The sequence below is a fragment of the Apiospora marii genome (assembly GCF_038362585.1).
Source record: "Apiospora marii strain CBS 49790 chromosome Unknown utg000004l_segment0_segment1, whole genome shotgun sequence".
NCBI classification, from domain to species: domain Eukaryota; kingdom Fungi; phylum Ascomycota; class Sordariomycetes; order Amphisphaeriales; family Apiosporaceae; genus Apiospora; species Apiospora marii.
The window spans coordinates 863,937-1,135,862 of record NW_027117376.1 but is presented as its reverse complement, the minus strand read 5'-3'; the positions used below and the strand labels follow the sequence as shown (position 1 = coordinate 1,135,862).

The following is a 271,926-nucleotide window of genomic DNA, read 5'->3' as shown; positions in this document are numbered from 1 at the left end:
AAACCTTTTTAATTCCGCCTATAAAAAAACCGCCTTTTTATTAATATTTTTAACCCCCCTCTTTTAAATAAAATTATAAAAGCTATAAATAATATACATTAGCTAGATTTATATATAAAAGTTATATTCTAATATAAAATATTTAATTATTTTTTATTTACATTTAAATATATTAAATATTTATTTAACGATAACTTTTAAACGGAAATACCGAAAATTATATAACTTTATCGCGTTTTACAGTCGGCGCTCTTTAATATACTATTCCTATAAATAATAACGTATATTATAATATAATATAATAATACCCTTTTATTTATTAAACTTTATATTTATTAAATAAAATTAGCTAACTAATATAAAAAAACTTTAATTTAAAGTATAATTTAATAATAAAAAATTATATATATTACTTTTAATTCTAATTAATATATAACTAAACGTTTTCTTTATTTATATTATAATAAATATATTTTATAATATTTAACCTTTCCTATTATATTAACGTTTCTACCTTTTTTTTAATATATAAATATATAAATATATTCTATTAATAACCTTAATATAGCCGTAGAAAAGCTATATTTTAAAGTTTAATACTACTTTTAAAGCTATATACTAATTATTTAATTATTTAATATATACTTTATATAATTATATTATTATCGGTAATATTACTTAAAAAGCTTTAAAAATAGTATTTTAAACGTAATAAAATATTATAATAATAATTTATTACAATTAATTATAAGCTAATATATATAAGAATATTATTAACTTTTAATCGATAAATTAATATTAGATATTCTTTAAACCGGCTCTCTTTAATCAATTTAATAATAATTTAAATATAAATTTATTTATACGAAATGATTTATAAAAACGCCGGTTAAAACCATTTAATATTTTATTAATAACTTAATAAGTTATTATAAGGCTTCTTAGATTAATAATATTACGCTATTTAATAAGTAAAAATTAATAATCTAATTTAATTAAACGTAATAATTAAAAAACGCCGATAATAGTATTAACGAAGGCGGTTCTCTTAATTTTTTTATTAATTATTATTAATATTATTATAACTTACCGATTTATATAATAATATTACTTAAAATATAAAAGATAGTAATAAATTTAATAATAGTAATTTACTTTAAAAAATAATTTATTAGCATTGAATTTACTATTAACTTAATAAACTTAATTAAATAAAGTACTAAGCGCTTTTCCTTTTTTAAAAATCTTATTAATACAGTATATTAATTTAAATATATAACTTTTATTAAATCTATTTAACCGGTTTTTAGTATTAAATAAAGTCTAGTTTCTTTAATTCAACGAAAACGCCTAAGGGATGTGCCGAGCCGTATATGGCAGTAAAATCGGTTAGTTTTACTGCTATGGTAGTAAATGCGAGCCGATCACACCCTAATTCAGTGAACGTACAGAGTGCATTAGGATTGATGCATGTACCGACCGTCCAGAGTCCAGACAGACAGATAGAAGCCCACCTTTACTTGTAAGTAGGCAGAGGCTGGGGTCTTTATTATTGCAGGCGTGCAGTTGCCGTAATCTTCCCTTGCGAGACAAGCCGATGGATGGATCAGTCAAATCAAATCTTGGATGGGTGTTGTTTAGTGGGACAGCAAACACATGAGAAGGTCAGTCAGAGCTCTCGGCTTGGTTGATGTAGATTCAAGTGGCACCCAGCAGTCGTGTCCAAGAGGGGGTGGTGGGAAGCAAAAAATATCAGGGGACCAAGGGGACCAACTTGGGATGAGAGGATGACGACAATTCCCAGTCTCAAGACACAAGATTTTGCATAGTCCTGCAAGATGTTGGCTCAGCCTCGCTAGATTGACTTCTTTCCCGCCCACTCGGATCGGGAAACTGCTGTTTGAGTTGGTCCTGTACTGTAGTACTGTAGCTTCCAGCCAAAGTACATACACGACCTATCTATCTACAGCATCTATCGTGTCTGGTGCACGCACGTACGTAGCTTCGAATCGCAGCGCATAACGAACGATAACCGTAGTATCCGTATACCTACCTATTCTGCAATGTGTCGGTGAAGAGACCCAGCAACGCCTCGTATCTGGCTCCCGCTTGACGCCAAAGTCAGCCTATCCACTGTGACCTCGGCTTTATGTGCAAATGTGTATTTATATATCCTGCGTTGTGCTGCGTCGTATATAGGTATCCCGTGTACAAATAGGGTCCCGATCCGGGTGGTGGTTCCAAGATCGCGTTACCGGCACATGCCGCCCGAGAAAACGCGTCAAACCACTTACACACAATTACCCTACAGCACATTCCAAGTATTGTTATCACTGCAGCCTTTTCTTCATCTTCAATCATCAGAGAACATGCATGTAAGCTCGGGATATATTGTTGACCTGTAAGAATAGCAGCAGCCATCATCAGATCATACTCGTCTCTGCCTGCATGCATGACATATGCTCTTCATTACGCGCCTATCCTATGCCATGGCAGGCGGGGGAGGGTACTTGGTGAGGGTGGTTTGCAGCCACCTTGATAAAATCTGCTACCAGTGGCCTACTCTGTACCCCTGTGGCAGCAGCTTGGGTTGTGTCAATCTGATATGAGCAGGACAACCACATGCCCCAATGTTGGAAAAGGAAATTTCGGGATGGTTGGAGGCGTTCCCAACCTGCTCGAAAGGGCCAAGGTCTGGAAAGGAGTCGAGGCCGAGACGAGGGGAGGGAAAAAAAAAAAAAAATATAAAATAACGAGGGGAAAGAACGAAGCCCGGACGTCTCTGAAGTGCATGTGGCCCCGGAATCTGACCTTGCTTGTTCAGAACATGCTGCCACCTGCCAATTTTCTCGCTCGAACTTCTTTCTCAATCCCTCTCAAGCCCGACAAGGTATCTCCCTCACCACTGCCTGCCTGCCTGCTGCTGCTGCCACCACTGCACGCCTAGGCCTATGTAGGCAGATAGAGGGCCATCGCAGGGTTCTTTCTCCCGCGGATGATAGCCGTTCACCTAACCAACATGGTCGCTAACAATTCCCCTAACCTCTTCCTGATCTCCATTCGGAAATATACCATCGATAGAAAGATACTAGCGGCAGGGACTCGAAATGAAACGCAAAGACTACATTGTCGGGGAGCGCAGGCCTTCTGGCGAGCCCTGCTCGGCCTCAATCCTTCCTTTATTTCAAAGACACATGGGCATTGACATGGGTCATGGATGCACATCCTGGAGGTTTCTCCGTCTCTGAGTCTCGCCGTTCCCTCGTTAGTACTGTACGGGGCCGAGTCAAGCGATTGGTTGGCGGGTGATCAGCACGTCGCTTTTTTTTTATTTAGCCTTTGCCCAAGCTCAAGAAAACAATAGCAGCTGGCCAACAACACAACCCCCAGAAAGGCTGGCCAGCCAAACACCAGCGCCGTAAATTGTTCATATCTTTAGAATTTGTCGGGGGGCATAGCCTCGTCACATATCCGGACGTATTGATTGCGTCGTGGGATTGGATGAGCCGCTCTGGTCTTCTGCTGCAATCCGTCCCCCAACCCCGGCCCCGTTACTGTTGGTGTTAGGTTGGCAAGCAAAAAGTTGGCTTACGCATGTTCGGAGCTCAGTCCTTGCAGGTCGTGTTGCAATAATCAGACGACGGATGTCGTTACCGACAAGAAGGGACCCTTTCATCACCACTGCACTGCACTGCAGGAGCTGACTACATGTTTGCAGCGCAGCCATTTGGCGTCAACATCAGACGGCTTAGTGACTACAGGCGTTTCTCCATCCCATGTTGGACTTTTAGGACAATGCCCGGGGCCGCCACTGGCAGCACTACCGTACATGATTCATGGCCTCCCTCTTGCATCATCGCTATTGCTCATACTTAGCTGGAGATCAACCCAAAGGTTTGGTGAGTTGAGTAGCACTAGACGTTGGCCTAGGGGTCCTCTGCCAGGGGTATCCTCCAGCACACGGTTGAGGTTTGCCGGTGTGGAAGGTGGTGCAAGTTCCCGCTAGACGACTAGAAGAAGCCTTCGAATATTGCCTGACACATGCCGGACAACTCAGACTATCTGCAAGGCAACCTCAAGGCGTTGGTCCAACTGGGTGAGGGGGAAGATGGCGATGTCATTTGTGCTACGACAGCAGCATTCCGTTGCACTCTCTTGAACGAATTACGTAGCACGCAAGGCCCTGCCCTGCTGCAGCTCTCAGGAGTCAAGTCAAGCCCGGGCACAAGAGACTCATTCGGTAGAGCCCAACCAGCCAGCCGACTAGGTAGTTTGTAGTTGTGTTGCAACTCTGCGTGATCGGGAATGTAAGGGAACGCTGAAGAAAAACGGACGAGAGTGACGTTGACAACCCTCGCGATCCCTGCCTCCCACGCCCTGAAAGATGATCTTCGGGATCTCGTCACTCAATCCAGCGTGGTTTTTCTACAGGCTCCTGAAACGAAGAACCCCCTCCCCATCCCCAAAAACAAGCAAGGCCCAATCAAGGTACCTGCGTATCTCGGCTCGGTGGCTGATCTGTGTTCCCTATCAATTCGTGACCCTGACTTCGTTCCTGAATGGCGTCAAATGAGATTTGTCACACGCAAATGTTTGCGCGCGCCGGGCATGATTGGATTCGTCTGATTAAAATAGAAGCGAGACTAATGTACTCACCACCCAACTTCTTTTTCAACGATTGATTGATTGGAAGGTGACTGCGCGGGAGGAATGACAGGATGTTGTGGCTGTGGATCTTGCCGATTTACACGAGCCACACATGTCTTGTGGCTGCAAGGTGGGGTGGACTTCAAGTCCAACGTGCTTCATGGGGGTAGCCAGTCATCACATCACCGTTGCAAACACTCACGTGACAACTTGCGTATCAGCCAACTACTTCCGGGCGATTCTGTTGTTAGGAGGACTCGTGTAACCCAAATCTGCACCCAACATCATGGAAGAGAGGACCATAGACCACCTCCTGGAGCAGTACCTCCACCTGCTCCATGAGTACACCAGCCTGCGCGCCGAGCTGAACAAGCTGCAGGCGGGCCTCTACCAGAACCTCGCCCGGGCAAACTTCGCGGCCGAGCGAGGGATGCGCTACGGCCAGGATCAGTACGATGACCGCATGCAAGCGTCTCGAAGGGTCGTCGTGCTCCCCTCCTCCGTCTGCCCCACCTTCGAGGTGGTCAAAGTCGACGACGACGACGACGGCGCAGCAGTTACCACCACGGAGAAGACAGCGCAGGCGTCCGTTTCGAAGAGCGAGGCCGTCGCCAGTGAGGAGGGGAAGGTGGCGCAGGGTGGCCCCAACAGCAGGGAAGGGGAGGCGGCGGAAGGGCCGGAAGGAGGAGAAGGAATGAAGGAGGAGGAAGCAGCAGCCGAACCAATCGCTTCCTCGGTAAAGGGAACGGAACCGAAGACGTCGGAACCGAAGGCGAAGAAGAATAGCAACGACCCCTTGCGTTGGTTCGGCCTTATCACGCCGATGCCGCTGCGACAAGCGCAAGCCCAGAGCGTCCAGGCCGTCGGGGACATCGTCCCCAGACTGGTCAGCATCAACGCCGAGATGGCCCAGGTGGAAATTGAGGTCCGGAGGGCACGCAAGAAGCGAGCCAAGGCCGAGGCCGCGGCCAGGAAATCGGAGGATGTGGCAAGCAAGGAGGACGTTGCGGTTTGACATGAGACAAACAGTTGAATTTCCATGCAGAGATGCTGATTTTCTCGATTAATTATCAACAATACCCAATAACACCAAACACCGTTACCTCAAAACCACATCACCGCATAGACCTATCTTCACCTCCCCCATAAAAGCGATAAAAGCCAAGATAGTGAGGGCTTCCATGTAAGTAGTATAGCTGCGAGGACCTGGTGCAGAGTGAGAAAATTCGTATTTCTGATTACCTATACGTTTTGCGAACCTGTGTCCTGTGCCATCCCTATATAGCACGATTCCGGGGTAGAAGCCAGTGGTGGTTGACATAAATTAAGTACGGGAGATGCACATCATAATCCTCCAACAATTGAAACCCTTCTATCAACATATAAACACCATTTACAAGTACAGGGGGTATCGAGCTATAAAGATGTTAAGTTTTACGCATATGCAGCCCAGCCTATGTCAAAGGTTAGCACGTACGCCTAGGTAAAGAGGTGCCCTCGAGTCAAGGGGGGAAGGAAGGGAACTTACCAGAATACAGGACTGCCAGGTTCCTTTCATCAGTTGCCTGGTTAATCAGGTCGTTGACGGTAGCCGTGACACTCAAGGTCTTGCTCAGCTTCTTTCTGACCACCTCGAGGGCACGGTCTGCTTCGCTGGGCTCGTTCACGACGCCCCTCTTCTTTCGAGAGTCGATCTCGGCATCGGTCGGCCTTTCCTCTCCCTCGTCGGTCCGAGGCGTTTGGAGTTTGGCCATCCGGACCGGGCTGATCGACCACGAGTACAACGGATCATAACGCAACACATCCAGGATGGTCATGATTGTGTACGTTTCTTCCCGCAGGGCGTCCAAAGTGAACTCACAGCAGCGACGGAAAGCACCTTCGGTCTTGGTTATGCCCATGCCATCGACGATGTCACGTGTCAGTCGGAAGGGAACAAGTTCTGGGACCGGGAGGATCCGACCCATCTCAAAGGCGACACCAAGATCGATATGGACGACCTCGCCAGACACCGAGTCTAGCAGGATATTGTGCCCGTGACGATCGCCTAGACCCAGTACATGCCCGAGAATCGATATAGCTGCTGTGGTACGCGTGTATGCCGTACGTTTGGCGTACCATTCGTCTGGGTCAGAGAAGTTCTCCATAAAGAAGTATCGCATGACAGGCTGGAAGCGATCAGTGACCTTCTTGTAGGTAGCCACTCTCGTCTCAACCGATTTGTTTTGAACCTGCGAGATCTCCTTCCGGCACTGTGAGCCTTTGTAGTCCTTCGGATGATAACGCTCGTGCGCTGGCATCAGGTATTCATGGAACGGAATGGTGTTCGGGACGAATTCGATCAGACCAGATGATGCTGTTAGCGGCAGCACCTTGTAGGTCCTGATGCCCAGGTTCCGTTGCTGTGTGGACCTATGCAGCTTGAGGACCGAGGAAGCAGCCGCAAACACCTGCTCCATGATGGCGTCTTGACGAAGATCATCCGAACCACCCTTCACCAACTGCTTGAACCGTTCCCCATTACTGCCAACGAGGGTAATGATCTTCGGGGCGCTTACGCCCGAGGCAATGCTCATAGAATCCTCCAATTTGATAACATAGGGGACTCGCGAATAGTCTTTGTTGGCAGAAAGTTCTATCTGCATCGTGGGCGGTGGAATCTGGTACTTGGTAAGATCCTGGAGAAGCCGCAACCCTGCGCTGGAGTCTTTGATCGCGATTTTCTGCCCTGCTTTATAGCGCGAAGAATCACGTTCGGTAGCCAGCATATGGTACGACTTGCTCGTCTTGTCGATCGAGGTCCAGATAGTCGCCACATTCTGTGTTTGACCGAGCTTCTTTCCTACTTTCTCGGTGGCTCTTTGGCGCAGGACGGCCACGTCATCCTTGTTGTTGGTACGAGATCTCATACCAGACCAAATCTGATACATCCCATGGTATGGGTGGTCAACGCAGATGCGATATACAAGCTCAATCAGTAACCTCTGGAACTGGTGGCTCTGGTCAACCAGCCGGGAACTGAGCTGGTTCATGAGAGCGGCAAACTTGCGCGTCGGTACCTTGTCGATATAGCGTCTGACGGCTTCGTTCGTCATATCCTCGCCGGAACGCTCAAGCCACAAGGCAGTAAATCGTAGAGCATCGTTGTTGTGCTCATCCGAGGCAGCCAATGAAAGAAGGTAGTTTTCCAAACTTAAGCGGACGAACTCACTTCTGCTCTGCTCAACGCGACGAAGCTCTTGATCATCAAGGTCAAACCATTGCTTCGCCTTTGCCAAGTGGACCTGATAGCGGCCTTTCACCTGTGAGTCCTTTGCACTGGCGACAAGACCTTTCAGTTGCACCACCTCGTCGTTTTTGCCCTTTCGAAGATGTTGCAAGCGAGCAAGGTCCTCGAGACTGTCCGGGTTCTGGAGCTGCTCGTCACAGAACATGGCAAACTGGTGATAGACTTTGCCAGCCTCTTGCCCATCGATGCGACCTCGAAGTTCCTTCAGAGCAGGTTGGAGATAGTTTCTCTGGATATTGTCCGGCTTCTCTAGTTTGGCGACCGATACTTGATGGCCGATCTTTGCAAGAAGGTCGCTCCTCTGCACAAAGACGGTCTGCTTTTTCAGATCCGAGGTTGCCTCGATGCTCTGAAGCATACGAATCGAGGACACCATTTCTTGATGGTCCCACAACGCATTTGCGGCTTCTAATTTTGCAGCCGCATCAATGACAAGGCCAAGTTCTGAACTCGGCGATATAAGACCGTTGAGCATGGTCGCAATCTTGAGCGACTCCTGGGTTGCTTGATGGAAACGATAGATATTTGATGATAGCAGCATGGACTTAACCTCTGCCAACCTCGTCTCAGGTTTGCTAAATGTACCCGCAGACCGGATTGGCAGAGTATGGCCCAGCATGCTCAATGTAGTCTCTCTGCAGGATAATATCTGCATAATATCCGCGTATCTATCAAAATTAGCACAGCAATTCGTATCGGTTATGGTGGTGAACCAACCTTCCACTTTTCATCCAGCGTGATCGAGCCTCGAACGAAGACAGAATGTCATCAAGTTCTGCTACATCAGCCACGTGGAGTATATCATCCATCTCAGTCAAAGCAGCCAGTACAGCTACATTGTGACGAACGTTGGCTTTGCTGATATCACGACTGACAACATTACGCATGATCGATTTAAGTCCGCTGTAAATGGATTGTCGGGCAATACTCATATCGACAGCCTGATAACAGCCTTGGTATGCTTTGTATAATATGGCCGCTGGGTTGTTTGTGATGGGTGGTGCCGGGAGATTCCATATTTCAAGTCTTCTCGCATTGTTGAACGTGTTATCAACGGACGCGGAATCTGGATGCAGACTCTGTTGGCTCTGTAGAAGGGAGTGGGACAGTCCCGCGAGGCCGAGATTGCTTAGAGTGCTAACGAGGTACCTTCCATCTGAGCTAGCCTGAGGGTCCTTTTCACGAATACGACTGTCAAGCTGTGCTCCACGGAAAGCAAGACTCTTGCTGCCGTTATTTTCGTAATCTAGCCGAGCTAACACGTTGTCCAGGCTTGCGCTGGTAGGCAGTCCATAGTATGCGTCGGGGTCGTCTATGTTCTCGAATATGTCCAAAAGTACGTCCGTAGACTCCTGGGCCCGGACGGAAGAAGAGCGTCGAGACTGTCGAGACCCCTCGGTCGCAGATGACTCGACGAAAAGAAGAGCTGTCTTGTGCATACCACAACGTGCGGCAGCCGAAGCCACATCCGAGAGATCAATATCTAACCACTGCGAGCGGTCGGCTATCGAGCTTTCGCCAGGATACTTCTGGGTTCTTAGGAAGAGGAGCATGTTGATGATGAGACTCAGATTGTCCTTGACTTTGGACGAGGTCAGCTTAAGCCATTCCCTCAAGGCTGCAGAGAAGGACTTCTTTGCAGATTGTCGCTGGCCGTGCTCTGCAAGGAGTACCAAATGAATGATAAAGGGGAATGCTGCTTCCGCAAAGTTTTGAACATGCTCTAGAACCTGGGGCATGGCATCCAAGATGATGCTGCCAGGAACTGCCTGGATAAGATGGATTGTCACATGCTGTGCCCACGCAGTGTCTTCCAGCGCATCTGGAGAAAACACAACACTGTCTGGGCGAGCTTCTGCGGGACTATTGTCCGAAGGGGGCGTTCGGTAGGGCAGCCAATCTGAAGCTGACAGAAGTTCCTGTGATAGCACTCTCCCACACGCCTCCAGCAACTCATTGTCTTCCTGTGCCGCAGCCTCTGACACGATAGTCCGCAGAGAAGACTCTACAATGCCAGCAGTGAAGCAGTGAATATCCCCAGTAAGAGACTGCATCAAATTCAACAGACCTTGTTCGGAACTATCCCCATTAGATGACCTCTGAAGGTAATCTGTCAAATGCGACTCTCGTAGGAGGGTCAAATCGATATTCCCTGAAGCAGAGAAGCTTCTGCCAACAACGCGCGCGGCCCATGACAGATAGTCATCGCCTATCGATTGTGCCTTGGAAGAGCTCCTCCAGACGGCAGTCGAGATGGCAATTGCGTCGTCATCTGAATTCACGGCATCACTCCTAAATGAGTCGGGGATACGGAAGTCCTTGCACAATATGTCCAGAGCAATCTTTCGAGACGTTTCGCTAAGCAGTTGGGCTTTGTTTCCCTCGTCGCGCAAGATCTCGAGCAGCAGATTGCTCTCATGAGTTCCCCGTTCGGCGTTACCCGACGATCTGACATGAGAGGCTGCATACGTTATGGCCTTGAAAGCCTCGGTTTGTTGCCCATGTTCAAGCAGCGGCGATTGGTATTGCTCCAGGTACTTTGTGAACCATGAGTGAAACTTCTGGGCCTTGTTCATTGTCGCTTTGAATTGACTTTCCTGGGTGGTACTCGCTTGACTGGACTCCAGGAAGACCCGGAGAGAAGCCAAGGTTGACAGAGCGTAGCCAGCAAGAAATGACGGTGACTCAGTCAGTGCCTGTAGTCCATGTACGAGTAGATATTGTGTCATCCCAAGGGAATCATCAGCACACTCTGGATCAACTAGGAATGGCCGTAGCGTCTGTAGTAGCATCTGTAAAGGATATGGATCCCATGCATGCGAACCAGCAAGGCAGACCAGCACGCGTACTCTCCTGATTACGGAACAGGTATGTAAGGGACCAAGTGCTGAGTGTACCAAGTTGAACAGAGTTCTTGCGACAGAAACAACAAGCGCAGGTGTCCACAGCGATTGCAACTCGTACTCGGTTCGGCTGCAAAGAAGTGCCAGCTCTCTGCTCAAGTGCTTGGCTTTGAATGTGGGCTGCTGGTTGGGAGCGAGTTCAACCTCTGAATGACCGAACCCTTTGATCGCAGCCATTGCTTCAGCGGCATAGACAAGACTTTCATCTTTGGACCAGGAGACTTCCACTGGGCCTTCCTGATCGATGAGAAGGAAGAACTGGGCGATGATTTCGGCAAAGTTGATGTAGACATTTTCAAGATACGACTCTCTTCCCATGAGTTTGCGAATCCGGCTTTCTGCCTTCTGCACACCTTCGGGTTGGCGCGTGCTTAGATCGTTGGAGATGCCGCATGCCAAAACTTTGGAAAATGACCTCTGCACCAACTGCACAGGGTCTACGCCAAGATGCCTGGCGAGAGCCGCCAACTCTTGGTCATGGCCGCGCATCATCATTATGGCCGCTGCTTCCGACTGTGAATGCTTGAGAAGTTCCTCGAGGCTCATATAACCAAATATCTCAAAGGGAATGTTCTCAATCGAATCTTCGCTGAGCCAGGTATAGAGCAGCTGTGGCGCAAACAACTTGAAAAGGTTTCGAGAACTCTCAAGCTGAAGTGAGGTGGCAATCTTCCTCAGACAGTAGCTGGCATGTTTTGCGGATTCGTGAATTTGACCGGCGGTTTCGAAAATGTGATAGACACAACGACGCAGTAGAGTAGGCCAGTTTTGAGCCAGCTCTGCCAACAAAAAAAGTCGGAAAGAAATACCTTCTGGAAACTCGGGCTCCGTGGGTAGATTATGCAGTATAGACTCAGCGAAAACATCGTCGTGTGCTTTGAGTACGAAGCGGCCGAATATCACTGGGAGCCTTTTGGCGATGTAAAATTTGACAGGTACTGAGCCCTGCTCCAGTATACCCAGCACGGATTGGATCGTATTGGGACTCCCTAGCGCCTCCGGATACTTCTCGTCGACCATAGTCAAGCTTAACAGAAGACGTGCAAGAATTGTTTGAATCCTGTCCGACAAGAGGTTGTTGGGTAGAGCGCTCTTGACAAAGAACTGATAGAAGTCGCCGACCTCCTCGCAAATACCACTTCGTTTGTCAGTCCAGCTCGGCATGAGTCCTTCAATGACATCCAGTACCAGCGCAAGTGCTGTCTCACAGCTGGAGTACGTGCTGCTTGCCAAGATAGTCCCAAATCGCTCGATAATCAGTTTTTGGTCATCCGGACTGATTACAGCATCCCCTGTCAGTAACTCGCGGCCAAGTTGCTTACTCAATAGGAGTTCTTCGTCCGACAACGCGAGAAAACTATCGAGGAATAATTGAGGAACGAGCCCGGCCTGACCAGGATCATCTCGAATGATTTTCAGGAGGTGTAGCCTTTGTCTCGTGTCCGTATGAAATGAGTTCGCATCGAGCATAACGGTCTCCCGTCGCGATATTTCATGTCCCTTGGACATGGTTGTTGAACGGCTTTCTTGGGAACCAAACTCATCATCCAAGTCCATCCCATCCTCGTCATGCCCGTTCATCAGCTTCTCCAATCGCCGATATTCGTCTGAGAGCTTGGAAAAGAAGTTAAGGGCTTGAGGTGATTCTTTCGCAAAACTGCTAATGTCGCCCTCTCGACAACTGGGAATATAAGGCCGTACGATCCGCAATACCCTTTCGTATAAGAACCGACTATCGGCAGATAGGGAAGCTGCAATCAAGGTATTCTTTAACAATTCGAATAGTGATGCCTCCAGATTTTGTGTTTGTTGGGCGTGGGATTCTGTCAGGAGCGGAAGACAGAAAAAGCTGGCAGTCACGAAACCTAGCACGCTCTCCAACTTTTCCGGGGAAATGTGAGATGAGCCATCACCACGCGTATTCCAGGTAGCACATAATGATACTAGCTCCTGGAATCTAGGGTAGAGCAGTTCCGCAATAAGCTTCCTGACAGCATATGTGTCGGACGTCTCGACGGCTCGGGAAGTCGGGGCTGCTTCGAAATACTGCAGCTTCTGCGCCTCAAAGGTAGCTTTGTTATCATCTGAAAACAGGAGGAGGTACCGAATCATGTCTCTTCGCTCTTGTAAAAGGCCCCAAGCCTCGCCAAGCGGTCCAACTATAGCTTGAGGCAAGCAAGTAAGAACCATAGGAGGAACCCCGCAAGTGGCTCGGAGTAGATTGATGATGTCGATTGGCTCCACGAGGGTAGAATAGAACGATGTGAAGATCGGATCGGCTGCGAAGGTTAGCACTTTTGTTTCCGCAATATCATCTCGCAGAAAACCTCACCTGGATCCCATCTGAAGAAAAGCCAACGCACTACATGGCTGCATGTTGCGAAGCTGGCACTTGGCAAATGGTGGTTTCTAAGTTGAAGAAGCTTAGTCATCAGTACAATGGAGGAGTCTACCAAGATAGCAGGACCGCTGACGTCCGCTGCTGTCACAATATTGTGAACATCATCCGAGATGTCGTGGAACTGTACCAGGTCCCGAGACAGTGTCATGTTGAGTAGAAGGCAAGCAGCACGGCACGTCCCTTGGATACTTAAGTTGCGAGACGCGATGAACCACAATTGCTTCCATGATGCGGCCAAGGACTCCCATTGGGCGTGTTCAGTTCGAGCAAGACTATTCCACGTTAGATGGTTCGTCCATACTTATGCAAGTATATGCGAACTTACCTCGCAGTAGCAATCATGGCCCACGCCGAAACGTTTGCGTTTTTATGAGCTGTCAGATTAGTTAAGGATGACAGGGACTCTACCATGAAAGCCTCAGTGACCCGAACGTTTGCAACAAAAAAGGGAATGACCTGCAAAGCAGCGAGCTGCACGTTGGCATCAGGAGAAAGTAGTCTCTGCCTAAGTCGACTATAACCTGATGCCATACGGCGCTTTTTTCGTGGCTGCTCTTGTTCATCCTCATCTCCTCGGGAGTGCGTCAAAGACGAAGCCCTCCACAGTGTGGCTTCCATGAGTGATAGGGTATGTACGACAGCCCATCTTCTTTCCGCCTCGACATTATGGAGACGAAGACCGAACACATGAGTGGCCAAAGAATGTTGATGCCGGGCAACCGCTGAATAGGACAAATCGTCCTGCTGCAGCTGACTGCGACTATCTCTGCGGGTGTATGCCGACCAAAGCAAGTCACACAACTCTTCGACCTTGGCAACAATCCCCGGAGTGTTTTTCTGCACCAAACTCTCCAGCTGCATATGCATGCTATATAGCGCCTTGAGCATCTCGACTTGCAGATTATTGAGCAGAGCATCATCTTTAGAAGCAATTTTAGCTTGCCACCAGTGGCCGATAAGGGGGACCAACTCAATTGTCATCAGGCCTGCGTATTCAATGTCATCCGTTTGAGCATAACTCAGAGCTACATTGATAACGGAGAAGGCAACCTGAAGGCTCGCAGCCACGCCAGACGAGGGCAGCTTGAGTACTTGGATACCGATGGACGATATGTCTTTTACCCGCTTTTGCAGCGGTGCATTGGCTGCTGATATCAACGACAACAGGCAGTTTAAAAGGTCATGGAGTCGACTCTTTTCCAAGTGGTTACTGCCGCGTTGCTGTGACGATATCGCACTGGACCGCGGAGTCGAGAAAGTCATGGAGAAGGTCTGCCCGGTGGGGGCTGGTGATGACCGGAATGTGTCGGAATCGGTGTCCCCAACGTCTATATAGCGTGTGATGGTCTGCAAGCTGAAGTCGACGCAGTCATACCAGCCTTCGGCGTCGTATGTCGCCAGAAGTTCCACGTTGGTCGGATGGCTTAGCAGAGCCATTAGGGCCTTGATGTACCCATGTAGGAGAGGCTCTACCAGGCCTTCATCGGGGCCAGGGAGTGTCTGAGTAATGTGGTCGATGATTGCTACTAGGGTCTTCCTCTTAAGTCTGGAAGCCCCAGACTCGATGACGACTCGTAGGGCTTCTGCACATTTCGCCAGCTTTGCCGGAGCATTCCCTCGAGCGGACTTTTTAGCCCCTAGAAAAGACTGCTTCTCAGAGAGGGAACATCGAAAAAGGGTGTCCAGGATCTGGTGATAGTGCTTGTCGTTGAGAGCAGATCTACTTTGGTCAGTGGTCGAATGTCTTGTGGGCTCATGGGACCTACAAGTCTGCTGCCTTGGTCTTCTTACTGAAGAAGAAGATGAGATCTACATGTTCGTTAATGAGTGCGTCCCCTTTAGACAGTTTCCACCTTTCAGAACCAACTCACCATCTAGAGCTGCTTGGCGATCTTTGAGGTTTCCATTGTCAATGGTTTCTAGTTCGCATGGTGTTAGCATATATGCAGCCAATCTCACAATAAAAAAAAAGCGGATGTGTAACTCACGCCTCACGTCTTCTATGCTTTCTCCCCTGACCCTAGTGGACGGGGCCATAATGACCTGCTTCAGAACAATTGGAAAAGAACGAGACCAATTGTTTCGGGATGCTGCATTGCATCATTGGCAATCAATACTTAAAGCCTCCTTCCGGCGCAGATAAGAGGAGTAGTGCAGATGTAGGTATCAAAGAAGGCTGTGCACATTTTCTTCACTTGGGCCTCCAGTAAGTAAGTTGATGTTTGTTGGTTGGCAGCAGCCACTGACCGAAGACGTAAGTGAGAAGATCCTATACTTGGCAAAAGAGACTCGTCAGGTTGTCAATAAGGCTCCAGCTGGTGTTTGACAAGTAAGCTTTCTAGGCTTTGGGCTGCCCTTGCTGATACATGGACCTGGTATATATTGGATTGGAAAACGAATGGTATAAGCTGAAGCATCAATTACCGCGTCCTGTAACATTTAACTGCCAGGCGAACCTTCTATCTGCTGATTACTTTATTAAGCCCAAGTACCGACTTAAGTAACCTCAAGGCCCAGTTTCAGCCCTCTAGGACTGCAATTGCCCGTTACAATGCTGGGCAGTCGCGGCAGAACCCTCACCACCTTCCCAATGAAGTAGCGGCTTTGTTGACTTTCGGGCGGAAAGAGCTGCGCTAGACAGCTTGACCCCTGCCAAAAATTTATTGAGCCAATCATCACCTGGCGCAACGAAGAACTGACCATAGCTTCAACACGTCTATTTCCTTCCCTTGTGAAACCTGCGTCACTGCTCGGCCTACTACGCAACCAACGAAAAACAAAACGGCAAACACATCATCAGCACCCTTCTGCACGATCATCCGACCGCTGCTCGAGACCCGACCCTGCGGACTCCGAACTTGTCCACGGTTCGCTGCGAGATCGCGACGAACACCCGGCGCCACTGACTCCAGAGGGGCAGCTCTCTTCCGACCTGGGCGACTGCGCCATGTTACAATAAGAAGCCGCACCCGACAATGGCTGATACCGGCCGCGGGCTGTTGGAAGCCCTAGATGCTTTCCAGAGAAATTTGTTGTCCTTGCAAGGACGTCCGAAGGAGGAGCGGCTCGACCTGCCACAGTTAATTGGTCCGTCGCTTGAAGAGTTGGGGGGCATATTCAAAGGGCTGTTGGACAAGCCAGGCAGAAGCAAAGCCAGCCGCGATGGAATTCTATCAGGTAGGTTGTTTAATTCTTCAAAGGAGCATATTGAAGCTTTGGCTGATGCATGGTGAAATCTAGGCCAGGTCGAGATCCACGGGACGGAGTACGCCTTCAACCAACTTTTCCAGGAGATGGTACTTCAGGTTGCCGACGAGCTCGACCTAGACGAATTGGAGGCCGCCCAACTTCTATTGGATTCGGAGAAGGACGAAGCGACAAACGGACGATCCCGACGATTATGCGCCATCATCCGATTTCACCGCCAACGAATGTTTGTCCTTAATATTATCCGACTTCTACTAGATCTGTCTAGGCTCGGAGAGGTTCCCGAGGAAATCGAGGACTGGTTAGGCTCTAATGTTGACGACCTGATTGTCGGGGTTGGGCCCTCGACGAAGACACAGAAACTCCTACCGCGTTGTATGGCGGCAATGCGCGACATCCGAGCCTGGCTTCAAAAGATATATGATACGGTTGTTGGAGCTCAGGTTCTCGGAAGCGCTGGCCAGGATGAATTCCGTGAGATGATTGAATACTCACGATACAGCCTTGTCCAGCAGCACGAGCTACTGGCGGTGATCGCCTGCCACTGCATTGATCGACGAGTGGGCACTACACAAGATTTTACCGAATTCATAGGGGCCTTGAGAAAGATCGATCGGTACGACTATTCAACAGGTACGCCCCCTAAGACTCTTACTCCAAGCTGCAGAGAACACCCCTGACACGTAATAACAGTTCACCTTTTCCCCGTTCTGGGCGCATACATTAGCGTTTTTGGTTCTACAGAAGGCAATGGCGACTTGACTACTGCTAGACAGCTTAATGACATTGTGTGTCAAACGTCAGAAGATGATTCCCGATCATTCGTGTGTCTCCAAGCTGCTGTCAAGGCCTGGTGGCTCGCTGAGTACAGTGGGTGGTATGTTGATGCCACCCACAGCGCCGGCTTACCAGTTGATGTTATCGACAGAGAAGAAACGCAAAGATCAAAGCTTTTCATGGAGTCCCTGAAAGACGGGGCCCTTGACATGATCCTTGCAGTGACGGCTGACGTGAAGTCTTCCGACTGGCAAGATCCTGCTCGGGTCGGCATCCGACAGTGGCTGCAGAGGAAATCACCTTCCCTTCCAGCTGACACAGTTCCTTTCTCTGAGGTATTCCAAACGTGCCTCGCGACGCAGATTGAGGTATTCGTGGATGCTTCGATATCGAACCTGCCCGACATTCTCCGGAAGCTTCGCACGGAAGAGGACGAGCAGCGTCAAATGAAGCTTGGGCAAGAACAGGACTTGGATTTGGAAAGGTTCCTTCTGATCATTGCCTACGCTTACGAAGGTCGCCCCGATGCAGCAGGCGAATTCTGGGCGGATCCTGATAGTAACCTCGCAGGATTCTTGCAATGGGCTTCTCGAAGAGCATCTACCCCGTTAGTAAGCGCCTTCTGCGAGATGCTTTTATCTTTGTCCGAAGATGCCGAATGTGCAACATCAGCTCATGAATTCCTCCTGGATGACGCGCATCATGCTACTGGCAAGATGAGGAAAAGTTCTTCGCTCAGCTGGTCTCAGATTCTCAAGGAGCTGGAATTTTACACGCACAAGATCCGTGAGAAGCCGACGACTACGACGCAAAACCAGGCGTTCAAGGCCGGGAAATATCATGATGAGCAGGCGGAGACAGAGCCTGAATTCTACATGATGCTCGAATGCTACTTGCGACTGATGACGACACTTGCTCGCCAGAGTGAACCAGCGCGGATGTTTCTGCTGGAGTCAGAGAAGCCCAAGCTACTGGAGTTACTGTTCCAACTTATCAGCAGCCCCGTTTCGTTCCGACTCAGGGCCTGCGCCTTCCAGGTCGTGAATGCCCTCATGAGCCGGAAAACGCTGTTAGAAAGCAGGCAGATGTGGGAGTATCTCGATTCGTGTTTGAGCGGATATTTCATGTCGCCCTCGATGCTCAAGGCACAATCTCCGTCATCAAATGCTTCGGTACCATCGTATTTCATGGAAGCCATGTTTGAAGATATGAGCCCTCGCTTTGAGGAGGTTCTGTCGTTCATGCAGCTTCTTGGTGGTCTACTGCGTCTACCAGATGGTTACGAGTACCTAAATGACACCTTGCCATTCCCGGAAGACCTTGGTGCAACATTCCGGACGCGTGCCGGGGTCGAGCCATACATCGATTACTCTCTCGGTCATGTGTTTGGTGTCAAGTCGCAAGAAAATTCGGATGTGATTCAACAGAGGATATTGCGATATGAATGCCTCGAACTCGCACTGACGTGTCTCTCGACTTTCAATGAAGATCTAATCGTGTTTGGCAACGAGACCAATATTCCGGTTGATACCGCTATATCGACTTCAGATCTTCGAACGTATGTCACATTGCACCCGTTTGCGCGGGTCATGGAATGGATGTATGACAGTCACTTCATCAAGGCTCTGATGAGTACCATTCACCAGGACTCTGATGACATTGGCAAGGCTGCGCCTGACTCTCCTCTTATGTTGAGCATCTTACGTGGCATAGAAGTTATCCTCAAGGTCCTGGACCTCCAAGCGACTTATCTTGACGTAGTCCGGTCTGTCGTCAAGCCACAGGATAAGCATTCGAGCCGATCATTGGCGATCCCATCGTCCAACGCAGCCTTCGCTACCATTGAGGATGGTATCATGACGAATCTAAACATCGTCTCTGATCTCGGACATTATTGTGGTCTTGGCAATTCTGATCTTACCAATGCAAGCTTGAAGTTGCTAGAGAAGATTTCGACTTCGCAAAGAATCATTTCAGCGTGGCAAATGGGCCCCGGTCGCCAGATCCGCCGCAACATAGCCATTGTAGCCCTGGAAGAGAATGGCGACGCCGATACCATCGCAGGTTCATTCATGGCAGAGTTGGATGTACCGTTCGACCATTTCCAGAAAAGCGAGGCGTCAAACTACCAAAGCAAGATGTTCATACTCGATTTCCTCTCCTCAACTATACGCGCCAATCCAGGCCGACCAACCGTGGCTCATCTTCTTCTTGGGTTTAGTTGTGGGGTTGAATCGTTAAGTATCAGGCCTGACAGCGCATTCGACCAGGGGGCCTCTTTGTTCCATCATTTGGTGGGCATTGTTACCGAAGTGCCTATTAATGATGAGGATGGTATGCAAGGCTGGCTTATCAGCTTGAAACACAAAGCTTTGAAGGTTCTCCAGGCTCTCTGGAGCTCCCGCTTGTCCGCCAGTTTTGCTCTTGAGCAGCTTAGAGCCAACGAGCTTCTTTTCCATCTGCTAATAGCAGGGTTCGTGGTCCAACCAGACGCTATCTGGGATGGCACAGAAATATCCCTTGGTGCAGATTTTCTAGTGCTGCCAGGAGCACCGGGCTATGTGGACTATCTCTCAATGCGAGCAATGGCTTTGGAGTACATCGCGTACGAGCTTTGCAGCGTGGCCCAAAGCCATCTCCCTGCTTTGAAACGTCGAATTTTCGACGCTTTGGGCGGGCAAATCCCGATGGATAATGGCGAGACCTTCCAAGTTCCTTCAGTTTTCGACTTCAATGACGTTCTTTCGAAAGAAGACGACTTTTATGCCCCCGCCCCGGTGCTATCAGCTTATGCGGACCTTGACTTGCGTCCTTGCATCGAAGATGACGAAGATGGAAACCAGTCATACAGCCTCGGCAAGGTAAAAGAGATCTTACTTTTGAAGCGAAACCAGACGCGTCTTTCGGGCCAGGTGGTACCTCAGCAAGAACTCGCCCCGATCGAAGCAGAAGAAGCCGTGGTGCAAACATATGTAGCCTGGCTCAACCGCTTCAAGCAGGTCAAGTTGTATAATCACAAAGTCCTCCAAGCTTGGACCAAACTGCTAATGGTCATGGCGGAATCGAATGACCTGAAGGGCACGAATCGAGTGTCATTTATCCTGCAGACTCTGCAAGCCATTCTACCCAGTCTCGAGCTCTACGGTTCTGAACTCCCGGAAGCTGCTTACGAGTTGGCAAGCCTGGCAAAGGTTTTGCTCTTCACGTTAGATTTCATATCGATTGCACACAACGACAAGCAAAGTCGGGCCATTGGAAGCCTGGTCAGCGACAAACTGTTCCAGCTTCTACAGATATGCCTCGATGCCATAGCAAAATGGACAGGGACTCCAGAGCTACGGACAGTCTACTACAGCATATGTTTCCGATATATCACGACACTTGTGGACCACGGAAAGGATATACTTTCCGGCAATCAGGATGCAGCAAAATCCATACAGGCCTACGGTGAGAGACTCATCAATGTGATCTGCGATGATGCCTATAGCGGCAACTCGGGCTGCCAAACAGCGGCATTAGTGTTGCTAGGCGCCCTGGTCAACCTTGGCAAGCACGAATGCGACAACTACATTGTGGAGATGTTGAACCGTCTCAACTTCATTGGTGTCCTCGTCGACTCGTTACGCAATGTCATGGACGATTGGGTAGAAATCCATCGTTCCGGTACGCAATCTTTTAAGCCACCTATAGTCCGGAACCGCGAGCTAACACGTAATATAGGAAACCAAGAGCTGAAAATGTACGAGAACGCGAAGTTGGCGCTCTTACTCCAACTTTGCCAGACACGTGACGGCGCCAAGCATGTCCTGCACAGCAACCTGTTCCGGGCTATTGATCAGTCGGGGCTGTTTTCTGCAGACCCTGAACTGCAAGTCAACTCGTCGGATGCACGGGTGCTGGAGAACCACTATACCCTCCTGGTCCAGGTCATGCGCATTATTGGGGCTGTCATTGTCAGCCGGGGTTCCCACAATGTGCTGCAGGGCAGACGCTTCCTGACCGAGCATAGAATGCTTGTAACTCACGTACTGAAGAGGTCTCAGGGCATTGGCGCTAGCGGCAGTAAGACTGACGCCCAATTGGAGGAGAAGATTGAGGAACTGGCCGAAGCATTCATGGTCTTGATGTTAAGGACAGGGTTTATTGATGTAAGTTGCGCCCGCATTCCCCCGGAGAGCCGCATTCGCGTGGCGCCCGTCTGGCACGCGACCTTACCTATTGGCAAAGAAGCTAACACAATCCTACCATTATAGTACGAAGAGGGTGCAACTCAGACACAGCAGAAGCCTAGTACGATTATTTTCCACTAGCTTGCCTTGATGAGAAGTTGCCAAAGCACTTAGACACCAGCGTGCATAGAAGAAGAAGGATCATTTGAGGCTTGTACACGCATAGTCAAGCGAGGAAAATGGGTGAACATGGTTTTGTTACTTAATGATGCGCATTGGCGTTGCTTCTTCGGGCTTCTCCGGACAAATAATGATGTTGACGGGGATTTACTTGAGTGCAAAGCAAGATTTCGTTGTCGAAGAGACCAAAAACCAAAATAAGCTTACATGGGACTACTACCATTCCATTGTGAAATGTGCGGAAGAAAATCAGCCAGCCTGAAAGCCCATTAGGCCTAACGAGGAATGTAGAGCAGAGAGTCAAGCGATTACAACATGGTGACAAGCTGGGGTTTGGTAATGGGAGGGTAATTGTCGTACGGAGTACTGACTGTACTACTTACTATCTCTACTGCGATATCCGCGCCGACGGCGATTGGCCAGCGGCATGCACTGCGGAGCTGTAGCTGGCTTGGCAGGCCTTGGCGGACCTTGGCATACTTCATGCTCGACGATAGGGTCACGCAAGGGAAGAAAACGCCTTGCTCGATGTAGAAGCTCACGCCGGGTGGAATCTGGGCATTGACAGGCGTCCTTGTCAACCTATCCTGGAAGGGGCATGGTCCGCCCGACAAAGGTCTGGGGCAATCTGTTGTTAGGCGGAGTCGAGAGACATGCTGCAAGTACGGGTGCCCGTTTACCTGCACCTACCTTGCAATACCATGCCACTGGGTAGATTTCGCACCCGCGGCAACTTCCTCGGTGACTGATAACGGGTGGGCTAGGCACTGGCTAGGCACTCCAGTCTCCAGCTGAGCCCAGTACGACTATCAGCCGAGACTTGGCGCCGTGTCTGGACAGAAGATTATTGATTATGCCGAGCTGATTTGAGGTAGCTAGCCGGCCGTGTGTGCGCGCGCTCGGCGTGCGTGTGCCGTGTCTTATATTGTACCTTCTCTCAGCCTCCTTCCTGCTGTCTTTCCCGCTTCTCTCCCCCTCCTATTCACTTCCTCTGCCGCCGCTTCCGTCCTTTTTGCTTGCAGAGGACTGGTTAGCCAAGTGAACGACAAGAGATAAGAAGCAGACCAAGCCGCTGCTAAGCACGATTTGGCAAAGGCTTGACTTTGGGAGAGGGACAGAAACCAAACAAACTCAAGTCGAGCGAAACAAGCAAGCCGGCAGGCCACAGAAGGCATGGCTGTCATCCACCGTTCCTCGTCCTCTAACGACGACAAGTCGGCCTCCCACAACAACGCCGCCTATGATACGGAAAAGAGCGGCGCACCCTACGGCGTCGACAACCACCATGACCATGGCTACGGCGAAGAGCAACCCGCTGGCCACATCCGCGGCATCGAGACGTCAGCCGAGACGTCGCTGCACCGAGGGCTCAAGGCCCGTCACATCACCATGATCGCCATCGGCGGCGCTATCGGCACAGGACTCATCATCGGCACGGGCAAGGCTCTCGCGCAGGCCGGCCCCGGCTCCGTCTTCATCTCGTACACCATCGTGGGCTTCATCGTCTTCCTGGTCATGGCCGCGTTGGGCGAGATGGCGGCGTGGCTGCCCATGTCGGCCGGTTTCACCGGCTATGCTTCCCGATTCTGCGACCCTTCGCTTGGCTTCGCTCTTGGCTGGAGGTACGTTTTGTTGGGTGGCGCAGACCCCCAGAACCCCAGACTCCAGACCTCCTTCCCTGAAAAGTTTTCCCACTTCCCCGCGATTACGTTTCTCTCGTTTTCTCCCCTTCTCCTCCTTCCCCAGCTGGGAATTTCCCCGGGTTTTCCTCGTGGTGCGCGCATGGAAACCGATGGTGTGCGTGCAAGTGCCAGTCCCAGCGCCTTGGCCCTTGCCTATGCGCTACCCCAGACTGTCATCTTACCCCACCGTGGGGAAACACTATGGGCGTTAGGCCCCCAAAACGCCCCCAAAATGGCCTGCTATTTGCACACAGTTATGTAACGGATTCAATCTCCAAGCAAAACCAAGCCTTTGCTTGTAATGAGCTCCGCAACTTTGCGAAAAGGGGAGAGCCGGAGAACGAAGAGAGGAAGGGGGAGAGAGAGAGAGAACACGAGAGACACACCGAGAAAGAAAGGCGGGTTAAACAGAAAGACCCTTTGGCTAATTGAACTCCTTCCAACAGTTATTGGTTCAAGTACATTATTGTTACGCCCAACCAGCTTACCGCCGCCGCTTTGGTCATTCAGTACTGGCTCCCTCGCGACAAGGTCAATCCAGGAGTATGGATCGCCATATTCCTCGTCATCATTGTCTCCATCAACTACTTTGGCATCCGTTTCTTCGGCGAATTTGAATTCTGGCTGTCCAGTTTCAAGGTCATTGTCGTTATTGGTGTTATGATCCTGACGCTGGTCATTGCTCTTGGCGGTGCTCCTGATCATGACCGAAGAGGCTTCCGATACTGGCAAGACCCTGGGTGAGTACCACAGAACAGATTCTTCCTTGTTATACTGCAATATCAACTAACCTATGAATCGAATAGTGCTTTCAAGCCTTATATCAAGGATGGCTCTGCTGGCCGCTTCCTCGGTTTCTGGAGCACCATGGTCACGGCCACGTTTGCCTACCTCGGTACGGAATTGGTTGGTGTGACGGTTGGAGAGGCCCAGAACCCTCGCAAGACGGTGCCCCGTGCCATCAAGTTGACCTTCTACCGAATCCTCTTTTTCTACGTCATCTCCGTCGTCCTGATTGGCATGTGTGTCCCCTACAACTCCGAGGACCTCGTCTTCGCCAACTCCCAAGCCAACAGCGCTGCTGCCTCGCCTTTTGTCGTGGCCATCCAGAATGCCAAGATCAATGCCCTGGACCACATTCTGAATGCGTGCATTCTCGTCTTCGTCTTTTCCGCCGCCAATTCGGATCTGTACATTGCCAGCCGAACGCTGTACGGCCTGGCCTCGGACGGTTCAGCCCCGGCCATCTTCCGCAAGACCAACAAGAACGGTGTGCCCGTTCCCGCTCTGGCTCTGTCGGCCTGCTTCGGCTGCCTGGGCTTCATGAACGTGTCCAGCAACTCGGCCACAGTGTTTGGCTACTTCGTCAACCTGACCACCATTTTCGGCCTGATGACCTGGATCTCCATCCTCGTTACCCACATCTGGTGGTGCCGCGCGCGCCAGGCCCAGGGCCTGACCAACGCGCAGCTGCCCTACGTGGCGCCCCTGGGCATCTACGGCTCGTACGGCGCGCTCTTCATGTGCATCCTGATCGCCCTGACCAAGAACTACGACGTGTTCGTGGGCGACTTCAAGACCAAGTACGCCACCTTCATCACGGGCTACCTGGGCATCCCTGTCTACCTGATTGCCATCTTCGGCCACAAGACGTACCTCTACCTCAAGAACGGCAAGGTCTGGCCCAAGGGCGTCTCCCCCCACGCGGCCGACTTCTACACGGGCAAGGATGTTATTGATCGCGAGGAGGAGGCCTTCCTGGCCGACAAGGCGGCTCGCGAGGCGGCGCGGGGCCCGGATGCTGGGAGCCAGTTCTACAGGAGATTCGTGTCTTGGCTCTTCTAGAGCTATCGGTGTGCATATCGACGGAGCGCTGTCTCTATATCATTTACCGCGCTAGGGTACGATGACCTTGGTTGTTTCTATTTGTATAGCGAACCAGCTTGGCATATTCATCCCTACCAAGATAGATAGATGACTTGACAATGAAAGAAGAGAATTTGAATATTTTTGTACTTTACTGCGTTTGCAGTTGCCCAAATTCGCCTATCCCAGCTGTGTCTTGGTACGATAGATGTTGTGCTGTAGGCAGTTCCTATCAAACGACGGAAGTGCTTTCGCCAGGTTGATGGGGTAATGCTGGACTTAGGGAGCACGCTACGTGTGATACAGGAGACGCCGTCCCAGTAAAAGGGGCGGGCCGTTGTCTTTGACTTCGCGTCAAACGAACGCCGCTCGCTTCAATCAACTTCCAAGAAGGAAATGATGCATGATAAATGGAGATGGATTCAATTCCTATCAGCTCTAGTGGTTTGAAATCTTGAGTCTCTTCTCCAAGTCTTGATAGCTTCGCTTGTGGCTCGACTAGTACACTGGAAGGCTCATAGACGCAGTGTGTTATGTGTAACTACAGCATGACACGTTTTTGGGACTTGTGGCGATGAATTTAATGTTCTTAAGGAATGAAATGCACATTCCTCATAGGGAGACTGGAAAGGCATTCCGTCCCTTTCCCTTCTGTTGTATTTCATGTAAGAATTGAGCATCAAAGCCCCCGGGATCGGTTTATATGCATGGGAGTAGGGGGTAGAAAGGAAAAGAAAGGGGGTAGTGACGTTTCAACCAGAATTGGGGCTCACAATCGAAAGGCGAATTAGGCCATTTAACTTGGCATTCTACTATGACGAGCTACAATACCATAAATCCCCAACTACATAGCCAAAATCGCAATCGCCTCTTCCAATTGCTTCTGGGCCTCCGTAGATGAAATTTTCCCCTTCACCGTCGCGGCTATACCGCGAACCGACCCGGCAGTGTGCTCGTATCTCCGCCTCACCCCCAGCGTCGTGTTGGCCAAGAGATCGGCCGCGAGCTGCAGCACGTCGGCCCAGAAGCGCTGCAGGGGCTCGGGGGCGTCCGCGATATTCGGTACATCGTAAGCGGCGATGCCCGTGACCAGGTCCAGCCACTCCTCCGAGGTGGCGCTCTGGTTCTCCGTCAGGGTCATCAGCAACAAGGCGACCTGCGACCCGAGCTCGCACTCGTGGAGATCGACTGCCGCCGAGGTGCGGTTCAGGGCCGCCAGCATGTCCTTGCTGAGAGTCGACCAGCCGTTGTGTTCCAGTAAGACGCGGATACCATCGTCCGTCTGCGTCGCGCCTTGAAGCACGCCGAGGACGAGGGCGCGGTACCCGATGCTACCGCTCGGGCCTGAGCTCGATTGGTAGAGCTCTACGAGCAGGTCCATAAGGGTGATGGCTTCGTTGCGCAGGACCTCCCCGTCATCCTCTCGGATCCACTCCCCGAGCACGCGGAGCGCGGCGAGGAGAAGGGGGTCCTCGGCCGGAGACACATCTTGCTGATCCCAAGCAAGGGTAAGGTGAGACCCGGCAGCGGTGTGGGACTCTCCATACCGGGTATCCGGGTGGAGACCATATGCTCCAGCAACCGCGGCGTCCCATCGATCCCTCAGGTACTCCATGATGATCGAAAGAGTTTCGGAGATCGCTTTGTTGAGCTTCAGTAAGAGGTCTGGCGGCATCTGGAACGCATCTGCAAAACTGGAGGCGTCGCTGCCAGCATTGATCTGCGCGTCCATTTGCTGTAGCAGGAAGCTGATGAAGTACGACAGGACCAGAAGCCCGGATGTCAGCCTGGTCGATATCGACGGGTATTCAGGAGTATTTAGTTTGGACAGCAGAGAAGGGAGGGTTGCCTTGAGGTCTACGATAATAAGGCTGATGAAAAGATACGAAAAGGGGTTGGAGGCATCAGACGACGCATTTCTGAACAAAAGTTTCGGGACGGAGTCTGAGTAGGTAATCAGGAGGCGTGCGGTGCAGTTGGTGTAAGCCTCGCGACTGGCGGCCGTAGGCCTGGCAGTTGCGAGGTTCCTTATGAGTTCGATCAGCGGCCCGAGCCATTGCGGGTTCACGGGGATCAACTAATAAGAGATGGTTTAGCTGTGAGGATAAGCCCGAGAAGCATAAAAGACAACTACTTACGTCATCATCCAATCGGCCGAGGGCTTTATCGATGAAGTCGAGAAGGGTAACTGCATCTGTTCCCTTGTATGATGCGATGAGAGCGGATATCGTTTTATCGATCCGGTCTCTGAGACTGGCGCGGTCTTTCGTGGCCGAGGCTGCATGAAGCCACGACCAGGACAGGATAGCCAATGCATGTGGTTGCTTGGGTGTAATCTCAATCAGGGGCGTCCAGTCCTCCACTTCTAAGAATGCCCTGCCGCCTTCAGGGTTACTCACGAGCGTGAGTAGTGTCCTGAGTATATTATCCGTAGTCTCCCCGGAGCTATAAAATGTCAGCTGTTAATATCACCTTTTTCCACGGACATGGAACTGCGACGAACCTGCTCAGTACAGCCTCGATCAGCCTGGGTATCCGCCCGACCAGTTTGGTATCTGTGTGCGCCTCCGCAGGAAGCAACACTGTGAATGTGTAAATGACATTAGTGGCGAGATCCAGCATTTCCCGCGCATCAGCTTGCTTGGACCCCGGCTTCGCGCCGGTTTTCAGCAGACGGTCGAGGAACTTGGCGGATATAGAACTCCATAGCGCCACGATAACCTCTTTGTCCTCTCGAATCTCCTCCGAGTTGTCCAATGTCGACTTCAGCAATGCCAAACCCACGAATCTGGAAGTGTCGTCCTTTGTGCTCAGGAGCTGCTGGATCTTCATGACCTGCTCAGACTGAGGAGGAGGATTTGGTGTGGAGCCGTCCTCCTGGCTCCCCGAAGGTTTCTGAGCTGAATCCATGGCTTAGACTTTCGGCAACGTGCATGTGGCAGATTGGTTGCCGAAATTCAAAGGTGAACTTATTAAAGGAAAGAAAGGCTAACAAACATGATGGCGATATGCCCTTTCGAGGTTGTCGTCGCTCTTGTGGAGCAGCTATCTATCATCAATTCTAGAAGTTTTAGGTACTGGATGCTCGCTGTGACGGTCACACGCTAGCCAGGCCGCAGGGATGGGGGTAACAATCCTTACCCCAGTCCCAATGTAACTGTCTGTGTGGGCCCTGTCTATCACCACCCGACATGAGAGCGAGACCCTTGTAATTGTTCCATAGCCTTGTCGCAACCTGGAGCTTTCAGCTTGCCCGCCCACGGAGCTGAGTCCATCCCAGAAACAAACACAAATTCCCCCTTTCAATCGCGACATGGCCGGATACTCTGCCAGCTTGCGACCATGGCTAGCAGGAACCTCATAAGCGGAGACGCAGCGGCCCCGTCCACCTCCACCTCCACCTCCTTCAACAACCTCCCCCGGTCGCCCCTGCACCAGCAGCACAACTTCGACGACACCGACGACGAGAACGACGACATCGACTTCCTCGACGCCGACGAGGACACGGGCGTCTTCGAGAACGACCCGCTCGACGGGGACCCGCCCCTCAGCTTCAAGCGGAAGCAGAAGCAGAGCATACTGGCCAGGCCCGCGCGCCTGCTATCGGCGATAACAGGCAACTCCCCGGCTCGATCGCCGGCGCGGTCGCCGCCGACGCGCCTGCAGGGGCTCGACGCCGCAAGGAGCGAAAATGGCCACGGCAATACCCCGAAAGACGGGATACCGGTCGATTGGTACGTCGAGGGGCCCGGGCGGCGCGTCGGCTACGAGGACATGACGGCCATCGACTGGATCTTCGAGTACACCAAGGAGCGACAACGGCTACGGGTCCTATACTCGAGCGCATCGGGCGTCGTCGGATACGTACAGCAGCTGCTCGACGCGAGCCAGGTCTGGGTCGTGCTGGTCTTGACTGGGCTTGCGGTCGGGGCTCTTGCGGCAGGCATAGGCGTCACCACCGACTGGCTAGGGGATCTGAAGGTCGGATATTGCTCTTCTGGAAAGGATGGCGGCGCCTTCTATCTCAACAAAGACTTCTGCTGCTTGGGATACGACCAGGGCGAAAAGTGTCTCGGATGGAAGCCATGGGCTACTGCCCTCGGTGTTGGCAATGCTGGCGGCAGGTGGTTTATTGGCTATTTCTTCTACCTGCTATATGCGGTGACTTTTGCTCTCTTCTCCAGTATCCTCGTTCAGGAGTATGGTATCTACGCGAAACATAGTGGTATACCGGAAATCAAGACGGTTTTGGGCGGATTCATCATCAAACGATTTCTAGGGGTTTGGACATTGGTCACCAAGTCCCTGGGCCTTGTAAGTCTGAGAAGTTCGTATCATATACCCTGGTCATGGTTCGCTAACGGTCAAGTAGATCCTCGCAGTCGGATCTGGCATGTGGCTAGGAAAGGAGGGTCCTCTTGTCCACGTCGCTTGTTGCTGCGCGAACCTCTTCATCAAGCTGTTTCCTAGTATCAACAATAACGAAGCTCGTAAGCGCGAGGTGCTCTCGGCGGCGGCGGCATCAGGCATTTCCGTGGCCTTTGGATCGCCCATTGGCGGTGTGCTCTTCTCTCTCGAACAATTATCATACTACTTCCCCGACAAAACCATGTGGCAATCTTTCGTCTGCGCCATGACTGCCGCCGTCATGGTGCAGGCCATTGACCCCTTTCGATCAGGAAAGCTGGTTCTGTACCAGGTCAAATACACGTCGCATTGGCACGGCTTTGAGATTCTCCCCTTTGCCATGCTCGGAGTCACTGGAGGCATCTACGGAGGCCTGTTCATCAAGGCCAACATGCGCGTACAGCAGTGGAAGAAGTCTACAAATCTGCCTTTGCCTGGTCCTCTCGTCCAGGTTGGCATTGTGGCGCTCCTCACGGCCCTGATCAACTATCCCAACCTGTACATGCGGGCCCAGAACTCGGACCTGGTGTCTCAACTCTTCTCTCAATGTTCGCAAATGCTCGATGACCAGTTTGGGCTTTGCAAGACGGGTGCTGCAACCGCTGGCACCATCATCCTTCTCCTTTTCGCCGCTGTTCTGGGCTTCTTCTTGGCCGCAATCACTTTCGGCCTACAGATCCCTGCTGGTATTATTCTACCCTCTATGGCCATTGGTGCTCTCACAGGACGCGCTGTTGGTATCATTATGGAGATCTGGCAGCACAACCACCCGGGCTTCATCGCCTTCGCCTCCTGCGAGCCCGACATCCCCTGTATTACACCCGGGACGTACGCCATTATCGGTGCTGCTGCGACGCTCGCGGGTGTCACCCGACTTACCGTCTCGATCGTCGTCATCACCTTCGAGCTCACGGGCGCCCTGACCTACGTGCTCCCCATCATGGTGGCCGTGATGCTGGCCAAGTGGGTCGGCGACGCCTTCTCGCGCCGCGGCATCTACGAGTCCTGGATCCACTTCAACGGGTACCCCTTCCTCGACAACGGCGACGACGGCGCCGGCCGCCTGCACGTCCCCGACATCCCCGCGGGCCAGATCATGACGCGCATCGAGGACCTGGTGGTGCTGACGGCCACGGGCCACACGGTCAGCTCGCTGCGCCGCATCCTCGACTCGTGCGACTACCGCGGCTTCCCCGTCGTCCGCGACCCCCGCGACGCCCTGCTTCTGGGCTACATCTCGCGCGCCGAGCTGGCCTACAACCTCGCCAGCGCCGTGCAGCCGCCCCGCTCCCTCCCGCCCGAGGCCGAGGCCTTCTTCAGCCACCAGCCCCTCGCCGACCCCGTCGCCACCCTCGACCTCCGCCCCTGGATGGACCAGACCCCGCTCACCCTCCCCGCCCGCTCCTCCCTCCACCTCGCCGTCAGCTACTTCCAGAAGCTCGGCGTCCGCTACGTCCTCTTCGTCGAGCGCGGCTCCCTCGTCGGCCTGCTCACCAAGAAGGACTGCTGGTACGTCCTCAACGGCGCCGACGAGACGCGTCGCACGGCCGGCGGCGATGGCACCGTCGGTGGCCGCGACGGCGACGGCTTGGCGCCCGGAGACCGTACGCGCGAGATGGGCGATGGGGTCGAGGAGCGCGGGTTGTTGGGCCGGGATAGCGCGGATGATGATGAGCTTGAGGGGGATGAGGATGACGATGGGAATAGGTCACCTCGGGACCTTGGACCGGGTCCGAGGGTGGTGGTACTATAGACAGACAGTAGCGTATTGATTTATGTAGAATGTGATCATTATTCTCGGCCTTTTCCTTTCGATTTGGCTGTGCCTGTTCTTGTATATGGTCATGAAGCCTTGTCATCCTGCAATCAGGATGGTAATGGGATAGTCGAGTCCTCTGCCTTCAAGTACTTACTTCCCTAGAGCATTCTTGAAATGGAGGGGATAACGTGCGGCGCCGGATACCAAAGACCAAAGAAAACGCTCACATCCTGGTGTTTAGGGGTTCACGAGGGGCTATACCATGTCAGAGAAACCTAGCTAGCCCCTTAACCTACCCCTACTGTCAGTCCCAACACTAATACCCAAGATGAGCGTGACATGCACATATCAAGCAATGAACGAGAGGTGTTCTCATCAAAGATAGCGGGCAAATACAGACAAAAAGCACAGAGTCGGACCGTCGTCAATATATCATAAAGCGCTCCAAAATTGTTCAATCGAATTTTTCATTACATTACTCTTTGGTCAAAACCAAAGGCTCGAGCAATGGCAGAGCTGTCGTCGTTGTTTCCCTCGTCAAGGGCATCGTCATCTCAAGAGCCACAAGCTAATGCTTGCACCATCAAGTCCTTGACCAACTCGTCGACTTCATGCATCCTATAAACGGTGCCTATCCGAGCTAAAAACCACGGCGTGAACGTAATGCAACGACCCGCCCGTCGAAATGCTTTAATATCGGGGTATCATGTTGTCTTCTCTTCCTTCTGTGCAAACCAAAAACTCCCCATGCGATGCAATGAGATCCCTTTCCTTTCCATAAAATCATGTCTTTCGTGTGACCAGCATTTGCAGACTCTTGCTGATGAGGCGGTAGATGATCTGGTGCTGGCAGTGCTGGTTTGTCTGCCCGAGTAGCTGCAATCCATAGTCCACGTCTCCTAGTATACAATCACCATCACTCCCCCACGATGTCCTCACCACATTCGTGTTGGGAGATGGTGATATATGGATATGCCTTGTTGTGGGGTCGAAAATGTACCCTATCGTCCAATGGGCTGTTTCCCCTTCCGCGTCGCCGTCATCACCTTCAGCTCAAGGTGGTAGTACGATTTGAGGTTCTTGCCGGTAGACCTGATGTCAACCTTGGAGCGGCACACGGGGCAGCACTTCTTACTGCTGTCGATGTGCAGAGCCGAGTGCAGACATTCAGAGCAGAAGAGATGACCTAGAAATAGCATGTTAGCACTTTGGAACAATAATGCGCGAGGTGGAAGGAGCTCTTTATCCAAAGAGCAGAGAAGGAAGCTGCACTTACCACAATGCGTGACGGTCAAATTCGACACGTCGTCCATGCAGATGACGCACTGGAACTTGGACAGTTTGACCCTGCTGTCTATCACGGGCTTCTGCAGCTCCTTGGGTACCTCGTCCGCCTTCGATAAATCCAGCACCTCGAGGTCTTCTTCCTTGGCGTGCGGAGCGGGTGAGGACTCCCCGAATACGGACTCGTCGGGTGATGCATGTCGTGCGGATCCGCGGGAGCGTCGTACAGGCCGTTGTGAATTGGACGCCGAGGTCCGGCGGTTACTGGCGGACGCATTGGCAGCAGACGATCGACGGCGTTTTCTCGTGGCGGTGGGCGCGGGGGGCCCCATGGGAACGGGCGAGGATGACAGTGCGATATCGCGATTTTCTTCCTTGGTCAAGTCCACCACATGACTTAACCGGCGAGACCGCCTAGGCCCGAGCCCGGTCGACGAGGCCGAAGCGCCAGGCATTTCGCTTCCAAAGTCGGGTTGTGGAAATGAAGAGGGATCTGTGAGTTGGGTTTGCGTGCGGGCGGCAGTAAACGGACTGCTGTTCAGTGGCGGGAGCGATGGTGACGAGAAGTTGGCCGATACGAGAGCGGAGACGTAATAATCGTCGCTCCCTGGCTCCTGGCCAGATGCGGTATTGACGGCAGAAGGAATGTTGGCGGGAGAAATTGAATCGAAGTTGGTGTTTTGGGTAATGAGCGAAAGTCGTGGTGGTGGATGTGGCGGTTGTTGTTGGGTTGGAGGTAGGAAGGTTCCGGAGATAGTGGGGGGTTGCTGGTTGTGACTGCGTTGGTGGTGGAGATGATAGATGTCGTTACTGCTGCTGCCAATGTCGATGCTGGTGTCGAACGAGCGTGAGGGCGAGTTGGAGGGCGGATCAACTGAGTCCTGAGGCCGATGTGGGGCGCCTGCACATTGCTGGACTACTGGACTTTGGTCTTGGACTGGACCTGTGCCTGTGCTTGGGTTTTCGAATTCCTGGGCGGCAAAAAAGGCTGATGAGGAAGAAAGAGGATGAGAATGATGGTAGCCTTGGTTGGGAACCGGGTGCGGCGGCGCAATTTGGTTTTGATTTGAGCTGATTAACCCCGAATGCGACTCAGACTGATCAAAGCCGCCACCACAGAATGGATGGGTGTTGCCGCCGCCGAAATTGGGACTGGGCAGAGGCAGGTGAGGCAGAGCAGGCAATGACGGCTGCTGAAATTGCGCAGGATGGCCGAGCGTCTGTGTTTCCGCGTACTCACGGTATTGGTATTGCGGATCAAAGCCCGGGCAATATCCGGCGTAGGGGATTTGCAGTGGGAAATCCGGGTGGCTAATATTGGAGGTGGTAGCAGTAGTGGTGGTAGTTGGGCCAAATGTGTCGGGGAATGATGGTAGATTATCGCTGTTGTTGTTGCTGTTGTGTCTGCTGGAGTAGTAAAAGTTGTTGTGGTTGTGATTGTTATCCGTGTCTGTCGTCGCAGGGAAGGTGAAGTCCACTGTCGTGTTCGGGAAAGGGATCGAGGCAGAGTGGAAATAGCCGTCAGGCCCCAGGTAGCTTCCCATTGCTGAAGTAAAGAGGCCCGCGTCGTCGTCGCCGCCGGGGCTGATGATGTCTCCGCCTGCTAGGAAGCTGTCTATAGCAATAGCACACAAAAGAATTGTTAGGCTCTCAGGGAGTTCCTTGCATAGTAATCAATGGAATCGGTAAAGGGCTAGGATAGGCAAGTATGTGGTTCTCTTTATTTTATAAGTGACGAAGAAGAAGATTGAATAACGCTCGGCTCATGAGGGAGAAGATAATGCCATGGCGCCATTGAATGCGTCGGCTAGGTAATAATAGTAACACTTTCTGGACTGGACTTACTCGGGGTTGGAAAGCCATTCACAAGATTGAGAAAGTTCGCCATTGATCGTAACTGCCTTTCTTCGCTCATCGCTCATTGAGCTGGTTCCCTGAGGACCGGCCTACCTACCTACTTAAACCTAGGCTACTTGCCTCCTTGCGCGGTGGGTGTGGATGATCAATGGATAGGTAATGGGTGGACTGTAGGCTGGCTGTTGGGCCGCTGTCCGGTCCCTTTCTCCCGCAAGGTTCCAAAGGTTCCGATCCTCCCAAGTTCTTTGAGATATCGTTTGCTCGCAATCAACAAAGTCAGTGTATGTATATTGCTCCTGGATGGCTCGATTTCCGGAAGAGCGGCGACAATGGCAATGGTGTATCCGATAATACTATCAACAACTGCCGGCCTGGGAGCGCTGTCGATTGATGAAGGCTCGAATTCCTCGATCATGGCGGGGAAAGAAAAGGCCCTGGCTTTTGAAGGCTGGCTGAGCTCGGCTGGGATTGGAGCCTTTGGGGAAGTGAATAGCGAGAGGGAGGCGGATGTATTATTATTATTATTGCTTTATCCCAAGGAGCTTCCCGACGAGTGAGTGGAAAACTCGGCTGGGCGAACCGCTAAAAGATGAACGAAGTACAAAACCGCAGATGCGCACACACTCACAGATGCACAGGATACACTAGGTAAGGCAAAGAAGTACGGGAATGCAGGTAAGGAGCTATTGGCCTCAACGATGATGGCCTCTGCGTATGCGTGACGGTGGTATCACCTGTGGGCATATATTGGATGTGGGTGGTGTGCATGCGTACCGTCAAGCAAAGCAAGTAATGAATGAGCGAGCTTCTTCTGATACTGAGGGGGTTTGTACGTGTATTTGAATCGGGCATTTATTACCGTATATACCCTCGCCGCTATTGTTCTCTAACGACGGAGTCAACCGCGGGGGGACCAGTCATGGATGGATGGCGTCTGGGATAAAATCAGGCTCGCAAGCTATGTACGCCTTTTTCCAAGATGTAAGCCGATCAAGTTGAGTGCCAGTGCCATGTAAATGCAACGGACAGCAGCCGGGTAGGTACTTTTGCGACTCCCTTCCATCAATCGTCCACGTCGAAAAGTTAGGTAGGCAGTAGGTACCCTTGTGACGGCCCACCGCGCTTGCCGGCCTGTCTCTCAGTCAGCAGCAACGCCGGACGGCTGGCCTAGTAGGACGACTGAGGCCCAAAAGGAAAGAACGGGAAAGAAAGAGGCAGTGGCAGAGGCGAGGAAAGGTACATTTTTTTGGTTGCCGAATACGGTGCTAACGTTTGTACTACACCAAGGGGGGGCGGCTTCTGTGTCGTCTGTCGCATCATGATGCTGGAGTTTTCTCTCACTTATGTGCCTCCCGTGCAAGGTTGGGTGACCGGTTGGATGAGTGCCGCATTTGGGGCTTTCTACTAATTGCCTGATGCGGACAGAGTTGCTGCATGGAGCAGTGGATGGGCCAATCAGCGGCCTAGCTTCTGCGATATTTAAGGGCCAATGCATCTTCGGCTCAGCAGGCGATCACGGCTTTGCCAGAAACCAATATCCTGTCCCGGAAGAACGCCACGAAACTGAATCCTCCCACTTCCCGGCTGCACGGTGATCAGACAAACAAAGAACGCTTTGGGGGGCGCTGGACACTTCCCTGTGAGTGGCCTTCGTATACGACGGAACCGGCTGAGTAGGTATACAATATAGCCTCCTGTCTTATTGCATTCTGTTGTCAGCCGGCCACATGATAGGTGGGACCCATCCCGAGCCAAAAAGGGCGGCCGGTCTGGTCGCGATACGTCGTATATCGTAAATCGCAAGGCGGGCTGGCTGGCTACATGCTCAAGGCTAACACCGGCCCTAGCAATTTTCACTTGCCATGAAACTCGGAAGTCATCTCGCAGTTTGAGCCTCGCAATCTTGCTCTCTCTTATATCGGAGCTATATCTGAGCTGTATGGCCAGCCTAGCCAGCCAAATGCTTGCTGACTGACGGTGGACCCATCGCATCAATCATCCAACCGGTTTTTTCAAAATACCATGCATTACCAGCATGTACCTCTCTCTCTCTCTCTCTCTCTGGATGCCGCTTGAATCGTGGCCGTTCCGCTAGCGAGTGCCATGATTTATTAGGAGAGCATCGCTTGCGTTTGCACCGAAACATTCCAATTCTCGAAACTGCATCGTGCATGTACGGTACAGGTGTGGTATCACGGTTCCTCTGCAACCACCCTCGTCCATCGGAGATGATCACTCCCCCCAAATTCTTACCAGTCACACAATCATTGATCCACCAGCATCCCTGATTGTCTACATGCACCTTTTTGCAGTAGTGCAATTCAGAATCTCGTGGGCATGGGCGGGGACGCTGCCCGCATCGGTCGCCGGATTGGCTCCGGCATGTTGGAGGTATCGCCGTACCCTTTCTATTGCCCGAACAGTGAAATCGCCGGCTTTTACATTGTCCTCATACATATGTATGAATGCAGCCCAACAGGAGAAAGGGGAGTTCGTAGTATCGAATTTGGCCTGAATTACTGTTGGTTACGGAAGTTCCTCCGGCTTGCCATTGTCTGGGCGTATAAAATGTGTGAGTATTGGCACCGCTGCTAGGCAGCTCTCACAGTTCGGGAGAACTCCGACTCTCATAGTCTCCCCCTACCACCGTCTGATCCCCAAGCACCGCCATGAACAAAGCCAATCTGAATAGGAGAAGAAAATTGGTCCGCGATTGGATTCATTCAACAACAAAGGTAACGCGCAAGGAAACCTCTCTCGTTATTCGCAACATTACAAGGGCTTGGCATCATCGGAGTTCTAACTCCGCCAAATAACGGCAGAGCTTCAGTCAGGGCCAGCACCCTGTTGGCGAATAATGCTCAATCATGCCACATACCTCGTTGCCTACTCATATCTTTGCCCGGCGCTTCCTCCGCCTCGTACTCCGCTCCTCATGATGAAATGCCCACTACCTACCTCCGTCAGCCACAAATCACGAGTAAATAGACACCGCAAGTCTTCGGTATCAGTAACAGTCCGGCTGCTTTAGAAATGGATGTATTCTATCACTATGTATTCTTATGCAACTGAAATGTGTCCATTACGGACTAAGGACGTATAGCAAATGCAATAATAAATCACTTTAGGGATACTGTTCTCGGACTGGTTCTCCACATGACCGCCGTGCTATGCGGCACACATCCACCTTGTCAGCGGCTCTAGCCGGTTCTTGCCTGACTGAATCCTATTCCTGGCTTAGTGGCGGCAGACCGGAGTATGAATATAAGAAGCGAAGAATAAGCCCATCATGGTTCTCGGGGCCTGATCCGTTCATGATGGGTAGCAATAAGTAATGACCGTCGATGGTGGCTTACACATTTTCGCGCGGACGGTCCCAGCCACAGCAGCATTCCCCAATGTGCGATAAGGGCAGCAATCTAAGTGGTGGCTGCGTCACCTGGCTCGCGGCTTGGTTCCTCCTTGGACGCGACCTAAGGCTACATGACGTGTCTCGAGGGATGCCACTGGTCTTAGAGGCCTAATACCCGCCCACCCGCTTGCTGCTATCGGCATGATGGCAGGCACAGTTTAACACGACTGAAACATGCGAAGTGGTGGTTCAACTGCGGAACTAAGCGAAATGGCATTTCAAACCCACCTCAAGCCTTGCGGTGATTACGTGATGGCCTGGAGTATGCTTTTAGTGTGGTCACGAAAGGGGGTGCACGTGACCTGAGCAGTATTCGTAGTGTTCAATTCACGACCAACTGAAGGATGGCTGACGGCCTATACGCACAGAAACCTGGCTCGTTGGGGTCAAGCTGGACTTCCGCTACGTGTATACAATATGTATGAATGCCCTCTTACAAGGACACCTCTCGCATCCAACACGGGAGACCAGGAGCGGGAAGTCCGCATGCTTTGGCCGCCTGCTCGGCAGTGGCACTCGCTGCCTATATCCAAGAACACCACCCGGTAGGCTAGGGTGCGTTACCTATGTGTATCAATGGACTTCACAGCCCTGTCTGTATGGGCTACATCTCGAAAGAAACCCCCCGAGAATCAAGACTTTCGGAAGACTCATTGTTATATACGCTCTCTTTATATAAAAGATGCCTCAATGAATGTCTGAACGCTTAGCGCCCGTTTAGTTGGTACTTTTTGTTCATCAACATGTATTTACGGGGCAGTTGTTCACTGCTTGGGGCATCGTGCCGGTAGGTAGGCGGCCTAAGCTTCAGCAGGAAGCCGGGGGGTTGAGCAGTAACAGAGCACCGCTGCCTAAGCAATCCCACGATGTGTTATGTGTGTACACCTAGTGATTCTCGTGTGTAGCATGTATGTGAGTGATCAGTGCCCCACCGAACTCAATTGTTGTTGTCGTTGGTTCCTCCCAGTCAAAAGCACTGCTGCGGACTCACGATCACTTCAAAGTGTGAACTGTACGACAGCACACACACAACACCTGTCTCGAGCATTGCATCAAGGTAAGCAACTTCCGGTACTGTTCCTTCCTGTTCCCACGTTTATTCCCCGTTACTCATTGCCCCATAAACGGAGAAGTCACCGTTTATTCGAGGGAACTTCACTGTTCACTGTTGAGACACCCCGTTTATTCCCCGTTGCCTGTATTTCTTCGGCGTTCTTTGAAGAAACAGGCTGTTTTGCCATGAAAACTAGTTGTTTTTTTCGGCGATCTTTGTATAAACAGGCTTTCTTACTATACGAGGCCGCTCTAGTAGGACAATATCAACTTACCAAGTCATCGTTTATTTAAGGAATTATTGTTTATTCGAGGAAGTCACCGTTTATTCGAGAAAGTTTCACTATTCACTGTTAAGCCATCCCGTTTATCCCCCAAGAAGCAAACGCTATCGCCGGAAAGCAAACGCTAACGCCGGAAGTATAGGTGAAGACCATGTCTACAACCATGGACTCCCACGGTACTGTACACCCGCAGGGAGCGGAGGGCCAGTCGCTCTTCATGAAGATGCCGAACGAGATGCTGCTCCGGTGCGTGGAGCTGGTCTCGGAGGACGAGGAGGCAAGCAGCCGTAAAGCTCTGCTGGCTCTCTCTCGCACGAACAAGAGACTCAGTGTCATGGCCCAGGAATATCTCTATAAGCACATGACGGTCAACGTCCTCGATGAGACCTCTACAAGCCGAATCATGCCCCGGGGTGCCCGGCTGAAGGCGGACCTTGAACGTCTACAAACGAAACCGTCCTCCCACGAGCGCCGTGCCATGCGGCTTTGGTGGACCTTCTACTGGAACCCGGCCCTCACCGGGCTCGTCAGGGAGCTCGCCATCGAGTTCAAGACTGGTCCGCACCGCCCCCCTTTCACCAACGCTGTTTCTCTAGTCAAGCAATTCCCCAAGATCAGGCGCCTGGAGTTTCGGGACGTGTATAGTGTGGGCTCATGGAGAATGAATCACGGCATCCAGTACATCGCTCCTCTTTTGAACTGGGAGATTCGCCAAGAAGGTACTCTCCTAACAACGGTAAGAATCTCACTTGGTCCTTTTGTTCTTTGGTCACCCGTTTTGTTTTTCCCGGACTCGCGACCCTCTACACTTAGCCTGTCCCTGGCAACTCATCCTGCCGCAGTCCATACTGACACAGCGAGACTCACAGGAGGAACAAGGAACCGCGTCATTCACGGAGCTACACATCCGAAACTTCAAACACGGAAGCCCGGATGCCTTGCGGAACTTCCTCGCCTGGCCCGCTCGCTTGGTCAAGTTCAGCATCGACAAGTTTGACCCGGTACTCTGGGTATGGGACCCGACGACCGGCCGGCCCACGAAACTAGGCATCCGTGACCACCTATCGCTGTCCGACGTTCTCCGGCACAACAAGAACACGCTGAGGCACTTGGAGGTCGGCCTGGTGGGACGCCAGGAGTCGATCAACAGATTCGACATCCACGACTTCCTGAAGTTGGAGACGCTGACCATTGTCTTCCCCGCCATTCCTGAGCCGGCCGACACATGCCGGCTCTGGCTGACGCCGACCCTGGAAGTTCTGACCATCAAGCTGTACAAAGAGGACCATGATCTTGGCTGGAAGTTGGAGCGCACCGAAGATGTCAAAGACTGGATCATCGAGTTCGCCGCCTTGGCCGCCGCTTACAAGAATGGAGATAATCTGGAGGCATGGGAATATCCTCATCGGGTGGCCCTGCGCAAAGTCGATCTTGTCTTGCCTGATGGAGAGTTGGATTCGCAGCCTATTGAAGGCCAACGGCTGTTGCAATTCGAGGCCCTGAAAGCGGCTAATCAAGCCCTGCTGGATGCCGGGTTCGAGATCAGAGAGCCAGAGTGTCTCATTGTAGCTGATCCTAGTCTGGAGCAGCAGGACCCAGAGCAGCAGAACACAGAGCAGCAGGAGCTGTAGATACACATGCCTCAATTAGGAACCTGCGATGAACGATCGATGGCATAAACAATCGATGGAATAAAGGATACTATGCCCACTAACAGCACATATGCCTTTGTGATCATTCCAGCTACTCCCGGTTACGCTAGGGAAGTGATGCGTGATAATTCGATATACTTTTGCTGTAGTACTCGTTCAGATGGAACAGTGACTTAAGATGCCAGGCATGTTGGTCGGTCTAATACTACATGGGCTTGATATGCATATGCGGAAATGTTGCATGGGATAGTATGGACCTGGACGTTCCCGCTGATCCGGGGATTGCGAATATAACTCATACAATGTCACCATCAAGCCCTTGCGAACGAACCGGTCGAGCCTTCAGCTTATATGCATGCGTATAATTCTCTTCCCTGTCGTCATTTGGAGTAAAGTGGAATAAATCATCAAGCTATATAGATATTGTCAGTGGGCAAAGTACAGTCAACGGTCGTCTGCCAGCCGGCTACTATCCCCCATCATGCAGCTGCCGGCCGATATGCCCCAATACGGTCCCCGGCTCCGAAAATGGAACCTGGTCAGTCTACCCCTCGGGGACTGGGGCAAATTGCATTTCTTGGCATACTGCCGAGTATGGAGAAAGTCGGACTGGCAGTGGAGACCATGTCGCTGCGATGCCGCTCAGCTAGTGACGAGCAAGGTACAAGCATTGCAGAAAGCACGCTGCAGGCACATGTAGGCCAAGGAAATCGGCCGCTATACTAGAAAACATCCTCCACTATCATTGTTGCACATTAATCGAATGCCGACCAGTGCCGCCAATCACCCGCTTTGTCCCCTGAACTGGCCGGACTTATGGCCGAATCCCGATGGCATACCGCGAGATCTCCAATGTTTGGCTTGACGTGAAGTATCCATATCATGGGTCGCGCAGCTACATTGGAGGTCCAAAGCGGGATGGCAGTCCGTCATGGGAACTCCTATAAGAGCTGGACACCATGCTCGGCCAAAAATTCCCTGCGCTTTTTCTTCACTACCAGCTATTTGCCGCGCCTCCTTGTAGTGTGACTAGTCCCCGATCATCTTCATCGCCAACCCACCCAAGATGCGTTCCTTCGCTTTCGCCTGCTCCATGGCTGCCGTGGCCTTCGCGGCCGAGCCTTGGATCAACGAGGTGGACACGGGCCTGACTGACTACCTCTTCAGCACCAACTACACCGAGGGAAGCCTGCCGCTGCTCAAGGACATGCGTGCCGTGGTGGACTTCGACTATGCGGCCCATCAGTTCCTGGACAACCAGAAGTACTCCTTCTACCGCACGGCGGCCGGCGGCGAGTGGAGTGAGTTGGGACCAAGGGTGCTTTGCCGGATGCGTGATGCTAACATGTTTATTGCAGGCTACCGGAACAACCTGGACGTGTGGAAGAAGGTCATGCTTCGTCCCCGTCACTTGCATGATGTCTCCAAACTGAACGAGACCCTGCCGTAAGTATCCGCTCCTTCAGGGAGGCTGCTTCTAGGCCGTGAGCCAGTCTGACCATCAGCAGGGTTACGTTTCTGGGCTACAACTTCAGCGCTCCGATCTTCATTGCTCCGGCTGCCCGCGGTGGCTACGCCAACCCCGAGAGAGCCGAGTTGAACTTTGTCGATGCTGCCGCCAAGGAGAACATCCTGTACACAGTCCGTGATCCCCGCTTTCTCACTTTACCATACCACCGAGGACGCTAGATTTGACTGACATATTCTGTATCGATAGGCTGCCTTGTATGCCAGCAAGACCATCGAGGAGCTGGCAGCCCAGAAACACGATGACACCATGAACGGGCCACAAGTAATGTTCCAACAGGTCTGCCTTGTCCTTGAATCTCTACGCGAAGTTCCACACCGACTGACAACTACCTAGATCTACACCAACGCCAATTTCTCCGTGACGTGGGATGCCATGGAGCGCGCCGAGAAAGCCGGTGCCAAGGCCTTTGTCTGGACCATCGACGCACCCGGTGACTCGACGCGGCACCGTGCTGCCCGCTACGACACCACAAATGCGTAAGCTTTCGCTCTGTTGGAGAAAATGACGGGTTGACTGACTCCATGCACAGTAACGGCGCCACCTCGGCCCTGACTGTAAGACACCCTAACCCTCCGAGCCCCTGGCACTCCTTTTGTGATACCAACAGATCGACTAACACCCACCACAGTGGGATCTTTACGACGAGATCAAGTCCCGAACCTCGCTGCCTGTGATCCCCAAGGGCATCGCGACGGTCGAGGACGCCCTGACGGCCATCGAGAAGGGTGCGCCCGCCATCTACCTGTCCAACCACGGCGGCCGCCAGCTCGAGTACTCGCCCTCGCCGCTCGAGATCGCCTACGAGATCCACCGCAACGCGCCGCAGGTGTTCCAGCAGGTCGAGGTCATGGCCGACAGCGGCGTGCGGTACGGGACCGACGTGCTCAAGTTGTTGGCGCTGGGTGTGAAGATGGTGGGCTTGGGAAGACCGTAAGTGAACTGACACGAACTGACACTTCTTGATGGAGGATGGACAGGGAAGCTGACTGGCTGAGTTGGATAAACAGGTTCATGTACGCCAACTGCTACGGTACCGAGGGGGTGGAGAAGCTCATCCAGATCCTCAAGACGGAGATTGTGCACGACGGGGCCCAGGCTGGTGTTACGGACCTGAAGAAGGTCCCTCGAAGCTTGGTAAGTTCTACCGAGACCATGAGGTGGTTATGATTGGAGGGATATGGCTGACCATCCTACAGATCAATGCTCGCCCGCTGGAAGCGAATGTATTCCTCATGGAAGGGGACAACAATCAGCAATAGTGCATAGATCGGGGGGAAGGGGTAAGAGGGGTAGGGTAATAAATCCCAATAGCTGCCTGTTTCTTCCAACGGTGGTCGAGTGGTAGTGATTACGCTGGACTGTGCTGGTGGTAAGCCTCCTCCGACCACCTCGTACTCGGGGACACCCTGCCATAGCATCCTCGTTCGATCCTGCCACCCAGCAGATGTTTGTCGCAATCACCTCGAGCCACTTCGGGACGGATGCAACAACATACTGGGAGCTCGACCACCCATATCTCTTTTTCGTCTTTTTTTTATTCAGGCCGTTTTTGGCATTTAATTCAACTTACGGATCACTCTGCCCTGTCAAGTCTCATGATGATGATTTGATCGTGTTTAGTCAGTACTGCCGGAAAATTTCAAGACACTTGGTCTCATTTTGCGCTCGATACATCCCAGTCGGGTTTCGCTTTTACCAAGCACCTGCACGATGCCAACTTGGTGGCTTACAATTGCTTGAATCCTAAATCCAGCGAGTACGTTGCTTGTCCGGGAACCTGGAAAGCCGAGCGAGTGCAGAAAATACGTGATCTCATGACGTGGGGGGAAACTCATTGCCATGACCAGTATCATGGGACAGTAGCTGGTAGCAGTCCTGATGGATGGTCTTCATCTACATATAAATGGCCAAGTCTTGGCACTTGAAATACCTTTATTCTTCAACCCTGTTTGAATTGCCTATGTGTAATTGTGCGAGCTGTCATACTCCCTCTTGTTTCTATGGTTGCCTTACGGCCCTTCATTACAACCTCTCATTACTATCCAGTTAACAACACTATCTCCAAAGCGCCTGGACTCGGATATCACTATCGCCATTGACAATGACCTGAAAGGTACTGCTGGAGGAGCGCCCTTGTCACTTGTCAGATACCCATCCAATAACCTGTATGAATAAAGAAGCTGGCAGTAGATTGGCAGACTCCGGTGTGTTGTACTAGAAGTCCAACCTTTGAAAGACGCCAAATGTGCTTGCAAAGCCCTGGGAGAGGAGCTTGAGACGGCAAGCAAACAGCCCAACCTTAACTACAAGAAGTTCATCAACGCAACCGAACGGGTGTCCAAGCACTGGATTACTTCGAAGGGCCTGTAGCCCACGCTATCAGTGCAGTCTGTACTGGACTCATTCGCCTCGTTTGGGCGGACCTAGGACCCTAATTCGAGGTTGGCCTTCCTCCACACGTGCGATTATGATAACTGGATTAGGCACACCGAGATGGCGGGACTGTGGGTGCCGGCCAAGACAGACATAATGAAAATGAGGACACTGCAGTCGTACGGCTTCCAGGGTTCGCTAGTCGAGGCTTCGCAGTGTGAGGATTTGGGTCTAGGATTGGACTACTGCACGCAGTGAGGACAAGAGCGACGACGACATGTATCATCACCTTACGTAGCTACCTATGTTCGATTCTACTCACTCTACGCGCAGATTTCAAAAATCAACTGTAAGGAAGCTGTTACAATTTATTTTTCTTCTCGTTTGTTTTTGCGTGGGGTTTGGGTGCTGCGAAAGAGCTGTAGGCTGGGTAACGAGCTTGTGGTCCCCCTCCCCCCTATTCCACCTGAAGCTCCAATTCTGGCCAACTCTAGGGACTTCAACAACTGCAGCACGCTGCCGCTGGTACCAATTCCTTCTGATTCATTTTTTGATGCCAGAGCTAATCCCTAATCAAGAGAGTCTGGGTTTTCTTCGCGGAGTCATTTTGTTTACTTTTGCGCGCCCTTCATTTTCCTGGCATCCGTCCTTCCTCCTCTTCGCCCACATTCTTTTGCAATCACTCGCTTGATCTTTTGTTTCGATCACTGCCTTGAGAGGTTGGAATTCCTTCCATTCATTTTTGCAGAAAGCATATTTCGCGATCGCGTCTTTTTGAGGCGTTGGTATTTTGACTGGTACGTTTGTTTACATCATTCGAGGATATTTACAACCACCCCGTGGTCCACCCCTCCTCCTCTGCGATGATTTCTCACCTCATACTATGGAGACGTGAGTGACTAATAACGGCAAAGGATCAGAAAACAACAACCTGTGAATACTTGACAGACTATTGCTTGTCGTTACTTGAGGCTTGCTGGCACTCACTGTAAGTAAACGCTCACCCATTTCTTTAAATATTCAAGTCCCGGTACATACACGCTTCTACCGCCATGTTTTCCGCCTGGACATCGATCGCGAGGAAGAAGAAGCCAAGAAAACTGCACGATGCCTTTCAATGCATATGTATATCCTCAGGCCCGGGTGGCGCGTGGAGGCCGCGCTGACATGAGTACTCAAAGGACCTTCGCGTCTTCACCTACAGATTCCCTTGTAGCATCTCCTACAGTCTCTCCCGCCACTCCTCTCTCACGCTTAGTTGTAAAGGTTCCTCAAGGAACCAGCTTTTGGAAGCCTTCTCGACCGCCGCCAACCTCTCTCACAGTATCCTACACCACTGAACCTCTGTCATCCTCACCTACAATGTCCGACGACAGTGCGGCGGCGGGTCCCGCCCCCAACACCGATGGCATCGAAACTTGGAAGCTGGTTCTTGCCGTGCTGCTACCTCTGCTCTGTATTGCTATAGGTGCATGCATCTTCCTCTATTGCCGGCAACGCAAGCAGCGCGCCCAGAAGAACGACGTGGAGCAGGTGGGAACCATGCTCCAGGACTTGAGGACCAGTAGAGCTCAGGTGGATGCAATGAAGGACGACCTTCAGGATGGACTGGAGCGTGTGAAGGCTCTGGAGACGGGAGCAAACAAGAGGGAGCCAGTGTGGGGTAAGTCAAAGGCCCCTTCAAAACAGTACCATCAACTTAGTATATGAGGTCTCCAAATCGATGGCGATCACATGTTGAATACAATGAATTGTGATATTCACTGCAAGGCCTTGATGACTCCTTGTCTTCTACACCCCCACTCTTTCAACTACATGACTTTACTGACGCGCAATACAGCAAGAGACGACCACAATGCAGTGCCCAACCCATCCCAGGCAAACCTGCACTATCCTCCCGCCCTGAGTATGTTGAGAAGCGGCAGCCCTCACGACCCCACGACGCCCACTCCCGTTGGTTTCCGCAGTTTTTCTCCCGTTGAACCACGGCCTCTCTCGGGTACTACCTTGCATGGCACGCTGCCTCGTGCTGCCCTTGGATTGCAACATACGCAATACCACCCACGCGTGCAATCGGCATCTCACCAGTCTGCCGAGTCGGGCGAAACCGTGGTATCTTACAAGCCGCCCAGTACGATCCCCGAGGAGTCGACGGGCAATGCCTCCTCTCCTTTCGACACGCCGGGCAAGAAATCCACGGACCGGATCGCACACGCGGATCAAGACGAGACCCCGATCCAGCGAGGCGAGAGAAGCTTGACGAAGCGGGTCTCGATGACGGCTCAGTCCCTCAGGCGTCACGCCTCGATGTTGTCTGCTCGCACCGGCCTTTCGCCTATGCGCCCAAACCCCTCCCACCCTGACTTGGTTCCCCAGCCACTGGCTGTCAGCAAGCACAATTCGGTCCGCGAATCGTACGTTGATGCCGATAGCTTAAGTTTTCGCTACGGTATTGACAAGACGAGATTGCGCCGTTCGGTCAGCAGCCCGCCCGCAAACCGCAGCTTTGTTGACGAAAGCGATATGGCCACCCCCATTATCCTGGTAGACACAACAAATGCCACCACCCTTATGGAGGAGAGTACAGGTAAGCCATCAGATGATGATTCCATTCTATCACACCTTGAGCTGTAGAAGTATACCAACACGTCTACCCACGCAGTCCAGCCATTACTCGGTACCACCGCCGATCCCTGCCCCATCCCTAGCCCCAGTGTCCTAGTCTTGCCGCCTCCTGTCATCTTGATCCCTCCTGCCACACAGTCGGAGAATGGTACAGCGGCGACGGACAGTCCGTCACGCAGGGGTTCCCCATCCCGGTGCTCCCATTCACGCTCCCCTACCGTCAGCAATGACTCGAGGCCATTCTGGCTATCCGAAATGGAGTGGCGATCATTTCACTAACTTTGTCCCTTCTTCTCTTTCCCTCGCACATAGGTATCCCATCACCGCCCCCCACAGTCGAGACTATGTCAGTTCTTCATGAACGTCGTGATGGAGGAAACGGCAACAACGGCCGCCCAGCCAAGCGCAACAAAAACAAGAAAACCAAAAAGCAATCGCATCCCAGCAATCCCAGCAGCATTTCCCTGTCTTCTTCTTCGGGTATTGATAGCAAGAAGGAAAAGAAGAAAGGAAATTCTGTAAAGATGGCTCGCAACACCCCAACCCCACCTCCCTCTGGCCCGCCGCCCCCTGGCTCACCCCCAAAGCGACCACTCCCTATACTGCCCTCACGTATCCCCATCTCCTCTTCACACCGGAGATCTCTTGGAGCTAGCCACAAGATCGGGAGCAAGCCTCAAAACCCCGTCTTGACAGCCAACATGGGTGCGAGGAAGCGGTCTTCTCTTTCCAGCATGCGCTTTTCCCCATCGCCTTCGAAGCGGCGCTCCCAATTCTTACTCGGAGTCTCTTCCTTTTCCTCGCCTATCCGTGGTGGCGGTGGCCGAGCTAGCGTATTATCATCTGATGTGACCCCTTCTCCTGGCCAGCCGCGTCTGCCGCCCAGTTACGCCAGCTCGCAGTGTCTGCCCAGCGTGGACACCATGGGGTCTCTGGCCTCTGCAACTACAACTGATTCCTCTTCCGCCGATGACACTACGTGCCCTGACAACAAGGCCAGTACTATTACAACGGTATCGCAGAACCACCAGGATCAGCCGGCAAAAGAGAAGAGACCACACACCAAGACACATCAACAGCAGGTGTTCACAACGCCGGATAACACAACCAACAACAACCATGGAGGGCCAAACGGCCACCGCGGACATGCGCGCCTGCTGAGCGAGCTCAGTACTACCCTGCGTCTCGTGCACGAGGAGGAAGATGCGGCGGCCGAGCAGGCTGCGTCTAGTGTCGTCTCTACTCGCACTGCTGGCGGTGGTGTTGTCTCATCTTAACAGTGAGGCTGACTTCTGCAAATCATTGTTTCGTTTCACTGTACTATTACTTTCCTTTTTCCTTTCCCTTTCCTTTTTCTTTTTCTCATGTTCGGTTCGGAGTTCAGGTCACAAAAGGGGGTTTCGGTTCTCGGTTTTTCATTGGTGGCGTGTGTTGTTTCCTCCCCTATTTCCCCAACTGGTTCTCCTTTCTCTTGTCAGACGTGCACTCCTCTATCTGGATTGCTTTCACTGGCTGGCTGGGGGCAAATCCAATTCCTGGATCACATTTTGTTGATATACAGCCAGCAACTGGTGATGGTTTGAAGGAGATTTGGTTCACCCCTTTGCCCAGTTGGTGCGTCAGGAGTCGGGGTTGTTGTATACGGCGGATTTTGCACCTTGGTCCACATTTGGAGGATCATTCAGCATATTGAAGACGAAAAGGGGGATTTTCGGGAGTTTTGTTGGTCGTAAGGTTTTGGTGTCATGGTCTAGGTTCAAGATGTCGGAGTACAAGGACAAGACAAAAATATGGTGTGTTGATAGAGGATTACGATTCACGAAAGATCATGAGGATAGATAGACGCGACGAGTCGTACGAATAATCATGAGTTTGATAGGCAACTCATCATTGCAAGATAGCCTCAAGTACATACATACACAGAACAGTAGTTCATTGTACATGACCAATATTCCTTCTCATCCCCTTGATTTTGACCATATACGTAATTTGCATCATACGTACAACCATGAAGACATCCGATATCCAAACATGTACAGAAATGAAGCCATGCCACCTGACGCCAGCATACGATAGCCATCTTCCGTCCTCCCAGTTCCTTCCCCTACTGGTATCCTAGTCATGCCCACGCTAACTATGCAGAATCATTTGAAGTTACAAATACAGACATAAGAAAAAGAAGTTGAGAAGCGGCAATACCATCGGGTAATATACCGAGGGTATCATGCGGTCATAAAAAAAGGTGTCATGCTTACCCCTGCGACCAGTAAGTCCTGTAGGACGCAGTCTTGGGCGGCATTCGTTCCGGCATCGGTTCCCAATCTCCCCAGTCGGGGCTGGTTCTGGGCTGGAACTTCTGCTTGCTGAACTTGGGCGTCTCGAAGGGTTGGTAGAAATGGGGCATCAGCTTGGCCTGGCTGCTGTACGGGACCAGCTTTCGGGGACGCCCCGGGCGCGCCTGGCCAGTACCACCCACGCCGCCTCCGGTGCTGCTGCTGCTGCCGCCGCCACTGAAATCACCCGCGCCCGACACGGCCTCTGCGTACTCTTTCCTCTGCTCGCGCAGGATGTCGCGCAGCTCGGTGTCATCGCTGGTGACCTGGGCCCGAAGGAAGTACCGCAGATCGATGGACGCCTTGTTCAGTGTCTCCATGACGGGGACGCGGGGCGTGTATTCAATGTTGTCGAGATTGGGCGCGTGTCGGGCCGGCACGATGGCAGGGTCCAGGAACGCCTCGGAGCCCTTGGCCAAAAGCTGTGCGATGTCGATGCTCTCGCCGTGGGAGATTGGGGTGGAGTGGCTCGGGGTGATGCAGTCCATGTCGACCTCCTTCCGCAGGACGTGGTCGATGTCCACAGCAGAGAAGTACGCGCAGGACTGTGGCAAGTCGTTGATGCCCACTTGTTGCGAGAACATGGCCCGAGTCCAGAGGTTGGCGACTTGCAGGGCCATTGCAGCGCGGTACTTGTCCTCGTTCTTGACGAGGTATCGGATCTCGTCGTGAACAGTGATGGAAAGACGCGCGTCAATATTGAAGCGCCGCGTCAGGTAATCCATGCTAACGACAAGTAGATGCAAATAGTCGACTCCACTGGACTGGATGGCCCAGTTGATACGGCTGGTCAGATATCCTCCCTTGCTGACATAGCGTCCCATCAAAGCCTCTGTGATCCCAGCTCCCAGGACGGGGGTGCGTGGCCGCTCTTGCTCCGCAAATTCCTCCAGCTTGTTGAACACGAACGACTCGGTCCCGCCACGCCAGAAGGGACGTTTGCTAAGCGTTTTGCGGGTTGTTTTGGTGCCCTTGGTGTTCTTGTAGAGTTTGCCGACGATGTCCATGGTCTCCTGCTCTGACAAACTTGGATTAAACTGTCGGAGGAGAGTCCCAGCAAACTTGAGCCCAGCGCCATAAATACGTCCGTAGTTGAAGACCTTCGCGTCGTTTCTCGTTATACCCAGGATGCCCGCTGTCCGTGAATGCATATCAGTGCCAGCTGCCTTGGTGCCTTCAAGTGTCATGAAACCAATTGCGTTGCCGCCGTGGAGCTTGAAGATGGCATCCCCAATAACACTGGCAATCCATAGCTCCTCCGAGTCGACATCTGCTCCGACAAAGCAGTACCCTTCCGGAGCTCTCACCATCGCTTTTAGCTCAGAACCAACCCGGTTCTTCTTCGCATTGCTGGCAGTAAGCCACGTGTTTTCTACCGCTCTCCGCGTAATGGTGCCCATTGGGATCACTTGTGGAAGGATAAATCCTGGTCTCTTGTCTTTCACTTCGCTGCTTCCTTCCGCCTGACTGCTTCCTTCCACTTGACTGATTTCCTTCTCAAGGACTGGTGTCTTCTCGTCCTCAAGAGCTGATGTCTTTTCATCCTCTGGGGCTGATGCCTTCTCATCCTCAAGGGCTGGTATCTTCTCATCCTCATACACTACCATTTGCGACATGATTCGGTCTCTAGCACTGATCCAATAGGAACATGATGCGTTCATCTCCAGAGCTTCTTTCGCATACGTGTATTCCGAAGAAAGCGTTCCTTTTTCGAAGTATGACATGTAGCTTTTTGCCAAGGGATTCGTACAGCGCGACATAGGGCCATCTTTGTGAGGTAGCTTGATGTATATGCCCCCCGTATCCTCCCCGCAAAGCCTCAAGCGCCTCATCCGACATATCGCAGCGAACCAGCTGTGTCGTGCTATACTTTGGAGCATCTGACATTGGGACTCGGAATGTCCATCCGTATTTATCAGACCAGACAAGGGGATACCCATCCCAAGCTAGTCGTAATAGCAGTGGTGCTATCCGTGTTCGCACCGATAAACCGATAGGAGCGTCGGCTTTTGGGAAGAGAGCCTTGTACCACTTGGGCTTGCCCGGCAACTTCTGTCGAGCATCCGGTCTTGGCGGGTCACCCTTTTTCTTGCCCTTGCACATCCTTATCTCTTGCCCAGACCAATCTAGCTGCTTCAGCCAAGGGTCATTACCCCATTTCTCGGCGTCATCCTTGACCTCGAGCGCCTTCTCCGTCAAACCAATCAATCGTTCTTGAATCCCATCCGAGAGCTTGTGATATGTGGCTTCGGCATTGTTGATGTAGGCGTCCCAGGACTGGTCAATAGGCAGGATGACTGCAGCCAAATGTCTCAGGGCTGCAAAGCTGACAGGGTGTGGGCATGTTTCCAAGAAGTTGGGGAACACGATTTTGTAGACGCGATGTGTGATAGCAACATCGGCCGCACAGTAATCGAGCAGGTGATCCAGCTTTTCCACAACACCTGCCCGGTCGAGTACACCGAATTCGTTGCGAGCTGCCTTGTCCATTGTGACGTCCAAGTGAAATTGGGCAACATCCCTTAGGGAGTTGACCGAGCTTCTCTCGACCCATAACTCCTCCTCTTCATCTCGATAGTGCCCGTTGGCCACGAGCCCGGCCAGCTCAACGTTATCCCCGTCCTTCGACATTTTTTCACGCATTTCTCTGTTCTTTTTGTGCCTCATCCAAGTCGGCCGTTGCTGTGAGCACATGCCATTGACCGCAACATGCAAAGACATAGTATCCAGGAACGAGTTCCTGCTTTGCTTCAAGTCGTACTCTTCCAATATCCGCGCGCGGTCGTATCCTATATTGTGCCCAACGATGATGCGATCCTTGGTCGGATCTCCTAGTGGAATCAAATGCTTATCTGATTCTGACTCGCCCAGCAGCCAGGGAGACAGCCAGGCATACCAAGCCGTGGGACTTACGGCACAGGCCATGACCGCAAAAGAGCTTTCCTTCCACAGCACTTCCGTATCAAAGCACAATGCCGTCTCGTCGGGGAATTCAACCTTTGTGGGTTCGCCGGTACGATCGTATCTCGTCCAGCCACTCTGCCGCACCCATTCTTTCGGCCGCGGCGGCGCATTGGCTTTAGTAAATTCCTTCGCATGTGTCAGGAAAGGCTCAGCGCTGTCCACCCCCAGCTTGTAGAAATGTTCATCGAGAGTCTTCCCCTGGATAGGAGGCACATCGAAGGCGATTGGTGCGTTATTGTCGGTATTCTTTCCTAGTAGATCGTGCCGGCGCAGATGTTCCTGCGAGAGCTCCACCAGCTCCTTCGGCGGCGCCTGGGAGCCATCGGGAAACACCTGGTTGAAGACATGTTCGCTCACATGCTGCACACCAATTTCGTTGAAGCGGGCTTTGGATGAGATCGCAAGCGTCGAAGGTTTTATTTGGTCGTGCGCATCAGTAGAGGGTTGTTGCGCTGTGGCGGCGGCCGTTGACTGCCACCTTTGATAACAAGGCCATGACACTAATGGCGATTGTCGCGGATGGTGGCGCTGGGCTCGGCGCCTGGCAAGGCGCACGAAGTTCGCAGTCGTAGATGCGCCGCCTACATGGCTCCTAGCAGGATTCAACATTGCTACCGTGGAGCAGAAAACATGGCGGCCGATGCCGTTTCAACTGATGCTTTAGAGTCCAGAGTGTTGGTGCAGAGAAGCAGTCTTCGGGGATGTGGACTAGAGTTTGGGCAAAAAAGCATGTATGACGAGGTTGATTACACCAGTCTAATTGATGGCAAGCACAACGGGCTACTGCTACTGCTACCTACTACTACTGCACGCGCACAGCATCGCCGTCGCATTTTCCCTGTCAATTTTTTCTAAATAAGGGACCGCCGCTGCTTTTACCCCACTCCATTAAAATGGGGCGATTGAAGCTGAAGAAAGCTAGTCTGTTTTGGGATAAGCGTCGATACTGCAAAAGTGTCTGTTTGAGATACAATAACTACACGCTGACTTTTAGCTACATGTATATTTGCTGGGTGGCAGGATAGGTATGCGTCTAGAGTGTCTGTACAGATAGATGGGCCTTCATAAAGCTGGACGTAACGGGGGCATAAGTCATGTAAGGTGGTATGAATTATCCAACTATTCCCCATCGTGGGCTCCTGTAACCCTGCTCATCCCCGTTGACGTTTGACGGCGATGAAAGCAACCCTTTAATCCTGTATTTCCATTCACTTTCTCCTCTCAGATTTAACTCGCGGTGGCAGCGCATACAAACCACACCTTGCGACGTTTTGGCGTACCGTAAGTCTTGGATTCGCCACTCACAGTTGCAGCAGCGGAAGCAGCTGGCATGGAAGGCCTGATCGCCAGTCAAAACTACCTGCTCTTCGATCTTTCCTCCACAGGAAGCACAGCTGGTTGAGCAATCTTTGCAGATCAAGGTACCATCGCCGAGCAGTAGCAGGTTCGAATCGTGGTCTAACTGCTTACTGCAAGCTCGGCAATGGAAGCAGTCTTTGTGCCAGTGTTTTCCAGCTAGCCATTCGTTCAGTACTACAGTGATCTTTTCAGGATGTATTCGAAACTCACCAAGTTCGAAGACCTCGCCTTCCATTATGGCCTGGATTAAATCAGTATAGTGAGTTTACTCTGGCGGGGCCTGTTCCTGCTACGTACCTCATCGCAAGCATTGCACGGAGAGAGCCAGTAGTCCTCCACAAAGATACCCTCTTGGCTACTATCGTCCAAGATACCAGACCTGTCGTCGGATTGTTGCGTATCTCTGCTTTCAGGCAGGTCATGATCAGCAGCGGCCACCGACAGAGGAATACTGCTTTGTCTCGCCTGAGATAGATCATTTTGGACTGGCACAGCATTCTCCTTTCCCGCGGTGTAGTGTATGCCGTTACTAATGTCAAGGGCAGTGACGGGCATAGCAACGGCCGAAAGGATCGAGATATCAGCCAAGCTCCATTCCGAGAAGTACGACCATGCGTGTGAACGCTGAACAGAGCTCACGAAGGAGCGATCACATTCGTTGTTGACACTACGTCTGTAGACCCATGACTGTTCGAGAACCCTATCAAAGGCGAACCCAAAAATGCTTTGCCCCGGGCTTCGTAATATGCTATGTTGGGTTGTTTGCTGGCTCGCCCCTCGTATAGTTACAGCACCGGCGGAATCGTCTGACTCGCTGTGGCTTGTATTTCGCGAATTGGTATCGAACCGGGATGGCAATGTGATTCGGGCATGAAATGAGTCCTCCAGCTGCTCTAGTTTCCCCTTCAGCACCTTGTTCTCGGACATTATCTCCCCAACGAGAATCTGCAGCTGCTGTTGGCTTCGAAGCGCTTCTTGGTCGGATTCACTTTGAGGGGAGTTAGTTAATACCCACTTCTCGAGCTTGGGTAGGAGGTATCACCATTGTAATATATTCAATATCATAACCAAGGACGTTTTCAGGCGCGTTATGCGCGTCAAGTGCTCCGCCATGGTCTTTGAGTAGTTGAACCATGCTACGAAGATACGGATTTTGGTCAGATTGGATAGCTTGTTTAAGAGCTTCTCGAAATCCGATAGTTCCAACATGGCGTCAGCTAAAGGGACGATGACCTCGTCAAGGCAAATCAGCCCCCTACGCCGCGGGTCAGTCAGTCCGAGTTGCCATATGTAGCGACGCAACGCCTGGAGGGCGAGCTCAAAGTGCCGGACCTCGGTCTGCGCACTTCGAATCGTCTTTGGAGCATTCTTGGCCGATGCGATGCTGTCTAGCAAACTATAAATCTTCGCCGCCGCCGATAGTAGGCCTGCGACTGATGCCGCAACACTCAATGGGCCCATTGATGGTTGAAATGGAAAGCAAATTGCCCGTCGTGAGTATACTCTGCTGGCGGCAGTCTTATATTTGATGACTGTGGCATGCCAAGCAGCTCAGCCCGGCAAGGCAGAATACTCTGCACTGTCATCCAATCGTCTGCACTGTCATCCAATCGTCTGCACTGTCATCCAATCGTCTGCACTGTCATCCAATCGTCTGCACTTACCCCTCAGCCCTCGTCTGCGAGGGCCTTTTGAGCTGACTGTGCAGAGTCCACGACGATCGGGCTGCTCTCTTACCAGCAGCAGGTAAGGCATATGATTCCTGAATGCATGTGGATCAATCTTATGGTACCCTATTGCTCTCAACATACTGACGAAACCTAGATCACTGTGAGTTCGAAATGTTTGCACATAAAACCAGCGGAATTTCAACCAGGAGAAGTGGCTTTGATATATATCCCTTCTAGTGCGGAACCGTTAGTCCCACCAGTCTACTATACTGTAACCTTGGTGGTTGTATGTTGAGCAATTTCAATTATGAGCTCAGAGGACCTCCATGTAGTTAAGCATGCCTAAGCAAATACGCATAGCCAGGCACAAGTAATTTACTGTAGTTGGGAGTCTGTTACAGTAGTTGGCTTGGAGCTGTCAGGCTATGGCCCTTACAGGCTCGTGCGAGAAAGAAGCGGGGCATGTTACTTGCCGACAGACAGGGGTCTCAACCTGGCTAATAGCGACGCGACTCCAACGTGCTTGTTTCGGCTGCCAGATACGCGGATCTGGAACCTATCGGCAGACTCGAGAAGCAGCACTAACGCATGGATGCCATCGCGGGGTGGCACACATGTAACTCGCATATAATTTGGTCTTGATTGCCATGTCTTCCAGCCAAAGCATTCCCGACTTAGTAGATGATGATGAAGTTATTATCTTGGATCCACCAGTGTCGTCGCCGCACAATCGCGTCTCATCGCCGCATCACTTAGCACCAGACCAAGGGCCGGCTCAACACCACACAGTCCCATCCGGTCGTGACCCTTCGTTGGGTAATGCTCCCTTTCCCACAAATCACCATGGCTCTCCGCCCTTCATACGGCCGCCTCGTGGGGCAACCGGGTCTCCTTCAGGCCCGCGGCATGTTGGGGGCCGTATGATGGCAAACAAGCATGCGCGGGGTGAATCACAGCAAGAGGAGGCACGGCGAGGCCGATACTCTGGAGCTTCCAGCGAATCCGGAGAAGACGCACCATCGCCGCATACGTCCAAGAAAAGACGGCTAGATATCACTCCAAATCCCCACTCGCCTGGCCGCGTGTATGGAACAGGAAGGCCAAGTCCCTTCATACGTGAACCGGGAACCCGGCCTCGGCCTCCTAAAGGAAGTGCATTCCATGATGGTCACGTCAAGCAAGAAAACTTCAACACAAGTTTCGGTAACCATTATCCATCATCTTCCCCCGAAGACCAATTTGGCTTTCGCCGTCACGCGAAGCAAGAAAGCTTCACAGCAAAGTCGAATGGAAACTCTCCCCCGTTTTCTCCGGAGTATGGGCGTGATGCTCCCACAGCGAGAAAGCCCGTATTCATATCAGAATCAGCGCTCTTGCTCAAGGCGAAGCTCGCCGGGTCCGAGGTCCAGAGCCCGGCTAGGTCTCAGTCTCCACCAGCTGACCCGTTGCCGCCGCCAGTCGCCACCAAGCCGGACCTTAATGCCAAGCCGCTTCCGCCTCCGGGAGTCGCCGAGCCGAAACTTTGTGCTGAGCAGGCCGAGCTGGTCGACCTCATCTGCTCTGGGCGCAATGTCTTCTACACGGGATCTGCAGGGTGCGGGAAATCCACAGTCCTGAAGGCATTCACCAAACGCTTAGAGGCTATGAAAAAAAAAGTACATATTCTCGCCCCGACAGGTCGTGCCGCGCTGCAGGTCCACGGAGCTACTACATGGACGTACGCAGGATGGACCCCAGACTCCCACAAGAAACCTCTAGAAAAACTCCAGGAAAACGCCCATGGCAAGTTCGCGTGGAAAAGATTCAAGAAAACCGACGTAATCGTCATTGACGAGATCAGCATGGTCGAAAACCTGCATTTCGAAAGGCTGAATCGGATACTGCAGCATGCACTCTTCGACCCCAAATTGCCCGTCCAGAAAGCGTTCGGGGGCATCCAAATAGTTGTCACTGGAGACTTTTGCCAACTACCACCGGTCCGACCCTTTCAACACTGTATGCAATGCGGTAAAGAACTCAAAGAGAGCTATTTCGAGGGTGAGCCGTCCTACAAGTGCCCAACTTCCCACCATCCCGTATGGCGCGACGAGGACAAGTGGGCGTTTGCAAGCGACGCGTGGAATCAGTGTAACTTTGTTCACGTCAATCTCAAGACCATCCACCGTCAAAACGATCCCACCTTCATTCGGATCCTTAACAAATGTCGTATTGGCGAAGCACTATCCGAGACTGATAAGCGGCTTCTAATGGACCACCCTTGTCAAGTACACAACGCAACCAAACTCTTCGCCACCCGTGAGGAAGTTGCAAGGGTAAACCACCAGCAGTTCGAGAGGCTCACGGCCCCCAAGTTCACCTACTGGACCCACGACTCATTTAGGCTGCAGGAGCATCATCCGCACCTGAGATGGAAGGGCAACCGGAAAGGTATCGGGCCAGCTCACTACGAGCCCCTGGCGGGGCTAGACGAACACCGGTTCGACCAATGCGTCGAGCTGAAGAAGGGGATGCTGGTCGTGCTGCTCGTGAACCTCAACCTGTCCCAGGGTCTCTGCAACGGCAGCCAGGGCATCGTCTGCGGCTTCAAGCCGTACGAGAAGGACAAGCTGCCCAAGGCGGCGCGGCGCGACAAGAGCGGCGAGCTCATCCCCCACGACGGACCCGACATCTTCGGCGAGCTCGCCCACATCAAGGAGCGCGAGATCAAGTCCTTCATCGAGCGCCCCTGCGTCGAGTGGAAGCAGTGGCCCGTCGTCCGCTTCCACAACGGCATCACGCGCGTCATCCACGCCGACTGCTCCGTCAACGAGCTGGGCGACGAGCGGCCCTACTCGCTCATGTCGCGCACGCAGATCCCCCTCGCGCCCGCGTGGGCCATGACCATCCACAAGAGCCAGAGCCTGACCCTCGACCGCGTCATCGTCAACCTGTCCAAGGCGTTCGAGGTCGGCCAGGTCTACGTCGCGCTTTCCCGCGCGACGGGGCTCGAGGGCCTCAAGATCGAGGGCGATGTCGCGGGGCTGGAGGCGGGACTGGGCGGGAATGCGAAGGTTCAGCGGTTCCTGCGGCATCATTTTGGCGCCTTGAATGGATAAGGGAGCTGGTGGCTTCTGGTGGCTTCTGGCTGCTAAGTTATGATACCCCCTTGACTGATTTGTGTAATGCGTGAAAAGGGGCGTTTTGGGTTACTTTGTTTTGAGGTAGTTGTACAAAATACTTTTGGGAATAGAACAGTCCGCATCTTCTTTGATGGGCTGTTGCGCACCACGTCCGTTTACCCTCGTATCAAGTGTTTTGTCCCAAGGTTTTCCCCCTTGAATTAACCAAGTGATGGACGGCGCGGTCTTCAAATCGCAGATGTTGATGATGTGTCTTCGCTCACAAACTCGTGCCAGGTCATAGTTGGCGTCTGATCTCCCCGCCCCCCAATACATACCAGAAACCACAGGAGCAAAGTGGTCATGGCAGTAACCAAGAAGCCAAAGGCAAAAGGGGAAAAGGGGGTCAGTCTCGATATTTGAGTTCACCCTCAACCAAACCCCCCAAACACTCAAACCACCAAAATCTCGCACCACACACCCACTCCCCCTCCAACGAGAGGTTCATAAACCGTAATGATCCCTACCTCCCTTGACCGGGCCGGTGTAGCCTAGCGGTAGTATTCTTATTCATATTATACTTAAAGGCAAGAGGGTTCAACTCCCTCTGCGGTCACTTTTTTCGAACCCCCTTCTGTGAACACTTTTTTTTTTTCCATCTTAATCTCTGCCCTTCACATAGCATTATACAGTTGTATATACATTAGGTATCCAGATTTCTCACGCATATTTCTCTAGTTCTTTCTATATTCGAAGATAAGGCCGATAGTCTCTGGCTAAGCGTGCGCTTCTAGCGACGACTATATTGTCGCCAATTGTAGAGAATCAATTTTCGCTTCTAATATAGTTCACGACCAAAACTCCAAGCTGTAGCTGTATTATAGAAATGTGCAGATGCCTAGACTGAATATTGGCTGGGGATCTTTAACTCGCCTGTACGTCATACACCGAGGTGCCACCCCTCGCGCTTACAAGAGCATGACCAGGTCATAAGAGTATTATAGATATACTTAGTACAATACCTCGTTGGACCCTAGCCAATTAGAGGACAGACGTCCTTAGTTGCAGTATCATAACAACGTCAAGGAATGTTTCACGTCAAAAAAAGAACATCACAAGTCATCGACATACGCAAGCCAGTGTGTGCAGATGAACGTGCAGAAGCCAATCCCCAGAAGAGGGGGCGCCGCTGATTCTATTGCATGATATCTCTCAGGTAATGGTAGCTTCATGGCCCCATCCTAAGCTTTAAATTTACTTTCTAAACCTCGAGTCTACATGTGCGACTCTTCGAGGGGCTTTGTATGTGTCGAAACGAAGATCAATCATCAGTCCCACTGACTCGAACGTGGTTGCAGTTTACACAAGGCCCATCGCTCTAATGAACGTGGTTTCGGGTCCGCTGAGCTCCCCATCCTCCCCCTTACTCTTCTTCAGGCCAAGGTTGCGAAATGGTTGGAATGGAAGAATTTCAGGCGGCGGCAGCAGCGCTCACGGCCGCTTGCTGGGTCTCGCGCTCAAGCAGAGTGTTGATGAAGCCTTGGCCAGCGGGCTTGGACTCATTGATTTCCTTTGCGACTTGGTGGCTGATGCCGAGTTGCTCATCAGTCCACAGAGGCTCCTCGGCAGCACCGGTGCTTTCACCAACACCGATGAATCCACCCTCGGCTGCCCACTCCGAGGTGCGCTTGATGCCGAGCTTGGTCCAGATCTCGTCAATGGCATTGACCAGCTCGTCGCGGTATTCCTTCTTGTGTCCAGGAGTCGGCGTGATGCGGAGACGCTCCTGGCCAACGGGGACAGTGGGGTAGTTGATAGACTGCACGTAAATCTGGTAGTCCTCAAGGAGCATGTCAGAGGCCTGCTTGGCAAGCTCAGCATTGCCTACAAGGACAGGGATAATGTGCGAAGGGTTGGGGATGACGGGGATGTCGCGAGCATCCAAAGCCTCCTTCACGGCACGCGTGTGCAGCTGCTGGAGCCTTCGGTCACCAGTGTACTCCACCTGGTACTCAATAGCAGCCTTTGCGCCAGCCATTGTCGCAGGAGGGAGAGAGGTAGTGAAGATGAAGCCAGGGGCCAGAGACCGGATCACATCGATGAACTTGGCGCTTCCGGCAATGTACCCACCTACACAGCCGTACGCCTTGCCCAGTGTTCCGGTGATGATGTCAATGCGGTCCATGATGGTTCCTTTGGGCTTGCCCTGTTGGTGCGCTTCGAAGTCCAAGTGCTCGGCAACACCGGCACCGGTTGGCCCGTACATGCCGACGGCATGGACTTCATCGAGGAAGGTGATGGCGCCGTACTTGTCAGCAAGGTCGCAGATGGCCTCAATAGGGCCAATGGAGCCACACATGCTGTATACGGATTCGAAAGCAATGATCTTGGGCACATGCAGGGGTAAGGAGGCCAGCTTGGCCTCCAGGTCCTCCAGATCATTGTGCTTGAAGACGATCTTCTTGGTACCCGAGTGGCGGATACCCTGGATCATCGAGGCGTGGTTGAGGCTGTCCGACAGAATCACACAGTCGGGCAGTTTGCTACCGAGGGTTGCAAGGGTCGCATCGTTGGCGACGTAGCACGAGCTGAAGACCAAGGCGGCTTCCTTGGCGTGCAGTTTGGCAATGGTGCCCTCCAGTTCTACAGCATGCTTGTTGTGGCCGGAGATGTTGCGCGTACCTCCAGCGCCAGCGCCGTACTCGTCCAGGGTCTCGTGCATGGCCTTGATGACCTGGGAGTTCCGTCCCATGCCGAGGTAGTCGTTGGCGCACCAGACAGTAACGCGCTCCTCCTTGTTCGCCATGTGGGCGCGGGGAAACTCCCTGGCCAAGCGATTGATATTATTGAAGTAGCGGTAGGATCTGTCCTTGTGCTTCTTGTCGAGTTCGGCCTGGTAGAAGCCATCGTAGTTGAACTTGGCATCGTCGCTGGCTGGTTGGCCGGGCAGGTTCGAGTTGCCCTGCTTCTTGGGCGCAGCTGGTGGAAGTTGATCTGTGAGAGGAAACCATCGTTAGTCAGGCCATTGAAAAGGGGTAGGTATTGCATTGGATATACTTACCAGCCAAGAGAGGAGCCTCGACGGCTCTGGCCTCGTTGGGGCGACTGGTGTGAATCTTGGCCTTGCCTGACTTGGTGTGGCCGGAAAAGCTGCGCATTCCAGCGACAGCAGTGGGGGCGTTAACACCGACGCGCGAGGATTGGATGGCAAGAGCCTTGCCCATGACGGGGCAGCGCTGGCCAAGCAGCTGCAGCTTGGAGATGGTACCGCCGCATGGCGAGGCCTGTTGGGGACGAGCCGAGGTGGACAGAGCCCGAAGAGTGGTGGTCGACGTCTTCTTCAGGAAGGGGCACATGGCCTTGGACTGTCGAAGAACAGTATCCATGGTGGGTCAATGGGCTTGCTGAGTTCAACTTCAGTACGGGTGGCTTTTTTGGTATAAACACTTTTTGGGGAGAAAGTGTGTGTATGTAGCAAAAGAGGGAAAAAAGAGAGAGGATGACGGTTTGATGCTATTACTTATTATTAGCCGGCGACGTGGTAAAGGCCGGTCGGTGGGGGGAAGCGAGAAAGCGAGCAGCCAAAACCACCAAAGAACTAAAGCGACCGGGGTGCTGGGTTGAGGGGCTTTTCGCTGACTTGAGGCTGGGCCGCGGGAAGATGGGGATGCTGTTTCTGAAAGTACATGCAGACAAGATCGGCCGAAGCAGCGAATGAAGACTCTCTCTGCCGTCCAACAACTACTCGCGGTCGCATTCTCTACGAGTAGTAGTGAAATTTTCCAAAATACCTACTTCTGGGATGACTACATGCATATTCAATCAATGCTGGGCTGGATGAACTCAGGCCAGCTGAATGGAAGGGGAAAAAATATTATACTTCGTTGGTCCTCGGAAGGTTTATTATTAATGTTCTACCAAAATCCCAATGCCGTCGCATGACTGGAAGACATTGTACATGATCCATCTGTAGGTACAAGTAGATGAAATCTAGATCGGGGCCGTAGGAGGTAGCACAACAAGCTAGCCGGAACATGCCTGACATTCGCATTCGCGGGTGGATGTCCTCGGGCTCTCGGCGTCTGCTACTGTAGGAACATTGCCTGTCCGTCCCACTAATTGCGCTCGTCTACCGTCGCAGCGTGGCAGAAAAAGATTCCTAGGGGTCGTCAATGACTTTTTCTGCTCCCCTAAAAGCCGAACCACAGCACCATGATCATGCCACGCTCTGGTAATTGCGCCGTGTCCCATTGGCCGGCCTGCCTCCGTCTTACCTAAAGAAGAACCCCTTGCTACACTAAGTCCGCCTATATCGGTAGCTGCGAGCTAGCCCCCGATAATTTGTCACCGCCGTGCGCTGACAGACTGCAATTGTTGCGCCACCCAACCAACCCGGAGTCCCTTCTTGCGTTGACCTGCATACGCTCACATCCAATTGCCAACGTCCATTTCAAATCCCGATCCCCTTAGACCCTGAAAAAGCATCTCAACCACGTGACATATTACATGATACTGTTGGTCCTGGAAAGAGATTCAACAGCGCTATTGACTTGCGGCCGCAGCGTACATGCCTGGTTCGAATTTAAGATGAGAGACAGTCTAAAAATTGAGATAGACTTTGGGGCCACGTTCTCTAGCCTGCGCGACGAGAGCCAGCAGGGTGGTTCCGTTGATTAGCTGTCATATGACATGCAGCAAATGCATTGGACAGAGTCTAATGCCCAGCCCTGAAAGCAGGTTCGGAATGGCAACTCTATACGTCCCAGCTGGCCGGCATACCATCGGCAAACTTTGCTTGTATATGGAAGATTCCTGGGGGTTTCCCCTGACAACACAACAAAGGCGAAATTTGAGTCACAACGTCACTCGGAATAGCCCCTATTATCCGACGTTAGGATATCAGATTTGGCAAACACCACTTTCCAACACTTTACTCCAGATAGCATAACTTGAATTTATTAACAGTTATGGTTCTATTAACAGTTGTCTTACCAGTCCGGATGCTACTTAAGGCCAACAACCATTGCACCGCTAGCTGTCCCGATACCAATTGTTTGGATGTGACAATCAGCGATGACGATCGGCCGGGTGCTGATCCAGACTGGCTTGGATCGAACCTGAGCCTCTGACAGATGGTTATATGCAGGTTCATGCAATCCAGCGGGATCAACTGAACTCTCATCACGTCGTCGCAGGGTTGAGTATTGGCAACTCCATGGTTGACAAACCCCAGAAGACGGCTGTGAGTCAGGCGTAAGTCAACTTGAAAGCATCTACGACGATACTAGGGACACTACGCATAACGGAAGTGCCACGATCAAGGTGGCGTTTTCTCTACATACGTTGTCCATGTGAACACAAGTAGTCCCATCGGATGAGGAGTGTCTATATAAGGTGAGGTGTACTGAAATCAAAAAGTCCACTACGGCGAAAGGCAAGAAGGGCTCACGGATCAAAGAAGCAATATGTTATAAAGCTATTGCATATGAAATACTGTCACCGATGGGAATGGGGGCCATGCTTCGCTTTATACCGATTGTTTGTGTGAATACAAGCACTATAATCAACAAAGGTGAATAACACTGAAATCATGATGGCAGCGACAACTGCGACCGTAATAGCTGAGAATACAAAACCAATAGCCATATAAATTCACAACTCTAATCCCGCTTTCCTATTTTTATCTCGAGCAATTCAATGTGAAAGCAGGGTGAATGCAGGGTGGCTGATGAGCAAGTTCTGGGCGATTCTCCTCCACCGAAATTCAACGCCTCGAAGCGCATTTAAGAGCGCGTCGCACCTTCTCAAACACCCAAAAGCACTTCTGCATTGTACAAAACTGACTCTTCTCGGCTCTTCGGGATCGGAATCTGTCAATCATAACAACACCAAGATTGCGCTTGGTTGAAATCAAGTCGTTACGACCTTTGCGCGGCTGGATTCTCTTGGTCGAAGTTGGTACTAGACCACGACAACTTCTATTCACCACGCAACATCGACACATTTCGACTCTTCGACGTCGCTAGCAGTCGACAACACTTACATCAAGATCGATTTCGGCTAAACACAGGTTGTCACGACTTCTGTGTGGCTGGATTCTCTTGGTCGAAATTGGTACTCGATCCCAGCAACTTCTGTTCACCACACAACACCGACTCATTTCGACTCTTCGGTGTCGCTCACGGTCGATAACACTTATACCAAGATCGATTTCGGCTAAAGACAGGTTTTTGCGACCGCTCTGTGGCCGGATTTTCTCTCTTCAAGTTGGGTAGTCCCTGGTGAACTGCAATAATCATTTGGTGGACTTGGCGCAACTGGGCATTTTTACCACCCCCAGCACCAGAAACAGGTACCTTAAGAAATATCAGATTGGCCGAGATGGAAGTCAACAGCATGGCAGAGGAGCAGCAGAAGCTGGTCTACCGCTTGTCTGACATGGACCAATCTGGTACGTATTCTTGTTCACCCACCCACCGATCGCATGTATCTACAAGTCGCAGTCGCACCAAACTAACACACATGATTAACAGTGCCCAGAGACTACGCCCGAAGAATGTTCATCTTCGACTTCCCAGACAGAACCAGACGCGCCGAAGCCACTTCCGCGCTGCGCCGGGGACTCAAGACGGCCTTCAAGGCATACCCGCACCTGACGGGCCGCGTGGGGCCGGACGAAGGGCCGGACGAAAACCAGGTCAAGGAGCGCGACCCCATTACGGTCCGCTACGGAGAGACGGCCGCTGCCCGCGAGATCACCGAAGATGTGTTCCAGGCCAGCTACCACAAGAAGGCTGCCGAGTTCTACAGCTACGGCGAGTTATGCCATATGAACATGCCCGTGTCCCACTGGAAGAGCAAGGACTTCTGCATCGCCCCTATTTCCTGGACGGACGAAGACTGGGTCCCCGCCGTCACCCTGAAGGTAACTTTCCTCGGCTCGGGCGGCTTGGTGCTCTGTTTCGCATTCCACAACGCAGTGGCAGATGACCGCTCAATCTCCATGTTCATCGAGACGTTCGCCAATGGCACCCGGAACCCCAGCGCTATCAATGGTAGGTACATTTTTCCCTTTTACAGCGAAGGCCCTAGCGGCTACACCGCGAACTTCCCGAGTTATTAGCCCTCTGCTTTTCATTCATAGACTGGTCTGTACTAACCCCTGAGACAGGGATTCGACCCTACGTGCAACCCATGGACCTGGCCGAGTCCTGCGACTTTGACTACGAGGCCATGCACTACCTGTGGGACGACGGCCGTTTCCCCGAACTGGACTTCGACGATAGCAAGCCGGTCTTCCCCTATCCCCAGAGCAGCCACAGCCGCCTCATCAAGTTCCCCGCCAAGGCCATCGCCGCGCTGAAAGACGACTGCCTCGCCTACATCATGGGCTATCTAAACCTCGACTCCCTGTACCTCAGCACCACCGACGTGCTCTCGGCCCTGGTGTGGGTCTCGCTCCTCCGCGCCCGGCACGCCCGCTTCAACGCCGACGACTACGACCAGACGGCGCCCTTTGCCACGACCATCGACTGGCGCCTGCGGGACTCGGACGGCGTGGTGCCCCCGGACTACTTCGGCAACGCCTCCACCAACGCAGCGGTTGTCACCCTCAAGCTCCGCGACATCGTACATCCCGAAACGACAAGATGCCCGGGATCTGGCGCCGCTCGGCTTGCCCCCACCCAACTCGGCACCATCGCCATCTGTGCGGACCAGATCCGCCAAACCCTCCTCCAGGTCCAGCCCGACAGCATTGAGGACCGCCTCGCCATCTACACGACCTTCGAGCGGCCCCTGGAAGCCTCCGTCGCCAGCCGGCGCGCCCTCCAGAGCCACAAGCAGGGCGTGCGGGTGGGCTCCCTGGCGGATTCCGGCGGCGCCGATTTTGACTTCGGCATCCCCGGAACCAACGGTAACGACGGTCGGCCCCGGTTCGTCCGGAAGCCCTGGATGACGGAGAACGGTCTCGTCAATATCCTGCCGCGTCGCCGCGATTCGGACGACGACTGGGTCGTGCTTGTGGGTGCGGACGGCCCCGTGCTGGACCAGCTCTGCTGGCGGCGCGAGCTGGGCCGCTGGGCGAGCGGGTGGGTGGACGATTGGGATCCTTCTCTTTGGTGCGAGCGGCGCTTCGGGGCTTGCAGAATTCCGGATGAGGAACATGATGACGAGGATGGCGACGTGGAGATGAAGTAAACTCATTAGGGTAAGATGAATATAGGAGCATGAACGCTCTTGAGAAAGCCTTACAATATCTTCGATTTGATTCCCAATCACTATATTTGTCCCTAACAAAACCTGACATTGGTTTGCATTATTATTAGAAGAACTACATCCATCACTTACGAGATGGTTAAAGAAACCCCCGCCAGTGACGAATTGCTGGCGATCGCCAATTACCCAAATATGTCAAGGGATTAGCACAAGGACGGCGAGAATGGCGTCGGTCCGACTCTTACCTCACCCCGTGCGGCGAAATAGCAGCTTATCGCCTTAATGGACCAGGCCGACCGGGAAAATGATTATGTCGCCACCGGCTCGATTTCGAGGCGCATGGCAACCATCGGCGAGTTCTTCGACTACGACCTACTTTCTCCGTGGACAGGTTTCAAATGGTCGGCGAATCCGGCCAAACTTACCTATTACACGCTGCCAACTTACCTGGCTGCCTTGAAAAAGATCAAAAGAGCGCAGTGCTGAAGAAGAGGGCCGAGGGAAAGCACACCGTGGAGAAAATACCGGAGGAAGTTCCGGAAGCTGGTGAACAAAACCCAGGCTCCCAAAACCAAGAAGCACATCCCAGCACCACCTTATCCTTCCATCTATTTCATTCTATTGAATAATTACATATGCATATCGCTCGCACACAGTGGCACCATAATGGTAGCATCTCAACCACTTTGTTTGTCAGCTTAAGTATTCAACAGATCCGAAAGGGGCAATATCGAGCCCATTACATGGGAGGGATCTGCGTGCATGGACTGCTTCAGAAGGAACCAACCACGACGAGGTTAAGGCTGGGTGAACGGACCAGGACGTCCCGGATGATGGTAATCCAAGACCATAAGCCGTTCAAGATGAAGAATCCCCTTCTTCGCCTTATCAACCCCGAGGGCGATACCCTATTCCTCGGCGGTATTCCGACCAGCAACGTTACCGTAAGCATCGTCATTAATTCAAGTGGCACTGGTAATTATCATATTATAAGGACTACTACAAACTGCCGTGAATACAAGCTTACTCTACCAAGACGATTGATGCATAGAACGAGCAACAAATCGAGTTCAAGTTCGCAAACGGAATCCTTCGCGATACCCACGTCTGCAATAGATCTCAGCCATATGAGAAGCCAGCATACGAGTTCTTGGTTTCTTTGACCTGGCACGCGACCAACTTAAGAGTTGGAAATAGTGAAGTTGAATGAAAAGACGATAGTCGAAATGTCAAAGACTCAGAAATATATGGTGTGAGTTTAATGATACTTACTGGATTGAAAGTAATAGCCAAAACAGGGGTTAGGGGGTTTCAACAATCCATGATCTATCGAATTATGAATAGTACCTTCGGGTACGTTGAAGCCCGCAAAACAGACAGCTACCAACTGGAGAGAATTGGGCTGAGTATGTAGTATTTATTACCAAAGGCCTGTAAAGCCAAATTTCCAAGTGAATTAATATATGAACAAAGACCGTTACCTTGACCACATGCCACTAAGTATGCATTCTGGCGAATAAACAAATAGCATGATGGGTGACATGGAATCCATACTATCCATCTATCCTTCTCTACTTCTCTCTGGCGTGAAGACCCTGACCCGGCATACAGAACTCACATCCGGCTCAACAACCCACCCAGCGCCGTCTTGGTATCCGCCCCAGTCTCCTTGACCACCTTAGCAATATCGCGGAACTCGGGGATCGCCGCATCCCCCATACACTCATACAACCAACTCTCGCTCGTCGTGACGACCGCCCCGGCCGCGCGCAGGCGGTCGAGCGCGACGGGCACCTCCTGAGGGTTGCAGCTGCTGACGGCGTCGGCGAGGACGTAGACGGTGTGGCCCTCGGCGAGCAGGTCGAGCGTGGTCTGCGTGATGCAGATGTGGCTCTCGATGCCCACGAGCACGACCTCGGACTTGCCCGTGTCCTGCTGCTGCTGCAGCGAAAAGTGCCGCTGCACCTCGGGCGTCCACATGCTGAAGCGCGTCTTGTCCTCGATGCAGACCGCCGACTTGAGCAGGGGCTCCAGCTCCGCCACCGTCCCGCCCAGCTTGGCGACGCTCTGCGTCGTCGCGTAGACGGGGATCTGGAGGATCTCGGCCGCGCGGAGGACTTTCTGCGTGGTCAGGAGGCTGTGTTATTCGTATGTTGTTAGTCGGAGTCCATTAGATAGGCTTTATCATGCCTGCATGACCCAGGCAAGGTTATATTCTACCCCGCTCTCGAGTCCTGAAGGGTTTCTTACATTTTGTCAAACTGCCAGATGGCGTTGCGGAATTTGTCCTGCAAGTCGCATACACTGCTATGCGTCAGCACTTTGTTGCCAGATCTCCCACGAAACTCTCCGTGGTGGGAGTAACGGTGACTGACAAGATAGCGGGCCGCTCTACGGATGAACTTATTAGTGTATTAAATACTACGATGAGATTTCAACAGATCAAAGACTTACTCATGCGCCGACTAGGAGTAACAGTGTCCGACATGGCGACAGTGGACGAGTATCTGCTGATGCTGCTTCTGCACTGGAAACGGCTTATGGGGATGCGATAATGAACAGCCGTGGAAGAAAGTTGTTTGCTAGGAGAAAGGATGAAAGGTCGTATGCGCCGCGAGAATATCATATCATGCAGCCTTCACTAACGCCCAAGTGTCTTTCACCGATACTATCGTTTTGATTACCGTCGCCCAGACCAAAATGCGAAGCTGTTGACTCGTCGGAGAGACGCCGAACGGAGTGGATGGAGGGGTCGTCGCGGGTTAGCGGGTTAGCGGATGGTGGGGTTGCAGGTTACAGATTATACGCCACTGTTGGGATCAAGTGGGGGGAGGGGGGTTTCTACAGTCAATGTCAGGTCCCTTAGTAGCTGCCGAATACGATCTACCTATCGTATGTACGTGGTTCACGACTTTTTGATATCATTGCGCCCGTCCATTACCATAGCTACACAGTATTTCTGGAAGCCGGTTGGTTCCGGCCGAATTGTTTCTCTGTGCATCGGGATCAAGTGACCACCCACAGATTCGCCCGCTTCAGCCAAGCCAGATCGCCCTGCACCGTCGCCAGGCGGATGCGGTACAGCTCGTCCAGGAATGCCGGGACGAACGTGCCCGGGCCCCGAACGTCGTCGCGCTCGGCCGCCAGCTCGGCGGCAATCTCGTAGTGGAGGAGGCCCGCAATGGTCGCCGCAAGCTTGTCCTGCGGATAGGCGGCGATCATGGCCGAGATGGTCGTGCCCAGGCAGCAGCCCGTGCCCGTCACCATGCCCATATACTCGTGGCCATTGCTGACGGCGTAGACCGTCTTGCCGTTGGTCACGTAGTCCGTCGTCCCCGTCATGACCACCACGTTCTTGCGCAGCGTCGCCAGGTCCCGCACCTATTCGAATCGGCGTCAGCACATATTCCAGAAATGGTGTAAAAACTCCAAGGTGACATACTACGCTGCTCAGCTTCGCTACGTCGTAGTCGGTCCCCGTTGGCCCGCTGTCAACGCCGCGCTGTTGCAGCTGCGCGCCGTCGGGCGTGCACGACACTATCTCGGACTGGTTGCCCTTGATGACATCGATGTAGCCCGCGCCCAGGATGCGCTTGGTCGCGGAGCGGCGAACCTCGGTTGCGCCGGCTCTAAATATTTAACGTCTTGATTAGCACACATGTCCAACCGTTTTATAGACTGATAAGATGCAGTAGTAAGTGATGAAGGGCTTACCCGACTGGATCGTAGACAATAGGCTGCCCGGCCTCATTGTACGCCTTAATGGCCTTGAGGTAGTTCTCCAGCCCCTCGGGCGTGACCGTGCCCATGTTGACGACGAGCGCCCCGCCAAGGCCCGCGAGATCTTTGGCCTCCTCGCCGTAGTTGGCCATGATGGGGCTGGCGCCGACGTTGAGCGCGACGTTGGCGGCCACGTTCTGGACGACCAGGTTGGTCATGTTGTGGGACAGGGGCTTCTTCTCGTGCACCGCCCGGACGATCTCGGGCACCCGCTCCAGGATCTCGGCCGAGCGGTACTGCTCCTCGGCCCGGACGTGCGTCGCAAAGGCCGGCGGCGTCTTGACGAGCCGCGCCAGGTCCCGGGCCGCCACCTCCGGGTCCTCGGCCGCCACGATGGCGCTCACAACCGCGACGCCGTCCAGCGTCTTCTCCTTCGCCATGCTCTGCCACATGACCTGCGAGGCGTTCGCGGCGTTGATGCCGCCGATGCACACGGACTTAACCTTGGACCTGGACGAGGAGAGGTAGAAGAGCATTTGCTGCACGCCCTCTATGCCAATAATGTGCTTGGTGTCATCCTTCCTGTGTACATACGTGGTTAGTTAGTTAGTCACAGGGTAGGACTGTAAGCCCAAGATAAGGGGTGGAAGGTCTTACGTAGGCGTAGCAAATACGGTTCCAATTCCCACGTAGTCGGCACCGCCACGGCATGCTGTGTCCAGCTCCTCGAGAGTGCTCACCGTAACGCCGATGATGGCATCCTGGCCCAGACTCTTCCGTGCAGTAGCCAACGCTGTTCCACATGAAACGTTAGTATTCGTTTCACATACGAGCCATTACTTACCTATAATTACTATCGTTATAGTTTGGACCTCTTGACGGCCATCATGAACCACCTGTGTTTTGAAGAAGGGAAGGGAGAGGGAGATGGACAGGGGCAGGAAAGACACCCACGAAAGAAAAAGAGGACTTACTCATATCATCCTGGCCGATATGTACGCCCTCGCACTCGACGGCCAAGGCGACGTCCACACGGTCGTTGATCAGAAGAGGCACATGGTATTTCTTCGTGACGGCATGCAGTCTGCGTGCCGTTTCGATCAAGGCTCCGGTCTCGCTCTTCTTGTCACGGTACTGCACGCACGTCACGCCGCCCTTCAAAGCGGCCTCGACGACCTGGCAGATGTCCTTGGTGCCGAGGATGGCCGGGGTGGAATCCGTCACCAGATAGAGGGAGTAGTCCACGTCCTGCTTGCGCATCGTCCTTGTCCTTTGGCTGTCCTGCTGTGGAGAGCAACTATGAGGTAAGTATATGAGTGACGATGGAGCGTGCAGGGTAGTGTGAGTGGGTTGACTAGTCGTAGGCTCAGTCACAGCTGGTACGAGTAACGCTTTACTACGGGGTTAATGGCCAAGGAAAGCCCCACCCCGCGATTGGACCTCTCTCATAGGCCTCTCATAACACGCCTTGATTGCTTAACTATTTCAGCTTTGAATACGTCATTTCGAGCAACCAATACATGTCCATATTATAGATGTCCAATAGACGACCTCGGTCTTCATATCAATTCATTTTATTATTGATGCTCAGCCTCGAAGCCGAGTTTTTCTTTTAATTTTCTTGTGCTATTATAGGGTAGCGTCCATGGCCTATTATGAGACCCCCACAGAAGCATCGGGATCCCACCATAACACCCAGGTTAATCAGTTGCCGTGGCAGGTGTCTTGGGTCTGCTCATCCAAGCAAACGCCGAAGCACCCCCGACCGGATTGGCTGCAGTTCGTGGTGCACCAGGCGCATTTCGACTCTCTCGCGGCGTGGCTACACCCATCTGTTTGGAATCGAGCCCACTGATGCTAACAGCCCGGTCCGGCTTCCATCGAACCGTGCCCGCCGAGGCGCCCTCTCCTAACGGCTGACTCTTGCGGCGATCGCTGCTCGTTCTAGGCGGCTCGTAGGAAGCACCCGTTCTTGCTGATGTGGATGTGCTCGCCTTGCTCGGCTTGAGGACTTTCATGTTCCTGGCCCGACCAGGTGGCTGGTACCCGCTCAGTGGCATGTTCTCCTTCGAATCGTTTCCGTTGGCTGAAGTGCCCTGTCTCCAAGAAGACCAAATGCCGCCAGCAGTAGACTCCCGCCGCTGACTCTCACTCTGAGATTCCGACTGGCTATCATTGGCCCCCTCTGATTGCCTACCTTGGTTCGAACCGATCTCCTTGGCCTGGCGATCACTTTCAGTACCACTCTCCGAGGCCGTGCTGACGCCCTGAATACCGCCAGATATCTTGGGCACTTCCGAATCTGGAGACGCCAGTCCCTGTGAATCGGGGCCCGTCGAGGCATCCTTGTCGGCATCATTCGAAGTTCCAATCTCCGAGGCGCCTTGCTTGGACTCGGCAAAGACGAAAGGTCGTGCAGTAGCATTGAGCTTGGGTTTCTCTGGAATGACCGCCAGGGTACGGATATGCTTGAAAACGCCATTATCCTCAGGCCGGACAAAGGGCACGGACAACTTCTCACGTTCAGTGCCATACAGTACCATGCGGTTCTGTGAAAGGAGGATATCGGCCGAGTGCTCTCGCAAGTTCTCGCTGCCAATAAAGATCTGTATGCCCTTCTTCGTCTCCGCGCTTTCTGCTTGATCTGAACCGATGACCTCGAAATTCGCCATCAGGCTGGGTACTTCTGGCATCTGAGGTCCTGGGCTTGCAGCTCTCGAGTTAGGCTGCGTAACTGTGGCCTCAGCCAGATAGACAGGTAGTCGAAGACGCTGTACACCATCTAGATCACGATGTATCTCATCAAGGAGATCCAACTCCTTGACAAGGGAGTACTCCACCGAGGAGTGCTGAGAGCCAGAGCACACGACAGCATACAGAAGTGTGTCATGAGCGAAATTAGGTGTCAGCCAGCAACGCACAATGGAGGGCACCGAGCCCAGGAACATGAAGCCAGGAGGAAGTTCGGGCACGCCAACTGGAGAATCCTCATCGGTTCCCGTTGTGGCAAATGTGGTGTCGAGTCCAAGGCTGCTGGCATGCCCTGAAGCCATAGAATGGTGGGAATGTACGGAATGAACGGAATGGCCAGCCGAGCTGTGTCGTCCATCTGACTTGTGCGAAAGAGATCGCTCCATCATATTGCCCATGCCGCTTCCAGGGCGGATGGGGCCGAAGTCGCCAGAATGCCGTCCATTCTGTGCCCAGCTGGAGCTTTGCAGGGCGCTCTCGTCGAAGCGGACGCTATTGGCCCGGGAAGCCGCGCCCCGTCTCGCAGGCTCGTCCTCTGCATCCAAATGCAAGCTGCCCAACAAGTTTTGACCCTGCTCCTCGAAGTCGTCAAACAAGTCATTTGTTGGCATTTGCATGGGGCCTACAGCTTTCAGGTCAGATGTGGCATCTCTGTGCGTGAAAAGATACGCACCGTGTTGCGGGGTTCCTCCGAGGGCGCTGGGAAAGGGCGAGTTCCAGACGGATTTCAGAGCAGCATCGTCCGCCTGGCGTTTCTCAAGACGCTGGAGTCTCTCAGCATGGCTGTTCTGCACCAGATGTAGTTGTTTCACGTCCATCTGCACACTATATAATTCTTCACGAGAGACAGGGAACCGAGAATCCATGCCCGACCCCAGAGTGAGCCTAAGATCGTGAATGTTGGCCTCTTAACTTAATTAGGCAGGATACGGTGGTCGACGTTGGCTGGATTGGTTCGCCCGTTCAAGGAGTTTCACAATGGCAATTCAGGATGCTGAGCTGGCGTGAATGCAAGTCGTCCAAGGCCCATCCGACAGCGCAGGGTGCTATGGGAGCTGGTGATGTCGCAAGCAGTCCTTTAATTCTTGATCACTGGTACAACCTCAAACTCTGAAGCCGTGAATGAGGACCACCGCCTCCGCCTCATCGCAGAAGACCCTACGGTCTTGAGCGACGATGTCTGCTAAGTGTCTGGAATGTACTCGTATGGTGATACCGGGTAGTACGTAATGTTAACCACCGTAGGTCTAACCAGAACGCTGGCCTCGAGGCAGTGTAGATTGTGCGTGTGTTTTATGATATCGTCAACGTAGGCGTCAGTAAAGCAGTCTTCTTCGCTGGTACCAGTGTTATTTTCCGACGGCAGCCAACGGGCTATGTAATGGCGTCGATATGTTCGTGGTCGGATTACTGTGTGGCACACAGCACAAGAATATTGAAAGTCGTGGTCAAGTGAGGTAGTCTACGGTGCAACGATAGATAGCGCTCTCTTTCTCTTTCGGAGGCGAGGGGCTGCTACGGGCGTATTTGCGAAGGAAGATGTCGCTGTGATTTGTTGCGAGTTGAACAATGGGCGCGGATGGATTCGAGGGGCGTGCTGGGGTTGTTTGGCAGGCAGATGGAATGAGGGATCGGACAAGAAGTGGGATGGAGTTAGTTAGTTGACGTTGGACAGACGCTTCGTAGACAGACGAAGTGAAAGAAAAGGCCAAGTCGAGAGTCGGGTGTTGGGTGCTGAGCAGAATATTAATACAAACACACACTTGGGCTTGGGGGGAGCAGGAACAAGAAGATTATTGATGATGGATGTAGTTCGGAGGACCAAATCCCAAGTTCACGGAGTCGCTTTGGGTGCTTTGGCTGGGAAGGCTGTTGTCATTTCGAGAGAGTACAGTCAGGTCCAGGGTACATGCCAAGGGAGCTGGGCAGTGCTGAACCGCAGAACTAAGTATTGTCGCTAGCGAGAGAGGTACCTGCAATAGAACCTTACGGCTCCCGAGCGAATAGACAGGTAACGCTCCGTGAGCCAGCTAAACAAAAATGGAGAATGTGTACTCGGAGGGTGGGAGGCATTGACTTACCTCATTGATATCCATTAATCTAGTTGAGGTGCAGGTTGGCCTGGGAATTCCCCAGTGTGCAGGGATCTATTAAAGGCACATGTTTTCGCTATCTAGGTACATAAATAGTCTCTGCCTCCTGTCTTCTGATATTGGTCGAATCCCGCCTCTCCTTGTTTATCGGCAAATAACTCCCTAGCGGTTCTCTGCTTGGTGACAAGATGGGCAGCCCTTGAGCCGGAAAAACAGTGATGCTTCAGCCATGAAGCCAGTTCGCTACCGCCGCCCATATCCGACCTGCTAGAGTCTTGAAAGCACCTGACTTGCCAGCCAAGTTTTGGCAGCAATTGGCTACCAGTGTTAACTTGCTAGTTTGTTTGAACCCAAACTATAGGCTCGATCTAAATAAAATTACCGCTGTATTTGGTTAATCGCGTCCAGTGAGACACAATGGTGCAGCCCATTAGCAAAGAAATTACCTGGAGACGTTATTCACATTGACACCAAACACGCGCAGAGTGAGCTGTCCTGCAGGATGCTTGTAGCTGCTCTTACACAGCCAGCACTAAGGTAGCACGACAAGTCATTCGACTGGAGAGTTTAGTAGTGAATTGGTCTTTTTGGGCAGTGCTATCCCTTTGTCCAGTAAATAAGATGTGATAACCTACATGTAATCTCCCACTCGCGCTCCTTGAAAAGTACGTATAAACACTTTCTATGTTGAATACTAGAATTTGACCATCGTTCTACTTCAGTTCTCATTGAATTATAGAAATCAAAAGGGGTCTCCCAGCTTATGAACGGCTATTTTAATATGAAGTACGGAGGAGTTTTTCCCGAGGAGCACGAGTCTATCGAATGAACTCAACATTCACGATCACAAGCTCTTGCATACACCATTGAAAAGACGTACCCTGATCGGAGCATAAATGACGGTCTCCAGTATTTCCAAGTTTGACAGAGCCTCCTCCATCGCCCCGTAGCTCCTGGGGCCAATTGCTGATAGAACTCACTTCAATGCCATTAAGTTCTGGCGACATGCGGTTCATGGCTACTTCTTTATTAGTACCAGAGAATGGGTTCCTGGAGCAGTAGGAGGGGCAGAACGTGGGGCAGCCAGTGCAGGGGTGCTCTATCAAAAGAGCATGATAGGACAATCGGTTCTCGGAGTGGATCAAAGTCGGTGAAACTTGATTGCCGACCGAATCGCGATAACAAAAAAAAAGTTCCTGGATAGCAGAAGTCTGTAAGTGCAGATAGTGGAAGCCAGCGCAAACTATCTGATCTTTTCTAAGTTTCGTCGCATCGTCGCATCGTCGCCCTACCGCCTGCCTCCTATTACTGCCTCGATGAACACGACGAATTATTAAGTGACTTTGCTGCTAGACGAAGGCCAGCATTATGGCGACTTCTCTTGCAGCCCAGCTGCAGCAGATAGCTGCCAGCTCCAAGGCGACACTAGACGTGAAGGCGCAAAAGGCAGCCCACGCGAAGTCTCTGATCTCCGGTGCACGAGAGGCGGCATCCCAGAACTTCCAGGAGCTCTACACCAAGTGTCGCCAAGAATACGATGAGCTGTGCCGGATCGATGGCCGATTCCTCGCTTACAGCACCACCCTTTTCAGCGAGCAAAGCCGGGATGAAGATCGTACGCAAATGACCACAGAGGAAAACGCAGAGTTGGATAGCAAGATCGACTCATTCCTGCGCCTTGTTGGCGGACGACTTCGCATCAGTCCTGCGATCTATGCCGTTGAATGGCTCGTCCGGAGATTCAAGTACGGGATACCTCACACATGTCGTTCCACGTTGTTTGCCTCGATTATACTAACTTTTTCAGGATCCACGAATTCAACACAGTTGCCCTGATCACCACCTTTCTCCCGTACCACACCGAACTATTCTTTGTCAAGCTTCTGACCATACTGCCCGCGACCCTGCCGCAGCAGTTCCGCTTCTTGGACCCTTACATACGCACGAGAGCACAGCTTCCGAAAACCGTCTTAGTCCTGCAAGCGACGAACCATTCCGATTTTCTCGCCTCCATTTCCGAATACACTTTGGAGGCATGCAGACATCAACAGCACCATGCTGCTTTGATCAACCTGTGGCGGGATCTTATGACCCAGGCTGTCAATGGAAAGCTGGACAAAATGCGCTCTGGCCGTCGCAGCATCCAGCTGACCAACGACCAGGACTTGATGCACCAGATTGGTCCCATACTGAGTGAAGCCTTGGTGATGAAGCCGGTCCCAGAAATACAGGTTGCATGTTACACCGTGGTGTACGTTCTTGCAGCCAAGGGCAACCTCCAAGACCAAGCAATCACTGCCCTGATGGAGCAGTTGGTGATTGGATGGACCAACAAGACTGTCCGGCCTGGTCTCGCGACGCTCTCCGTTCTGGCGCAATACAGATCCTCAAAGCAGCTGTCACGGAAGGTGACGAAGGCTTTGCTCGACATCGACGACCTCCCAAAGATGCTTGACGAGCTCCCCAGCGAATGCAATACAGAGAGGCTATGCAATGGGTTCTGCGTGGCTGCAGTCGAGCGGGTGTGGAAGAAGGCAGAGATCCGTGGGCTTCCCCTTGTCGAATCCATCATTTTGAAGGATCTCCTGAGTGATTTGCAACGTGGTGTTATCTTCAAGTCGCTTCTGCTGGCCGCGCATAGAATCGATGGTGAAACCGATGAGCAAGGCCAAGCCAGGCACGCTCTCGCCTCGACCATTGTAAGACTGTCCCACACTGGCGGCAGCAGTGGTGAAGTCTTCACCAAGGCTATCGCAGACCTTGAGGTCGACATCGAGGAGCTTGAGATGAAGCTTGATGTGGAGATCAGGCCCAAAACCATTGCTGCGCAGCCTGAAGAGGATGTTCAAATGGCTGGTGATGGGGATAAGCAGGTCTCTGTACCTTCCGAGGATTTCGAGACCGGCTTCAACCGCCTAAACCAAGCAGGAGCAGGATCAACAGCTTCATGCTTGATGTCTTCGCCCCCTGACGTTTTTGCCGATATTTGCTCTGTATACATGACCGCGGTCACCAACCCAGAACATCTGACAAAGTTCGAGGAAGTGGCGCCCCTACAGGGCAGCGAGGCGCACTCGAACCCCTTCTTTTTCACGTTCTTCATGCGAATGTGGTGCGGTCCCTATCCAGCCCTGGCACGAGTGAATGCCCTGGAAATGGTCAAAAACCGTCTGAAGTCCCCAGAGTGTGAAAAGTATGACCCACAGGCGCTTATACCGTACTCTCTTGTTGCTCTCAATGATCCAGCTAGGAAGGTTCGACGTGCAGCTGCAGATCTCCTGGCGGTCATCGATGAGCACTACGGCCAGAATGATGCCAAAACGTTGACTCGATGGGGAGGCAACAAACTGTACGAATCTACAAGTGCAGTAGAGTGGATGTCGTCAGAAACAAGCCGCAAGTTCTTGCAGGGTGTCTTGATTCCAACACTGGAAGAATGTGTTCTCAACGCGGATCACATAAACGCCGTAATTCAAACCAGCCTCAACAGTAACAAATCGAGGACATCCGATGCAGCTTCTAAGGACAAGAAAGCACACCTATCCCAGAACACCAGACTATCCGTCATGACCTGTCTGGCTGGCCATATCATCCAAACCCCTATGTTGCTTGTCAAGTCGCGTCTTCTGCGGTCTTTGAACCAAGTGAAGGGTGTTTCCGGTACCAGCCGAACAGAGATACTGCTTCCTCTTCTGCAGTGGTGGGTTTCGCTGCCTGCAGCTACTGCCAACGGCCTTTGCCAAGTTGAGCACATTGATGTTCAGACATTTGATAAAGCTGTCGCCGAGATTGTCGTGGCCAACGACAATACTGGCTTAGACTTCTTGCTCGAAGCCATCAACAAACCGGAATTGTGTGCGCGCGAGGGTCTCGTCCAAACCTTGTTTGAACGGATACAGAAGATGTGGTCTGCGATGAAGGCCGATGCCAAGCACGCTGCCGCCGAGAGGCTCTTGGCTCTAGCTCAAGAAGCTCCCTTAGATGAGCGAAGTCTCATCACCACCGAGGCTGCAAACCTGTTGAGAACTGTAGAACTGCCGACCGAGGTCCTGCATCACTTCTTGGACACGTTGCAAAGCACCGACAAGCTGGCAACGGAACCACCTGTTGGCAAGCGACGACGCACAAGTTCTACATCCGAGGCAAGGGGGAACACTCAAGTGCCGGACTTGAGCCTGGCACTGAAGCAAGTCACTTTTGTTCTTCAACTTGTGGATGGCTCGGAAGCTGGAAAACACCCGTCTCTGCTCGGCCCTCTCTTCAATACCTTGTCGCAGCTGCAGCAATACCGGGCCATCTTGGGCTCCGAGTTGGGTTACCTGCAGAGCCTTGTTCTCCAAAGCCTGCTCTCTATCCTCGAAACACACAAAGATAGCAAGGAGCTCAGGATCGACGGCTCTGGGGGCTATGGGGACCTTCTAGTCAACTGCATCCAGAGATCGTCCAGCCCTGCTGTCCAAAACAAGGCACTTCTTCTGGTCGCAAGCCTCGCCAAGATTGCCCCTTCATTGGTTCTCCACAGCGTGATGCCCATCTTCACGTTCATGGGAAGCTCCACCCTCCGAAACAACGACAACTATTCCGCACATGTCATTAATGAGATTGTCAAGGAGGTTGTGCCTCCTCTGATCCAGTCTCTCCGAAAGGGAAAGAAGAGCCCCATCGCAGGTGCTTCGGAGCTCCTTTTGAGTTTCGTTACTGCTTACGAGCATATCCCTACTCACAGGAGGCTCGGATTGTTCATATCGCTCCTTGAGACGCTCGGAGCGGAGGACTTCCTGTTTGCGCTGCTTGCGATGCTTTCGGACAAGTATGGGTCGACTGCCGATGTACTGTCCTTCTCCACAGGCATCTTCAACAACTTCTCTGTTGAAGTTGGGCTTCATTCGCTCATCAAGCTTCTCCATCTCATTGGCGATCTGTTCAAACCGAAGCCCGGTCTGTCAGCTTCTCTTCTTGGCACCACTGAGGAGAACAACCGGGACCCCCAGAAGATCGCAGCCTCGCTACTTGATCTGCCTCCCCAACTCTTGTCCAGCAAGAAATTGATTGCTCAAATCCGACAGGTCACTGTAGCAGACGATATGGATGCCGCCAGGGTTCGTGAACTGTATTCTACCCTTTTGGAAGATTTGCTGTCGTTGGCGGAGAACTTGAAGCCTCACCAAGCTCTCCACGTGCGTTGCGGCGACACACTTCCTAAGCTCCTCAACCTTCTTCCGATTGGAGAGTTCATCAAGGCGGTTGAGAACTTGCTGGATAGGCCAGATATTGTCGTTCGGCGCAAGGTGCTCCGAGCTGTCGAGGTACGGATCGACCAAGAGAGCCAGGCGAATGCCAACTACAGAACCGCGATACTGGCATTCCTGCCGCAGCTCACTGCCATCATCCGTACCACTGATGATATACTGTACAAGTATGTTGCCGTGGAGTGCGTTGACAAGATCTCGGAGAAGTACGGCAAGAAGGACCCCGAGGCTGTCACTGCGGCTGCCGCGATCATCGCCGGCGACCAATGCCTCGGCCAGGCCGACAACAAGCTCCGCGAAATGGCCCTTCTGTGTCTGGCATCCATTGTGGATGTTTTGCAAGATGGCATGCTGGAGGTTCTGCCCACGGCCTTCTCCAAGTGCCTGGCTTACATGAAGGAAAGCATTTCGGAGTCGGAGAGCAACACCAAGCTCCACAGCGCCGCCTTCAGGTTCATCACCGCGCTTGCTGAGCACCTCCCTTACGTGATCTCTAAGCAGTACCTCCGACAAATTCTTGCCATTTCCAGTGCTTCTGCTGAAGCTAAGCTTGATTCCGAAACCAACGACACGCGGCAAGAGTGCCTTCAGTTTGTCGCTAAGCGCGTTGATAGCAAGTCCATGTTCTCGGCATTGGAGACTAACTGGAGTGTGGCGTCGAAGACCGGCTTTGTTGTAAGTGCATATGTGATCGATGGTCATGACAGACGAATACTAACATATTAAATAGGCAATCAGGGAGTACCTCGACATCCTCGGGATGGCCATTGAGAAGCATACTAAGGCCGAGATTTCCAAGAGTGTTGGCTCGCTTTCCAGCATATTCATGGCTGCTCTCGATCTTCGCCGGGTGATGCATGCTGAGGATGACGCAAACTCGAGCAACTCTGGGCTGGCTCGGGTGGAAGAAATGGTCAATGCCGTCGCCATTCGCATGATCATGAAGCTGAACGATGCTGCCTTCCGACCCATCTTCTCCGATCTTATGGTCTGGGCCTCATCGGACCTTCCCAAGTCGGATATTGTCGGCCGTAACCTCCGTCTCCAGAGCGTCTTCAACTTCTTGTATGCCTTCTTCGACCGCTTCGGCTCCATCGTCACGAGCTACGCCTCGTACACCATCGAGCCCTCGGTCGATGTGCTCAAGGCCACCAACGCCCAGAACCTGGAGCAGCAGCGCGATCTCTGGCGCAAGGTCCTGCAGACCCTGGCCAAATCCTTCGAGCATGACCAGGACGACTTCTGGCAGGCGCCCGCCCACTTCAACGAGGCCTGCCCCGTCCTGGCCGCCCAGTTCGTCGTGCCCTACTCGGGCCACGATATCCAGACGTACCTGGTCCCGGCCGTGGTCGAGCTGGCGGCCGCCGCCGACTCGCAAGAGCACCAGAAGGAGCTCAACGGCGCTCTGCTCAAGCACCTGCGCTCCGAGACCGCCGCCGTGCGCCTCGCCGCCGTCAAGGCCGAGCAGAGCCTCACCCAGCGCCTGGGCGAGGACTGGCTCGCCATGCTGCCCGAAATGCTGCCCTATATCAGCGAGCTGCAGGAGGACGACGACGAGGAGGTCGAGCGGGAGACGCAGCGGTGGATCGTGGGGATCGAGGAGATCCTGGGCGAGTCTCTCGACGCCATGTTGCAGTAGATAGAGATAGAGAGTCAGAGAGAAGATTACATTTGCAATTGAGTTTTGGTTATAAGTCTATAGTTTTAGGTACATGGACTCGGGTCATATAAAAATGGGAAAGCGATGCTACTAATATTTTACACGCTGTATATTATACAATTGCCAGCACATTGTCTCTCGAACGTGATGTAAACTTTGTTTTTTTTTATTGAGGTCCTGTCTATTAGTTATCCGGTAGCTACCCTTTTAACAAAGCATTGAATATGTTCACGCCGCTATGGAACCACGGAGATGCTGATACTACAATGCACTACATCAGCTTGGCAGGAAGCCAAAGGGCAGGGGAGGATCGTGCGCAAATGATGTTGACTGGCCCCAGTCGTCCACGCTGAACACCATGTCGCTCCAGGCCTCTTCCCACGTCTGCATAACGTCGCCGTTGCCCGCGTCATCTCCTGTTTCTGGACCTGCTGCTGCCGCCGCCACGCTGGAGGGCTCGTTGAAATTGGTCTGCCGTACAGTGTCCTGAGACGAGGGTATTGGTATCTGCACGGTATCCCCCATCTCTTGGTCTTCTCCTTGTGGGGACCTCTGGTGCTGCTGTTGCTTCTGTTGGTCACGTTCTTGCTGTGGCAGCTGCGGGCGAGGTGTCTTCGTCGAGTCCACGCTGGCCAACAACCTTCTTAAACCATGAAGCAAGTCAATGAGCCGGCGATAGGGGTCCTCCTCTGGCGACCAGTAATGAAACCCCCCTCTCTCGCGGCGCTCGATGACGCTCTGCATCTGGCCCATCAGCTGCCCGATGAGGTCGCCCAGGCGCAGGTCGCGGCGGACGTGGCCGAGGTCCCAGCCGGGGACGTCGGCGAGGTTGGTCAGCTTCAGGCAGGTGATGAAGCCGTACATGAAGTCGTAGCTCGCGATGCAGAGGAAGCGGGGCTCGAAGTGCGGCGTCGAGTCGAGCCGCAGGGCGAGGAAGGCCTTGCAGCTGTTGAAGAGGGACCACAGGAGCTCGATGCGGTCGATGTAGGAGAGCTTGCCGGCTTCGCACAGGCTCTCCTGCATGCCGACCTCGTATAGCAGGATCTCGGCGACTTGGGCGTGGGCTATAAGGGGGGCTGCAAAGAGAATTGAGTATCAGTAACTGGCGCCATCGAAACCGGAGGATTAAGCAAGAGAGACTGTAGAGAACCATGACTCACCATTCTCTACAAGATATCCAGCTGGCAGTTTTGATTTGAAGTTCTCAATCTGGGCCTGGAACCCTTTCACGATCATGATCAAAGGAAGCGAGGAGAACTGTGGACTCATGAGACCATTACTGCCATCGACGAAGGCAAGAGATATAGAATGGGAAATCTGCTGTATCTCGAGCAAACGCACGAGCATTGCATCCGTTGGGTGTTCGTTCTTAGCCTCGATTATTCGACTCACAACCTGTAGATAGGCTGTATTGCCCAGTGCGTCTGGTCGTTTACTCGTCAAGAAAGTGCTGCGTGTCTCAAGGTTAGTGGGGAGTCGAGACGGTATTAATCCTTTCAGGGGCGACCTTTTCCTTACTATGTGCTCAGATAGTATGTGCCTGCAAAAGCGCGCATCTGGTCAAGCTTCTCCGATCCGTAGTCTTGGGATTCCATCTCCGTCTTGTTCTCGTTGAAGCCGAGACTGGTACACAGCGAGCGCGCAAGGCCCAAAAGATTGGTGACCTGGAAAGTGGTCAAGGCATAATGGAACCTAAAACGAAGATCAGTCGTCACTCTTTTTCTTTTAAATTAAGAATGAGGAATTAGGCTCAACCTCGTTCGTACCAGCCAATATATAGCAGCAAGCCTTGAAGGACATCCAAGCCTTTCCTGGGCTTGGTCAACAGGGCCTCGCTCAGCTCCTGAAGCAGCTTCCGGCCCATGTAGACCTGTCGGCCTCCTTCGAGGAAGCAAGCCTGGAGCATGGCGGCCTTCCAGAGAACGGGCCTTTCGCTGCGCAGTTGTGCGGCAGACATATGGGATGGCACGATAACGAACGGGAATAGGCGCATCATATTATTCCGATAGGAATTCAGCTTCTCTTCGGCTTCCTCTCCTCGTGGCCATGCTGACGGGGTCGTGGCTTTGGTTCCTTCCTCCGACGGGCTGGTTTCTCTAGGGAACTCCTAGTTCGAGGCTCAGCGTCCCAGGTAGATAGTAAGGGGGCAGTCAACCCAATCAGGCTGCATGTGCACTTACTGGCCATTCCGGTGAACCTCCACCCTCGCGGCTTCCTTTCTCACGAAACGCGTCTTCGGGGAAGACGACGAAGATCCCGTCCCAAGACCTCGCCCTTCGAGTCGCTAGACATGCTGGTTTCGCTTGGGCACTTACGGCCGTGTTTGCCTTCCTTGTCACAGCCACGCCTGTGTTTCTGGGCTCCCTTCTTGACCTTGGGGGAGCCGGAGTCTGCTTGACGCATTGCTTGTTCAGACGATCACATCTGTACGTATTGGGATTAGCATCGACTGATGATGCTAGAGTAAAAGATTAGCAAAGTGTACAGCTTTGTACTTACCTTTCACACTTCAGGGGGTTGTTGCAGGGGATGCATCGAGCTTTGGCCTTGGCGCAGGTCAGGCAAGCCCGCGGGCCCGTTCTCCTCTGCTGGGATGCACTCGAGTCCATCGAGGGCGTCACGAACACAAACAACCTCACGAGACCTCACGAGACCTCACGAGAATGAAAAATGAGAAGACATAGTAATCCTTAGTGCTTCATTTGCGTACATTGTGATTAAAAAGTGCCACTCGACGTTTTGGTCGCAAATGCAAGTAGCCCAGTCACGGCTTCCTTCAAGATCCTGGAAGTCTCCGGCTCCGACGGAGACGGACCAATTCGTCGCCGCCGCCGTAAGCGTGTCCTGCCTTTGGATTTGAATGAACCAACCAAGCACTGCCATAACCCGACACCTATCAACGAAGAGAATCATCCAAGTATAATCCCATTCATTATTGAACAGTGTTCACAGCCAGCACGAGAATAGAGGTACATTGCACTAATGGAAGGAAGCATGGCAATTATGAACAAGTGAGCATGGTATTATGGCCCCAATCGGGCAATCTGATCTATCCTACATCAAATGAAAACGCCAATGTGCAATCGGGGAAGAAATAGGTCCACGATTGGATCCCGTTGAGATCGTGTGAACTTCCTCCGCAGACATCAGTGTCATCAACCGCCTTTGCTTTGCTTTGCGTCTTTCTTCAGTTCCCTAGTATCACCAGCCAACTTGGTGGGTCCAAACCTCGTCATCAGTCATGGACAGTCATCAGTTGGTATGCGAAAGCAGGAACGAGAAATTACCTGCCTCTAAGTGCAGAGAAGGGTGACAATAGCGACCAGCATCATGACGCAGACGCCAGAAGTGCCACCGGTGTTGCCGCCCCAGTACAAGGGCTTAGGGCTCATGTCCGAGTCGGAGGAGACGACGGAAGGAGTCGGCGTGTTGGTGGCATTGCTGGTGGCGTTGGCATAGACGGTGACAGTGCTGGAAGCCATGATGGTGCCGGGGTAATCGCCTGTGCCGGCAATTGACGACGAGGTCATGTTCATGGCAGTCAGCATGCTGGTGGTGGTCAATGTCTCAGTAACCGTCAAGGATGAGGTCAACTCGGAGATGCTGTGCGACAGCAGTGTACTGGAGTCCATGGCTGCAGAAGATGCAGTTGCGCCACCAACGGCCTCGGTGGAGGTCACAGAAGCATCAGAGGCGCTCGTGTTGCAGGGAATTGTCTCAAATCCTTGATCGAATCTGGCAGTAACAAGAGCAGTGGTGCTAGGGCCAATGGTAACAAGAGGCACGCTGAAATCCGAGGCAGAACCTGAGGTTGAAAGACCCTGTGCAGCAAATGCGGGCGATGATGTGGAGGCAGGGACGGGCACAACGGTGTCGGTCACAGTGGCATTGCTCAGCCCACAAGTTCCCGCAACCGACTGAGTCACAGTGGAAAGGGAAGTCTGGGTGACATATGCAGTAACTGTCGCCACACCTACAGTAACTGTCGCAGCACCTGTCTCGGTAACTACATCAGTAGTCTCCGATGCAGTTGGAGTTGCAATTGCAGTCGCAGTAACAACGACAGTGACTGTCTGGGCAGAGGGGGCGCCAATGGTATAGGTGGTGGTGCTCGAGTACTCCTCACTGGAAGATGACTCAGAGGCAATCTCAGTGACCACTACAGTGACCGTCTCGGCAGCATCGGAACTGAGGGTATAGGTGCTGGTGCTTGTGAACTCCTCCGTGGAAGATGAGTTGGACGCAACCTCGGTAATCACCACAGTAACAGTCTCAACAGCACCGGAGGTGAGAGTAAGGATACTGGCGCTTGTGAGCTTCTCAACAGAAGATGACTCAGAAGTGGTCTCAGAGACAGTAGAAGAAACCGTGGGAGTGATGAACGTGGTGATGGTCCGAGTAGGAAGCCCGGTGGTGGTACGGGTAGTGAGGATGCTGGTGAGCACACTGGGACTGCTGCTCGAGGTGCTGACAGACGTGGAGGAACTGTCGGCAGTCTCCTCGGTGCAGTAACTGGAAGTAGTTGTAGTGTTGACAGCATCGACGCTGTTCATGTTAGCATGAACCCAAGATAGAGTGTTGTTGGATAGGAGAGGATGATTAACACTTACCTTGTAATGGTTACAGTGGAAGAAGTCGAGTTGCTGAAAACAACGAAAGTAGACGTGATAGTGCTAGCACCCGAAGTGGGACTTGAGGCTGACGACGAGATGGTAGAGGAACTACCAGAAGATGCCTCAGTCGTGGAGGTAGAGGTGCTGCCCTCCTGGACGGAACTGGTGACCACAGTCACAGATTGAGCACCAGGAGGAGTCACAGTCAGAGTGGTTACACCAGTCAATGTGACCGTGTTGTTAATTCCTGTGACAACCACAGTAGTCGCAACGGCTGGAGTCTCGGTTGTGAGAGAGCTACCGGAAACAGTGGGCGTAGTTCCATTGTTGGATGCAGTAACAACGACAGTACCATTGTTCCAGGCGGTAACAGTGGAAGTGACGTGATGGTGTGTTGTAGCAGTATCAGTCAACGTGGTAGGGACAGTGACAGTCTCAGTGGAGTGAGCCGACGAGCTGACAGTAACAGAAAAGGTCGAGGAGGCTTGGGAAGACGAAGTGGCAGTCTCAGTCTCAGTGACAGTGGCGGGGATGCTGACAGTCTCAGTGGTGTAGACCGACGAGCTAACAGTGGTGTCAACAGTCGAAGTCTCAACAGTAGAGACAGTCGAAGTCGAGGTCGTGTTAGTGGTCGAATGATAACCGTAAGGGTGAGCTCGCTTGGCCAGGCCACCCATCAGGGGGGTGCTAGCAGCGGTGGGAATCTTGCCGCCAGCAATCAAGTTGTCGACATTGTCAACGAGACCTGCAAGAAGAATTAGCAGGAGCGATCCTGAAATTCACAGTATCAATGTACTTACGCATGTGCAGAACGAAGCAGATACCAGCAGCGACAGACACACCCATGGTCACAAGTGCCAGGACGACGGTGAGCAGGACAGGTGTGCTGCGAGGAACTAGAATTGGATAGTCAGTATGGACAAAAATGACTTGTAGGCGAGATTTTAGATGTGAATAAAACTTACGGCGCTGCTTCTTCTTGCCATCGCTGTCGGTGGTGAGCGTGTTGCCATCGCTGTAGAAGGAGTTGTCAGCTCCCTCCTTGATGTTGGGAGGGGGGACAGTCTCGCGAGTTGCGAAGAACGGCATTGTCACAAGTTGGTTCTGTGATTTGCTGACGACTGCAAGTCAGTAAAGAGAAAATTAATAGAGTGTGTCGAAATGATTGATTGGTTTGGGTCGATGTGAAAGTGAACGTGGGAAAAAAGAAGGGTCGGCGAAGTGCCAAATTGGATGGAGAGGGAGAGTGAGGAGGTGCAACTCGAAATTGAAAGGCATGGAACAGCAGCTACAAGAACACAGAAAAATCTGCTACCAAGGTTGCTTCTTGATCTCCTACCTCAAACTCGGATCTTGTATCGAAATGCAAATAACCTGCCTGGGCTTGGGCGACAGGGACAATGAAAAGAGTGTCTTGATGGAAAGATGGAATGGGGAGGGGAGGGGAGGGAGTTTGCATACCTTGTCAAGTGTGTGTACCGAGTGCAATGAAGGATGTCAAATTATGAGATGAACAAATTGAATGTACAGTAGGAATACAGAGATCCTAAAAGCGCAGGTCCTGTAGAGTGAATCCAAACGAGTGAATGGGGTGGGTGATGGATGGTGAACGATTGTGGTGGACGGTTTGGTTGGGGAGAGGGGAGGGTTGTAGGAGAGGCGGCTATTTATGGGCTCCAGAACAGCAGGCCACCAGCAGGATCAGACAAGCTGGATGGGGGAGGATTCGATTGTTCTTTAGGCACCTATGTGACCGAAGAGTGATCTCGCAGTGGTTGTTACTCTGGATGCTTCAAAAGTGATGGGCCCACTCTGCCACCCAACAATCAGCAGCAAAGGTGAGGTACATGTACCTAGGGCAAGATAACCTCTTTTTATTAATTTGTCACTGATCTGGGTCTGCTGCTTGGAAATTTATCTGTACTGCTGGTCCCAACGGGCACCTAATCATTCAATATGTGTTTCCTGTTACGATAGCCCCTGAATATCCGTTGCAGAAGGACCAACAGAGGGCAAATCAGTTTTCCCAAAAGTGCCAGCATATGTACATAGCCATTACCAACTTTGGTTAATTTAAAGTGCCGTGTCAACATGATACAATGCCCATTGCCATGTGTACATGATGTCCCTACTGGTAATATGTGGCTGCACCTGGTTTTGGACCAAAAATTAACACACTGTTCATGGGCCGATGTCTCTTTGCCGTGGTATCTACGTTTCCGCATGACATAGGACCATCGTCTCGAGTACTCCTAGGCAGTACGCGTCTTGAGTCAACATTTTCATGCCGAAGGAGTCAACACGATGCCAGTGGCCGTCCAGTGACACTTGAAGGTCAAGTTGCCAAGTGACGACAACAGCATTGTATCGAACAGTCCGATGTTTTAGGTAAAAGGAAAAGAAAATAAATACGCCAATGGCTCTTATCAAAAAGAGAAATAGAACAGACAAGATTGTAGATAAAGTAGGCCCGGCAATATCCCATAAATGCAATACAAACCTCATGCCCAAGATTCGGGTTGCTCTTCGACCCTTTTCAGTTTTGCAAATCAAGACAGAATAAAATTCGAATTTGAAAACGATTCCTAAGTAAGGAAAAATAATTTGTAATACGAAGTGTGTCTGTTGTTTTGAGGAACGCGAGGACTGTACCACTCTATCAGACGTGCCAGCTCTACAATGGACTGCGAAACGATCAAGGAGCAGTCACTGACTGGCCTGCAATCCGAGGATGGGTAAGGTCAAGGTCTGGCTGTCTGTGTGGCATGGCCCCTCAGAGGCATCACATTCGTTGGGAGAGTGCCCGGTGGTTGGTTGATTTGCCCACAAGTACAGTGCAGTCAGGATTCGCCGCAAGTGACTACAGAAACGCGCAACATTGATAATCACCCAAGGCTAAGATAGAATATCATAAGAGAGTTACATACAAATGGCTAAAAAGCGAGGTACGATAGCGCACACACGAAAAGGGTATAACCGTGATACATACACTTTTGAGAACGGCTTCAGGCTCAAAGCGCCCAGCCTTCGTCGCCCCAAAGGCACTTTCGTCCACTTGCTGCTGCTCCACCTGAACTGGAAAGGTCGAAGAAGGTAAACCAATCTGCGTGAACTCAAGCAGGGAGGCCAACTCTCGAGTATGTTTGCCCAGAAATCAATACTGCCCTGCCCCAAAACCTGAAATCATCATTCTCATCAGATCCGCCGCCTATGAAACTGTAGATGAGAGCGAACGCGGCTGGGATCGGCCAGACGTCAACGTACTACACTATTCCGTGTCATCGGCCGCAGCCCTTCGACTTCGCGTGGCACGACCAGAGGCAACAGGTTGAACAGGCTGGGGCTTGGCCTTGCTGGCAGCTGCGCTCTTCCCCTTAGCAGCAGCTTTTGCTGCTGGCTTGGCTGGCTTGGCTGGAGTGGTCTTGGACTTTGCTGAAGCAGCACTTCTACCCTTCCGTGAGCTGGCGCGAGGTTGAGGCTCTTCCTCCACCTCCTCTTCTTCTACCTCCTCTTCTGCTGCCTCTTCCTCAGCCTCAACCTGCTTCACCTCATCCTCGGGGTCTTCTGCGGGCGGCTCACTCAGGTCACTATCCTCCACAGGATCTTTGCCAGGTGTCTTCGAGTCAACTTCACCTTGACCATCGTCGCCATCTTGATCCATCGGCTCCGGCTCCGGCTCCGATTCTTCTTCCGCAACCTCGGATAAAGAAGACTCTGCCTCACTATCGTCATCGTCGTCTCCCTCAACCCTTTGGCCATCCTCGTTGTAGTATTCCCATTTCGAGACACCCTCGAGCATGTCATCGTCGTCTTGGTCCGAGTCGCGTTCGATATATGACGAGTTTGCCTTGCTACGGCCACTGCGGCGGCGCTCACCCGACTCAGGCCCAGGAGATGAGGAGGAAGCAGCCTTCCTAGACCGACCTGACGATTTGGCTTTGGCCGCTGACCTCTTGGTTGTGGGGGTCCTTGCTGATTTGGACTTTGATCTGGGGGTCCTCGACTGGGAGAGTTTTGTCTTTTTGGCGGAGGACTGGTTACCGTCACCACGTTCGTCCGTGCCTTTGCGCTTCTGTGGGCCGATGATGTCAACTCTGAGAACTAATTGTAGGAAAGGGGGTTGGGGTTGAGAAGGTAATTGTAAGCGTACCTTCTTCTTGTCTAGAGACCGCAGTAGAGTATCCAACAGCTCGTCGGTGCCTTCGGGTAGATATTGTTTCTCGGCAATCTTCTGAGCAGTGTCATGGTCGGGCAGCGCGGCATATAATCCTACTGGAAGCCCAACCTTGCCAGCGTAGGCTTGGAAGCTCCAATTTCTGCGCTCTTGCCACTTCCGCAAGACTGACGTTGCCAGGTCACTGACCACGTAGAGTTTCCCGCTTTCGGCAGCATTAATGCCATCCCGGGTTTGTTTCACACGCTCGGCATACTTGAAGATCATGCCGAAGTTTTGCTCTGTGGCCACATTATTGATGTAGTAGACCAAGTACCTAGCATGATCCATGAGGTCATCTGCTTCTTCATTGTAATCTGGGTGGTGTGCCAGGAGGGAGACAAGTCTGCCCATCGTAGCCTCCAGAACCGTTTGTTTGTTCTCGCGGAAGTGACGTGCTCGCGACCGGATCCAGGTCTCGATTTGTTGTCGGAACTCGGTCGCAGGCTCGAAAGCAGTTAAGAAGATCATGGTGTAGAAACGTGGTTTTAACTTGCCGTTGACAAGGTACTTCTGGAGCTTGGTGACAAACCCGCGGCGGACTTCCGCGCATTGGTCTTGTGTTAGGATCGACAGCTTGTTGAACTCAGCATGGGAGAAGAGCTCTTCGAACTGCTTTGCAGTACAGAGTTTGAGGACTGATTGGCCAGCAAGTAATCGAAGTCGCGACCTGTGATGCGCAGGAGTGCCTGGCTCTTTGCAGAGGTCCCCGTCTCTTTGGGTCAATGTGCGGAGGAGCTTGAATGTTTTGAGGGTTACGTCTTTCGCCTCGCTGGGTTCTTGGATGCCGCGAAGCCGGTTGACGAGTATTTTGACTGCATAGCACTTCTCCTGGCATTCCTCATCCATATCGCCATCGCTTACCCACTCAGGGTCGTCGTCTTTTTTTCCTGTTCGCGCTTTCTGAAGGACGTTCTGAAGTACCATATCCATGATCTGGTCATTCGCATCCGCAGCAACCTTCGGCGCAAGCAGCTCTAGTTGGCTCACTGCAGCCAGCTTGGTCAGGAAATGAGGTTTCCCTGGGCCCCAGTCCTTTGTGATCTGACCAAGTAGGCCCGTAGCAGACACCATGCTCTTGTCGTTCTTCCGCGCCATCAGGATGTTAACAGCATACTTCGCAGCTTTGGCAGGCTGCCCATAGAGAGCGTAGTTTGTCAATGCCTGAATGAACTTCCTGTCTTCGGGCAAATTTTCGGGATATTTGCGCGAATACGAGGAGCACGCCTTCAAGGTTTCGACCACACTGACATCGTTTTCCTTGGTCGCTGTTGGGGCCGACTCAATCAAGTCCTTGCACAGCTCCCCAATGTGTGTTTTGAAAAGATCGGGAAGGTGCTGAGAGATCTCGTTCGTGATTTGCTGGGCTGCGGGGCCTAGACCATTCTTGTCATTCTTCGAGCATTCAATGAAAGTTGAGAGGTGACTCTTATTGAACATGATGTACGCAGAGCGATAGAGCAGAGGAACCATCGTGTCCAGAATTTGCGGTTTGGTAGAGCCTTGTACCCTCTTGTTGAACTCTTTGATAGCTCGGTACATCGTCTTGAAGTCGCTCTCAAGGCTGATAACAAACTTGATTAGCTGATAGCTTCGACGATCGTTCAGGCTTGCGAAGTTGTATAGGTCGGTCTCCACCTTGGGCTGATCGGGAAAGAAGGAGCAGATGTAATGTATCGTCTTCTTCAGGTTCTGTTTCGTCATCTCCGCATTCCGTTCCGGGGTACCACCGTTCCAAGCCTCGCATTGACGAACGTAGTTTTCGACAACCAGGGCGAACTGAGGCTGTCGCGTCTGGATTGCGAAGAAGGCCCGGCGCGCCTTCTCGTTCATACATTTCACGAGAAGCAGGATCCGTTCGGCTCGAATCTTATCGGGATCGTAAGCTTGATCTGCCAACTGCGATTGCGATTGCGACTGAGAGTTGCCGTTGGCTTTGGATCCCTTGCCCTTGGCTGGCGGATAGGACAACGGTACAAGACAGTCGAATATGACCCGTTCTAGCAACAGATTGAGTTCCGGGTCATTAGCATAGAACGCATTGATAACGGAGCTCGGCACGCCCTCGAGAACGTTAGCTATCTCGTTCCCAGCCATGAGCTCGCCGGTAGCGACAGCCCAGAGCTTGCCAATCAAAGCCATGGCCTCGACTCGAATCGCTGGTCGCTTGTCACGGCACCGATCGCTAAGGGTCGAGAGCAACGAGTCAGGCTTGTCAACACTCCCACTCAAGCCCAGCTTCATGACAATATCCCTGAAGCTGAAAACCTCAATGGATCTAACTGCAGCCAATCTGACCTTTTCATCACTGTCATTCAATCGGTCGCGCAAACCGTTGAGGAATGTAGCTTCGTCTTCCCGGCTTAGCCCAATGCCACCAGCTGAGGTCGAGACAATGTAGCCTGCCGCAGTAGTCCAGGCGGAACGGATAAGTGGCGACTTATCATTCCGTCGCCCAGTAAAATTGTGAAAGGCCTGAGGATGAGTCTGTGGGAAGGATAAAGGCGATATAGGTGTGTTCAGAATGCTGAGTTCGGGATGCTCTGGACCATCGTCGTCCAGCCCCAAGGGCGGATATGCCGCTGGGTCCAGCGTAGGCGCAGGAGGCGGGCCAGCAGCGCCAATGCCCGAGATCATATCTCCAAGTGTTTCTGTGGCCAACAAACGGAGCTGGATGTTGTCGGCAGACAGTTCGGCATCAATCTGCGGCACCACGTTCTGGAGCACGGTAGGGGCTGCACGCCAAAGCTCCCGGAGAAGTAGATGCGCCTTCCGTAATTCTCTGAAGTCGGCCTCAGAGGGGCCACTGGGCTCGTCGTCTTCTGATTCGCCCTCCTCGTCGTTACCATTGGCAGCCGCCTTGCCAGTAGTCACGTCCATGATGACGTCGCTAAAATACTGGCTCACGTATCGCGCCATTTTATCCTGGCAAGAGTTGCAAATAGTCTTTGCCATGACATAGGCCTCAGGCTCCTGCTTTGGTAGAAGGGTTGTCTGGTTTCCGTTCAGCTCGGACTTGTTTTTGGCACCACCTGGAGGAGCCGCCCGTAGGAATTGTGCCATTATCACATCTAGTACGGCCGGCGGCAGTCCTTGGCCTTCATCGACCAAGGTCACTAGTATCTCGGTCATATGATACTCGACATCTTTCGCGACTTGCTCTCCCGAGGTAGACTTTGCGGCTCCAGATATACCATCAAAGACTGAAGAGAAGAGGACGAGTAACAGGTCTTCGGCATTGGATAAGTCGTTGACAAGTAGAATACTCTTGACATCAGCCAAGGACATAAGGACGTATTTGTGTTGCTTGTTGTAGGGGTGTGTCGGATCCCATAGCGCAGGGAGGACGACTTTGATGAAAAGGTTGAAGATGTCCTATAAAGAAGAGAAGGGGCTCAGTTAGGGATCACGAGGTCAACGCAGTGTGAAAGGCGAAGGGTCAAACAAACCTTCAGCTGTGATGGTGTGAATGGCGCGTCGGGAGCGCATAGCTTCAGAATATCGACCAAGCAAGATGCGGTGTACGCCTTCACGCCTGCCTCTTTATGCGACAACAGGTTGTGCGACGCAAGCTGCTTCGAAACAGCGTGAAGAGACTCCTTGTTCACTGTGTCTTGCTCCATATCGACCAATTCCTTGGAGAGTTTTTCGAGTCGGCGCAAGAGCTCGCCCGTAGCGATCGGCTTGCCCGCTCTCCATGTTAACGTCTCGTTGAACTGCAGGTCGACCAATTCTTCATCCTCCATCTGCTCGTCCTCTTCAGGCTCTTGGTCCCGTGTGCGCGCCATCGTGTTGGTTGGCTTGATCGTGGGTTGGGGCGACTGGGTCGCGTGGTGGATGATGAGCGTGAATCTCTAGTGTGGGCGATGGTAGAGGAGCCGTGTCTTGGTTGGTGCGTGGGGAGGCGTCGAGGGAAAATCCGAGGCGGGACGTGACAGCCCCGACACAACTTAGCCGCCTGCAAGTCGGTGTTGCTGGGTCAAAGCATGCAGAAAAAGGTGGTGCATGTATCAATTTCTTTGCGCAAATGCTTGCGAAAGCGAATAAAGGATGCTTGGGAAACGGCTGGCACAGTTGGGATTTGCGATACCAAAGGGTTAATGAGTCTAGAGACAGCGGCGCATCAGGCGTTGGGTGATGATTTGACGAGATGGAAAGGTGTACTACGCGACTCTCGATTGGCGTCTCGGGTCGATTGAGACGGGATCATTGGTCCACGCGTTGTTGGTCCAATAGCTGGAGCTGTCTGGTAAGTAGGGGCCAGACGACCGACTTCCGTTGCTTTACGCGATCAACTTAGTCCCAGCCAGCTCTAGCTTCCCCTACCTAATGGCCCAAGCTTCAAAAGCTATGTCACTGCATATTCATGAATCAGCTCTTGCTGTGTTCGTGAGAGCTTCATTTTAGGAGTACTACACATAGACCAAGCCATGCATACATATTGATCGTTATTTTTTTTCTCGCTCACACACACTGATTGCTGCATCGTCCGTATTGCATGTCACAGAAGAACAGGTTTCTCACATACGATAATGCGAATCGCATCAATACACTCACGAGCTAATCCCCTTAGTACTACAATTACAGTAATTGATACACTTTGCACAGCATTTAATCCAACCAGCCTTAGCAGGCACATGGAGCAAACATTGCAGCTATATGTTCATGGCCCCATGCATTCACTTTCTTTTTTGCCATCAATTAATACAGCTAACTGTACATCTCCTTCATATTGGAATTAAGAAGTTCTCTAAGGACCATACACTCACATTTGGGTATGCTTGTAAAAGAGTGTCTCGGCTCAAGTCAACGCGTCGTGTTTTCCCGGCGTCAGACCCTTGACCGAAGTCTTGGCAAACTTGTCCGCCGGTATCTCACCACTCCAACCTGCTAGAAGTTGGCGGCTGTCGACATCAAGTCCCAACCGTCGGCTACCAGCTGCCTTGATGAGATCAACCATATGGAATCAAAATTTCCTTTATTACACAATCTTCATACCTGTTTCAGTGTTTGGTATTCGCTCGTACGAATACCAAATCTCACTTGCATGTATCTAGAGGATCAAAAAAGGATTGCACAGATGGTAGCGGCAGCTATTCTCTTCAGGAAACATCAATCTTCGATGTCCGTCTTTAGTATATAAGCTTCTCTCCAAGTAGTCATATACTCTATCTATGCTCTATATTAAAAATCAACAATATTTCATCGAGACTTTAAATAACTCTTCGAAATGCAATTGTGTTCCATTACTATTTTCGCATGACTGAAATCATTTCTCGGAGTGTAAGTGACTACATTATTTGGTATGGACTTTAGGTCCAGCTATCGGTTCGATTCAACCAAGCCTCTTAGCCTATCAACTTTATTCTGTACCTAAAGTCCATGTTATGTCAACTTCGAGCGGTTTAGTTACATGGTATACCGAGTATTTGACACATGACGCATTGCGAGCTAAAGACCTAATCTCAGTGCGAATGCGACAAAACTACCAGAAGCTGAAGCCTGGAGATCCGTTGTCAAAGGCCCTGGGAAAGAGAATCAAGCCAGTCTCTACTTTAGGCAACATCAAATCATCAAGTACAGGCCAACTCTGGCTCAGACCTGGTCCTGCTTGACGCACACAATCTACTGCCCCCTGTGATCTCGTAGATGTTCTCAAGAGACTGCTATGACTTGACCCGGAACATTCGATAGAAAGCCTACAATATCTTAGACTGGCTGAAATTGGGCTCATTGTATATATGTCAATATCGATTAACAGCACAATCGCCAGCATGGGTATGCTGGAAATAAAACCTGCGGCGTTATTTGGCTGAGGGCATTCGCTAACAAGTACGGCCTCCAAACTATGCTTTGATTGCCCCGTTCATGGCAATGGTCCTTTTGTTCACATCGACTCCTGTACTCAACCACCGGAGCCGAGCAATGATTGCATCCGATTCCTCTCTCATGTTCGGTCGATTCCACCAAAAAGGCCCTCGGGGAAAACCTTGATAGTCTTTATTGCTTGAGCCTCGCAGCAATTTCATGCCCTGGTATACAGGCTGTGTGAAGCGGAACTTGCCATCAGGGCGGCACGCGCAGAGTCGACGATGTCCATGCATTGGTCTAGGATACCTACCCGTATCGGGCAACCTCATCTGCAAAGGCAGCATGTTTGGCAAGGGCGGCTTGACAGTGCAACTAATAGACTGCGGGCTGCGGAGCAAGGTAGAATCGTACCATGATCATTGATCCATCGTCCGTAGATGAGATGGTCCCCACTAACGGCTGACGGCTGCCCCGCACCGGCCTGGGTATCGAGCCAAGTTTCAGGGGTCCATGTCAGCATAACGCCGTTTATTGGGCAACACCGCCCAAGCTCCCTCAGACGGACGGGCTGGAGGTGGAAAGCTTCTGGAACGGCCTCACGGCGCATTGTTTCCAACTCTTCATCCCGTCTCGCTGCTTGAGCCTCAAATTGATCAATGTCGTCTACACCATGGTTTCTGAAGCTTTCTGAAGCCTGACGCCAACAGAAAAGGCATATAGGCTAGGTGTGCCCTGTACGGAGATGCTACTACTAATTTGCTCGTCCAGCAAGGACCCATCGCAACGCCTACAGGCTAGGCCCCGTTGTGGACAGTCTCGCCGATGGCGAACAGCTCACCCCGGCAAGGTTGCCCACTATACGAGGGCATGAATCCCTACCTACGAGAATGCCCAAATTGCATTGCTTCGCGATGCAGAAGGTGAGGCAGGCCTGGCCCCTCTGCGATACAAAGATCTAGATACGCACCGCCGCACGTGGGAACCACCGCTCTCGGGTTAAGTGGCGACTGGCGAACTTATAGACGTTGAGATTTCCGTCTGCCTCTCTTTTATTGATCAACCAACTCATTGCCTAACTCATCGTCACTCTTTTGAACCGATCGTACTCTACGCCAGGGATTTTGCCCTTCGAAGCGGTACTCATCGAACCCAACGGCACAATGCGTTATCATACGGTCGTCTCTGCTCTCGGCCTCGCGGGCGCTGTTAGTGCGCATGTAGTACCACCGGTAGCAGCGGCGGAAGGCTCCTCCATAGACTGCACCGGTGTGAATGCCATCAGCCCCAAGTGCCGGTCGTCCGAGACCAAGTACTTCCGTGATGTCTTCTACGTCGGCGGCCGCTCGGTCTCCAGCGGCGGTGGAAACATCCTCGCGGACCAGGTCTACGTCGAGAAGCTGACCCCTACCTGCGGCGTCAAGCAGCCTCATCCCCTCGTCTTCTTCCACGGAGGCGCCAACTCGGCGGTGACCTGGCTCAACACCCCCGACAACCGAAAGGGGTTCGCCTCGTACTTCCTCGCGAAGGGGTACATGGTCTACCTCGTGGACCAGATCGCCACGGGACGCTCTGCCCAGCAGGACACCACCGACTTCGCGCTGGCGAACGGCACCACGGTGCAAATCGTCCAAGGCGGCTTCTCCGCGCCGGAACTCGCGCCCAGCTACCCGCAGGCGACGCTGCACACCCAATGGCCGAGCAGCGGCCAAGTCGGCGACCCCATCTTCGAGGCCTTCGCCCACGCCACCGTCCCCTACACCACGAGCCTGGAGGCGGGCGAGAACGCGATGCGCGCCTCTATCTGCAACATGCTATCGATGGTCGGCGCCTCGTACCTCATCTCCCACTCCTCGGGCGCCCAGTACCCGATCCTCGTCTCGAACGACTGCCCCGAGCTGGTGGCCGGCAACATCAACCTGGAACACTCGACGCAGCCGTTCTGGAACTACGGCTTGACGCTCGACTCGGGTTTTGCCGCGCGCCCCTGGGGTCTCGCCAACACGCGTCTCGACTACGAGCCGCCCGTGTCTGACCCCTCCGAGCTCAAGGTCGAGGTGGTCGGCGAGGACACGCTGGCCCTGCGCAACTGCCACCTGCAGGCCGAGCCGGCCCGCAAGCTGCCCAAGATCGCCAGCGTGCCGTACCTCTGCACGACGGGAGAGGCCAGCGTCCACGCCACGTACGATCACTGCGTGATCGAGTTCCTGAAACAGGCCGGCGGCAACCCGGACTGGATCAAGCTCGCCGATGTGGGCATCCACGGCAACGGCCACTTTGGGCACCTGGAAAAGAATAACATGGACATTGCCGCGGTGGTTGAGGACTGGATCAAAAAGCAGGACGCGAAGAAGCTGTAATGTCTAAGCTAGATGGCCAATCGGCACTAATTGCATGCCGCATCTAAGCCCTATGACTTATAATAGACTTGGATGCCGTACATACATATACTACACGTACGAGATAATAAGATTCACGTGTACAAAACAGGCTAAGGACAGAAATACCTGTCACTGTCTTGTCCCGCCTCGCCAAGGTAGTAGTGCGCATCTGATCTTCCTCCGGAAACACCAGGATAGCCCCGAGAGTCAGTATGCGCGAATTCATCATGCACACTTGCAGGTTAACACTAGATAGATGCTTTGCTCGCAAGGAGGTCGGGGGCCGGCTAAGACAAAGCAGTCGTCGAAACCATAACATCCCGCCCGTCCGTAACAGCGCGGTCCTGAACGCGCCCAGACTGGGTTCGGGAATGCATCACCACCAAGCATGTGTCTGATCTGATCCCCCACGTGTTCCTGCATATGCCATATGGCAATGAATCGTACGGCAACAACAATGACGAGTGCGATGTTTGCATGTATCGATTGCAGCAGACGGACAAACCTGCGCGCGTCGTCATGAGGCGCGGCCCGTTGGCAGGTTGGTCGTGTTTGCTCCCACACACCCTACACAAAAATGTAGCACAGCTGGCGTTCGTAGAAATTTCTGCCCATTTGCCATGAAACTAAACTTAGGCGGCCCGCCTCGTGCGCGGGTTACACGGGCTTCCGTGCGACGGCGCCTCGAGCTAGCATCATGGTGTATCCCTAGGGGCCGATGGCCCCCTTCACCAAAGGCCCCAACTCTGGACATACCCAAAATTAAATCATCCCTAGTAAGCCCAAAGAAAAGTCGAAAGCCCTGCTGTTGGAGAAAGGAGTTATCCTGAACTGGTCCTCCCTCCATTTGTAGTCTCTGGCAAATAGCCCCCAGGAAAAACACGCGGCCTAAATCATTACGTGCCGCTGACCCTTTTCATATCATCGCGGGTTTCTGGCCAGGCACAGAGGGTTCCATTCGATCTAGACCCGCATTTCGACTCACAAGGGTACTTGCAGGTATCTGCCGAGTTGAGTGATAAAAGCTCGGGAAAACACGATTTTTCCATCGAATTCACTGGCTTCGGTCAAATTTATAAATGCGTGGTAAGCGTCTCTTGCTACCGTGATGCCCCATTAAGTTCTGGGGACGATGTGACCTACATACAGTAGTAAGCCTCGTGCCTCGATCGTTGAGGTGAAGAGACTTGCGCAGGCATCGTAGCGGCATATGCCCGGGGAGGAGAAAAAAGAGATTACACGGATGCGCTAACAATTACCATCGAAAGACAGGAAGCGCCTTCCCACTCAGACTGGAGGATATTTTTACCTGCCGTGTGGCACTTGGAAGTTAGGAGGTAGATTTAAATGTCTAGAGTAAAATAACAGAACCGCAGCTGGCAGCCCTTTTCTCCCAACGAACCCTGACCGAGAGTTTCATCGCAGCGGTGACATTGTGTCAGTGTCACTCAATCCAGAAGATCCCAACCCTGGCATGTTCATGCTGTTTCTCGTGGCAAAGGTGGCTGCCGCGCATCGACAGGTTTTGGAATTCAGATAATACGACATGAGTTTATTTTCTTCGATGCGATGCTACGTACATTACCTAATACCTAGACTATCTCGTCCCGTATCCGAAAACGACCCTTTACAGTGGGATAAAACTGTCAAATGGGCAGTGATCGTCAGTCGCGAGCGACCCAATTCGCCCTATTGCGATGCCCCAACCGCGGACGACCCAATAACCTGGCACTTTGTGCGCTTGCAGATCTGCGCATCATGTCCTGCATAACATCAATGCGGTTGGAGACGCGCCAGCGGGATTATCGTTATTATATGTATTGAAGACCAACTGCCGGTCGGCGCGCGGCAGCGCAAAAATAGGTAACCAAGAACAAGAAAAAAAAAGTGAATCCAATTTTCAGCCACGGCACTTGATTAATGTGAACTTTAAAATTAGCACAGCAGGCCTGGAGCGAGGTCTGACCTTGCCGCTCCTGGAGCCACGATGCCACGCGAACCATGACCATGTTATTATTGCGTGCCGCATCGGACGAATCGCCAGGCGAGGTGATGCTGTGGCGCCTGTTGGATGTTGCCCGATCAACTTTTTCTTTCTGGTTGTTCCAGAACAAATGCCACCCAAGATCTGTACAGGGTTCTTCCCTAAAGAAACGAAACCCTACAAGGGCGTCCTTGGCATTTCCCGCTCCACCCAATCATGGCGTTAGCGAGTCTCCGAGTTCACCCAGCTCGTCTATCCCAGTATAGTCACGGTAGGAGAGCAGGATCAGCTCGTAACCTTGCAGGAGGGCCACAGTCGTCAGCAACGAATAGCTAGCCACTCGAAGATGTCCCATACCTTGTGGGGCAATCATCCTCCGTTCTGCTCCGGCACTCTCATGTTAGAACCAGGAGGGAGTGGTCCCCCAGCACGGCTGAGATGGGGCTTGGAAGATCGATGGACACATGTACATCACCTGCAGCGGCGTGCATGGCATGGCATGACGAGCCTAGCGAGCCGCACCCTGTCCGCCTCTCGTGCTCCAGTTTCTGCTCCAGATAAATCCCCCGAGACATCGTGACCGCCCGTCTCAGATCGGTCGAGTCAGCTATTCAGGCACTGCCATGCTCTCTGGGTACCTGGGACCCTTCGGTAATGAAGAGCGCGCTGGCTATTACACTACCGGCCAAGCTTGCGAGCGCGAGCGATGTTGGCCCCCAGTCTTTGTTATATCAGGAGGATCGGCCACCAACGCTTCCCTGAGTAGTAGACCCCTGGTGTTCCTACTGGGTTGGGAGTTTTATGTCATCCGTTTATTACTATTACTTTCATTTCTAACTGACTGCTTGCTTTGACTCTCTTTTACCCCACGGCCTAACCCATCTGGATGAAGGCGGATGGTGATAGATCACAACTTTTTATAGTGATCTGCGGTCCTTCCTCCTTGTGGAGGATCGATGGCGACATCCCCCGAAAAAGGACATAACCATCGTTTAAACAGACAAGAGCGGGATTAGAGTTTTGGGTTTCGGTACTGGCCGAGGGTCGCGGCAACGACCATGTCGATGATCTTCCAAGATGGCCCATCTGCCTTCGTAGGCCAGCCGCCCAACACCGAACGAGACTACTATATCGTGAAGGGCTTCCTCCGCGGCGCTCGCCTCGATGACGCCGATCCCGCCATGGGCTACGTCCTAGCCGCCCAGCCGCCGCACCCCGGCTATGAATATACGTCGAAGCAACCCGGCATCATCGCCGGCCTCATCATCATCATAGTCGCCATCACGGTGGCTACGGTATCGAGGCTGGCTCTCCGGGTCTCCATGACGCAGCTGCGATTTGGCGCGGATGATTGGGCAAGCATTGCTGCGGCTGTACGTTCACTTAACAAAGCAATGTGCTGTGTTTTTATTTCTGTTGATTTTGCTTTTCTGGGAAAATGAAGCTAACTTGATATCTTCCCTACCTATCAGGCTTTCGGCTTGACTTACACTGTATGTCAACTACAGATGGTTCTCAGGGGCGGCGGGAAGCACATATGGGACGCCACGGTACGTTGTAATTTACGAGCAACAACGATGGAGTATGGCTATGGTTCTTTTAGCTGACAGTTTTGGGGGTACAGTATGAGGATTATAATACCTTCAACTACTACGGAACCATTGACAGGTGGATGTTCTATTTGACCGTTGGCTTCGTCAAACTGTCGCTCGCCTTGTTCATACGACGCCTCGCGCAAAACATTTCCAGATTTTGGCGCTGGTTCTGCGATTTCTTCATATTCACCCTCGTCGTCTACATCGGCCTCGCCGTCTTCTGGGATGTTCTCTCCTGTTCGCCCTTCCAGGCGCAGTGGGACCGGTATTACAGCGGCCGGCTCGAGAAGCCCTCTGTGTGCTACCTTGAGGAGGTCCAGGGCCAGTTCTTCAACATCACGCACGTGGTGCAGGGGGTGATGCTGTTGGCATCCCCCGTCATTATTCTGTGGAACGTCCACATGGACCGAGCCAAAAAGACGCGCCTCTTCATTATCTGGGCCAGCGGCACCATCGCCGTCCTCTGCGGCCTTATGCGCCTCATTCGTGGCGACTTCTCAGGCGACATCACCTGGGACTACGCCGAACTCCTCATCTGGACCTCCCTCGACGTCGCCATCGGCATCATCACCATCAACCTCCCCATCCTGGACGCCTGCTTGGCCGGCGCCTGGCGGGACGCCGTCACACGCGTGGGTGGACGCGGCCGCTCGGAGCGTTCGCGCCATAACAACAACAGCTACAACAACATCAACGAGAGAGACTACGCAAAACAAGACAGCAGCCGCTCGTATGGCCACGGCACCATGATCAAGACGGGACGGGACGACGACGACGTGACGGGCACCACACTGTCCACGCTGCCAAAACACAAATATTCCGAGTCGGCCGAGGAGATACTGCGCCCCAAAAACGACGACTCGACAGGGGAAGGGGCCGGGGGAGCGCCCATGGAGATGAAGATATTCACGACGCACGAATACAATGTGCGATACTCGACCGCGAGCCCGGCTCTGACGGAGGCAGGGGAGGCCAGGCCGGCCAAGGGTTATGATAAACGATTTGTAACTGGTCTGGAGGACGACCATTAGAAGCATACGGCAGCAGAAGACTGCTATTTCCATTCCTTTGTTACGAGATACACATCTTAGCGGATATATACCCCATTTATATACATTTCGACCATTATTCTGTTGGTTGCCTTTATGCTGTGGCCTCACTGATACAAAGGGAGGCTTGGTGAACCAACCTGTTTGCGTTTATTCTGCTTTAGTGAGGATGTATGATCGATAGAGAAAGGAAGTATATTGCTAACCTTACACGATGTGATCATTCAATAATTGTATAAGTATGGAATCACCGTGGTTGCAACACGCTATTACCGCGTGGTAGCCGCTGCCAGTTATTCCGTTGACAGCCAATTCTCCCACGGCTGCTACATGTATTATCCCATAAACACACCTACTGTCAGTACTTAACAGTACTCCATATATTGGACTAACAGCAAACATTCAGTGGATGAATGCAAGCAACGGATTGGCGACCATTCAATGCAGGTGCCTGAATTACCACTGAATGCATTGGTAGGTCGGCGCCCCACTGTAGTATTAGGTGCATAACAACTGGTACTCGCTCAGTTGGCGATTTAAGCTTGCAGCTTGCTCCAGAACCCAGCTCCACCTCCATCCTCCATCCATCAAAAAATATCACAGGCTGGTGAAGCCCTCATTCCCTGCGATTCACCATGGCCTCCGAAAGCGGACCTATTCGGAGCATCGATGCCCCCGGCAATAAGCTTTCCAACGAGGAGGCGGCCAGCTTACGGCAAGATGTGCAGCGCCTGCTGGGACGCGAACGCTGGGACTTCCCGGGCGCGCAGCCCGTCAGTTTCGCGCGACACCACCTGAAGGAGCTGCGCTCCAAGGACTACTACGTCTGCGAGAAGTCGGATGGCATACGATACCTCCTCTATCTCAACGTCCACCCGATCACCGGCGACGAGGCGCACTTCATGATCGACCGCCGCAACGACTACTGGTACGTCACCAGCGGCAGCACCCACATCCCGACCACCAAGGGCGAGGAGACCTTCCACCAGAACACCATCCTCGACGGCGAGCTGGTGATGGACGATATCGGCAATGGTCAGAAGGAGCCGGTCTACCTCGTGTTCGATTGCCTCGCGCTCGATGGGCAGAACCTCATGTCGCGCGAGCTGCCAAAGCGCCTGGGCTACTTCAAGGAATGGATTTACAACCCCTACAAGGCTCTATACAAGAAATACCCGACCGAGAAGCCGTTCCAGGCCTTCTTCTTGGGCATGAAGGAGATGCAGGTCGCCTACGGTATCGAGATGATGTTCCGCGAGGTTATCGCGAAGCTCAAGCACGGCAACGACGGCCTCATTTTCACCTGCCTCGGCAGCGAGTACAAACCCGGCACCGACCCTCACATCCTGAAGTGGAAGGCCGCCGACGAAAACACGGTTGATTTCCGCTGGAAGCTCGATTGGCCCACTATGCAGCCCGACGAGGAGGACATCGCGGAGGGATGGACCGAGCCCTATAAGCTCTTCCACGAGGTGCCCCAGATTCAGATCCTGGCCTACCACGGCGGCAACGGCCCCGAGTCCTACCGACCCTTCGGCGAGATGTATATGACGGAGGAGGAATGGGAGGAGCTCAAGGGGCTGAACGAGCCGCTGGACGAGCGCATCGTCGAGGCCTACATGGACGAGCAGAAGCGGTGGCGGTTCTACCGTTTCCGAGACGACAAGCCCAACGGCAACCATATTTCGGTTATCAAGTCGGTCCTGGACAGCATCGAGGATGGTGTGACCAAGGAGGAGCTCCTGGCCGCAGCCAAGGGTATCCGAGACGCCTGGAAGGAGCGGCAGCAGGCACAGCAACGCCGAGGATAGGAAGGAAGGGAATGATCTGTATTTAATAGCATCAGTGGATACATCAGTGCATGGCGTTTTTTGGCGGGACATGATATCCAGGACAACGCGTCTGATTTATGCTTTAATGGAATAAGCAGCTATGACAGTGGCAAGCAATGAAATTTCCCATAATCAAACCTTTGACTTTGCTGTTAAGTGCTACCAGGTGCCATGGTATCACATGTGCACAAACAGTCACTAACCACTTGACTACTCTAGATGTTGATACCAGATGTTTATACCGGATGCCTCGGAGGCAACGCAGTTACTGCCGGTTGCCGTCGGCTATGCGATCATAAGCTATTCCACTGTCGGCGTTCCTAGTGATAGGCTATTCCATCTGTTAGAATATGGATAGGAGAGGAGGCTGCTCTGCTTGTATTGTAGAGCAATGGCTTTCTAGCATATGTCAACTCAATTGGTAATTATAAATAACTCAAACACCTCGAATTTCATTTGGGGGCGGTTTCTTTGATTTGATTTGATTTGCACACGCTCATATAGACTCGGCAGGGTCCGACTTCCATCACTAGGAATGTCTGTTATCTCCAAATCATAAAAATAGTGGTCCCGGATGTAAACGCATTTGTTGCCCGGCTTTGACATGCATAATGAGAACGGATGATAACTGGATGGAAATTTGAGCCTGCACATAACCATGTCCTCCAACGACATGCCTTCCAAGACCGACGGCGCCGCCCTGCTCCCCTCCCTCTTCCCGGCGCGGACCCCGATGACGCCCCCGCAGCTCGCGGCGAGCGTCGAGGCGGCCCTGGCGGTGCAGCGCCGCGCCGTGACGTTCGGGAAGCGGCCGTTCGCCGCCGTGCTGCTGGCGCCCGACAACGAGACCGTGCTGCTGTCGCACCAGTCCGTCGACCAGGTCAACCACGCCGAGAGCTCCCTGGCGCGCCTCGCGTACTGCCATTATGACAAGGCGTTCCTTTGGCGCTGCACGTTGGTTAGTACGTGGGAGCCTTGCGGGATGTGTACGGCGACTATCTATGTGGGTTTGCCTTTCTAGTTCTGCTTTCTGGGGTGTTTGGAGCGTGATGGGATACAGGACTGATGACAGAAACATAATAGTGGGCGCACATTGGTCGGATTGTGTTCGCCGGCAGCAATGACCAGTTGTATGAGTTGACCGGGCCTGGGAATAAAGAGAATTTCACCATGGACTGGCATACGAGAGACGTTTTGAAGGGGTGTCCGCAGAAGGATATCGAAGTGATTGGGCCGCTGGAGGCGGAGGGGAAGATCGTGGTGGAGGAGAGTGACAAGTACTGGAGCACGACAAGGGGTTCCTCGGGCTAGGAGCTGTTGGATGTCTAGTGATGCCTGAGAGCGAGCTGCCTGGTCAACTCAGTAGATTATGTAGGTCTGGGCTGCTCTTTGCGGCCTGGCCGTTGCAGTTGATGCCTTCACGTCCAGGGATTTGTCCTGTCACCCCGAGCGGTCTTAGGACTGTTGCCAGGGCGTTTGGTTTAGTAAGGCATCAGACCTAGCCGATTATATAACGGCGAAATGCAACAATGATCTGATCAACTCCTTCGGCTGTCAAACATTATCAACTCCTCTCTTGGAGCTGTGTCCCAGCCCTATCAGCCCCTTTACCAGCTCTGACGCGATGTCTACCTTCGCCAACTTCGCAAGGCTCCCTCTGGAGCTGCGTTTACAGATTGTAAGTCAACCCATATCTCTTGGTCATATCGTCCGGCATCTGAGTTGCATGAAGCTGTGACTGTCCTAATGTCCATTGACGTGAGTTCAAAGTGGGAACATGCCATCGAGAAAGCAAGCTGCAGACGATACATTGCCTTAGGTCATATATATGCCGACACCGACCTTACCACAAATATCCCGACGTCACCTTTCCTCAGCATCAGCACAGACAGCCGTAAAGCTGCCCTGTCCTACTACAACGTGCGGGTGAAGGTTAGGGCCACTCGACAATATGAATCCCCGAGTCGCCAGAATGTGGGCTTGTACTGCTTCATCTCTTGCAGCGATCAAGGCGAGCCTTTCTGTAAGGGCACCGCTACCTTGATGGACTACGACATCTGGGGAGAACATAGAGGATATATCTACGCGAACCCGGTCAAGGATATAATCTCGATGGATATACCTGAACCTGGAGCTACGCATCATCATCCTTGGGTCTTGACCAACCGCATTGCCGAGTTACGCAACCCGTTTTACTGGATCGGCCATATTATCTCGTGCATCAAACAGTTGTGTAGGGGCCAGGATACTCACATGGGAGTGATAAGGATCTGGCAAAACCATCGCCACAACGCATTTACATGGAACGCCTTCGCGCCTTCAGGTTTTGATTTTGGGCGATCGCCTCGGAGAATCTGCATTCTCAACGAGGAATATGCATACCCCCAGATGATATATCGCCCGGACATGCATTGGCCGATAGAACGTATTCTTGGAGACCTAGAACAGTTCAACAACACAAAGGACTGGAGTCAATGTATATCCTAGGCTCGTCAACTCTCCCAGCGGACTCTTGCCGCTGCTGGGTCTGTGTCTCTAGAATGCTAGGAGGTGCCTAGGAAGCTACGAAGCTGGTCGGCGTAACGCAGATGAGACCACGGGATAAGGAAGTTTCTGAACAAGCTGATGATTTCAGCTGTGGATTTGAGGGTATGATGCTGTGGTTTGGTCTGCCAATCATATTGGTATCCGAGGGTACAGCCATTCTGGGTAATGTATGTACCTATCACGGTAATGGCGAGCCATGGAACTTGTCGATATTATGGGCGACGACGTCTGAAATCAAACCATTATCACATATTCTCATTGTTTGCTCTTCGATCCTGTCATTCCTTCAGTGGTGCACACTGGAAAGTCAGGGCTCGCGGATGATGAGACATCATGGACTGCTCCAGATCTGAATGCAGTGTGACTACACACTAAAGGCCTAGACACACTATGTTGGATCAGTAATCATAAGGGCCGATTCGTCAGTTATACAGAAACTTGCAAAGCTTTTGGCCACGCCGTAAGCTTCTCATTCTTCCACTGAGGCCGTCGTTAGCCGCTTGAATGAGCATGTCCGCTCTCAATACTGACGAGTCAGACAGTTGAAGACGAGACTCGAAATATGTCAAGTCCTTGGCCTATCATGAGGACTGGAGCTCGCCACGATGGAGATTGTATATGCTTAATGTTTCTCGTGAGGTGACTCGGGCAGAAATCGGCTCGTTGAGAGACTGGTGTTCACTGACACAATGCATATGTGGCATCCGCCGCAAATAAACCTCTCTTTCCTGGAAATAGTGTCATCCCATATTGTCAGAAAGCTAACCTGGTCTGGTCTACTGTGCAATGTCATCAAACCCACTTGTAGTAACAATTCCAGAACCGGCCGCCGGCCAAGTAAATTGACATTGTCCCGTGTATCACCATTTCTTAATCAATGCCACTAACGCCGGATCTGTGAGAGGCGGCTGGCAGAGAACCGGGAAATGCGGCATGCCCACGATTCAACACATACTTGCTGCTACTAGCTGAGAGAAACCGGGAACAAGTCCGGCGGCTTCCAGGAAAATGTGCGGGCAATAGACAAGGTTGGATCGCCTGGGGGGCGGTATTGGCATCCACCACCACCCCGAGACGGGGCTCCTCACGTTTAGAGGGGCGGCAACGGGCATTGGCGCGAGTCATAATCGCGGGGAGAATAGTCCTACTGCGAGTAGTGCCTTTTTCTTCCAAGCTCTCACTAACAGCGCCAATCATTGCCGGAAAAGAGCTTGAATGTACGACTACCGTCTTTTCAGCTCTGTATGGAATCCTTCCGAGAATCAAGGCGAGAGAGATGGTGTGCTCTTCCACAAAGATATGTACCTTGGTCGGGGTCGTCCACTGTCCTGCGGGAGACCCGCGTACGGCTGGAAAATCTGCAGCGATACTGACATACGTATATACTGCAACCCTGCATGCATACCTGCCGTTGCACCTCTCCTAAACCACACTCCGGCGACCCGAGCTCGAGGCGTGATTCACCACTGTGGCAGTTGGCAGCTCCTTCTTCAATCGGAAGCAAAGTTGGGGGAAGAGCTAATGTCAGAAGAAAAAGAAGGACCGAGAACAGTGTTCTGTGACAATTATTTTTTCGAAGGATCATCATCCCCATCCACCACCCCCTGTTCAATAGCGAACATTATAGACAGCCAAGAAAAAGCCGTCCCCGCATAACCCCCCTCCCCCCCTTTCCCCCCCCCAGACCGTCCCCGCAAATAAGAACGCGGGGATAAAGCCACTTGTGCTAGGTGACTTAGGGTATCTCTGGCGTCCTACTGGAGCAGTTTCAGACTCTCAATCAATGGTCGTACAGTATTAACCGCAGCCAATGGTTTACTAAGGAGCGAGGAGGTCGCCGCTTCCTATCGGTACGTATTGGCCCGCGTCTGCCCAGTCATTACGTATACGCAGCAGAGCTCACAATGACGGGTGTTCGGGGAGGAGGAGCTGCGTGCTGCCTAGCAGTTATGCGATATGCCACGGCATGGCATTCGCATCCGCCACCCTGCCGCATCGCTGCAGTTGCGGCCGGGATGGCAGTCAACAAGGTCACATCGCATATAAGAGCGGGCGTGCTTGCTCTATGCAGGTTGGCAAGTAGATAAGGGCTGCTGCTTGCTCCTACCTACACAGCGGCGTGGAGAACGGATCCTTCGCAGAATTTATCGCCAGCCGAGGAGAATGAGAGTGGGTAGTGTGAAACTCGTTCAAATCGTGTGTCCACTGTTCGCACTTCGTGTGAAATAAGCCGGTTCCTGCTGTTGGCTATCGTTCTTCTTTCCGATTCCTCCCCGTCGATCTCCTCAAGCTCCTAAGTGACACACCGATTATATATATACATACATTGCACCCAAATTGCTGCCTACCACTATGTCGTTGGATCCGGCAGACCAGAAAATCGAGGTCGAGCATACCTCGTCCAACGAGTACCATGGCGACCACAAGACGCCAATCCCGGCGATCGGCGCCAAGACGAGCCTCGAGGCCGCGCAGAGGCGGTTGTTGCAGCCGCCGGCCATCATCGCGATGATGTCGGCGGAGCAGCGCGCAGATCTGGAGAAGCACTTGGTCCGGAAGATCGACTGGCGCCTGCTGCCCATGATAGTCTTGATGTATATCATGAACTATATTGACCGGTAAGTACGCGCGCATTGAAACCCCAGAATTTCCTCCAAGAAGAGACGGCTAAGATAATTGTCCCTAATACTATAGGAATAACATCGCGGCCGCGAAGCTTGCCCATATCGAAAGAGACCTGAACATGCCCGAAGACTCGACACAGTTCCAGGTACGCTAATGAGACATCCTCTGGAGGTGGCGGAGCTGGCTGGCTAACTATTCATCCCAAGACCACTGTCAGCATTCTATTCGTCGGGTAGGTGCCGATAAATTCTCTGTTGGGCCCTCGGTATTGACTCTACTGCAGTTATCTTCTAATGCAGATCCCGTCCAACTTGCTTCTTAACAAGATCGGCAAACCCGCACTATATCTGCCAGTTTGTGTGAGTCAACATGAAGAAGACCCGAGTCGCTGCTGTAAGACTGACAAACACAATTTAGATGATCATTTGGGGCGTCATTTCAACCGTCACTGCCGAGGCCAAGAATTTTGGCGGCTTACTGGCAATTCGCTTCTTCTTGGGTTTCATTGAGGCTGCTTACTTTGTAAGACACCATATCAGTAGCAACAAGAAATTGGGGACTTGGTATACTGACAACCTATAGCCGGGATGTCTTTACTACCTGAGTTGTTGGTACACCAGAAAGGAGCTAGGTAAGCGACTCGATCAGACAGCTCCTTTTTACCGAGTCAACCCGGCTGACCTATTCCCCGCCTCCAGGCCTCCGCACCGCCTTCCTGTACTCCGGCGCCCTCATCTCCGGCGCCTTCTCGGGCCTGATATCGGCCGGCATCACAGGCAACATGGACGGGACCCGGGGTCTGAGCGCGTGGCGCTGGCTCTTCATCATCGAGGGCGCGGCCACCATCTTCATCGCCTTCCTCGCCTTCCCGCTCCTGCCCAACTTCCCGCGCACGACGAGCTGGCTGAGCGAGGAGGAGAAGGCCCTCGCCGTCTGGCGCCTCGAGGAAGACATCGGTGAGGACGACTGGGTCGACAGCGAGCAGCAGACCTTTTGGCGCGGCGCCAAGCAGGCGTTTGCGGATGTCAAAACCTATGTTTTGGTACGTTACATCTATGAAGGAAAGGAGACGACGGGAAAGAGAGAACATCTGTACTGACTGACTGACTCCACTGCAGCTTGTGCTCCTATTCGGCATCGTTGCGAGCGGCTCCGTCACCAACTTCTTCCCGACCGTCGTATCCACCCTGGGCTACAACAACGTGGTGTCGCTCCTGCTGACGGCCCCGCCCTACGTCCTCACGGTCATCGCCTCCATGATCAACGCCTGGCACGCCGATCGCACCGGCGAGCGGTTCTGGCATATTGCCTTGCCCCTCGTCGTCAACATGGCCGCCAACATCATTGCTGCCACGACCACGTCTCTCGGCCCGCGGTACCTGTCCATGATGCTGATGGTATGTGGTTTTCCTCGTGGATGCGTTTGTTGGTTTTATGTTGTTGCGGCGCATATATGCTAACAAGATGTTGTTTGTTATCAACAGGTCCCCAGCGTATACAGCGCTTTCGTCGTCGCCTTGGCCTGGATCAGCAACACTCTGCCCCGGCCACCGGCCAAGAGAGCCGCTGCCTTGGCTTTCATCAATGCCGTCTCGAACAGCTCTTCGATCTACGCCTCCTACAGTACGTGCTACCCCTTTTCGGGACTCTGACTTCCTTTCTCCAAGAGGCAAGAGAGGCCCATGAAAATAGAAAAGACTTGCTGATCATGTTCTCGCCTCTTTCAGTGTATCCGAAGAGCGCGGCTCCGGGCTACGTCATTGCCATGTCAGTCAACTGCGCCACCTCGTTTATGGCGGTCGTGGCCGCGGTGGTACTGCGGTTCATGCTCGTGCGACTGAACAGGAAACTCGATCAGGGTGTTTTCGTCGAGGGTGCCATCAACGCTTTGCCAGGCGAGGCGGCTGCCCGCGGGTTCAGGTTCGCGGTGTAGTAGTGTATTATACTGCCTTCCTAATTGGTAACTACTTATTCAGAAATTGTATAAAGGTTGGGCGGTCCTCAGTTGAGATCTCCGGGCCAGGGGGGACTGGAAGAGACTTGGTTACAATGGTAGTAGTAATTTATCTGCCATGTATCATCTGTATATATCCCACAAGACATAGGCCAACTGTAGGGTAATGCGTTGGGTATAGTACCCTCCTCTCATATTTCATTCTCCATCCTTGCGTGCCGTCGTTTGTGTGGCCTCGTTTTCGCATGAGGAACAGTGACGCCAGCGCAGTATTCCACTTCCCATGATAGGGCTCAGTTGAACCCCATATCATATTCCCACTCTTGGAAATGTGACCGCCGATCAGTAGTCCTCATATGCTGGCGAGCAGACTGCCTGTCCAGGTTACTTGTCGATTTTGTGCCAGGCTATAGATATGTCCGGCCTGCTTGGCCCGGTGATGCGCATGTGCAGCCTCGTCGGCGGACGCGTCGATGACTTCTCGGCACCCACATGGAGCAGGACGTAGACGACCGCCAGCCTCGACATCGTCTCGGTCATCCGGAAGCAGACCATGCAGAATATGAAGACGACTCTCTCAGCAGAAGTTGCCGGCGGAGTATATGTTAGTGCTGGTGTCGTCACTGAGCTCTGCTGGTTTGACGAAGGCGGGGAGGTCGGTTGTCGTTGTTGCACATGTGGGAAGTGAATTCGGAGAGATAACGAGTGGCCTGGCATGTTGCTGATGACATGTGATATCTTTATTGGGCTACGGGAAACTCGTTGAAAACTGCGGTTATAGTTTGACAGTCGTGAAGGAGTTTTCTCGAATTGCTGCTGCTAGAAAAGCCTAAAATGATAGCAGGCCAACCGCTGTCAGTTCAGACATCGCAGGAAAGAGAGAAGAGAAAGATCAAGGCAATGGGCACCGAATCTTCGTAAGGCTCTTCTTCTGCTCTCTCCCTCTCTCCCAAAGTGACACGATCCCCATCCCGATGACGGCAAGTACGATTTGCTACAACAAACAAGTTTATTTGGTTACTGCTGGGGGTCCTGTACAACCGACTAAACATCTAAACTGATGGGCGCGCCGGCCAGTCGTTAGGGATGAGGCCGAAGCAAACGGGAGCCTGCCTATGTACATACGCTACGCAGGCAGGAAAAGAACAAAGACGAATACATACTTACACGTTTCAAGGGAGGGACTTTTTCTTCAGCAGCCCGCAGGAGCCAACCAAAATTAACATGACCTGTTATCGAACCGTACGTACCTAAGCAGCCAACCAAGTCCGCCTGCACATGATGGCGCGCATATGTCAACCGGGGGGAGGGACCGCTGTTTGGAATAGATAGATTAACATGCCTACCTACTTCCCTTGTTCTTTCTATATATAGGAAGCTGAGCAGCAACAGCAGCTGACCGTCGTCCAGACAATTTGCGGTGCCGGCCTACCTGCTTTCTGCATCTCGACTAAATCGATCATGGTCTCGGGCCGTGTCTTTCGCGGTTCAGACGATCTCTCTCGAAATGTTGTTGCCAGGTCCAAATGAAGCCGTATGCATCGTTTCTACACATACACATAACCACTATGCTCGTAGCTCCGATGGGATATCCGCAAGTGGGCCAGTGATATAGGTTGCCAGCGACCTTGTATAGCAGATATGAGGATTGGATTGTCTTGGGGGGTTGTAGATTATGTAGGTACAGTATGTTTAATTCTGATCTATCTTAAACCCCATAGTTGATTGATGTAGAGTCATCGCGAACTCAGCCCCAAGGGGTAACATGCACAAAAGACGGCAATCGAGCAGATATATCTTTTGCGACATTTTCCGACCCAGGCTTGAGCGTCAAACACGAGGCTTAATCGAGACAGGGCACACCAATGACAAGAGAGACTGGGTAGGTAGATATGAGTCTGCGGCTTACGTGCTGTTACTTGTGAGAAGATGCAGTTTGCTGGTTCAGCACTCATTAACAACAGCGCATTATTACAGGGTGCTAAGCCCTACCTGGTTCAGCAGCATGGGTTAGGTAAGCTCAACAGCAAGCGGTGCATTTGCCAGATGCCTCACCAGCGGTTCGGACTGAAAGATTGCAACGACTCGACTCGTCTTACAGCATTTAATCATCAAAACGTTTGTAAGAATAATCGAATCTAAATTTATTTTATTTTACTTCTTATAAAACCAACAGTGGTTTTACCAGCTTAAGAACGGTAATTTCCATCATCGGAATACGGAGAAGAGTTGAAGGTGTGTGCCTTTTATCCCGAGCGGCGCGAGCTAGCTCAGATTCCAAGGAGATGCAACGTGGGAGACGGGAAAGTCGCAATTACATGGAAATGGACCACTAACCTAAGATTAGGTACAGCGCCCCATAAATATTTGTTCTGGACTCGCCAATGTGCTGGGGGCAGGACCTGTTTGATGGGAGGTAGGCACGCGCAATCGTTACCTCTTGGTACCACCTCCTGGAACTTTGCGACATGGGATCCGAGCATTGGTGCATGCAAAAGGAGGAAACCTGGAAGGCGCAGAGGTGGAAGGGGCCCTCAGGTTCGTCCGGTGGTGGCTGGCTCAAACGGGTTTAAAAACAACCAACGTGTGATGTAAGCGCTTAAGTTTGCACAGAGCCAGCCCGGACAGAGAGGGCACAGAGAGGGGGGCTGTCGACATTATTGATGATGATCGTCGTTTCGTTTCTTTTTGTTTGCCTGGCGATAATCCTGTCTAGTGTGCTGCTGCTGGAGCGTATACTGCCGGCAGAAGAAGCCGAAGAAGACGAGGAAGAAAGGGTACACGCAGCTGCAACCAGGCTGGTGTGAAAGACAGAAGAAAGCTGCTCGTGAGTGGTGCATTCCGTCCTCCACCACCTCCACCCAGCTGCACCTCCACATACTCCGGGGGGCCGATATCATCGAAGCAGTCTAATCCCTGCTCATAGAAGGAAGCTCCCGTCACGGCCGCTTTCTATTGGCCAGCGGCCTAGACAACCTCCTGTTTACCTGCGACCTCTGCCGACCTCAAGCTCACCATCTCCCACCAACGTCCCTCTTCCCTTTCCATCCAGACTCGGTCCAGTCTGTCCAGATTTTGTGCCTGCGCAGTCGCTACCCCTTCGCGACCCCCAATCTTCCTTTAAATCCCCGTTTTTGCCACTTATATACCCTTCTATCCCCCTCGCCATGGCCCCCGAGCTGCGCAAGCGCAAGGCGCCTCCGCCCGCGCCAGAGCCGCCGGCTAAAAAGACCTCCAAGGTCTCCAAGGCCGTCGCAAAGGTCAAGGAGACCGTCACGGGCAAGCCTGCCGCCGCCGAAAAGGCCAATGGCGCATCCAAGGCCGCGGCCGCGCCCGTCGTCGGCGACATCATCACCCTCGACGGCTTCGGCGGCGAAATTGAGACCAACGACGGCGCAAAGACCACCCTCAAGGACCTCGTCACCGAGAGCAAGTCGGGCGTCGTCCTATTTACTTATCCTAAGGCGAGCACGCCTGGCTGTAAGTAGACTGTCTCTCTTTTTGTTTTTGATACCTACGGTACTCATGTTCGATGTTATTTCCCTTCGTGTGTATTGGTCCGTGTGTCCTACATATAATGCGCTGGCTTCTGACAAAGTCTGTGATATCAAGGCACAAACCAAGCCTGCATGTTCCGCGACAACTACGAACCCTTCACCAAGGACGGGCTGGCTATCTACGGCCTCTCCACGGACTCTCCCAAGGCCAACACCACCTTCAAGGAAAAGCAGAAGCTGCCATACCCACTTTTGTGCGACCCCAGTGCCACGCTCATCGGTGCCATCGGCCTCAGAAAGGCGCCCAAGGGAACTACCCGCGGCGTATTCGCCGTTGATAAGACGGGCAAGGTCCTTCTCGCCCAGCCTGGCGGTCCCGCCGCGACAGTAGACGCCGTGAAGGAGCTGGTTGCCGAGGGAGGAGCATCTGCTGCGCCGGCCGCTGCTGCTGCTGAGACCAAGGAAGAGCCCGAGGCCGTGAAGCCGGTTGAAGAGGCCACGGTGACCAATGGAGACCCTGTCGCGGAGGGGAAGACTGAGGAAGCCGAGGAAGCTGTGAAGGAGCCTGCCAGTTAATCTTTTGCGGAATTATATATAGTCAATATCTAGTGTTGGATTAGTATGCTACGGAGGAACAAGATGAATTTCGTATCCTGAACAGCGACGGATCTCCTCATTCCATTTTGTGCTGGGGAACAAACGTTTATGGGCGTTAGTCATCTAAATGTTATTCACCTTTTTATTACTAAAACAAACGATTGGACAAGTTTGTTCACGTCGAAAGATGATGCTGCGAATTTGTAGGTAGCTTCTTCAATTGAGTGTTGTTGCTTGAGATGCTGGCTCATCACGAATGGCTGCGACCTCAAGTAGCCCGGCGATGCACACATTCATCAATCAAAATACTTACAAATGAACAACATATCAATCATTTGAATGAAGCAGCCTTCGTCGCAGTATACGTCGATGCACTTCCCAACGTTTGACAGCAATGATTTGGTACAAAGGTGTTTCCGTCTCAGTTCGTAGTCCCGGATCCTTACTAGACCGAAGATTCGCCGCGCGGTACCCACCTCCTCGGCCAATCAAGTCGATTCTAATCAATCGTTGACCTTTCGGTCCAGGTCGGGAATCTTTGAAGCCAATTGGACTGGACCCGACGACGACATTGATTTCCCCAAGAAGCTCTCACCAGATCTCTCCCCCCGCGATTTCCTGCCATTGAGCTTCCACAACGGCACCATGGCGTCCAAACTTTGCCCCATGCTGCTCCGCACAGCTATTCGCGCGGCCCCTCGAGCTCCCCGTACCCAATTCCGGGCTTTTACTGCCGCGGCGGTACGACGGAGTGATTCCCTCTCTGTGGTAAGTTGGCAGCAAGCAGCCCAGGTCCCGCGAGGCAAAACGACGGATGGATGGGAGGAACATATGAGGCTCGAGCTATAGACCGGCCATCGTATTTTCCCAGCTATGGGGGATTGTCCAGAGCTTCTCAGGATGGCGATACGATAATGAAGGACAATTGCTAACTGCCACCGAACAAAACAGCACCGCAACACACCCGACAACAACCCCGAGATCCCCTTCAAGTTCACCTCGCAGAACGAGGCCATCATCGCCGAGATCCTGAAGCGCTACCCGCCGCAGTACAAGAAGGCGGCCGTCATGCCGCTGCTGGACCTCGGCCAGCGCCAGCACGGCTTCTGCTCCATCAGCGTCATGAACGAGGTCGCCCGCGTCCTCGAGATGCCCCCCATGCGCGTCTACGAGGTCGCCTCCTTCTACACCATGTACAACCGCACGCCCGTCGGCAAGTACCACGTCCAGGTCTGCACCACGGTAAGCCAGCCCGCCCACCCCCCGGACCCTTAGCATTTCTTCCGAGGGAAGAGAAGAGATAAGGAAACAGGCACAACTGCGGTTTCTGGACAAAGCAGAAAGCTGACATAACAAACCCCAGACCCCCTGCCAACTCGGTGGCTGCGGCAGCGACGTCATCGTCAAGGCCGTCAAGGAGGAGCTCGGCGTCCACCACGGCGGCGAGACCACCCCCGACGGCCTCTTCACCTTCGTCGAGGTCGAGTGCCTGGGCGCCTGCGTCAACGCCCCCATGGTCCAGATCAACGACGACTACTACGAGGACCTGACGCCCGAGACCACCAAGCAGCTCCTCAAGGCCCTCCGCGAGTCCGCATCCGGCGGCAGCACCACCCTCAAAGTCCCCAGCCCCGGTCCCCTCAGCGGCCGCCAGACGTGCGAGAACAGCGCCGGCCCCACCAACCTGACGAGCGAGCCCTGGGGTACCGAGACCACGCGGTCAGATCTGTAAAACAACGAAAAATTTCGGGCAATGACGGGGTGGGAGTTCGGTATAGCGCATACTACGTACGGGGGAGAGGAGAAGAAGAAAGCGGAACTCATAGCCGTTGGGACGGCACTTATCAGATGTCCCAAGGAGGTATAGAGCAGCAAGAACAAGCATCACCACATCAGAGGGATGCCCGGCGTATTTGTACATAAGATCCGTATGTGTATTGAATGAACTCAGATTTCACGATGGAATAAGACGACACTTTCATCTGTCCGTGCCTTTCTTTTTTAACTTGATTTATTGAATTGAAATTGTCATTCTTGTAGTTGAATAAGTCCCTGATGAATCGCTGAGCATTAAAAGCCAGCCATTCAGGAGTACCCAGAGCTGTTCTCGTTGTAGGCACCATTTCAGTATGCCTAGAACACAACGCTTATCATTCATGTCCCAATTGTTCCTCGTCAATAAACTCCCGAATGATGAAATAATCAGAAAACCGCGCATAACCGGTCGTAATCTTCATGCTAGAAAATCAATTCCCTCTTGAATCTTTCAACTTAGATTTCCCCTCATTCAAGCCGGAAGATCCAGCCATCGCCCAGCCGCTGATTCGCCTCGTTCTTGCCGCCGAACAAGACGACGCCGCCCTCCTCGAGGTCGCCCATGGTGGCGGCGGCGAACCAGCCGCGGGCGCCGGGCCCCTCGACGTCCATGTCGGCCTCGTCGTCGTAGGGGCCGGGGGTGACGCGGGTCCAGCGGCCCTCGCCCGTCTTGCGGCCGGCGAGGCGCAGCGCGGCGTCGGCGAGGCTGGCGGCCGTCATGCCCTGGGGCGGCACCTGGTAGGCCCAGACGTCGTCCCAGAAGGCGCCGGCGGCCTCGTGGCCGTCCGCGGTCGGCGTGCGCTCGCCGAGCAGGAGCAGCAGGTACTCGCGGCCCTGGGAGCCCAGGACGAGCTGGAGCCCCGCCACGGAGCGGGCGCCGGGCCAGGGCTGGTGGTCCTGCGTGGGGATGAGCGATGCGCTGGTCTCGATCGGGGCCTTGTTGCCCTGCAGCGTCGGGGACGTGGGCGGCACGAGGCTGACCCAGTCGCCGCGCGCCACAACGCTGACCTCGCCGCGGCTTACGCGGTCGTCGAACTGGTCCACGCCGAGCTCGAGCACGTCCAGCTGCCCGCCCAGCTCGGACTCTCCGTCGAACCCGCCGAAGCGGTACAGCCGGCTCTTGGCGACCGCCAGGGCAGCGCCTCCCCTCGCGGGACTGGGCGCCGCAGGAAGCTGCTTCCAGATGCGGCTGTGCACGTCAAAGGCCCAGATGTCGTTGGTGCGGCTGCCGTCTGCCAGGCAGCCGCCGTGGATGAAGAGGGTGCCAAACCCGGCGTCCAGGTCCTCCTCGTCGCGCGCATTCTCGGCGATGTGGCCTGCGACGGGCCGCTGCGGGATGCCGACCTCGGCGCTGTCGCCCTCGGCCCACTGCTTCCACGACTCGGTGCGGCGCAGCGGCTTGATGCCCTGGAACTCGCGCGGCTTGTCCGTCGAGGCGGCCGCGTGGTACGACCGGGGCGCGGGCACCGTGCTGGGGTCCGTGGTGATGCCGCCCGTTATCGACGCGGGCAGCAGGCACGACCACGTGTGCGTCTTGGTCTCGAACGCCCAGACGCGGCCGCCCTCGTCGAGCGTCGACTCCTGCGAAGTATCGCTGCGCCCGCCGAACATGAAAATGCGGGTCCCGATAACGGCCGTGGCGTGCCCAATGCGCGGCGCGGGCACCTCGATGTGCGTGAGGTCCTTGCCCTTGCCCTTCTCGGCGGCGGTCGGGCTCAGAGGGTTGGCCTCGGATGTGGGCGTTGCCACCGGAGGCGACGAGGAGAGCGGGACGTCGGTGAGGGGATCCGTGAGGGGTTCTCGCAGCGCGGCGGCGGCGGCGGACTCCTCGATCTCGCCCACGGTGTTGAGGGGGGTCTCGGCCAGTTGCGTCCTGGCGGAGACCTGGGCGGGCACTGAGTAGTAGTCGGCCGGGGCACCGCTGAAGGGGAGGGCGATGATGTGCATCTCGTTGTCGAGGGGCTTGTTGGGCGCGGTCTCGCCGCCGAAGATATAGGCCGATCCACCGACGACGTTGAGAGAATGGGACGAGCGCGGAATGGGAGGAAGGTCGATGTGCTGCCAAGTACCCTTCATCGAGGACTCCGATTGCTTGAAGCTCATGTTCGGCATATGCGGCATTGAAGGCATCTGTGGCATGTTTGGCATGGCAGGCAGTTTTGGCATTTTGGGCATATTCGGCATCTGAGGCATGGAAGGCATAGCAGGCATGCTCTTGGGAGCCTGTTCCATGAGATCCGTCGTACGACGCTTGAGCTTTCCGAAGGTCTCCATGGTGGGCTGCCTATTGATTGATTGAGTCTCGGGAGTTTGGGTGTTGCAATTGATGCTGGGAAGCAAAAAGAAGGGACTTCCTGGAATGAACAAAGGAAGTGTACGAGGAGACGCGGCTAGTATATTACTGGCTTGCTCAGCAGCTTGTTGCGTATTGCGTAGAGGCCGGCGTTGCTGTGGATTCCCTTGTTGCCTGCCGTTGTTCAAATCGACCACAATGTGACGTATGTTGCAAGGGAGGGAGCTGTTTTCTATTCTCGAAGGAGGAGGGGTACCACCAATTCGATAACTCTTTGTTTCAAGACACGGGCAGTTGCAGGGAAACCCGACAACGATTATATACCCAAGATCTACAGCAATCGATCCAACGATAGGCAGAGGCTGGGTTTCGGCATGAATACGAGGTATTGGGAGCACCGCTTCTAAATATACTTGGTCGTTTTGGGGCAGGGTCCAGCTGGAAGGGACCCCCCATCGTGATGTGTTTCCCGGTTTCCTTACTAACGGTTGGAGCTTGTTGCTGAACTGGATCGTCCAAAGTGCCTGAAAGCACGCGTGTTTAGCGGGGTCCGTACCCCTGCAGCACAGAATAAGCCCTGCCGGGACACATCATAGCCCGCTAAGCATGTGGACGAACAACACCACAAAGCGGGCGCAGCACATGCAGCTCGATGTAGGAGCTAGGACGGGCCAGGCACACGATTTCTGGTCTCGTCCCTGCCAATTGAAGCATCATGCTCCCATGTGTGGTGTGAAGACTCAAAGTTGTTGATGTTATACATTGCAGGGAGTGAGGGTCGGTCTCCCTCAAATGACTTGGCATGGTGGTATGTGCCTTGCAATCCGGCCAGACGGTAGATGCAGATCAGACCTTGCCTGCAGGTGACTTGTTCCCGGTGCACTGGTCCAGCTACTGCTACCTCAAACTCTGATTGACGCCTACAAAATGTCTCTCACAGCTGCTTCTAATGTTGACTCGAACAACTTTCGAATCTTCCTCATTTGCAAAGTGAGACTCGGCCGTTGGCCATCTCAGGTACACACATGCATACATCAGTATGCTGGTATATGCTCCACCTACCTGCATCGTCAAATGATTCCCATACCTTACATATCGATGAATCCAAGATGACGCATCTGAATATACTTGTACAATTGCGGACAATGTAGGTAGATTGGTGGCATTAATCACACATTTTAACTAGATATTGTTCGTGCCATCGTCAATGCATGTTCTAAGTAGTTAGTCAGGGCGTCGCCCCTCAGAAGGATCGAAAAGGGAAAAAGAACATGAGGCTGACTACCTTAGACGCACCAAGCTAAGCGCCATCACGCTCTTAGACGCCACCGGTCCTGAGATTTCGCCAACGGTGGAATGCGACGGCCGGAACCCATTGCTCTTAAACCCCCGCGGACGTTCCTGGCGGTCGACCCTTCGTATAACAGCTGGAGGCTTCAACATTGGAAATACCGGCTAAATTCGCCTGCTCTGGCCGTTGCCTACCTCACCCCACACGCTACATGTATATAGTAGGAACATATATAACCCTCTCGACAAGGCTAGCGTCTGCCTATACTCATTTCAGTCCAAACCCATAGCTTCCCGATAGGATTCTCGTTGCATACGTCGTATCGTATACGACGCCGTGGTGTACTTTCGTCCTCGTCGTAACTACCTACGCGATCCTGCCCCTGATGGTGGTGCGATAGTCGTACGCGAGAGATTCCGCGTCTCTCCGATTCTCTCCTTTCCACCGAGCAACAACAACCACCAAAGTTCTTTCCGAGGCTATGGGCAACATTTGCCGCTCGAAGACAAGCAACACCAAAGATCCTTTTGGTTTACAACCTAAAGAACTTCATGGAAATGTTATGTTCAACTTCATGTCTATTTATCAGGGATCATCTTCGAATCTGGTGAGAAAGGGAGTGTCGCACACATCTAAAGAGCGATAGCCAAGAGGCGGGGGTATATTTCTCTGACCAGATGTCCGTAGACTCGGGTCAACTATAGAATTAAAAAGAAAGGAGCGATCCCAATATTCGCAGTTGTAATAATCGCTCGCCGACAACGACAAGACGAGCTCGTTCCATCGTAGCCAAAACCGTATTAAAACCTGTGAAGCATCCAAACAACATCGCGCGCCAGCAAAAACAGGTAGAGTGAGCAACCTAAAATTATAGGCTCATCGGTTTTACATCTTCTCGTCACCCTGCAGCTCCGGCATCGGACGCGCACTCTTCTCGACGTCCAGCTCCGCCGGGCTGCTCCGCATGGGGTGGCGCTCGGCGCGGTCCGAGTAGTCGCGCTCGTCATGCTCGTCGTTCTCGACATGGTAGAGCGGCTCGAGCTTGGCGTCCTTCTGGAAGAAGACGTAGCGCTTGAACCAGAAGGGGGTGGCCTTGGTGACCTGATAGGAAGCGAACTTGCCCATCGGCACGCCAAAGACGTAGTCGAGCTCCTCGAGCGTCCGCTGCTTCGTCTCGGGCACCAGGAAGAAGATCATCCAGAAGGCCACGAAGTTGAACCCGGCGTAAAGCCCGAAGGCGCCGGCGGTACCTAGCGAGTTGAGGATCAAGGGGAAGGTGATTCCGAGAACCGCAGCAAAGCCCAGGCAGGTGGCCACGGCGAAACCCATGCCGACTTCACGGTGGGAGAGAGGATACACCTCGGCCGAGTACGTGAAAGGCACAGGACCCTCACCAGGCGAGTAAAATGCAGCAAATACGTACACAAAAACAGCGACGCATGCTGTCTTGGCGGGGTTCTCATTATCCATAAGCGTGCAGAGGCCGGCAGCCAGGAGTGACCACATCATATTGGGGAAAGTAAATAGCAGTAGGGATCGACGTCCAAATGTATCGATAGTCCAGAATGCCGGGAAAGCGAACAGGAAATTGACCGTGCCAAAGCCGAAGGAGCTTACCATCGCAATGAACTTGGTGGAGCCGGCGGCTTCGAAGACGGTTGTTGAATAAAAGGCGATGATGTTGATTCCGCACATTTGCTGAGCAAGCATAACCGTGAACGCTGCGATGTTGGCACGTCGGACTCGCGGGATCGTGAAGAGCTGACCAGCTCTGGTGAAGTAGTTGCTTTTCTTCGTTATCAACAGTTCGATGCTGAGTTGTGCATGAATATAGTAAAGATCTCTTGCGACTTGGATAGGGTGATTTCGAAGCTTGCATAAGTTGATCCAGGCCTTAGGGTACCGGTTCTTCTTCATGAGCCAGCGGGGGGATTCTGGGCACAGGTAGATCAAAAAGACGAGAGGAACGGCCGGGATAAAGGGGGCACCTTCACGACATATTAGTCTTTCGTTCGTTATAGAACAGTAAAAGTTGAGAGCAACTCACCGAGCATAAGTCTCCAGTTGTGTACGTTGTAAAAGCATGCCAGGTTGACAGCCGTTCCAAGCATGATTCCGAACGCAGTCCACATTTCTATTCCGATATCAGTGTGATGATCCAACCGACTTTGGGCATTTAATTGCCCTGGGGTATAAGGGGCGAAACTCACGCCATGACATGACAAGTGCACCTCGAATGGACGCTGGTGAGTTTTCGGCAGCGTAGATCGGTACTAGATCATGTCAGATCACATGCAGTTGCAGTTGTAGAAATCAACAAGACCGAAGACGAACCTGTAGAAGCTTTGATACCCATTCCGACGCCCATAAGTAGGCGGCAAGCGAACTGTTGCCCCCACGTCTCGCAGAACGCAGAGCCGATGACAGGCCATAGACACAAGTGACCAGAGACGAAGATGACACCGCGACGACCGAGATAGTTGTTTGCAGGATCCGAAAGCCAGCAGCCGAGCAGGGCGCAACCAATGTAGGGACCAGCGTTGATCATGCCAACCAGCTGCAAGATGGGAGCGTTAGAGTAGGCCTAAACATAGTATCTGTGTTGTAAAGTCTACTTACAAGATCATTGTGTTGAATGCCGTAGTATGCAGGGAAAAAGATAGTGGCGCCATTGGATCCAGTCTGGTCCCAGCCTTGGACAGCTGCGCCAATGGAGCAAGTGGCGATGGTGAGATAAAGCCTGGCCGGGAGCCGCCATTTGTGGGTGACCTCTTCTCGCAAAGCCTTGATCTCGGCCTCATCAAGCGCGTTTTCGCCCGTGAGGTTCTCGCCAAAGCTCGTTGGGTCCTGGGCAACAAGGGCACCTTTTCGCAAGAGTGCGACGTGTTCGGTCAGTCCCTTTTCCTCCGCGAAGGCGTCAACGTCGCGCATCAGCTGGTCATAAGGAACTCCCTTGAGAGGGTTCTTGATCCTGAGCCCGGTGTTAGGAAACCCGAATCCAATTCTCCCCTTGTGAGATTGACAAAAGCATTGGAATTGGTTTGCTTACTTGGCTTCCAGGTTCGTGTTCACGGCATCATCGGCACCGTGGCGTGTGCTATCTTCAATGTGGGTGTCCGACACTCCCTTCGACGGGCTGTTAGTTGTTTGGTTAGCATAATTGGCATATGTCACCAGGGTCGCATTACCCACATGTCGGTCGAGGTGATCTTCTCAGGCTTCTCGGCCATTTTGGCGGGATGCACCAACGCCAAGGTCTTGCCTGTGAGGTGGCTGGAGGACAAGAGAAAGCTTGGGCAGCTTGTTATGTCTTGCGATGAGCTTGGCCTTGCTTGGAGAAAGCTTTGCCCTGAAACAAAATCGAGCCGTATTGACTCGACACGACAAGAGTTGTTGTGTCACCCTAGGAACTTCACACGACTTGGAATGTGTGAATGGGGTACCGCAACAAGAGAGGAGGGGAAGAAGGGCCTTTTCTGAATCGAGCTCTCCGGGGGAAGCCGTTTATAAGGGAAGAAGTAAAGAGCCTAGGCCAGGCCTGATCTGCTCGTATCCTACTTAGTTGCCCGACTACTTGATCTCCTGCCGGGTCTTAGATTCCTTGCCTGACACTTATCACTTGGCTTGAAATCCATTATGTACAAAGAATATAGAGGCGGAATTAGTAGGTAAAGTTGTACACGGCCTGCCTTCCGCATATACTATCCTACCCTACCCAGCTGGTGCAGTATGCAAGGTCTCAGCAGCAGGAATCCACACCACCATACTGAAAGCAAACAAGCGAGAGCAGCTACAGCTGCCCATGACCCCATAAGTATCGACGTTGACTGGGGCGAGGGATGATAATGATGCGTGAATGGATGGACAGGCCGAAGCTTCGTCTGCCTACCTCTGTACATATCGTCCCAAATCAGTGGCGGACCGGGGTAGGGTCGTAGTTTGTCTATTCTTGCGAAGCATGCACGCACTCTTCTCATCATCAAGTATCGATAGACAAGAGCACCGGTTTACAATTGATCGATCCACTCGAGAAACGCTTCTCCGCAATCCCTGGAATACTCGAGTATGTACTGGACTGGAAGCCTTTCACGCAAGTGGAGGTGGGAGAGCAGACCCCGTCGGCCAACGGTTTGGCTGGGCGCCTTTTACTTGGACGTCTTGGCTGTCTTGGACAGCAAGGTAGCTCCACTCTTGGGTGTCTTGGCTGGGGAACCGGGGCGGTCTCTTTGCGGAGACTCTGCCTCTGTGCCGTTGCTGGGGGGAGATTAAACGACTTGGATTCGACGCCATGTTTTTTACCTTGTCGCCGCTTGAGCTGCACGCCTTCCTTCCTCACTGACCACACGGTAAAGCGGCCTCCTCGTACGGCCCAAGTTAGTCAATCGGACGGACGTGGTTTGGATAATTTGCGGCTCTGCGGCGGGCTTGCAGCCATTCGCGGCGGGCTTTCTACTTTCTACTAGGTATGGCAGGAACTGGGCTGGTCTGGGCTGGCTTGTTTTTCGACGAGGCCTCTTTTTTCTCCTCCGCATTTCTCCCCCAAGATTTCAACCTTAGAAACTGGAGCAAGGGGCTCCAACTTTTCCCAAATACCCCGACCTGTGCCATGGGGTAGCTAGCTAGCTTATGGAGGGGAAGGGGAACAGGGGGGGATCTTCGTCAGCTCTGTGCCGCCGGGCAAAACCTTGGCCATCGACCCGTTCTTTTTCCCTCTTGGCGCCTTCGCGTTGGGTGTTTGTTTTGCCGATCCCTCCATTGACGATGGGCAGCAGCTTCGCAGACAGAGAGCACTGGCTGGCAGGGTTCCCATGGCTTTTAGCACAGGGCCTGTGGCGTGTAGCGGGTTCGGGTGCGAACGTCGGGAGCGTAACAAGCGTCCCCCCAGCACTAAATCGCTCGGCAGACCCCGCAGGCACGTCATGGAAGACGGTGAGGAGGGTAAGGAAGTTTACCGAGCAATTTGGGCGTGACTTGTGACTGTGACAGCTGATGGGCTCTGATGTGAAGCAAAAGCTGAACAAGAGTCTGAGAACTCGTGGTTCTCCGTGTTACCGGGTATCAGGTATATGCGAGGACCATCCCCGATAATCAACCCGAAAAAACAAGCACCCGCTGATCATCTACTGGCAACCGTATCCGTACTTGATCTCTCTCGATGACTGTACATAACAAGCAATCTAAGGGGGTATGCCAAATGAAAAAACCCGCAGACTATCTACAAGAACTACAATACCACTGCTACGTTGTATTTTCATTCCTGCATCGGCCCACTTCGTTTCCCCGGGGCCTTAAGCGGATTGAGCAATGATTATCCCCTCCAACCCTGAACGCTGGGAATCTCTCCGCATCTGCCCATGCTGCTTATCCCGTGACTCCCTTGCGAGTATACTGGCCAATCAGCCGAGGGCAAGCTCCTTTTCGACCGAGTGCAGCTGCAGCGCATGATGGATGCATGATCCGATGGGTGCCAGGTTGCCGATAACCCGCGAGACAAACTCGCCCGTCCGCCTGTCTCTCTCTGCCCGTTGTGCCGTTTCCTTCCGCATACACACACCTACAACATACACACGCATGTAGGTATTCAAATCCGGTGATGATTTACCCTCAATCGTACATTAGGCTTGTCCTTTCAGTTGGTAAGAACTCGATTGCTTCCTTGTTCCAGAAATGACAATCTCTGGGTCAGTCAGGGCCGTACTTCCTGCAGGGACACAACGTGGGAAGAAGAAAATATGACAAAGCCAGGTAATAATAAAAAGTCAGCACAAGTGACACAATGACATTCTTGTGAGTTGAGCCGCCGACCCGCCGATGCCTACCCAATCCCCTGCTGTTTGCGAGGTCGCATTAGCCAATAGCCAATGACACACAATATCATGAAAGGATCAATTATCACATGATCGATATCCGTACGGTTCAAGGGATGCCATCATCTTTCCTCATCTTCTTGCATGAGAGAAAAGCGACAGCAGAGCAAGCGGGATGCCGCAGTTCGTGTCACCTGACTAATGTTTAGGTTACTGGCGGCAATCCTAACTCGTCCCAACGCCCGAGAAGAGCGTTGCCCGGGGTGGCAGCTCGGTCTGGAAGGGTCTGAGCTGCGCGACGTGATTCAAATGCAACGATCAGCCTCACGGTATGATTCACAATCATCCCGTGTCATTCGTTTCCCGGCTACTACGGAGTAGTTTAACTAGGTATATTCCTCAATCCCAGGAGAACTGTCAAGGGGATCTGGACCATGTTTCTTTTGTTGCCGAGCACAGCCATTTACACCAAACAGGTATTCATTCGGTTGTTGAGTTTACGGTGGCCTTATTTCCCCATATCAAGAAGATCGACCAATTAAGAAGTATGGCTGTCTGGTCGAGTAATACTTAATCCGGAGAGTTAATTAATTACACGCACATAGGGTCGCAACGCCCGAAACAAGAGAATAGTAATTGCAAAACATCGTTCGCTGCGTCCCTATCATATGGGTCTTTCATCCGTAACAAGTATACGAAACTCTCCGCCAACCATGACTGATATCTTTTGAGTTTTGTCTGCCATAGTTCCTCGGCTCATATCCTAGCCTCCTAGCCTCCGCACCGGCACAAGAGGCAATGATCTGTCTGAACATATTGACTCCCATGATTCCTCTTTTCTTCTGTAGGTAGGTAGCAATTGTTCGGTCCCCCGCTCCAGCTCTGATACGGACGACAGAAAGCATGCGACCCGTACCAGGTGACGCGTTTCCACCTTGCCATATGCCGCTCTCGCCATCCCACTCCTGTAGAACGGGCGCAACCCGAATATATGCTATGAACTACGCCTGGTCGTGCAAATGGGACAGCTCCCCATCAGCCCCCACCCTGCCGTTTTCGCGTTTTGGGCCGCGCAGGCGGCGGCGACGGCGACCTCGACGATGACGACCACCTAGTACTCGCAGGCGCCCCACGCCCTCTCCCCATCCCCATTCCCATCGGCAGTGGTACCCCGCGTCCGAACCCCCGCCCGGTCCCGGGGCCGTAGACGCCGGGAGGGGGAGGGGGAGGGGGGGGGACTGGCTGAGGGTACGAAACGGGGGGCGGCGGCGGCGGTGGCGGCGGAACCGTGTCATAGTAGGATTGTTTTGGCCTTTTTATTCCCCGAGTAAGCATTTTCCTTCCCTTTGTGCAGGGAGGGCCTGGCCTCAAACGAAATCAAGTCATATCATAGAAAGGGGCCAGTCTCAACCGATGTAGGCGGATCACTCACCACATTGTCATAGTGACCGTCATGCCCGGTACGACGAGGTCGTCCCAAAGCTCCGGTAGTATCTATACGATCGGATTAGTCAAGGGGCAAAGCCCCTCATCAACTAGTCGTATGGATGAGGTCAGACGCACCACTGTTTGCAGAAACGGCGCCCCAGTCCCGGCCGCCGGCTGCTGCTGAGGAGTCACCGGCAGAACCGGTGACTGAAGGCCGTTGTTGCCCGCCCCTGCTCCAGTGGATGTCGCTGCTGCCTCGGTGCCGGCGATTGGCGGCGGCGGCGGTGCTGCTACCGTAGTGAACATTTGCGAAGCGATTCCAGTCATCGCCGGGACCCCCGGAGAGGCATCCGGGGAGCCGGGCTCGACCACTTTGAGATCATACCGGCCCTGGTTCACCCACCAGGTCACGGGCGTCACATGCGCGAAACATGCCTTTATCAGGCGTTCCATGCCCTGAAAGGTGGGAGAGAACAGAGGTTAGAGATTCCAAGCACCATGGGATTCAAGATCGAGAAAAGAAACAACGACCACGCTGCGGTCCGGATATGCCCGGCTGAGAATGCCCATCGAACGCCATGATTACCGTACCTCAAACCTCGCTTCAAATTGAATTATATGAAACAGAGACCTGGTCAAACGGATGGGCTGTAGGAAAAGGTCGTCTCACCTCCCACGTCTTCGCCTTCTCCCAGGGAAAAGTGTAATTCCGCCCTACCGCATCATGGAAGTAGATAGGCAGCTTCGCAGGCGGCCGATCGGAAGAGTACGCCCAACGAGGGTCGCCAGGCTGTATTGGCTGCGCAGGAGGGGCATCACCACTCGCTATATCACCAGTAGCGGTACTACTATTACTGGTGTCTGTAGTAGTGGTGGTGGTGGTGGTTGCTGTGGTAGTTGTAGTAGGAGTAGTAGTAGCTTCCGTCCCAGCGGGTGACTGCTGTGGTGAACCGTCCACTGCAGGCGTCTTCCCCTTGCTGCTGCTGCTGGAGCCATCATCATCCGGGGTAGGTGGCGACGGCGGCCGTAATTCGTCGTCCCCAGAAGACCCCGTCGCATTTTGATCCACTTCCCCAGAGCTACTGCTACTACCCACTATCGCTTCCTCGGGCGCTGCCGCTGCCTGCGCCTCCTCCCCATCCGCATTAGGGGCAGCAGCCTGTTCCATAGTAGTAGCAAAATCCGGTTCTTCTGAGGCGGCTGCGGCCATCATTTTCTTCGCAAAAATGGGCGACCGGGAAAACGGGACGTGGTGGTTGGGTAGATGGTTTTGTTTGGTTCTTGTTTGACGGCTGCCGTCGGGCGGACGGGCGGTGGTGCAGTCAGTCAGCCTGGGATTGCCTCGCGGGCTTTGCTTTGCATGTTAGGCTGCGCGGGCGCGCCCCTTATCATTGGTCCGGTTACCCCGCCGCCGCCGCCGCCGCCACGGTTCGTAGGAAGGAATCAAACAGGCTTGGAATCCTTCAACAACTTCCTGCAGCTATGGTTTCTATTTTGTTCTGTTGCTTGCACTGACCTCTCCCAATCTTGGAGGGATGCTGAAATGAAACGGGTCTTCTTCACGTATGCTTACAGCCAGTCTCGAATGCATTAAGAGGTCGTATTTCTCGAATCTATCCCAACTTTACATACTTGAAGGTATCCGTGCAGCTCTGCACATTGAACAAGGCATTCTCTCGCGGGCTTGATGCCAACTGTCCAATGAGAGCGAGAAGCAGGCTCGCCTCGACAAAGATTTCCTGTACCTCTCTCAAGCCGCGGATGTCCTCGGGCCGCGTATAATCATCATCTGTCCACGTATGCCACTGATTGAGGATCCCACAGATAGAGGTCGCAAACGGCGGGTCTACGACCATTTGGTAGAGCACCGTGACTACGACGTCTTGGAGGCTGAGGCCGGCCAGCTTGCCGTTGCGTGCTTGGAGCCAGCGAAGACCGCATTCGGCGACCTTTTGGATAGGCCAACGGGGAGTTAAGGACGATTTCTCTTCCATGGCGCTTGCCACGCTTCTGCTACCTTGTCCTGCTTTGGCCCTGTTCTCACGGAAACCAGTCTCTGCAAGCTGGGCCATACCCAGACGCTCGAGGACACCGGATGGAAGTTTGCAAATTCGTGCAAAACGGTATATGTGGTCCGGGATACGGAAGGAAAGTATGGGTGGGCCTCTGATTGCCTGAACGGCGGTCACACAGCTGGCGAACCACACTGCCTTGTCCGAATCGTCGTCATCCGGGCGCAGATGTGAGAAATCAATGGCGCTCTGGCTAGTGGCTATGCCGCCTCCGGATATTTCGTGCCACTCACATTGTACAATTCCTTCAGCCGAGAATTGACAAAGTATCGGTAAGACGTGTTTTGCGGTGTGAGACTCATTCTGCATCGATGCGGCTTTCAAGGCTTCATTTTCCTCCGGCAGCGGGGGGTCCTTACCCCTGGGGGCACTTGCGAGACTGTCACCCCGGGGCTCCTCCCCCTTAGCCACTCTACTTGGGTGGTCTTTTGATGTGGCCGGGTAGAGGAGGCTGTGGTTTGTGTTTGAGCCCCTGATTCTTTGCTGCTCCTGTATATCTGGCCAGTCCACATCAGCGCCGAGTTGTAATGCCAGAGACCCGTCCGACTCATTCAACGCAGCTATGAGCAGAGCATTTAAAGAACCAATCGTCATCAGAACAAGCCCTCTCGGAGTCCAAGTTCCACGGGTGCGTAGTTCTTCCCACCCGGAAGGATCTGCGTCAGCCCCCAGCTTGTAAAGGCGCTCGACTAACTCATAGAAACGTATCTCAGCTTGAGGCTGGCGGGGTTCATCTCCTGGAGTCAGTCGTTGGATCTTCGTACCGATCTCTTGACGATGCCAGGTCAGAAAAGTCCAAGTTCCACCAGGCAGTCCACTCCTTGGGTAAATATGTCCTTGCTGAATCCCAGGTACAGGGGAGCCGTCAACCGAGTCGGGTGCTGCGAGACGATACCGTGGGAACTCCACCTCAATAACACGATTGAAGAATTCACTGGAGCGAATTTTGCCATCGGCCTGTGATTCCTCAAGCCTTTTTCTGACCTTGTCCCGATATATCAAAGTCGATACAGCAGTGTAGGTGATGGGTACTAGACCGGCCACAGCCAGGGGTACACCAACATAAGTGATAATGTCACCGGCCGACGGGGCACCAGAGTCATCTGAAGACATATTGCAAAGGACCTGAAGAGCCCCATAATACCTTGAAGTTCCATTGACACCATTCGTAAGTTATAGAAGTTTTCGTGCACGGCTCAGCCCTGGCACTTGGGTGCTTGGATGCTGAATACCGCCCCAGTCGGTTCTGATCTGGTGCTTGTGTGACCTGAGGCAGGCTGTACTGCATTCGGATCGACTGATCAGCAACATGCATAATAATGTAAACTAGGCACGCGATTGGCAGCCACATTCGTTGATATTCGGCACATTCGCACAGTCGTCACCATGCAAGTACGGTCGGCTACGCCGCGAGTACCTCTACATCACCCCTCCGTCAGGTTGGCGAGGAGGTCCCTCGAAGCGCCAGCGTCCCTCATCTACATCACGATCCTCTCCGCAAATTATTGCGCTCGTGTCTCGTCAGGCTCGAATCTGCATCTACAAATCAACCAGTTTTCGACTCGGGCCATCTATACTTAACATTGAATTTGGAACCACTGCAAGCATGGCCGTCAATGCTAACATCTGGCTTTTGTTCCGGACTTTGGGGATAGTTATACTGCTATCCCTATGCGCACGTTGGTACCGCAAATACCGCCTCGCAAAGGAGGAAGAGAAAGCTTTCATAGCACAGCATGGATGCAAGCCCGTGGAGGCGACGGTACCATATAAATGGCCATTCGCTTTGGACCTCCTCAAGCGACAATACGATGCACTTCCAAAGCAACGTATGCTCGAGTTTCAAACACGTTTCTTGACATCGGCGTCAACCATTCGCATTGATATCCTGGGTGAGGGCTACATCATCACCGACCCGGTCAACATCGAGGCCATTCTGAACAGCCGCTTCGAAGACTTCGGCCTAGGGTCGCGTCGCATGGGATTACTGCCTCTCCTGGGCGAAGGGATATTCGTGCAGGATGGCTCCGCCTGGCGGCACTCGCGTGAACTGCTTCGTCGCCAGTTCGCTCGGATTCGCGAGCTAGGCCTATCCGCATTAGGGGAACACGCTGATGGTTTGCTCGACGCAATCTCGCGTGAGAGTAATACCAGCAGCGGAGGTATCGTTGACTTACAACCTCACTTCTTTGAGTACACCCTGAGCACAACCACGCAACTCCTTTTCGGCGAGCCACACGGTAGCCTACCTGCATCCGAGAGAGAGGCTCTAAGGGAGAACTTTGAGTACGCCAGTTTTGTATCGGCAATACGGCTGCGCCTGGCAGATATTTGTTGGCTCTATCAGCCACGAAAATTCCACGACGCGTGCAAAGGTGTTCGCGATTGGGCATCCTTCTTTGCTGACAAGGCGCTCAACTACATGGAGCAGTATGGCGAAGAAGCCGCCATGGAGAAATATGCGTTTATCATTGATCTGTGGCGTGACATGAAGGATCGTAAAATGGTTCGAGACCAGTTGTTACACGTCTTGATTGCCGGGAGAGACACGACGGCGTGCTTGTTGAGTTGGACATTGTAAGAAAACTTCTTCCGGATCATTATTACCTTGGGTCGTCAACTTACGTGACCACAATGACAGCTTCCATCTCGTTCGTAACCCCGAGTTAATTGGACGGTTGAAATCAGAGATAGCCGAGGTGGTGCCTCAGGCCACCGAAGAGATAACCCGGAAGCACATCCAGCAGCTGCCCTTCCTGCGATGTTGTCTGAATGAGAGTATGTAACGATGCATATCAGTTTAGTTTCCGCAAGTGCTGAGTGCCACTTCAATAAGCCGTTACTAAGATGCAATAACGCCACCAGCTCTTCGTTTATACCCACAGCTCCCTATCAATGTCAGGTTCGCCACACGGATGACGATGCTCCCCCGGGTGGCGGTCCAGACGGCAACTCGCCAGTATTTCTTCGTCCGGGTGCCGGTCTGGGCTGGTCAACATACCACTTGCACCGCAAGGAGTCCATATACGGCCCAGATGCAGGGCTCTACAGACCCAGTCGCTGGGAGGACGGCGATTTGCAACGACGGGTCGGGATAGGCGGATTTCTGGATTTCCACGCCGGCCCGCGAGTCTGTCTGGGCAGTAAGTCTCTGTCAAAATCCCGCGCTGGACGAATGCCGGCTAACATAGGGGGAACACCAGAGGACTATGCTCTGATGGAGTCTAGTTACGCGATTGTTCGGATTCTGCAAAAGTACCCCAACATCAGGCTGCCCCCGAACATCCCAAACTTGCCAGTTGGACAAGAGAGACAGCACTTGAGTATCGTTCTGACCAGTGCCGAAGGTACGAAAGTACTGCTAGAGTAAAATTTGGGAGGTCGGGCTCTCGAGATACTCATTAATGTTGATTGAGCACATGTAGAAGAGACCTACCATATGTATGCAGTGTAGCATTGGGTTATCTAATCCATGTACATAGCCTTATCCAAGGTCGTCCCTTCCTTAACTATTGCCGACTGATAGCGCTAACCACATGGACGCATCGAGCAGCCTTGGAGCTCACGTTCCAAATCGATCTGATAACTAGATGACGCAAGTCGGAAGTGCTTGTACACGTGGTTACCTAAATACATGAGAAAACCCTAGGCAAGGCATTTCCCAACATGAGATGTTGAAGATTCGCACACGTAGTAAACGTGCTTCATGCTCCGAAACTTCCGACCGTATACGCCAATCAGGGTACAGCTTGGACACATAAGCCGTTTTCCATTGCTTTGCCGTAATTCAGATGACACCGAAATATATACTCAAGGGATGGGGGCATCTCAAGTGGCACAAGTGCAGTATGGCGGTGATCCTCGGACACCAGCCTGACATGAAGTCGAGTACAAGTACATTGGCTGCTTACACTCGGGGACATCAAAAGGAAGCAGCCACTCAGCTTGGCTTGCTCAGGCGAACCCCCGCCATACCATACTTCACATCTTCTTGGTCTCACAATACACCTCCCTACTCTTGATTATCCATTCACCGTTTATAAATCAACACTACTTCATAGCTGCCTAGCTTCTCTCAGGCTCTCGAAAACAAAACATCGCAACAATTCTCACACCTATGTTACTGTTCATGCAAAACAATTTACGTTGTCCCCTTCATATCTCAATATGGAAAGATACGAGCAGTCTCCTACTTTATCTTGCGCAGAAACCATTGCCATGTCTATTACCTCAACTGTTGCTCACGATGATTACATTGGCGCGGAGGTGCGGGCTACTTTGGATGCACTGGCTTACACGGCTGCCGACATTCTAAGATGCCTAGATGAGATCAGGAGTTCTAAGTCGGAGAGACCGCCCATGTCTTACTTCACCTTGCAGGAACTGTTTCGTGGTCTGCTGGAGATTTGCCATGGCTTACAGAACAGAGCTACTGGCGACGTGCCCTGGACTTCGTCGAGGCATGGGAACTTGTCTGAGATGCTTTGGACAAGCGTTCGGAAAGTAGCTGATCGGTGCCTGAATGAGACGTCCGACCCTCTTCACGCTGGGCTCCAAGATATACTACACGCCAAACCGATATTGGGGAGCACTTTGTCGGCCAAAGTTCCAGTTCTCAAACAATTCCTAGATTTATTGGCTACCTATGAGCACATCGTGCAGGACATCAGTCCTCAAATTGAAGTTCTGTCCATGCTTCAGACTGCCATCTCGCTGTCATCTTTTAGGGACGTTATGAGCTCGGATAAAGGATCGCTGCTTGAGGCCCATAGAGTTGCCCATCACCTAAGAGCCAAAATCAGTCGACTTGGCCACGTCAGAGACCAGACTGGGATGAATTCACTCGATGCGGACAAGGAGGAAGCTGTGCAGCACGCGCAGCAGATGTACCAGGCCTGGCGTGCTGTGTCTAGAAACAGGCACTTCCCCGATCGGGCGCACGCCAATGACTACGTTGGTCACAAGGAGCAGCTGATGGATATAGAGGATGCGCTGGACCAAGCAACCTCTGCATCGCCTCTGCAGAAGCGCTTCGTCATACAAGGCCAACCTGGTTCAGGAAAGACTGAGCTCGCCCTAAGATATGCCATCGAGCACAAGGCCTACTACTGGGGGGTGTTTTGGATCGATGCTAGTAGTCGGGACACAGCAGCACAGTCATACATTACACTTGCTAAGGAGTTTGGTGAAAATCTTACCGAGCAAGCAGCAAAACAGTTCCTGTCGAGTCGTGAGCTCATACACCCCTGGCTTCTGATCATCGATAATGCAGATGATCACGATGTTGACCTTGAAGAGCTCTCTCCAAAAGGAGACAGGGGCTCCATACTCGTGACTACACGAAATCCGGAAAAAGTCGACTATGGTAACTCTGGTCGCAGGTTTCTTGCGCTGGAGAAGATGAAGAACGAAGATGCCAACGAACTGCTCCTGAAAGCTGCTGAAGAACCTCGGCGTACAGAGAGCATCCTTGGGTATGCCTCACGTATCTGTGAGCACCTCTATTATCTTCCGCTAGCTCTTGTACATGCTGGAAAGGCGATATACCACCATGGACTTGGTTTATCGCAGTACATTGAATACTTTGACAAGGAAGCGGAGCGCATACGAGAGGCATGGTCAAGGTTACGAGGCAGAAAAACTGCTTCAAGCGGGCTGCAGGGAAAACAAGGCGGTCCCGACGGCTATGAGCATATGTCGGTATACGCGACGTTTGAGCTGATGCTTCGACGACTCGAGGATACAGCTACGGACAAAGACACAGTCTCGGATGCCCTACAACTTCTCCAGATCTTCTCATTTATGCACTTTGACAACATTCGTTTCGACATGCTTCTCAATGCTTCGTTCCACCCTTTACGTGAGAAAGAGGAGCAGAACAGACTTCAGATTCGGGAGAATGAAATAGTCAACCGACTTGGTTTGCAGACCGAGCCTGCACAGCCATACCTCAAGTCGAGTATCAGTAGCCTGGCAGCACGCTGCTTTCTGCCGGCCCTTCTGCCCGACATGCTGAAAAGTCCTGGCAGCTTTGATATTCTGGATTTAAAGGGAAAAGTATCGAAACGGTTGCGCAACGCTCTGAAGATTCTGGTGTCCAGATCATTGGTCAACAAAATTACATCCGGAGAAGGCTATGGCTTCAGACCTGTGTCTGCAAACCGACCACTCGTCGAGCGCTACAAGATGCACCCACTCGTCCACAAGTGGATGAGAGATCGTCCCAGCCTGCGTGTATCTGAGCAGGCTTTGTATTGTCAAATGGCATCGGGCGTACTCACGAGCTGCATTATCCTAGTTGGGGGTGATGATGAGGAAGACATGACGTTGCGCCGCGAAATGAAGCCGCACATCGAAGAAGTACGGACGTGCTCGAGAAGAATCCAGGCACACATATTGGACAAGAAGTTCAAAGGTGAACAAAATGCCTGGTCAGTTGCAGCCTGGCTCAAGTGGCGGCTGTTCTCATGGTCCGAGACATGGTTCTGGCCGTGGTATGGGCAGGTGAAGTTAAGCGAGAAGGCGCGGTTCGGAAAGGTTTACCTGGAGTGTGGTGACTTTGAGGAAGCCGGAAATCTCTTGTCAGAGGTCCACGACCACTTGATCAGACGCCTCGGGCCAGATAATCACTTGACACATCTCGCAAAGTCGGGCCTCGCAGTGGCATTTATCAATCAAACGCGGCGCAACGATTCTGAGAAGCTGCTATCCGAGGTTCACGAGTCAAAACAAAGGCTCTATGGTCCGAATCACCCCCGGACACTTGAAGCAGCAGTACAGCATGCCGAAGGAGTTCTTGCTCAAGGAAGGTTTACACACTCTCTCGAAATGTGTAAAGGGGCTCTACCGGGCCTGAGAGAGGCTTTTGGTGGGCATGATAGAAAGACTATCAAGTGTGTGACCCTGATAGGGAAGATTTACAGCCACAAGTTCGAGTACTCCGAGTCCGTCCGATGGCTCCGGGAGGCTCTGCAAAGTGCTCTAGCAGAGTCTCCTGGCAATGATATAGACACCCTGTCACACACGGAGATCCTCGACATCAAGGAAGTTCTCGCCATGTCCCTGACGAACGCATGTTCCGGGAATCAGGACCTCGAGACTCGCGAGAAAGACCTCAGCGAGGCCGAGACCTTGATACAGCATGTTGTCAGCCGACGGAAGGAGATCTGGAGTGAGAGCCACCCTTTTACCCTAATGGGAAAAGGTTACCAGGGGCGGATCATTGCTGCTCGCGGGCGCATGGAAGAAGCGGAGCGCCTGATGGAGAACGCGATGGAAACGGCTATACTAGTATTGGGCGACGAGCACCTCGGACTCCTGGCCGGCAAGAAGTGGTATGCCGATGTGCTGGTGCAGAGAGGAAAGCTCGAAGAGGCGGAACGCTATCTCCGGGAGGCCAGTGACCGGGAAAAGTACCAGAAGGCCGCCGGCTCGGACGGCGAGCATCCGGACAGGATCCTCCATGTATGGTCACTGGTCCTGTGCTTGGAGAAGCAGGGAAAGCTCACTGAGGCGTTGGAACTGTGCAGGCAGTTGAAGCATGATATACCCCTGATTGGCGGCCACGGGCTGGGCGCCCGGCACGTTTTCAACAATGACCTGGATGAGAAGTTAGACTCTTTAGAAGACAGGCTTGGAAATACCTCTAGGTCACTTTGAACATGGGAAGGTACTGACTTTTCCTCGTCTGAGGCGATGAGCGCCTTGGGGTGCTGGTGGGCAGGTTGTCGTGGTACTCATGATGCAGGATTGGAAACTCGGCAAAAGCTAGACGCTGTCTCCGAGAGGAAAGCAACTAGTGGAAGTCCACCCGTACAGGATAAACCATGCATAAGCACTGTTCCTGTACCTGGAGAACCAGCGAAAGGTCGTTGGGCCGTTAGAGCTGTGTAGGTAATTGGGTTATAACGTGTCCCTGGCTGACGAGCATGGAACAGGAGCCTGGCAAGCCAGTAATGATCTCGATAACAAGATATTGCATTACCAAGAGAAGCGTGGGGGTACCTGAGATGCCATGACAATGCCAGGGCCACGATGCAGGGGTGAGGTGCCTCGTGTCAGTCCATGACGTTTGCCGCGGTACATGGCCGACAATGTAACCTTCTGAAGTAATATTTCCTGATTACTTGAACAACAATAATTCCGAAAGTTACAAGCTCGCAGAAGCCGTGACCTCGCTGGAAGGCAAGGAGAAACCCTGTCAGGCAACAAACAGCCCCACTCCCCTTTTTCCCGAGCAGGGCTGACCGCGTCGACCGGTCAGTGTTTCATCGACGACCTTCCCTGAAGAGAGGTCGAGAGAGAGGTCGAGAGAGAGGTCGAGAGAGAGCGCGAGAGAGAGCCCCAATAACCACAAATTTCCCAAGAAACCCCCTGCCGCCTGGGGCGTCACGTCAAAGTCGCAGCGTTGCGTTAGTCAAACGTCCGAGGACGAGACGGCGCGGCCTGGGGAAAGAAAGGGGGTTGGTTGGCCGGGTCGCTGACTGCATGGGATTTTCGTGACACGATTCTTATGTACATGATGTACATAATCAATACATATGTTGTACATGAACGATATATTATCATTAATGACGAACTCCGAGAGAACCTAGAAACTTAGTAGGTAGGTAGGTATACGCAGGGAGAGTCTCGGGGGTCGACTGAAACAAACAATAACCCGGACGGAGCATAGGTGTCGCTGCGGCCGCAAAAGCAGCCAGGCCAGGAGGGCAGGGCAGAGCCACGCAGACAGACGATCGCTTATCTCGTCTGCTCCGCCTACAACGCGACATACCTACATCGTGCCAGGGATTAGAATCTCGCTCAGAAACCCGATTGGGCGGCGAAACAAAAGCAACAGTGCATTCTTTTATTATTACTCTAGTATAACGGACAGCGCTTGACTGCGTTAGCTAGCGCGTGGGTCTCGGGTCTGGCCTTCCCTTTCTGGTCTGGTTATTGGGCAGCAAAAGGGGGGTGGAAGGACGACAGGCTAGGACTTTGGGGACGACTGGGTATGAGATGAATTAGGTACAAGGAGGTGGTCAGCAAAATAGATGGAGAGCTGAAAACCAAACCATTGCCCCGCGACGACCTTCCTGTCTCGTTCTTCTCGTCCGGTCTGCTGTGTCCCTGTTTGAACATGGTCCAGACCAAAAATAGCGACTGGGGAGGGGAGGGGAGGGGAGCAAAGGCGAGAGGGTTTGGTTTCTTCTTCTTCGCCCCGAGCCGCCTGTCTCGTATAGACCCAGAGAGGAGGGGAGGACGACTCAAGCCAAACCGCCTTCTCATTCGCCAAGTCTTTTCTTCTTCTTCGTTTCCATCTGTCTCTGCCTCATCAAAAGCCAAGCGCCCGGCAAGTTGGGTCATGGGAATCCTGTCCTAGCAGCCAGGCGCGGCGGCTGTTTCGGAGCTCACCACTCAGGATCCTTCGTCTCGAGACAAGGCAAGACACGTCATGTGCGTGTGCCCATCTGCCTTTTTCCCTGCTGTTGGCGTGACTGCAGGCGGTCGAGATCGTCCCAGGCAGGGCAGGATTGCAGAAGTCCCAGAGTCCCAGATGGTGGTGGTGGTGGCGCAGCGGCTAGAAGCAGAAAGCAGTTTCAGTAAATGAAAGTACGAAGGCGTAGTTGACCCAGGATGAGATAGGGCTGAGCAGGCAATCGAGGAGACAGTATGCATGCACGCACACATCCAGCGTCCTACTCGTGGGAGGGGAAGGGGGGATGAGGAGGGGCTGGGGGTGGCAGATTTGGCGTTATTGCTTCTTCACGTGAATGGTTCGATTTCTACCACTGACAACGCACGAGAATAGAGTGCTAGACTGTTTTCTCTCTGCATTGCGGCCGATCTCTCTTTCCTCCTCCCTTGCATTGCCCTTCCGCATGTGTACAATAGGCAAGCTCGCGATATTGCTTGGTCAAACGTCCTACTGACTACTACTACTACTACTGCAGAGATCAACAGCTCAGCCCACACACACTGCCACCAGGCTCGGACATTTCCACTTCTGAAGTGTCCACTCCGGGAGGAGATCGAGAAAAAACGATAGGCAAGGAATGAAACGAACCCAAAGAGCCGGTCAGCCTGCATGACGCATACCCGCCGCGATTCATTCCTTTGCCCTGTCTGGTCTGCCCTATGCAGGAGCAACCGACTGCCGAGCCCGATGATTCGTTGCGGCCCAACCTATAGAAATCGTACGATGCATAGTAACACCAGAACCCACATTGAGCATGGGAAGCCGTTAGGGCTACAGATGTTACAGATCGCCTTCTACCTAGATGAGGTGGATCTACCTAGCCAGGCCCTGGGAGCGTTGGGCAGCACCGACAAGGGCCCTTGGGATAGATCGTGTCTTCACGGGAGCAGCAAACAAGTCAGGATAGCAGGTCCAATACCAGCAACGCTGTGATCGCTTGTAAGAAAAGGGGTAGTGTTTGAAATCGTGAGCATCATCATGGCCATGTTTATATATCCAGAATCTACTGAGTCATAAAACTATTATTTCCCAACACAACAAAACGCCCCCATGATGTTGTGACATCATATATAGCAAAATTGTACATTCCGTCGCAAAAAGGTATCCCAAACTCCCCTGGAGACCGCCCGTCCCTAAAGAACTATGCGCCCGCAGGAAGAGACCAAGGCAAAGAAAAGAGGGCTCACACGTTATCCGCCACTGTCAATAGTATGAGAACGTAAATAGTGGACACGACCATCGTCGTGTCTAGTAGTCGTCGACCACCTCACCTTCCGCATCCTCGTCTTCATCTTCATAATGTCGGACACGGGGAGCCTTGGCGTTCTTCTCCGGCTTGAGGGGGTTGTTCAGGACCCAGCCCCCGTTGCCGCTGGGTACAATGATGGCGACGTCGGGCCGAGAGGCCCAAGCGACCAGAGTCGGATGGTTCTCGCCATCGAAGACGACGCGCTGCTCGATGCCGGTAGCCGCCTTCTCGAGGTGCTTGGCCAAGTGTTCCATGTGTTCGTCCCAGGCGCCAGCCCCCTTGAATACATGCGAGCACCCAGGGGCCGGGCAGGTCATGTGCTCGGGTAGACTACAGCGGGGCTTGTGGGCTTCTTTCTGGTATCCTTGCACGCAGTCTTCCCATTCTGGTACCGTGTTCTTCTGCTTGAGCTGCTTCTTGATATTCAGGGGCACATGCATCCGTCGGACATGCTGCGTATAGAGGTCTTTCCGGTTGAAGATGGCGCCGTTGGGCAGGCTGGGTGCTTGAGGAGAGCGGTTCGAGGACGAGGAAGAGTTGGAGACTTTAGTGCAGGTTCCTTGGCTGCAGAGCCAGTAGAACAACAATAGGTGTTGCGAGGCGACATGTCGCTTCCATTCATTCTTGGCTGCGAAGGTCGAGGAGCACCCTGCAAATGCAAACACGCAGACAAAAGGTCGTGTGTGCTGCTTCTTGATGTGGTTCTGGAGACCATTCTCGTCCTTGAAAGAAACGTCGGGGCAGTCAGGGCAGGGATGGCTGGACAATGACCCCGAAATTGCTGACTTGTCTGCCATTAGGTTCTTGTTGCCCAAAGCTCGAGGCTCGGTCTTGATCTTCTTCGGCTGATGGTTCGCCTGGCATGCGCTGCTACGCTTCCGACCTCGAGGGCTGCGCTTCGCACCAGAGCCGCGCCTCTGACAACCCTTCGGCTCGTAGTCCTCGTCATCTTCATCGTCCTGGATAGGCTGTGGAGGTGTTTCGGTTTCTTCCATGCTTGTGTTGCCGTCATCCTCAGGGTCGGGGGATGGATAGTTGCTGGAGATGCAGATTTCCTCCTTGATACGGGGAGTAATATCCGTGGGGCTGGTTTGCCGCATGAAATGGATGGGCTCAGTTGGGCCCATGTGATCCATTTCAAAGTGGCTTCCCATGCTTGACATGGTGAAGCCCCGGAGGGGTAGTTCTGTTAGTTTCTCCTCGGGAATCCTTGGAAAACCTCGTCGTCAAGGGAATTAACATCGCCCAGTTTGACACCATCAGACATGCCAGTCATTTGAACCATTTGCGATGCGGTCTGCGAAGCATATGGGTCATAGTGGTTTGGGAAGGTGTAAGTTGTCTCGTCAGGGGGTGTTGAAGGCGTATGCTCACTGCCGCTTGCCGAGGATGAGTGCCCCGAAGGAGTTACTTGCCGGGCAGGAATTGGACGAGGTTGAGAGTGTACTGGCGTGCCAGCTCCGTCAGATTGGCGGCCACCCCAGGCAGGACCCGTCACGTAGTACGTGTCGTTTGGGGGCATTGGGACGCGCGAGAAGCTTTGTGAATACCATGAAGTCGACTCAAATCCGGCAAAGGTTGAGAGCTTCAGGTTCGGGTCTATCATCTCACCAACATGGTCCGTTGAGTGATAGGCCGGCGTCATGCTGGTGAGCGGGAGAGGTTCGTACGCCATCTTGTGATACTTGATCCGAGATACCCAGCCGTGGGTATGAAATTTGAATGAAGTTTCTAAACTGTGATCAGAGGCAGATGTCGCTCAGTGCTTGCGCGTGTTGGTAATGAAGATGACGGAACGTGACCAGATTTGAGACCGTTACATGCGTCCTCGCATATCGCAGTTGGGATTCAACCGAAGACTTGGTATAACATGTAAGTGGCCCCACAGACCAACAGAAGAGTCTTCGAGGGTGGGAAGGGCAAGAATAGTTATAAGCATCAAAGAGGCGAAGCTGCGTTTGGATCGAAACATCTTGCATTGGTAGAAGGTATGGGGATGGGGATTAACTTAACTTATTAAGACAGTAATATCATGGGGGTCATCCAACCTGACCTCCCCCTGGACGCTTCTCAACTTCGCCGATTCTCTGCCCTCGATGGGGGAGACTCGTCGAACTCCACGCGGAGCCGCATGTACTTTGTATCGCGCTTATAGGAGGTGTGCCTCAGGCCATCCTGATCTCCAGTGATTGGACGTCGTCATGGTACCTACCATCGAGCCAGCGAAGCGGCTGACAAGCTAGAGGGTACGGATCTTCAGCATTCGGTACGTACCCCTGTCGGTAAAAAGAAAAATGAAAAAGAAAAGTTGCAAAAGTGTGATTTGGTTACATAGCCAACGAGCACATAACCTGACCCCCAAGCAAGTGGTCGCTGGTAGGTAGCATGTACATATACCTGCCACCTACCAGCTGCTTCCGATTCGTGTCGGCATGGTGCGCGAACTACCCACCAAACTTTTGGACCCCAAAATCGGTTTGTCTTGCTTTTTACTCGTTGTCGTTTCTTCTCCGGCTCAAAGGGAGAGTAAGAGTCTGACGTACAGAGAGCGATATCCGTTCAGGATCCAGTCGGAACGCTATCCTGCAGATGGCGAGTCTTGCGGTCGATTGCCAAAGAGATGAAGGATGCTGATGTGGAGTGAACGTGATGTTCGAAAGGCATAATAGTTCCTAATTCATGGGTGCTCGTCGTTTGTGTGTAAGATTGTAGCTGGAACGCGGGAGAGGAAGAGCCTCAACCAAGTGCTGGGTACGTATCCTAGTATCCTCGGTACCTACCCAGTCCTCGACCATCACAGTCCGGAGGACCTACTTGCAGCAAAACCGCCTGGGGTCAGGGGTTAGACAAACGGGGCGCCGAAATGAATGCCCAGAATATGCCTCGGGTCTTGACTACTACAAGGACAGCACTTAGCTGTCTCTTGGCGTTGCCCAAGCTGGGAAAAGACGACGTCCGATCTCCAATCATCAACCGGGTGGTAGGGTTTTCTTCTGGTGTTGCGCTGTTGCTCCCCCCTTTTGAACCTTGCCTTATCGAGAAGAACGCCCAGCTGCAGTGGTGAATATGGTATGCTATGTGAAATCCATTACATATTCGCCAAACCGATTTCATGTTCGAGCCAATCATCTCTGGCGCCATAGGTAGGGCAGGAGGGTGGGAGGGGCCACAGCAATCGGCCCCTCATGTTTTCCAATCTTTCTTTTATTTTTTCGCCAGGGTACTTTCTGATGGGCCTAGGTAGTCCTCGGAATCCATATTGATCTTACCCGTTACTACCCAACCCGGACGGTTGGATCTAATAAATCTCCATCTTTTGTCGTAAGGCGTCTGGCGACCTCTACCTACCCTGGACGTTTGCTGGGGAGGGAAGACGTAACACTGGAGCGTGTGGCAGTACTGGTCGCAGTCGCAGGGCATGGCAGCCGATCGGAAACGGCCCCCAACCGCCATGGGGCAAAACGTAGTTTCCTCTGTCCTGAACGGCTTCCAACCAGCCCCCAAGCATAGCATGCTGGCAACTGCAGAAACCGGGCACCCAGGGATCTGAGAGCTGAATCGAATGCTTGCAGATAGGTAGATGTAGAAAAGTGCGGCGCGAGGCGTGCGTGCATTGCCCACCTCGGAAGCTTGGTGGGCGATGCAAACCTCCTCCTACTCAAGGGACTCCGTACAATACCGACCTGCTGGTATCAATCTCTACATCCTAGGTATGCGATCAAGGGTGTGTATACCTACCGTACTTGCTTAATCGCTCCCGAGGTTAACGCTGATGCTGATTGCGGCTCTTGTGTCTCTGCCCTTCTTCCCGTTCGAGCAAATGATGGGTAAGACCTAGAGAGAATCGGTGACCGCATCATCTCACTGCTGATTAAACATTGGATGAGCGTCAGCTCTCATCAGACCCCTTCCTTTTTCTCACACACTTTCTCTCTGCCCCACCATACATCCGGCTTGGAGCGAGAGTAAGCGCAGCGTACCATACCATGGAGACGTATGCACGTTAGAGTGCCTTCATTCCACTCAGATAGGCAGTATTTATGTAATTAATTAATGGGGGTGTGCGGGGCAGCACTGGCAACTGGGATTTGACGGGGGGGGGGGGGACAGGATGGAATGTGAGATGTTATCAAGCGCTAAGTCGACCTGTGATTTGAAGGCGTCGCCGGGAGGCCGGGGGGCCAGGGGGCCTGGGGAGGGTCGCCTGGGGGTCCTGTCCTGACTCCTGGGGGATGATGGCCGCGCGCCGGTTATGTCGTACGAGGGTGATACCTAATGGACGACTTTTGGACGTTTTGTTTGCTTGTTGTCTGCTCTCGGGTCTAATTGCTGACATGCATTGTATTTCGGGCCAGAAGCTAGCACTCAAGGTTCCTTGTCAGGCCCACCTTCCCGTGCGCTGCCGTTCCCGACTACTCCAACTCCCACACTTGTCATTTGTCCAACGGGCAGCGAGCGACGACGATCATGGTTTCGCTCACCGAACCGTGTATTTACTGTGATGATGTATGATGGCGGCACGGTACGCTGATTGCTTACCCAAGTTTGGATGGCGAGTAGTATACTCTAATGAGTGAGTGAGTAGAGGAGATGATGGAAGCAATTGATTTGTTCCCAACCCCAAGTGTGCAACCTCAGAAGGCACGCCCACCCCCTTTACGCCTCAAATTGTGCATAGTGTCGAGTGTAGTACAGTTGCAGGCACGAGTGAGGACCACCCACTCACTATCTGTGTTAATGAAGTTGCCTTATTTTTCTCTTTCCTTTTCCTCGCTGCCTATCTGCGCATGTTTCGTGCCTTATTATTCATGCATTGTTCTTTGGTCGGTCGATGGTCTCTCCAACTTCTGCTGACTTACATGACTGCGTTACGTTATCTACCCGCTTCACTTAGGTATGTTTCGTTTGTGATTTGTTATGCAGGAGGAAGGAAGCCCTTGTTTTGTTGTTGCCTGCCCCGGACGTGCATGCACCAACGCGGGTAGGCAGACAAGTCGAGTATACCTGCCGCAGCCATGCCTGCTGCCGGGTCGAATCGAGTCCAGTCTACATACTTGGCTTGGATGTGCATATGTGCTGGCTGCCCGCCTTCGCCTTCGATATCACGACTAGCAGCTCAGCCCCCCTTGAATGGTGAAATGCCACAGACTAATCCACCTTCACCACCACCTCCTTCATGTACGGAAGAGCAGAGCCGAGAAACAGCTCGCTGCCCTTGACCGAAAGAGAGAAAAAAGAAGATCTCGAGGCGATCGTAGCATTGGCACATTGGCAGCAGCAAGGACTAGGTAGGGAATCGACACCGTTACTTTCGGCATAATCGAGAAAATCGTCAAACGCGGTCGCTTGACAATATCTCTTTTTGCAGTTTTGCAGTTGCATTCCCTTCACCGTTGCACTCGCTACGACTGTGCCTCTCTCTCATCAAATGTCCACTGCAGTATGTAAGCAAGACCCATGGCAAAACGAAACCAAATCTGCTTTCTCCGGTTGATCGCCATGGGTCTTATCGGTCCTGTCGTGTGGTAATAAGAAATCTCATCAAGATTGTAGTAGTGTAGTAGATTAGTTTTTCTTCATTCTAGAAGCAACATTGCACATGCAGGCTGGGAAGGCAGAGCACCCAGCCCGTCCGCCCAACTGCAGCTTCCGCAGCGGCACTGGCAGGATGAGCCACCCTGGTGTGCCCACCATCTGCTTTGGTGACAACGGGACATCAGAGACGCACTCATCTTTCGGACGGATGGCCCAAATCAAGATCCAAGACCTGCTAAGACCTACATCCTCAGCTATGCGCGTGACGCACAGCCTCCCCCGAGTTCGAAGCACAGCGAAACGAACAAGCCCTATGCATATCACCGTATTCAAATTTCGTCATGGCACTTCTAGAACGCCATGTGGGAGATCCCGAGGAATCTCGATTTTGTGACCAAAAAAGCCATTCACTCTCGTCTCGGTCCCCCATCAGCCACCACGGCCGTAGCAGACTGATGGCGGCTGTCGATCACTCCAAATTTAGACCCCAATGGTGTTTGCAATAGTCAGTTACTCAACATCCGCAGAGCTAGTAGAACTGCTAGTGTTTCTATTTTCAGTCTCGTGATAGACGCCCAGCATACTGCTAGTTGAAATCGGAACTCGTCCTGGTTGATGGTGAACGAGGTGAAGAAAGAAGAAATGGAACGTAACACCGTCAACGCCAGCTAACCGAACTGACCCTATCCTAACCCAATCCCTGTAATTATCCATCTGGGTATCCAAAACATCGACTCCGCTCTACCAACAGTTGCTGCAAAGCTTGTGCTGACATGTATTTCTCACACACTGGGGGCTTGTCTGTCTACTGTTCCCTTCACCGCATTGGCACTGTACTCCCGGCGTCAGTCGATTGTTCTCTCTCGGTGATAAATATAGTCACATCAGGACTTACACATTGCGTGACAACCCCCACGTTTGTCGTGGAGGCAGGAGCTTTGGCTCGCTTGGCATGGTGACCGACGACTTCTTCGTCGTCGCGCTTTCGCTTCTTGAGCCCTGCAAGGTGGCTATGCTGCTCCTTGGGGGTTCCTTTCCTTGCTGAACGTAGCGGTGCAGATAGGGGTGTTGGTTGCGATGGGGGCGCGGAGTCGCCGTCCTCTGAATCGGAGCTAAGGGCTTCCATTGGCGGTGCATCTGGATCAACACCCTTCCAATCGTCAATCTGCTTGCGTGGCCGTCCATCGCGTCCAGAAAAGTGGTCGTCGATATGATTGAAGCGTTCAGTAAAGGCCCCCAGTCCCTTGCGCTCGATCTCTATGATCCGCTCGCAGAACCCACACCAGAATCTTGCCTCGCAGTTTCTTCCTACGCGGCAATGCTCGAGTTTGATCTCAAGCTCTTCTCCTTGAAGAGTATGGACCTTTGACAGATGCTCCTTGAAAGTCTCACGTCGATGGCTAAGTTTACCACAGACTTCGGGAGACCTGCTGTTACTACGCTGTAAATCACATCTCCAGGCTTCATGAAGGAAGTGCTGGCTATTTTCATGCCTCTTCCAGTCGTTCTTGCTTCCAAATCTCTTGGAGCAGTTCTGGAATGTGCAACCATAAGGCTTGGAGTGACGTTTCAAGTGTTTTCTATAAACTGTTAGCAGAAAGAAACCGGCACTCGGGAATATAGACAACGTACTTCAACTCACACGGGCGCACGAACTTCTTATCGCAGCCTGGCTCGGTACAAGGGTGGTAATTCTCGGGCTTGACACCCTGCGAGACGTCTTCCGATCCTGTCTCAACGACGGGAGAGCTTTCTTTCTTGAACCCGAACTCCTCAAGGATACCTTGCATCTGGAGTGCCTCGACAAGTTTCCTGCGCTTGTCTGGATCTTTAAGTTCTAGCTGCAGGGATGATATATCCGATACTGAAACAACTTGTGGTTCCTGTGCAGTGGTTGTGCTTGCTTCCTGCTTCCCAGACTCTCTCGTAGACGTAGAACTCACGCTTCCGTCATAAGCTGAGAGCTTTGCTCCCACGATGGGGGATTGAGCCTCCCCTCCCTCGTACGGCATAGAGCTCCGTGAGGTCTCGGTATGGGCGATACTGGAGACCCTTGAGCTGTCAGGGGACTGGCGCTCTTGTTCAAGATCCACCGGCGAGATAAACTGTGAGGGACGTTCCTCAAGGTCTGATCGCTCAGGGGAACTCTGCATCGACGGTCGCAACGATTGACTTAGGTGATGCTGGATAGGCCCAATTGCCTCCAGAGTATCCCCCACACAGAGTCGCTCATCCTCGGATGCCGGCTCTACCATATCGTTCGACGCACCAGTCCCACCGGTCATATGACCCAGCGCCATCCTTGTGTCATCCAACTGAGATGGAGGATAGTCTGCTTGGGAGGACGTAGTATGGTGCATACCCTCGTCCGTCATATGATCCTCGTCATGGGTCCAGAGTGGTGGCTGCCCAGTCTCTAGACTTGGGCTAATCTGGAACTCGCCGTAGTCTCCAGCAGTCTGTTCAGGCACACCGGCAAGATCTGGCAGCATATCTTGGGTTTGAGAAGGGGGTTGGGCTTGTGGTCTGCCACGGTTTTAGTCAATATAATAGGGGTTAGGTCATGTCCGCCATCGACATACTGATATATGATCCCCTCCAAATCTTCGTCCTTGACATTCTCAATGCGATGGACACGTTTCAGGTGGGCTCGGAAATTATCTGCCCTGGGCCAAATCTTGTCCTTATTTTTGCAACCGCCATGAGGACATTGAAAGCGACTGCCATCAGGACTTTCGTCGGGATGGACACTCCTCTTGTGCCTCTCAAGATCGTTTGGTGTACTGAACCCCTCGGATCGAGCGCATCCAGGTACATCACAGGTGAATGGCTTAGTATGCCTTTGTCTGTGTTTTCTGAAGGGGGATGTTAGTCGGCCTGTTTGGAGGCGGCGCAGGGTCTTGGCTTGGCCTCGCTTACTTGAGCTCCGAATTGGTCTTCACCGGCTTCTTGCAAATCTCACACACAATCCCCTTGCCTTCAAAGGGGCGCGCTGGCTGTTGGAGAGACTGCTGCGGCGGCAATTCCCAGGCTCCCGATGGGGTATTTTTGGTCATATACTCCATCCCAGGGCCAAAGGATGAGGGGAAATGGAATTCCGAGAGATGTCCGGCCAAGCTCTGTGTCTCCGTGTTTCTATCCATAGGCTCATCGTAGACGGATGTCGCTGTCACGCTGTGTTTAGTAGCGTGGCTCCCATAACCCGAGTCCGAGGGCGCCATGCCTGGCGGAGTAGTCTCGCATTCCGACGGGACATATCTCTCGCGGTACTGCCCGGGGAATCCCATAGCATGCCCCTGGAAGCTCATGTTATGGATGCGAGAAGGGCTACGGTCATCATCATCTGGAAGCGCGAGTCCTTTGGGGATCCACGGGCCATCGTTGCCCGCATACCAATTCGCAATGGCGTCCTGGTGGGCGGGCATGCCCCGAGGGTGGCCATAAGCGCCGAGCAGGTCCTGGCCGTTGGCAGCATACGAGGAGGTCAGGAGGCCCATATCAACCTCTGACAAACTGGTCGGGCGGCTAGTCCGGGGAAACATCTGTGTATCCACGGGCCCCGCAGAGCCGCTAATGCCGGAGGCGGGGCCCATACCGGGACGGTCATCCATATCAGACGAGGTTTGCTGGTGCCTAAGATCAAACGGATACCCGGAGTATAGCACTGGCTGGTGTATAGTGCTAATTAGCTGGTTGGTCCCGGATCCGGTGCAGCCTGGTAATACGTCAAGGCTTCCCGGTCAGCTGATAGATAACACGGTCGGCTAAGCCCAAGCAAAGTCAATGGGCAGAAAGATAGCGATGCGACGCGACCGCCTGCACTCTGCGCGGGCGTCAAAAGGCGAGTATGCGAGGCGCTCTATGGCGGAGTGTTAGTCTGGGGCTGATTCTGCCTTAATCCATATCGCAGTCCGTCTCTTTTACTGGGTGTGGCAAGAAAGGAAGAAGGACAGGCAAAAAAAGAAAGGTAGTCGACGCTATGAGGCTAACTGACATTTCAAGTGAAATAGGCAGCTCTGGGTCTTCAGACTTGCTGGCTGTCTGCTTGCCTCGACAAGGACATACACACGTGTACAATCGTATTATTGAATCAATCTCCAGAGAGATTGATAGATATTCATGCAGTCAGCATATGTGCAGTTGTTTGATTGAGACTCGTCTGGTTGAGACGCAATTGCGCAGTTGCGAGAAGTCCAGAAGTCCAGGTCGAATCCGATTAGGCAGACGAGGGAGCGGCGGCACTAGGTTAGGCTAGGCGCACTGCAACTCTCTGAGGGCAAACAGAGACAAGAGGCGGGCAAGACAGACAGCGGGATGATTGACAATCAATTGCTCGCACCCACCCCAAATAACCAATGATGGGACGGAACTCCTAAACGGACATCAAGAATACATCAAATCAAAATCCTGCAAATGGATAATGACGTGGCAGGGTGAGATTTGATGCTTTTTGAGAGAGTGCGAAGAATTGTTCGCTGCGCTGTCGCTCTTTCTTGTCTGTGTCTGTCTCTCTCTTGCATTCAACCGCACCGGGGCGCAGTCGCAAGTCATAAGGCAACCAGCATGAAAAAAGTGAGGCAGAGGGGGATTTGGTTGCCTTATTTCGTGGCGTCTCGTGTGCCCATCCCGTCCACGCCATAGTCATTTGATGGCAGAGTCGGACAAGGGAGGGCCAATCAAGACGGCCCATTTGCTTCCCAAGTCGCCGAGACTACATGACATGTATGCTGCATCCCATCAATTCCTATCTGCTACATACTCTCAAGTCCCGAAGGCCCAATGAGGCCCAATTGCACATGCAATTGGCCTCATCTTCGAAATGGGCCTCATTGAGGGCACATCTGCCTGCCGCCTATGTTTCGTCTCGTTCTTTTGGTAACTGATTCGCCATCATCGAGATTCGGTCGGCGGCTCATTGCGACCACAATGAAAAGGAAAAAAGAGGCGACAGCAATGTTGGATTAGCCTGTGTGCCTCAAACTTGCCTCAAGTGCTTCTCCGATCTGCTGCCACAGCGCACCAATTCACCTCCGTGGGTCGAGAAGCGCAACACCTTGGCAACCGGTACTGTCAATCTTCATGGAGAACGAATCTTTTCCATGCAAACAAACACTCGACGTCTGGTAGAACCAATGATACCATTCCACAAACTGTTCGTAGCACTCCGGCGCCGCCGAATTGTGCCCCCGATCGTTTATGGTCTTCACTTGCCACGTGGGGGAGGAGTTGACGGTTGACAGCCGTAGATGCATTCATCAATCTTAGAATATGTTCTCCATCCTACTACTGACCCAGGATATATTCTCCGCACAATCTTTGCTCCCACCAAGTGTAACATATGTCATGTGCGTGAGAGGAGCAATTTGTGCAATGAAATGGCTGGCCCTGTTCAATCAGTGCCGTCAGCGGTGATCTTGTCATGTCACTCCCGTGCTGCTTCCGACTCATCCTGTATACATCCAGCTTACGCTCAAAGTTATCTCTCGTCTACACTTGACAGCCGCATGGCATTGTTACCATACTACGTATATGAAGTAATTCGTGAATACTCTCATTTGTTTCTTCCAGTCCACTATATTTTAGACTGTCGTCATTTCCTTTTTGATCGAGATTGATGACGAATCTCTCTACCTGTCACATACGTTGCAATAATACTCATCTACGCCGGATCTGACGAGTAATTTTGCCAAGACATTACCGATGAGTATGTGCGCGCGTGCGTGTGCGTGTGCCAGATAGTACGAACGAGTATCTACTGCTACTGTGTGTGTATCAGTCACTTGGGTGTTTGTTGCTTTGCATGTCCTGTTCGAACGAACAGGTGCTTAGGTGCATTAGAAACGTACCATCACTGACACAGAATCCACCTACTCAACTCGACAGGCGCCTTCGTCGTCCGCTTGTGTAAGGCAGTCTAATGAGCCCACGGTATATGTATATGCTCTCTAGAATGCCAGATATAATTACTTTACCCCCTTAGATCTGCTGCTGACCACAGAACTCAGGGCATCTTGATGAGCCGCATTGCTGACTATATAGAACAGACGGGAGCATCGTGTTTCTGTTTGGGCGGACTGAGATCACAAATTTTCTTGTTGCCGGCCGCAGCAATGCACACAACCTTGGTCACACAGTTTAACGAACGGTCACTACATTGTATTTGTCAAGATTGAGGGTTCCGGCTGGTCCGCCGTCTGCGAGGGCCCCTGGCTCACCGGCAACCTGCCTCTGTCAGTGGATTTTGGCACTCTGGATGATGCGGCTACAGAGCAAATGAAGGGAACGTCAAGGGAAGCTGCATACGTTTCTATCATAGGACCCGGCCAATATACCCATGTAGTTTTTCAACATAGAGTACGAGCGTCATAATCTGGGTATGTAGGCAATAGATTCCACAGAATTCAGACCTGTTCCTGGCTGGCAATTGTAACCCTCGAACTTGTTTACTTCAGAAACCCGGTGTGACATCATGAAGTATATAGATATCCTATATCTGGTTTCTATATGAACTCGGGATGCTCGCTCCCTTTCATGCAATCCTCGTTCGGAGATCGTCAATAGTCTCAGTTCGCCAATGCATGTTTGTCTCCCCTGTCCAGAAACCGGCCCGCGCCGCTGACATTAGCTTGGCTGGCCCGCTCGTTAACGGCTTCCCTTTCTTCGCCCCTCGGCTGCATATGCGCTGCGAACTCTCTCATGTAGGCTACATAGCTGAAGATTCCCGTAGACCCTACCTGGTACTCGGGTCCAGGACAGGCTCTTCCCCGGTTGAAGCCTGTCCGGGTTGCAGCAAACCATTTGAGCAAGATATGCAAGCACGTTGCCAGGATCTGGATACTGGCTCGTTTATCAGGATAATGGTTTTTGATATCACACTCGAATCGAATCAATGTAAGACATCCTGTATCAATGGCTAAGCTTTGGTATACTTACAATTTCCTTGTTTATGGTCCCCAAGAGTCCACCCCCCATGCCCGTACGTAGGCCTATGTGAATGGAATATCACAACACTTTTGCATACGTTGACAAGAAACCCAATGACTCACAAAAGAATTCCATTAGATCATGGTTCTCCCACCGTCTTTGTAAATCAGTTATTGAGTCAGCCTGTAGATTCCAAGTCAGCTAAAGAGAGGAGTATGTGGTCACGCCATATCATGCCCTCCGGCTACAATATACAGACCCCCACTGCCTGGTGCATATTACGGCCTCCTTCGGGCGTTCGGCGTCGTTGAAAGCCTCTCGATCCCCTTGGATGTATGTGACTTATCACCCTGCAGTCGATTCTATCTTCAGATCAGCCGGCAAAACCAACATTATCAACGGGGATCTATTCATAGTTTATTGGATAAGGTACCCCATGCCGTAGCAGATCGTACATGATTTCACTACGGCTTGCATCCGGGGCTGGGAAGCAAGCAAGCAATCAATCAACAGAGACCCTTGGTATCGCACCAGGAGAGACCAGCCCGCCCGGCCTCTTGGTCGTGAGGCTACAACCGCTTCTTTGGATTGGCCCTGACTTGCATCATGGCCATCGCTCGGCACCACTCGGAAGGTAAGTCCACTCGCGTCCGGATGAGCAGTAAGCATGGGTTTGAGGTTTCCTTGCACTCTCTCCTCCCAGGATAGTTCTGTAGGTTTCTCTAGATCAGGACGGCGCACATCAGACGTGGCAATCAGTAATCCTGTGAAAGATGGTTACAACATTGAAATATTTAAACCCTTGCCGAGCCCCCGGTGCCTCTTGAGGCTCTCTGGGATCACAGCCTTCGCGTTATCACCATTAATCAGTCATCAACCTACACCTGCTGTCCCCAAAGAGGTTTGCAGATCGCAGCAGATAACTTCCATCAACCCAAACTTGTCAAACGAGTAAGACGTCAAGAGCACAAGTTCACACATTACCATCAAAACTGCACTTCTCGGCCTCGATCTATTCTCATTATCTACTCCCATACTCATCTGCACCCCCTTTTGTTCCCACGAAAGGCGCCACCTCCCACTCGAGGCACCAGACCAATCTTCTACATCGTCATCGCGCACGTGCGACTCGCTGAGACCTAGAAGATGTGTGACTACGAAGAGTTCCTCTTTGACTGCGAGCACTCGGTCGTCCGCCTCAAGTCCTACTGCCACTTCGCCCGCAACGACCCCAACCACGAGTGCCTGGGCGTCAAGGTGCTGCGGAACTCGTGGCGGCAGCACGGCCAGCTCTGCGACGGCTGCGCCTCGGCCATCGCCAGCAGCAGGGGGTATGGGCATCAGCACCAGCACCAGAACCCCTATGGCTATGCGACCCAGCATCGGCGCAGGCATTAGGGAAAACTGGTCCACCGCCGGCCTCTCTTCCCCCCAGAGCCGAACCCTCGTGGCCGCCCTCCAGAAAGGGCGGGGAGGGAGAGGAAAGGAAGGCTTCACGAAAAAAGAGTGGGCTATACGTTTCAGAGGTGCCTAGCCGTCGGTCGCGCTGCTGGCAGCATGACGATTCAAGCGTGCTCACCGGTGACGATGGCAGCTCGTCGACAACCATCGTCCTGAGCCGGGCGTGGAGAAAAAGGGGGGACGAAGCGTCACATTTGAAGGGTTAGGCATGTTCCACTGCGCGGTTGTTGACCAACGCGAGAACAAAAAAAAGCTGTTGAGGTCTTTCTATATGCGTCGGCGTTGCAGGCTTTTGATTTCTTGTCTGTATTCGGATGATCTCCCCGGCGGAGTCTCTATGCTGTGTCGTGCTTCTGTGGTTGGTTTGTCAACGTTGTTCAGGGGCCAGAGAAGGGCGAGGCGGTGAGACCATCCAGTTGGTTGAGCCGCCATCATCGATCTTCAAGGAAGAAAAGTGCTCTATTCTCATCTTGTTTGCTCGGCGTCTGGAATTCTCTGCAGTTGCAGAACCACGACGTTTGATTGATGATGACGTGGTTGTACGAAGCGAGTTAGCATCAGGTAGTATAAGACAAGTACGTTTGGGATGACTGCGCTATGTATAGTGAAGCAAGCGCAGTATACCTAGATCACAGTTCAAGTCATCCATATTGCTTTACACGGCGCAACAATATGCAAGCAAGACCTCACCGCAACATGTCGAGCGTTGAAACCTTTGGGCCATGACCGTCGGCATATATGCCTGTATCCGGTCTAAGAGTTTGATACGCCTGTGGTTACACCTTGAGCTTCTCAGATGAAGGCTTGCGAGCTTCATACCGTTGGGAGCATATAAAGCCTCCGAAGCAGCCAATATCAATTGGACTAAGGACCGAGACTCAATGGTATTATTATATAAAGCGGCTTATTCCACCTTTGTCTATTGGGCTTCGATATCTGAGCTAAGAGCATCTGAGTTCAACTACCACCCTTGTAGCAAGAAACGTATTGCATCTGGCGTTACAAAGGCACTGTGCGATCTCATCGAAACCCCCTGTGTGTCCTGACAAAGTGTTTGACTTAGCAAACTGCGGCGAATTCTGCGAGTGTGCGCTGTCCAAGGAACTTTGTTGAAGACTGCCCAGCCTGTGGTGTATAGACCCGGTCTCTTTCAGGCTGCAGGGCTGGCTGTTTGATGGTTACATTTGGAGTCTCACGATATGCACATATCACGGGCACATCATCCCGGAGTGGAACAAAGGGTCTACTCTTGATAGCCCCTTTTGTAGGTGGTGTCGAGATTTATAGGGGATATTTTGGTTCGGATGATTATCAGCAGCTGGAAACGGTACGTCATCATAAGCCACTGCTCAGTGCATACGCTCATGAACCTGAGTCCTGAGACGTGATCGGAGATATACAGCCAACGTAGACAGATATCGAACAGCAAAAGCAGCTCTCCAGCGTGCATCAAAAAGCCATTCCTCTGATTGGTAGTACAATATACAATGTTGTTTGTGCCTCGTGTGACCCGGTTTTCCAGAGCCCCGACCTGACGCCAAAATATTCTCCGAATCGCGACTTCGTCCCCCCTTTATACCACGCGCTTGACCTCGAAGAACCTTCGAAGCCACCAGACCTGGAAGACGGACTCGCCAATGACAACGCCGATGACGAACAGATTCCACCACTTGACTCTGCTGTTGGTGCTCTCGGCCGTGTTGCGGTGGGTTCGCTCTCGCAGGACGATATACGACTGCTCGTCCTTGACGGAGTTCAGGAGATCGGAAAGCTTGCGGACTGGATCCGACTGTTAGTATATGCGTCGCCCAGACTGCCCCCAACGCCCAGAAAATTGCGTACCTTCGTTCTCGAGGGGATCCTTCTCGGCCTCGTGCTCAGACACGTATACTATACCGTGAACGTTGAAGGACACCTCCTTGGTGTTGGCGCCCCAGTGCTCGTTGCCGAAGCAGTAGAGGTACTTGCCGTCGTGCTTGGCGTCGAAAGAGTAGTCGCCGTTGGACACGTCCTTCTGGAAGGTCTCGTACTGGTTCAACGGGTTCTGGATCTATCGAAGAGGAAAGTAGAAGCTGCCTGTTAGCCATCGTAACCATATTTGCGCCCCCCTTGACGCCTGCCCCCGAAGCAAAAAGCACAGACGTACCCAGAAGTCGATGTCCAGGTTCCCAGCACTGCCAAACTCGCGATCGCCGACCTGGAAGGTGACGGTCATCTTGTCATCCCGGTGGAGCTCCTCGTGGAAGCATTCGCGGCCATGGGCAGGGAGCTGAATGTTGTGGCCTAGCGCAGCCGGGAAGAAGCTGGCAGACAGCAGCAACGCTGCGGCGGAGAGGAATTGCATATTGTCGTTGCCTAAGCTAGCCCAGCGATCGGGAATTACCTTTCGTCAGAGAGAAACGAAACAAAATGGTGCAGCCTAGTCGTCGTCGGGATCGGTCCTTCGTATGCACACGCAGCTGTGGCTCACAAGCTCGAAATGTTGGAGTTGACACTTTGCCCAAACAAGGGTTGCACTGAGTGCTGAGGCTCGAGGCGGCTTAGCGTGATTCAAAGGGATTAGTGGGGTTTACGTGCTGTGACCTCCAGGGCCACTGTCTGGTATTTGTGGTGCTGCCCGTGGTGTTGCGTGGCTGGCTTCCTTTACTGGGCGGGCGTGCCTGTGGCGGACGGGCCAGTGAGAGAATCCCCCTCGTGCTCCAAAACTAACCCCCTGATTTTCCCTGAGCAAGCTCTATTAGCGCTTCCTTTATCAACAGGCTGCTGCAAATCCGATGTAGCAATTGACTGGATCTTCTGGGCTCTGGAATTGATCTGCCAAGTTCCGGTACTGGTCTCGTCATCTGCACCCACTTTCACATCCACATTTCATTATCCGTATTTCGAAAGGGTCAGGTAGAGATGGTATCTACATGTGATGTGATGGCTAACAGATACAGACATGGATTGGGACCGTAGCGATTGACGACTAGCAATTGTTGAATGGTGTTCGCATTCAATGCTGGGCTGGGGGTACCTGTGGCCAGCTAAGACTTCAATTAATGCTGGAGAATTGGGTGAGCACGGCAGCATCGCATCGGGGGGTTTCAAAGGCACGCAATTGCATGCACCCAATGTCAAAGTGCACCTGGCCGGTGGATGGGCGTATGCATTCTCTGATGCAATCGGAGCTTCAAGTGCCTGTCATCAACTGTATTCGTAGACTGGACGGGGACTCGTAATAATAATAAACCTGTAATAGGCAGTAGTATTTACCGTAGGCGATGGGACATGTTTAGCAGCCCACAATTCCCAAGCAGAGGCAGCCAATCGAGGCCGTAGTGTTCCAGGTGGCCTTTTCTCGCTGCCTCCCATTGCCTGCCCAAGGAGGGAGAACCTGAACACTTTTTTTGTGTGTGTTCCCTCGCTCGGCCCACTGCCACTTTAACTCAACCTTAAACAATCCACTCAGAGTCCAGCCGCCTCTCTTACTTTCCCACCCGGCATTCTTGATCTGTCTTCACCGACAACAACCCAACTTGCCCCCCCTTTACGACGACACGACCCTCTCCCATCTCATCGTATCGCAGCATCGCAATAGACCTCTTCTCTTCATTCGGAGCAGGTCTCGTTGCAGTATCGAATCGAGAAATACCGTAAGTGCACACTTGCCTTGACTTCTGCTGCCCTCTGCTCTATCGCATGCGGTGCTATGCTATTTCCCACGCGCTGTGCTTCGGCAGGCCAGTCCAGTGGACTAGGAACACCAGACACGAAAAAGGTGGCATATCGCACGCAACCTCTGCGCGTTGCCCATCCCCCGAACGAGTCTGCACAAACCTCGATGGCGATAAACTCAAACACCAAGTCGGTTCACACCAGCCTTGGGATTGCGTTTCCCTTCTAATTCATCTGCGTTCCCAAACGTCCTGGTCCACCCCGCACACGCACACGCCTAACCTGTCGTTCCTGAACCTGGGGTCCCCCTAATAGTGGCAGCCTGGGAACAGACTCGACCAGAGAAGACGTCCTGGAACCATAGCGCCGCGTCGCAGAAAATTGTCCATCTGTCCTCACTTTGGCATTCAGCACGTCCTCCTCAACCACGAGATCAAACACATAAAACCACCCCCCCTCCATTCTTGCCCATTCCTGTTCGTCGGCAACAATTCGCTTGGCCTGTCGCAGAACCAATCCACTCTCCCCTCCATCTTCTATTTTCATCATACATCATCCCAACAAAGGCGGTTGACATTGGCCTTTTGTTCTAACCGGTTCTCTTAGACAGAACGCTCCCATTGGGCTTAATTAACATCCACATAGACTTGTATCGCATCTAGCTACCGAACACCGTCATCATGGGTCTCAACATTTCAAAGCTGTTCGACAAGCTCTGGGGAAAGAAGGAGATGAGAATTCTGATGGTTGGTCTTGATGCTGCCGGAAAGACCACCATTCTCTACAAGCTCAAGCTCGGCGAGATTGTCACGACCATTCCCACCATCGGTATGCCGCTCCCAGCATCCACGCGGCGCTTCTTCTCCGAACGTCAGCGACATCTTCCCCGTTATATGCGCTAATAACTGTTTTCGCGCCATGCAGGCTTCAACGTCGAGACGGTCGAGTACAAGAACATCCAGTTCACCGTGTGGGATGTTGGTGGTCAGGACAAGATCCGACCTCTGTGGAGACACTACTTCCAGAACACCCAGGGTATCATCTTCGTCGTCGATAGCAACGATCGTGACCGTATCGTCGAGGCCCGCGAAGAGCTGCAGCGCATGCTGAACGAGGATGAGCTCCGCGACGCCATCCTCCTGGTGTTCGCCAACAAGCAGGATTTGCCCGTATGTTGCGCACTCGATCTTCCATGACTATACGTGCCATTGAGCTAACCAAAATCACAGAACGCCATGAACGCTGCCGAGATCACAGATAAGCTTGGTCTTCACAGCTTGAGACAGCGCGCCTGGGTATGTTTTCCACGCTATCTCCTCTAACAAAATCTCGTTGATGCTAATGCGATATACAGTACATCCAATCCACCTGCGCTACGTCGGGTGATGGTCTCTACGAGGGTCTCGAGTGGTTGGCCACTACTCTCCGCAAGGCCGGACACCAGTAGAGTTGGGGTAGTAGAAGACAAGCTTGGTATGGGTATGGCTCATGTTTCGCGGGCCCATCTCGTCTCCCTCGATAATTTCACGGTCGGTTGCATCTAAGCACCAAAGTCGGTCCTCGGCCGGCTGGGTGCAATCGACGCAGTCCATCAATGACGCACTTCTCCCTCCTTTCTCGGAAAAGCCCATCCTCTGGTGATTATTCTGGTAACGCTCTCCTGGTCTATCATGAATTGCGGAAGTATGATTTTTCGGATGAATGAGGAAAGGGGCGTACCGGGATGGCTTATGTACGAATTGATATTATGGGAAGCACAAAATGAGAAGACGGCTTTTCTGCCTTTTTTTGCGATACACTCACTGACTGACTCGATGACGGCCTGTGACCAAATTTAAATCACCCCTACGATGCGATGCCTGCCCGCCTGCTTTTTTCAGGGTCGACTTTTCGAATTGAGTTCTGCGATCTCGGCATTTTTATGCATAGACGAGGATTTGCCTTGCCCAGGCTTGGTGCATCTATTTTGTCTCTTTGATATCCCTGGCGCAGGCTGAACTCACACGATTCAAGGTTCTTTTCATTTTCCTGCCTCAGCTTTACGTATGTATTTTACGGCGGGGTATCCACGTACTTGCTAATCGCGTTATCACTGACCAATCGGTCGACAGGTCCGCTATCGGCATTCGTCGGCTTGCCGGTTACCACCGTATCAGTAGGAACCGGACCTTGGTAGCATAGCACCCCGCCGATTTAATATTCTTGGGGAGCTTCCTTCCCATTCAATATTGTTATTTCGGCGTGCAAGAAAAACGCAATTTGTTTTCTTTCCAGTCGTATTTCGGATCAATTGGCCAAGATGAAGCTGGTACGAGCTCTGCAGCGCGGCCGGAAGGCCGTCCCAAGCCTCCAATCGCAGCCCACCCGCTCGATTGCCCTGTTATCGCGGCCCCTCTCTGCCGCCGTCAACCCATCATCGCCGGCTTCAGCAGTCGCACAACCACACCAGCCCTCGCCGCGAGCCGCCCTCACATCGTCATCGTCGTCCAAGGCCAGTCGGCGACATGGCTCCTCCCTCGCCACTGACGGGCCCCTAGGCAAGACGCCGCTGTACGACCTACACTTGGCGCACGGCGCCAAGATGGTGCCCTTCGGCGGCTTCGAGATGCCGGTGCAGTACAGCGGGTTGTCGGTCTCGCAATCGCACCACTTCACGCGGTCCCACGCCTCGCTGTTCGACGTCGGCCACATGGTCCAGCACCGGTTCGCGGGCCCCGGCGCCGCCGCCTTCCTCGAGCGCGTCACGCCCGCCTCGCTGGGACCCCTGCCCATCCGCAGCAGCACCCTGAGCACCCTGCTCTGGCCCGGCACCGGCGGCATCGTCGATGACACCATCATTACCAAGCTCGCCGACGACGCCTTCTACGTCGTCACCAACGCCGCCTGCCGCGACAAGGACCTGAAGTACCTCGGCGAGCAGCTGGCCGAGTGGAAGAAGAATAACAGCAGCGCCGAGGTCCAGCACGAGGTGCTCGACGGCTGGGGCCTCGTGGCCCTGCAGGGTCCCCTGGCCGAGGACATCCTGAGCGCCATCCTCGTGGCGCCCGAGGAGTCCAAGCTCCGCGAGCTCTATTTTGGCCAGTGCCGCCCCGTCATGGTCAAGGTCAAGGGCGGCGAGCTGTCGCAGCCCATCCTGGTCTCGCGCGGCGGCTACACGGGCGAGGACGGCTTCGAGATCTCGATCCCGCCGCAGGACACGGTGGCGGTGACGGAGGCGCTGCTCGAGTCGGCGGGGCCCGAGAAGCTCCAGTTCGCGGGGCTGGGCGCCCGCGACAGCCTGCGCCTCGAGGCCGGCATGTGCCTGTACGGCCACGACCTCGACGACACGACGACGCCCGTCGAGGGCGCCCTGTCGTGGGTCATCGGCAAGGACCGCCGGCACCCCAAGGCGGCCAACCCCTTCCACGGCGCCGAGGCGATCCTGCCGCAGCTGACGCCCAAGAGCAAGGGCGGCGCGGGCGTCTCGCGGCGCCGCGTCGGCCTCGTCGTCGAGGGCGCGCCCGCCCGCGAGGGGGCCGAGATTGTCGGGCCCGACGGCCAGAAGATCGGTGTCGTCACCAGCGGCTGCCCCAGTCCCACGCTCGGCAAGAACATCGCCATGGGCTACGTCCGCGACGGTTCCCACAAGGCCGGCACCGAGCTCGAGGTCCTCGTCCGCGGCCGCAAGCGCAAGGCCGTCGTCACCAAGATGCCGTTTGTGCCGAGCAAGTACTGGAAGGGTACCGCGCCTGCTTGAAGTTTTCTAGTCAACCAAGAGAATAAGGAGGGGAAAGAAGGGTACGATATATTGAGATCCAGTACGCGAAGAAATTGTTTGATAGTTGGAATCAACTGCATTTCTGGTTTGGGGGCCAATTCGGTCGGTCGGTTGGTTCAGGAGTTCAACCTTAAGGCGTTCATTTTGCAAAATCATAAAACGTACATATACAATATGCATATGGTCATTGATCCCTCAACGGGCAATTTTAAGATTCTTTTTCCCCGATCGATTTGGATCGTAATTGTGTTCCTGAACTTGTGTTGCCTTGATGTGTGACTGTTTCATATGATGTACGTATGCCCCTATCATTTGTTCAAGGGGGCCAGGAATTCAATATCACATTGTTGGCGACAGTGGTTCTTCCGCCACTTTAACTGTATTGTAGGAGTTAAAGTTAATTTAATGTCAATGGCAATAACAATGATTATTTCCCGGGATGTAATGTTTGGTTGAAATCAATTATTTGTCGAAGAGTGATAAGCCAAAAGCAGTCTTTGCGCTATCACGGGGGGTTGACCAGAGGCCAACTTCCTTCATCTGCCTCTGGTCTAACAATAACCCAGCTTGTTCCAGGACATCGAAGGACCAGTTGCTTCACGTATTCGCACAAATCTGCGAAACACCACAATCAAACATCACGCACAGGAAGAAGAACCAACTCAAGCTGCAGGGCGATATCCAAGGAGGGTGAATGCAAACCTCCTTCATTTGCTTTCTTTGCTATCGAATTTAGCTTTCTCATCAACCCCCTTCATTCAAACATCCCAATACCCAAAAACGCCATTATCATCATCCGGCACAAGCACGCGCGCCTCTCTGCCTGCCTGCCTGCCTGCCTGATGTGAAAAGAGAATATGCATGCTCAACACCGTCATACCCGATGCCTTTCCTTCTTCCTTTGTAGCAGTAAAGAGGAAGATGATGGGGGATAAAACCACCAACCGCTCACTCTGTATGATATATACGGCCCCCCTTTTCCTCACCCAAACACAGGAAATGCAGGCAAGAGATCCGATTCATCACATCATATTCTTCTTCATAAGAAAGCGACCCAAATCGCTCCGCTTACATACGCAACCAACCATTATACACAGCGCACCAACCATATACACCGAAATTATTTGCATTTTCACACACAGCCTAAATCCTAACCCAGATTAAGCATTCGGATCCGATTCGGGGAACTCGGTGCCCTCGACCACGACAGCCTCGACCGGCAGCTCGACATCCTTGATGGGGTGGAGCAGCATAGGCGGCAGGCACACTGCGGCCCTCGCCGCCGCGCATGTCGCCGACGGTGGCGCCGTTCTTGCTCTTGTCCTCGGTGAGCTCAAACTCCTCGCCGCCGTCGTTGTTGACCTTGAGGCCGAGCCAGCGCCGGTACAGGTTGGGCGCAAACCCGGAGTCGTAGAACCACGTGATGCCGCGGAGGTTGTGCTCGCGCTGGCCGAAGACCGAGGTGCGTGCACCACCTGTGGCCGAGTTCTTGCCGTTGTTGAGAGTGCTCGCCAGCACAGCCGTGGGCCACTCGCGGTCCACGTAGAGCGGGTGCGGCACGAACACGCCCTTGTAGCCATGCTGCAACGCCACGGTACCTGGCCACATTTCGGGGAAGGCAAAGTGCTTCTTGAAGGCCGTTTCGCGGTGCATCGTCATGAGCAGACGCCGCGAGAGGCGGGACGCCGTGATGATCTGGGCGCGTCGTGGGGGCTTCTCCTTGTAGCCGGTGATGTCGTCTGCCAGGAGCCAGGTGGTGCCTTCGGGGTCGAACAGAGGGTTGAAGGTGATGTAGTCGGCCTCCTCGCCAACGCCCCAGACGTACTTGTCTCTCTCCATAGAAGTCGGCGGCTCGGGGTCCTTTTCGTGCTCAAACCAATCCTCGGGGTCGCTTGAACGCTCGGGTCCCCACACCAGGCTGTTTCGTTGAGCTGGCTGCTTATCCTTGCCCTTCTTGTTGCCAAGCACGCCCTCCCACATGTTGTTAGGGTCAGAGGTTCCCATCTCAGCTTGTACGCGTGCCATTTGCTTGAAGTCCTCCCAGGTTCCGTGGACCGAGGGGACGTAGTAACGGCCATTGCGCTCCCACAGACCCTTCCTCGGCTGCTCCTTGGACCAGTTCTCGACCTTGGTGAAGAAGTCATAGTAGTGGCCCGTGTATCTAATGTCCATCTCCCATTGCCAGTAGTAGTCGTACTCGGGGTGCTGGTCGGCAAAGTATTGCAGGGCCATCGATAGACCGCGATAAACTCCGTGAACGGGCAAGTCAGGGCCACGAGTGAAGAGATCGTGGATTCCCTGGTACAGAGACAGCATTTGCGTCTCACTCCAGAGCGTGGCGAGACCCTGGAACTCTTGAGGAATAGCCTCCTTGATTCTCTTCTCATACGTCTCCGCGTCGGCCCAGACAGGGTACTTCGCCTCATTCTTCACCTGAACCAGGAGATGCACATCATAACGGCCACCGGATGCCAAGGACACCTCTGTGATGAGGGAGCGCATGTACATAATGTCTTCCTCGCGCCAGTTGTATTCGTCCCAGCAGCGCACGACAACGGCCGTACGAGAGATCTTCTCCGCGGCCTTGTCCGCAGCCTTCTCCTTGGGTTTTGAGTCGCCAGCCGGCTTTTCCAGGGTAGGTTTGCCCTCTGCCGGAGCCAGCTCAGGGTTGGCATCTCGAGTAGCAAGCGTCGCGTTGACCTTTGCAGCAATATCTGGGAGCTCGGTAACGCCCTCCATAATATGGAAACCGTGTGGCCGAGAAATCCGCTTAGGCACAGGGCTGTATCTAGGAGCATTGGCTTGGTAGCAACGCTTCTGAGCGTCGGCCCAGTCCACGTTTCGCCAGTCGACCTTGGGCGTCTTCTCCCAGGTGATATCCATGCCTTCCTTCTCGCCATTCTCGCCCACGCCGAGGCCGCCCGTTCGCTGCGAGTAGCCCATGCCATACGGGGAGTATCGGCCGTAACGTTCGTAGCAGATATCCTCGCTGAAGTTCAACAAATCGTAGGAGCCAAGTACTGCGTCAGGGAATCCATTCGGTCTTCCGTCCATGTATCGAATAGCGGGTACGCGCATCTTCTTCTCCTTGTCCAAGAAACAATCGTTGAGGTCCTCGGGCATCATGTTGAAAATGCTTTTAGGGTGTTTCGCGAACTCTTTGCTCGAGGGTCGGTCCCGGGAGGCCAAGTCCGGCTCCTTGCCTGCGGACTCGGGGTCTGAGTAGGTGAAGTTGACAAAGGCCAACTTGTCAATAGGCGGCTCGTCCTGCGGGCGAGGATACTCGGGCTCGTTCTTCTGGTAAGATACCATGTTCCTCACACCTCCATAGTACCTCGTTAAAAAGGGGTACTTTTCCCACACCGGTGGCGGGGGCGGTCGCTTCGAGATCAGGCCGCTCGTTAATCTCCGGTTGTCGTTCTGGCTTGCGCGGATGAGGCTGAATATGAAGAGAAGCATGGTCGACACCAAGCCGAAGCACATGTAGCGCACTACCTTGTTGGGTAACCGGTAGCCCAGCGACCTGCCTGGCCGCCGCGGCAGCCCAAACTTTCGTTTCGCCATGACGGGCGTCTGGGAGGAGGGTAAGGAGGTCGAAGTCACCCGCGAGTTGCCGGTGCTGGGGGATGAGGTGACGGAGTAGCCCGATTCGTACTCGGAGTCATCTGTGTAGTCGTTGGAGTCGCGCTCTTTCGAGTTGAGGTTCTCGTAGACTGGGAGTTTTGATTTTACGTCGCGCGAGCGCAACGGGTTCAGGGAGAGACCTCCCATGGCGGGTGGCTGGAACAGAGAGGGACTGAGAGCCGGGTGTGATGATCCAATTACACTTTATGATCGATTCTATGTGTATGCATGCTACATTAGTTCCACCCCTATACGTCACGGTGAATGTGACAAATATTGTACTGAGTATCATACCTCGTATTAGAAAGCTTTCTCTGCTTTCTAAAAATTCTACCAGACCAGAGCTCGCAAGTTGTTGTGATCGCGACAATCAGGCCATTCGACAACAACGACAAACAAACAACACAAGGTCGGCTCGGCAGTCGTGGAAGTATATTCGAGATTGGAGCGCAGATTGAGACGGGATGACAGGGCAAAAAAGGTTCCTGGAAACTCGTCCGATAGTTAGGACCAAGCCTATTCGACAGATGGCCCAGTTTGCTCGATGTCTCGAGTCGTTGAGTCGCAGTCCACAAATAAAAGAGGTTCCGGCCTACACGCGGCACGTCACTTATTGACGACTGCTGTTTCACAATGGGGGATGGACGAGTATGTGCTGCGACGCGACCGGTCGTTGCGCTTTTCTGCGGCCGAGTCACGAGTACTGCTGCTTTCCGTTTACCCAGTTTCAGAACCGGATCGCAAAGAAAAGGGTGATGGTGAAGTAGCAAAGTAAAGAGGAAGAAAAAAGAATAAGTCCCATACATGGACAGGATCGACCCTCTCTATTCTCTCACTACTTGCCTACTACAACATGACATAACCAACCAACGACCTTCTCAATTGACCAGCGCCCATGTCTCCATTGGGAAGCATTGAGAAATCTCCCGGCCAATGGGCATCCCTGTGGATTTTGGGTTATCTGGGCAGCGTGCGGCCCAGCCTGTCACAGATCAGATAGACTTCTTGGCGCCCACTAAGGTTGTCGTCACCCTCCCTTTGGCGCAGTTGTCAGGAGCAACCATTACACCGATTGCTTGTCCCTCTCGGCCAGCCGCTGCCGCCATTGCCTGCCAGCCGATCAACGCAGGGAGGAAGAGGCTGTTGGTACTCCGTACAGACGGAACGAGAAGCCGAATCTGAAAAGTCGAGTCTCCTTCCTGACATTGGTGATGCACGCATTGGCAATTGGGAGCTCGTGTCAAGTACGGATACAGCACGACAATATGGGTGCAAACAAACTGGAGCATTACATCAATGCGAAAAGTAGCTTACGACTCGCACTACCAAGGCTAGTTCAGGTTTGGCCTTGTTTCGACGTAGGAATTATAATTTGTATGGGATTAGATAACCCACTGGCACTATAATGATCTTCCCTCCTGACGATCATTCATCTTGCTCGCTAAAGAAGCGCGCGACCACGAGGCTGTGTGGGAATGAACTGTCAAAAATACTCTATTCTATTCCTAGATGCTACCCTAAATCTCAAGGCCCAGAACATTCCAATTGATCTGTTAGCTTGGGCCACGACAACCATAGTTGATGATAGTAAGGGACGACGGTATTCAGTATTGGATATCAAGAATATGGGTTCTCTAGTCTTGTTCTAATAAATTAAGGACTCCTAGACAACAGGAAGCGTGGAATTTCATCTCGAGAAGCGCGAGACTGTTCCAGCCCAACAGTTGCATATTCTCCAGACCGGTTTAACGCCGCAACTGTTCGCCTCGCAATAGCAACTGAGTTGAGTCTGCCTATGAGCATTGACCTCTACCGACTCAGGATGCAGCGCAGTGTATATCCATACGACATGTACTGAGTCTCACCATTTCCCTAAAAGTTGAGCGCAAGACAGCAGCGCAAGCCCGCAAACATGTAGGAGTAATCAAGATAGCAGTGCTTTGATTATGAGATTATCTATCTCAAAGTCACAGACTTGCTTACCTCGACTGCCTATCGTCGACAACCAGCTATGAAGCATTCTCCACTGCCAGCGCAAGAGAGGCAAGTAATCAGCAGCCGCGAGCGCGCGCATAATAGTTGCCGCGTCTAAAGAGTAAGGTATATAGAGTACAATGCGTGGTCGGTCCCATGTCAAAACCACACCCAATATTACAAGGAATTGTCATTATCCTTTTCCCCTTCTATCATCCATTCAAGCGTCAGCCCCCGCCTCGTCGTCTTGTCCCTTGCCGGACCTGCGGAACCTCTCCCGGCCCGAAGCCACCGTCGCCCGGACGGTCCGCCCGTCAAAGGCCCGGCCGTCCATCATCTCCACGCAAGCCTCGGCCGCCTCGGGCGTCTTGAACTTGACGCTCACCACACCGTCTTCCTCGAGGTCGTACAGCACCACGTTGGTCACCTGGCCCAGCCGCACGCACTCCTCGCGGATGTCCTCCTTGATCTCCAGCAGCGCGGCCGGGTCCTCCTCGAGCTCCTGCAGCGTGAACATGTGCCGCAGTATCACCAGCCGCTCCTTGCGCGCGTTGGTCTCGAGCTGGCCGGCGTAGGGTCCGTCGTCGTCCCAGTCGGCCAGTTTCGCGTCCAACTTCTGCGTCTTCTTGATGATCTTCTGCTTGTCCTGCTCGCGCGCCCGGTCCCTCGGCTTCGTCAGGACAACCTTGTCTGCTTCGTTCGCCGCCGCCTTGGCGTCCTTCTCGGCGTCCGTCTCTTGCTGCGTCTTCTTGTAGCTGGAATCGGCCGCCTGGACGCGCATCTTCCCGCTCGGAAGCCCTGACGCCGAGTACCGGAAGTCCGTATCGTCCAGTAGCATGATCGCCATCTCCACGCTCTGGGGCTTGAAAAAGACGACCAGCGCGTCGCCCTTGAAGTTGCCGCTTTCGTCGGTGTAGAGCTTGATGCGCGGGCGCCCGCTGTCAATCTCTTCGGCAATCACGCCGCATTTCCTCGAAAACGCATCGTGCACCTCGTCTATCGTTACGTCTAGGGGCAGCCCGGTGACATAGACCGCCGTGTTTTGCCGTGGCTTTTTCGGGGGTCGGTCGCTTTTCCCGCCGCCGTTCTTCCGTTTCCGGCTCACCTGCGCTGTGGTCTCGTCATCGGCGGGGTCGGCATTCGCGCCGTAAGCTTCTTGTTGTTGCGCGATGAGTTCTTCGTCGAAGATGGGAATCCAGCGCTTCAGCTGCGAGTCGAATTCGTACTCAGTTCCGTCATCCTGGACGGCAATAAACTTGTTGTCCGTCCTCGAGAAGGAGATGCGCTCGTCGCTGTCGAATTCTTGGGGGTCGATCGGAAAAGACAAGCTCGGAGGCGCCTCTGTCGCCATGGTTTCCTCTTTGGTGGAAGTAAGCCAATGTTGAGGAAGATGTTTGTTGAGTAGTCAGGTACAGGATTGAAAAAAGTAAACCTGAGCCCAGTCCGATGGTTGAAGATAGAGCGGAATTACTTCCAACGTCTTGGCAAGTACCTACCTGCCTAAGATCCATCTTGGACCCACCACAGTACAGGCACGTACTACTAACAGGTACCTGGCTGCCTGGTACTGTATTGTGCCCCACCTTGCAGCTCGGTGTAAGTCAACCTTCTTACGACATAATGATAGAACAGTATTCCATCACCTCACAAAAAGCCGTTGGCGGAAGCACAGGTCGTGTTAAATGTGACGTGTTTCACAGCGGGACGAAAATCACAGCCACCATAACCGAGTAACATTCGCGTTTGGTTTATTCGGAACTTATTGGGGTATATAGGACAGAATACATCGACGAGACAGTCGCTCAGTCTGCTTATGCTTAGGCTTTTCGGATCTCAGTTGCAAGAGTCTTCCAGAGTGTCGATCTCATACTCCTTTGCCATAACCCACCAACCCGCTGCTTCTATTATTTTGCACACTATTTTCAGCTCCTCCATGTTCCTCGGCGCATACACCAGCACGAACTGTCTGGGCACAGGCATTCTGAGCCAGCCCGTCTCGCATGCCAGTGGATGACGTTGGGCCCAGCCTTTCTTGAGAACTTCCTTCACATCGTTTGGGTGGAGGTTCATATGCATAGCGTAGTCTGTGTTGTGGACGTGACAGATCTCGCCCTGGCAGGTGTTGTTGAAGGGGTAGCGTGCAAATAGACCCATGCCGTGCTTTTCAAAGCAAGAAGTGCCAATTCCAATGTCTGCCTTGTTCTTGAGACTGTGCTGTTCCAGAATCTTCCGAAGCCTCAAATAACACTCCTGTGAGCCCTGTTGGTCGACTTGTCGCTGAGGTGCGATACCGACGACCGTAGGCCGTGGTCCGCACCGATAGGGGAGAGGTGAGCGCCCAAGTAGGCCGGCAGCCGGCTCCAATGTTGGGTCTTCTTGAAGCGGTTCCAGGGGGTCCCGCAACGCCCAAAGCTTGAACCAGTTGATGCGTAGATAGCCTTGGATAGTGGCTGGAGTTCCCCCAGGTCCCAACTTGAGGTAGTTATAGTAATCATTTCGGATAAAGAGCACAACGGGCACCAGGCCAATGAGAAAGACAATAACCGAAGGCTGCAAGAACTGCAAACCGAGAATCAGACCGATAGCCAGTGTGAAGATGGCCGGTCCGTCTAGTGTGACAGACAGAGGATCTTGCCTGAGAGAGACGCTGATGGTGAGCCCATCCTCGCTGCCCTTAGTCATCTCGACCATGGTGCTCGACGGGGCATGGCCCGCATGTGTGTAGGAGAGAGACATGACAGATCAGGGTTCAGGCAGTGAAGAGCGTGTGTGTGTGTATGTGTATGTGTGGGTGTATTGGTATGCCAGAAAGGGGTTTCTTCCCAGCGCAGCATTAAGACAGGATGGTCTGCGATGAGAGGTGGGAGGTCAAGTCTGGGTGCCAGAGAGAGAGGGATTCTCGTGGGTAGTAGAGGGGTCCTTTAAAGAAGGAAGCAACTGACTGGATGTATCAAACCTTGAGCCTAAAGCCTTGGAAAATCATAGGCGTGTTGCAAAAGAATGTGTGTAGAAAAGACAGAGCGAAAACAGCAGGCGAGAGGGAGGGGTATCGCGGTCTTCTTATTCTCTTGGGAGTGCCATTTTCTGGCACCCGGGAGTCAAAAGCACGAGAACCCAAACCGATACATAGGTCGTGGACCCTGCGTGAGTAGGTAGGTACAGGTAACGTAAGTAGGTATGCAAAACCCTAGGCGGGAGAGAGGATTGACGTCGGCTGCAACAATTGATTCATTGGAAGTCAGTCAACTGACTACGCTCGCTAGTAGATAGGCCATTTCTGGGAAAAGGGACTTCGAAGCATAGCTCCGGGCTGGACAGGCGAGACTTCCTAGTGGCTGCTCGTTGCCGGAATCGGCACTCCCCACTCTCAGGCAGCTAGCTATGTAGCTACTGCTACTACTGCTACATGGCACTACCTACCACTTTGCTGGACAATGTTGGACGCTGTCGAGGTGACGTGGAAAGGTGTGAGCCGCAAAAACAGGTCGACAGGGCCCCTTGATTGGACGCAATAGTCGCTTCGGGCATAGTGGTCCGGTCTATCTGCTATGTGACACTGCCCAGGTGTGTGCTTGCAGGCAGGTGATACGCAGGACCAGAGGTGGTCGTCGTTTGTTACCCTCGTATGGCCGTGGCTCCTCGCTCTCTCGAAGGTATTTGGTCTTTTCACGGTGTGGGTATTATGACAGCATAGCAAAAGGTCATATCTCGATCGTTGCTAATCTCTCCCTCTACTGAATATGCTAGGAGGTAAGTAGAGTACAGCACTGACATAAGTATGTATAGAGCAAGACGTGTGTAAAGCGGGCAAATTGGTAGTGGGGGTCTAGCCCATCCGCCCAGTCAGGCCAGTCAGTCACTGGGGAACTGATGTTGCAGCTGCGGTGCCAGCTGCATCGGAAGCTGCATACCTGACGTAGCAATGGGTATAAAGAAAGCAGTGTCACCACTAGCCGAAGAGGAGCTGGTCGCTGGTCACCGATACTTGACCTCAGCTGATCGGCAATGTTCAGCGAGTTGTGCTCTATTCTTTCTATGCATGATACGAGACAAGAGCGACAAGAGCATGCGGGCATACCGGGGTGGTCTTGGCGGAAAAGACGCGGGTTCCTCCATGGGGAATAGCCCGCTTTCTAGTTCGGCATATAGCGGTGCCCCGCAATCTGCTGTGGCGGGGTATCTTGTCGTTGGACTTCAATATAACAAAGTGTAGGATAACATGAACGCCAGTCCCTCCTGGGCCTCGCAGGGTTTGCAATCAGTCGACATGATACGGTTCGGGTCTACCGAAAAAAACGTCTCGAATATGCAACTGCGCCTTGTAATCCATTGGTTTCGTGTAAAGATAGATAGTTGCCAAACCCGGAATTGTCGAGTAAGTCTCGAGGTTTCACCTTTGGGCATTGGACCCAACAGTACAATGCCAAGTGCAGAGTCTGTGTTTTAAAGGACCATTTCAGGTATTAATAATTACGACCTCAGTTGGCCCAGATGTTTCGATATTTTCATCTTCGAGAGATCCATGATGGTCAAACCGTTTCCAGGGACAATCCCGATTCCTAGAACCATGTATGCCAAGGTATTTTCGTAGACCTAGCACATGATGGCAAAAGCGTTCAAACCCTCCATGTTCTCTACTTGACTTTCGGATAGATATAACGACTGCCTTAGGTTCAAAGCACCGAGTGGTTATGCCGACTAACACGGTGGAACATCAGGTATATAATGTTTATAGCAGTGAGACGGCCACAGAGGGTTTTTGTTTCACGTGGTTGCACCCCAATGCCTTTAACGCTTGCAACATGATCGTGGCCCGGGATGTGACCTCGGTGTCAAATGAATATCGTTTGTTGTCATTACTATCGAGCCCCAGAGACTATTTGGGGGACCGAATGGTCTAGTGTATATCGTACACGGAGGAATGCCAGCTCGAAGAAAGCATCTCACTTCTTCTCCTCAACCGTCTTCTTCACGCCCTCCACAAACGCCTCGACGGCATCTCCGCCGCCAAGGGGCATGCTGCCGCCCCTCATGTAGCCTCCGTTCTCGACCTTGATCGATAGCGCATCGGCGATGCTGGGAAGCCCACCATCGCGGATCGCCATGGTCAAACTCGTGAGACTCTGGTGGAACTGGGGACTTCGTAGGACCTTCTCCAGCAGTGCCTTCTTCTGGCCGAGGCTCATTGCCTGCTTGGCCGCCTCGATCGCAGCTGGCGTAGGCTCCGCGGAGCTGTCACCCGCGTTGGGTTGTTGGGCAAGGATCAACACCGCCGGGGGCAGGAAACTCAGAAGATTGTCAACCTCCTCCTCGGAGGCCTGCCTCGCCATAGGAACGGTCGCGGGAGGGGGCAGGAGGTCGGACAGGAGCGGGAATGAATTGCCCTCCCCCTGGTTGGCACCGCCAGTTCCAGCACCTCCTTTCAGTGAGTCGAGAAAGTTTCTTACGGCGGTAGCAGCGTCACTGGAACCACCTGCAGCACTATGACATTGAAGTTAGCGGAGTTCTGGCAGTACTTGCTTGAATCCTGAGCACATTCATGTTGCGGTTGCTGATTTAGCGCCAAGCTCTAAAAATACAAATATCCATCGCTTAGGTCGTGCTTCTACACCCCCTGATCTCTCATGTGCCATGCAAGGATCCCCTCGTGGCCGACTTCCAGCATTCGCACCGCAACGCCATGATTCGCTCGAAGGAGATTGTACCTACGCTCTAGCTCCATCAGCACCGCCTTCCCTTGAACCCTCGCCCTCTTCTCGTACATCGCCACCGGTAGCCCCCGGGCCAGCGCCGCCAGCACCGCCGCCTCGAGAAGAGTCGCCAGGTCCCTCAATATCCTCCATCATCTCATCGTCGTCATCGGGGCGCGATGGTCGGCTGTTGTTGATCGATGCAAGCTCGGCGTTCACATTCACCTCTTCTCCCTGAAGCAGAGCGTCGACAATCTGTCCAATCTTCAGATCCCTTGGGCTGAAGTAGCTTGCATTGCCATCGCGACCTTGGGCTTTTGACTGGAGCCAGAAGATGTGACGTTGAGACGAGGACATGAACTTGAGGACGAAGACTCGGCCGTTGGTCTTGGAAGACGCATGTGTTTGCTTGTCGGACTCATGAGGGACGAAATGGCCATCGGTGGGCACCATAACCAGGTCGAGTTCGGGGCTGTCTAAAGGATCACTTCGCTTTCTCCAGCAGAAATGGATAAGATCTGCATCTGTTAGAGGACCGGGCCTGGTTGCCAGCAGCAAGGTGCAGTTGAGACGTACCATCTTCGGAGTAGAGATAGACATAGCCCGGCTCAGGCTTTGCTGTGACCTTGTAGGGCTTCTGCGACGACTGGCTGGGATGTTAGCAGCCAGATTCCATGTTGACGTAGGGGACATAGGATAGCTTACATCAATGTCGCATATGCCAGCCTTGAAGGTTATGATGGGGTTGATGGACATGATGGGCGAGTTTGGGCTGGTGATCGGAAAAAGAACAAACAAGTGGAAGAGCTGGTATGTATGGTGGGTGAGGATGACAACGTCAAGGATCTTCTGGGCGTTTGTCACAGATATCACAACGCAGTCGGTTTGGGTACTGCAAGGCTACCGCGGTGCTTCGTAGGCAGGCAATTGGTGAGGTCGAGTTCAAACGAATCAATGCGCTGGTTGGCTAAGGTGATTGGAGCTTGGACCCCCAGACTGGACCGGACTTAGTCACCCGATGACATAAGTGCTCAGGTCCGCAAAACTGCCCCACTTGAAGCACATTGTGGCTGAGGTCGGTCTCGATGATTTTCCCAGCCGGCTTATCTTATCAAGTCTGCACGGACCAAGCAGTTCTGCCACAGGGCTGGGGGCTTGGGGGCGTCGAAGTAGGAGGGAAAAAAACCCACAAACATTTTACCTGATTTTTTGAGAGTGTGCGTTGGGATAGCCAGAAAGTCGTTAGTCTCCATCACCACCCACGACGCTCAACACACGCGCAACACACCAAATCGCCCGACAGGTAGGACAGAGAGACTTCGGTTCTTCTCTTTATTTTTCTTTTCTTCCCTTCGGTCAACCATCCTCTCCCCCACGACGACCAATCGACCAAATCGTCAAAATGTCGGCTCCTACCAGCAAGAAGTTTGGCAAGTCGACCCGGGAGGTGCCTCACCACTCCCAGAAGGCCCAGAAGTGGTACCCTGCCGATGACGAGGCTCAGCCCAAGGCGGTGAGTTTGAATGCGATCCAATCCGGCAGCATGACTTGTTTCCACGATATCGAATTGGCACTTGGCTCTTGAAAATTTCCCCGCCGTTCCGAGGGGCATACGATAATACGACACTGGGCTCGGTTAAAGCGCATGGAAGGGAAGATGGGACTTGGGCGTATCTCATGCTCAGATGGGAAGCCCTGAATTATATGGTTCGGGATTTACACCTGAGCTGAGATTGCGGTACACCCGAAGCAAAGAACGGATTGGGAGATACTATCAAGGAGCCAACGGGAAAAGATGCCACGCCACTTCGATATGCGATGGATCAAGCAACATGCTTCTTCGTGGGAATTGTTGACTGACTGGTTTCTCAATAGGTCCGCAAGACTGTCCGCGCCTGGGCTCCTCGCTCCACCCTGCAGCCCGGTACCGTTCTGATCCTGCTCGCTGGCCGTTTCCGTGGCAAGCGCGTTGTCCTCCTCAAGAACCTCGAGCAGGGTGTCCTCCTGGTCACTGGCCCGTTCAAGATCAACGGTGTCCCTCTGCGCCGCGTCAACTCCCGATACGTCATCGCCACCTCTTACAAGATCGACCTGTCCGGCCTCGACAGCAAGAAGGTTGACGAGATTGCTTCCGAGAAGTACTTCGCCCGCGACCGTACCGCGGAGAAGGCCGGTGAGGAGGCTTTCTTCAAGCAGGGAGAGAAGCCACAGGTATGTTTGGATTCTGCGACGATACAGACGAGACGGAGACTGACAAATTTCGTACAGAAGAAGGAGATCAGCAGCAGCCGAGCGGCAGACCAGAAGACTGTCGACAAGGCCCTGATCGCCAGCATCAAGAAGGTCGACATGCTTGCCAGCTACCTCGCCAGCTCTTTCAGCCTGCGCAAGGGTGACAAGCCCCACGAGATGAAGTGGTAGATACCCACCTCCTCTACAACGGCACGGATTCGGAGAACTCGCGAGCTTTCGTCGCATGGGATGATTTGTTACTTTAGGGGCGAAAGGCAACTAGAAAGGTCGCGATAAACAGGCTTGCGGATTGTGGGCGGGCTTGTCAATTGCATCTGGACGTTGATGGTCATTCGGTCACACATTGATTCTGGCGTCCGTAATGAGGTTTACAGTCAACAAACAAAAAGAGAGCATATGACAAATCTCTGGTCGGTTCTGGCTGTTTACAATGACTACACAGCATATGGCGTTTATCAATGAGGAATGGGAACATGTGATCCATGGTACAAGACAATGCAGTTGCCTCCGTAATCCATACCGCAGACCTCCTGGTATGCGTTCATGTGGTGACGTCAATCAAAATAATCACGAATAACAAGATAAGCCTGACTGTTATTGGTCCTGCCGTACTGTGAATGTCTAATTCCCTTTAATGCTTTTCTCTAGCTAACTGCCGTAACGTCATTAAGAGAGGTAACAATACACACGTCCATCGGGTCAGAGCCTCGCCCTACCAGGTGGTCTGGAGGTTCAAGTCTCGCGATCGGCCCAGCTCTGAATCATACCCTCGAGGGTAGCCTCGTAGTGCTTGATGGTGACCTTGCCCGATGCCTCGTCCAGGGACGAGTTGGCCTGCACAAACACCTTGCGGGGCTGCTTGTTGCGGACGACCTCGTCGCGGACCTTCTTGCCCCAGTAGTTGGCGTCGACGCCCGACATCTTGTTGAAGAACTTGATGCCGGTGTCCACGTCCGCTGTGGCCTTGTAGATATGCAGCTTCTGGAGATAGTCGCCGACCGCCTTGCGGCCGGTGGTCAGGATCTTGGAGCGGTCAATGTTGATCTTGAGGTCCCGCACATCGTCACCGGAGTACTCCAGCTTGCAGAAGTCGTCGCCGGCCTCAAGGAAGCACTGCAAGATCGAGAATCGAGCCTGGGAGTGAGGCTGTCCCCACTTGCGGCTCTTGGGGTCGAACATCTCCAACGAGACCAGACCGGCCCTTGCCATTGACAGGTAAGAAGTGTAGAGAATATCACCAGCTTCGCCATCCATGTTTTCGGAACCATCGCCAAAGCCGAAGATCTTGAGCACAGGGAACTCGCAGCTGAGGAACATAGCCACCAGCTCAGCTCGGCACTCCTCGTAGGCACCGGCGATGCTACCGAAAACAGAGCCCCAAGTTTGGCCAGGCTTGTACCAGGTAGTGACTGGCTTGCCGGTCAATGGGGACACCGGCGGGTTTTCCTTGTCGAAGTTGTATTCACCCTCCGATGTTTCCTGCAGCAGTTTTCCGCATCCGTGTCCAGTCAACTCGTGCAGACCGACCTGGACCTCAAAGGATGCATCCCTGTACTTTCGGTACAGGTCCAAATCCTTGTCTGCGATGAAGGGGATCTTCTCGTTGGGTGCCTTGGCGGACAGCACATTGCCCAGGGATACGTTCTTGAAACCCTCAGTTTGGCGAATGTCGTCGTAGTTCGGAATATTGATACCTAGGACATGTCAACAATGACTCCTGCAACAGCTCCCGCAAAGGGGAGGCTTGGCAAGCACTTACCGGCAGGGATACCCGATCCAGCAAATGTCATAACCTCGAGCGAGGTGAAGTCGGGCGCGAGGAACTTATCCTTCTCGAAGGACTTGTCCCATGGCAAAAGGGGAATAAGACTTGGGGCAGCGTCGACCAGAGCGCCGAATGCCCTGGTCCGTTCCTGGTTCACGACGGCAGCAAAGCCTTCCCATTCGCCCCTGATACCAGCCGGGTCTCTGTAAGTCTCGATGAAGCCAATGTTGCTTTCTACCGCTGGGCCCTTATCCCGGATCCAGAAACGTTGGCTGTCCTTGAAAGAGAGCAGTGAGCCGTCCTTGAAGGACTTGGCATATGCATCGTACATTTGTTTCTGAGTCTCGTCGTTCCCATTTTCGGCTGCTTTCATGATGTTGTGGGTGATTGCCGCCATCTCCTTAGAATGATCGCCGTAGACGAGCTTGATGGTCTTTCCTGCCAGCGCGCCTTTATCGACTTGGAACTGAGTCTCCTTGCCAATATCACCACCTTCCTTGGGAACACTGGTATCGGCAGAAGCAATCAAGATCTCGAAAACCTTGCCACCGTCCTTCTTGGCGAGTCTTGTGTTCTCGGGCAGGAGACCTTTGTCACCCATCCAATCGGCTACACCGTCGATTTCCTCTTTGGTGATGTCTGACGACTCGGGATAGTAGGTGGTCATGTGACCCTCATGCGGATATCCCAGATGCATGAGACCAGGTTTGTCTGATGAGAAGATACCGCCCTTGGTGGCTTGGAAGAACCTCTTTGCTTCTGGGGAGGTGGCAGCAAGGGCAGCTACGGCGGTCTCGGGGCATCTCGGTATGAACTTGGAGTCTCCAAAGCTCTTGTAGTTGCCATTGTTACCAAGGAACTGGGCGCTGTACTCCAGGAAATGCTGTAGGTCCTCGTCCGAAATGCCAGCCTTGGACTGTAGGGCCTTCCAATCACCCCCGGTGCTCTTATGCAGTGCTACGATAAAGTCGTAGATTGCCTCAGATTCGGGCGAGATCTGCCGTAACACGATTCTTGTGCCCGAGAAAGAGGCTCTTTAAGGAGGTGTCAGTGTTACGCCAGTGGAAGTCATACCTGCACGATCCAAATGTCACGTGTAGGGGTGGTTTTTTGGGTAAGGCATCGAAGATATTGACGGGCTTACTGGCTGATGAAGTGAGCATATCGCTTCTGCTTGTCGGACAGGGCTTCGAAGTGCTTCTCGATTTCCAGTCGGACAATGCTGGGAGGGGAGTCCGCCAGATAGTGTTTCAGATCGTCGGCGTGCATTTTCGAGGGCGTTGCGTAGCACCGGGCCCAAAGATGCTGGTTGTTCTGGTATCTTTTGGGTTGCGATGCGGCGGCAGTGAGACGTGCGGCGGGAGGGAAACTGCCAGCAGTAGTGGTAAGAAATCTAGATCTCGAAAGGCCTTGTCTCAGGAGACTTCGAGGAAAGGTTGAAATGGTCATTGAGGCGGGAGAGGGGAAGTCGGCGCGCCGTCGTTTGCCGTAGCCGCCTTCCTTTCCACTTTCATTCAATGCCTTCCTTACATAGGCTGGGCCGGGGCCCAATAAGCTTTCTGCGTCTTATTCTCCGCAGGCGGGCTACAGCTTGCTAGTCACACACGTAAGCTGCAGCAGCGCTAAACCGTCTGATGTTTCTGGTTCTTTCAAATGCGTTGTTTGGCGTTGAGCTCTTGGGTATCAATTGTCAATTGCGAATCACCCGTGAAACGATTTCTTAGAGCAAACCAGCCTTGCAAGACGGGGAGGATCAGCAATCCTCACGGTCTAGAATCGAGTGCTAAGGGCCAAGAGACAAGCGCCCGTACTAGCCACATTGCCACAGTAGGCCGGACGGCAACGGCTGTGCCACAATCTACTGCGTCAGTCCTAGCTATGGAGTTCAACACTTCTTTGATCAGCTCATGGTGAGGATGGTCAAACAAGATTTCCAATGGTGGGGGTAGATCATAGCTTGCGAAGATCCCCTACAGGGTACCTGGGTATAGTATGGTGCAGCCGTGTTGTCTGCATGTGTTGTACATGGTTCGCGTGTGTCGAAGTCGAAATGCCCTTTGCACAGCCACATCTTCACGCCTTCTAAAGCGCCGTTAAAATATTATAGCGATGTGTACGTTTTAATTCGACACCGCATGATGATTATGATGGATAGCTGTTTCTCCCGCATGAGGATCTACCTTGGGTACACAGGCATGCCCAGCCGCAAGAAGTCATGCCCTCATGAAGATGAAAAGTTGTGGTTCTGCAACACATCCAGCTCCCATTTTTGGAAGGGCTAGATTCGTGCTGGCCACCGGCTCCGAGTATATGCCTGTTTTGCAGATTAATTAAGTAGTGATTCTGACACCGACATGACAATGCAGAGGTATAGAGAGCGTACGCATAGGCTGGCCTTTTATGCCCGACTTTGGGGCTGTTAAAACATGGATGCTAAGTCTCAGGTGGAAGAACACTTAAGCGGTGGCACGGTATCCGAGTTGAGGTAATTTGGTAACGGCTAAGCCGAATACTATATGAAGTATAGCTTGAGTCATAAGGTTGTGTACCTAAGTAGAGCTATATTTACCGCCCTCGAGTATGCAATTCAAGGCTCCTCCGTGGCAGCAGAGGGATCGCCAATACCACTTGAGGCATGCCTCGATCAGCTGCTAACGAACTTCCCAGGGTTTGGTTAGACCACTCGATGCAAATGGATCATTTAGGCGCAGACATAGCCCGTAGACATGTACAATACTTTGTCCGATCAATATGAAACAGCATCTGCCATCAATGATTGTAGTAAACTTCCGGAATAAACGAGTGTATGACCGAATAACAGTAGAGAAAGTTGACAGAATATGTCAAGCAATAGCTAAGAAAAATAACTAATACACCGTTGCTGGTCTTGGGAAGCAATGAAGAAGTCCACAGCGCCTGCAACAATCGACAGCCTATAGGATGGATATGTCTGAATCGACAGTCGCTCTGTGCAGCCAGAGTTTGATCCGCATGAGAACCGAGATGTGATTCAACCATCGCCCCCAGCTTAGGGGTACCCTACCTGCATCTGCGACAAGCATTGAGCAACGGAATCAAACGGCCAGACAAAATCAAGCCGGTCAAAGATAGCTTGATAGGACGGGTACGTTACACATTTTTCGATATGAATGTGATGATGTCAAATTGCTGCCTTCGAGACTTGCGATTTGCCAGAGGCCGCCCACGCAATTTACGATGCTGCATCTGCTGCTGGTCATGCGACCAGAGAGTGCATGGTGGACAGCAAACAAAATATACCTGAACGTTGCATCGTGGGCTGACCGGCATTTGCATGCCATGAAGTTGCGCTGGTAGGAGAAATTCATTCAAGCCAAACTCGGAGTTGCGGGGCAATGCAGGCTTCCATTGATGGTAGCATTCTCCTCCCCGTAAACAGGAGATGATATGTGAGGTAAGGTTTGTGAGTGATCGTGGGAAGAAATCACACGAGACGTCATTTTAATTTGCCCGTCGAGGCGTCTCTGTCTCTAACTGGCCCAGTGTCACACAGGTAGTTCGATGGCTAGCTTTATGTAGGTAGGCCCCCCACTGACCACGTTTTGTCCTCCACCACGAAACAGTCAGAGGTACGCCCACTGCATTGCTCTCACGAGACTGCTCAAAATTGTCCTTGACCCCGATTACTGTACACACTGACACTGGGCCTTCGCCCACTGTGCATAGCGTAGGAACCGGTTGTAATATTTTCTTGTTCGGTTGATCGCCTCTCAAAGCCGATCACACATGGGGTTTTCTTATCATGGAGTTTCCCCCCACGCAACCCCCATTCCCATCTACATGTGCAAACCTGCAATTCCAATTGTCGGAATCTCCATCGGCTGAGGAGTTCACGCTAGGCCTATTACATGGCTTGGTAAGTCTCCCTGTTTCCGTCGGAGTCTTGCCCGCTGCCCTGCGCTGCCCTGAGGCCTGCCCGGGGAATCCGTCCCATTCGAAGAATTCCAGAAAACACCCCCTGGCATGTTTTATGTGATTGGGGATGGGATCCCCGTCGCTAGCCTTCTACTACTACCGTATTGATTAATTCGATCCCTCCCCTGCGCCCTTCGCTCCCATCCATGCCTTGTAGGTCACAAGCGCAACAGAAAAGAGTCTGCTCAAAGCTCCCTCATCTACACGCAGGCATCTCGAAGCGAGTGTGTGCTGACTTCTTCTTACATGCCTTGGTCTTATTCGTGGTCAACTGTCACTGGCTGGGCCATGCAAGACGTAAAGTGGCTCGCGGCTTCGAAGGTCGGCTGGGCTTCTAGCTTCTAGCTTGGACAGGTTTGTTCGTGTTGGACTGGACCTGTTTAGCAGCCCACTTGGACCCCATCCAAGTGTGCGCAGCGCAGGCGGCAACACGGGGCCGGGGGTAATTTTGAGACGATCCTACCGGGAAAGATGCCGTCATGTCATGCTGCTGTAATCAACTCGCACCCTCGCACCCTCCGCTCAACCCCCTTCCCCTTGATACGCAGAAACTCTTTACTGGGCCAGCTGTCGTCCTGCCCGTCCATCTGATTCGCCGGTGGACCCTGGGAATTGCCATCTTTGACGTGCATCCCACTAGCCCCAGAGCGAGCTGCTTTTTCCCACACCTGCCAGCCATTGCCAGGCTTTCTGGTCAGGCTTCGTTCTTTTCTGGCCAACCAGCCCAACAAATCCGGCGGAGCTGGTAGTTCCAGGTACGCTGCCACTACGACTCTGCGGACCGTCGCCCATGGGGTGACGCTTTTCTAGCAGCATCTAGCGGCCACATGGGCACACACACATCCCCCCATTCTCCGTATTCCATGGCTCCCGCAAAAATTTATGGCCATCCACCCAGGGGCTAGGGAGCTTGGTGCTGGGGAAGAACCGGCTGTTAGGTTCTGACATCAACTATACATATAACACCATCCTTGCGTCCTCCAGCTCCACCTTCTGTTGCCCAACTCATATTACCGCGAAGTTTCCTTCCCGTTTCTCCTTTTCCTTTTATTCAAACAGTTTGCCCTCTTTCGTTTGTATGATCCGGAACCTGTACACCGGGACCCAGCTCTTACTTTACATACTCTCTACCTCCAGAAACACTACCACCGCTGTTACAAACCTCTTTTTGCTGTCCATCGAGTGACCAGTTGACTGTTACTACACCGAGCTTACCCAATAGCTTCCTCCTTGGCTTGGCGGGCGTTTACTAGTACACCGAACGTGCCAGCGCATGCTTCCTCTTGGATGTTATATCAACACACATCGGCGCTTGAATCCTCTGGCTCTGGCACAATGCTTTCCTACGACCACAAGATTTCCTCACTGAATGGTGCTCCAACGCCTGCTCACTCGAACATGGCTTCCAACATGAACTCTTTGGGTGCCGACCCGAAGCCGCTTAACACAATCATGACTCCTAACGTATCAAATGCTGCAGCCAATGGCCGGCCTGCGCCAAGACACCACCACATATGGCTGGTCACAGGCCCTGCTGGCTGTGGCAAGAGCACCGTCGCGCAGCACATCGCAGAGACACTCAGTGTGCCGTACATAGAAGGGGACGAGGTAGGCCATCCATCAATACCGGAACATTTTAATGATGTAAATGGAAGATTCGGCTGACACAAGCGCCACAGTTTCACCCTCCGGCGAATGTTGACAAGATGCGCAACGGCGTCCCGCTCACAGACGCTGACCGATGGGACTGGCTGACGCTGCTGCGCGAGGAGTCGTTGCGGCAGTTGGCCAAGGGCAACGAAAGTGTGGTCCTCACCTGTTCTGCCTTGAAGCGCAAATATCGCGACGTCATTCGAGTCGCACCCTACTATTCGCATGACGTCTTGCTACACTTTATCTATCTCCACGCCCCAGCGGACGTGCTCCAAAAGCGAGTAGCAGCACGGCAAGGCCATTACTTTGGCGCGAGCATGGTCGAGAGCCAGTTCAAGATTCTGGAACCGCCTAGTGCTGAGGAGACGGATGTGATCAGCATCGACGTGAGCCAGAGCATGGCCGAAGTGCAGCGGGAAACGTTGGACAAGGTGCTTCACACGATCGACGAGGCTGCATAAGCAAACACCTTCTCCTGCATGAGATCAGATAGCATGGGCAGAACGGAACTACTGCGGGAGCGACTGCATAACTCCACATCCCTGTGCGACCGGTGCCTCCTCTCCAAGGCAGTCAAGGCGCAATGTTTAGCCGGCGTTCCGGACAGCATAGAATTCCCCAGGCCAGCGGCAGCAGCAGACGGTGGAGGCAAGTTTCCGGGGACTTGCGCCTTTTTTTCCTCTCTTCTTTTCTTTTTTTTCGGTTCAGCAAGTTGGGAGACGAATACGAACAGGATATACGACTGGCAAATATGCGCGGCGCTCCGGGCCCCCAATACGGCAGGCATACTAGGCGTTCACGGATTTCGGGGTTTGATTTGCCCATGGCAAATTTCTTGTCTTTTTGGGCGTGGAGGCTAGAGGAGGGATTTTATTTTCTGGTTCATTTTCCGCACCAATGGCATGCTACCTCGCATATGAGCGAATTCCCACGGCGGGTTCTTCTCCGTCATTTTTGGTCTGCTGGGTTTTGCGCCTGGCGAGGAACTGGACATTTCCTACCTAGGCCGTGTCGAGGTCAGAGAAATTTGGTGGAGTTGATAGGGGAGGCGTATACAAAATGCTGCAGGCATTTACGATTTCTGTCGTGAAAGACAATTGATATCCATTTTTACTTCATACTGCGCTGGCTGCCCAGGTAGCCTGATGAGTGAGTCAGTGAACCTGGAGGGACCTTGTTGCGTACTAGCTCGATCTTTCCGGGGTTCCCAAAATCGGATTTCAGCCGCTGCATTTTCTCGCTTACGCACATCGCACTTAAAAGGGACCTACTGTACCTCCCACGCCATACCGGCCGGGGACTCTAGTTGCTCGGATGCATACCGGTCTTATTCCCCCCTACTACCTACCCCTGCGGATTACATACATACGTTTGTTTGGGTAATACTTTTTCCCATGGAGGAGAAAATGGGGGAGAGGGAGACAGGGTGACGGTGACGGGGAGGGATGATGGATTTTACCCCTCCCCCTCCCCATCCTCCTCTGCCTGGAGAATGGGAAGCCAATCAAAGACGGGCGGGCAAAGAAGCCGGTGCAGGCATTGATGCAGAGGAGGGAGGGGACGGGGGGCATGGATCCATCAATCCGTTTGTACATATCGTATTTGATGTGTAAGTCCTGCCTGTCTGTAACCTAACTAAGCGCGCAAGCACTCTGCCTGCCCGCGCCGCACAGGTCGTCGGTACCGCGCGCTCGTCAATCCTACGTCGGACCAAGTAATATGTAAGTGAACCACACTTTTTTTTCCTGGTCAACCGGTGTAGGCTGGGCATGCAGGGGGGTCACATATTGTAAGCATTCTCGGTGAACCATTCCCTCATCCTCAGAGGTTTCACCTTACCACGTTCGTCAATTCTTGCAGTTTGTCTGGTGTGGTCAGGCCGCTCTACTTGCATGGTAGAAGCTCAGGTAGATACGATAAAAATCGTTATAGCTGTATTGGACTGGTTGCATGTTCGTTCCCAACTGTATGTATGTGCCTCAATATTGTCTCGTCGGGGCCCCCCTGTATGACGTGTAAACCTCGACTATAAGTGTAAATGGAGCATGGGCATGAAACTGCTTCACCTGACCTCTTCGAGCAAATAATTGAAGTTGTATAGTGATTCTCATTCACATCTTTTGTCTACCTACTAGGACTATGCTATAACAATCTACGCTTTGAGATTTTGAAGAGGTCACCCTCTCCCGTCCCCCATGCATTGGGCCAGCATACGCCCAACGTCCATGTGACCAAGCTCGCCGCTCTCGATGCGACTAGTTCCCTGTTCTACGAAGATGCTGTAATGCATAAATGCCTTTCTATAAGACCCCATGGCTTGACAGTCAGATTGGATCAGATCATCCCCACGTTGACGGTTGAACTCATCATGCGGGCTCTTGCAGACACAGCATGCAGTGTTTGTTTGTGTCTAGTGCTGCCCATGCCCGAACCCTTGCCCAAACCCTTGCTGCCCGTATCATTGAATGGCACACCAGTCCGAGCGCCGCCGACCAATGAGCCGATTCTATACTGTCTCCAACGAAAGTGTGACCACAAGCTGCTTGATACCCCACTGGGAACCAATCGGGGAGAGGACAAGGCCTGTCAAGAGTCGTGAAGTACGTAGAGGTTGACCATCAATACCAAATATGAGCTGTCTTTTTTCCTCTACCGGAGATGCAGGATCATCTGGTCCGGCTGCTCGACCAACCTCCGCACCACATCGGCGGCCCGAGCCATAGTCGCGCCATCGACGACGCGATGATCGGCGCTCCAGCTGAAGTTGCAGATCTGCTTCTTGACCACGTTATCCCGCTCGTCGAAACCGGGCACCTCACGCATGCGGCCGACCCCCAAGATGGCGACAGCCTTGTCGACAATGACGGGGGCCAGGTAGGTGCCGCCGATGTTGCCGATGTTGGAGACAGTGATGGTACCGCCGCTGAGGTCCTGCACCGAGAGCCGCCCCGTCGTGGCGAGGTTCTGCAGGCGCACGAGCTCCGTCGCGATCGCGTACACGTTCAGCGACCCGACGTTCTTGATGACCGGCACGAGCAGGCCCGACGGCGTGTCCATGGCGATGCCGATGTTGTGCTGGCTGCGCATCACGAGGCTCGGCTTCTCGGTGCTGCTGTCGATGTCGACCCGGGCGTTGAGGATGGGGTATTGGTACAAGGACATGGAGACCGCCTTGATAATGAAGGGGAGATAGGAGACTTTGGCCAAGGCGCCCTTCTCCTTGGTGAGCGTCTCGTTCAGGCGACTGCGCAGGCCGTGCAGCCGCGAGAAGTCAATCTCGTCGGCGTAGATGAAATGCGGTATGCTCAGGGAACGGGTCATGGTCTTGAACATTTGCGCTTGCACGTTGGTAAGTGGAGTAGGCGTTTCTAGCTGTGCGGTGTCCGTTGGTATCTGAGGGTACGAAAAGGCAGGCGACAATAGGTTTGCAGGCGCTGGTGGCGGCATTGTCGTCGCCCCTGCCGCCGTGCGGCTCTCCGCAAACTTATAGACATCCTCTTTCAGTACGCGCCCGTCTCTCCCTGTTCCCTGGATTTCAGTGATATCCACAGCCAACTCCTTTGAAAGGTGGCGCACCGCCGGCGTTGCCAGAGAGCCGTACGTGCCGTTGTTTTTGGACGTTCGGGCCTGGCCGTTGCCCTTGGTCAAAGAGGCTTCCGTGGGCGCCGGAGCTGCTGCTTTCTGTTCCTCGGAAGGCTTGCTACTCATTGACTCCTCGTTCGCGGGCGGTGATGCGCCAGCTTCTTCCCGTCGCGAAGGCTCGGGCACGGTCAACGCCTCTAGGTCTTCCTTCTTGATGTCGCCTTGGATGTCGATATCCACAAACGGCTTGCCCACCTTGGCCATGTCGCCTGCCTCATAATGTAACCTTTTCACCACGCCGCTGAACCGACTTGTGATCTCGACCGAGGCTTTGTCGCTTTGGACCTCGCAGAGCGGGGAGAACTCCTCGACGCGCGCTTCGGGCTCGACGAACCATTGGATGATCTCGCACTCCACGATGCCTGTTCACGGGGTGTATTGTGTAAGTGGCACTTTCAATAGACCAATTGAGTATGGGAACAGGAACTAATGATTATGACCTACCTTCACCGATATCTGCCAGCAAGACGGGCTTCACCACCTGCATCCGCCTCGTGGAATGGAATCCCTTCGCCCACGACTGATGCTGCTGCTGCTGGCCGTAAGCACCACCGACGATGGCCTGGTGTAGGCCCTTGTATAAGTGCCATTGACGGCGAACTGCGCGGGAACTTCGCTGGAGAAACATGGTGCATATATTAGAGAGATCTTTCTATACGTTCTCTACATAGTCTTCAAGGGAGAGGAGAAAGAAAATCGGTGAAGAAAATCGCTTTTATTTTCATTCTAAGCAGCACCGCCCTGTCTCTCTGGCGGTGGAAATTGGAGTGCCAGGGGAATGACGGGCGCGCGCCCTGGGGCAAGCCAACCAACCCCGCGAGGGGCCGCAGTTAGCCGAATCTGGGGTTCTGCCGCTGTGAGCCGGGTAACTGTTCGGCCTTGTGATGCTCTGTGACGTTAGTGCGGTTCCTGCAGACCCTGGGACTCGGCTTAGCTGGAACGACACCTGCTGTGTTGCAAATCCCCAGACCTGCCCAATGCTGCCTACGTTGGAACTGTATAAGTGTTAATATGGGATCTCATGACCTCGGCAGGTATTCTTGGAGCAATTGAGCTCGAAACTAATTGACAATGGTATTCTTAGTATTACTAGCATGGGCAATCGGCAGGGTACAGGGGTGCTGCAGCGAGATACGACGTTTATCTTAGCGTAAGCCTGTCCGATAACAGCTCCATCCTAGCTCCAAATATGTAAATTGTCAATCCCCATCCCCATTGCAAGGGACTTTTCATAAAATAGAAGCTGCGCAGTCTTAACTCCGTCCGCCCGCCCCGTCGCACGAGATGCTAAACAGCAGAGCCATGTCGCTCGCGCCCCGGCGCCAATTGCTCTGCCGGTTGTGCCAAAGCCGGTCCTTCAGCACGTCATATCGGTGGCTCGCCGCCGAGCAACAACAGCCTGCCGGTAGTACCAAGAAAGCGGCGGCAGCCGCTGCCGCAACAACGAGCAGCCCGCCCAAAGGAGCAGCAGCTCCCGCCACGGCAAAAGCTCCGCAGCTGAGGCAGGTCGTCCCGCCGCCCTCGGAGCAGTTCGCCGCTGCACCCCGCGGTTATGGCAAGCGTGTCGAGGAGTTCACGCCCGTGCCGCTGAGCCGGCCGATCGGCATGGCGTACCCCCCGGAAGAGGGCCAGAATACGGGCATCGATGAGAGAACCTGGAACCAACGCCGCAAGGAGTTTTCCACCATGCCCAGCTCGCTTCGCTGGTCCCAACATCTGGAGAGGAGAGAAGAGCTGTATGTTCACGCTATACCACTGCCCCATCTTACCCTCCTTTTCCCTTAGGGAGGGCCCCCCACTATATACCAAGATAGATGGTAGTGTTAGTTGGGGAAAGGGAAGATAGGTAACATGATGCTGATTCTTTTACTTTTGGCAGGAAGGAAAAGTTTCGCCGACCCTATTTCCGCGACTGGGGCAACCTGCAGTTCCACAAGGGCAAGACTTTCTTCCCGCCGCCGCGCCTCTTCAAGGGCGACGTCTCGCTCTACTTCCCGAACCTGTACGGCCGGACGCTGCTCAAGGGCAAAGGCAGTCCTGAGCGCGACACGACCCCGACGCTCGTAGGCAAGACGTCCATCGTCTCCATTTTCAGTGGGACCTGGGCCGAGAACCAGGCCAAGACGTTCGCGGGTGCCGCGCAGAACCCGGCCCTGGCGCAACTGCTCGAAGAAAACCAGGACATCGCACAGCACGTGAACATCAACGTCGAGTCGGACCGGCTCAAGTACATGCTCATCCGCCTATTCATGGGCGGCATCCGCCAACAGGTCGGCGAGGTCAACTGGGACAAGTACTTCATCATCAGGAACCCGCTCTCAGACGAGATCCGCGAGAACGTCGGCCTGCTGAACGGCAAGGTCGGCTATGTGTTCTTGGTCGACAGCCTGTGCCGGATCCGCTGGGCCGGCAGTGGTGAGGCCAACGATGAGGAGCGGGAGGGTTTGAGAAGGGGGTTGCATAGGCTCCTTGACGAAGAGAGAAAGGGCTTGTGAGGATAGATGCCAGGCAGCCCAGCAAGAGGAGGGAGAATACCTTATGTATAAAAAACATGTACCACATACGATCATGTCCGGCTACATCATGGCCACATGTTCTCATAGATAGAAAAGATACCCAACTTTCCATACGCGCATATCCCTCTATACTTTACATTGCCAAAATAGGATGAGCTCAAAAGTAACGTAGACTGCCCAGGAGAACTGCTATAGAGAGGGCAAAGAAAAAAAAAAAAAAAAAAAAAGGGATAACAGCGATTTTAGGTGGTGAGTGTGCAGCTGAGCCTACTGTGGTATAGTCGAAGCATGATCCAAATGTGTCATCCATGGACAGTATTCATAAGAAGGTACTAGGAGATCAAGCAATCGCGATGCATGCAAACGACCACCCACCACGGATTTACCAAGGAAAATAAACGTACGAGCGATGTTTTCAGGGGTGGGCGGCCCAAACTGGAGTGCATCCATGACGCCTCTAACCACGACTCGTGTTTGAACCCGAGGCCGATGATCGCAGGGGAAGGCACGGTGGCGCCCCTTTGACCTCTGTTTTTCCTCGGCATAGGTCCAGACGACTTATCACTGCACCACGCAGCTAGCTGTTGAAGGGGTCGAAAGAAGAGCTGTCAATTTAGATATTTGAGGCAGCAGCGGTCAGTTGCGCAGGAACAATCTAGTCTCGAGAACAATCGAGTAGGCATGTAGGTGGTGCCCAAGCACAGCTTGGTTGAGACCGCCGGAGCTCTCAGGCTACGGCCTCTTCAAGGGCATGGATCGGATCTGGACGACTTGAATAACAATCAATATACAGAGAGGCTGGTGGAGAGAATCCAGCTGTATCCTGCCTTTATAGCCTACACTACAACCTGTTCTGTTGCCCTTATGAAACCGGAACGCCATGCCACGCCAGTGCCCATGCAAACCGCAAGGTCAGAGGTATCAATATCTCTTTCTTTCTTTCTTCTTCATGGCCACCACGGCCATCACCACCACCGACACTGTCACCAGAATCTAGTCTACTTCCCCTCTTTGGAGGCTGAGCAGAGGAGAGAGCCACCACTACCACGATAACGACCGTAAACCAGTAAATCCAAAATACCCCTTACCCCCCCTTTTTTACAGAGCGAACCAGAACACCAAGAAACAGAACGCGATGAAGGAGCCCATGATGATGCCGTCCCTTCGCTTTCGGGCCGAGATCTTGCCGATGAGGGAGTTGAGCCCGGGCACCTGGCTGGCCGCGAGGGTGATGCGGCGGTTGATGTTGGCAAAGGTCTCGCGCTGGAGGTGGAAGCTCTCCTGGGTGGCGTAGGCCTGCGACAGGACGCTGTCGACCATGTTGTGGCTGTTGTCGACGCGCGCGCGCTCGTCGAGCATGTACTCGGCCTCGGCGGCCTCGGGGTTGCTGGCGTGGTAGGCGTCGATGTCGGAGCGCACGTTGGACAGCAGGTTGGCGCGGTTGCGCGCCTCGGCCAGGTTCGAGCGCAGCCGGCCCAGGTCCCGCCGGTGCTCCGTCAGCTTCTCCCGCAGCAGCGACAGGTTGTTCTGCTTGAGCGCCGACGCGCCCATCTCCGAGTCCAGCAGCCGCGCCAGCTGGGCCACCACGCCCTCACGCCGCTCAATCACGTCCTCCAGCTTCGCCTCCGTCTCGCGCTCCTCGGGCGTCGGCTTCGGGGGTATGTTGCTAACTTGGGCATACTGCGAGTATGTGTGGAAAAGGGTCTCCGTCTTTAGTGGTAGTAAAAGAGAAGGTTGATCAGTCAGCATTTGTGGTCCATCAGCAGACGGGAAGTCTTCGGGGAGGTTCCTACTTGGGCTTCTAATGCTCGGGCTTGCTGTCGCAACTGGGCCCAGCCCGGAGTTCCTGAAGCGGCCATTATTGTGGATGGGCGTATGAGTCGTCGCCTTGAGAAGCGATTGGCTGATTAAGTTGAATCGATGCTCAAGTACTCCGAGACTGTACTGGGCTAGTAAATGACATTAGATGCCAGTCTGGACAGGTTCACATGCGTCGAGCTCTAGTAACTGCCAAAGGTGGATAGTTGTTGATTTGGTTGGTATGTACTAATTGGGCGAGGATAATGGAGACATTGAAACACGGTTGCTATTTCTCTTTCATCCAATGTCTACGTCGAAGCTCAGTCCGACCGACTTTTAGTTGGGAGTAGCAAGGGTAATAAGAGGCAAGTTGATCAATGGATCAAGCAGGTTGGTGCTTTGAAGTCAGTCCATCCAGTCGGAATCAATCAATAGTCTGGTCAGTAGGAGCTGTCCAAGCACCAGCAGGCCAGGCGAGCTGAGCTGCTGTCGCATCGTACCAGCAAGCAAGCATTACGCCAGCATCCATCCATCGGGGCTACTTAGTGCATCAATGGCCTGGACTTTAGGTAACATTGAAACGCCGTAATGCCGACGAAACATCAATTGAAGCTAAGCCGCGTGCCGCCAACTCGCGCGACTGTGGCTTTGCACCTGGCACCTGCACGTCTTACATAAAGTCGGGCAGATGTGGCGCATGGACCACCCCCACCAAGATACCGATACCAACTGATAAACTGATTGCACTGCAATTGACCGAGAACTGCACCACACACAACCCTAAGTTCGTTTTCCGCACCAGAAAGCACAATTTGGCCGGCCCCCAGCACCCGAATTGGCTGACCCCGATTTTTTTCCATTCGAACTAGGAGGAATCGTCAATTCTGAAATCCAAACCGACGAGGAGGAGACCGTCAATTCCTGCATCACAGCAACAACCTCAGTCCTTTGTTAACTAACTCCAGCAGCGACGACTCAAAATGGTAAGTCAATTATCATTTTTGCCCTGATTCACCTGTCCATGCCTTCTCTCGGTGTACGAGCGCAGTAGAGGCGATACCACACGACGACAACAGATCAAGACAAATTTCGACATGTCTGTCCCGATTTTCGCGGAGTGCTGTCGAACCACGGCGTGACACCTCTCGCTTCTCGCTACTCGCTCGCATCACTACACAAAAAATACCACCACCGTCACCGCCGATGAAGATCAATCCTCGAAATATTTTCTGCTGTAATGGGGCATTATGGGGCTAACCAAAACGTTTTCTCTCCTCGCAGTCTACCTCCAAGGTTAAGGCCGGTGCCCTGTGGTCCAAGAACAAGGACGAGCTGGTGAAGCAACTTGGTGAGCTCAAGACTGAGCTCGGCCAGCTGCGCATCCAGAAGATCGCCTCCTCCGGCACCAAGCTCAACCGCATCCACGATCTCCGCAAGTCCATCGCCCGCGTCTTGACCGTCATCAACATCAAGCAACGCAACCAGCTCCGTCTCTTCTACAAGAACAAGAAGTACCTGCCTCTCAACCTCCGCGCTAAGCAGACCCGTGCCATCCGCCGCCGGTTGTCACCCGAGGACGCCAGCGCTCAGCTGGAGAAGACCAAGAAGCGCAACACGCACTTCCCTCAGCGCAAGTACGCCGTCAAGGTATGTGGTCAATCCCCTATTTTTCTTCCCCCTCGCTTGTCCGTGGGATGGAAGACTTTACCTGCTTAGGCGAAGTTTTCTTCAGTGGGGCCGAATCATGTGGGCTAACTTGACAACTCGCAGGCCTCCGCATAAACGAATGACTTAAGGGTAAAACGGTAGCGATGGGGAATTCTGATGCTTGTACGTGCTAGGTGATGGAGGCGCGGCCGGCTATAGATGAATGATACGAGGCAAACGGGGAACGCAAATAGTATCCTTGTCCTCGGCAAAAAGGGAATATCTGATCTTTGCATGGCATCACACGGCTTTTCGGTTCATCAAACAATGGTCACGGTGTTATGAGGTCGATTCTACGCAGCAAATTTATAGCTGCCAAATGAATTGCGCATGTATTTGCGTTATGAAGGAATGTCCTACTGGCCGTGTTACGACCCCTCCCGATTCGGTGATCCAGCGGCGTGACAGTCGAACTCCTACTTATAATACCACTACGATGTCTCACTCTGGCCACTCAAAGTCGAGTTCGGATGCTTCAGGCGGCTACGGGAGCATGGAAAAGGTTGTTGCAACATTCATGACGACTCGTGCTCGGCGTCAGTGACAAGATCCAGCGTCTGCATTGCGATATCACAAAGATGGCTTGCCCTGAAGTGAACCGTTTCCCCAGGCTGGAGACCATGATGTGACATCCCAGCCGAACACAACCACGTATCCCCTGTATGACCGGAAGCGTTGAGATGAGACGTGACGTCGCACAGACAGCATGCCGCCGGCCCCATACGCCGCGCCGCAGCCTTCTCCGAAGGCATTACCTCCAATCATCCTTCCATACATACCTAGTAATAAGTCCTCAGAAGCATGACGTAGGTACGGTACGTACGTCGTCCGACTAGAAAGGGGGGAAACCCACGACCGCACTTGATAGGACTTTCCCTCCCCATGGACCGCACGTAACACGAATGATCATCTAGGCTGTTGGACGAGGTGCCCATGTGTCTCTTCCTGCAAGTGCCCCGGACCGGGCAGATGTCGTTCCCGAAAACAAAACCAGACAGGCAGTGGTCACTCGGTTGGCTCTACAAGAACACCAGGAAGATACTGAACGTTCAAAATAGTATATTCGAAATCGTTACTTTTTTATTATTGCAATATTCCAGGAGGCACATCGTAATCTCACCAACATCACCACCAACCAACTTTTCTCGTTCTCCCTGCGCAACTCCTCCTTCCCTCTTTCGAAATCGCCTGTCGTTGAGACAGCCTGGCTTTATCTTCGCTTATAGCCTCATATATACAACGTAACAATCACCTCGTGGGCGACGCCTTTTTTCCTTCCTTTATTCTCCCGTCCCAAACATTCCCAGAATCTAACAGGTAGCTGCATCGACATGACGCCTTGTTGGCGTGAGGGGTATCTTATGACCAAAAGCAAAACTCTCCCCCCTATACTCCAATACTCATGCTGCCAGTATGCGTGGTGGTAAGACCACATCCTCATTGGCTCCAGACTTCTTGTCCGTCCCTGCGGCTGCGTAGGTGCTGCTTGGACCAGGATACAAGTTGTTCCTAAGATTGATGCACGACGACAGCCTTGGAGTACAGCTAGTGCAACAGCTTGTACGCAGCTCATCAAATCCGTGGCGCTCCATTGATGGGGAGCGGGAACTGATACTGTTCCGAAGCCATGGTGGCCGCCTTCATGGCATCCTCTTGATCCGCGATCGACTTGTTCCGAGCCTTGACCTTCTTTTGCCGCGCCTCCCTTTTCTTTTCATGTGTTTCTAGGTGGCGGCGAAGTTGGTCGGCGCGAATAAATTCTTTCTCGCAGTTGGGTTCGGGGCATTTTATCTTGTTATTCACATCATGTATCTTGCGATGTTTGGATAAGTTTGATGACTCGCCAAACGCCTTGCCACATATCTCGCAATGGAGTGGTTTTTCGCCAGTGTGGGTGCGTTTGTGCATAGCTAACACGGAGGGTCAGTAGGAGGAAACGAGATATTGTGAAAAGGAGGTACACATACTCAGAGCACTCTTTTGCTTGAACGCCTTGTCGCAGCCAGGAACATCGCATACATATGGCTTCGCCCCGGAATGGCACCTCTCATGCTGCTCCAAGGCTTGTCGTGCCGAAAAGCCTTCTCCGCACTCCGAGCATTGGTACGGCTTATCTATAGCAATGTTAGCAGCAAGCACGATACGAGGTCTTGGATCCCGAGGCTATACTGACAGTTCGTATGTGTCGTAATGTGACGTCGCAGCTTGTTTTTGGAAGCAAAGGCGGAATCGTGTTTCCGGGTACACTCATGCCATCGACAGAAGTACTTGTCTTTGCTTACCAGAACATTGATGTGATGATCACACACGTGGTTCTGCAGATCCTCGCAGGTATCGAATACCTGGTCGCACCTTCTGAACTGTTTCGCATCTCCTATCAGCCATCCGCATTTATTGTCGGTAGAAATTTGCTTTCCGGACTTGGGAGATGTGGTCTCTGTGAGAGTGCTCGGGCTGTCGTTGGCTACATCTGGGCAAAGAGGAGGGGGCTCGAGCATGGACGTGACCGGCTGCGTCACTCCACATAGCTTATCGAGTGAACCGTTCTGACCAAAGATAGGACATCCGAATTGCACCAAATTGAGGTCCTGGGGCTGGCCTTGTCGCCCCAGTTGCTCTAGTGTAAAGGCTGCACTATGGTCCGCGATCGTATGGTTGCACTGCTGGGCATGCGAGAAGAATTGATCCGGGTGTAAATAGTCAAACTCACACCATTGCTGGTGGTGATCCCACAGAGTGTCAAATTGTTGCACTTGCTCGGGCTCCAGGCAAGTAGGGTCGTTGCAGGGAGAGCCTCTGGCTTCACAGTCTTCTTCCTCGCAAACCGGAGTACAGTGCTCGCTTTCATGGCAAGATATTTGGCTGCATTGGTCCTCAGTCGAGCATTCCTGGTTTGCCCCGTCACAGTTCCGAAGAGTACACGAACTGGTGCAGTAGGTGTCTGGGCAGCCGGCCGCCGAACATTCAGCACCATAGCCCGGGAAGAGTTTGAACCCATCGTCCGACTCTTGTTTGGGGTCATGGGAGGCCCAGCCCATCATCTGCTCAAAGCCTAGGTGGCCGTTGGCCGGGTAAAGCTGGGGTTCGGGTCCATATGAGTAGGGCGGATGTGAGACCGAAGCAGCGCGAGCTTTGGCATACGACGAAACAGGGGGTACCGCGCCTCGAAACTGGGATGCAGAGTTCGAATCTTCCGGGCAACGGATGGTGCAGCCGTCATCGTGGGGGTGGTTGGTGCCGTAGCCGAAGTCACCGTCGAACGAGTTCAAGTCGAGCACAAACTCGTTTCCCACAAACATGTCGTCATTAGCTGCGGTGTTGAGGTTGTCGAAACGACTCTTGAGGTCGGGCGACAAGGAATCGAGGCCATAGTAGTCGAGGTTTTCTATAGGGTCGTTCATCTCTGCATGCCTAGGCCATAGAGGATTGCTATTTAGCGGTAGAGAAGCAGCTGCTGAGACAGGTCGAATCCGGGCAGGGAGGAGGCTTATATTTGCTTCTTGCTTCTTGCTCCCGGCTAGATGGACACAGGATAACGGGTCGATCGGCAGTTATCACTGATAGATAAACAGGACCGTGTTTATAGTCCCCAGATTTTCTCTGGAACGCCGCAGCAAAGTTTCGACGGGTTCGTTTTCAGCCTCAAAAAAAGAAGCCGGGTCTGAGCGTCTTGCGAGGGGTTCGTTCCAGTTGAAGATGGAAGAATCGGATTACTTGCGTCAATGGCCGGACCCTACCAACCAGAATCGTCCAAAATGTGTAGGTAGGTAGGCTCTGGTAGATCGCAAGGGGACCGCAGAAACGAGAACCTTGAGGGCCACTTCATCCGTCACTAGGGAGAGGGAAAAAAAAGCACATCAACCATCCATCTTGCCAGACTGAAGTCGATTCTGCAGTCTCCAGTCTTCAGATTCAAGAGCTAATGGTAAGGCGCAATATGGGTATGCGACTTTGTGGCTGGCAAGAGAGTTGAACGGCGAGGATGCCCCCCATCTACCATTGCATCATAAGCCGTCTGTTCCTTCTGTTGCACGTACTGTCGTCCAAAGTCAGCGTGTGTCGGATGCATTGAGCGCAATAATAATGGAGCAGGTAGAACGGCCATACGATCAAGTGGTACATTCAGTACGGAGCACAGGCTGGTGGATGGCGGCTGCGGAGCTGTCTACCTGCTATCCAACCTCTGCAGTCGGGTGTGTTTGTTGGTGGTGCTTTTTTTCCTTGGCTTCAATGTTTGGTGGCCATCAAGGTCCTCAATGTCAGCAGGAAAATGGACTCAAAGTTGCGCCCGCTTCTAGCAAATGGAAGTGGCCGCCGCAGAGTGGAAACTGCCGCCGCTAACACCAGGAAAATGCAGGTGCCAACCTTCTTTGTTGTATGTAAGGCTCGGAGGCAGCTGTCAATCAGTGGCACAGGCGCTGGACTGTATGCACTAAGCTCAGGTGCTGGGTGCAGCTTGAGCCGCTGAGCCGTCCCACCCCTTCACCCCAGTTTTTAGGGCGTGCAGTATACAACTCTGCCTCAAGCTAGCTCATCGCATCATCGCGTTAGGGCGGAAAGGAGCATAACTCGGAGTAATTGTTTGGGAAGCGGTCAAGTTTTAGTCGTACACGTGGTGGCGAGCAAGATGATGAACCATTACACAATGCACAACTTGGCTGGCTTTAAGGTTAACTTTGTTCCTGCAGCTGGGAGAGACATCCAATCGTCTCTCTCCCATTTGCGAGGGCGGGCTAGATCTTGCCATCTTGGTATTGCCTGCCTGAACTAGGCATTAGTATCAGCAGATCCTCCCAATGGGATAGATCAGAGGAACCAAAATAGTCGTAGTTGGCTATACGCATCTCGATATGTTTTGTTCCTGGCTAGGAGGTACTCAGACTGGAGATGTTGCTTCTAGTCCCGGGCAAATGGTCCAGACTTTAGCCACTGCCGTCACCAACGACTATATTCTCCCCGATAACAGATCGAGTCGCGCCTTTCGCGCCCTCCCACATGGATTGAACCCGCATAATGGGAGAGGCCACGTTGTGCCGGGGGTCCGTAGCATGGCCCGTGGCTACACCGGACCCGAGCGCGGGTGTTTGCTACTGCGGGCCGTTGCATCAGAAGATGCAAGTTCGCGCTGAGCTTCGTTCGTGTAGGGCGATTCCCCCACAGCCTCCCCCGCAGCCTCTTCTATTCAGAATCGGCAGAAACGGAACGAACAAGTATACACACGCGCCAAGCCACCCGCTTTAGGTTTGAAGATCCCACGTTCCACACCCTCTGTATCCGTATCGGACACATGCAGTAGATAGGGCTGATGTGACCACTGATAGGGACTTGGTCGGGTCAGCTGTCGCCGAAGAAGATAGACGTAATAGTTCCATAGATACCGTCAACTCTAACCTGGCGCACGGCACTATATCGGTCGTTTCGCGTGGGGTTAAGCCATCGTCGGACCACTATGATGAGTATGGTCCTGTGCAAAGCGCATGGGGTAGATCGATTCCCCCCTTATGCAGCTAGGCTTGACTTATCGGCACGTTATCACGCGGCTGAGTACGCCTCGCGACATGTGCATTATCTCGAGGCTGGAGCCATGCTACCTCGGCTCTGAGATCCGACTTCATAGTCAACCTGGCTCATACCTATTTCAACACACTCGGGCAGCATTGACCCAGCCCCTTACCAGATCTGAGATCTGCGGGGAAGACGGGGGCACTAAGATGGTAACATTACATTCCATCTGGCATCTAGGCGGTATCCCCACATCTCCTTCATCGAGATATGCAAGATATGATTCACATGCATGTGCTTATCTGGTGTATTGCCGGATCGGACGGCTTCACATCGCGATAGATGGTAGGTTGGAGGGGCTGGAGATCATTCGGCCCTAGGAGGACCTATAGGCGTATCTTCGGAGTTCATATCTGCCTAACTGACTCTATTATTCTGGCATGATCTCCAATCGGGCAGACTGATTTCGAGTCTAAGACCTCGGTATTGTTCGGTGAAACTCGGATACTTGAGCACACGATGATTTCGGGAATCGGCTTTGTTGTTGATGGCTGCTAAACAAAGCTCTTGGCACGGCAACAACAAGTGGAAAGATAACAACATAACACAGCTAGCATTTCTGGCAGCCACGGTGACTAAACTCATTCCTACCGCATAGCAGCATATCACCTCATGTTGTTTCACGAGTATGCTCCGAGGTTCGTGCAATTGGTATCTAGATGTCGGTAGGACTATGAAAAGCCGGTGACACTTGGGCTGTTCAGACATCTCGGAAGTCAAGAGAGCCAATGTTATGCACAAGGAACTGCATATCATGTGTACAACCAAGAGTTGTCTTTCAATTCCAGATCTAAATCCCAATTGTCCTAATCAGGAAACAAGGAGGGCCTGTCTCGCCCCTCGATTGGTCTCTTCACGAGCGGAACTAATTCCGTGCAAGCTGACAAAGGGTGCTTGCTTACAGTAAAGAACTACATGGCCCAGCAGCTCCATTACATGAACATGCCAAAACACCACAAAGAGTAGACTTGATGACCAATGCTGTATGGCAGAACGTTTGAGCGGGACGTGTAATTCTGATCATGTCATCGCAAGAGAGACGGAATGTTGTCCGCAGCAGTAAAGTCGAATGTGAGGAGGCAGACATCAAGGTATATATATTGAGAGCTGTGAAGCCTCCTAATCATTCGTAAAATCCAAGAGAAAACCATCGCAATTCGCCAACACAGGCAAAGCACATTCATATAAACCAAGTAGATTATTACCCTTGCCAATCTTATAACCACACACACCAAATCCACCATCACCAACCAACCGCCATGTCGCTCACCTACACCACCAAAACCCACCGCGCCCCGTACCCGCGCATCGACCCAGCGCATCCCCATCTCTCCGCCGCCGGCAAAACGGTCCTGATCGTGGGCGGGTCCACGGGCATCGGCCTTGCGACGGCCCTAGCCTTCCTGGCCGCAGGAACTACCCGACTCGTCCTGACGGGCCGGCGCGAAGACGTCCTGGCCACGGCGGCCGCCGAGCTGAAGAAGAATACGAGCGGCGCCGCGGCTCGGACCCTCACCTTCGCGGTCGACGTCACGGACGAGGCCGGCATGGAACACGTTTTCGTCGAGACGGAGAAGGCGTTCGGCGGCAAAGCCCCGGACGTCGTGATTAACTGCGCCGGGGCCCTCGGGGGGTCGCTGAGGCCCCTTGCGTCACTCGACGGCGATGGCTTCAAGAACTGGTATACGAACCCCCATCAACCCCCTTGTATATGGCCCATAGGTATGCGAGACGGATAAAAGTTACTAACATCGAGATTCTGTCTCTCCCCAACAGGTGGAGCGCCTTCGAAGTCAACGTCCGCGGCGCCGCCACGCTGGCCCGGCTGGTTGTCCGTCATGCCTCCTCCGCCCTTAGGAACAACACAGACAAAGGGGGCATCGAGGAGGCTAATACCACAACAACCCCGACGACGACCCTGATCCAGCTCTCAACGGCGGGCGCGCTGTTCCCGGCCAACTGCGCCCTGCCCATGAGCGCCTACGCCGCGAGCAAGCTGGCCGCGGTGAAGGTGATGGAGTACGTCGGGGCCGAGACGGACCCCGGCCTGCTGCGCGTCCTATCGGTGCACCCGGGCATCGTGCCCGAGACCGAGGGGGGCCAGGAAATGGCCAAGGAGAGTGGTATTGTTTGGGAAGGCGATGACAGTAAGTTGGATTTCCTGGTTCCCCCCGTTCGTTTCTTAGTTCGGCTCCTTATGATTCGACTTTGATGGTATCCCGTCTACCTCAGGTACTCTGACTACTTAGTTATGTAACTAACGAATGCTGACCACCCAACGAAAACAGTCAACCTGCCCGCTCATTTTCTCGTATGGGCTGCGAGCCACGAGGCAGAGTTCCTGCGTAACAAGCTGGTCTTTGCGGGTTGGGATGTCGACGAGCTGGTAGCCAGAAAGGAGGAGATAGCCAACACGCCAGAACTCCTCATCGGGCTCAACGGATTCCCTAGGTCGCTCTAAGTACGTGCATGGTCGGACACGAGAGCTATATGCAGAGCAGGAAGAAGACTGGGGTTGGCCCGATGTACGAAACGATGAGCGAGTTCGAGCAACGGCAGTTGAAAGTTTGATCGTTTTCAATAACAGTTGAAGTAAAGCCAATAAGACATTTCCACTCGCTTGTAATTTGTTTATATACGTATTCTACATTATACAACTTCACCACCCCTCCACCACCTTGGCATGCACATGCAACCCCTTTGCCGGCCGCGCCGTGATCCCGCCCTTGATGAGCATATTCCGCTCATCGTACTCGGCCCGGTTCTTGAGCTCGAACTCGAAGCGGCCGACCCAGGCCGCCAGCAGGCAGGCGAACTCGGCCTTGGAGAAGGCCTGCCCGATGCAGCTGCGGGGCCCGTGCAGGAACGTCATGAAGGCGTAGTTGCTCGCGCTCGCCGCCTTGCGCTTGTCGGTCCGCTCATCCACGGCCAGCCACCGCTCCGGCTTGAACACGGCCGCGTCGTCCCCCCACAGCGCCGTGCTGTAGTTGATGGCCCACGGGCAGATGATGATGCGCGTGCCCTTGGGCACGTGCTCGCCGTTGATGACGGTGTCCACCACGGGCTCCCGGATCGTCAGGGGTACCGGCGCGTAGTACCGCAGGACCTCGTTGATCACCGCGCCCAGGTACGGCAGGTGGTCGATGTCGAGGCTGGAGACGGTGCTGTCGTCCGACTCCATCGATGGCAGGTTCTCCCGGATCTCCTGCCGTAAACGGGTTTGGATCTCAGGGTGCAGGCAGAGCATGTAGATCGCCCAAGTCATGGCAGAAGCCGTTGTCTCGTGACCGGCGGCCAGGAAAGTCATCAGCTGGTCCGTGAGTTCCGAGTCCGAAAAGCTACCGGACTCGATGGCCACAGACAAAATGTCCACATCCGTGAGCTCCTTCCGGGCCAGCTTCTCTCGCTTCTCCCGGATAAGGTCGCTGCATACCGCACGGATGGTTCTCGCCGCCAAAGCGATATCGTTGTTGCGTTGGACCGGAAGACGGTTAGTAATCCATGTCGGCACGAACAGTCCCAAGATGCCCAGCAGGCGAGCTTGCCTCGATGGCCGGAAGAGAACCCGGTAACGCTGACTCAGCTCGTTGTCAGGGTTGTGGATAGCTCCGAAATCTCGACCAAGTCCGGCCACGCCAATGATATCCAGAGTGGCCCTCGACGCCCATTCGCTCACTTCGAAGGAAGCCCATCCCTTTTTAATCGATGTTTCGCCTCCCTTGGCGTCGTTCTGAGCAGCCGCAATCTTACTGACTCCGTCGTTGACATCCTTGGTCATGGCCTGAACTGCCTCGCGGCTCTTCTGCCAGAAAACCGGATACAGGTCCTTGATATGCCGGAAAGCAAACGCGGGCATGAGGTTCCGGCGTTGGGACTTATGCTGATCTCCTTCAGCCAGAAGAACTCCTATGCCTAGGATCCGCCCTATCGAGTTCCTAATCTGAGAAGGCTTCTCAAAGTCATAGCTTCGTGTGACAAGGACATCAGCCAATGCCTTGGGCGAAGTTGGCATCAGGCGCTCCTGGTTGAAGATGCCCGCGTAGCGGATAAGTCCATTGTTTGGTATAGTGTTTATCCTAGAACCACATTAGCGCCTGGGACTTGCTTCTCATGACATGAGCGACTCTGAACGTACCAGTCTCTCATGGGAATGCCCGTAGGGTGCTTGTTTATCGTGTCAAAATGGCCATTCCAAAACGAGCCGCCGGGTGGGCTGGGCAGATGGCGCAGTGGCGAGAAGAGTTTAGGGTAGAGAAGAATAGTCCAGACAACCCAGACGAAGACCCCGGAGAGCCAGAGGCCACAGAATGTTCTGACGAATCCCGACAAGGACCATTCAGTCTGGCGTGCCACCAGCGTGTACGCAATGACAGCCGCCGCAGCCGTGAGGGGACGCCAAGCCAGTGCCATCTCGTCCCTGACTGATGGTTGGTTTCCGGAGATAGGCTAAGGAAAGGAATCAGACGAGGCTATGGGAGGGTATTGCCTTTAAAGGGCCAAAAAGAAGTATGAGTAGGGTTTAAAGTTGATCGTGGGGGGTGAGAATCTTCAGCACATCGGCCCAGCTTGACGGGTCGGCCGTTGTCGTAACCGGACTATAGCAGCTATCCGAAACAGCTCCCGTAAAGCTTGTTGTGTTAGACTATACAATTAGGAATGTGGGTAAAACAAGGCCCCCCTGGAGGCAGCTAATCTTAGACCAAACAAGTCGCCAATGGCAATGTATGATAAACGGAGGTTTGAGTAGTAGCAGGAGAGATTCCCATGTCTGCCGCACCGACCGGCATCAACGGCCTTTTGCTCGACCAATATCGCTGGTCTCACTTACTAGGGTGGGAGGCGATGATTGCGTTACATACAATACGACAAGCTGAGAGAGGCCCCCCCACGTACATAGCGTAGTCTAGGCATATCCACTTGACTAGTGTGACATAGGATCCAAATAGTTCATCTGGTTCATACGCCCTACACCTGTGGTAGCTCAGTCCTGCGTCATGATAAAAAAAAAGACAGTGATGGCTTACAAGGCATGTCCCTGACGCGTCGACCCTTGAGCTTCAAGCGCACCAGTGATAAGATAGCACACGCACATCACACACCTACCGAGTTTTGCATCACGGTGCTCCCATCTTCAATTTCGATATCATAGTCAGGCCGAGCGAATTATGCCGTGCCGCGACGTGCCGTGGGGTCTGCTGAAGACGAGGAATATACCCGAATAGGTAGGGAGAGGGATACATACATATGGGCAAAAGAAAATAATTTGTTTCGCCCATGGTAGGACTCGGTAAGCCAATAGAAATCCGAGCGTTGGTAAGAAGGCACTCTGGGCGTCAGGGGGGCTAGCGAAGTCCTTGCCAAATCGGGGAAAGACGCTTAGACTGCTGCACATCCAACTGAAAACGGGGCGACCCAGCGGCCAGCCCCGGGCGTCCAACCGGTGGGGGTTGATGAATATTTAGTAGTAGTAGGTACATGTATGCAGCACCTTCGCGACAATAACTCGTTCTGGGCAAGTAAGCAAGATTGTGGTGGAATCCAAAGTCCAGGACGGGAAACCGAAATCGTTATGGGCTGACCTGTCAACTTTAAGTTTACATAATCAAGCGCATACCGGCGGCCGCAACTGTCGCCGCGAGTGCGAAAGCGAAAGCGGGATAGTAGTATCTTACTACCCCGCTGTCCCCAAACTGGAGGGGATGTGAAGGAGGATGGAAGTTCAACAATAATCCATGGAAGAGGACACATGTAATGCTACGTTGGCCACCTTGACTCGGGGTCTTCTTTTTTGAAACATGTCGGTGATGCATAGGCGTACATCCATCTATCTTTTGGCACAGCTGGCGGTAGCTTGCAGAAGACGCACGGCTATACCAGGTGCCGGGGGAGCTCCCCCTGCAAGTCAATGATGGATCATCAATGATAAGGACACTTTTGTGTGTATGCGATCAAAAGCAAAGCCATGAACGCGACGGCGCATGTCAATATGTGTTTGGAGGTATATCACAAACAAACTAGTCTCGAGTGAGTAGACATATACAAGAAGAGATTATCTGTACATTGGGTATTTGGAAGAACAGCCTTGCTGGATGGCAAATCCGTGATGCGTGATGCGACTGAGGCGAGTCAATCGCCTGGATCGCTTTGTAATCCTCAGACCATTTGTCCTAGTGATCAGCAAGTGTATCTAACAGAGCTTCGTAATAATACCAATCTTTCCCTCCGCCACTTCACCAATTACCACCCCTCAAGTGCAATAAGTATTGCACTGCACACGCACACCAGCAAAGATGTCAGCGCCCGCACCTCTGGCCAAGATCGGCATCCTCTCCATCGGGGACATGGGCTTGGGCATAGCCAAGCTCCTAATCGCCAACAGGTTCGCCGTCGCGACAAACTGCAAAGGCCGCAGGTACGTTTACATTGAAAAGGACGCATAATGTCCCGAATGCATTCCAAATGTCCGTCTCCCCCAAATACTTCAACCTTGAAAGCTGAAAGGAAACTACAGCCAAGAGACCATCGACCGCGCCCAAGCCGCCAATATCGAGGTCCTCAAGTCCGACGTGGCCCTCACGGACACCTGCTCCGTGATCCTCTCCGTTGTGCCGCCGCGCGACGCCCTAGCCACGGCGACGCGGGTCGTCGAGTCCCTCGTCGGCATGACGCAGCGCGCGGCCCCGCTCTACTTCGTGGACCTGAACGCCGTGGCGCCCTCGACGGCGCGGCAGACGGCGGAGCTCATCACCAAGTCGCGGGCGCCGATCCGGTTCGTGGACGGCTGCATCCTGGGCGCACCCCCGTCCATCAAGCAAGCGTCGTCGACGTCGTCGTCTTCCACCAACGAGGACGAGGACAAGGACGTCAAGTCCTGGAGCCGGCCCAGCATGCCGACCTCGGGCCCGCACCAGCTCGCCTCGATCCCTGAGTACGGCGAGAAGCTAGCCGCGACCCTGAACACGCGGCACATCTCGCCCGACATCGGCGCCGCGAGCGGCCTCAAGATGTGCTTCGCGAGCACCACGAAGGGCTTCACGGCGCTAGCGATCCAGTCCTTCACCACGGCCGCGAAGCTCGGGGTCCTGGACGAGCTGAAGCAGGAGCTCTCGGACCGCCACGCCTGGGAGCGCGCGGCCGGCGGCGTCACGGCCATGGCCCCAAAGGCCTACCGCTGGGTCCGCGAGATGGAGGAGATCGCCTTGACGTTCGAGGAGGACGGCGGGTTCGCGCCCGATTCCTTCCGGGGAGCCGCCAAGGTGTTCCAGGCCGTGGCCGACTCCGAGCTGGGTCAGGAGAAGATCGGGAAGCGGAAGCGGGGGACTACCGTCGAGGACGTTGCCCAGGCCCTTTCCGAGGGAATGGACAAGAGGAAGAAGAAGACAGTCTAAGTTGCGACATTCATGGAGTCTTCCTTCTCACCAGCTACTCAAGCAAACCGTCCTGAAGAAGCCTGGCCCAGTCACTCAAGGTACGTTGGTCAGGACGGGTTAAAATACGGTTTACAACTTCACGGCTACACAGAGGGACGAGTCTCGAATCGTTTCACTCTAGACCAATCTATAAAGCAGTTTAGCTCTCGAGTGTCGCATCTTCCATGGGCATGACATACCACGCACACACGAGAAAGAACACAGTGACGATTCATTATGGTTCACGAAGAGATCAGGTACAAGCATTGGTTACCAAAAATGTTTGTCATTTTATTTGTTGGCCTAAAGTACACCTGCGCCATGCGAGTGAACTGAAATCACAATTAACTGACCAAAATCACAACGCCTGATATAGTAGCAAGCATAGTATAAACTATGAAATCGCAGCTTGCCGTAAACCTCGACGCATTTTTTTCTTTTCATGCCAAATACACCCCTTATCCGTGCCCGTATCACCTACGACTGGCTGCGTGTGTTGCGCTTGTTGGCCTCGTTCTTGACGTTCTCGGCGCCAGTGGCAACAGCCTCAGCGGCCTTGTCCTTGGCATCCTTAGCCTTCTCCTTGGCGTCACCGGCAGCCTTTTTGACAGGAGCGGGAGCTGAGCCGCCCATGGACAGAGCACCGATGAGGGCAATGATGGTGACGAGGAGACCACCAATGGCGGTAGGAACCTCGGGAACGAACTTCATAGCCTCAATGGGGTCGTTCTGGGCAATGGTCATGAAGAGATCCCACTTCTCCTTAATGAAGAAGACGGGGTCGTCCAAGAACTTCAGGTCAGAGGGCGACTTGGGCTTGTCATCGGCCTTAGGCTTGTCAGCAAGCTCGAGAAGCTGCTCCTGGGGGTGCTTAAGACCGAAGGTCTCCTCGGCGAGCTTGTTGGCGTCCTCAATGGAGTGGCCGATGTAGATGTTGTCGAAGAGCATGTTGTTCTGCATGGTCCAGATCTCGAATCCAATCTGGGAAAGAGGTTAGCAACACGAATCGATTTGTTGGTGCATGGAACGGTAACTTACAGCACCCATAGGCTCAAAGTTGGCGGGGGTCTTGTCCTCGAAGTAGTCGGGGTTCTTGATCTTGCGAGGAGCCCAGACACCCTTGTAGGCGGGGTTGTCAACGTAAGGAGCGGTCCACTTGCCCTTGTACTCGGGGTTCTTGATCATGGGCTTGGACCAGGGACCGCAACCAGAGGCGTCGGCACACTTGGGGTTGGGAACGGTAGGGGGGATCCAGTCACCGTCCTCCTCATCATCCCAGTCCTCGGGCTTCTGAGCCTCAGGGTCGGGGACGGTAAGGGGCTCGCTCTCAAGCCAGTCCTCGGGCTTAGTGGCCTCCTCATCGACAATCTCGTAAGGGGCGTCCTCATCCCAGTCCTCGGGCTTCTTGGCCTCAGGGTCGGGGATACGGGCCTCATCGACCCAGGTGTCAGGCTTGGAGTCCTTGGGGTCGTCAATCTCCTTCTCAGGGTTGACGGAGGGGCTGAAGTCCTCAAAGAGGCTGCCTTCCTTGACCTGCTCATTGTTCTGCTTGATAGCGTAGGTGTTGTTGGGGTGAACAATGAGGGTGTAGAGCTCAGTAGTCTTGGCGATGCGAGCCGTGGGTGGGCTCTTGAGGTGCTTCTCCTCGTAGTCGCCAGTCTTGGGGTTCTTGTGGTTGAAGATGAAGTGAACCTTGTTGGTGTGACCGCACTTGTCGGGGCCGAACATGATGACATAAGGAGTGGTGTTGGCGAACTCATCCTGGTGGAGAGCCTTGTTTTCGCGAAGGAGCTTCAGGTAAGCGCCACCGCACTCGAGGCCGTCTGTGGTGACAAATGGGTTAGTATGAATGTTGGCGTGGCATAGAATGCTTTCGACTTACTCTGAAGCTTAACCTCGTACTGGACGACAAGAGTCTTGCCCTTGTTGTCAATCTTCTTGGGGAACTTCGCCGAAATGGCGTGGTGGGCGGCGGCGTTCTTGACAACAAGACCCTTGTCACCCTCCATGCCCTTGTAGACCTCGGGCTCCTCGACAGCCCACTCGCCAACATAGGCCCATTCCTCTTCGGCGTTTTCAGCGCCCTTCATGTCCTTCTTGGCGTGAGATGGCTTCCATCTCTTCTCCCAATCGTCGGTGAACTGCTCAAGGAAAGGAGCCTTGAGTTTTGTGGGCTAGACAAGACTTGTGGTTAGCTTCAAATCCAACAACAAAATTGTTTGGACATCGCCGGGCAAGTATGTAATCGACGAGACACAGGAGGCCGGCGAGGACAGGAGATTGATACTCACAGTGAATGTAGGCAGGTTAGCTGCGGCTGCGGTCGAGGCAGCCTCGGCCACAGTCGAGCTCTCATCCTTCAGCACCTTCTGGGCATCTTCGGCGAGGGCAGCACCGAAGAAGAAGGCAGCCGCCCAGGCAATGGTAGCAGGGCTGAACTTCATTGTGAAGTTTGTGTGTTGTTGTTGGGAGGTGAAACAACAATTGGAGGGAGCAAAGCAAGAGGATCAATTAGACCAGCGAGCTGTAGCTGTCCCAACGGGGAGCTTGTCAGGTCAGATGGGGCTGAAACAGACGACCAGTTTGGGGATGTTCGACTTCTCCTTGGATGGGAAAAGGAATATGAAATGCTCCCGGAGCTCGGCGATCAAAGGTGTTTGATGTCGAGAGAGGAGGAAAAAGTGGTGAAGGTTTCCTGACGTTGTGGTAATCGCAAATAAGTAGCTTTATCTGTTGGCGCTTCATGGATGGCAGTTTGCAACAACGTGGCCAGATTGGTCCCTTCTGAGAGCTTCCGTCGGGCCCCACGCCCTCACTAACAGTAGCTGTATTCAATGGAAACAGCCTAGGTTGCCCGACCCAGAGAGCCTACGGTTGGCCCGTGCTCCACTAAAGCTGGCCTCTGGTGCGGGGATCGTATCCACTTTCGATGAATTCATTCACCAGCTGCCAACCCTTCGCTGCCCATCGATCATTGAATACGATATGGGTATGGGCAACATGTCACGTTGATTCAACTCTCTTCCCATCCGTTCAAGATATGCATCTCCAGCCATTGGCCAATCTATGGTATATACTACTATAGCCTTGTCCCTCATATGTTTGTTGATGTGCATGACTCTTTTCCCCCTCTGTGCTTTTTCTTTAATCTTGTAACACAAGATTGCTGCGGTACTGCTTACTACTGGGCACATTGACACAGCTCTGGACTGCCCAGCATTGGGATATAGAAAGTTGCAATGCACTGTAGGACACACATGCCCGAGTTGAGGGTCACAACAGACAATATCAATATTCCAGTAATAATTTATGATACTGAAGGTTGGTACTTTTATATTTGTCAGTCGTACGGAGTTACATATCCTGGTATGACCCGGCATCATTTCCCTTCGCGGAACACGGTTGGCTAGGCATATCTCCCAATGCCCTCTATTCTAGCATCTTCCAAAGCCATGCCGCCAACCGACCTGGGCATGTAACGCCATTGAATGCATTTAATATGATGTATTAATTATTAGGAGTGGGTTTACATTGAATCTTATCTTCCTCATTTGACCCTGACAAACTCAATTACAGTTCTGACATGTTGCCAAGTATAGATGTACTGGCCACTTGTCCATATTCCATTCCAGGGACTCGACGGCACTGCCAAAATGGACAACTATGCAGGTGCAACCACACGAATAAGTGATTTCCTCAAAAACGGCTCTTATGCACGGGGCTTCTGCCGGTGATGGTCTGGGTATTTGGAGATCGCGTCGTCTCATTCCGAGCCAATCACAGCATCCACAATCCTGAATCGCGGGTGGATCACCCTAAAAGCATACAACGTCTTTCGTATTTAGCCTCGAGCCAGGTTTGAGAAAACGGCCTTGGTAAAGTTGCCAGAGCCGAGAACACAAGTATAATCAATTGTCAGCTTTCCAGGGTCCGAGAGAGATCTAGCTGCATACGTGTCAAGATGAGCAAGAGGCCTGAAGGAGCGCTGGATTCCCAAATGCCGGATGCCGACCAGAAGCGTCGCCGTCTCGAAATTTCGGAAAATGGCGATAACGCCCACCTAGTCCACCCCGAGCCGCATGACCATGACCACCCAGCAAACCTCATCCCCTCACTGTGTGCCAAATTCTGGACCCTGGGATGGGTGACGGGCACTGGCGGTGGTTGCTCCATCCGTGATGAGTAGGCCGACCTTTCCCCCGCTTTCTATGATTGGGTGATGCCGCCCAACTGCGCTGCCGTCCTTGGCGGAGCGGGCTATTATTATATTGTCACGCCAGACGAAAGAGTGTCACTAAGCTAATTTGGCCCTGGCAGCGATCTTGTCTGGTTAGCGCCCTCGGGCGTGCAGAAGGAGCTCATGAAGAGTTCGGACCTCTACGTGCTCTCGGTTGCGCAGCAGACGGACCCCAAGAACCGCGTCTACCTGCACAAGCCGCCCGCTGGCCGGCCCTCGCAGTGCACACCCCTTTTCATGGCCGCCTTCACCAAGCGGGGGGCCGGATGCTGCATCCACACGCACTCCCACTGGGCAGTGCTGGTGACCCTGATCCTGGAAAGCCAGGGTCCTGAAAAGGACAAGGTCTTCGAGATCAACAACATCGAGCAGGTCAAGGGGTTCGGCCGCGGCTACCAGAAGCAGGGTAACCTGGACTACCATGATACGCTGCGCATTCCGGTCATCGAGAACACTTCGCATGAGGAGGACCTCACCGAGTTCCTCGAGGAGGCCATGGAGAAGTACCCGGACACCTATGCCGTTCTGGTTCGCCGACATGGCGTCTACGTCTGGGGAGATAACGTCCACAAGGCCAAGACTATGTGCGAGAGGTAAGTCAAGCTTGTTACAGTCTCGCATAGGTAGAGTGCTAATCGCAAATGCAGTCTTGACTATCTGTTCCAGTTGGCTGTCGAGATGAAGCAACTTGGCCTCCCATGGGTCAGCAACGTCTCCAAAGTGATCACATCTTCAGGAAGATAGGTAGAGCAATGATCATAGTTCTAAAATTCTTCAGTTAAGTCCTGGAATATTACATAAAACCCATATATTATAAACGACCCCGCGCTCCCTTATAACCCTGGATATTCATTTGGTATTGTCCAAAAAAGCATGACCGATGCACTATTAAGTAAAGTATATAACCCTCCACAGATTCCTTTGTCGCAAACACATCTGTCGTTTACAGAGCAAAGAATGCAGCCAGGAAGCCCAACAGACCAATGCCCGATCCAATGGGGGCGAGCTTGTTCATAGCCTGGGCAGCGTTCTTGTGGGTAGACGAAGCAGAGGCGGCCGAGTCGGTGCTGTCGGGCGTGTTGGAGGCGGCAGCGACCTTGGTCTCGTGCATGGTAGTCGTGAAGGTCGAGTCGCCGCTGGTGAAGGTCGAGGTGACGTCGTCGACTACGGTGGTGCTCGGCGAGGCGCTGTCGACTTTGGCGGGCTTGGTGGTCAGGGCGGGGGTGCCCGTCGACGTGTAGTAGTACTGGCCGATGCAGTCGTTGACGCACTTCTCGTAGTCCCGGTTCTCGGCGGCGGTGCCCTTGCCGACGGGGCAGGCGGCGACGCAGTTGTTGGTGGCGTTGACCTGTTGCGTGTTCGGGCTGGGAACGGCGATACACTTGGACTGGCAGTCCACGTCGCCAGCCTTGCCTGTCACAGGGGGTTAACATCCATCATCCGCGTTGCGTGCTCGTTATGGTCCCTGGGTGTTCCTAAAACTTACAAGCGTCGAGACAAGCAGTGATGGCGGACTGCTCAGGGGTCAGGCCCACTGTGGTGGTAGGGGCAGCGGCTACGGATTTCGTCTCCTTGACATCCTTCGACGATGACGAGTCTGCTGCTTTGGCAGTAAGGGCGAGCATACCCGCGAACAGAAGAGTGTTGAGCTGCATTTTGACAAGATTATTCAGAAAGCTGACGAATTGTGAACAGAAGGAGGAAAGTGATTAAAGAGAAATCGAAATGGACCAAAGACCTTTGCTTGCTGGAGATGCTATACTTCTTGGCAAAGGGGATCATATGTGTCCACTGGGAAGCCGCTCCTTATATATCGAGAAGCCGAACGGCTAGAGCTACGGCACCAGACCAAGTAGACGAGGGGAGATTGAAGCTAGCAGCGTCCTAGCAACGCTTCCGAATACTCGAACATAGTACTACGGAACACACGGAGGCCTAGAGGACATTGCCTTTGCCCCCAGACTCCCCAATCTCGTGCCCATGCATATACGTGCGCTGTAGGTCAGCTGGGGCATGCAGTTTCGGAGAGTCAACTAAAACAACAATATCAGCCCAAACCTAGAGTCCATGTTGACATATCTCCATGTTGCGATCGTGTACACAGAAAACAGATATCCTACTTGAAAGGATCATGAGAAGAGTATTGACCAGGACCTGGCTACACAAGCCACTGCATAGGGAAGGCGGAACTGAACTAACAAAGTCAGATATGATGCACCGGTTGCCATTTTAGGCATCACCTAGCAGGACTGAGGGGGATGCGCCCGTTTCGAGCACAGGTGGGGAGATCAGGTGGCTGATTTGAGTCTGATCGAGAGACTTTCTAGACGCATGGCATATGCTGCAGCGCACAAGGCTGTGGCAAGGACCCGGGACAACACATTTGCAGAGGCAATGGATTTACTTCTTTTACATACTCGCCTCTGTCTATACTCCGTGTCTGACTGGGCGACTGGGTGGTTGTAAAACAGACGGGGGGCCTTGTTTGGATATCTGGCAGACAGGAACAATGGCTTAGTTGATCAGTATGCCAGCATCGTAGTAAGAGACAGCCTCCTGCGATCCTCTGTTTTCCGAGTTTCCCGGATAAGCTTTCGTGTTCTGGGCCACCAGCGATCACCAAGGAACCCGGCATGGTCTTTTGAGTTCGTGATGATATCGGAGGCTGAGCCACCTGAGAAGGCTAATTTCAGGAGGAATGAACTATCAGCCAACAACCTCTTGCCCCCTGAACAACACGGTACGCGCCGCGTCGCATAGAGCTAAGTGGACTCACAAATAAACAAATACAACCAGACATCAGTGTGTATGTAAGTTTGTGTGAATGAGACTCTCTGAATTTATCTGTATATCAATCCAGTATGGTACTACTGAAGGTTCACTCTCAGTATACAAATGAATCTTCCTTATCGTCATGCCCTGTTTCTTGACGATTATTTACTAGCAAAATGTACCCCTCGATTCTGAGTGCGTGATCGTCCGATGTCTGGGTGGCCGGTATGTAAGTTGTCGGGAAGTAACCGGGTCGGAAGGATGTGAGTTCAACTCAACCTCGGACAGGCAACTGCCTCAAACTCGGTAAATTTGGATGTTGTAGGATCGTGACGACGTATGTCTTAATTGAAAACCTGTTGGCTCATAGTGAGCTCCCTTGGGGTATTCTTTGGGCCTCATGTTTCGTTGACGGGGGAAGATGTCGGCATGTGCAATGCCATGTTCGGATGAGCAGTTTCTGAGCATACTCGCTATGGGTTTCCGTCGAGCGGTTTCCCCAGATTTAAGAGTTGAGAGTGCTATACTGGGTAGGACATTCTCCGGCTCGCGTCGCATCGCAGCCTCGATTACACATATCTCAAAGCCTCCCGCAAGCCTTCTCGTCCTTCCCGCGTGGTTGGTACGCATCGTTGTTAGCCGAGATTTTAAGAGATCCAGAGTCTAGACATACAATCAGTAGTAAGTTGATGATGAATCGAAGAGATAAGCACGTGGTCTAGAACATGTCAAGGCGCTCAACTTGTACATTCCAGTATATCCTTTAGCGATCGCAGTAGAACATTTCTAGATCCCAACGAGCTGGTAAGACATGCACATGGCCGAAAGCGGTCTCGAACACCTTACGTAGTCCTAGCAGCTCACTGGCATGCATCTTCCAACCACATAAATCTCATGTATATAGCTATATAGACAACACAATGGACGCAAGATATGATCCGCAGCTGAGCTATCAACCAGGACAGAATCGCATCAGACATATAATCGAGAACAACGAACCCAACACACAGCTCCAAGTCCTGCCATACTACCTTGCCATCTATATTATATTACTACAATGTTAGCTCCAATTTACCTCGTCGTCATTCTCCATGCAGCAGTAGCGGCAGCAGTAGCACGAACCCAACTTGATAGCCGTCAAGACACCGTCGGGGCCTGCGACTTCGTCTGCCCCGAAGAAGACGACATGTACCAGACCGCATATGCCCCCGACCCCTGCAGCGCCACTTGCAGCAGCTATTATGTGTGCTTGGAAGGTGTGCCATATCAACTGGAATGCCCGGATGGCCTAGCATGGGACCAAGATCTCCAGGTCTGCGATTGGCCGCAAATTGCTGGGGAGTGCCCTTCAGTCCCAGAATGTTGCAGCGCTTGAATAGGGTTGCATGTATACTATCTCAAGCGGAGGACTGATTCAACTCTGGCATGAGGTTGAAAGTCGAATCTTGCATGCCTGGATATCTCATAATTATTGAGCGTGCATGCGCAATGCTGTCACTGTCTGTTCTGGATATGCAATACTTGGGAAGAGGTGTAATCGCCACTCTTTAGGGCAGTGAAGAATCGCTTCAAGATCATAGGGGAGGGAAAATGTATTAAGCACGGGTTTCCTTTCCTTTCTTCCAATACGGTTCAGTGTCAAGCCAGCCTAGGAACATCAAAAAGGGCCAGCTGCTAGGCGCGCAAGTGGACTACTACAAAGTCAACAAATGTCATGACGGATCACATGAATCAGGGAGATAGCAAGTTGAATAAAGCGTATGAAGATGGATGCTCCCTAGCTGTTTTACTACAAAATGTTCCTGTCTTCTTATGGTGATCTTGATTGGACGGACACATCAGATGGGGAAACTTCGGCTGTTCAATTGGGATCGTAAATCTAAGCTTACTTACCTGTTAAGCTCGTGCCATCCCCCAACGCCAGAGCTACAAGACCAAGGTATCCTCAAATCGACGTCAACTGGACCAGCTATTTGAATTGCGACCGAAGACAAGAACAGCACCTGCCAAGGGCCACGTCGAACAAACCCGAATATGACTTGGTTCTCAAAGTCAACGACAACCTTCGGGTTCTTGCTTCTGGCCCACGCGTAAGTTACAAGCATTACTTCTACCTACCACTGCCACCTTTGGGCTTGTTCACAGCAATTAACACGCCCTCCCACAGCTGCTACTCTGCCTACGAGCACTCGGCCCTGCAGTCCCACCGAGCGGCGTCCCTCTCGTCCCTGAGCGCCACACAGCAAGCAGCAGCATCTTCTTCGTCGTTGCCCCTCGACATCAGCCTCGAGACCATCGTCGCAACCATCATCATCACCCTCGGCCTCGTGCTGAACACGGCGAAGCTGCGGCCGATCCAGTGGCGCGTCTGGGCGGGCCACATTGAGCGGGCGGGCGAGGAGGGCGCCCGGAACAGCAGCGGCGAGGTCGACAAGGATTACGTGGGCAACCCGTTCAAGCTGCTGGAAAGCCGGCCGGGCTTTGTGGACATTCGCAAGCAGCGCAAGGAGTTCGCGGAGTGGGTAAAGCAGCAATGAGGACGATGAGGAGGCCTACATGGGAATTGCTTTGTTGCTACGGAAGAGAAGGGTTGAGTTGCGGATGATACGGTTCTGGCGCAGCGTTTTGCCCTGTAAAAGCAGTCGTAACGCAGCTCTCCTGCTAAGAACATAAAATCTACAATGGAACGGACGAATGCCATTTTACGAATGCTAAGGGCTGCCTGTATTGCGTACTTTCTCGACATAATATGCCACCAAGCAGCCTCTTGCGCCTCTGCAGCTATGCCTCGCTTGGGAAGACAGGCAGGTGCCAGGCGTCCCAAGAATAACCGGGGCAGGAGCAGGGTGAGATCTCGCTGCTTCCCTAAGTGCATTCGTTGTGGAAGACATCAAACCTTTCAATACTTCCAATACTTAGAATAGATTGGCAGGCACGACTGGAACGAGCATCCTGCAAAGTCCATTTGACCCTCTTCAAACTCGACAAGTACACCCACCTACTTCCAATGTAGGCATCATTGAAGTATTTACCATGTCAAATTGTGATCTTGTTACATGGTGATCCACCTCGTTACTATCCCCTTCTGTGTGAGTTATCGACGAAGACATTGTGTGATATACACGTCCTTGTCGTCTTCTCTAACCTGGGCTGTGATCATATCCCTCTCCAATTTGGTCAGAGGCACCCTCAATCGGGCCTATATTCGTTCACCTTGAGGATTCGACGACGACAAAATGGCACAAAGGCGTGGTACTCCATATCAGGCGGCACAGTCCCAGTCTCCTCGGAGATCATTTGCCAGCACGCCCCCTCTGCCCGAAATGGCACGCAGGCCAAGATCCTCCAGTTCGAATCCTCGTTGGGATGATCCACCACTTGCCAGCTCATCGAGCCTGTTGATGCCAGGCTCACGGTTCCGCCCGAGTCCTGCAGCCGTATCTCGCGCATCTGTGTACTCTCCTCAACTGCCGCCACACCCTGAAAGACAACGCTTATCATTGAGGCCATCGTCACTTCGAGCATCGTCCTCAAGTCGCAGTCCTTCTTCTGAGGGTAACGATCGTGGGCAAGGCCATACCGATGATCCATTTGGTGCCGACAATGCCGACGCACTAAACGAGGTCATCCTGGCTCTAGATATGAAGGGCAATGGTAATGTCGGCTGTGCATACTACGTTGCTTCCGAGGAGGCACTCTTTCTCATGGAAGATGTTTCATTGGCTGGCATGGAGATCGTTGACACTCTGCTTCTCCATGCGAAGCCAACGACCGTCATAATACCGCCCCGTGTGTCTCAGGAGGCCCATGATAAACTCCAGAGCGGAGCGCATAGCGAGGGCGGAAGCATTCAAGGTAATGAGTATGCCAAGCACCACAAGAGAAGTGCTGACTCTCAGTAGATGGCGCGCAAGGAGCGTACATATTGCGCACCCTAAAATCTGCAAATTTCCAGTACGATGCTGGAGTAGACAAGCTTCTCGATGTCCAGAGTCAAGTCGCTGCGTTTCACGACATGCGCCATGGCTCGATGGAGGATGAAATATTGAATCAATGTGATCTCGAACAGCAGCATGGATACCCACAAGAGTCCCGAATGAGGCTAGGAACAATTATCAACCTGGAAAGTCGTCTCGCCGTACGTACTTCCTTGAGCCAGCTGGAAACTTGCTGCTAATCTATGAAACCAGATTGGCTGCGCTGGTGCTGTGCTCGGGGATCTTCACCGCAGAAGAACAACTCAATATCTACCGAATGACCCAGATGCACTGGTTGCGTTTTCGGTGAAATCGGTTGCCATGTTCACACTATTCGATTCGATGTTTGTGAACGCAGATACAATGATGTCTCTGCAGATCATTCAGCCCGAGTATCATCCGAACAGTCAAATGCGTGGGCCAGATAAATCGAGTTCAGGGGCGAAGGAGAACCTGTCGCTCTATGGTCTTTTTCACTACCTAGCCTGTACGCCTCAGGGAAAGCACAAGCTGCGGCAGATGTTCATGCGACCAAGTATTGACACTGACCTTATTCGGACTCGGCAGCGGACTATCGCCTTTTTCCTACGTGCTGGAAACGCAGAAACTGTCATGCAGCTCGGCAAAGATCTTCGCAAAGTCAAGAACATGCGCGTAACCATTGCGTTTCTAGAAAAAGGTGTGGACAGTCCTGGCTGTAATGTGTCCATACAAAATGGTGTTTGGGCATCTCTCCAGCGTTTTGCCCTTTATGCCCTCAGGATACGTGAGGTTCTCTCACAGATGTCGGCCGCTGAAACTATCCCAATTATCATGCGAGTCTTAGAGATGGTTCACCAAGGCCCATTGGTCGATGTTGGTGAGTCCATCAGTCGGACTATCGATTTCGAACAGTCGAGCGAGAGAGAGAGAACAGCAGTGAAAAGGGGTGTCGATGCCAACCTGGACGAGATGAAGCGACAATATGATGGCATGGAACATCTCCTCACCGAGGTCAGCGAGAAGATGCGAGGTGACATACCTGAGTGGGCTCAGCATTACGTACGAAATTGCGTTTTCTTCCCTCAGCTTGGATTTCTCACGATCGTTTCGTTGAATGAGCAGACTCGAAAGCCTAACTACGAGGGGGAAGGGTTGAACGACGTCTGGGAGCAGATGTTTGTCACTGAGGACGAGGTATATTGTAAGAACCGCCGGATGAAGGAAATGGACGAACACTGTGGCGACACCTACTGCATGATCATTGGTAAGGATGTCGAGCTATTCCCCTTTATTACTGAATGCTAAAAACTCCTAGATCGGGAAATTGAGATACTGCACGAGCTTTCAGTCCTCGTTCTCAGTCACCAGGATGCTATTCGTGAAGCATCGGATGTCATTGGCGAACTCGATAGTCTATTGGCAATGGCTGTTGGGTCAGGAAAATATGGATGGGTGGCACCCAAAGTTGTCCCCGAGAACGTTCTGCGCATCGAAGGTGGACGACATCCATTGCAGGAGCTCGTGGTACCCTCTTTCATCTCAAATGATTGTGACTTGGCTGGGGGTAGCGGGGACGAAAACGAAAGCAACCTCTCTGACGAAGCTGCGGCAGGATCTTCTTCGCCTGGCGGCCTGCCTAGTACAGTGATATTGACGGGACCCAACCATTCAGGAAAGAGCATTTATCTGAAGCAGATAGCCTTGATTGTCTACCTGGCACATCTGGGGTGCTTCGTGCCCGCTGATCAAGCACTCATCGGGGTCACCGATCGAATCCTTACACGCATTGCCACTCGCGAAAGCGTGACGAGGCAGGAAAGCGCCTTCGCCATCGACTTACGCCAAGCGGCTTTTGCGATGAACTTCGCAACTCGACGAAGCCTCGTACTCATCGATGAGTTTGGAAAAGGTACAAATAGTCAAGATGGTGCTGGCTTGCTCACGGCATTGCTAGGCCATTTCACAGGACTTGGACCCGAAAGGCCCAAGGTGCTTGCCGCGACTCATTTCCATGAGATATTCGAGAATGGCTTCCTTGCAGAAAGTGCGGAGCTAGCATTTGCTCATATGGATGTCCATCTCGATTTTGACGCAACGGCAGTTGAGGACCAGGTGACATACCTGTTCAAATTGGTTCCAGGGCGGAGCGTGTCCAGTTTTGGCAGCAGGTGCGCAGCGATGAACGGCATCGACGACGCTGTTGTAGAGAGAGCAGAGTCCATCATACTGCTTCTCGCTCGCAACGAAGACCTAGAATCAGCATGTTCTAAGCTGTCTGATTCGGAAACCTCCAAGCTAGAGGAAGCGGAAGGAGTCGCCCGGGCCTTTCTAGAGCAAGAAATAGAAGCCTCGCAATCAGTAGGGCGGATGCAGAGAACCGGCGGTAAGTATCGAGCCATGCTCGAGCAGATGCTCAGTGCTGGAGCGTCGAGTACCACTAGTTCGTGATGCTAGTTCACCAAGCGACACGTGGGATACTTTGGTTGATATGGAAAGATGTGTCTCGATGTCGCTTGTAGCTAGAGGAATTCTTGCTTTTCTATTTCTTAGCTTTTCATGGTAGTTGAGATTCCGAGAGCAATGCAATACGGCATTGGCTTTTGGAGGTGTTTCAAAACGGCATAGCATGACATTATCAAAAGGTCCGTTCCAGAGATGTTTCAGCGGCCAGTGCATCCACTACCCGAGAACCTGACTAGCACGCACCAATCCCGTTGGCTTTCTATTTTGGTTCATGTCCGTGGCAGTTGTTTGGCAGATTCGTCTACAACCTGTCATGCCGCCAACAAGAGGTGACAGCAGCCACAGAAACAACACATCGGCCGAATATCCCACATGATAATCAGCTCGCTATCTTGAGTCAGCTAGGGTTTTTGTCGTGGTCTGAGCTTGGGCTGGCAACAGAATCGAGTCGTAGGAGCATTGCTTTTGGCAAGAGTCGTTTGCCCACGCAGACTGTCATCTTGACGGGCTCTGCAACGCTTTGGTCCGTACTCATCAGAGCCCCTTCAAGGCGCGATTGATCGTTACTCGAAGCACCTCAAATGACGACATTTGTTGGATCTGGTCCAACCGCCAAGAGGGAACGTGAGGTAGGTTACGTAGACACCGTCAAGGCCCGATGAGGTTGGTAGTGTCCGATGCTGGGGGATCATGGATATCTGATCCCCACGGGCATTCCTTCTCTACCATAGTTATATATACAGTACACTATGGCCTATGAGCTGGGATCGAACATTTCTCCGTATTGTATACAGATCATGTGATGCTAGCATCATTTTTGTCTTGTCTTTGTAGGAAGACTCGGTTTATATCCTTGCGAAACGACGAGGAGTTATCATAGAAGAAAGAAACAAGGTTGATAGAGGCAGCACTTCAGGCGTACACACGTCAAGATGCGGTTTGCGGCTATCTTTCTTTGGGCTGTGACATTCACCACTGCTTACACCCAGGTGCGTTGCTCCCCTCCCCCTGTTATCTGACCTTTAGCACCCGTAAGTATAATACTAATTCGTATACACGAAGGAAAACCATACCCCTGATACGGTCGACGGGAGCCTTCTGTCCGGCGTAAAAAGCGATTGTGTGATGCCCACCAACTCGACGACGCATGATGGCTCAAAATCGCATGATAACTCGACGGCGCATGGCAACTCGACCACTGACACCAAGTCCAAAGGTAAGAACTGTCGGCCGATTTTTCGCCATTCTACCTGACCGCACACCCGAGAAGGAAGTGCTCTATCTCCTACAGCCCGCAGCAGCTAACCCAATCTAGGAGCTGGGTCGGGATCGAGTTCCGGATCTGGCATGACTTGCAATTGTTCAGGATCAGCCGGCAACACCAGTCTTGGTACCGGCTCCAAGGTTGGCAATTCTAGTGGTGGTGGTAACAGCACCAAACCCCCTGTTAAGGCAGCTGGGTACGCGATCGAGGCGGCCGATGCTGGCGGGCTGGTCACGCTTGCTGGGTTGGGTGTTGCGTTTGCTCTGTATATGTGAAATCGGGGTACAACAACTTGGGAAGGAGTTTACTGACTTTTGTACGATATGACGTGGCGACTCGCTGGAAAGTAGCAAAAAGTGTGCCACCTAGAGTGGAAGATAATGGGTTATACAGGTTTCATAAGCGACGATCAGGACGAAGAAGAGTGGGCTCCTCAAATGACATGTATATTATGAGTATGACTGATTTTATTGATTATTGACATTAATAATTGTTTCTCCTCCTTGGTTGTCGGTTGACCTGCGCATAACCTTTTAAGAAATGGCAAAAGCGTGTATCGGGTATCATGTTGCTCAAGCGAAACCAAACAATTTTGATATATAACTCCGGATTGGGTACGTGCGTATCCTGGCCATTATTGGTAAGTGACGCAGGGTGCCATCATCACCCCTGACAAGATTTGTTCGTTTTCTTGTTTTTGGTCCACTAGCTCCAGACCCAAACAAACAGGATGGCAGCCGTGGACGAGATCAGGGTGCTGGTGAGCAACGGCACCTTCCGTCCTGTCCGGCTGCTGGCGCTCTTCTCCGGGGCTGCGAATGGGTCGGTTTCTAACTTGTCTCCATTGTCTCCCTTGCTGCCGTCAACAACGGGGCTGCTCGAGGGGATGACGCGCGGCGATGTGGTCAATGAAGTCCCCGCCGTCGCTTCCGGTGACGCCGTAGTGGAGGTGGAGGTGGAGGTGGTGGCAGCAGCGGTGGTCGTCGGCGATGACGCGGGGGAAGCCGTCGTCAAGGGCGGCGCACTGGGTATCGCTGTGGTGGTGCGTTGGGTTGTTGGCGCGGTGGTGGTGGTAGCCGTAGACTTGGCCGACGTGGCAGTCACCTTGGCCGTGGTCGAGGCGCTGGCACTCTTTGTCGTTGACGTGGGCGGCTCCTTGAGCACGGCGTTGCCCTCGCTGATGGCCGAGTGGGGGATGGGCAGGCCGAACAGCAGGCAGCTGGTGCGCAGGGGGATGAGCAGGGTGCCGAGCGACAGGGAGCTCTCGCACTCGTCGCGGATGCAGGCGGCGACGGTGGGCAGGAACTTTTCGTCCTCACGCGTGGCGCGGCAGAGGCACTTGGTGTCGGTGGCCTTGCAGGTCGACGACTTTTGCACGCAGTTGGCGACGCAGAAGGGGAGGGACAGCAGGCCGGCGGCCTCGGCTTGCTGGGCCGACAGGAAGGAGACGGCGGCGACGGCGAGGGGCAGCCAGCGCTGGCGGAGTATTACCATTGCTTTTGCCGCGGGATTATGTAAGTACAAGTATAGAGAAGAGAAAGAAAGCTAACCAGAGCGTATGTAGATCGGCAGGGTTCCAGCTACCTAATTGGAAGATTACTTGTATGATGGGCGCAAGATTTCGGATGAAAACATTGGTAAGAAAAACTATAACGGTCGACGAGCCGACGAGAAGCAAAGACAATCTACATAAACACAGGAGGGACTGTCCGGTTGGCGTCATGGCCGAACCGAACCTGCTCGAGTCGTGGATGTTTGATCGACGCCTGTCACTTGTTCCGAGGGGTCAAGAACCGGCGCGTGGGATCGACGCAGGGCCCGCGATGAAACACTGGCAACACCATGCAACTGGCCAAAGTGAGTGCATGAACCAGCTTGCCAGCCAACCATTGTGGGTTGCCCGTCCATCGCCAAGCAATCTCCTCCAACTTTGACGGCTATATTGTCAATCAGTTATTGACTAATTATAACTAATCAATCTTGGTTCCTGGCTGCTACAGAACCATCCAGCAAAGACAGCAGCAGGCACAGGAGCAGGCTCGCTACCACTTACTTTTACCCCATACACCATGACATAACATGTCTGTGCTACGGTTAATGATGCTGGTGCCAAGTGCTCATTGCTGGAGGAAATCCTTGTAGTACATGCAAAGCTCCGGCCGCTTTGCATCATCTTCCGACTCGGGCGCTTCCGTTGCCGTCGCCTCGAATCCGCATCGCTTATAGAAGCTGATGGCGGCGTGGTTGGTCTTGTAGACCTCGACGCCGAGCCGGCACTCCCGCTTCTGTCGCCGGGCCTCTTGGCGTACGCACTCGACGGCTGTGGCCATGAGCTTGAGCCCAAGTCCCCTGCCGCGCGCCTCGGGTCGGGTGTAGACGCTCGCGTTCTGGTAGAGTAGCGGTGCATCCTTGTCCTGCCGATGGTGGTCGCCTTCCTTTCCTTCTTTTTCTTCTTCTTCTCTGCCCTCCCCACTTTCTTGGTGGCCGGTGCTAGTGGTGGTGGTCGCCGTGGTGGTGGAGGTGGTGCTGGTGGTCCTGCCGGTGCTACCATGACCGGACGGTGCCGTTTGAGACAGGAGGGCCTGCGTGGGATTGGCCACCAGCTGCCCGGCGTGGGGCATGGGCCCAATCAGCGACACGGCCGAGAGGATGCGTCGGTCATGTCGGCGCACCACCACGAACATCTTGATGCGCGGGTCGCTTAGTCGCTCGAGCCAGGTCTCGTCTGGGAAGGCGGCTTCCCTTGCATAGGTTGATCCAAAAGCTATATTGCAACAACGACAGCAATCGCATGTTAATTTGTGTATTAGGGAAGGGGGTGAAATGTTACACGCATGCTATTGTTGTGTCACGCTTTTTTTCTCTGCCGCTTAAAAACTTACCGTGAGGATCTTGCTTCAACGCTGCAAGGCGGAATGGCTTGTACTCTGCCAGGTAGAATGCCCGACCTGCGTCGTTGGCTGGGACCAACTCGATGGCCCATTCGTCCACAGTGTTGCTGTTGGAGTCAGCCATGATGTCTCCCAGGTATGTTTTGCTTGGCAAAGCTTAGCATGCAACTGATATGAAGACACAATAGTTGCACTCTTTCTATTTTAGATCTACCAAGGAACTATATTGAATCCAACGTGGATATGGAATCTTTAAAGTTAGTATTTATATAGCATGCATGTCACTTTGCGTCAATTGAATACAGAGTCAAGCTGGATGAGGGCTAAAAAGTCACATCGCCTTGTTGGTAAAGCTTCAAACAGAGTTGAATAAGTGTCAAAGTGTCAATAGTAGCACCGGCAGCGTCCGAAGCCTGCTAACCCAATGTAATGCCGATACAGTAAGTACGGTCATCAAGCGAAGTACTTTATGCACAACTGCTAGGTACATACCCCCTAAGGTGTGCCCTATGCAGGTGTTCCATGAAGAAAAAGATTGTGGTAGTGCGGGGCTTTGGCTGAGCCCAACCCTGCACCACTTTTTATGGAGAGCGACCCAAAACCCCCCTCCCCCTCCCCCTCCCCACTTGTCACATAAGGTTCCCAAGACTGACATCTCCACAGCTTCCTTGAGTCCACAGTCTTAGCCCGATTGCTCCACTGCCGGTTTGGGGAATCCAGCTAACTAACAACTAGCCTGTCGTCTAAACATGGCTGCCATCAACTTCTCTAAAGAAGAGGAGGTTGTCCTCGCGAGATGGCGCGAGATCGACGCCTTCAAGATCCAGCTGGAGCTGAACAAGGACAATCCGCCGTACGCCTTCTACGATGGACCGCCTTTCGCGACTGGGCTTCCTCACTACGGTCACATGTTGACCTCGACCATCAAGGATGTCATCCCCAGATACTGGGCAATGAAGGGACACCTGGTTGAACGCCGATTTGGCTGGGATACCCATGGCGTCCCAATCGAGTACGAGATCGATAAAGCGTTCGGCATCAAGGGAAAGCAGGAAATCCAAGCATTTGGTATTGCGAACTACAATGCCGAGTGCAGAAACATCGTGATGCGATACGCTGCCGAGTGGAGAACGATGATTGAGAGGATGGGCCGCTGGGTTGATTTTGACAACGACTACAAGGTTTGTCACACATTTTCCCCTCGCTACTTGTGTCACAGTGACTGACCTCTGAGACTGTTGATTTACAATAGACCATGGACCTCAGTTTTATGGAGAGCTGCTGGTGGGCCTTCAAGCAACTTCATGAGAAAGGTGCCGTGTATCGAGGCTACAAGGTGATGCCGTATTCGACCGCCCTCACAACGCCCCTCAGCAACAATGAGGCCCAGGTAATTTCTACATGACCCTTGTAACCTATCACGTTATTCTGACCATGTGCACTTCAGGAAAACTACAAGATGGTGCAAGATCCATCCATTGTGGTCACGTTTCCCCTTTTGGACGACCCCAAGACATGCCTGCTTGCATGGACAACAACTCCATGGACTCTTCCGTCGCATACGAGTTTGGTGGCGAACCCTGATTTCGAGTATGTCAAAATTTTCGACGAGAAAGCAGGCATGCACTACATTCTACTGGAGTCACTGATTGGGACTCTGTATAAGAACCCGAGCAAGGAGAAGTACAAGGTTGTCGACCGGTACAAGGGATCAGACCTATTGGGCTGGAGATATGAGCCCCTTTTCCCCTACTTCTACGACCAGTTCAAGGAACACGGCTTCCGTGTCTACAACGATAGCTACGTCACAGCGACTAGCGGCGTGGGAATCGTTCACCAAGCGCCGGCTTTTGGCGAAGAGGACTTCGCCACTGCCATGAAGAACGGTATCATCTCGACGGAGCGGCTCCCCCCGAATCCTATTGATGACAATGCATGCTTCACCTCAGAGGTTACGGACTTTGCTGGCCAATATGTCAAAGATGCCGATAAGAATATCATCAAGTATCTTCAAGAGAAGGGAAGACTTGTTGCCAAGTCCAACATTACACATAGCTACCCCATGTGTCCTAGGTCAGACACCCCGCTGATATATCGCGCCATCACTTCATGGTTCATCAAGGTTCCACCTGTCACATCCAAGATGCTGGAAGAGGTCGACAAGACTCACTGGGTGCCGTCCGTTGTCAAGGAACGACGGTTCGTAAATTGGATCGGCGGCGCTCGAGACTGGGCCGTGTCTCGTAATCGCTACTGGGGTACTCCCTTACCTTTGTGGGTGAGTGATGACTATGAAGAGGTCGTCGCCATCGGCAGCGTTCAGGAATTGAAAGACCTGAGCGGCTATCAAGGCGAGATCACGGACCTCCATAGACATAACATCGACCACATCACCATACCTAGCAAGCAGGGAAAGGGTGTTCTCCACCGTGTCGAGGAGGTCTTCGATTGTTGGTTCGAGTCGGGTAGTATGCCCTATGCTTCTCAGCATTACCCTTTCGAGAATAAGGAAGCTTTTGAGCAGCGCTTTCCAGCCGACTTCATCGGGGAAGGTCTCGATCAGACGAGGGGTTGGTTTTATACCCTTCTTGTACTGGGGGTTTATCTCTTCGATGTCTGCCCGTTCAAGAACTGTGTTGTGAATGGCATGGTTTTAGCCTCAGATGGGAAGAAGATGTCGAAGCGTTTGAAGAACTATCCGGACCCAGCCGTCGTCATAGAACGCTACGGCTGTGACGCGATTCGCCTCTATCTCATCAATTCACCGGTCGTCCGAGGAGAGCATTTCAGCTTCAAAGAGACCGGCGTCAAAGAGATGGTTCAAAAGACCCTTCTACCGCTCTGGAATAGCTACATGTTCTTCGCAGCCCAGGTCCGGCTTTTGCGGAAAGTAGAAGGGATCGAGTTCAAATTCTCCGCAGAAAAGGTTGCATTGTCTGAAAATGTCGTAGATCGGTGGATCTTGGCTACCTGTCAGTCCTTCTTGAAGACTTTAAGTGACGAGATGGCAGGTAAGTTGTTTCGGTCATAGGCAAATTCTCTCCGGAGGAGCCATCGTGATTTAACATGCTAATTGCGTTACAGGATATCGGCTTTACAATGTTGTCCCAAGACTCCTTGAGCTCATTGACAACATCACGAATTGGTATATTCGCCTCAACCGCCAACGGCTGAAAGGGGATCGCGGAACTGAAGAGACAGTCATCGCTCTGAACATCCTGTTCGACGTGCTCTACACCGTCACACGCAGCTTTGCTCCCTTCACGCCTTTCTTGACTGACAAGCTGTGGTTCCATCTCCAAGAATTCATGCCACCTAGCCTGTTGGTTGGCGACGTCCGCTCTATTCATTTCCTGCGGTTCCCAGAGCCCCGCCTAGAGCTTGTTGATGAAGTTGTCGAGCATCGTTTCGCCCGCATGAGAGCTATCATCGAACTTTGCCGGACCTGCCGCGAGAAGGAGCCCGCCATTGGCCTCAAGCAACCCTTGATGACCCTCACGGTTCTCCATCCTGACCAGGAGTACCTTGATGATGTAGAGTCACTTGCCGACTACATCAAAGATGAGCTATCAATCATCACGTTGATCCTCAGCTCTGACGAAAACCGCTATGGTGTGCAGTATAGCTGCACAGCGAACTGGTCCACATTTGGAAAGAAATACCGTAAGGATGCGAAGAAAATCGCACAGGCCCTGGTCACCCTGAGCAGTGCAGATGTCAAGCGCTTGATTGAGACAAACACGGTCGTAATTGACGGAATTGAAGTTGCCGCTGAAGACGTCGTGGTAAAACGGGACGTTGCTTCAGACTCGTCGGGGTCCAAGAATACCGAAATCGGCGTCGACGGGAATACGCTGATTATTCTTGACAAGACGATCTATCCAGAGCTTGGAGACCAGCGTCTCGGTCGTGAGATCATCAACCGCGTCCAAAAGCTCAGGAAGAAAGCCGGTTTACACCCTACTGATGACGTGCGCGTCCAGTATGCAGTCATGAGTGATCCCGACAGCATTGGTATCGAGAGCGCCTTCTTGACCCAAGCAAGCAACATGGAAAAGGTGTTGAGGCACCAGTTGGAGCGATATGACGGAGATTCAATGGAGGAACCCGGGAAGAATGCTGACAATGAGGTGCCTGGAGCGTCAGGCAAACCCATCATCGAGGAAGTGCAGGAGATCCAAAACTGCTTGTTTTCGTTGAGAATCCTGACTCTATAGAGTTAAGAGGGCGAGCTTCTACGCATTCCGCTTCATCCATGCTTAGAAAGTCTGTCTTGACGAGAACAATACCCTTCGCTGATCATAACGGGTCAGGCACATATTAACTCTTGCGAAAACGAGTACAACCGAGCTACACGGGGAAATAGAAAGTTCTCATAGATGAATAGAAGAGATGAACGACGTGGCACATGCATACTTTGTCACTGCAAGTCCCGCAACACCGAATGGCATAAAGGCGGGCGAGGTAGTTATTGTCGTACATAGCGGAATGCGGTGGCTACGTACCCAGTGCTTATCGCGACCGATATCCCCCGAGACCAAGACGGGTTTGCCCGTCATCAGCTGCCTCCAACCTCCGACGATTTCAAACAGGTCATGTCTACCGGCATCGATCCGCCCATCCACATGATACAGGACTGTCATGATGATAGTCGTGAAAGTAATGCGCAGAAGGCCCTTGTACGCTACGACGTCGAATGGGTTTGAAACAGAGCCGGCTAGAATCCATCCCACAAAAACGAGCTGTCAGGTAGGACAGATGCATCGTCTACACCGGCCGCGGCGGTAATGTAGCCCTCCAAGAACGTTGGTCCAGTCGCGCTTTGTAGAGGAGAAAAGGGGTGGCAGTCCATTTCCCTAAAGCGCTCTCTGCATGACGGGCTGCTTGAAAGCATGGCGCTTTTCCCTGTCGATATGGTTGCAATTGCGAGCACATCGCTCGTCATCAGAATGATATTGGCCAGAGACTTCAGTGAAAATGCAAGACGGGGCACACTTGAGATTTGGATAAAAGAAGACTCGCCACCTTCAGCATCAGCATGGCCCTGACGAGAAGCCGTAGGGACGGCCTCAAAAAGCTTACTATCATATATGGGAGATGTCTTCTTCACGAGAGACTTGTATGTATATAGTCTTGATTCCGGGACGGATTCGTGTACTAGAGCTCGGTACATGTGAGGCTTCAGAAACGGGGTGATCAGGGTCGTGGTGCGTAGGGGTCCGGGTAGTGCCGGGCTAGACAACTAGCGAGCGGAAGTAACCATTTGCGCAGGGTAGAGATGATATTCTGCTTTTGGTAATATAACTACTTTTGGAAGCTCCAAAGCAACCCACCCCTCTGTGAAGCAGTGCCCAGAAGCATCTCATTGCAGCAGTCTCAATATTGTATAAGTAGGGAACTTGATCACAAGAGATCCGAGCTACATGTACCCCACACGAACCGGTCTGCCAGTCAGGCTGGGGAGGCAGGTAGAGGTGGTTTATGCTGACCTTAGGTAAAGAGACCTACCCAACCCGTACGAGACGTCTAAGCTATGGAGATAGGGTTTCTGGGGAAGCTATGGATATTATGCAACGACTCGCCCGTTAATTCAACTTTCGACAGAGAAGCTGTTGAGAAATATCTGATAAAGCAATCGCCCTCTTTCCTGGTCTTTTGCCAATGCTGATAGCCAAAGAGAGAGGAGAGGCCTGAGCACCACCCGGGACCTTTGAAGCCCATCGCGGGTCTACAGAATTGACCATGCTCCCGCCCCCTTCCATTGCTCCCATGATATCATGATCATATTCAAGTGAATAGGGATGGGTTGAAGTAGCATGCATATCCTTTCCCCCTCAATAGTTGACTGCAGGCTGTCATCGCGCCGACGAGCCAACAAATCTAATTTGGTGTAGATAAGACGATGATGCGGTTCGCAATACACCGTTACGTCGGTGGCGGCGAAGACACACACATGTTTAAATGATAGGCCTGCATTCACAACAAGTGGTTGGCTGATAGCCTTGTATGCCATGTTATTCAACTCAAACCCCCCGGGTAGAGGCATGCGGAGAAGTTGAATTAATGCACTCGCAATATATTGCTCTGCCGGCAGAAGACCTTTCGTACGATAAGTCAGACTGCGGTAAGGGCTTAGAATGAAGCGGAATTCAAGTATAAAAGGGTGGCCAAGGTCAACTCTGATCCGACTCTATCTGGTCCAACTCTGGCGTCATCCTCAAGCTATCTGATCCATATCATTATCACCTATCTCAAATACTTCCCAAGTGCTACTACCCTCTACAACTTCATCATGTCTTTCGACCAGGTTCCCCATCTCACCACTGTGCGAGTTAACGACATTCAGTACCAAGCGTTCGGTGCGGGCAACGCCAACAAGGGCCAGCTCAGCACCCAGCTTGAGCATGACTTCGACTTCGATCCTGTCATCCTGGCTCCTTTCCTGATCGTCGGGTATCCGACCTACTCCGAGTACAAGGCCGGAGCCACCGACCTGTTCAAGCCGTCCACCCTCAACGGCGGCTACAAGTATGAGCGTCACTACGAGTTCTCCAACGGCGCCAGCTTCGAGAGCTACCACAACATCCTCTTCAGCAAGGAGCAGGGGCTCCAGGGCGTCTTCGCCACCCGCAACTTCCCGGCCCAGGCCTTCAAGGGCTCCTCCTGGGAGATCGCCGACCTGCTCGAGACCTTCATCCCGCAGGGGCCCGGCGTCATCAAGAGCATCATGGGGGTCGAGTGGCGCGGCGAGGGCGGCCGGCGGCTCCAGGCCGTCATCCAGTCCCAGTACATGCTCAACCACAACCAGGAGCTGCCCGGGCTGCACTGGCGCCACGTCACCTTCGAGACCAAGAAGGTCAGCGGCACGACCTACCTCCAGTCGGAGAAGATCACGGTCATCAACAGCCTGGACTTTGGGCGGCCGGTCAACATGCTCGGCGCCGCGGCCGTGGAGCCGGTGCCGGTCAAGGCCTCCAAGCTGGAGGCGTTGGGAATCAAGCCTGAGAGTCAGGAGGAGAAGCCGTTGGCCACTGCTGAACACACGAATGGGCACACCAATGGGCATACCAATGGGTTTCACTGAGAGAGCCAGGTTGTTGGGGGTAGGGGTTGTCCAATTATGTGGCGGGAAATAGGGCGTTCCTTTGTATTGGCACCAAGTACTTGGTTCACGTTGCTGCCTATTGAATCGGACAGGATTACATACCTAAATTGCTATCAATATTGCGTACTACCCTGGAAGGGTTAGTTTACTCTTGCACGGAGTATTGCTCTAGAAAACTGTGAACTCTACGGCATGCAGCACACTTACAGTGTGCTTCAGTACTTGGCAAGAGAGTTGAAGACATTGTCCCGCAAGGTCGTAGGTCACTCACTACCCATGTGTGATGGCCCTTCCATACTTAATGTATAATAGCCGACACTAGCCCTTTTTGGGACTGACACCCCAGCCCAGAACCCAGCCGCCGGGGACAGCAGCATGCGACCAGCTGAACACCAACATGTCTTTTATTTGTATGCCAGCCTTGCCACGCCTCTCGTCAATTGGAAACATTTTCAATTTTCAATTTTCAATCTTGAGGCCCAAGTGAGAAGAGTTGGGCCAAAGGGAAAGACCGCTCGCGACAATGGAAACCGCATCGTCTAGCTCATCATCTAGGCGGGGCCTACAATTTGCTGACCTGGATGACCAGGGCACCTTCGATCATGCTGAGAAGTATGCAACAGCAGAAGGCTGCAAGAATTTCATGGTAGAGTTCGGACCCAACCATGCGCGCATTGCCTACAACCTCGAGGATACGGACATTGAAGAGCGCCTCGGTGCGAAGCGCGATGAAGGCTTTCCTATTCGTTGGATGTAAGTGCTCTCTCTCCATCTGCCGGAGAAGGAGGTGCCTAGAGGGCTTGGCACAACTCAACTACGGTGCCTGGTACCTTTAGCACGGCTCAACACCCTTCTAACAAGTTGCAACCAGCAATATCTGGACGGCAAACGATGAACACAACAGGGCCCTGACTGTGCGGCTCGGGGAACACTATGGCCTGTCGAGACGATTGACTAGTCTCATGACCCGGCCCCGCAAGAAGCCCACCTCACCCCAGACCAAGGGGAAAGACCCGGGGGCTCTGGCCGCCGCGCGGAAACCCAACGATGTTGAGAAAGGGCTCGGCAGGACAGAGAAGGCAACAAAGAACCCATCTTCCTCCGCCTCGCCAGCCTTTGGTAACGACAATCTGGATTTCTTCATGATGATGAAGAACACGGTGAATTACTCTGATATTGACTTGAACCCGAAAGGTACGCACTGCCAATTTCAGGCCCGCGAATGTCAAGCTTACATGACTTGAAGCTCTCTGTATCGGTGCCCATTGGCTACACAATCGGCCCAGGTTGGATGAGCAGTTGGCCGACACGCGCCCAGACAAGGACAAGCACAGCATTATACCCCCTCGGCATTACCGTTGGCTGGCCGTGTGCCATGACAGTAGGGAACCCTTGAATCCTGGCATTCATGATGCAGCGAGACTAATTTCGTGGCAGGCACGGTGATATCGATACATGACAAGCCGGACTGCGAGGCCCCTGAGTCCGAGAACGCTTGGCGAGCAGCCGAGATCCAGAACATGAGAACCAACATATCCACGGTTCTGATTCAACTATCTGAGCTTGGCTTCAAGAGGTTTGAGGACCAGCCGCTCTCACAGGCGTCAGTCCGCCAGTCTTTACAGGCCATGTCCCACCCACGGGAACCAGGCGAAGATCATACCACGCCCTCGGACCTGGCTGCCGAAGGGACCAGCAACTTGTTCTACTACCTGTTTGAGGACTATGTAGCGGCAGTACCTCTGAGGCTCTGTGCCAGGAAGCTAGTGGATATTGTGAGTCATCCAAGTTACAAGTGCTGAGTATAGATAAATTATCATGGGGACCACCTCTGCTAACTTATATCAGACACCGAAGATATTGCATAGTGCGGTAAGTTGCATGATGATGCAGTACCCGTAACATGATACTGATAAACAACAGACCCGGAAATGCAAAACCAAGGCCACGGACATCATCCCCGTCCTGCATTACCTAACCAAAGACCTCCGCGAGCTGAAGCACTTGTTTGAGGGGTACCGTTATCTCATTGGCAAGATTATGCGTACGAGTGACAAGAACTCTGAGCCAATCCCTGAGCGGCACCGTCTCAGCAGGATGAACACAACGAACTTCGAGGGCGACGAGACTGACTATGCGCGGGTGATGTACGCCCATAACCGAAAGGTGTTCCTGTCCGAGTCGGCCCTGAACCGGTTCGATCGCCTCGCGGACCGCCTGCGGTGGCTCATGCTCAACACCATCGAAGGCTACCTCGAGGAGATCAACGCGCTGTCGAATACCGTAAGTTCGGGCCCGGAGGAGCAAGACGTCTTTCGCCTTTGTAGAAGAGCTGCTAGCTAACCTGTGCCCTCAACCCCAGTACTTCAACCTCACCCAGCAAAAGGACTCGTCGGCCACGGCGCGGCTGACGCGGAGCGCGACGCTGCTGGCCAAGCTCAGCGTCTTCTTCCTGCCCATCAGCTTCATCACGAGCTACTTCTCGATCCAGATCGAGGACCTGTACAAGTGGTGGAACGGCAACACGTACTGGTACACCTTCGCCGTGGTCGCCACCATCTCGTTCCTGAGCCTCTTCTTCTTCAGCCGGCTGCTCATGTTCTTCAGCGACGTGCTCGACGAGTGGGCCGAGGCCATCTCGGGCTGGCCGCGGCGGTTGGTGGCGATTGTGTTCCGGCGGAGAGTCGCGGGGGATGATGAAGATGATGATGATTGAATGATTAGGATGGAAAAGGGGGAGTTATTGGGTTAGGGTCGAGTTGGAATGTCAATGGGCTGCTTCTAGCTATTGGATAATACTACGATGGGATGACATACGCGCGGTTCTTTACTAGTTGAATGAGTATAAAAGCAGGTATAATGGCAGAAAACGTGTAATGATTATTTATGGATTCAATGGCTTGTGCATATGTAGTCAGATCCAGCAAGGATATCTAACGTCGCATACAACAACAGCAGCACAGCCGTATTGCCTGCCTCAACCATCCGCCGTCCGGCTTATCCTGTTCCGCGGCGGTCCGCGGAGGCTGTTCACCCTCATCATCATCATCGTCGTCATCGTCGCGACGGCGGTAGTAGGGCGACCGAAGAAGAGGGTCCGTCGCCCTATTGCTGCTCTCGCCGCGCCGGCCGATCCGGCAGCTTCTACACATGCCGCTGCGGACAATCGTCGTGAAGGGCCGCTCGGAGGCCCGCCCGCACCCGCCGTAGCGCCGCTTGTGCTTCAGCACGTCGAAGCATTTGTGCTGCAGGAGCTGGGGCCGGCGGGTCGGGCTGGTGCGGCATTCGGAGCAGACGGTGTCGAGTTCCTCGGAGTAGCACATCTACTATGATTGATTGACTGTCTCTCGGTTTCTTCATAGGTAGGGTGGATCGTCGGTCTTATAGAGAAGATATTGGCGACATGGTGTCTCTCATTGGTTGATATTTCTCTCGGGGGGTAAAGGCGATACTGAAAACCACATCCGGCAATGAGCGCGCACTACTTCAGAAAGGGGGTCGCGCTCTATTAATGCACCGCAACCATATCAACTTCATTGTTTCCGGCTCTCGAGTTTAAGGCTTCGTGATCACAGTAAGGGAGCCCAATGGGACAAAGCCGGGTGGCAAGTCTTTGTGGTATTCTTTTTGTTGACACTATCACCTCGTTCCCCTGAGGAGACGGAAGGCCTAAGTAATCAATCGGCTTTCATTGCGCTCTTCCAGTCATAGTCTGCTACGGGCTGGATTGATCCTAGGTTCTGTATGTATCGAGAAGAACTTATGCATGGCAGGTACTCGATGGAGAAGATGCCTTGATGACCTCATATCATAGAACATGGCTGCTAGTGTTCCCAGGGGCGTAAACAATAGCAATGTACAGCGATGGCGTAAAAGCAACCTAGGAGTATAGAATTGTAACAAGTCTTGGTCAGGCTAAATCAATAGCATTGATGAGCCTGATATCAAAATGCGCCGCCCCAGGGCAGGTCTCCCTAGCCCTTTCACTAGCAGGTCTCAGAGGCGCCAATAAAATCAAAGAAGGTCGCTTCTTTTCACACTTGTATAGAGATCTGCACCGCTAAAGAAAGCAAGCGTTAAGTATGAATCCACGGCCTAGAAAACAAGTAACGGCCTGCGAGTCATACCGTTAGGGCATTTCCTAATCCGGCTCACCGGGATATCTACATTGGCCCCGGGCATCCCCCCTAAATGCAGAGATCTCCCACTAGGCCGGTTTGCGTATGACAGAACCCTGTCCCCGTCAATCCCGATAGGGCCACCACTCGTGAATTGAGGCCATTTTAAGCAGCACCGCCGGACGTGTGCGACAACATACACGAGTAAAGAAAACGGTCTTGCTGACGACGTGTCAGACGCGGCGCAGTAAGCCGTTTCGACGACTAGGCTCTGGTTGGGGCACTTGCAGATAGAGAGCCACTCCGTCCGTAATAGCCCTGACTTCGAGGAATATAAAAGCCAGAAATGATGCCGGTATCGAATTCATTTCTCTGTGAGTATCTAGAACCAAACGAATCTTCTGAGATCAACGGCTCGAATCCCCAAAATACGAAATCTGCTTGTATACTACCACTGCTGGAATGCACATCGCTTTCCAACGCCTCGCGCGCCTGAGCCTGACTCTCGGTTTGAGCATGGCCGCCTCGATCCCAGCAACTCAGGGTGACTCCCTCCCCCTGCCCCTACCGAGACGTCTACCAGTTCAGCGACCCAGGCACCTGGGTCGAGAACATCGCGGTCCGCCCGAACGGCGACCTGCTCGTCACCATTCTCTCCTCCGCGGCGCAGCTGTACCTGGTCCAGCGCCCCTATTCCGACCAGCCGTCCGTCTCTCTCGTGCACCACTTCCGGGATCAGGTCCAGGGCCTGCTCGGCATCGCCGAGACCAGGCCCGACACCTTCCTGGTGGCGGGCTCCCGCACCAACCTCACGGCCCAGCCGAACGCCTCTGCCGTGTTCGAGGTCGTCTTCAACAACAACGCCGCGCATCATGGTACTACTACGTCTACGTCTACGTCCACCCGCCTCGTCGCCAACATCACCGAAGCCATCGTGCTGAACGGCGCCGCCGCTCTGCCCGGCTGCGGCCGTGGCCATGATATCTTGCTGGTCGCCGACTCCATCCTGGGCCAGGTCTTCCGCGTCGACGCCGCCACCGGCCACTACGACGTCGCCATCAAGGTGCCCGAGATGCAGGGGACCGCGACGGCCCCCACCGGCATCAACGGGCTCAGGGTGCACGAGGGGTACCTCTACTTCAGCAACAGCGCCACCCTCAGCATCTACCGGGTGAAGATCAACCGGGACGGGTCGCTGGCTGCCGACGAGCCCGCAGTCGAGACGGTGGCGACCATCGCGGGCGAGGTGTTCCTGGACGACTTCGCCATCGGCGCCGACGGGACCATCTGGGCGGCTAGCAACAAGGGCAACACGACGTACGCCATCAGCCCCGACGGGAAGAAAGTGGTGCCCGTGCTGGGAGGTGCGGACTCAGACGTGGTGAGAGGGGACACGGCGGCCGCGTTTGGTCGGACGGGACAGGACAGGCGTGTGCTTTACGTTACTACCAGCATGCCTGGGAAGGTGGTTGCCGTTGACGCTTCCAAGTATCGACCTTGATGTGCCACCAACTTAGAGGCAACGAGACCAGATAGACAGCTTGAAGTGGCGATTAGAAAATCCATATCGAGTACTTGCTAAACTGTTACTTCATGCCGTGAAAAACTGCAGCCCTGTGTAAAATTTGCATACTTTACATCACCTACGATAGATCAGTAGTGCCAGCAAACGATGTGATGTATCAAACAGGCGAAGGCAATCCATCGTACACCGTATGCAGCATGGACAGTGTTTAGGTGTTGGCCATACAATGTAAGGTAAGTTAAGGTAATGGCTTTGGGAGATAGACAGGGAAAAATGCAAAAAGATTAAAAAAAAGCATGCTCACACCAGGAATCGATCTGATGCACCCGCCGAGATTTGCACTCGGGTCACTCCTTTGCCTCAAATGGGGGAGGAGTACGTTAACTACTACGCCACGGGTGCCGGCTTGTAGCCTGGCTGATTGTTATGGGAATGAGGGCGTGTTTTGGTTTATATGGCTCCGTTTGAAAGTAGGAACCTACAAAATGCAGCTTCCCTTACCGCGCCTTCACATATCCATGGCTCCTTCCTGAGGCAAGGTGACTCGCCGTAAGTCACCTTGCCCCGAGCACCCCACCTGTTCACTGGGAATTCGGCCGACGTAGTAATTATTTACTTGGATAAAGAAGCAGGAAGTATTTAGCTGGGAATTCTACATATAATGTCTTGCAAATGAGTTACTCCTGTAACGCGGGAATGCCTCCTATGGTACGTTGCTCTCCTACACGTCCACCATCCCACGAGGCTACCACTTCCCCTACTTGCTGCACAAAGCATATATCACTGGAAGGCAATCGCTGCACGCACTGGAACATTGAAACGTCTATGACTGGAATGGTACAGACACTTATGTATTCATGTGTCTAAGTAGGTAGGAGGGGGTATATCTTCAATATAAATCAAAACAGCAAACACGGGCGTAACCTTTTCTAGATCCCGTAACATCATAAGTAGACATCCCCCACCGACCGGCCGCTGCGTCTTGCAAACGCCCACACCGGGAAGGGCACATACACCAAAAAAAAAAAGAGACCACCAAAACCCAAACCCAGGTAAGAAGACGTTACAATCATCCCTTCATGCCAAATTATTGCTCACACTTGCTTCCTACACCAGTGAAAATGCCATGTACATCATAATAACCATAACGCTGTTCAATCAAGTAATATCACATCTTCGTATCCAACCATCAAGTTAATCTCACAATCTAATGGATCGTTTATCCGGTAATCTTACGCCACCAGCTGCTGCGAGGCGTGGCGTCGAATGCGGGCTGTGGGGGCGGGGGCGGTGCTGCGTTGTCGCCGAAGCCGTCAGATGCAACACGTGGTCGTTCACGGTCGCCGTTCTCGCGGCGTTCACGACGGGCTCTTCGCGCGGCGCGGCGCGCCTCGTCATCGTCAATCGGAGCTGGTGCGTCTGCAGAGGGACCATCGTCAGGAGGGGGGCCAGCATCGGAGTGTTCCTTCACCCAAGAATCGGTACCTGAGTGCGGCCAGGCTGGTCGTTTGCTTCTGTGCCGTTCGTCATCCGTGTGATGCCTGGACTTGGACGAGAAAATGTAGTCCTTTTGGGGGGAAGACCGGTGGCGGCCACTCTTTTCGGCGGCGGCGGCCTCTGCCTCGGCACGGGCAGCACGTCTTGCTTCACGCCGCTTTCTGCGCTCCTCTTCCTCGTCTGGTACTTCGGCGGCGTGGCGCGATCGCCGAGGTTCGTCTCGTGTGGACCGGCGACGGTGTGCGTCTTTGTCGTCCCCAGCTGACCTTTTCTGGCGTTTGCGCTCAGCTCGGGCAGCTTCCCGCGCCTCGTGTTCCTCGGCAGCACGGCGATCCTCTTCTGCTTGCCGTGCAGCACGTCGTTCGGCGCGCCTAGCTTCGCGGTCCTCCTGCCGGCGAGCTTCCTCGTCGTCTTCACGTTTGCGACGGTCACGCTTGGATGAGTCTTTAGTACGACGTGAGTCTTCGGCAGCCTCCTTCTCAGCCCGTCTAGCGCGTCGTGCTGCCCGACGAGCATCGTGGTCAGCATCCGTCATGGCTGCCTCTGCTTCGTCCCGCGAGGATCGCTTCGACTTCTTTCCGGCCCGCATCTCATCTTCGGGGTGGCTCGAGTGCATTGTGTGGCGCCGACGAGGTTCTGGCCGCTCCTCAGGACGAGGGTCCGATTTCGCAGATGATTTGAGCCCGCCAAAGAGACTGGAAAACCCTTTCTTGGCATTCGAAACGCTGCGCTTCATTGGAGGAGGTTCGACAGGGCCATAAGGATCGACCATGACAGGGTCCTCTTCGGGTTTCGTGCGCGTTCTCCTTCGCGACGACTTGTCTGGGCCAGGAGTTGCCTCAAAAGGATCAGCCATGACAACGTCATCGTCATTCTCGTGGCGGCGATATCTGCTCTTTCGGTTCTTGTCTACACCCAAGATCTTGGCGGCTTTGGATGACATTTGCGCCGGCTCCTCCAGAGGCGGCGATCCAAGACCGCCAGACATGTCGAATGAGTGCCGACGTGAGCTCGACTTTCCGCCAAGGCGCTTGTCGCGCGTCGACATCGAGCGCGACAACGGCGGAGTGCTCTTAAACATACTAGCCCGAGGTTTAGAAGATGATGCAGCATTGGGGAATTGGTCAGCCTTGTCGGAAGTTGATCCTTTCGACGACTTTTCTTCCCTGTCCTTGCGATCGGAACGTGACCGCTTTTCTTCGCCTCTAGGCCTAGAAGGCTTCTTTTCCTCCTTCGAACCCCACATGCCCCATGATGAGGCCCCCTCCCCGGTTGATCTTGACACGGTCCTTCCTCGGGGAACTTCCATCGGGAGGTGGAGACGAGGGAACATCGGGCACCGCTGGAGGCGCCATAGGTACCTCTGGCGGTGGTGGTACGTATTCATCTTCCTTGGCTCGCTTGCTCTTCTTGCTGGACTTGGACTTCTTTGGGGCCATGTCTACAATCTCAACAATCTCGTCGTCAAACCCATCCATAGGGAAGGCTCCAGGTGGGTCCTTGTCCTTTTTGCTTTTCCTGGGTGGAGCAGCCTCGTCGTCCACGATCGCTTTCTCTCTTCTGGATGATTTGGACTTCTTCCGGTCCTCTTTGGAGGGTGCTGGCGGTGGGGGCGGTGGAGGCGGTGGGGGCAATGCATCCTCGAAGTCTTCTTCATCTTCTTCCTCGTCGTCTTCCTCTGGCTCTGGCTCTGGCTCAGGAGCGGGTTCAAACGCTTTGAGTATGTTAGCAATTGCAGACGTCCTCTTTGGCTGCGATGCAGGTTTATCGGCAGCATCTTCTGAACTTTTGGATGTCTCGGGCTCGGGCGATGCTGGAGATGGGTTAGCCTTGGGAATTTGCCGTGCAGTAGCCTGAGGCGACGTACCTTTCTTTTTGTTTGCTGCACCCCAGAATGAGAATGGGTCGGGCTTTTCCCTAGTCGTTGTGATAGCTGGGAGTGGTGGAGACAACAACTCGTCGACTTCTGCTTCGTCCAATTCGATGCCGTCGAAATCCATATCATCAAAATCACCTGGATCCGGATACTCATCCGGCTCCTTCTCCTTCTCTCTCTCCCCTTTCTTCCCTCTCCTTCTCTTCCTTTTCCCTTGCTTCCCTTTCCTTCGCTTCCTTTTCCTTCTCTTTGGACGACTTCTTATCCTTGTCCTTAGAGGACGACTTATCCTTGCTGGACTTGGATTTCTTATCCTCGGACTTGGATGAGCTCTTCTTCGACTTCTTCTTGGCAGCTTCTTCAGCTTCAAGCCGCTCGATTTCGGCCTGCTCCTCAGCTTCCCGGGCAGCTTCTTCCTCAGCTTCCCGGGCAGCCTTTTCCTCAGCTTCTCGGGCAGCCTCTTCCTCAGCCTCTCGGGCAGCTTGCTCTTCAGCTTCAATGCGTTCACGCTCGGCTTCTTCCTCGGCCTCTTTGTCGGCTTGCTCTGCGGCGCGGCGATTCGCATTTTCGGTCAGAATGTCAAACCTCTCCTGATCCCTCCTAGGAAGCTTGCGTCGTGCCTGTTTGGCTTTTAGTGTAGCCAGCTCGCGCTCCTCCTGCTCAATCTCGGCAGCTTCGGCTTCGGCTTTGGCAGCCTCTTCTGCTTCGTGAGCGGCCTGCTCCTCTGCTTCGCGGGCGGCTTCCTCCTCGGCCTCTCGAGCAGCCTGCTCTTCAGCTTCCCGGGCTTCCTCGGCGGCGCGCTCTTCAGCCTCCAAGGCTTCTTGAGCTGCACGCTCTTCGGCCTCCCGAGCTTCCTGCTTCGCACGCTCCTTCTCCGCTTTCCGCTTCTCCTTCTCAAGCTTTTCGAGCTCCTTCTTGCTGAGCTTGGGCTCCTTCTCCTTGGACTTCTTATCCTCCTTGTCCTTGGATTTGGAGGATTTCTTCGAAGCTGGAGCTTCCTCCTCTCCCCAAACATTAGTCTCGAGCTCGTTTGCTGGCTCGTCCATGTCTAGAGATGGAGGGGTCGGGGCTGGAGGCGGAGGCTCGGCAAGTTCGTCCTTCTTGGACTTCTTCTTCTTTTTCGAGGAGGCTCCCCATCCCCAATCATCGTCGTCAGCCTTGTCGTCTTCTACTGAATCCGGCTTGACTGCGTCGAAATAAGAACCATTGACCTCGACCGGCGCGTTTTTGCTGGATTTGCTCTTCTTTGGGGCGGTGAGACCCCAGATGTCGTCGGTCTTGGGTTCCTCGATCGAATCAGGTTTGAGACTGCCATCGGCGTTCTTCTTCTTTTTCTTCTTGTCCGTCTTTGTGCCAGCGATGCTATCCCAGAATGAACCACTCCCGTCTTCACCGTCGTCTTCATCAGCTTCTGGGACTGCAGGAGGAGGGTCTGGTGCAGGTTCGGGCGCCTTTTCCACCTCAACCAGTGCACTACTGGTTTTGGTTGTCTTCTTGGGAGCGGTCACCTTCTTGGTCGCGCCCCAGAAACTCCAAATGCTGCTTTCTTCCTTGACAGGCTCTGGCTCAGGTTCCGGTTCCGGCTCCGGTTCTGGTTCCGGTTCCGGTGGTGGGGGAGGGGGAGGCGGAGGGTCCTCGGCGCCCTTTTTCTTCTTCTTTTTGTCCTTTTTGCTACTGGTCCCAAGACCGGTCCAGAAATCGTCGTCGGCCTTTTTCTCCGGCTCTGGTGGGGGATCTGGCTCCTTAGGCGGCTCCTCCACGGACCCCTTTTTCTTCTTCTTGTCTTTCTTGCCTAGACTCAGTCCCCATATATCGTCGTCGTTCTGGGCCGGTTCTGGTTCTGGCTCGGGCTCAGGCTCGGGCTCAGGCTCGGGTTCCTTGGGTGGCTCTTCCACAACGGCACCCTTTTTCTTTTTCTTGTCCTTCTTGGAGGGAACACCCCAGTTCATCCAGTCGTCGTCTTCCTTCTTCTCCTCTTTCGGCGGTTCTGGGTCCGGTTCAGGCTCTGGAGTGGGCACTCTGGGCGGCTCTTCGATGACACCCTTCTTCTTTTTCTTGTCTTTCTTCGAAGTTAAGGTGGCCCAAATATCCTCTACGACCGGCTTTTCCTCCTTGGGAGGTTCCGGTTCCGGCTCCGGCTCGGGTTCAGCCACACCCTTCTTCTTCTTGTTTTTCTTGGAAGTGAGACCGAATGACCAAATGTCATCCTCCTGTTTTTCGGGTTCAGGTTCGGGTTCAGGCTCTGGTACCGGCTCCGGCTCTGGAGTGGGCACTTTGGGAGGCTCTTCGACGACACCCTTCTTCTTTTTCTTGTCTTTCTTGCTAGTGCCAAGAAAAGAAGGGAACATGTCATCAGCTGCATGCTTTGGTTCAGGTTCAGGTTCGGGTTCCGGTACGGGCTCTGGCGCAACCTCCTCAATAGCCCCTTTCTTCTTTTTCTTGTCCTTCTTCGACATAGGAACTCCCCAGAAGTCGTCTACAGGAGGCTCTTCTTTGACCGGCTCCGGAGGCGGTGGTGGTTCCTCCGCCTTCTTCTTGTCCTTCTTAGAACCCCATCCCCAAATGTCTTCATCGCCTGGCTCGGTCTCGGCGGGTGGTTCTGGCACAGGCGGAGGCGGAGGTGGTTCAGGCGCCTTGACTTCTTCAACCACTTTACCCTTCTTGCCCTTCTTTTTAGTGACGGTGGCGCCCCAGAAGTCATCCACGGGAGCTGGATCTGGCTCTTTCGGTTTCTCGGGTTTGAGTTCAGGTTCGTCGATATCGCCGTAAATGAACGACGCTGTTGTCGCTTTCTTGGGCTTGGGCCGATTGATGCCCCATGTGTCCTCCTCCTTCTTCTCTTCTACTTTAGGAGGGTCAGAAGCTTTGGATCCAAGAGAGCCACCGGTAAGCCAGCTGGAACCCCATGAGGCGAAGACGCCAGTTTTCTTGGGTTCCTCTGGTGGGGGGTCGTCTAACTTGATATCGTCGAAGGTCGTGGGGGCAGGCTCGGGAGCAGGCTCGGGCTCGGAACCTTTCTTCCCCTTCTTCTTCTTCGTACCGGCCGTCTCGAATGCGCCCCAAGGGTCCTCTGGTGCCGGGTCGTCCTTCTTGTCCTTGTCCTTGTCCTTGTCGTCATCGCCGCCGCCGCTTCCACCCCCACCGGCATCGCCGCCGTTGCCGGACCCTGCCGCATCACCGCCGCCACCACCATTCTGGTCTCCTCCATTGCCGTCGTCGCCAGCAGTGCCGTCGCCTTTGTTGAGCTCGTCGCCCCAGTTGAAAGCAGCCGGCGTGGCTTTCTTCTTCTTCTTAGCGAATTGGGAAAAGCCTTCTTCGGACGAAAAGTCGACTTGGACATCCATGGAGGGATCTCGAAATACGGAGTCTTCCCGACTGCGACGGCTGGTTGTTTCTGGATCGGAAGGTGCAGGTGCATTTTCCTCCGGAGTCGGAGCTCGTTGACAAGCAGCATGACCCGTTCGGGACGGGTCATGCAAAGTGTCGTCGATGACCTCCGGAGGCTCGCATTGCGCCGAAAGCCGAGATCGCTTAGGGCTGGCGTTCGGAACGATTAATGGTTTAAAGATTGCATGCTGACGTAGTGGTGGTGAGGGGTTGTTCTGCTCCAGAAGCGCTACATTAGTCTCGAGGCTTATATAATATACTTCAACCAACATTTCCCAATTGAGCCGATGAATAACTTTGGCGCCGGCTGTTTGAGCGCGGGCACCGTGACTCGAAGCTGGCCTTGGTGGGTGACATACCGCGTTCTTTTGCGAGAGCTGCCATGCTCTGGCAATGAGGTTCAATCGCACTTCGACGTCCAGATCATCCCATAGAATCGAGCTCGTCGAAGGCAGGGTCGTTGGCGAGCCAGATACGCTTCTTGTCCAGCTTCCGCAGGCAGTTGCAACCTCGGCAGTAGCCATTCTGACGGATTAAGCTCAACTGATGGTGGAAGGGTGAATGAACCATTGGCCGCGGCAAGTCCTGGACAGGCGACGCTGAAGTCGAGTCCGTGGAGTCGATCGTGGGCGGATCGATATACCGAGTACGGTGCCAGGCCGACAACAAAGGGCGTATAGTGTCGACTCTTCCACGTCTCTCCCAAGCAAAGCGGGTTCTGGATTTCGAGGGTCGTCGGTTGTCTGACAAGTCAATTCTCGAAATGCGCAAAGGGACCTGCCTGGATTAGTAGCAAATCGACTGTCTCACAGACCCCTTTGCTTTTTTCCTTCCTGATATTCTTCTCTCCCTTCTCCCTTCTTCCTTCTCTCTTATTGGGTCGTGCCGGTGATCCAATGAACCAAGCAAATGGCTAGCTGGGAGTGAGCCGGTTGCTAGGCCAGTAACTACGCGCAGATCGGGGCGCGGGTCAAATCATTTAAAAAAGACTCGGCGATGTCGACTGAAGCAAAGTCGAACCACCTCTCATTGCTCAATCAGTCAGTCAGTCGTCTGCTCTCCTGTAGGCAACGGGGGCGTAAACACCAGGTTCATGGGGAGAAAGGGTTACTCTATTGGTCTTATGTAGGAGTATGGGACTTGTCTGCAGGGTCATGCACAATGACCGTAGCCGTGTGAATGGTCAGAAGGTCAGGGAACGAAACACACAGGCCCGGGAGGAGGGTGTGCGTAGATAGCAAATTGGGGTGGCGGAGGGTCGATCACCCGTCTGATTGGCCGCGGCCTCTGTGACACTCCAATCCACTACTCCCACCCACAAACATCAATGGACACTCCTCCCCCCCTCCGAGCCTCCCTAGGTTATTCACCGAAGTACCGGCCCCCCCTCCAAGAGTGTACGTACTGTGGTGCATGCAACATGCAACTGCACACTGCACTTGCGCCTGATATATCATGTCCGTCCGTCGAGGACGGAGGGGCTTCGCCTTCGCTTTCGCCCCAGCTCACGATCGAAGCTCGTTGACTGTCTCCCTCGAGCGTGGAAAGGAAGGCGAGTCTAGCGCGCAAATGGTACGGGAAGTAGCACCCTGGCTAATAGAAAAAAATTCGACCGACATCATAGCTGCCCCAAGCCCAACCACCTCGGAAATTCCTATGAGACATTCATTGAACCCCTCCTTTTTGCCAAAAGGGATTCGTTCCTCAGAAGACAGTTAAGAGCTCGCCATAATTTGGTTATTTTAATCATTTCTCATTTCGGTTCGTGTGAATGTTACCCTTATCATTGAACGCCTCCCTGCTCCGTTTGCCCTTATCCGATGTGCAGGGCGTATACGTGTAAACAGTAGAGATGTCTGAGATGGCTGGGGAGAGGACGAAGTTCTGGACGAAGGGATACTGGATACGGTGCTATGGGAATCTCCAGAAACATGCATACACGCGAACATTGCTGTGGTAGGTATGGGAACAATCGCTCCAGATATGTATGTAGGTACAGTTTTTAGGAGGGGGGTCGCCTTTGTAAGTAAGTCGCGCGGTGCATGCGAGGTATGGAGGAATCGGTCCAATGAGTCTGCCCCTCCAGAGCCCAGACGGGCCTTGCGCGTGTCCCTCGTCGTCTACGCGCACGAAGCGGCTCCTCCACCAAACCACCAGCTTTTGCTTATGCTGCTTGCTACTGGCACAATCCCATTGATCGACCCATTGAGAGATGTTGCCCGGCTGCAATGCACTGCACACCAAGTAAGGCAAGTATACAAGCAGTAGCGATACATGACAGCTGGGCAGCGATGCGGCCGGCCAGCTTGTATTGATCGGACTCCCAACCGATTTTCTGGATCGATGCCTGTCCACGTTGTTCAATACCCCATCCAACGGTGGAGATGATCGAGGCACCAAGAGCGTCTATCCGTACCAGACTTGCCAGACCCATCAATTGGCATATCATAGCCCTCAATTCCAAGGTTGTACGGTAACTGTAGATGCTAACCGCATTCACTGGCTTACTACGGCGCCTGTCTCCTGCGTGGACGGGTAAATTCTTCGCGCGGGCATCATCGGTAGCTAATGCGCGTGTTCTATCGACACTCCTCCCGAGATTCTTAGGGAGGGGACGGCATTCTCCCAGAGTCCCGCCCAGTGGGAGCCCGGTAGGGGCAGATCTCTGATGCGCCTTCCCACCCGTTTGGCCGAAATAGGCATCGCCGCATCTACACCGCTCCCAACATGCTGCACGACGAGGCTCGGAGCGACCTGGAGAAGATTCAGCCCAAACCAAACAGCCGACACACCTCAAAAAGTGGACGCTGATTCGTATACAAACCAAGCAGTGAGAACCCAGGGAAAATTTTCCAAATGCGAAACAAACTACAATGCAGCTCGCAGCCTTCCTGATGACGGCGACGCGTCGAGGCCATTCCAGTCGAGAATCAGTCGGCCCTGGTCTGGTTGGGGGCGGATCCTCGTCTCAGCCTCCAACGAGTTGGGGGCCTCTTCCATTGTCACACATGATAATCGACAATATAACAACGCCCAACACCCAACATCCAACACCCAATACCAATTACACATCGTTCACTACAGCTTCTCCGGCGGTCAGATCCAGGTGGCGACCTAGCCCGTCGGCATAATCCGTGATGCGAGAGCTGCGACCCTCCAAAACGAGGCTGTTGTATCCGACAAGAAAAAACTCTCGCAGACCGCAAGTTGAAGTGGACGAATAGCCTCGCAAAAAGCCCTCATTCCTCACGCACGGTTTTATGCAAGTTGATATACGATGCCATTAGCATGACGTTTAGCACGGCGTCGTCCGTCCATTCATACCCAACCCAGCACACACTACTCCTACTACCTACTACTGTGTTGGTAGGTTGCGTGTAAGTGGACATGCATCAATGGGCCGTAATGACGAGGCTGCACGCCAATTCGGGGCATTTGCCTCCCCTATGACCAATTCTTTTTTTGAGATGAACCGGTGAGACGACGCGGCGCGGGAACTACGCAACAAACCACCCTACATAATCTCCGCCGTGCCGGAATGAACGTGGAACAAGCGCAGCAAACAATCGGGAAGGCGCAGTTTTCTTTTTTCTATCCTCAGTGGTGTTCGTGTCGCGTCCGTTGGTGCTGGGACCGTCCGGCGGAACAAGCTTCAGGTAAAGTAGGATGACGGACGCACAGGTCCCTCCCCAGCCCGCCATTGTGGACGACAGTGAGACATGCGCGAGGGTAGATGGGAAGATGCATCAGAAATTATCTCAGATGTAAACAGGCGAGAGCCGCAACAGCAGCGCTTTTTACCATTGTTGCTAGCTGCCGCCGCCCCCAAGGTAGTATTGCTAACAAATAAGCTGTACTGCCTTGCTCAGCACTCTCTTTACTTTTACCATCTGACAAAAGCTTGTATGAAGAGAGACCAGGCCCCCAGAAGCGAACCAGCGGGGATGAACCCCGTCGAGCGGTCAGCGCGCCCCCGGGTCTGTGGCAAGCCTGCCTGCCAGCCCAGCAGCAACGGGTCCCCCAACGGGCCCTAAGTTTTAGCGGGACGAGGCCCGTCGTTTGGCAGGTCGGGTGTCCCGATCTAGAACGTTATGTGCAAGGGGGCCAGGGGCGTTCTGGACGATGATGCACGTCAACCTAGACCTGCCTGTCTACATCCCAAAGTACTACGCCCTGGGGGTTTTTGAGTTTCAGTGCCTATGTGTGCGATAGTGAGTATTAATGTGAGCACCCTAGTGTCTGCATTATATCCTTCTACTGAATCCGATCAGGTTGATTTACTGAGAATCCTTCGTGAAGGATTTGCGTATAGACTGGTGGGCGACGTTCGCGAAAACCCCCCTGACAGCACGTCGACAGATCGGCAGCTGAAGTTACGCCTTATGTTAGGGCTGTCCGGAGCATTCCGTGTGCTTTGGAAGTAGCAGATACCACTGGCCCCAGGATGGGCACGGCGCTACTAGAGGCTCTGGAGTTTGCACATCATCCATCAATCCACAGCTATGAGGGGAAACAATAGTCTAGTAGTTGATAGCTTGTGATATCAGACCACTACATTCATCAAGCACCGCAACGCCTCCCCCTCAGGATAGGTTACCTAGGTGGTAGAGAAGTATATGTCGTGTATAAAAGCAGACGTGCATTCTGCCAAGAGGCCTACTCTCGCCCCCCTTTTTTCTTACCAGGTAGGCATAACAACACACCACCTTGTCCTCAGGAGTAAAACAACACTGGGAGAAATTTCTTCCATCTGTAAATACGCATCACCCATTCGAATGACGAAAATCGAACATCTTTTCCTGATCCAGTGTTCTAAGGATGCGCACCCACATTCACTACCATGGATGGAAAGAAGATCTTAGCAAAACCTTTTATAGGATTCTCGAGGGCTGCCTGGCTGACTCTTACTCGACAGTATTTCTATGGGTAGCAAGCCAACGCCGTTTGTGTACGCAAAATTATGTTGAGATATGCTGTCATCCAGCAACAAAAGCAAATCATAGAAGCAATGCTTGCTTGAGACCGTGTGATAAGTAAGTCGTACACCGTAGTTCTCTTTTCCTTTGCTCAACCAGGGAGCTGATACACCAACTTCGTCCCAATACAGCCCCTGCCAGACCGGAGATCATCCAACCCCAGGAGCACCCCCTCGAGCCCATACTCCCCGCCACGGTTGACTTCCGGTGTACAAGGCTTCACGTCGCCGCTCTCGAGAAGTCGCCGCGTCAGCTCCCAGAACTGCTTGGCGAAATCGTACTCATCCGGATCGGCCTCCATCTCCTGTCCCATTAAGACGAACCGCTCCCCGAAAACGGTATCCAGGACACTGTGGACCGGACCCCGGACGGCCTCGTTGTACCGGGTCAGCTGCTCGCGGTCGACGGGCATAGCAGTTGCATACACCGGCTGGTCGCGCAACCAATTCGTCGAGAGCGAGGCGGCGCAGACCTCGGCGCCCAGGCCCGTGCAGTCCCAGGCCAGCCGCAGGGAGCCCGAAGTGACCTGCCGGATGCCGAGCGCGCACGATCCGCCGTCTTCGTAGTTGAAGACACAGTTGGCGCCCAGCGACGCCACAAACTGGGCCTCCTGCTTTGGGCTGATCGTGATTATGGCTAGGCCAGACAGGCGCGCGAACTGGATGCCCAGACGCCCCGTCGCGGTTTCGCTTCCGTAGATCATGATGTTCTGCCTGACGGAGCCCGGCGGGAGTGGTAGCTCGAGCGAGCGGTACAGGCCTTGACCCTGTAGGGATTTCGATGTGAGTAGGGCAGTCACCATCAGGAGGGGGGCATGGAGACATGGTACATACGACAGTGCAGATGGATCTGCCGAGCGTGGCGGCCTCCACGTAGCTGAGGTTATCCGGGATCTTGATTTGGAGATCGCCTTTGGCAACAATCCACTCGGCGAAGGCGCCGTTCTCGGGCTGCGCAACATCGCTGGCAGTTCGCAAGTCAGCCCCTGGTTCATTCTCATTTCCCCTGGCAGACTCAATTCCCCCCTTCTGGGGAGGTAGATGTCCTCTCAGATCGCCGTGCCAACTTAACATTGCGCAACAGAAGCGAAAGCAGAGAAGCCCCCATGGAAACGGGCTAAAGGTCAAACTCACCCGCCACGCACAACCCCCGCAATCCGATCCCCCCTCTCGAAGTCCTTGGTGACCGCCGGTCCGACCTGTTCTACGACGCCCGCGTAGTCGGTGCCGAGACGTGCACCAGGCGGCGCGATCCCTGCCGGGACACGTTCCCAGTCCAATAGGTTGAGACCGACGGCCTTCACCTTGACGAGCACGTAGTCGGCGCGGAACCGGGGCAAGGCGACGTCGCGGATCTCCATCTTGCCCCCCTCGACGGCCACGATGGCCTTGATGGTGGTAGGGGGGGCCATTTAATACAAGTCCGTAGAGAGATGAGTTTGATTCCTTTCCAGTAAAGCGTGCTGCAGTGTTTTGTTATCATTGACAGGTATCACTGTGCTGTTGGGAGATGGCGGGATAATGTTACGAAAGTGGTGGATGTAGTGCCTCTATGACTTGATTGTAGCTCGTTATGAAGTCTTTGCATTCAATAAGACCGCTTACTTTTGAAGATCTGGTCTGGGTAGTCACTATCCAAAAGAATGAGAGAAGAAGGCAAGTACAGATCGTGGGAAGCTCGCTTGTGATGTGTGTCTGTCCTGGCCTCTTTCCCTGTCATCCGCATGATGCCTTGTGATAAGACAACCTTCCTCTTAAGTGGCCCAAGTACACGGCAACTGCGATCAATGGACGTCAACTGGGCTGATGGGCCGAACGGGGCTCCGCCTTTATAATGCCTTGGATTTCATGTTGAATCCAGGGCAACCCACAAGTGAGACTGGTGGGTGCATCCCAAGAGTAGCACTCAAAGTTGTCTGATATGCCATTTGGTAGTTGTGCGTTTTATTTCGACACGCGCGAGCTACGTACGCAGCCAAAGTACCTTCCTTACCTAACCGAAATGTGGGATCAAGTTGATCTGATCAAGACCCCGCGTTGGGTCGTTCGTCGCCAAATAAACCCCGCTATTCCTTCGTCGTGCTTTATCGAAGGAGTATGGTAAGGTAGATAGGTATGTTACAGGCCTCTTGAGAAGAAGGGTCAGGCTCATATGAAGATGGCAGAGACAAGCTGAGGATATTCGAAAACAGAAAACAGAGCAACTCCGTGTTGGTATCTAAAATAATGCCGTCTAGTCATATCGTGATCTGAATAGAATCAAGAAAAAGAAAAATTGGAAGCCGCTTCCACCCACACGACACCCGTCGTGTAAATATTCTCAGCCGTGAAGAGTAATCCTTTCCAAAATCGCTGTCCATGTCATCCATCAATCCACGCTCTCGGGAAGCAAGAATCCAAGCCCGCGCATCTTGTTTGCTTTCCCCCCAAATCGTTAAAACCCAGGAAAACCCCCCCAAAAACAAAACCAAGAATCAAGGTCAACCAACCAACCCCTTTTCTACCGACCACCATAGTCGCTCACGTATCCTATCTCGCCGAAGTTTTGCTGCATCCCGCCCTCGCCGAAGCCTGTGCCCGGACCGCTCACATAGCCGTTGTCGTCACCTTCGTCGTAGTCTGAGGCGTCAAAACTAGAGCGGCCACTGAGCTCATCTTCCACCCCACCAACATCCTGGGTCTGCCAATTCATCTGCGCCAGGGCAGGGTATTGTGCTAGCAAGGAGGCTGGCAAAGCAAAACCACTTTGGTCCATGGACGGATACGCGTTGGGATCCATCATAGCTTGCTGCGCTGCCATGTTCTGCGCCATGTTATGCATTCGTTGCTCTTGCCATACTCGTTGGCGCTCGAGCATCTCTTCATCGAGCAAGGGCTTGATGCATATCCGGCCAGCTTCTGACCGGAAATGCCGACCCAGAGCATCGGCACGCGCGAAGCGTCTGCCGCAGCCCCATTGCCCGCCTGCCTTGAGGTCACCCTTGCAGACAAACTTCTTCTCTCCGGAATGGAGGCCTTCATGACGCTTCCTGTCATGCTGTCTTGCAAATGCCTTCCCGCATACCGTGCATACAAATGGCCTCTCATCGGTGTGAGTGCGGAGATGCGATCGCAGATTGTATGCGCGCGTAAACCTCTTGGGGCAGAGAGTGCATTGGAATGTAGCCGGGTGCTTTTGGACGCGCTTGGAGTTCCCACTCTCTTGCGCAGCCTGGTATTCGGGGTCTGCGAGTCGGAGAGCAATGACGTTGTTGGGGACCGCTGACATCGACTGCCGCCTTCTAGATGCAGCACTAGCACTGCCTGAACGGTCGCTTGGCGATAGCGATGGTGAAATAGACCGTGAGGAATCTGATCCTGAGCGGCTGCGCGAGACCAAGTCGGCCCCCAAATGGTTGGACAAGCTTCCCGGTGTACTTGTCCGAGATATGCCAGGACCACCGCTGTTGTAGGGGTCAGTGACCGCTCGTTGACGACCACGGGCTCGGCCTACACTTCGGTTAGTCATCGTGGATTCAAGCATGGGGAAAGAAGTGTAGTATACCTCTGTCAGGCGGCGTTAGTGAAGTCTGGTCCATTGTTTGCTTAGGCATCTCGCCACCCTGCCTGGCAGTGGGCGCAAAGTCAATATTGATTGCAGGAGGCTGCATTTGGCCCATGCCAACATCGGCAGGAAGGGAGGGGAATGCCTCCGGGTAGCTGATTGTCGGCGCGCTCACGAATCCCTGAGACTGGCCGGCCAGGGCGTAGTGTTGATTGTGCTGGCCCATGTCTGGCATCTGCTGCGGAGGGATGCGCGGGGACATGGCAGGGCTGTGTGATGGACTCCGGCCCTGCGCCAAGTGGTGAGGATCCGAGATGCTGAAGCTACCCAGCCCGGCGCTCACGCCATCGTAGAACCCGTCCTGCGGCCGCTGCATTGGAGAATGGCCGTGTTCGGAATGTGCGTTGTCGAAGTTGTCTTGAGCAATCAAGTTGGGCGAGTGCTGAGCCGAGGAGACGTCCGAGTACTCAGAGGGGGAGCGGCGGTGCCCTTGGAATTGCGCAGCAGACCAATCGACCTGGTTTCCTAGGAGGGCAGCTTCGGGACCGAGCGAGGTGTTCCTCGAGTGCTGGTGAGGAGAGGGCGAAGCAAAGTGATGCTGGTTGAAAGCCGGCGACTGGTGTGCGGAACCAGGTTGGTGGGGGTCTGGCTTGAGGTGGTGAGGAGGCGTAGGGGAGTGATGTATCTGGGGCGAGGTCATATTGTTGATATCTGGGGTTCCAGACGGCGCGCTACCACCAAATAGGGGACTGTTGAACTGGTCTCCCTGGGTGGTGGGTGGGAAGAGGGAGAAGTCTCCGCCTCCGTTGAAGTCGGGGGTGAGCAGGTTCTGGTTGAAGCCGGCCTGGGTCTGGGTAGGGAAGGTCGTGTCGAAGGAGGACGTGTCAGCCAAGCCCTGCGTCGGATCCAGGAACTGGGTTGTTGCGGCAGTGGTGTTGTAGTTGTTGAAGTCGGTGGATGCGTACTGCGGTTGCTGCTGGATGTTTGTCGTGGTGGAGTTGTCGAGGCCAAGTCCGAGACCGATAGTGGCATCGGAAGACGGGTAGGGATGAGGCGAAGGAGAATGGCTATTTCTTATATGAGGCTGCTGATGACCGGCAGATGGGGACCGGCCACGAGCCACATGGGCTCCTTGTGCAGCTTGTTGATCCATAGCAGCAGCAATGTTTCTAAAGACGGAAGCAGACGTTGTGTCGCGAGGCAGAATCGCCAGTCAGCCTTTCAGGCACGCTGGCACCGTGGCGATGCAACGGGCACAGCCCCGAAAGTGCGCGATCCTCTTAGCGTGAGACGAGCGCTGGGATTGGCCCTTGGAAAGCAGAATGCGCCTGGGGGGGGGGGGTATAGGTGCAGACGAATGGAGATTGTAGGGCTACGTATGCGAGACGTTGCGCGTAGGTTGTAGACAGGTCGACCGCTGTCTCAAGTCATGTTATGCGATGAAAGTTCGCAATTGGGGAAGGGGGGAAGAGAGAAGGACAGCTCGTCTCATCACACTTTCTCGGGACTTCTAAAGTAGAGTATGTGTGAGTGACGAGGGAGGATAACCCCCCCAAACCCATCAGCCCAGTGGGAGAGAGTGGGATTGGTGCGCCCAGTCCTAGTCGTCCTAGTGCCTGTTTCCAAGTGCTCTCCAATGCCCAATCCACCCAGCGAACCCCAGTAGGGGTTGTGGGTAGTTGAAGCAGGTTCTACTTGGGCAGGTACCTGCACCACCACCCTGCCGTGCGAGTCTACTTCTCGGCGCAGAGAGGTCCTTTCAAGGGTTTTGGGCCTTGGCACGATGCAGTGGACTTTTCAGGGTGATCCAAACTCGTCTCGTCTTCTCCACAACCGTCCATCTTCACCCCCTCGGAAAACTGAGCGAGAGCGGCTGGCTGCCCGGCACCGGGGACAAGGAAATTGATTGCCTACAACCCAGCAAAAAGGTCAGGAAGACCCCGGCGGAACATGACGTGGGGATATGGTCTCGACTTACAGGGTGAAAGACACGCAGAAAAAAAAAGGTCTTGACGTGTTCGGTCGCAGGCGCACCATCAGATTCGTCGAGGACAGTTTCTGCACAGCCTACCTACCTCGGTTGAACACCCAACTTGATACGCAGTACACCGGATACGTCGTCAAGTACAGCAAAAGCAGGTACTTGCAGCAGCTATGGGGGGCCCATCAGTTCGGTACTCCTCTCTATCAGTCAATGCAGTTAGCGAGCTTGCTAGCACCCAGCCAGCTAGCACACACACCTACTCAGGGCCCTCCTCGTATGATACCAGTACATGAATGGACGGTTCGCGATGCTGTAGCCCAGAGCCAGTGAGTGACAGAGAGGGGGTTGGTCCACCAGCGCTAGGCTAAAAGCTCATCAAGTCGCTATTAGACGGGCTTCAAGCGGGTCTCTGCTGTCTAATGTTAGAAACCGACCGACCTGATCTGCTTTTCCTAACCCCCTCTATTAGTTATTGATATAAGCCCAATTACTGCATGCTCAAAGATGAATGGCTGCAGTACGTTAGTAGCTATGTTCATCAATGGATCCCTCCATTGGCCGGCCGGAGATGGTCAACGGTGAGTAAATCGTTCAGAAACTCTAAACCAAATGACAGGTTACATGTGTACCTCTCACATATGATACAACAATGCAGGTGCTGAACATGTGAAGTTATGTAGTAGTTTGGACAAGTGTAACGCCGGATGGCTCAAGTATACGACCAGGGCTTGGATTGCAGGTTGAGTAAGATGGACTGTTGCGAAAAAGACTGCTTACCCGTCAAGCAACACCCCTGAACACGGTATACAGACAGACGGGGCAGACAGCAACCCCATTGGCCATTGCCCATCATATTTGGGCCATCCAGACACGCTTTGGGCTAACCCTCTCTATCTGCAATTCTATTAGTGTTATTCTCCTACATTACACACATTTATGTATGTCAGACGGTTCGCACCGGCCACACACAATAGTAAAATGAAAACTGGGGTAATTCACGGACGTCGCAATAGGAAATCAGTGACCAGGCTCTCCCTCCGTCGATATTGTGAGATGAACAGAGAGCATTGTGCTGACTAGGGCCGTATTCTGGACCGTACTTGTGATATGACATGGCCGGCAAGGGTACCACGATCTGCCTCTTGTCGGAACAATAAAGTTGGCCTACCAGCAGTCGGCCGTGGAGTCGGGCGCTTATCGAGCATGTACCTGCACTATACGTACTGTAACACCGTCAACCACCAGAGGTGTACATGATGCCTGGTATCATTTGGAATCAAGACGCTAAACCCTACCGCAATGCGCCCAGCACACGCTTGCTTCCGGCTACTTGCTATTTTCCGCCTTTTCGCCCGCCGTCACGACTCACACAATACCACTGGCTGAGTATGGGAATTAACAGAGAGGGCTTCGCAAACCTACTGGTCGGCCATCCCATATCCTCGCCCGACGCAGTGAGGCGGGATGAAAGGTGACCGACAGCCGTTATAAACCAGATGGAAGAGGAGGCACTAGTACGCCACCACCAAATTGGGTACACATGTCAAGGTCTATCTATGTATCGAGCACACAAAACTGACTGACTGCCGTCTCCCTCACCTTTCTCTCCCGACGCGACGCCCGATACGGAGCCCAGGGTGAATAGAGAGAAAAGTGTCAAGGCGCCTGATCGCCAAGATTCGGGACTACGGTCCTATCTCGATGCGTGCAAATGAGACGAGCTTGAGACGATCGAGACCAGCTTGCGTCGTAGACAGGCAGGATCCGAGGTGACATTTGATTCGGCCAGGTGAACGCCGCTTTTCCCCATAACCGCGAATCCTCTCCCCGCGCGTATCACACCCTTCTAGAAGGAATCGGTCGTCTCCGTGAACGCGTGATGAGAGAGGAGTCCCAAACATGGGCAGGAAGCAAGAGTACATACCTACCTACTGTAGCATCGTGCGCATTGGGCGTTGGCGGCACACGCCCACCAGGCTTGCGAAAGACTCCGGAAAGGATGTGACTCAACTTTCGCAGATCACCCACGACGTCGGAGTTTTTGATCGTGCCTAAGGATGTTACAAATGCCACTGAACGCTACTATACTAGCTGAGGCAGATACATGCACTGTATTGGCCTATAGTGTATATGTATCTGCTTGCTGTTATTGGCCGGCAGTCGGTGGGAATCTCGTAGATATCTCGTAACTAGACAGCGTTTTATACGCTGTGTAATGCCCTGGTCCCATCGAACATCAATAATAAGTCCAGTCCAGACAACGACAACAATGGGGACCTGGTGAAAGGACAATGCATAACATAACACACGCACACTAATAAAATGAAATCGAGTTTTATCTCCATATCGGAGCGTACCTATCTGCGAGAGGTTGACAAATCTTTGGTTTGCCTGGATCCTTGAAACGTCGGGTCCTTGAAACCCACCACCAGTTCCCCCTTCTGGCCCTCTGGGTCGGCACTCTACAGCAAAAGGTACATAGCACGCAGTCCCTGCGGCAGGCCCGCAAGTGCAGCAGTACCTGCCTACCTGCCTACAACATATGAAAGCCGGACAGGCAATCTATCCTTACCGCATCCCCCCATGGATGGGCATACACAACCGGAGCCATTTAGCGAACAAGGGAGCAAGGGATGACGGGGGGAGGTTCGTCGAGTCGTGCATCTAGCGCGCCCGAAACGTGTACAGGCCTTGGCGAAGTGTCCACGATGACAGAAACTTGCTCTTTTCGAGGCAGCTGTGGTGACATGCCGTGAGTGATTGGCCGACAGGCGTGTGGTCCGTGGGAGAGGGAGATGGGAGAGGGAGATACAGATTTACCGTTCCCCCCAGTCTGCCCCTCGCACCAGAGACAACACACGGACGGACAGAAAAATGAAATCCGGAATGTCTTTTCTATCTCATCCACCGGCATACGCAAGCAGAGCAAGTTTACCCGTCCAGCTATACGTATGTAGCAGATAGAGAGATGCACGACCTATGAATACCACTATAGGCCGGTGGGCTTCTGCTATTCCATCAATGGTGGTTTCGATCTCCCGGAGCCCGACTTGCCGGGTTGGGTGGTGGGTATGGACTGTCGTAACCACTGCAACAGTGCAGAGTGAGTTGCGTTAGCTAAGGCAGGCACGCACAGCCCCCCTCTAAAAAACACCACACCAAAAGAAAGAAAGGCAGAAAAAGGGCGCGTTTATTTCGACGTGGGGTATTGTGGCTGTCGGCGGCTGTGGGAAGCTTATTGTTTCCAATTTTGGATTCGACCCCCCCTACCTGCCCTACCTGCCTAACCTGCCCTGCTGTCAACCACCTTCACAAGCGCGGCCGGCATGAGCCACGATCTCGTGGCACCATGAAGTCATCCCAACCATTGCGTTCGTTCGCCGTTCAAGCGCTCGGTCGATCATATAGGGCGTCTTTTGATCCCCCGAGTCAGACGCATTGCGGCGGAGCAGATATTTCGGCGCGCCGATCGACTTCTCAAATCACGTACCTGTCTGTCTCCCTTGGCTAACCCCATGAACTAGGTCCAGGCTTGCATAATATTCTATTCTAGGAATAACTCTTGCGAGGATCAAAAATATCTCTATCTATTTGTCTACCAGGGGCGGCTGAGAATCCGCAAGTCCGCCAACGACCAAAACAAAAATCACGCCGGAGCTGAGAGGTATCTAGGGATACAGTATAGCGCCAGAAACGCCAGAAACGCCATGCAAGAGTACCTCACGCCCAGCCAGAACCTCGTATTCCGGAGGAATTGCGAGAAAAGAGAAAAAGGAAATCCAAACCCATGCCCGGGTTCTCCTTTCAGTCCAGCACCTAGTTGCCTGTTTGTCTGTCCGTCGCTGGACCGAAGCCATTGTCCACCGTTGTTTTTCTGCAGCACATACTCATTACATAACCTCGGCCCGCTCATATCCCTGCGGCTTGAGAGCAGGTCGCGGTGGCTCCTGGCCGCTCTTGTACTCGCTGACGAAGGGGTTCGGGTCCTCCTTTTGGTTGAGGTTGCTGAGAGTATGGTTGACGCCGCGGTGACACGCCTCGTCGGCGCGGATGTACATGATCAGGTCTCGCATCGATCGTTTGCCCTCGGGCATTTGCCAGTACTTGACGGCGATCTCGGGGATCTTGAAGTTGGGGTCGGTCCATTTCGGCAGCTGCCCCTCGTCTATCTGCTTGATGCACATGGTGTAGGTATGGACGGCCTCCTCTTCTAGATAGCCGACGAATCTGTGGGTGAGCCTGGGTGATATCAGGTAGGACAGGAACATAGAGTTGAAGTAGACACCCTGTGCGAGGACGATGAACGACTTCATGAACCATCTAAACCACTGTCAGCAACGATGAGCTCTACAGGGAAGGATATGTTAGGAGATACTAACCCGGGCTCACACATCTTCATGAATGTCAACAGGTGCATTCGTTCGTTGTAGGATTCCTCAATGAGCGTTTCGATCCAGCCGTTATCACGCTTGAGCTGTCGGATACTTTGGAGATGCCTCAGCATACCTGCAACCATACCGGGGACGCCGGCTATTGATTCGAGGAACAGGAAGCGGATCAGCCATTGGGCTTCGGTAAGGGGCTTGATTGCCGTTACCGCCGTTGTGGGGTTTGCCTTGTCGACTTTCTGCTCCTTCTGCATGCCGGTGGTGAAGTCCATGCCCCAGCGGCAGAAACGCATGAACTTCCAGGCCACCCGCTCGCCCATGGTCTGAGGGGGTCTGTGGTCAGGAACGACGTCGAGCATCTCCTGTTCGGTGTATCCGTGATGGGGCCATGCTGGTAATGTCTGGCGGATGTGCTCCGTCTCTTTGACGGGGAAGAAGTCGCGGAGTTTGCAGTCTGGGGTCGTAGAGAAGGCTCTCGAGTTACCGCGCTGTTGGATGCATATTGTGGTCCCCTTCAGGCCAGCACTGTACCCAGGGCTGGAGTTGTGAAGAAGAGGAGCTATCACCCTGGATAGCTGAAGGGCCTGGCTTGGCGTACAGAGCTTTGGTTGAACTCTGACTGACAACATGAGGAACAGAGTAAGGTAGAATATGTGGGATATTGGGGAGTAGGACTCTAAACAGAGTGATGAGGATGTTTATTGAGGTAAGTGATGTGTCTTTGTGTCAAGGTGGCAAACTAGGGATGTTCCTTGAGGTGCCTGGAGATTTATATGATCTTACACAAGGGCCAAAGGCCCCCCTTATCCTGCTCATGACGGGATACGTACTGGAAGAATTTGAATCGGCGAAGCCAACGCGCCGAGCCAACCCGGATCACTGGAATTCAACATTTTGGTCTGGTGACTCGTAGAGTAAGAGAAAAAAACTGGATGTAGGGAGCAGTCGGACCGCTGCATAAGGTCTTAGCCTCACAAGCGCCACGGGAAGCAAACGCCGTACACTTTCCGGGCACTCGGGTCAGCCGCATCTTTTATATCGAGTTGCCGCCCTCCCAAGCAACTGGATCCCACCCCTTATGCCAGTCATTCTAGACGTGTCACCTCGCTCATTCCGACAGCTATATTAAATATACTTCAATTATCACAAATAACAAAAGAATTGGACTGAAACAGATCTTTTAATCGTAGGAAGGGATATGGTTGAGTCAGCCGCGGGATCTGGAATTTGAGATTATCGGGAGCTAACGGGGATGGGATTTGGTCCAGTGCCCCAATGCCCACACAAAGGCCCATTCCGGCCAGTTTTCGTGAGGGAGCGGAGGCAACAAACTAGCTTCAGCTGTGGCCGTCAATCCGTGCTAATGAATCCAGTACCCTTGTTTTTTTGATTGGTTTTGGTTCTTTTCATTCATCATGTCGGGTTTATTGCTCTTGGGACTTGTCCAACTCCGAAGGTCACACGGCCTTTATTACGTAGATGACCCGACTGCAGCCTCATGCGTGGGGCTGAGTGTGTGTAGCCCCCCAATACGACCACGGCAAGTACTGGTAGATTGCCTATCACTGCGATTCTAGGCCTGTGCTTGGGGACTTCTCTGAAAGAAGGAAAAAAACTGCTGTATTGAATGGATGAATGCGTGCATGCTGGCGCGTGTTCTGTAGAATCTTACGCTATACTCGGAGTGAGCACAGCATAAAGCATTCAGCTTACCTGATACCAAACTTCGGTGTCTTGCATAAGTAAAATAGCAACGTTGCCCACCGGTTATGGTGTAAATGAAACCTAGGGATAGCCCTTTACGACACCTGCAACAACAGTGGCATAGCCATGTCGAGTAGCAAATATCGAATATCCATCTCTGGTAGCATCCCTCATGGTCATGCTCTATTACTTATTGCATCCCCTGATATTGCCAGCTGACATACGACCAGGTACAGAGGTAATCAACGTATCTAACGTAAGCGGGTGATAAGAGCTGCGGTCTGGAGCGTTGGCTGACATTCGCCGTGGCATCTTCTTGCCATTGATCTGGGCGTCGTGTGTAGGGTTGAGACTCGGGTCTCGGTTACCTTACATCAGGACTCAGACCTATTATTGATTTACGTGGTTTGGCAAGTTCTTACTCAATGTCTCACTGGTGGCCCATTTCTCTTGGACCTAGCTGTCCCTCGCAAAATACAGGTGCCAGGAAAGTGTTCTTAAGCCCTTCCTTGTCCTCCCTCCACCCTTTCAGGATGATATCCCGCCCCAGAGTCAAGGCCGCCAGCACCGTCGGCAAGGGATACGGGAGGGGCGCGTTGCGGTCCCGCCGGTAGTACCAGCAGATCAGATGCACGCCAGCGTGGACGGCGACCCGGAATGCAAAGTCGTCGTTACTTTTCAACAACGGCGGGCCGCCGTAGCCCTCCACGAAGCCCTCGAGAACGGGAAGGCTGGCGCTGGCGCCGGCACTGGCGCCGCTGAAGTGGTGGCGTTCGTAGAGGTCGGCCAGCATGCCGCCGATGTCCACGGCGCGGTGGCCGTATTGGACGTTTTCCCAGTCGATGATGAAGAGCTGGTTGGGTTCTTCTTGGGTGGATTGCTGCGCGTCTCGCCAACGGCTATTGGGGAGTAGAACACTGTTTTACCGAGATCCCTGTGATCAATTGATGGGAAAGCCATAGTTGTGTTCGGTACTGTCCACTTACTTGCCCGACCAAAAGTCGCCATGGATGAGGCCCCGGGATTCGTCGCCTTCAGCCGGCGGCCGCTCGAACTCCTGCTCCATAGTGGCTTGGACCTCTTCTAGCGTGTCCTTGCAGCCCTCGACGAGGAGCTCCGGGTGACGCTCCAGGATCTCGATGAAGCTGTCGTAGGTAATAAGGCACTTCAGTCGGCGCATGCCGAGGTTGGGTCCTACCTGCGCCTGGAGGGGCCTCTGGGCGGGCATGGACGACCAGTCGTGGAACTCGCGGAGCCAGGAGCCCAGGGCATGGCCGACGGCCTTCGGGCCCGATCCCGGCAGGTTCTTCTCGACGGCGGCGGCGGGGGACTGCAGCATGGTGGTTAAGTCCGTCGTGTCGGCAAAGTCTTGGAGGATCTGCGTGTGTGTCTCTCGGTCGAAGTGGTAGAGCTGTGGCACCCGGACTTCGACCGCACAGCCGCTGCCGGTGGTGACGAACCGAGGAAAGCCGTCCAGGGCGTGCAACATGGTCGCTTCGTAGTCGCACCTTGTGATGTCCAGGGGAAAGTCGCGATTGATAGCGACAGAATCAGTAGAGTGTTTCACTACGACCGTCTTGGTGCCTTCTGCCGTTCCGGACCCGCCGGTCAGGGGCTGGAGGAGGGTGCCTCGATAGAGGAAGTTTGCGGTGCCGCCGCTCAGTTTTGCCAGGGCCGAAACGGCGTAGGGTGTCGGGGCCAGCTGGTCCCGTACTCGCTGGGCCAGCGTGTGCTCTTCTGCTGCGGTAAGTGGTGCCATGGTGTCAGAGAACCAACAGATTGTAGAGGCCCTGGAGATATATCGTCGATATGGCCGAGCCTATGGGACATACATTCATGCGGCAGGTCAAAGGATTTGTCGGATACAATGATGAGCGAGTAGGTATGGGCAGGGTATGAGTGAGTCACCCTCCCACCAATCACCGAGGATGCCATCTGTAAGCTGTGACCTTGAGTCCTGCGAACTGAATCCAGGAGATGCAAGTAGCGAAGCCATTCCCCCGGAGTTCATTGCACAGTCAAACGGCTATTGCCATACAAAACCGCAGGAGACAACTTCTATCTCAGGGGCATTCGCATTCATGTTATGTATGGTGAAGGCCCCTGCAAATCGCCACCACGGCCCCCCTTTACATGCCGCCCCGTACACCTGGGGAAGATTGCCCCGCCCCCATGGGCCAGCCACATCGCGGGGTTGATGACTATATCAAGCGAAGAAGAGTCAACATCTCCAATATATTTGAGAAGATCCAGAAAGGGTGTCGTCAGATATACAAGCTACCCCTATTTGACTGAAAGTAGCGAAATAGGGGTAGCTCGTATATTTTGGTTATGCGTGGATTTCGATACAGGCCTAACTCTACAGCTTTGCTTCTGTCACAGCGCTTCTATTCTCTTTGAATATCGGACAGTTCATCTAGCCCTTAATTCGATTGCTATTTGGCAGGTTATGTTTCATGAACCGAGTAATCTTCTCACCTATCTAGTCAGTTCAGGTGGAAGTATGCATTAAGGAGATAACCGAACAGCTGGAACGCTGCTTCCATCTTTGTTGCAGGGATCCATTCAACGTGGTTCAGGAAGGTGATGTCATCCATGCAGCATTGGCTCAGGTACATATTTAATAGATTCAAGCATTCCCTTGTTCTACCTAAGGGTCTACTGATGTTATACAGACATGATCCGTATCCTCTGGATTCCTTTTTCATGATGCAAGTGAGTATTGGTGTGTATTGGTTTGCTTCTCATATCCCGAGATTGTGTAGTTCCTATACAGGCGTGTAATAGTTCGACTCCCCAGTCGGAATGGATACAAAAATAGCTGGAGTTCCTTGGAGAAGTCCCCAGTCCGGTCTTTATCAGATCAGGTAGGGCGGTCGTGCACGAAATTTTTTTGTGCCCAACCAGCAGCAACCCCTCCAAAAATCTGACAATTTCCCGCCCAGGGCTTGTGAAGACCAGCGAGACCATTCCACTGTTTCCTTCTTCCTTCCCTTCCTAAACCGACCGACTCGTTCAACCCATACACGCCGATAAAAACAAAAAGAAGGAACAGAGACTGTACACCAGCTCTCTCCTCGCAAATTCAGAAAACAAGCAACGCGTCGCATTCGATTTTACAAACGACTTTTGCTGTCAAAATGCCCCCCAAGCAGTGGGGTAAGTTCAACATTGCCATGTACCCCTCCTAGTCGAAATGGTCGCAAATGTACAAGGCGCACACAATCTGCATACGGGTGGTGAGCAAAGGGCCACATCGCCGATATCCTGTCATCATACTGCGTGATTCTTTGTCGCGTTGCCTGCATTGCCAGGACGCCTGCAACACAGAATGACGGACAGGACTCGACAGTGGGCCCCAGCTGCCTCCATGTATGGCTTGATATGCGACTCCCCAGTGTAGTTCTGGCGCATCTGGACCATGCAGCTTCTCGGCTAGGTATGGACTCTGCTGACCGCTTGTCCTCCTTGAATATAGACGAAGAGGAGTCCGACTCCAGCAGCTCATCTGTCTCCCCGGCTCAGGCCGCTGCCATTGCTGCCGGCCGCCGCAAGTTCGATGACGAAGAGGACGATAGCGATGTATGCTGACCGATAACTCTCCACGGTTCGCGACATACTAACCCCCTTCCTCCAGGTTCTAGAGTCATGGGATGCTGCCGAGGACTCCGAAGTCGAGCGCGAGAAGGCCAAGAAGGCCGCAGAGGTCAAGGCCAAGGCCGACGCCGAGGCCGCTGCCAACAAGAAATCCAAGAAGCAGCGTATCGAGGAACTCCGGGCTGAGCGGGCCAAGATGCTGGAGGAAGGCGATGAGAGCGATGACGAGACCGAGGCCCAGCGCCGCGAACGTCTCAAGCGTACCGAGCTCGAGTCCGACTTGAACCACGCCGCCGATCTTTTCGGTGGCATCGGTGTCAACCCCAACCGCAAGGCCGTGTCTGCTGGCGCTGCCATCCCCATTGACCCCAAGGACCCCAGCAAGACTGTCAACCTGGGCACGCTCCCTCTGATGAACCCCCAGACCAAGCTGCAGTTTGAGAACATGCGCAACGTCCTCGTTCCCATCATCGGCGGCAACTCCAAGAAGGCCCACTACACTCTGTTCCTGCAAGAGTTCTCCAAGCAGCTGGCCAAGGATCTGCCCAGCGACCAGATCAAGAAGATCGCCAGTACCCTGACTGCTCTCAGCAACGAGAAGATGAAGGAGGAGAAGGCCGCCGACAAGGGCGGCAAGAAGAGCAAGGCCCAGAAGACCAAGACCAGCGTGGTGGTTGGCAGGACCAACCCTGCCGCCGACACTGCGACCTACGAGGACGACTTTGGCGAGTATGTTGTCACTTCGCGAACCTAACCCCTATGTGGACCTCGAATGCTGACAATATTCCCAGTGATGACTTCATGTGAAAGGCTCCTCAAGCAATACCTATCACTGGAGATGGCTCCATGGGGGCTCTATAAGCGACACTTCCGGGTTGAACTTGTGCTCCCGAAACGCTTGGATTCTGCATATGCCTACGCCCGACATAGCTGGTCTGGCCCTACAGAGAGACTTGTACGAGAGTCGCTTCATCAAGCTACATATGCGGGCATGCCAAGGAATGGGACCTCAAGTCGGCTTTAGTCCCATCGAGCACGCAAGGCTATCGGCGTCTTCCCCAGTGGGGACGGGGCGCCGGCAACCCGTCGCTCGCGGGCAAGGGAGGGACCTACACTATAGAGACGTTTTAGGCATTCGCATTGCTAGTTTGAGCGGACAAATGCATCGGGGGGACACCTGGGGGTTTGCGCGATTCCTGCATTTCTGCATTAATGCATGGTCTGACTTGGCCAAGCGTATAGAGATGATAATAGACTTGAGGCTGTTACCTCAACTAAATTGCGGGTAGTCATCTTCCCACTCATGTTCTCCTGGGCCATATTGGGCCATACGCTCTCTCCAGATTTGCTCTCTTTTCTTTCGCAATTCTGCCGCTACAGGTATATCTTGACGACCTTCCTCCAGAACAATGCGCTTGTCTCGAGACTGTTCGCCATCAACAGTATTGGCTCCCTCGATCCGTATCCGCATTTCCAGAATGTTTCTTTCCAGGAACGTCGCGGCGTTCACGGACACTGTGAGTCTATAGTGCGATGGCGGCGAGGACTTGGGGTCATACACCAGTATCGTTTCCGAATGTTCCTGATCCGTCGATGGGGATAGGAATTCTTCTATCGCGAAGAATTGATCAAACATAAACTGCATCTGGACCTGGGGGTCCTCCGACCTAAGCAAGATCTCAGCGAATGCTCGTGTATACTTATCGATTTCCTCCTTGGTCTTCCATGGATGCATTAACCGTTCTGACCGGTCTAGGTCTCGCCAGTACTTCGTGCTCAGCTCGCTCATATTCCAGATCTTGCACCAGGGGCGAGGTGTTACCTGCCTTCTGGATAAACTACCCCATGAGATCATCAGCCGCCCTCTCGACAACCCTAATAGATAGTTTGTTTCCAGGGACAGGCCCAGGATGCCGTCAGCACACGAGTTTACATATGATGGTGACGGCCGATGTACCGCCGTGTTACCGCACAGTGGCGGCCAGGAGTCGGTGATACGAAATGACACTTCATCTCTTCTTGAGGGCATAACCATTTCCGTAATATATAGAGGTGGAGGTGTTTGAAGATGCCTTTCTGGCGAAGGTGCCTCCGCCACGAGGATGATACGTTCACGTTTAGCTTGTTCAAGAATAACTAGATGATCGTCAGTGCTGCTAATCTATGATGGGACATCCAGACAGTAGGACCGAATGAATATATATATAGCACAGGCGACAATGAACAAAATATACCAAGTAGCTGACCTGTACGATATGAATATGATGCACGATTTGATGGATCATACTTGATGCATTTGCCACCAGACACAATCATGGGGTTGGGCTTAGACAGGGTATTATTGTGAATACAATAGAGCCTGTCATGGTACACCCTACTGTATACCGAGTCCTTCTCACGACGCACGAGAATCGCTGGGCGAGCTGGACCTGCTTGATCGAAGGAGCCGTCAAGTATAGCGTAATAGAAGTCATACTCTTCTGTGTCATCATAATATGAGCGGGGGTCCCAATAATTGACGCAGTGTTCGGATGCTGGGCACAGAATCACCTCGAGTTGATCCGACTGTTTCGAGCAGCATGCGGGGACGGTCGACGTTCCACTGCCAAGCCCCTGGTATTTTGAGTAAGAAACACGTCGGTTCAGGGGCCAAGACACCTGAGAACTCCAGACTGTCTGTTGTAAAGGCCAGGATAGACGTATCCGTAGAAGTCTTGATGATCTCCTCCTGCAGCCGCCTATATGCCTTTTGGCCTTCTCCGTACAACAGCGGCATATTGACGTTGAATAGTCCCATGAGGCAATAGGCAGAATCTTCAGCACGCGTGGTCTGGCGCTTCGAAGCCCAGAACATGCGACTAGCCACGCTAGTGGAAGACAGAATGTCTTGCACTACCGTTCGGGGACGATATGCGGATTGTAATGGTAGACTGCCAGGCTCGTCAGAAGCCATATCCTCGTAGCTGTATAGCAGGATATGGTCGATCCCCGTGATGGATTCCAGGTCTTCCGCGAGGCTATTCCTGGTGCCCATGAAGCGCCAATGCCTATCGTAGAAGTCAACACGCTCAGGGGCTATTAGTTCCTGTAGCGTCCATCCCCTGGTGAGCCACTTGCAGCGGTCGATACTGCTGCCCTCGATACTGCTACTTGTTACGGCCTCACCTACGGTGGTCTGTGCTCATAGCCCGTGCACCCGTACTTATATATAAATATTATTTATAAACGTTTAAGAGAGGACTTTCTTTTTTTAACGTAATAATATATTAAAATATATACCTTTATAATTTATTACGCCGATTTTTAATATATAAATATATTATAATTTAAAATTTAATTTACGTTTAACTTTTATTTAATATTAATTTTATTATAATTTAATATATTTTATTATTAGTATTTTTTTAATATTTTTTCCGTTATTTAATAATATGAAATTATTTTCTTTTTTTAATATAATTAATAATGCGAAGCTATTTTAATAAATAATTTTTATCCTTACTTAATTCGATTATAAAGTAATTAACCTTATTATTTTATTTCTTTTTATTTCTTTATCGTAAAACGATTTATTTTTATTTTATTTATTAATTTATATTTATATTGTAAAAATGTTTAAATCGATATCCAATACCTTAATAAACCCCCCGATGGAACCTTTAATTAATTTCGTCGAAGTTTTAGTTAAATTAAATAAAAGTTATTTTAATTATAAAAATACTTTTTACTTTAAAACCTTTGTAATATTTAATAAAATATAAATTAGTATAAATACTTAGTAACGTTAGCGTTTTTAGGATAGTTTCCTTCTCTATTTCGAAACTAGAATCGGCGTTTAGGTATATAAAGTTACTAATATTTTAATTTAAATTAATATTTTAAAAAAATAAAATATTAATTTATAAATTAATAATAAAAAAGGAATTTAATGATTAGTTAATTTTTAAATTAAATATAATAAAATTTAGGATAATTTAAATAATATTAATTATAAAGCGTTTAATAACGTATTTAGCTTTTTTTAAAAGTTCGAGGAAAGATTTAAGTATTTTAGTAGTATAAATAACGCTATTGCGAAGCGATATAATTTTAAAAACTAACGTTAAAGTATTTAATATAAATTTAATTTAAAACCGAATTAATATAATATAAAAAAAAAGCGATTAAAATATATTATTTTTCGTTTTAAAAGCGTAACTTTAAATATCGCAGGTTCCATTATTTATTATATTAAAAAAAAAAACTTTATTTGAATTATAATATTATTAATTATTTAATTTATTTATAAAAAATTTAGTAATTATATATAATATTATTAATATTAAAAAAACCGCCGAGATTAATTTATAAAAATTATAAATAAATAAAATATAATAACTCGAATTCTTTATACTTTTTATTAAATATTACGCCGAGCTTAATTATAATAATTCCGTTAAAATCTTTTAATTATTTATTAAAATTAACTTTAAATTCTATTATATTATCGCCGTTTAAATTATTACTTTTCTTAATTATAATTATATTATTTAATATAATTTATATAATAAATTAAATAATAACTTTTGTTATATTAATAATATTAGCGAGGGCTATTTTAAAAGAGGTAATAATAATAGTTAAAATAATTATTAACCTTAAAACGTCAATAATTTTATAAATATTAATAAAATTAATATCGTAATTAAATAAGTAAAATATTATACCTTTTTTAAAAATTAATATAATTACCGTAAAGTTAATAAACTTTATTTTAATTATAATAAATTAAATTATTAATTCTATATTTATTTTTTTATTAATAAGAATAATTAAGGCGGCCGAAAATAGTTTAATAATTAAAGTTAAGGAAATTATAATAATAATAAAAATTATTATTAATAAAACTTTTATAATAATTAAAGCGTTTAAAATTAAGGCTTTTCGTATTAAAACTTATAAAGTTAAAATAATAATTAATTTAATAATTAATTTTAACTTAATAATTAATTTAATTGCGATAGTAAATAGTTTAACCGTAAATATAATAATAATTAAAAAAGTTATTAAATTAACGCCGTTATAAATACTTTTACTTTAGCCTAAAATAATAACTAAATTAAAAACTATAAGCCCGGCCCCGGCCTTAATTATATAAATTAATAGCCCGGCTTCGTTGAAAAAACGCCCGTTAATAATAAATTATTGGAAAACGATTAATTTTTTTATATAATTATATAAAAAAGTTAAAAAAAAGAAATTATAATTTTAATGAAAAGTTTAAAAATTTTTTATTAATAATAATTAATTTTTAATATTTAATATTATTAAAATTAATTATAAATAAATAAAAATAATATATAATTAATATAATAATTAATTTAAAATATTCCGAACTCGTTTTTATAAATATTTTTTTCGTGTATAATAATAAATTACCCTTTTTATTTTTAATTATATTTAAAAAAATTTTAATAATTAATAATACGATTAATAAAGTAAAATATATTATATATTATATTGAAATATAATTTTAAATAAAGAATTATCGCGAATATTTCTAGTTTTTTATTATAAAATTAAATATTAATATTATTTTTAACTTACCTTAGTTTAAATATTATAATTTAATTATTAATTAAATTATAAATATAATTATATTTATTAACGAAAATTATATATAGTATTATTTTTGTAACTTTTAATTATATTCTATTTAAAGTAAAGTAATATTAATAATAATAACGATTAACGCTTTAAAAAATTTAAAATATTAAGTTATAATCAAAGATTATAATAAAAACGATAATAATATAACTATTAACGATATAAATAACGAAATTAAAATAATAATAACTTTAACTTAATTAAAATTAAAATAAAAACTTTAATAAAAATTAAATTTAAAACTTAAACTAACGACCGGTAGTATAGCAACTTTAAAATTTTAAACTTTAACCGATAAAAAAATTTAATAACGAATAAAAAAATAAAAAACCTCGAAGAAATTAGGAAAATAACGGGCTTATTCGGTACCGTTTTTTTATAAACGAAACCTTAATATAATAAAATATTAATAGAAATGTTATAAAGCTGCGATAGAAATTATTATTAAAAACGAACCGTTATAAATTATAATTTTAAACTTATTTATTATAATAATATTTTATTATTAAAAAAGCGTTAAAATAGAATAGTTTAATTTTAAAAACTTTTTATAAAATAACGATATAACGGAAATATTTGAATATATATTTAATAAAATAATATATAATAATATTAAAAAGTTTATATATATAATAAATAAAATTATATAAAAAAATATCGAAAAATTTTTAACGAAATAAATAATTTTTCCTTCGACCCGAAAAATAGTTTAAAATTAAATTACCGACGAAATATTAATATTTAATAAATATATTTTTTAAGTAATTAATTAATAAATTACTTTCGTATCGATTAATGAATATATAAATTTATTTAAAAAAAGGAATATTGCTTTTATATTTAAAATCTAGGCCGTTTAGTATAAACGAATTAAAAATTATTAAAAAATAGCTCGATAATTAGTTTAATAAAAGCTTTATTTATAAATTAACGTCGTTAATTACCGTACCCTTTTTTATTATTTAAAAATTAAAAAGTAATATTTAAATTTATTATAATTATAAAAACTTAAATATAATAATAATTAAAAATAAATTCCCTTTTTTATTTATTTATAATACGTTAATAAAAATAAATAAAGTTAAATAATTTTTAAAACTAAATATTATTATAATTTTTAATTAAATGAAAATCGTTAAAAAATATAAGTAGAAAATAGCTTTTATTATTAAATATAATTTATTTGAATAATTAATAACGTCGTTCGAGTTATATAATATATCTTTATATTTTTAAAACTATATTAATTAAATACTTTATAATATTTTCAACGAATATTACTTAACTTATTTAAACGATATTATTATTTTTTTAAATACTTTAAAAAAGTATTATAAATATATAAATAAAGTAATTAAACGCTTATAAATAATAAAGTTATAAATCGATATTAATAAATATAAATTTTACACCTTATTTATTAAATATTTAGGGCTTATTATAAACCGTTATAATATTTTTATAGACTTTAATAAAGTTAAAACGGTCTTAAAATAAGAAAGCCTTAATCTTTTATAACGAAATAA

General features: G+C 52.5%; 78 protein-coding genes across 78 annotated transcripts; 39 read left to right on the top strand and 39 right to left on the bottom strand.

Annotated features, from left to right (window-relative positions):
* Positions 1-4,933: 4,933 nt before the first annotated feature.
* PG985_007308 (uncharacterized protein) lies at positions 4,934-5,662 on the top strand (the record flags this gene model as incomplete). Its single annotated transcript, XM_066827077.1, has 1 exon — positions 4,934-5,662. One exon carries the CDS (start codon positions 4,934-4,936, stop codon positions 5,660-5,662), a length of 729 nt encoding a protein of 242 aa, XP_066684752.1.
* Positions 5,663-6,081: 419 nt separating this feature from the next.
* PG985_007307 (Serine/threonine-protein kinase) lies at positions 6,082-15,157 on the bottom strand (the record flags this gene model as incomplete). The annotated part of the gene is made up of 6 exons (XM_066827076.1): positions 6,082-6,101; positions 6,176-8,604; positions 8,654-13,118; positions 13,172-13,512; positions 13,566-15,030; positions 15,112-15,157. Coding segments are annotated over 6 exons (8,766 nt in total), but the record flags the coding sequence as incomplete, so codon positions are not given.
* Positions 15,158-16,215: 1,058 nt separating this feature from the next.
* On the top strand, positions 16,216-21,534 carry PG985_007306 (uncharacterized protein; the record flags this gene model as incomplete). The annotated part of the gene is made up of 5 exons (XM_066827075.1): positions 16,216-16,417; positions 16,481-17,080; positions 17,141-20,887; positions 20,945-21,372; positions 21,478-21,534. 5 exons carry the CDS (start codon positions 16,216-16,218, stop codon positions 21,532-21,534), a joined length of 5,034 nt encoding a protein of 1,677 aa, XP_066684750.1.
* A 1,212-nt stretch (positions 21,535-22,746) lies between these two features.
* PG985_007305 (amino acid permease/ SLC12A domain-containing protein) lies at positions 22,747-25,100 on the top strand (the record flags this gene model as incomplete). Its single annotated transcript, XM_066827074.1, has 3 exons — positions 22,747-23,195; positions 23,702-23,995; positions 24,062-25,100. The coding sequence occupies 3 exons, from the start codon at positions 22,747-22,749 to the stop codon at positions 25,098-25,100; spliced, it is 1,782 nt and encodes a 593-aa protein (XP_066684749.1).
* An 865-nt stretch (positions 25,101-25,965) lies between these two features.
* On the bottom strand, positions 25,966-28,031 carry PG985_007304 (uncharacterized protein; the record flags this gene model as incomplete). The annotated part of the gene is made up of 3 exons (XM_066827073.1): positions 25,966-27,198; positions 27,260-27,566; positions 27,625-28,031. The coding sequence occupies 3 exons, from the start codon at positions 28,029-28,031 to the stop codon at positions 25,966-25,968; spliced, it is 1,947 nt and encodes a 648-aa protein (XP_066684748.1).
* A 281-nt stretch (positions 28,032-28,312) lies between these two features.
* PG985_007303 (voltage gated chloride channel) lies at positions 28,313-31,257 on the top strand (the record flags this gene model as incomplete). Its single annotated transcript, XM_066827072.1, has 3 exons — positions 28,313-28,329; positions 28,370-29,435; positions 29,494-31,257. Coding segments are annotated over 3 exons (2,847 nt in total), but the record flags the coding sequence as incomplete, so codon positions are not given.
* Positions 31,258-32,288: 1,031 nt separating this feature from the next.
* PG985_007302 (uncharacterized protein) lies at positions 32,289-33,026 on the bottom strand (the record flags this gene model as incomplete). The annotated part of the gene is made up of 2 exons (XM_066827071.1): positions 32,289-32,473; positions 32,564-33,026. 2 exons carry the CDS (start codon positions 33,024-33,026, stop codon positions 32,289-32,291), a joined length of 648 nt encoding a protein of 215 aa, XP_066684746.1.
* Positions 33,027-39,340: 6,314 nt separating this feature from the next.
* Positions 39,341-40,808, top strand: PG985_007301 (uncharacterized protein; the record flags this gene model as incomplete). The annotated part of the gene is made up of 2 exons (XM_066827070.1): positions 39,341-39,913; positions 40,047-40,808. The coding sequence occupies 2 exons, from the start codon at positions 39,341-39,343 to the stop codon at positions 40,806-40,808; spliced, it is 1,335 nt and encodes a 444-aa protein (XP_066684745.1).
* A 1,087-nt stretch (positions 40,809-41,895) lies between these two features.
* On the top strand, positions 41,896-43,619 carry PG985_007300 (uncharacterized protein; the record flags this gene model as incomplete). The annotated part of the gene is made up of 9 exons (XM_066827069.1): positions 41,896-42,130; positions 42,188-42,275; positions 42,338-42,470; positions 42,547-42,636; positions 42,694-42,836; positions 42,890-42,914; positions 42,989-43,290; positions 43,368-43,494; positions 43,557-43,619. The coding sequence occupies 9 exons, from the start codon at positions 41,896-41,898 to the stop codon at positions 43,617-43,619; spliced, it is 1,206 nt and encodes a 401-aa protein (XP_066684744.1).
* Positions 43,620-46,095: 2,476 nt separating this feature from the next.
* PG985_007299 (uncharacterized protein) lies at positions 46,096-47,588 on the top strand (the record flags this gene model as incomplete). Its single annotated transcript, XM_066827068.1, has 3 exons — positions 46,096-46,396; positions 46,574-47,320; positions 47,497-47,588. 3 exons carry the CDS (start codon positions 46,096-46,098, stop codon positions 47,586-47,588), a joined length of 1,140 nt encoding a protein of 379 aa, XP_066684743.1.
* A 471-nt stretch (positions 47,589-48,059) lies between these two features.
* Positions 48,060-48,635, top strand: PG985_007298 (uncharacterized protein; the record flags this gene model as incomplete). Its single annotated transcript, XM_066827067.1, has 1 exon — positions 48,060-48,635. The coding sequence occupies one exon, from the start codon at positions 48,060-48,062 to the stop codon at positions 48,633-48,635; it is 576 nt and encodes a 191-aa protein (XP_066684742.1).
* A 974-nt stretch (positions 48,636-49,609) lies between these two features.
* On the bottom strand, positions 49,610-55,475 carry PG985_007297 (DNA polymerase gamma; the record flags this gene model as incomplete). Its single annotated transcript, XM_066827066.1, has 5 exons — positions 49,610-51,317; positions 51,442-53,236; positions 53,961-54,255; positions 54,312-55,002; positions 55,057-55,475. 5 exons carry the CDS (start codon positions 55,473-55,475, stop codon positions 49,610-49,612), a joined length of 4,908 nt encoding a protein of 1,635 aa, XP_066684741.1.
* Positions 55,476-56,607: 1,132 nt separating this feature from the next.
* On the top strand, positions 56,608-58,779 carry PG985_007296 (aaa ATPase; the record flags this gene model as incomplete). Its single annotated transcript, XM_066827065.1, has 1 exon — positions 56,608-58,779. The coding sequence occupies one exon, from the start codon at positions 56,608-56,610 to the stop codon at positions 58,777-58,779; it is 2,172 nt and encodes a 723-aa protein (XP_066684740.1).
* A 1,474-nt stretch (positions 58,780-60,253) lies between these two features.
* PG985_007295 (5-aminolevulinate synthase- mitochondrial precursor) lies at positions 60,254-62,168 on the bottom strand (the record flags this gene model as incomplete). Its single annotated transcript, XM_066827064.1, has 2 exons — positions 60,254-61,776; positions 61,844-62,168. The coding sequence occupies 2 exons, from the start codon at positions 62,166-62,168 to the stop codon at positions 60,254-60,256; spliced, it is 1,848 nt and encodes a 615-aa protein (XP_066684739.1).
* Positions 62,169-65,163: 2,995 nt separating this feature from the next.
* On the top strand, positions 65,164-66,981 carry PG985_007294 (transferase; the record flags this gene model as incomplete). Its single annotated transcript, XM_066827063.1, has 3 exons — positions 65,164-65,233; positions 65,316-65,837; positions 65,954-66,981. The coding sequence occupies 3 exons, from the start codon at positions 65,164-65,166 to the stop codon at positions 66,979-66,981; spliced, it is 1,620 nt and encodes a 539-aa protein (XP_066684738.1).
* Positions 66,982-67,281: 300 nt separating this feature from the next.
* PG985_007293 (uncharacterized protein) lies at positions 67,282-67,485 on the top strand (the record flags this gene model as incomplete). Its single annotated transcript, XM_066827062.1, has 1 exon — positions 67,282-67,485. One exon carries the CDS (start codon positions 67,282-67,284, stop codon positions 67,483-67,485), a length of 204 nt encoding a protein of 67 aa, XP_066684737.1.
* Positions 67,486-68,613: 1,128 nt separating this feature from the next.
* On the bottom strand, positions 68,614-69,487 carry PG985_007292 (Isochorismatase; the record flags this gene model as incomplete). The annotated part of the gene is made up of 4 exons (XM_066827061.1): positions 68,614-69,136; positions 69,250-69,303; positions 69,375-69,390; positions 69,454-69,487. 4 exons carry the CDS (start codon positions 69,485-69,487, stop codon positions 68,614-68,616), a joined length of 627 nt encoding a protein of 208 aa, XP_066684736.1.
* Positions 69,488-70,005: 518 nt separating this feature from the next.
* Positions 70,006-71,979, bottom strand: PG985_007291 (hydroxyethylthiazole kinase protein; the record flags this gene model as incomplete). The annotated part of the gene is made up of 5 exons (XM_066827060.1): positions 70,006-70,380; positions 70,442-70,628; positions 70,714-71,301; positions 71,377-71,512; positions 71,694-71,979. The coding sequence occupies 5 exons, from the start codon at positions 71,977-71,979 to the stop codon at positions 70,006-70,008; spliced, it is 1,572 nt and encodes a 523-aa protein (XP_066684735.1).
* A 440-nt stretch (positions 71,980-72,419) lies between these two features.
* PG985_007290 (ubiquitin carboxyl-terminal hydrolase 19) lies at positions 72,420-74,336 on the bottom strand (the record flags this gene model as incomplete). Its single annotated transcript, XM_066827059.1, has 1 exon — positions 72,420-74,336. One exon carries the CDS (start codon positions 74,334-74,336, stop codon positions 72,420-72,422), a length of 1,917 nt encoding a protein of 638 aa, XP_066684734.1.
* A 2,595-nt stretch (positions 74,337-76,931) lies between these two features.
* PG985_007289 (snoRNA-binding rRNA-processing protein UTP10) lies at positions 76,932-82,451 on the top strand (the record flags this gene model as incomplete). Its single annotated transcript, XM_066827058.1, has 3 exons — positions 76,932-77,308; positions 77,371-81,487; positions 81,543-82,451. The coding sequence occupies 3 exons, from the start codon at positions 76,932-76,934 to the stop codon at positions 82,449-82,451; spliced, it is 5,403 nt and encodes a 1,800-aa protein (XP_066684733.1).
* A 297-nt stretch (positions 82,452-82,748) lies between these two features.
* On the bottom strand, positions 82,749-85,081 carry PG985_007288 (uncharacterized protein; the record flags this gene model as incomplete). The annotated part of the gene is made up of 6 exons (XM_066827057.1): positions 82,749-83,548; positions 83,633-83,922; positions 83,991-84,164; positions 84,239-84,579; positions 84,653-84,896; positions 84,972-85,081. 6 exons carry the CDS (start codon positions 85,079-85,081, stop codon positions 82,749-82,751), a joined length of 1,959 nt encoding a protein of 652 aa, XP_066684732.1.
* A 684-nt stretch (positions 85,082-85,765) lies between these two features.
* On the bottom strand, positions 85,766-88,174 carry PG985_007287 (uncharacterized protein; the record flags this gene model as incomplete). The annotated part of the gene is made up of 4 exons (XM_066827056.1): positions 85,766-87,017; positions 87,083-87,830; positions 87,886-87,981; positions 88,051-88,174. 4 exons carry the CDS (start codon positions 88,172-88,174, stop codon positions 85,766-85,768), a joined length of 2,220 nt encoding a protein of 739 aa, XP_066684731.1.
* A 2,179-nt stretch (positions 88,175-90,353) lies between these two features.
* PG985_007286 (uncharacterized protein) lies at positions 90,354-95,086 on the bottom strand (the record flags this gene model as incomplete). Its single annotated transcript, XM_066827055.1, has 2 exons — positions 90,354-94,673; positions 94,748-95,086. 2 exons carry the CDS (start codon positions 95,084-95,086, stop codon positions 90,354-90,356), a joined length of 4,659 nt encoding a protein of 1,552 aa, XP_066684730.1.
* A 3,183-nt stretch (positions 95,087-98,269) lies between these two features.
* Positions 98,270-99,466, top strand: PG985_007285 (secreted lipase; the record flags this gene model as incomplete). Its single annotated transcript, XM_066827054.1, has 1 exon — positions 98,270-99,466. The coding sequence occupies one exon, from the start codon at positions 98,270-98,272 to the stop codon at positions 99,464-99,466; it is 1,197 nt and encodes a 398-aa protein (XP_066684729.1).
* Positions 99,467-102,529: 3,063 nt separating this feature from the next.
* Positions 102,530-104,097, top strand: PG985_007284 (uncharacterized protein; the record flags this gene model as incomplete). Its single annotated transcript, XM_066827053.1, has 3 exons — positions 102,530-102,844; positions 102,944-103,021; positions 103,096-104,097. 3 exons carry the CDS (start codon positions 102,530-102,532, stop codon positions 104,095-104,097), a joined length of 1,395 nt encoding a protein of 464 aa, XP_066684728.1.
* A 653-nt stretch (positions 104,098-104,750) lies between these two features.
* PG985_007283 (mRNA-capping enzyme subunit alpha) lies at positions 104,751-105,926 on the top strand (the record flags this gene model as incomplete). The annotated part of the gene is made up of 1 exon (XM_066827052.1): positions 104,751-105,926. One exon carries the CDS (start codon positions 104,751-104,753, stop codon positions 105,924-105,926), a length of 1,176 nt encoding a protein of 391 aa, XP_066684727.1.
* A 679-nt stretch (positions 105,927-106,605) lies between these two features.
* PG985_007282 (cmp deaminase) lies at positions 106,606-107,258 on the top strand (the record flags this gene model as incomplete). The annotated part of the gene is made up of 2 exons (XM_066827051.1): positions 106,606-106,905; positions 107,031-107,258. The coding sequence occupies 2 exons, from the start codon at positions 106,606-106,608 to the stop codon at positions 107,256-107,258; spliced, it is 528 nt and encodes a 175-aa protein (XP_066684726.1).
* A 3,588-nt stretch (positions 107,259-110,846) lies between these two features.
* PG985_007281 (MFS transporter) lies at positions 110,847-113,052 on the top strand (the record flags this gene model as incomplete). The annotated part of the gene is made up of 10 exons (XM_066827050.1): positions 110,847-111,112; positions 111,189-111,264; positions 111,326-111,351; positions 111,403-111,478; positions 111,537-111,641; positions 111,702-111,750; positions 111,818-112,161; positions 112,238-112,516; positions 112,604-112,742; positions 112,847-113,052. 10 exons carry the CDS (start codon positions 110,847-110,849, stop codon positions 113,050-113,052), a joined length of 1,566 nt encoding a protein of 521 aa, XP_066684725.1.
* Positions 113,053-116,240: 3,188 nt separating this feature from the next.
* PG985_007280 (AhpC-TSA-domain-containing protein) lies at positions 116,241-117,146 on the top strand (the record flags this gene model as incomplete). Its single annotated transcript, XM_066827049.1, has 2 exons — positions 116,241-116,553; positions 116,686-117,146. The coding sequence occupies 2 exons, from the start codon at positions 116,241-116,243 to the stop codon at positions 117,144-117,146; spliced, it is 774 nt and encodes a 257-aa protein (XP_066684724.1).
* A 666-nt stretch (positions 117,147-117,812) lies between these two features.
* PG985_007279 (uncharacterized protein) lies at positions 117,813-118,899 on the top strand (the record flags this gene model as incomplete). The annotated part of the gene is made up of 3 exons (XM_066827048.1): positions 117,813-117,935; positions 118,119-118,409; positions 118,531-118,899. 3 exons carry the CDS (start codon positions 117,813-117,815, stop codon positions 118,897-118,899), a joined length of 783 nt encoding a protein of 260 aa, XP_066684723.1.
* A 551-nt stretch (positions 118,900-119,450) lies between these two features.
* PG985_007278 (kelch repeat protein) lies at positions 119,451-121,256 on the bottom strand (the record flags this gene model as incomplete). Its single annotated transcript, XM_066827047.1, has 1 exon — positions 119,451-121,256. The coding sequence occupies one exon, from the start codon at positions 121,254-121,256 to the stop codon at positions 119,451-119,453; it is 1,806 nt and encodes a 601-aa protein (XP_066684722.1).
* Positions 121,257-123,451: 2,195 nt separating this feature from the next.
* On the bottom strand, positions 123,452-125,796 carry PG985_007277 (uncharacterized protein; the record flags this gene model as incomplete). The annotated part of the gene is made up of 7 exons (XM_066827046.1): positions 123,452-124,554; positions 124,614-124,700; positions 124,777-124,839; positions 124,901-125,123; positions 125,186-125,537; positions 125,616-125,702; positions 125,759-125,796. 7 exons carry the CDS (start codon positions 125,794-125,796, stop codon positions 123,452-123,454), a joined length of 1,953 nt encoding a protein of 650 aa, XP_066684721.1.
* Positions 125,797-129,801: 4,005 nt separating this feature from the next.
* Positions 129,802-131,014, bottom strand: PG985_007276 (uncharacterized protein; the record flags this gene model as incomplete). Its single annotated transcript, XM_066827045.1, has 3 exons — positions 129,802-129,867; positions 129,937-130,257; positions 130,472-131,014. The coding sequence occupies 3 exons, from the start codon at positions 131,012-131,014 to the stop codon at positions 129,802-129,804; spliced, it is 930 nt and encodes a 309-aa protein (XP_066684720.1).
* A 400-nt stretch (positions 131,015-131,414) lies between these two features.
* PG985_007275 (uncharacterized protein) lies at positions 131,415-132,986 on the bottom strand (the record flags this gene model as incomplete). The annotated part of the gene is made up of 1 exon (XM_066827044.1): positions 131,415-132,986. The coding sequence occupies one exon, from the start codon at positions 132,984-132,986 to the stop codon at positions 131,415-131,417; it is 1,572 nt and encodes a 523-aa protein (XP_066684719.1).
* Positions 132,987-133,182: 196 nt separating this feature from the next.
* On the top strand, positions 133,183-135,243 carry PG985_007274 (uncharacterized protein; the record flags this gene model as incomplete). The annotated part of the gene is made up of 4 exons (XM_066827043.1): positions 133,183-133,194; positions 133,252-134,450; positions 134,515-134,651; positions 134,759-135,243. 4 exons carry the CDS (start codon positions 133,183-133,185, stop codon positions 135,241-135,243), a joined length of 1,833 nt encoding a protein of 610 aa, XP_066684718.1.
* An 848-nt stretch (positions 135,244-136,091) lies between these two features.
* Positions 136,092-139,532, top strand: PG985_007273 (uncharacterized protein; the record flags this gene model as incomplete). The annotated part of the gene is made up of 1 exon (XM_066827042.1): positions 136,092-139,532. The coding sequence occupies one exon, from the start codon at positions 136,092-136,094 to the stop codon at positions 139,530-139,532; it is 3,441 nt and encodes a 1,146-aa protein (XP_066684717.1).
* Positions 139,533-142,584: 3,052 nt separating this feature from the next.
* PG985_007272 (uncharacterized protein) lies at positions 142,585-143,748 on the bottom strand (the record flags this gene model as incomplete). The annotated part of the gene is made up of 1 exon (XM_066827041.1): positions 142,585-143,748. One exon carries the CDS (start codon positions 143,746-143,748, stop codon positions 142,585-142,587), a length of 1,164 nt encoding a protein of 387 aa, XP_066684716.1.
* A 26-nt stretch (positions 143,749-143,774) lies between these two features.
* Positions 143,775-144,260, bottom strand: PG985_007271 (uncharacterized protein; the record flags this gene model as incomplete). The annotated part of the gene is made up of 1 exon (XM_066827040.1): positions 143,775-144,260. The coding sequence occupies one exon, from the start codon at positions 144,258-144,260 to the stop codon at positions 143,775-143,777; it is 486 nt and encodes a 161-aa protein (XP_066684715.1).
* Positions 144,261-148,937: 4,677 nt separating this feature from the next.
* Positions 148,938-151,713, bottom strand: PG985_007270 (Zinc finger protein GLI2; the record flags this gene model as incomplete). Its single annotated transcript, XM_066827039.1, has 4 exons — positions 148,938-149,700; positions 149,753-150,646; positions 150,703-150,960; positions 151,040-151,713. The coding sequence occupies 4 exons, from the start codon at positions 151,711-151,713 to the stop codon at positions 148,938-148,940; spliced, it is 2,589 nt and encodes an 862-aa protein (XP_066684714.1).
* Positions 151,714-156,190: 4,477 nt separating this feature from the next.
* Positions 156,191-156,442, top strand: PG985_007269 (uncharacterized protein; the record flags this gene model as incomplete). Its single annotated transcript, XM_066827038.1, has 1 exon — positions 156,191-156,442. One exon carries the CDS (start codon positions 156,191-156,193, stop codon positions 156,440-156,442), a length of 252 nt encoding a protein of 83 aa, XP_066684713.1.
* Positions 156,443-158,078: 1,636 nt separating this feature from the next.
* PG985_007268 (emp24/gp25L/p24 family/GOLD-domain-containing protein) lies at positions 158,079-158,849 on the bottom strand (the record flags this gene model as incomplete). Its single annotated transcript, XM_066827037.1, has 3 exons — positions 158,079-158,284; positions 158,348-158,555; positions 158,652-158,849. The coding sequence occupies 3 exons, from the start codon at positions 158,847-158,849 to the stop codon at positions 158,079-158,081; spliced, it is 612 nt and encodes a 203-aa protein (XP_066684712.1).
* A 1,943-nt stretch (positions 158,850-160,792) lies between these two features.
* PG985_007267 (ADP-ribosylation factor GTPase of the ras superfamily) lies at positions 160,793-161,703 on the top strand. Its single transcript, XM_066827036.1, has 4 exons — positions 160,793-160,990; positions 161,087-161,331; positions 161,392-161,457; positions 161,517-161,703. Exons 1-4 carry the CDS (start codon positions 160,843-160,845, stop codon positions 161,607-161,609), a joined length of 552 nt encoding a protein of 183 aa, XP_066684711.1. The 5' UTR covers positions 160,793-160,842; the 3' UTR covers positions 161,610-161,703.
* A 758-nt stretch (positions 161,704-162,461) lies between these two features.
* On the top strand, positions 162,462-163,898 carry PG985_007266 (uncharacterized protein; the record flags this gene model as incomplete). The annotated part of the gene is made up of 1 exon (XM_066827035.1): positions 162,462-163,898. The coding sequence occupies one exon, from the start codon at positions 162,462-162,464 to the stop codon at positions 163,896-163,898; it is 1,437 nt and encodes a 478-aa protein (XP_066684710.1).
* Positions 163,899-165,062: 1,164 nt separating this feature from the next.
* Positions 165,063-167,690, bottom strand: PG985_007265 (uncharacterized protein; the record flags this gene model as incomplete). Its single annotated transcript, XM_066827034.1, has 1 exon — positions 165,063-167,690. The coding sequence occupies one exon, from the start codon at positions 167,688-167,690 to the stop codon at positions 165,063-165,065; it is 2,628 nt and encodes an 875-aa protein (XP_066684709.1).
* Positions 167,691-169,737: 2,047 nt separating this feature from the next.
* Positions 169,738-170,868, bottom strand: PG985_007264 (RNA recognition motif domain protein; the record flags this gene model as incomplete). The annotated part of the gene is made up of 1 exon (XM_066827033.1): positions 169,738-170,868. One exon carries the CDS (start codon positions 170,866-170,868, stop codon positions 169,738-169,740), a length of 1,131 nt encoding a protein of 376 aa, XP_066684708.1.
* Positions 170,869-171,350: 482 nt separating this feature from the next.
* On the bottom strand, positions 171,351-172,208 carry PG985_007263 (uncharacterized protein; the record flags this gene model as incomplete). The annotated part of the gene is made up of 1 exon (XM_066827032.1): positions 171,351-172,208. One exon carries the CDS (start codon positions 172,206-172,208, stop codon positions 171,351-171,353), a length of 858 nt encoding a protein of 285 aa, XP_066684707.1.
* A 2,252-nt stretch (positions 172,209-174,460) lies between these two features.
* Positions 174,461-175,963, bottom strand: PG985_007262 (uncharacterized protein; the record flags this gene model as incomplete). The annotated part of the gene is made up of 4 exons (XM_066827031.1): positions 174,461-174,998; positions 175,227-175,725; positions 175,784-175,853; positions 175,913-175,963. The coding sequence occupies 4 exons, from the start codon at positions 175,961-175,963 to the stop codon at positions 174,461-174,463; spliced, it is 1,158 nt and encodes a 385-aa protein (XP_066684706.1).
* A 646-nt stretch (positions 175,964-176,609) lies between these two features.
* PG985_007261 (60S ribosomal protein eL6) lies at positions 176,610-177,628 on the top strand (the record flags this gene model as incomplete). Its single annotated transcript, XM_066827030.1, has 3 exons — positions 176,610-176,720; positions 177,083-177,418; positions 177,476-177,628. 3 exons carry the CDS (start codon positions 176,610-176,612, stop codon positions 177,626-177,628), a joined length of 600 nt encoding a protein of 199 aa, XP_066684705.1.
* Positions 177,629-178,192: 564 nt separating this feature from the next.
* PG985_007260 (peptidase family M49) lies at positions 178,193-180,494 on the bottom strand (the record flags this gene model as incomplete). Its single annotated transcript, XM_066827029.1, has 3 exons — positions 178,193-179,154; positions 179,220-180,259; positions 180,370-180,494. 3 exons carry the CDS (start codon positions 180,492-180,494, stop codon positions 178,193-178,195), a joined length of 2,127 nt encoding a protein of 708 aa, XP_066684704.1.
* Positions 180,495-184,514: 4,020 nt separating this feature from the next.
* On the top strand, positions 184,515-185,293 carry PG985_007259 (P-loop containing nucleoside triphosphate hydrolase; the record flags this gene model as incomplete). Its single annotated transcript, XM_066827028.1, has 2 exons — positions 184,515-184,787; positions 184,859-185,293. The coding sequence occupies 2 exons, from the start codon at positions 184,515-184,517 to the stop codon at positions 185,291-185,293; spliced, it is 708 nt and encodes a 235-aa protein (XP_066684703.1).
* A 2,188-nt stretch (positions 185,294-187,481) lies between these two features.
* On the bottom strand, positions 187,482-189,102 carry PG985_007258 (Lipoamide acyltransferase component of branched-chain alpha-keto acid dehydrogenase complex; the record flags this gene model as incomplete). The annotated part of the gene is made up of 2 exons (XM_066827027.1): positions 187,482-188,836; positions 188,919-189,102. The coding sequence occupies 2 exons, from the start codon at positions 189,100-189,102 to the stop codon at positions 187,482-187,484; spliced, it is 1,539 nt and encodes a 512-aa protein (XP_066684702.1).
* A 674-nt stretch (positions 189,103-189,776) lies between these two features.
* Positions 189,777-190,969, top strand: PG985_007257 (uncharacterized protein; the record flags this gene model as incomplete). Its single annotated transcript, XM_066827026.1, has 2 exons — positions 189,777-190,210; positions 190,354-190,969. 2 exons carry the CDS (start codon positions 189,777-189,779, stop codon positions 190,967-190,969), a joined length of 1,050 nt encoding a protein of 349 aa, XP_066684701.1.
* A 1,119-nt stretch (positions 190,970-192,088) lies between these two features.
* On the bottom strand, positions 192,089-192,849 carry PG985_007256 (vesicle transport v-snare protein; the record flags this gene model as incomplete). The annotated part of the gene is made up of 2 exons (XM_066827025.1): positions 192,089-192,700; positions 192,784-192,849. 2 exons carry the CDS (start codon positions 192,847-192,849, stop codon positions 192,089-192,091), a joined length of 678 nt encoding a protein of 225 aa, XP_066684700.1.
* A 702-nt stretch (positions 192,850-193,551) lies between these two features.
* On the top strand, positions 193,552-194,802 carry PG985_007255 (60S ribosomal protein uL29). The gene is made up of 3 exons (XM_066827024.1): positions 193,552-193,773; positions 194,072-194,437; positions 194,561-194,802. The coding sequence occupies exons 1-3, from the start codon at positions 193,771-193,773 to the stop codon at positions 194,570-194,572; spliced, it is 381 nt and encodes a 126-aa protein (XP_066684699.1). The 5' UTR covers positions 193,552-193,770; the 3' UTR covers positions 194,573-194,802.
* A 1,267-nt stretch (positions 194,803-196,069) lies between these two features.
* Positions 196,070-197,898, bottom strand: PG985_007254 (uncharacterized protein; the record flags this gene model as incomplete). The annotated part of the gene is made up of 3 exons (XM_066827023.1): positions 196,070-196,407; positions 196,465-196,611; positions 196,671-197,898. 3 exons carry the CDS (start codon positions 197,896-197,898, stop codon positions 196,070-196,072), a joined length of 1,713 nt encoding a protein of 570 aa, XP_066684698.1.
* Positions 197,899-201,318: 3,420 nt separating this feature from the next.
* PG985_007253 (uncharacterized protein) lies at positions 201,319-202,520 on the top strand (the record flags this gene model as incomplete). The annotated part of the gene is made up of 3 exons (XM_066827022.1): positions 201,319-201,740; positions 201,836-202,206; positions 202,348-202,520. The coding sequence occupies 3 exons, from the start codon at positions 201,319-201,321 to the stop codon at positions 202,518-202,520; spliced, it is 966 nt and encodes a 321-aa protein (XP_066684697.1).
* Positions 202,521-202,718: 198 nt separating this feature from the next.
* Positions 202,719-204,469, bottom strand: PG985_007252 (cytochrome P450; the record flags this gene model as incomplete). The annotated part of the gene is made up of 2 exons (XM_066827021.1): positions 202,719-204,135; positions 204,195-204,469. 2 exons carry the CDS (start codon positions 204,467-204,469, stop codon positions 202,719-202,721), a joined length of 1,692 nt encoding a protein of 563 aa, XP_066684696.1.
* A 1,880-nt stretch (positions 204,470-206,349) lies between these two features.
* Positions 206,350-207,447, top strand: PG985_007251 (uncharacterized protein; the record flags this gene model as incomplete). The annotated part of the gene is made up of 2 exons (XM_066827020.1): positions 206,350-206,471; positions 206,571-207,447. 2 exons carry the CDS (start codon positions 206,350-206,352, stop codon positions 207,445-207,447), a joined length of 999 nt encoding a protein of 332 aa, XP_066684695.1.
* A 498-nt stretch (positions 207,448-207,945) lies between these two features.
* PG985_007250 (calcium-binding protein precursor cnx1) lies at positions 207,946-209,912 on the bottom strand (the record flags this gene model as incomplete). The annotated part of the gene is made up of 4 exons (XM_066827019.1): positions 207,946-208,449; positions 208,507-209,291; positions 209,351-209,642; positions 209,760-209,912. The coding sequence occupies 4 exons, from the start codon at positions 209,910-209,912 to the stop codon at positions 207,946-207,948; spliced, it is 1,734 nt and encodes a 577-aa protein (XP_066684694.1).
* Positions 209,913-211,429: 1,517 nt separating this feature from the next.
* Positions 211,430-212,449, top strand: PG985_007249 (uncharacterized protein; the record flags this gene model as incomplete). The annotated part of the gene is made up of 3 exons (XM_066827018.1): positions 211,430-211,650; positions 211,786-212,298; positions 212,353-212,449. The coding sequence occupies 3 exons, from the start codon at positions 211,430-211,432 to the stop codon at positions 212,447-212,449; spliced, it is 831 nt and encodes a 276-aa protein (XP_066684693.1).
* A 199-nt stretch (positions 212,450-212,648) lies between these two features.
* PG985_007248 (uncharacterized protein) lies at positions 212,649-213,360 on the bottom strand (the record flags this gene model as incomplete). Its single annotated transcript, XM_066827017.1, has 2 exons — positions 212,649-213,118; positions 213,192-213,360. 2 exons carry the CDS (start codon positions 213,358-213,360, stop codon positions 212,649-212,651), a joined length of 639 nt encoding a protein of 212 aa, XP_066684692.1.
* Positions 213,361-216,511: 3,151 nt separating this feature from the next.
* PG985_007247 (uncharacterized protein) lies at positions 216,512-217,014 on the top strand (the record flags this gene model as incomplete). Its single annotated transcript, XM_066827016.1, has 2 exons — positions 216,512-216,567; positions 216,645-217,014. 2 exons carry the CDS (start codon positions 216,512-216,514, stop codon positions 217,012-217,014), a joined length of 426 nt encoding a protein of 141 aa, XP_066684691.1.
* Positions 217,015-217,713: 699 nt separating this feature from the next.
* PG985_007246 (Bcmsh5) lies at positions 217,714-220,884 on the top strand (the record flags this gene model as incomplete). Its single annotated transcript, XM_066827015.1, has 4 exons — positions 217,714-218,332; positions 218,377-218,615; positions 218,668-219,700; positions 219,752-220,884. 4 exons carry the CDS (start codon positions 217,714-217,716, stop codon positions 220,882-220,884), a joined length of 3,024 nt encoding a protein of 1,007 aa, XP_066684690.1.
* A 947-nt stretch (positions 220,885-221,831) lies between these two features.
* On the top strand, positions 221,832-222,438 carry PG985_007245 (uncharacterized protein; the record flags this gene model as incomplete). The annotated part of the gene is made up of 3 exons (XM_066827014.1): positions 221,832-221,888; positions 221,962-222,115; positions 222,266-222,438. The coding sequence occupies 3 exons, from the start codon at positions 221,832-221,834 to the stop codon at positions 222,436-222,438; spliced, it is 384 nt and encodes a 127-aa protein (XP_066684689.1).
* Positions 222,439-222,868: 430 nt separating this feature from the next.
* Positions 222,869-223,657, bottom strand: PG985_007244 (uncharacterized protein; the record flags this gene model as incomplete). The annotated part of the gene is made up of 1 exon (XM_066827013.1): positions 222,869-223,657. The coding sequence occupies one exon, from the start codon at positions 223,655-223,657 to the stop codon at positions 222,869-222,871; it is 789 nt and encodes a 262-aa protein (XP_066684688.1).
* Positions 223,658-224,280: 623 nt separating this feature from the next.
* Positions 224,281-225,178, bottom strand: PG985_007243 (uncharacterized protein; the record flags this gene model as incomplete). The annotated part of the gene is made up of 2 exons (XM_066827012.1): positions 224,281-224,927; positions 225,046-225,178. 2 exons carry the CDS (start codon positions 225,176-225,178, stop codon positions 224,281-224,283), a joined length of 780 nt encoding a protein of 259 aa, XP_066684687.1.
* A 625-nt stretch (positions 225,179-225,803) lies between these two features.
* PG985_007242 (isoleucyl-tRNA synthetase-cytoplasmic) lies at positions 225,804-229,271 on the top strand (the record flags this gene model as incomplete). The annotated part of the gene is made up of 4 exons (XM_066827011.1): positions 225,804-226,235; positions 226,307-226,444; positions 226,502-228,065; positions 228,139-229,271. The coding sequence occupies 4 exons, from the start codon at positions 225,804-225,806 to the stop codon at positions 229,269-229,271; spliced, it is 3,267 nt and encodes a 1,088-aa protein (XP_066684686.1).
* A 2,075-nt stretch (positions 229,272-231,346) lies between these two features.
* PG985_007241 (uncharacterized protein) lies at positions 231,347-232,138 on the top strand (the record flags this gene model as incomplete). Its single annotated transcript, XM_066827010.1, has 1 exon — positions 231,347-232,138. The coding sequence occupies one exon, from the start codon at positions 231,347-231,349 to the stop codon at positions 232,136-232,138; it is 792 nt and encodes a 263-aa protein (XP_066684685.1).
* A 544-nt stretch (positions 232,139-232,682) lies between these two features.
* Positions 232,683-234,875, top strand: PG985_007240 (uncharacterized protein; the record flags this gene model as incomplete). The annotated part of the gene is made up of 7 exons (XM_066827009.1): positions 232,683-232,912; positions 233,031-233,353; positions 233,406-233,540; positions 233,597-233,934; positions 234,008-234,031; positions 234,083-234,442; positions 234,522-234,875. 7 exons carry the CDS (start codon positions 232,683-232,685, stop codon positions 234,873-234,875), a joined length of 1,764 nt encoding a protein of 587 aa, XP_066684684.1.
* A 217-nt stretch (positions 234,876-235,092) lies between these two features.
* Positions 235,093-235,482, bottom strand: PG985_007239 (uncharacterized protein; the record flags this gene model as incomplete). Its single annotated transcript, XM_066827008.1, has 1 exon — positions 235,093-235,482. One exon carries the CDS (start codon positions 235,480-235,482, stop codon positions 235,093-235,095), a length of 390 nt encoding a protein of 129 aa, XP_066684683.1.
* A 1,144-nt stretch (positions 235,483-236,626) lies between these two features.
* Positions 236,627-237,778, top strand: PG985_007238 (uncharacterized protein; the record flags this gene model as incomplete). The annotated part of the gene is made up of 2 exons (XM_066827007.1): positions 236,627-236,651; positions 236,793-237,778. The coding sequence occupies 2 exons, from the start codon at positions 236,627-236,629 to the stop codon at positions 237,776-237,778; spliced, it is 1,011 nt and encodes a 336-aa protein (XP_066684682.1).
* A 1,243-nt stretch (positions 237,779-239,021) lies between these two features.
* On the bottom strand, positions 239,022-245,086 carry PG985_007237 (uncharacterized protein; the record flags this gene model as incomplete). Its single annotated transcript, XM_066827006.1, is given in 7 exon segments — positions 239,022-240,530; positions 240,544-241,216; positions 241,461-241,959; positions 242,008-242,244; positions 242,485-243,676; positions 243,782-244,750; positions 244,922-245,086. 7 exon segments carry the CDS (start codon positions 245,084-245,086, stop codon positions 239,022-239,024), a joined length of 5,244 nt encoding a protein of 1,747 aa, XP_066684681.1.
* A 4,543-nt stretch (positions 245,087-249,629) lies between these two features.
* Positions 249,630-250,949, bottom strand: PG985_007236 (uncharacterized protein; the record flags this gene model as incomplete). Its single annotated transcript, XM_066827005.1, has 3 exons — positions 249,630-250,304; positions 250,372-250,501; positions 250,672-250,949. 3 exons carry the CDS (start codon positions 250,947-250,949, stop codon positions 249,630-249,632), a joined length of 1,083 nt encoding a protein of 360 aa, XP_066684680.1.
* Positions 250,950-252,037: 1,088 nt separating this feature from the next.
* PG985_007235 (C2H2 finger domain transcription factor crzA) lies at positions 252,038-254,234 on the bottom strand (the record flags this gene model as incomplete). Its single annotated transcript, XM_066827004.1, has 2 exons — positions 252,038-253,026; positions 253,082-254,234. The coding sequence occupies 2 exons, from the start codon at positions 254,232-254,234 to the stop codon at positions 252,038-252,040; spliced, it is 2,142 nt and encodes a 713-aa protein (XP_066684679.1).
* Positions 254,235-258,955: 4,721 nt separating this feature from the next.
* On the bottom strand, positions 258,956-260,082 carry PG985_007234 (Alternative oxidase; the record flags this gene model as incomplete). Its single annotated transcript, XM_066827003.1, has 2 exons — positions 258,956-259,385; positions 259,445-260,082. The coding sequence occupies 2 exons, from the start codon at positions 260,080-260,082 to the stop codon at positions 258,956-258,958; spliced, it is 1,068 nt and encodes a 355-aa protein (XP_066684678.1).
* A 1,505-nt stretch (positions 260,083-261,587) lies between these two features.
* On the bottom strand, positions 261,588-262,916 carry PG985_007233 (uncharacterized protein; the record flags this gene model as incomplete). The annotated part of the gene is made up of 2 exons (XM_066827002.1): positions 261,588-262,074; positions 262,144-262,916. 2 exons carry the CDS (start codon positions 262,914-262,916, stop codon positions 261,588-261,590), a joined length of 1,260 nt encoding a protein of 419 aa, XP_066684677.1.
* Positions 262,917-264,598: 1,682 nt separating this feature from the next.
* PG985_007232 (eukaryotic translation initiation factor 3 subunit J) lies at positions 264,599-265,561 on the top strand (the record flags this gene model as incomplete). The annotated part of the gene is made up of 3 exons (XM_066827001.1): positions 264,599-264,739; positions 264,795-265,483; positions 265,546-265,561. 3 exons carry the CDS (start codon positions 264,599-264,601, stop codon positions 265,559-265,561), a joined length of 846 nt encoding a protein of 281 aa, XP_066684676.1.
* Positions 265,562-266,024: 463 nt separating this feature from the next.
* On the bottom strand, positions 266,025-266,543 carry PG985_007231 (uncharacterized protein; the record flags this gene model as incomplete). The annotated part of the gene is made up of 1 exon (XM_066827000.1): positions 266,025-266,543. The coding sequence occupies one exon, from the start codon at positions 266,541-266,543 to the stop codon at positions 266,025-266,027; it is 519 nt and encodes a 172-aa protein (XP_066684675.1).
* Between the last annotated feature and the right edge of the window lie 5,383 nt (positions 266,544-271,926).

Coding starts and splice junctions, on each gene's coding strand:
- PG985_007267 (XM_066827036.1), top strand. CDS start 160,843: ATGGGTCTCAACATTTCAAAGCTGTTCGACAAGCTCTGGGGAAAGAAG. Junction 160,991..161,086: donor CACGACCATTCCCACCATCG/GTATGCCGCTCC, acceptor CGCGCCATGCAG/GCTTCAACGTCGAGACGGTC. Junction 161,458..161,516: donor GCTTGAGACAGCGCGCCTGG/GTATGTTTTCCA, acceptor TGCGATATACAG/TACATCCAATCCACCTGCGC.